Here is a 282,869-nt window from a genome sequence, read left to right on the forward strand (position 1 = left end):
GAAAACTTGACGAGCTTATTTGTTTGCAGGGAACCTTGAGGGAAATATCAGATAATTTCGAAGTTCGAGTGGTATTCGGGGGATTATTTTTTGCATCCAAATGTTGGCCGATAGAATTGCACCATGAGACATAATTTTCAACGAATTGCCATTTAATCTGTCAGATACAATTGAGGGTTACTTCAACATTTGTTTTTTTTTATATATATCAACATGCAAAATTTCCAGTGTAATTTTCAAGAATATCCGCTGAAATACCGTGTTGACTATACAAAATAACGTCGAATGGTGCAATCCTATTGGCCAAGATTTGGATGGGAAAAATAATCAGTAAAATTATATGGAGAATAATCCTGGCTTTGTTCCTACCTCATCCAAAATCCTATCCAACAATCGCCTGTAAAGTCACAAGATGAGGGTGGAACGGTATAGAAATTTCTCGTCTTGCATATGACATATGTGTACATATATTGAGAGTGCTTGATATGTGTGGACAAAAATGAATCATCTGTCTATAGGTGTTTTCAGTCCATCTCAGTATGTTATAGTTTTTATAGTTTTTCTCCAAACAGTACCGAAATATTTATGATGGTTTTAATAAATAGAACCAGAGAAGAAACAGAAAGGAATAAATGAACAAGGGCCTTTTGTCAAATGGGTCTAGAGTGTCAAATCTTTGGTCGCTAAGAGTCAGTTGATCTGGAGTTCTGGAGACATCATACCAGAAAGATGTACCTTGTGCGTGCGATAATAAATAATTAAAGTTGATAGTTAAATCGTTTTTATATTATTGAGACAATCCCTATTCATAATCTAATAGAGACCAGTGTAAAATTGATGAAGATAAATACTTTCAACAACACTGCTACTATCTAGCACAGCACAATCATCATTGAATAAGCACGAATTTATCTTTGAGACGAGTGATTTTTTAAAATCAGTTATGCAAAATTAAGGAAATAGTATTTTCTACACGGTGAAGAATTTAATTTTGGTATGGTAATAAGTAGAAAAACGAATCGAATTTTTAATAACTTTATTGATATTCTGGTAGTTATTTAGGTTGTTGATAGAAAAATTTGAAAACAATTTTATATAAAGCACAACATTAAAATGTACTTCGCTAAAAAAAAGTTGAAAAAATGACACAGTAAAATAAGTAAGAGGAGACAATTGTACACGAAGAGAAAAATATGAGAATTTTTATCGTGTGATTCCAATAGAAATTACTGTGCTGCCATAGAATCTCAATGCAAACTGAAGATCTGAGAAAAATTACTATACTGCATAGTAAAAATGCTTTATCAGCTTAGGAAAATTTCTATATCAGCATCGTAAAAATTATAAGTCTCATGCAACATTTCCCATGACGAAGTCCAACGTCGGCAATAATCGGCCATATTCTCCGCTCATCGTTAACCAATCACAATTAGTTACTGAAAAATTGCTGTGTGGCACAATAAAAAAAAAGAAAAGCCCAATAAAATAAACGGACCTAGATAGGAGTTTTTATAAGATTTCTATCAATTTTTCATTTACCATCAAATAAAAAATCATAGACCTTCAAATTTTATAGCGCTGCTTAGTAAATTTTACGAAGTTCCATATCATTAATTAAAAAATTTATTACAAAATTTACGGGATCGATAAGAATTTTTATGTGTGAGTAAAACAGATTCCAGTATTGCAGCATGTTGCACGTCGATTCTAGTACCTGGCACAGTAATTTTTCACAGACTTTTCTCTCCGTGTAGGACGTCTTCAAATTCGAGTACGATCCACTACTGCATGCTACCATAGCAACGTTTATTTTAAATTTCTTTCGGGTATACATAGTTTCATAGCTTTGTATACTGACACTGAGACAAGTATTGGGGAAAAAATTGAAATCTGTTAAGTAGTACATAAAATATTCAAGGACATACATTCACGCAAAAAGTGTCTTGTCCACTGTCCAAAATAGCAGCTTCTGATGTTATGAAAGCTACGAGTGTACAAAATTTCAACTCGCTATCTCTATTTTTTTTTACTTTATCATGTTTACAACGTTGATGATAATGAAACCTAAAAACAGGGATATCATGAAATTTTACCCGAAAAAATATGGATATTTTGATTGATATATGGGACCCACTGTGACGAGTATTTTGAAAAAAAAATTGAAATCCTTGTAGTAGTTTTTGAGATATTGAGGAACAACAAAATTTACAAAAGTTGCTATGTCTCAGGAACTACTGGACCGATCAATCTGAAACGACTCAACAAAGCAAAGGTTGTAGATAGCTATCATACGTTGAAAATTCAGGCTTTTAGCTACAAATTTTACCGAATTTATGTAAAATTTTCCCAAAATCAATCTTCAAAATTGCGAATTTTCCAGCACATACACACAGACATGATATAAAAAACTTGCAATTGAAATTAGAGTATTGAGAGTGCATGATATGTCTGGACAAAAATTAACCGTCTGTCCATAGTTCTGCTTAGTCCATCTCAGTATTTCATAGTTTTTTTCAGAACAGTGCCGGAGTGTTTAGAATAGTTTTAATAAACAAAAACAGGAAAAGAAAAGGAAGAAGTGAGAGAACAAGGGCCTTTTGTTGAATGGATCCACAGTGTAAACACTTGGGTGACTAAGAGTCAGTTGATCTGGAGACATCATACCAGAAAGATATACCTTCTGCGTGCGATAATAAAGAATTGAAGTTTATAGCCAAATCGTTTGATATTATTTAATAAATCCCTATCCACAATCCAATAGACTTTAATAATTTTAGTCATCGGTATTAATTAACAATAAAAATAATGTTCGATTTCATTTCATTTTCTGGCGCTTTCTGTCTCCATAGTTGAATTAAGTAGTTGGTTCATAGCCAAGTCGTTTGATATTTATTGAAAAGAGCAAAAACAATACGATCATATTGCAGACCTATATAAGTTTATATTGTTACGTGTCCCCCTTCGAATATTCATTCATTTGTCTATGATCTGAACTTGCTCAGAAGCACGACTGTCTTTTGGATAACATTAGTCTTGGTGTGTCTCTCTTCGGAGCTCTTACATGACACATCGTAATACTTCTTGTAATTAATAAACCACCCAAAACATTTGCCAACCTGATATAACAATATCAGGTTGGCAAATGTTATTATAAATATTATAATATAAATATTATAATTATAAATATTGTTATATCATTACAATATTTGTTGGCAAATATTGCCAACGTTGCGTTTTTATCAACAAGACGGGAAGTTTATATAGCGTTCCACATTTCTTGTGACGTCAAAGGAATTCGTTGGATAGGATTTTGGATGAGGTAGGAAGGGGAACAGGATAATTCTCCATAATTTTGCAAGAAAAATTACTGAAAAAATGGATAGTCCAGACCGGGAATATTGTAATGATATTTGCCAACAAATATCATTACAATATTTGTTGGCAAATATTGTAATGATATAACAATATTTATTATACTATGAGGGCATTATTTCTTAGGGAGGCCGTCTGTCTGGTCTTACGACGAAAACTCCTACGAATGTTTATGAAATAATATAAACCAATCTCTGTTCATGGAAAGAAAGAAACCATAATGACGATGCGTTGGTTTTTGAGATTTCAAGATCGTTTGTCAGTTCGACGACTGCTCTCGAAGTGTGAACACATAATCATAAAATAAAATTTCTCTTATTCAAATAGTCTATTTTTCATTAACCTGGCTTCCAATTAAAATCTAATAATATTATTCAGTAAATCCCTGTCCATAATCTAATATAGAGCGTAGAAAAATCTATCAAACACACGACTTCCATTTGCCCCCAAAAATGAATATTGTTTACTATAGTAGTATCTATAATTTTTTCTGTTTGATACCCCAGTGCGAAGAAGTTCCCCGACGGTTAATCATCTCTAATGAGCAATCACGTAATATTCCATTCACGATATCCCTTCTACGATAAACCCGAGGTGACCCCAAACAGACCCAAATCCTTATCACATGGTCGCTAGTGTTGTTTCACGAATTCATGTTTTTTTTTTTCATTTTTCGAGACTGTTTATTGACTATGATTAACATAAGCGAGTAGTGGGGAAAGTGAGTAGTAGTTTCTGCCCTCGGGTGTAAAGTACTCAATCCCCCCTCCCGCTCGCCCAGGCCAAAGTACGAATTTTCCTCGCAGGTATATTGAAAAATTGTTTCCTCGTATTCTTCACGCGTGATAACATAATTTATATGAATTCAGAATAAATGTTTAAGTCACCCCTGTGACCTTTCCTGATACGAGAGAACGATTGATGACACGAGTTATTTACAGTGTCGTCAATTATCCCCTTTTCTCATTCCTCACCTCTGGTATTGAGATGGCTTGTTATCGTTATTAAAGTTTATGTGTATTGAAAAATTACGTGGCCTTTGTATGTTTATAGCCTTCCCCCTCCTTATTCCCGCGGTGAACGACGATCTTAAAATCTCTAGCTCACTGGAGCGCTCGCAGTTTGTTTCCTTCAAGTCTCTAAGTGAGTAAGATCCAGTTGTGATCCGGCCTATGAATAAGTTTAACAAATTAATATAGTGTTTTGTCAAAAAAAATTTTTTTTTTTAGTTTAATTCTGTTGACGGGGCAGTTTATTTTTCGTAATAAACTGAATTTTTATTTTGAAATTGTGTGACTAAACCGAGTGATTTTTTAATTTCAAGAAACAAACAATATTATACTTATTTTATTTTCCAAGTCAATTATTCACCAACATTTCACCACATTCCTATTTTTCATTGTAATATTTGTAAGAAAAAAAAGTGAAAGTCTCGTATTAACATTTTTATGAAACCAATCCGTCATAAAATGTCTACAATAGAGAGCACACAGCAAGCTTACATAATTTTTAAGAAGAAAGATAAAAATCGGTGCGAGAAACTAATAGAATTTGGATAGAATCAATAAACAAATTTGATGAAAGATTTTTTCATCGCCGGGACTCGAACCTACGCTACTAGATATTTGGCGATAAGGCCAAGGCGCTGGTGACGAGTCCAAAGACGTCCTTAGAACTTTGATAGAATTTTAATAGAACTTGGAAAGGTCAGTAATTGTTGGGCACGTAAGGTGTTGCTCCGGCGGAGATCGAAGCTAAGTTGGGTTGGTACTTGGATGGGTGCCCGCTCGCTCAAAAAATTGGTGAGCGGAAAGCTCAGGCTCACGGGTTAAAAGACCCTGTTATCCTTCTAGTCAGTGTGACAAAAGGATGCACTAGAAGCCTGTACGATTGACAGACTGTACCGTTGGGGTCCTTCATAGAAGTTGCCTTTAGGCCCCGCGGAAATACGGTAGAGTCGGAAAAAAAAATCGGTCCTACCCTGGCAGGAGATGAGGAATGGCCGACAGTCGTCCGACAGCATTGGCCAAATGTCGGCCGACTGTCGGTCAGCATTGGCCAAATGTCGGCCCACTGTCGGCCATTCCTCATCTCCTGTTAGGGTATGACATCGCGGGGGGATGGGAACCAAATGTTAAGGCCCGAAAGGGTGTATATGGGGCAATGAAAAGTATAAAAACTCGAACTTCCAAAGGAAGTTATTTGTAACAGTTCTCTTCCTTTAAATATTAATTCGTTTCGTATTTCTCTTCAGAGTTGTTGGTTGATATCGAAATCCCAAGATGAGGGGACTTCTCTTAGCGCTAATTGCGGTTAGCGTTGGCCTTTGCGCGGGTGTTGATCCTCATGAGCACAACAAAATCGTCTGCTACTGGAACTCCACGTCTTTCGAACGAACTGGTAAGTATTCCGAGTATTTCCAGTGCTTCACTCGCATCACAATAACGACAGAATGTATTCACAAAATTTTTTTTTCGTAAGATATTTTCGTTTTCAAAAATGGTGAATTTAGTGAAAAGTCCTGGATTTTTTTTTGAAATTTTTGTTGACATGACTAAAGCATTTATGGCGTTGTCAGGGTGAATTTTAATTTAAAAAAAATGTTATCACAGGCGCAGGAAAATTCAACATTGATGACTTAAAACCGGCTCTGGGGATGTGCACACACCTGGTGTACGGTTTCGCAGGAATCAAAGCTGACATACTCGAAGCAGCGCCCTTACGACCGGATCTCGATACCGGCGCAGGCTATGGTTTTTATAAACTCGTCACCCAGATGAAAAGAATTTTCCCCGATCTGAAGGTTTATCTGAGTATCGGCGGAAATGCTGATCCTTATGAGGATACTCATAAATATTTGACCTTGGTGAGTACTTAATATCATAACGACTTGAATATTCTTCAACCGAACTTTTTTGAAAAAAATCGAAAGCAGTGCATTTTTCAACAAAAATGTACTGAGCAAACAACATGAGCGAATCAAAAAAATTTTTTTTGTCACTGCTGCTACGTTCAGCCTGTGTCCGAAAGTACATTTTTGTTTACTTGTAAACGAAAACACCTTTCGTTTACTAGTAAAGGAAAAATGACACGGATGGCCACTCGATGATGAGCGTAACATCACTAATAGAAATGATAGTTGTGATACACGTGCGACGGGGTGTTTTAACTGTTGTGATTGACAACCCTCACCCCGTCGCACTTGTATCGAAATATATGTATGAGTCGTTGGATAGTGGCAGAGAAATATTTCGTCCAAAGAAATTAATTAATTTTCATTTTGATGGTATTTGTGGTATTTTAAGGCAATGAATTTTTCGAAATGGTTAATCATAAATCGACGCAAAAATGTTTGTATTTATTTAGAAAAATATTGTTTTAGTACTATTGGAAAAAATATTTCTTTAATTTTCGTATATAATAGAAGGACAGTAGAAAATCTTTTTTTAAATCTAGTAAATTATGTTTATTTAAATTATTAATGATCTTTTATAATTTCATTGTTATATAATATTTAATGGTATTCTCCATAACTATGCAGTCTCATCTATGAAGTACTGTCTCAAAATTGCCCAGCCAAATTATGCAAATTTGAATATTTATATAACAAACCAAATATGTCGAATGGTATTTCAAATATTCCAGAGCGTTCCGTAATTTCTACTGAATATTTCTCTCCCCAACGAACATCCAATAGAACTCCCCAGTGAATGCCTTTCCTGATAACAAGCCTGACGATAATCATCAATGAATATTAATGTCTCGAATATTAGGTTGAGACACCCGAGGCCAGAACGAAATTCATCAACTCAGCAATTCGTCTTTTGAATGAATATGATTTCGATGGAGTCGATCTCGCTTGGCAATTTCCACCCGTCCGTGTAGCGAAAAAACGGGGCACATTGGGCTCAATCTGGCACGGTATCAAGAGCACCTTTGGATACGGAAAATTCAAGGATGAGAAGGAGGAGGAGCACAGGAATGGCTTTACAAATTTAGTCCGTGACCTGAAAGCACAACTGAGACCCAGGAATAAGGCACTCACACTCACTGTCTTGCCCCATGTCAACGCCAGCGGTAAGTTGACTCGACATTCTCAAGGAAAAATACGTGATCAAACATTGAAATGGAATTTCCTATTTTTTTTTGCAATGATGAATCTCCGACCTTCAGTTTACTATGACGCAAGATTATTGGCACCGAATCTCGACGCCGTTCACTTGATGGCCTTTGATCAGAGAACACCTGAGAGAACTCCAAAGGAGGCGGATTATCCAGCGCCTATTTACGAGAGCTATGGAAGAATTCTTCAGGACAATGTTGATGCCAGTGTTCGGTAAGAATTTTTTTTTAACACGTCGGTAAAAAATATAAGGAATTATTCTCTTCGTTTTTATATTTTTTGTAAATTAATGGGAACCCACTGGTCAGATGAACAGGATAAAATATCACGTTTCCAGGTGTCATCGCATTATTCAATGACACACAAACTTTCATAGCCAGGACTAAAAATCATTATCATTAATAAAAAAGTTCGATAAAATGTCAATTCCATTGATTAAAAAAATTTCATCCTCTTGTTTAATTCCAGTTACTGGTTGGCGCAGAGTACACCCGGTGGTAAAATCGTGGTAGGCATTCCCACCTTCGGCCGCACCTGGACATTAACGAGTGACAGTCAAATCTCAGGAGTCCCTCCAATCGTGACTAAAGGTCCTGGGGCAGAGGGTCCCCATACAGCGATCCCAGGGCTTCTCTCATATCCCGAAATTTGTGCTCGATTGACGGAAACCCACGTGGGTCGTCTCAGGCGCGTTGGTGATCCGTCAAAGAAATACGGAAGCTATGCCTATCAGCCTTACAACTCAGACACCGAAACCGATGGCATTTGGGTCGGTTACGATGACCCTGATACAGCTGGTAACAAAGCCAGTTACGTCAAAGCGAAGGGGCTCGGTGGTATTGCCATTTGGGAATTGTCAACTGATGATTTTCGTGGCACTTGCAACGGGGACAAATTCCCCATTGTGAACGCTGCCAGGATGAAGTTGTAAACTGTCTCCTACTGACATGATTGATATAACTTAGATGTATTTGGTAATAAATTTTGAGTTTTAAGGATATCCATGTATTTTGGTTATTTTTTTTCTCCAGTAAAATTATGTTGACGTTGAAATAGAAGAATTCAAAATTTGACTCTTCGATTAATTTATTATTTCCTACTGCAATGAATAATTTAAATTGCTGATAAGTCTCCCATGAAATTCAATTGGATTGATGAATTTTTCGTGAATATCTCCGAATCTGCAAGAGATGACAATTTTTTTATTATAACTTTTATTGTGCAGTCGATTGAAAGCTACAAGAAAGGTAGTGATGGAAATTTTGATATTTCTATTGAATTCGGAGATATTCCTCGAAAACTGAGTACTGAGCTCAGTTGACTGGAGCCTGTTTACCGCTTCCCTTCTGAATTGACAAATTGGATGATTGAAAATTGTTGAATCTATAGTGGGGTCTGTACCAGACTCTGAAATATACTTGAATACCCTTAACAAGAGCTTCGGTTCAATGTCGGCGTAAACATTCATGTCACGAAAATAACATCGAGGACAATCATGTATTTGAGTCAATGGGTCAAGCAATCAAGCGATAAACATGAGAAGTTGAACGTTATTTTACGTAATTTGCATCTCAACTGATAAAAAAAACACAATTTTAATCAATTGACAGTTTTTTGAGTGAAACTTTTCAGGCGACTTCGGAAAAGGTTGCGTTAGACGTTTAACGTCCCAGCGGAGAGGGAATAGCGTTGAATGTTTAATGCCGCTAGGAACGAGAAGAGAAAAATTATAGATAAAATAGTCGTAAGACATTTTACATCGCATTTTAGTTATCACAATCCAATTGTAAATATGATAAATATGAATCGGCCAAACACCAGCGATGATGATTGATTTGGGCTTTGCATAATAATAAATTTATAAAATGTGAATTTAGAAAAGTATTAGTCCTTTTCTCTCACACGAAATGATACACATTTCTTGGAATATCACATTGGCATATTTTAAAATAGTGAACTGACCTTATTTTTTCAATCCATCAAAATGAAATATCGAAAAGCTATTTTGAAATTTGATGACTTGAGTATTTTATCGGAAAAACAGTGAAACAGATCAAGGGCAACTTCCACGCGTGGGTTTGACCTCACAACCTTCAGATTACAAAATACTCAAACTAATGAATCTGTCAGGATTCACATTGACTATTTATTTTGAAACACCTCCAGAAATATAAATGAAGATGTATTATTTTGTTCAGGGGATAATTCACCTAAAAATACGTTTGTCAATTTTACGATGAAAATGTCTCTCAAAGAATTTTTGTGTGCAGATACAAATTGAAATTATAGCCCAACATAACGGCTTTTAAGTATTGAATACCTGATTGGAATTACTTGAAAATCGTGACATAACCTTAAGACGCTATTACAGATTGCAACCAATAATTATTCAATAATTACCAAACGAAAAATACTCTGCTTCATTTGTTTTCGTAGTCTGTAATAGTAATTGTTTGATTAAAATAAAACACTCCCTCAACAGTTTATTTATGTTAGTAATTTATGATCACGTGACCTGCTTCAATCGGACCTTAACTCCGCCATTTTGAATTTTCCAGTAGAGTAGAGTAGATTGAGTTGACCCAGTACTAGCTGTTTGATGTTTTTCATATTGGAAATGAAAAAAAAACTCAGAATTAAAGACAGTTGTTGTCTGCAGTATATTTTTCTTGTACATATCGAGAAAAAGATAAAAATTTAATGAAATAAAAAAATAACGAAGCACTGAAATTGACGATGTAAATAACGTCTACATAATTGAACATCGTTTTACATTATACCTATATTGTTGGTCCACATGATTGACGCTAAATACCTTGAGTAATTTATCGGTGTCTTTGAAATACGTTTGTCTTTTGGTCAATGTAACTTTCTTTCTCTTACGGCTCTTCATAAAATTAATATTTTTTCTACGTGATGAGGTTAACTCAAGCATTTCCTCGAGGCGTACGCGTATAGGCCATCCATTATCGCTGTCTGAATTATCATCAAATGGTATACCACCGTTATAATAAGCTGTTTCATCTATTTCCGTTAATACACGTGAATTTGATAGATTTTCAAATGCCTTCATTGGATAATCGGTTATTGTATTGTTAACAACTGCTGCTGAATCGTAAACACGTACTGGTCGCGCTAATGATGATCTTCTTCTAGCTTTTACTTGAAAATTAATGGGTTGGCTACTATCACCGTTGCTATTGTTTTTGGTGTGTCGATCGTTAATGTAATTTGTCAATATAACTCTAGGATGTACTCCATTATCATTCACGGATATCGTCTCGTGATGGCAATACTCATTACACTGAAGGCAGTCGTAATATTTATCGGAGGATTTGGGCCTAGCTAGGACATCGTTATTATTCCATGGACTTTTGCTCTGTGACCCTTTGCTTCCCGATTTTAACAGACTTTTTGGTTTATTTGAAGGCTTCTGTCACACCTCCTTCAAGTAGCTGAGGGAACAGAGAATCTCCCGGGAACGTACGTCACCTTCCTCTGTCACGTTACCAGATGATCGGGTATCAACGGCACAACGAATCATTGCCCTCCCGTCCACTTCTTCACCCAATTGGATGACTATCTGTAAATATTTATTAACCATTATATTAACCATTTATTCACCTCTATATTTATATATATGAAAATCCACCAGTTTGGAAGTATTGAACTCATCTACGTGAGCCTCTACTTGATGATATTTGGAACATTTTGAGAGGTCACCCAACCGCCGAATTGTGGACCTTCAAAGTTGAAAAAAATTGATTTTGTTAGTGAATTTAAATGATTGTTTTACAAATAATGAGACGAGGAGAGAGCACTTTTTTTCATTGTTCCCATTTCTTGTTTGTTTTCACAGAGAGAAAAGTCTGTGAAAAATTACTGTACCGGGCACTAGACTCGAGGTGGAAATATGACACTTTGTAGGTCAAGCTTTGTTGGAAAAATTAGACTTGGGAGGCTAATTTTTCTGATAAAACGAATTTTCGTCCCTCGTTTCGCCCACTAGAGGTCTAATTTTTGATCTAAAAGTCCTTTCCCCGTGGAATGCGGGAGTGTGTTTTACTCACACATAACAATTCCTATCAATACTGGCAATTTTGTAGTTAATAATATGAGCCTTTATAAAATTCACTAAATAGCACCATAAAATTTGAAGGTCTATCATTTTTTATTTGAAGTTAAATGAAAAATTGATAGAAATATTGCCCATTATTGTCGACGTTGGACTTTGCCATAGGAATTGTTGCATCAGACTTTGAATTTCGACAAGACCGATATAGAAATTTTCCTAAGCCAATAAAGAAATTTTACAAGGCGCCATAGTAATTTTACTCAGAACTGCAGTTTGCAGTGAGATTGTAAGGCAGCACATCGAATTTTATCGAAACACTATAAATAGTGATTGATTTTTCTCTTCGTGTGGTAAACGATTTTTAAATGAATTTCTGACTTACGCATAATGTCTTACAGATGGTCAGAAACACTCTTTAAAAATGACATGTCTGTTTCGTAATGACATGTCTGCCCCTCAAAACAATATTCAGTATTCAGTAAAAATTACGGAACATAGTTACGCATTCTTCCACTTAATGTTCCACAATTCTTCTTGAACGTTTTCGACTTTTTCTTGAAACTTCACTGAAAAAGTACGTAATTGTTCCGTAATTTTTACTAAATATCGTTTTGATTGGGTCATTACGGGGGTAGGTAATTTTCCATGATTCGTCTCTCTCTGTACATAAGGTCTTACGCATAAAATTAGTCGATGACCTGTGTACCAAACCTCGTCTATGTATGTGTCCCTGTTTCTTACATAGAATTAATAATAAAAATAATAATATCTTTAATCATTGAAAACTTCAGGATCATCCAATTCCACGAGAGTTTCATTCCCTTTGAAAACAGAACATGGATGATTTATTCTAATAACTAAATTCGCTAGATGTTTAGTACTCATCCATAGACATCCATCAATGTATTTTACCATGCAATAAATCTACCTAAAAGACATAAATTCTTATGTTCTACGTTTAAATGATAAAAAGGGCCTTTTTGATTTTTTTTCAGATAAACGAAAATAACGCTTCGAGTGGAGGCTGAATCGGAGAATTGGCGTGATTTGATGATGAAGACTTTGAACTCTGTCCAGTCATAACAAAAATTTCAAGAATTTCAATCAAAATTAAAGAATCGTGATGATCCGGAAGCTAAAAGCGGGGAAGTGGGCTCTTCTCATGCGGACCTCCACATTTTACGCTGCTGGAAAAAATTTAATGAATAATCGAGTGCTGATACTACCGGTAAAGAAAATGGCTTCTGCAACAAGATGGAGGCAACCACCACCTCGGATATTCAAACCTTTTCTAAAATTATTTATCTTCTTCAAATTTTTCTGAACTGACGGCACCCATTTGTTATGAAATGCACCATTTTAATTCTAAAATTCTTAATAATGTGGATATTGACCTGATCACGTAGGAGTAGTAATGAATCAGCTACTTGGACGTTCCTGATGACCTGCAGGGCTTTCTGTCCACCCTCGATCCGCATGACGTAGGCGCTGGGAAAATATCCAACTCTACCGCTCAGGCATTTTCCCTTCCACCAGTCCTTCTCCGATTTATCGATCACCGTCACTTTATAGCCGGCCCTTTTAAATCGAGGAATGATGCATCATTATCGACGTAAACATATCGCGTGTCTTTTTACTTGCCAGTGTGAATATTCTAATTACGGAAGGATTACCTTTAATGTAAATTTACCTCGACTTTTACAGTAGGCCGAGGTACTATACAGTATAGTGTTGGTGATTAGGGGTGGAAATTTTATTGAAGTTTTTACTTATTCATGAGGTCATAAATATTTTATAGAATGGACCTATTTTCGAAAATTGCAATTTTATGCCTCATAATTTCCCCTTTAAATAATTAATTCTTCAATTTCACGCTATGATTTCACCGCTTTTCTGGTGGAAAATTATAATGGAATATGTTTCCTACAAAAAATGGAAGGAATTCCTCGATATTATTTTTTTGTTTTCATTCCATTTTTATTTTTCTGGCAGTAAGGAATTTGAATAATAAATTTTTTTAATAAATATTTTTTTTTTTATATTTTTCTTATTAAAGTCTTCTGTGGAATTACTTCCCCTCCCCCGCCCCCATAAACTGAAAATATCTTAATTGAAAAAAAATGTCGATAATTCCTGAATGAAAATTGTTTTTTTTCCCGCTTTTGTGAATAGTAGAATTAATCAACTTCAAATGTTGAAAGGGCGGTGTTTGAAAATGTGAAGAAATTCTGAGAATATTTTCTTTCAGAAAGTGCAAATAACCCTCCGGATTTTTCAATGAAAGAGAAAATCAAGCAAATAACTTGGACAAGTTGAGTCGAGTTTTCATAACTTCGATAAAAAATCCAATAGAAATTTTTCTATTCAACCTTTCCATTGAAAAAAAAAATAAATAGCGAATGGAAGTTATTGAAGTGTATATTCATTCGCTAAACAGGACCTATTTTCGAAAATTGGAATTTTATGCTTTACAATTTCGTCTTCGAACAATTTATTCCTTCGTTATTCCTTGATTTTACTGCACCTTTTTATTGTGAAATTTACTCTAGAACTTATTGCACATAAAACACCTCAGAAATTTCTCGACAGAAGTTTTCTAATAAACATTGAATAATAAATATTGAGCAAATAAAATTGAAATAAAATTGAGTAATAAAAATGCAAAAAAGTGTAGACAATTTACAAAAAAAAATCTACTAAATATGGGTTTTGTCACTGCTGCTACATTTAGCCCGTGCAAAAGGTGTCTTTTCGTTTACTTGAAAACGAAAAGTCAAAACTTGTAAACGAAAAGACTTTTCTTTTACGAGTCAACGAAAAAACGCACAGTTCACCACTCGCTGAGCGTAACATCTCTAACAAAAACAATAGTTCGAATAAACATGCGACGAGGTGGTACCGAGTGTGAAATTGAATCACACGAATTAACTTGTATCGAAATATACTATTTTACTTTGATTTTTCAAATTAAGTTTTTGTATGAGTTCCGTTCAGACATGACAACGAAACAATTATCGCATGTAATACCACAAGAGCTCCGAAATTATCGGATATTTCCCGATAGGTTCGTTGCAAACAAATGAACGTGTCAAGTTTTCCAGTTTAAAAATCACGAGCGCGAAGCGCGAGTGATTTTTCTGGAAAACTTGACGAGCTTATTTGTTTGCAGGGAACCTTGAGGGAAATATCAGATAATTTCGAAGTTCGAGTGGTATTCGGGGGATTATTTTTTGCATCCAAATCTTGGCCGATAGAATTGCACCATGAGACATAATTTTCAACGAATTGCCATTAATCTGTCAGATACAATTGAGGGTTACTTCAACATTTGTTTTTTTTTATATATATCAACATGCAAAATTTCCAGTGAAATTTCCAAGAATATCCGCTGAAATACCGTGTTGACTATACAAAATAACGTCGAATGGTGCAATCCTATTGGCCAAGATTTGGATGGGAAAAATAATCGTCAATATTTTTCGTGTCAATGAAATTACTCGCATCCACCTGCTGGAGAGCTGTTATTTGCAAATACGAAGAAAATGTCAGGAAATTTTTTTTTTCAAAAATTGAATGTGATGAGCCCCTAGGGAGACACCCTCGGGCTTATGAAACAGATTGATTTTTAGTGAACACTCATGGAAAAAAGGAATCTACCCTCTAAGTCTCTTTCCAGGGAGTAGGTCACCTTAAACTGGAGATGAAATGAATCTCTCCGAGAGAGATTGTGTTTCCATGAAAATCAAATTCTCTTTTCTTCAGCGCCACAGGGAGTTACAAACGTTGGGGAGGAGGTGGCGTGAGTGGGCGTCAACTACCCGAAAGCTCTGGGCTATTGTGCTAGTGACATTGAATGCCGGTTTGGCGCGTGTCAGGCAATAACAAAACGACAGTTTCCATTTTACCGTTGAAGTTGTTGAAAAACATTAAAGTGAAATGTGATAGAGTGCTTTGTTTCCGGGTACAATGGGGTGAGAGACGAAGCGAATTGTTTATCCCAAATACATCGGGTGCTCGACGAATTGAAGGGTTAGATTCACAAGATCCTGGAGTTTCGACATTCCCTTCACTTCAATTATCACTGGTTGATGAAACTGAACGACAATTTTCTCTCTACACAATAAACAAAGAGTGTGAAAAAATTCAGAAGACAATGATTGAGATTCGGGGGACGCAAGAGAACAACTTCATTTTGTGTCAAACAATTACGGTGATGGAAAATAACGAAAAAAGTGAAAGAAAATCAGAAGACACTTTTTGAAATTCCAGGGGATGCGGGAGGAATTAGGAGAAAGGAAGGGATTGGGATGCAGAACATTCACATCACATTCCAATGTGAACATCATCACAATTAACGCCAACTTCATTTTGTGCAAGAAAAAAGGTGGTCGGATAGGAGGAGGGAGCAGGGGGCGAAAGCCCCCCTGGAGATGATCAGCTGAGCAAGTAGGGGTGTGATAATCCCCCAGTATTAGAATATTCAAGTGTCTTTGGCGTCTTGCCCAAGAAATTCCACCATTTTGAATCATCAAATTTGTCCAATAATTTGCGAAAAATAACGGAAATTCGAGGGAGAATTTTATTTTCCATTTCTTTGAGTATTCAGAAAGATTTAAAATTCATAAGTCTATAAGAATATTATAAATATAAAATCTGCAAGTCATAAACGGAAGTATATTGCCCCTAAAAATAGAAGATCATTGATTTAAGGTTGTTGTACCAAGAGCGACAGTGGCAAAATTTTTCAGGTTGCGCCCGAGGATCCCGCTGAACTAAGGCTTGGATTAAATCACAAACTTTTACCGAAGTACAGTCCAACGTGCCTCACACACACGAGTATATGCATTAATACGTGCGCATGCAACTAACGGGGAACGGTGTTGATCTCTCTCTCTCTCTTCTCTTCAAGACGTATATCCGAACCTGGAAGACCTCGCACTTGAGGTGGTTGAATTTTTTCAAAATAATTAGGAAAACGTCAAGTGGATTGAAGCACAGGGGACGATTTATTTATTTATTTAATATCAGCGGGACGAGCTGTAGCTGGGCTGTTGCCCCGTCAGGAGTATGAATTTACTTGCGCCGCCCACTTTGGAAGAAAACCCGACTTTCTCAAATTATTATTCAGGTATTAGATGATTAATCGATTCCATTTTTTTTTCTGTAAATTGGTTGATCCTAGTTCTGCAATATATTTTTTTTCAGCAAAATTCGTCGAGTGGTTACTAAAACTAAAAATAAAAATTGTGAAATTGTCTTTATGACGTGTTACTAAAAATATATATGTCTCAAAACTGAGGTGGTAAATGAAAATTAGTGGAGAGAACTTTTTGAAGATAATAATCAGGGCTATCTATGAAAATATTTCCATCGAAATGCGTCCAAAATTGAAGTCATGATACAACGACCTTAACTCAATTTGCTTTAGAAAAAATATTAATCCAATTACCGACATGTGGCCATTATAACTGAATGTCTCTTCATGTCTGGAAGTCTCTGTGCATCTGCTGTAAGGACTAATTCCTAATTACTAATAATCCACGAGAAAATGAAAAAATCATTACTTGATATCCAGTTCGTCTCGATGACGGGCATCAAAGTTGTAAAGAACAACGTAGAGATTGTTGGGCGGTAGTACACGTTTATTAGGCAGCCCCAGATGATTCTGACTGTTCATATGTGGTGATGGGCAGGGTGATGTGCTCGCTGATGAGTACGACTTCTCGTTATCATCTGGCAACTCCATACTCGACATGCGAATAGCACCACGTGCATGTCTGTGAGCCATTTGTGTTGAACTGCATGGAGCTAAAATCATGAGTACAACCCACCCAAATTCAATAAATCATCCATCAAGCTCTTCCTCCCTAATGATAGCATCTTGTGCTCATTGAAATGAATTGATATGCTTTGCTTACACAGTCGATTGATACTACTACTGTCTGAGTGTCTCGGTGGTGTTCCATCTTTCTGATTGGTGGTGTAATCACGTGGACGATGTCGTACATGTGCCGTACCCTCCGGTGAATCCAAACTCAGACTCTTCATCCGAAGATTCAAACGCTCCCGTCTACGTTGTGGACTGTGCGGCGCTTCGTGTTTCATGATATCTATTATGAGTCAGCCCTTCTACCGTAATTGTGCTCGATGCTCGATGTCGTCTAACGTGCGACTGATCGTTCATGAATCAGAGACTCGAAATTATGGGCATTGAGTGGCTTTGTGTATTATTCAGTTTCAACATGACAAGTGTGAAATTACAATATTTTTGGGAAAAATCTAGGACATTCGACGGATAATTCTCGTTTCAAATTCATCGCATTTTCATTGAAAATTATTTTCTTATTTCGAAATGCTGATTTTTTTCGTGAATCTTCATTAAAATCCTCTTTATCACAATCAACTTTTCATAGTTCGATACAATTTTTGTTTCTGTTTAAATATAGTTTTTTGGAACTTTTTCTTGAGAATTATTCATAACAAAAAGTGTAATGAAAATTCTCTAGTGAAAATATAACTTAACGACCCATTTTTTTAAAATCTTTATCGATTTTTTTTATAATTCGTTCTTTTGGTATAAAAAAATGATTTTGAATTAAATATCAATAGATTTGCAACAGAATTTTTCCCCAAAAGCGATAGATTTTTTAAGTATTTTCACACATATCTGTTTGAACCAAAATCATTAGAATTAGTTGAATTCGATAAACTCTCGAGTCTCAGTTCTTTTATACGATCATTCATACTACTACTATCGGGCTGAAAGGTGAGAGCCCTGGACATCAACTGTGAAATTTTCCTCTCATCATTGTCAAACATTTATTTCCCACAATTTCTTCCTAATATTTTTGTTTTCAAAAAAACAGACGATTTTTTTCTGACTTCAACCTACGGTTTCGGTTATTCGACGTGTTTAGGATGTATCCTTAAGGGGTTATTCTCATGTGAGCACTTCAAAAAATCGATTTTTTTTTTTTTTATATTTTGACAGTAAAACCTATTGAAAACATGCTGTGAAAAATTCAGACCGAAATTCATAGTATTTGATAAGTTACAGCTCATAGTCGCCGACGTGTCGTAAGCGATTGTCTACCAGGCTTTCAACTTTAAACGCGTTTTTCTCGAATCATCATTTTCTGAAACGGTCAAGGTCCTACAAGAAAAAGTATTCAACCGATTGCTTTAAAATTTACATATGTTCTTCTACTCATTTATAGTTATCGTCCCTACCACAATTGTTTATTTTCGACAATATCTTCATATTTTTTTTAAACGATTTGTAACGAAAAAGAAGGAGATTTTCGTGATTTTTGTTTTGAAGTTCGATATTTTTTTTTGTTTTTAATGAAATTGATTATATTTGGTAGGGACGATAGCCACAGGTCTACTGAATAATAATCCATTCGATTTTTTTATGTCAGACAACATGAACAGCCGCTATCACCTTGACCAGTGAACTACCTTTTTTTGTTGGGGACTACTTTGACTTAAAAAAAATATATGTTAAAAATGTAAAAAATGAAAAAAAAAATTTTTTTCGTATATTTCAAAATACAAATAAAAATATATTGAAAAATCAACATGATTGAAGTTTGTTGTCGCATAAAAAAAAAATTCCGAAAAAGTGGTAAAATATAGGCGTTCACATGAGAATAACCCCTTAAGGGAAAAAACACGCCGAAGGAAATATTCTGTAAAAATTAAGAAAATATTGACGCAAATCGCAACAAGAAATCATTTCCGAGCAATTTTTATAAAAATGGAAAGAGAAAAATGTGAAAGTCTGAAGAAATTCTCCCCATAACTGAACAAAATACGAAATTGTCGCGTAATTTTTTCCCCGATAAGTAAAATTTTGATGAAACTCGTGATTTTGTTCCCCGTTCTCGTGCGTAAAATTCTTCAATCGTTGAGGAAAAATGACGGAAGGACTCTAACTGCAATGAGTCCTCAGAAATCTGGTTAAAATTTCCACAATAAATCGCGAACTTTGCGGTGTGATTCGCCTAATGCTCATTCCGATTCTCATTTTCATTGAACTTTCCTTTGCTCATATTGAATTATTGCGTTTAATTTTCTATTTTAAATGACGGTCAGAGTCATCCGAGAGTTTACATAAGCATAAACAATATTTGCGGAGAAAAAAAGAACAGAGGGTTCCTTCGTTAGGTGAAGAATTTTCTTTTGGTCTTTGTAACTAGCTCTTAGTTCCGGAAGAGAACCGTAAAGTACAGACGTCTCTTTCTCGTGCCATTTAAAAAGAAAATAAATAAAGTTTAATCCACTGCATTTAGAAGTCATTTATAAATCCCATTTACAATAATGTTGGAAGTATTTTTGACATTAACTCGACTAATCGACCCGTTCTAAACGTCGCAGGGAATAACACAAACAGCCCAACACGTGGACCAACTCAATAGACAGAAGGGCCTTGTTTTTGGGGCAGATCTCACACCCTGGACGAACCGAGGGCTGAGAATGCTCTCGAGTAAACCACATCGGATTAACACCCTAGTAAGTATCATATCGAGTTTTTGACCAGAATATAAATGTTAAAAACTGAATAAACATCTAAACGTAAAATGAAATTGCGGGAGATAATTATTTACAATAATATTCATTTGCTATAACAGCTCGTGGCCCAACTTTCGAATCATAACTTTCACGTTTTTGTCTGGGGATTTTTATTGAATTTTCCCCACCGTGTACCGATATCGTAAAATCGAAGAACCCCATAGTCCCAGCCTTATCTATTTACCTTTCAACCTGATAGTGTCTAAGTATACTACTTAGGGAGCTTTTTATCCATTTATTTATTTTTTTTTTCATTTCAATCGATAATTCATTAATACCTGATTGGCACGTTCGACATTAGCCTCGAACACCCATTACATTTACTTTGACATCACAGATAATGTTACAGTTATGGATAGCACAGAATAGACGGAAAGAGTGTCGTAAGAATAGACAGATATTGAAAGTAATCTGAGTTTACCGGATCGCTGAATATGCAGACGGCTCGTCTACAGAACGTGCCACTGGGTATCACATATTTCCATACATATGGAACATTCATACATGCATGTATTTTGTATGTGCATACATACATATGGTGAGGGGTGACATAGAGTACACGAGAGATTGTAAGTTGCGCGTGGAGAGAAAAAGTTTTACGTGAAAATCTTAGACTTTCAGAGCTCTTTTGTAAAATATGGGAATCTTCTCGCTATTCATCACAGATATCCTGCAAATGTTTATTTTATTTTTTTATTTTTAAAAAGTCTTGTCTTGCATACCTTCATAATTTCCTTGAGGTCCCATTTATGAAATATCCTTGATTTACTAAATATATCTGAAACCCTCTGAAGCCTCAAACTTATTACTCATAAAAACTAAATGACTCCGCGATTTCCTCATTTTCCGACTGTCGTTAGTACCCAGATGGGCCTCAAATACACGTAAAGACATTTTTAGTAGTTTATCAAATGCTATGGAACATCCCACTACAAAACCAGACGTCATTTATTTGAAAATTTCATATATAACATAGGAAAGTTCAACAATGCAACAGTTTAAATTTGAGAAAATACGATTGTTTTTTTTTCTTTTACCCTTCAATATCGTACTTTTCAATTTAGTTTGCTGTGTAAACACAGACCAAGACCAGTTTAAAATCGATGAAGACAAATACTTTCGACAAAACTACCATGTAGCACAACAAAATCATCATTGAATAAACGCCAATTTCTTTTTGAGCAGAGCAATTTTTTAAAATCAACTATGCAAGATTAAAGAAATAGTATTTTATACAAGGCAAAGAATTTAATTTTGATGTAGTAATAAATAGAAAAAAAGAATCAAGTATTTTAACAGTTTATTGATGTTCTTGTACTTATTTGAGTTATTCATAGAAAAACTAGAGAAAGATTTTATAGAAGGTACATAATTAAAATTACTGTGGTAAAAAGAAAAGTTAGAAAACCACACAATAAAATAGAAAAGAGACAATTTTAGGACGTCTTTAAATACAAGTATAGTCTGCTACTGTAATGCTACCATAACAGTTTTTTCTTTAAATTTATTTCTGTGTTTTTGGCTCCTTTAAAACCCACTCCACAATTTCCTCTTTTCCGGCATTTTTCAAGACTCGCGTTCTGAACAGGAAGTCTCCTTTAGTTTAGTTCTTTGTCTCCCTTGTAAGGTGCAACATCTCAAATTTTGTGACTGAATGTTAGAATAAATTAGTAGTGAGCAGTACTTTTAGTTTTCAGTGTTCCTAACTAAAATTTATCAAGTATTTCCACCGAAATACAACACTTGGCTCATTCACTCATTGCTTTCATAATTTGTAATTTAATCTACTAATTTTCATCAAATTTAATGAATTTTTTATGCAATTTTATCCTTTTATTCGATAAATCATTTTCTTGTTATTGTTTTGTTGGTAATGATGGAAGAAGTGCGTCACGAATTCCCCACCGAAGGGCAATGAATAATATCTGAAAGTTATTTTGAAAATTTTGTTTTTTTTGGAACTGAATGAAATGAGTTGAAGGTGACTCAGAGAGGACAAAGACTTCGAAAAATGTTTTAAGATACGAGGTCAGCGTCGGTGTGATAGGAGGCCCCTTCCTCTACGACTAGGGGATTTAAAAATGGCAGAGCCTCCACTTTGTATATTTAACCATTCGTTGACACTATTTACCCTCCTTCGATCATGATTGTGACACTTCTCGCGGTTCACATCAAATGAACAAATTTTTCAAAATTTATTTCTGATTTCCCCGGCCTCATTTACGCAATCGTTTTATTGTTGACGCCGTTTAATTTTTCCCCCAGAATTCTCCAGAATTTCCTATCCAGTTTTCTATGGAAATTCCCATAACTTTTTCTTTATTTTATGCGAATAAGTGAATGTCTCCATATCATACTCTTTAACCCTGAATAACCTTTAATATGACCTCCAAAAATTCATCCCCAAAAGTCTCTAGGAAATCCTGTAAAAGATTTCCCCGGAAATTCTATAGAAACTCTAGTCAACTAAAATTCCTATTCTCCATCAAATATTCAGTAGTAATACCCCAAGACCTTCAAAATTATCGGATATTTCCCGAGAGTTTCGTTGCGTAGCAACGAGAGGGATAAGGTTCGCAGGTTAAAAAACCCGAGCGCGAAGCGCGAGGGTTTTTCTGCGAATCTTATCCCGATCGGTGCTACGCAGGGAAACTGGAGGGAAATATCCGATTAATTTTGAAGGTCGAGGGGTATTTGGCTGGATTATTTTTTTCATTCCAATTTCAAACAATTAAATGTGTGGCATTTCACGTCATATAGTATGGTTGTTCACTCGTAGTCGTGGCTTCTCCACCGTATATTTTTTGTCTGCACAAAATGCAGAGAATTATTTCCAAATTGTGGCGTTTGTCTTCACTGTATTATTAGGAACATTTTTTTAAATTTTTTGATCAATAATCTCCAAGGATTCCCGTCAAAATCTGCTCATTTCGAGGTAAAGTCTTTGAACTTAATTTTTTGTAATGACAGTTTTGGGGTTTGAAACGCGTACAAATTGTTTATCGGATATTTTCATTGCTTAGCAACAAACAGGGAAATATCCGAAAAATATCCGAAGTAAAACTCTCTTACTTGTACCACGTGACGGGAAATGCGACCATTTGATTGGTTGAAATTGGGATGAAAAAAATAATCTACAGAAATTTTTTTTATAAAAAATATTTCGTTCTATGGAAATGTTTGTTTTCAGAAAATATTATAGCAAATTCAGAATTTTTCCCACATTTTTTGGCTCTTGAGGCAACCGTAAAAATCCTCGGGAAAAATATTTTCCATTAACTTTTTTTCTCCGTGCGGAAAGTGGGGAAAAATGTGAGAGGCCATTCATTTGGGAAATCACTGCATCACTTGAGACTTAAATCGCTAGAAATCCTGAGAAATCACGGGATTTTATCGATTTTGTCGAATTGTTATTACTTGCAATTATTCTACAAAACGAAAGTAATGCTATTCCCCTAACTCTAACCCAGGTGAGGGTTTCCAAGCTTGGACGATAGGCTCAAGCTTGGCCCAACCTCGGTTACCAAGCCTCGGGATTCCTAGTTTGGACCAAGGTTGAACCTGTGGTAATTCCTAGGTAAAACCAAGTTTGGCGATTCCCTGTGAATTAAAGCTTGGCTACCAAGGCAATTCCTATCTTGGTCCAAGCTTGGATCTCCGAGCTTGGATTGATAAGCTTGAACCAAGTTCGAGCCAATATGTTCTAGTAAAAATTCAATAGTTTATATTTTGTACAGATATGAATCCATATTTTTTATAAATAAATATATTATTTATTTTATTTTCTTTAATTTTTTGCACATTCAAAAATTTAGCTTGGACGATAGGCTCAAGCTTGGCCCAACCTCGGTTACCAACCTCGGGATTCCTAGTTTGGACCACGGTTGAACCTGTGGTAATTCCTAGGTAAAACCAAGTTTGGCGATTCCCTGTGAATTCAAGCTTGGCTACCAAGGCAATTCCTATCTTGGTCCAAGCTTGGATCTCCGAGCTTGGATTGATAAGCTTGAACCAAGCTCGAGCCAATATGTTCTAGAAAAAATTCAATAGTTTATATTTTGCGCAGATATGAATCCATATTTTTTATAAATAAATATATTATTTATTTTATTTTCTTTAATTTTTTGCAAATTCAAGAATTTCTAATTGGTTATCGTCCGAGGGCTTTAAGTCAAACCGGAAAATTATGAACAAATTCTATTTCAAATTTATCGTTTTTTATATTGTATTTGAAACCGTATATCTCTCTAATAAAAAAAAGAATCAACCAACTGTAATGGAACTGGAATGGTTGGGCGGGTGCGGTGTTGCTCCGGCGGTCATCGAGGCTAAGCAGCGTTTCGTTGGGATACTACTTGGATGGGTGACCGTTTGGGAACACCTACACTCGGGGAAAAAAAAAAGTCGGTCCCATGGCACCGCAGGGGAAGGGAACAAAATGTAAAAACCCGAGAGGGTCCATACATGTGAAAATAAATAATAATAATAATAAAAAAAAGAATGTATTTCAATACGACTGCCAAAAGTGAGTTTTTTTGCACAGCCAGCTAAACTTATTTTTTTTTAAGCCAAACTTGGAAGTCGAGTTTGGGTGCCGCTTGGACCGAGGTTGGACCAAGTTTGGTCCAAGCTTGGGCCAAACTTGGGATCCAAGCTCGGACGGGCGTTACCAACCAAGGGCTAGCCAAGATTGGTCCAAGTTTGGAAACCAAGCTCGAACCAACCTAGCCTAGTCTCGGTCCAAGCTTGGTCCAAGCTTGGACCAATGGTGAATTCCCACCTGGGAAGGACCCAAAAGTGCGATTTAATCGAGACCAAAATCGTATTTTTCATTCCCGAAAAGTCTTAAATATCGTGTGCCACACGGAAGAAAAATATTGTCTGACTCACCTGAGTTATAACCACCCGAATCAGAAAATACTATTCTCTCTAAAAGCACAATATATCATTTTCAACTTATTGGGGAAATGCTATGAAATAACGATTGCTGGCAATCTCTCACTTAATTCCTTCCATTTCCATGGAATCACAAATCAGAAATTAATTGAAGTCGCGAAATCAACGAAAAACTTCGTCACCCGATTTCCAAATGAATGACCGCTCGGAAAAATATATCAACAATTGCGTGAGATCAATAAAAAAACTTGTGCTCTGGTAAATGTATCTGTTTATCCTGGGGACACGACTCATCATCATCAACGACTCATCATAATCCACATGAAAACTTCTTTAATGAATTTCTAGAATGATAAGATCACTTCGAGGGGCCAGGGGGGGGGAGAGGATATGACACAGAAGACAACTCTAGAAGGACTTTTCCTGGAGCACGTACTGGGGAATGGCAACATGTGGAGGCGAGTGAGATATTTGGGGGAAAATGGAGAGAAAAAAAAAAACTTAAGTAGCACTGGGCAATATTCTCCTGTATTTTCTCGTCATCAGGGCTGAGGAGATCCTTAATGAGGTATCTTTTTATTTTCTCTCGCCAACTGCGATTCCTACCCAATTAAATGGGCTCTTCCTCACTCTCTGGCTTCTTCGTGCTCGAAGTACCCAGGGGGAGGGGGATCTCAAATATTATCATTTGCGGTATCAACGCTATTATGTATTTCATCAGTTTTTGGGATTGCGCTTGCGACGCAGTGGTGAGGAGGCTGAGACTGAGCCCGGTGGTGAGTTTGAGGTGGTCGGGGCGATCAGTACCAGGGGCTGGCCGAATGGTCGTGTACCCGAAGTCGATCCACCGCTACCACGCCCTAACCAATGTCAATCAGTGAAAATCATTTTAGCAATTTTAACCGGTTTTCTATGGATGAAAAAAAAATCACGAAAAAACCTAACGAATTCGGCAAAGTTGAAGAAGGTTAGGGAATATTCATTATTTTTTGACAATTTTCTCATCTGATGTTTGATATTTGAAACTAGTAATCAATCTTTTAGTTCATTTTTTTTGAGAAACTGGTCAATCGTTGAAATGAGCTTAATCTGGGTGAACGCTACGCCTTTAACTTAATAAGTCATTGTACAATAAAATTAATTAACTATTTATATAATTAAAATGAATATTTAATGATGTAATTAGTTAGAATATCATTGTGGGACCTTCAATGGAAGCTCAACTTTCTTATCGAATTCGCTGGGTTTTCATATCCAATTTTTCATGAGCGATAAATTACAAATTCTGTTCTTTTGAAAGTTCAGCTTCACGACTTTAGTCAGCTTTTTTTACTGTCAAGTGGGGCAAAATGGGCACGAAGGGAAGATTTTCCGTCGTACGTCCAGAAATTTCTCTAGAAAATTTTACAGTAGAAACAAATGTGTAGGAATAAAAAATTCCATTGACTTTTTCCAATAAAATGCGGATTTGAGTGGATCACTAAAATGTTTCATTTTCCATTGAATTCTACAGAAAAAAATTCAACGAAAATTTAAAACTGATTCAACGTATTCCATATTATTTTGCCTCTGCTGTAAAATATCCAATAAAAATTTTCATGTTACACGTAATTTTTCCAGACCGTTTTATAATTTATCAGATCATTTCTCTTCGAGTGATAAAAAAATGTCCATTTTGCCTCACTCCCTCGCATCACAATAAATTTACCTACATAAAGAGGGATAAGCATTTTTAATTAAGATTAACTCTGTTAATTTCCTTTTTTCACCAAATACTCCTCACAAGCTGGGTAAATAATGTAATTAAATTTTTTTGGATCTCAATTCAGCTGAGTTTCTTCTCAGAATGTGAATAAAAAAGCTGGGGTCAGAGGGTGTAATAAAAAAACGCTTGGACCAAATAGCTGATAACTCCACAGCCAAACCAAACTGAAGGCACAAACGGCGGTGAAGGGGTGCAATTTTGAAGACCATGACAATGTAAATAGCCAAAAAAACCCCATGAACTGACCGTTAGTACACTGAGAGAAATAACGAGTGAAAAGCAAAGAAATATTTCTTCCAATATTAAAAAAATATTTTCCTGAATCAATGCAAATTTGAAATAAAAATACCACAAAAAAATATTTTTCTGATTCACTCATTTTTTTTCTCAGTGTGGAGTAACGCGTAGGAATTAATGCGGCTGTGCTCCGTGATTAATCCTAATTATTTTGATTTTTTTTTTGTCTGATTGGTGAGAGAGAAGGAGAGATTGTTGATGAACGAGTCGTGTCCCTCACGAGATTGTAAATGTCATGTGAAGATGGGGTTGAGGGTCTGTTAATGATCGAATGGATTGGTGTGTCTTACCAGAAGTGGACGAGGAGCAGGGGTGGGAAGTTGCTGCATTCCTCGCCGACAGGGGACCTCCACTGGATCCGTGATCCACTGTTGGAGGTGTTGGTGGTGAATTGGTGGCATTACCACGGATTTCACCTGCTTGTTTCAGCACCTGATAAGTGGCGTCCACGCCTGCTGGGTACACGATATTCATGAACATTTTGACGAGTTAACGTCGTATGTAACATCCCCTTTCGATAGTTCAATTTGTGACATAGGTTGAGAGAAATTTTTTTGATTTCATGGGCCTAGTCTACTTCCTATACATATATTACCATTATTATCACTTCCAATTTTTCGGTTTTCGTTATTTTCTAGCAAATAGGATGGTTCAAACGCAGTAAAATAAACGCAAGTACATTTACTTGTGATTATAATTAAAAATATATATATTTGTAAGAAGAAAAAATTAATTTAAATATTTTCATTGATAATATTGAGTTTCTGAGCTCCAGTTGGGATTTTTTTTTATTCAGATTATGCTATCAAATAGAAAATAGAAAAACCGTTTTAAAATTTTGGGACCATCCTTTGTAATTATAATTGATGAAGTTGCTCATAAAAATCAAGTTCAGAAATCCTGACGTTTCACTATAAATCGCAAAAAAAATATTCACATGAAGTATTCTAGTAAATTTCCATTCCATTTTTCCTCGTGGATTGATAATAAATGAAGGATTATGATGAATTAATTGATTGATGGGACGATTGGATGGGGATATGATGTTGTATTAAATGCATGAAAAGCTCAAACTTGAAGCGAAAATAAAAACTCCGTATGAAATAAAAACCAAAATGATTTTAGTAAAATAACGCCTCGGTATTATTCGCGTAAAATGCAATTAATGTCAGGTAAATCTCTTGTTTAATTGGTAGGAAGGCACCAACGGGTGAGACAAGTTCTAATATAAAATGTCATCCCGATCATCTCATCCGAGGCAATAAATAAAAAATTTTAATCGGAAATTCCATTAGCTCTCCCATGATAATGGGATGATTGAATTATTAAATTTATTACTCACTGTGCTCCGTCAATGTTTCATCAACGTGCGCTGTCATTTTTTGACGACGCAACAGAGGAATACCGCCGGCACGTTTTGGCGCTAGACTTGGACAATTGCTCGGTTGCACGAGACTTATGCAGTCAGCATGAGCATTGACCTTACAACCTCGACACCTTAACCCCTGTCTACTGTGACCACGTAGTACCTGCCCGCAGGCATCGCACGGGGTTATTTTACGGTAGGTGTATTCTCGCCATTGATGGCCACCCTCCGATTCCAAATTTTTTCTGCAAATTTTTCAAGCGAAAAACATGAATTTTTTCTTTAAAAAAAATATGATTTTTGAGGTACCGAGGGATTAAAACACGCTTGATTTTGGATATCTCCTAATGCACTTATATGCACTCAGATTATAATTATATATTTTTTAGAAAAAACATATTTGATAGAAAAAAAATTGATAGAGTTTTATTTGCTTTTGTGTGTATAATAACGTTTAAATATAAATACGTACAAATATATTGATATATTAAATATATCAACATATAACTATACATAATATATAAATATATATATTTTTGTAAATAGTATATTTATGAGTATGTGTAAATATACCATTAATTATTAAACCCCAAATCAATTTCTGATCATAAGAGTGATGAGGATCAGAGGAAAGATCACGAGGGTGAAAATAAAGGTCGAGAGGGAACCTGGGGGGTCAGAGAATTGAGGGAGCAGAGGGCGTAGCCCTTTAGTACTCCATGAAAAAAAATGAAGATAAATGATTTTACAAAAAAATAAAAAGGACAAAACAAACATGTTTTCATAGTATATGTGCGCTATATATACTATAATATAATTTCACAACAAAATAAACAAAAAAAAATATAAAAACCTCGTGTTTCATTCAGAAATCAAAATCGAAGAAATCTTCAATTTACTATACCAATGAAATTTCGAGACACGATAAGAGAGCGTGAATTCCAAAGATAATAAAATTAGTCACCTGGACATAGCAACAACCGTGGAGACCGCATGGTACATGGTTTGTTTGCCCCTTCACAATGTAAAAACCGCAGTATAGCAAAGTTAGCAGCGATAAACACAAACCATTATTAACAACAACAGTTCATTAGTTTAAACAACCGACAATTTGTTCTCAAAAAAATTCAATACTCACTTGTCCCCAGTAGTGGTGGGTGAACTGGTCTTGAGGCTTTTGAAAGCTTTGAGCCATTTGTGCTTGGTGTTACTGCCAGTGGAGCCATTTGACATTTTCCGATTGTTGATGCCATCCAGTGGCCCAATGTCACTGGTGCCAAAAAGTTCCTTCTGCAGACACAACACATTCGACACAGTGAGCCTCAATAATCATATGACAATTCAACAGAGCCAGGATAAATCCTGATTTTGCAGCTCAACTTTAAAGGAATAAATATATGGTAAACTTCTAGTCTAATATTTATTTAAAAATAAACAATATATTGTAATTAATCCAGACTGTCGGCTGCTGGAACAACTACACCACTGATTTCTACCTGGGGCAATGGAAAACCAAACGCAAAAATCCAATAATCTATACGAGATACGAAGGGCCAGTTCAATCACTTTTTTTTCAATTCACAGTTAATCATTCAAATATTACTAACAATTCTTGTCCGCAGGGTTGTCCAACCCATCTCGATTGATATTTATTTTTGGGTGGGTTTTTTGGTAAATGGTATCGATGATTTTTATCCCCCTGACCTAGACAGCCACAACCACTGGGATAAATTCTTCGTGGATATCAGAATAGCCCGAGAAAGCTTGAATATGACCCAGTTGTTACCGCGCATGTCACACCGATGATTGCGCACAATATCATTTCATTTGGTTGGCATTTTCTATTTGTGTTCATATTTTATATTTCACTCGACAACAATAGGGTCTGTTTATTCACGAGTGTCTTGATATTTCCACGGATTTGGATTTTCCACTTGGGGTGAAGTATTGATGACAAATATGGTGGCACTTGTCACGGATTAAATGTTACGATGGGGGCTGCTCTCTGGGAAGATCAAAGGGCCATTGGAGTACTTAATGCAGGAAGTTATTTTATAATCGTTAGGGTATTTGTCTGGCTGGGCTTGCATTTGGGGCAAGTGATAAATGCCAAGCGTGGTCAGACGAGGGAGTTCTTTTTTCAACTGGCTTTATATTCCAATTTCGACGAAATGTACAGACGATATTTACAGATATTTATAAAACAACTACATGACAATATGTAATTTCGATTTGTTGTATATAAAACATTGGTTACTATGGAACACTTTCTTCTTTGTGCTTTGCTTGGCAGTTTATTGTTTTGGGTTGAGGTAATGTGCCTTAACTTCATATGAAGTAAATTTTTAACGACGTTATTTTTTCATTGCGTTTGAAAAATGAATAAAAAAATTATTATTTTGGGTTTTATAGGGTGAAAGCAATGAATGCAATTTTTTTAAAACCAAATACAATTTGTAATAAGCAAACGGAATTTGTTAAAAAAATTAAGGGAAAGACGCGGGTGAGTTGAGAACAATTTTCAGTTTTCATTTTTCAGATTTCGATGAGTAGTTCGATCGAAAGTTCATGAGTGAAATCAATAACGAATGGGGTAGGATCGTATGGATATTTGGGAGACAGAAAATTTTCTTTTTCCGACTATCTTTGCTCGAGAGAAATATTTTTTTCTTTTTATTGTGAATTTCTTCGGTCGAGTATTTCCCTCACAATTCTCATTAGGTTTCAATTATGACGATTATATTCCTTGAAAACGGTAATCGTGTTAGGTATGACCTTGACCGAAGCCCCTTTGTAATTATGCGCATCAGGGATTTAATTATAATAAAGCGTGAGGAGTTGGACAAAATATTTTTTTGAAAAAAATACAATTTTATCAAACAATGGATTTTGCCAGCGGTTATATGTCACTAGATCGGAATTTAACAAGCACTAGTCAAACACTAACTAACAAAAATTCTATAAAAAAAGATTCAGCAAAATATCACGAAGAAAAAAAATCGACGGACACTCGGTGAAAAATAAACAAATAAATTGGGTGGTGTCAGATGGTATGACCTTAGGGATATTTTACCACCCTCCCCCAGTACCTCCGTAGTATTGTAGCCTAATTGCCCATCCGCACTTCCCTCTAGCTAACTTATAACTAACTCGATAGACTGAGTTCGTATTCCGACGTTAAAAAAATTTCCTATCACCAGGGCTCGAACCCTCACTCAGGGGACCCGGGCGCTAATCACTAGACCAAAGACGTCCTCAAGTCGAGAAATAAAGATATTTCATAAAATTATTACCGCAAAAATTATTAGTACATAAATAACTATTTATTAAAGACATACTCAATGTTTCTTTGCTTGTTAATCAATATTTATTCAAGTGTTTCCATTAGATTTTGTCTTTTGGATTTGCGTTTCCTATTTTTTCTTCTGCTATTTTTTCAATGTCTGATTCTGCTGTTTACCCCAAATTTTATCCTCAAAAATGGTAGAACCGAATAATACAAAGAAAAACTGAAGAATGACAATATCTTGCGATATTTGCAACAATGAGTACACATATTTTCGTAGCTTTGTATGGTGCCCAGTGAGACGAAATGCGTTGAGTGGTTCATGAGATATTCAAGGCAATTCAGTCACGCAGAAGGTGCAATATCTCTGGATCCCCCTGGCCGATTACGCCCATCCAAAATAGCAGCCTTTTATGTCATGAGAATTACAAGTGTACAAACTTTCAACACGCTATTTCTCTTTCTTGTTAATTTATCATGTTGACACCGTTCAGGATGATAAAACTTAAAAACGACGATATCTCGAAAAAAATGGGGGTATTTCAATACAGATAGGACTCACTGAGACGAGTATTTTGAAAGAAAAATTGAAACCCTTGCAATAGTTTTTGAGATATTGAGGAAAAACGAATTTTCCAAAAGTTGCTTTATCTCAGGAACTACTGAACTGATCAAGCTGAAAGGGCGCATCAAAGTAGAGGTTAATCATAAGTTGAAAATTCATAACATTAATCTCCAAAATTATTAATTTCCCAGTACATACACAGACATGACATAAAAACCATCGTTTTTTCGCGTTTCATAAGAGATCCCAGATAATTTTAATGATGTAGAATTAAAATTAGAGAATAGAAAAATTGGTGAAATACGAAGGCCCATTGTGAAAGAAAAGAGGCAATTTGTTGAAGAGCAAAGAATTTACCTGCGCTTGCACAGAAGCAAGATGCAAATGAGCGACACCAAGGTCGAAACGCTTCATCGATATGTCCTCCTGTAGCTCAGCGACTTTGGTGTAGAGCTTTCCCTCGGCGCTTCTAGAAACAAAAGAGCCAGTAATGAGATTATTTGTGGTTAACAAACCGCCACCCATTGTTATTTATATCCAATAATTTGTTGTTGGAATATTGACTTGCGCTGCATTCGTGTTGTTGAATCGAGGGCCTCCTTGAGTGTACTAATTTGAGAGGTTAAATCGTCAGCTTCCCGACGCAACTGTTCGAATGTTTCGTGATCCTTTGGTGCTCCAGTTGGAACAATTTCATCCTTCAAAATTGGCACTGAATTCACTCTGTCTGGGGGAATTTGGTCAGCTGGTGCAGGCGCCACGAAGAGCTTTCGTGGTGGTTTTTTTGCTGCCGATATCGATGATAAATTTCTCGCCAATGATTGAAGATCACTCTGGGGTACAACGGCTTGTGCTTCCTTTGTCAGACTCTGGTAACGTCTCGAATGCTCTGAGGCACGTTCAGTACTTGCTTCTGATATTTCAGTTATACATTTGCACGCGAGATTACTCAGTTCCTCGTATATCTCGGATAATTCACGGAGTAAACTTGGAAGACAGTGCAATTGGTAGTATTCGTTGAGTGCATTGGTCGCGTGCAGTTGGAGAACGTAGACGTTGTGAGAGTCCAGGTAGGCTCGTCGTAAACTACTGTATTCGTCATCTGTTGTTGATGATCCACTTGGGTTTTCCCCCGTTCCACATTTTAAAAATGCGTCATAGGATCGTCGGTAGGTCACACGGGCTTTTTGCAATTTTTCTTCAGTTTTAGAGACCACTTGCTCGTATCCCTCCCGGTGACCGAATACCTGGGGGGATTTATGCAATTTTAATGCTGTACTGGGGTGGAGGGGGGAAATTTCATTGACGCTTTTTCAAAGATTTACAATAATAATAATATTATTACTATAATAAGTTGATTTAGATTATTATTATTGTTATTATTGTTAGTATTTACATATAGGGAATTTATAGAAAAATATTGGAGAATTTCCTAGTGGATTGTCGAATTCTATTTGTCTTCAAAGGTATCCAAATATTACAAAAAAAATTTCGATAAATAAATTATGATACTTTTCAATTATTTAATTTTTGATAGTTTTAGAACGTTTGCTGATATGGATAATCGTGAGAAGTTTGTTCGTTGTGCTTTCAAGAATTTTTTCGAATATTGCAAAATATAAGCTTCGAGATAAATAAGTGAACAAAATTGAACTGAAAATTCTCGTATTGGGCCGGTGGCTCCACTGATTTGGCAACATGGCATTCCCTCACAGTGTGCAACGTGAATGTCAACGTAAATTTGTTGGGTGGAATGTTTCAAATATTTAAATTAACAGTTGATTTATCAACAATAAAATTTCTACGAATTTTTGTGACGTTCATCAGACTTTGACCTGAATCTTCTTGAGTTTTTTTTCCTCTGGCAGTTTTGGAAAAGCTTTCTCCGATTTAGCTTGTGCCAAACGCCCTTTCCAGTCTTCCCTCAGTCAACATAAGTCATGAATCTACAGGACTTTTATCAAATTCGGGTCTCACAAAAATGTTGGATGAGGTTATAAGAGACTCACGTGTCAACCACATCAATAACACCCAGCGTCACCACCTTTTCATCGGAGGGAGCAATGACGAGTGTCAAGGGTAAAAATTAATCAAAATATGGAGAAATATTTTTTGGCAGTTTTCGCAACAATTAATTTTTGCTGTTGTCTGTTATAAAAAAATGGACAATAATAATAATGAATGCACGGTTTATTGAAAATGATTAGGAAAAAAAGAGGTCCTTTGACGTAACTATTTGGACCTCCTTAACGTTGATTTTACCTTTCGCGACTGAAGTTTCTTTGAAAAACTGGCCTCTAATGCCGGTCTTGACAGTTGTTTGAGCGTCATTGCAAGATCAAGATGCGATGAGGCATCGGTCTCAACCTGTCGCAATAAATTCTCCCAGATTCTTTTCATTCCCCCTATGTCACCCCGCATCTCGCCTGAACGACTACGAAATTCGTCGACGAGTCGCCGCATGTTGGCTCCATGAAGATCCATTGCTGTGCCCAACTCCTGGGCAAACTCGGCCACTGGAAATATTCCAATATAATGTGAGGACGGAAATGCAAGTCGGACGGAGAAGGTTCATGCGTGACTGCCATTTATTCTTATCATTGAATGTGTGGATATGTGGATTTATTTTTGTTTAAATCTGCTTCAATGTTGCTAGTTCAACATCCAAAATTTATTCTAAGCTCCATCTCTTTTATTTCATTGGATTTTTTTACTCTTTCATTTGATCATTTTTTTCTATTCAAAAATTTTCTTTTTTCTGTTCCTTATTGGAGTTGACATTTCTAATTGTTTATCAAAAATTAATTTCCAATTGGACTGAATAAGTTTTTGTACGAAAAAAATTTTATGTCCTATTCATATTTTTAACTGACTAGATTTGTCTTTGTTTGCTACAAATATTTGTTATAGATTTTTTGAAATTTTGAAATTAAAGGAGTAGTTGGGCTTTTATTTTTCATAAGTAAATAACTGGAGGTTTTATTCGAAAATTCCAGCTAGATATTGAATTTCCAATTGGAACTTGTGAGCAAAATGGTCCTACGATTTCCATTTTTCATAATCCTTCTCTCTCTCACTAGATAATTTGTTTTTTTATTCCTCTTTTTATTTTTATTTATTAAAGAAATCAATAGTTCCTGTAATTCAAATTTCGACAAGTTTTAAACAAGTAATTTGTACAGATATTTGTTCACCAAATGGTGAAATTCAAATAACAAAGGTTTTGAAATTCCCAATACTATGAATTTCAATCAAATTAAAAATTACGCTACTCATGAAACTTCTCATTCTGCTCAGAACGTGAAAAAATCGAAATTTCCCTGAAAATTTAACGGATGTTCCCTTGAACTTCAAAGATTAATTACTCAGCCATTTCACTTCCACCAAAGAGAATGGGTCATTCCCAGATAAGACCGGAATACCTCCCCTGAAAAACGATAAATACCCCCACATTTACCCACTTTATCTCCCGTCTGAAGAACCCTAACCAGGGGTTGCTGTGCCCTTTCTGATCTTTCTTCGAGCTTTGAGTTCTCCCCACATTCACAAAATGTTCATAAAAAATCCTCTCATCCTCACAGATTCCCATACATCGTCAGATCTGCCCTCACCATTGGAAAAGGTCCCTTTCCCTTCCCTCTGGGGGAAATAAAAATATGACAATTTCGCCAATTTTTTCAGCTGAAGCACATTTTTTTCAAACTTTTAACCAACGATTTTTATCAGAACATGTATTCCCCAGAACTTTTGAAAAATTATGATAAACCATAACTCTCGTTGATTGAGAATTAGATTTCTCCGATTTCCATCCTTATTCATAAAATAATTGAGTTAAAATTTCCAATGATTAGAAAATTATGAATATTAAAAAATCAAAAATCAACTTAAATTGAATTTAATTTCAAGTGACAAACTTTAATACTATTTAAAACGTTGAATATTATTCAAAATCACATTTCGTTCCGACCATTAAATGTCAAAAATCCCATTGGCAACTTCACTATAAAGTCTTACCAGAACAATATTCACCTAACGGAATATTTTTTTTCTGTGCGTAATACCTCAAGCCCCAAAATTCTAATTCCATATTTCCTCTTACATAACAATTCCATTAGTCTTTACATCGCATTTATGATCCCGTCCCTGCCCTCTGGGGCAAAAAATATGGCCCTTTCCCTAATCCTTTCAGTCAAAGCACATTTTTTAAAATTTTTAACAAAAGATTTTTATCAGACATGAATTTCCCTCAAAGCTTCTGAAAAATTATGTTAAAACATAAATCTTTTTAATTGACATTAAAATTTCCCCTATCTCCATTCATATTTATAAAATAATTAAGTTAAAATTTCCTGTGATTAGAAAATCTGAATATTAAAAATTTTTTAATTCGCAAATCACTTTATATTGAATTCAATGTCAAGGAAAAAAGATTCCTATTATTAAAAAATTTAATATTTATAATCACATTTGTTGCAGCCAATCAAAAGCCAAAAATTCCCTTTACAAATTCACTATAAATGCTTATCGGAAAAATAGTTAACTGACGGAATATTTTTGTCCACGTGCGTAACACCTCAAGCCCCAAAATTCTAATTCCATATTTCCTCTTAAATAATAATTCCATTAGTTCTTCCATCGCATTTACGAAGCGGTAAGACAGCCATCGTAACAAGTCGCAAATAAAAATAACGAGCCGATCAATAGGACAATCCAATAACTCATAATGTCGACAACTCATAATTTTTTCTCACCCCCTCCTCCTCTTCCATCCCATTTCCGATGAAGCCTGTTTACCCCACAATGTGGAAAAATCTCCCCCTCCTCCCCCTCCACCCCACGGAGTTGACGTGCATAACTAGATTCCCTCTCGCCCTATATTTATAAGCTACGCACGATATTTATGGTACTACAAAGAGTATCGCATTGACAAACAAGAGGGAGTGAAAAAAAAAAGTCACAAATTCCATGGGTCGGATATCATACAGAAAACGTGTTTAGTCAGGGGTTGACCTGAATTCAGGTGGGGCGAATCAATACCCTGCCTATTCACCTCACAGTTACCGTAGCAACCAGACTCCTTGCTTTATTAAATAAGTAATATTTTATATATATGTCTGCAGGTGTCAAATGACCTGGCTATTCCTCGTGCCTGCAACGCTGTTTATTCGTCTACCTGACAAAGTTGATGGCTCCTCAGAGAAACTTCAGTGTAAATTTATTGAGATTCTTTAAAGAAAATTTTCGCTGAAATTTTCGAATTTTTTCCTGCCCTGGGTCATGGATGTAATTAACTGTAGGGGTGAAATTTCATTGGAATTGAGTGCAGAGATCGGTGGGATTGAAGAAGAAATTATATTAATTTGAATTATGTTAAATTTAAGTAAATCAAATTTGTTGGAATTAAATTAGTTTTAATTTTAATTTGTTTTTTTGTGATTTTCGTTATTTTTTCTGGAAATTTTGGATTGCGGGGGATGGTTTTTTTAAACTTTACTGCGCCCCGGACACTTGAGCCGAAAATGGTTATGAGGAGTTTTATTGAGTGCCCAGAACTCTCAGAACTCGTGAAGTTAAAAATCGGTGAAAATTAAAATTTTCATTTCTGTTCTCTCCTGGAAATGCTTTTAGTATTCATTTCAATGGTACATCAGAAAATTCAGTTGAAAAATTCATCAACAATTAAATTCCCATCAAAGCTCCAGTAAAAATCTATTAAAATGCACTGAAAATGAATAAAATCCCAGTTTCTTCTCATAACTGCCTCTTTTTAAAATAAAAAGTTAAATACTCCTCAAATAATGAAATGACAATTGTCAATGCCAATGTCTAAAAAATTGTTAACATCAAAAACATTTTTAACAACAATTTTAAATGAAAATGAAAGAGAGTTGAATTTCTATTTTTTGAATTCCAATCCTTTTAGTTTAAAACTTAAAACTAAACCTTTCACAATATCGAAATTTTCGATTGATCTTTATCAAAAAACAGTTCAGCAGAATTCAGATCCAAAAATTATCAGTAAAAATTAAATTGTCGTTAGAACTCCATTGTAACTCAGTTGAGAATTCCCTTAAAAATTCAATTCTCCATAATCCCTCTCTCCCTCTCAATATTAACCATTTATCCACACAAAGGCTCAACTCTGAAAACTATTTTAATATCCTGGATTTGTAGATGATTATGTGCTGCATGAAGCTGAAAATAACCCAAGTAAAATGACAATAGTCCTCACGACTCACCAGTTTGTACAAGTTTGAGAGCGTTCCCATTGTGCTGCTTGAGAGATTCATTGAGGTTGGCATGTGTCAATTCCTTGAGAGGGTTGCATCCCTCCTCCCCGTTACTCCGATTGTTTTGCATAATTGGATAGTTCCTCGAGTTTTCCTTCTCCCCACTCCTCGTGCTTTTTGACTCGAATGTAAAAAATCTTGAATTTTTACCACTCTTAGATCTGCCGTTACTTTTTAAACTATTCAACGATTTTATATCAATGTTTGCATTATCACTTGAACAATTATTAACGAGTGATGTTGTACCGGTCGTAGCACTCGTTGCTTCACCGTTGAGACGATTTTTCGCTGTAACTGGTGAATAATTCAGTGAACGAATTGGACTCTCGTAGATTTTAAGAAGCTCCTCCGCCGGATAGATAACGTACATCCCCGTGTAAAATCGCTGGATTTTTTAAACACCTTTTGGTATATTTGGGGTGTACAAACATCACGCTTAGGCCGCAATTCATCGTTGATAATTTTTGATAACAAACCGTTATTTGTGCAAATTGTTTTCAATATTTTTGGTAATTCACTTTTGTACCACTTGATTGACATTGTCGTTTCAGCAACTGTGATTCTTATTGGATTAATTACACTTGTATTAGTTTATGGGGCATTGTCAATAACTAGCGTAGGCCTACATTGTTCATTACCTGGAACATTAATGTTCAAATTCTATGAATAAAACCCTTTTAACGATTTTTTAACGCGAATTGGTGACCCCTTTCGTCTCGATTTTTTAAATTCATGACAATTTACTGAGGGAACGCCATTTTCTTTATTTAATTAAGTTCATTATTTGTTGGGAAGTTGAACAGGTGAATGGAAAAAAATATGGGATAACCTCTTGTTAATAATTTTGGTTTCTTTCATAATTGTTGCACAATTTTTTAATGATGAGTTTATACAAATTCCTCGGTTTTCCGTTGCGTTAATAATTCAATTAGACTCTTTATTCTCGACATAAATCCGCATAAAATCAAAATTAAATGAATTGGATATTATTTTTGAATTACAAAATCGGATCTAAAATTATTCTTGAAAAAAAATTGACGGAATTTGAATTGAATGAAAAAATCTTTAGGAAACCGTCCACTCGATTAAAATTCACAAGATTAATTTCTCCGCATATTCTCCAATAAAATATTCTTTCCTATTTTTTTCTCTAGAATATTTCTTTGAAATTTCCTTTTCAAGTCCATCACATTAGCGACTGACCAGATATTTTCAGAGCTAACATGTTGCATACCCGGCAAATTCAACTCTGAATTATCCCCATCATGCTGTACTGTAAATCTTTGACCTCAATTCATTGCCGCCCTATTTATACAGCGTCTACAGCGGAGAACTTTCCGAAAATGAAATTACAAAGTGATTAAGATGATTAGATTCACCGACTTGCGTTTCCCCGTAGTCCAAGAAAAATTATCATTTTTATCTTCTAAAGTGGATGCAATTTTCACAGGGCTACAAACAAGTCAAAGTACTGGCAACAGTGTTAAGCCCGATGCTCCGAAAATAAACTAACACTTGATCTCCCACTCGTCTTCATCAATGTTTTTTTCCCCAAATCATTCCCCCGATGCTGCCCATTGTTATTACATAATTTCGGTATAAACATGCTGACAATCTCCGGATGTTGGACTATCTTTAAAGACAGAACAGACGTCTTTGGGGAGAATTCTGGAGTCCAACTCCAGAATGAAAACCAAATATTTTTTTTATTTTTAATAATTGATGTTTGATCATCATTTTTTCATCGCAAAAAAAATTCTATCCGATAATAACAATATTACATAATTTCGGTATTAACATTCTAACAACCCACATGTTGGACGATGTTTAAAGACAGAACAGATATGTCTTTAGGGAGAATTCTGGAGTGGAACTGAATGAAATACAAAATTTGTTTTTTTCTCTAAATAATTGATTTTTCATTGCCATTTTTTCATGGCGAAAAATTCCTATCCAATTGTTATTGCATAATTTGAGCATAAACATGCTGACAATCCGCATGTTGGACCATTAAAAAAAAACAGAACAGACGTCTTTGGGGAGAATTCTGGAGTCGAACTCCAGAATGAAACACGAATTTTTTTGTTATTATAAATAATTGATGTTTGACTATCATTTTTTCATCGCAATAAATTCCCATCCGATTTGTTATTACATAATTCCAGCATAAGTTTGCTGACAATCTCCGGATGTTGAACTACGTTTCAAGACAGAACAGATGTATTTGGGGGAGAATTCTGGAGTGGAACTCCAGAATGAAAGCGAAATATATTTTTTGTTTAAATAACCGATGTTTGATTATCATTTTTTCGTGCCGAAAAATTGCTATCCGACTGTCATTACATAATTCCGGCATAAACATGAGGACAATGCCCGCAGGTTAGACTATGTTTAATGACAAATAGGTGTGTTGAATGAATAAAAATAAGGGGAATAAGAATTAATTTTATTGGGGAGTCGATGTTTACCGACACTTCTCGCAAAAATTTCCCATCCAATTTATCCTCAAGCAACCCTACCCCGAATTCCTCCTCATACCGCTAAAATTAATGGTATTTGCTGAACGATTCCCCCATTGCCATCCCCTCCAATCAATAATCAACGATTGATAATTCAAGCTCTGTTAAAATCACCCGATAACCGGGTAAATAATTCCCCCTTTTCATTCACAGCCGAATAATTATTCCGAGTTTTAATGAGACTTGGGTTGCATTCAACATAAGGAGAAAAGCCTCGAGCATTCACTTGGCAATACTCTAAGAGGATTTAATTATACTTTTGCTATATATAGTAGGGACAACATGACCACTGGCAATACACTGGTAAATAACTGGGAATCAACAGAAAAAAAAAGTACTAAAAGTACTAAATTAAATGACAAGTGGACTTGAAAAAAAAACGTCTACTTCACCGAAATTTCCAAGTACTTTGAGTAATTAGCTAGGGCTTTAAATAATTATTGTACATTTTTTTAGTACCTTATGTACCTTTGATTGTAACAATAAACTACCGGAGTTGTCGACTCGTGCTGAATACTCAGTGAAAATAACGAAGAACGGTCCTCCCAGTACGGGATTCCGCGCACTACTGACTCTGTTCTGCTGGCAGACTTGAAACAACAACTATCAGCCCATCTGTCTCCTCAAGTATATTTCACCGATGTTCTTTATTTTTCGTACATGTCAGCGTTCTCCGGGCTTCACCCTTCACTTCTCAATGATCAATTATTTTTTTTATCCTTAATTTTCATTATCTGAAGGGCTTTCAGTTTAATTATAGATTTAATTACATATTTTTCGCGGACTAAATTGTGAGACTGACAGGTCACCTTCTGACATTTTTAAGTTTAATTTTAAATTGTTATTCATTAATTTTTTTAATTAAAATCTTAGAGGTAGAGGTAATGCTTTCGCTAAAAACACTTTTTAACGGTTTTTTAATCGTTTCACATTTTCACTGCAATTATAAATAATTTAATGACTCGTAAATTAACTCAGGCAATATTGTATTTGTCATCGGGAACAACAAATAAACGAAATTCAACGGGAACTAATATAAATTCAACAATTTTATTTTCGGTAACATTTGCTTGCGCACGCGTTGAACTTTCGTCTCCCACTCGCACACCTACAGTGGGCCACGTGCCCACAAAACCGACCTTCCACTCACCCATACTTTTGTTCATTAACTTGTATGATTCATGGACAGGGACTGGTAAATAAATAATGTGCATTTGTTATTCTTTGGTAAATTGTGGTTACTTTTGTAATTCATGAGGAACGAAATTACCTTTTCACTAGCGTCTAATGGCAACATTTTTTAACAATTTTAGAAATTTATTTATTTTGTACTGAACTACTATTGAGTCATTATATTATCGATCTACACGCACGAATAATTTTCATGGAAAACGCTAATTAATTCTCAGGAAATTACACCCCATTCTGTGGAATAAGTTTCTGGGATCCTTCAATAAAAAATAACTTTACAAAAATATTTTACAAAAAAACATGCCGTCATATTTTTCATGTACTTTCTTAAATATAAAAAATTATAATAATACAGAAATAGAATGCGGAGAATTTTTACAAATCGTGTTGGGAAATTGTCATAAAAAATGTTTTAACAAGAACAATCGTATGAAAAGCGAATATTCCGCGTATTTTTCGCAGAAACTCAGTGTCAAATTCAGAAAAAAATAAATAAACTAGCAAAAATAAATTTAAAAAAAATTAAATCGTGAAAAATTGTTCTATTAATTTATATCAAAATCATGGTACATTGAAAATTTTTAATGAAAAAATTAAAGCAGAAGCATTTGACAAAATGGAGAAACCTCAAAATATTTCAAATTCTTTATTTTGCGTACGTCTGCTCCCAGATCGCCAGTAATTTGGATGTTCAATGCCTCTCTGTGTTAACACCCGACTAATGCGTCAAAGTGTGTTGATGCCAATGTTCAGACGGAGGTGGTACTAGAGTGTATGTGAACTCCATGGCAACGACTTTTGGCTAACAGCAGAAACTGTTAATCATGACAAAAGGAGGCAAAAGGGAGGAATATTGCCAAGTGAATCTACAACATACAGTCGTGTATTTTATTTGGAGGGGCGGGAGGGGGAGGAATGGATGAATTATCGAGGACTTGGGTAATAAGGGTAATGGGAGGAGAGCGGAAAGTTCTCCGAACCGCGAAGGGATGATTAATCTTGGGATCTTTGACAGGATCACCACTTTTTTTCCTCTCACTCGCTGCTATTTTGTACCTTCTTTAGCGAGTTTCTGCGTCATTCATGAGGGATTGCAGAGCTATTACTTTAATCGCCCGATGAGAGTCTTCTGGGGGAACAGCTGAAGGCGTAGACAGCTCTTGAACAATTATTTGGCAGAGAAATTTAATAGGTCTCTATCGGAGCAGAAAGTTGAAGATTTTGGGGGTAAATTAAAATTCATCAAAGATTTTATTGGACTTGAGGAAATAATTAAATTGATGATCACGATAATTAGATGAAGTTTATGTTAGTCTTACTCTGAATGAGCTCTATCGTTTCCGCTAATCGAAATAAACTGTTGGACTTCTATTAACATTTTATATGAAAATTCAAATCACTTTGGTGACACTCCTTTGAAAAAAAAAACTGATGTTCATATTTCTGTGCAACTCATGCTGTTGGAATTTTTTCTACAAGATTCCTGGCCATGAATTTTTTTAATTTTTTCCGGATTTTATTACCACTCAAACTTTTACTGCGGAAAAACCGAGGAAATTTATGTCTGAGAATTTCCATGGAAAACTTCAGTTATTCAATCATGAATTTTTCATGGAAAACTGGAGGGACATTTTCTTTTTATTTTATCGCTCAAATAATTAAGGATGTCGTTGAAATTGTTTAAATATCTCCATCAGAATTTTCCTATGGGAAAATACAAAAACTGCATAAATTGAAAATTAAAAAATTAAGAAATATTATTTTTTTCGCTTTAATTCTAACGATTTATTTTTAATTGTGTACCATAACAATAACTCGCTAATTATTTCTGCCATTCTGCAGTTTATCATAAAAAATCAAAATCTCTTGTCGGTTTACTACCAGAATATTTATAAAAAAAAACAAGCTAACAGTGTATGACTTTCAATTAAATGTGGATTATCGTTTTAATCCATTTTTCGGTGCATTTCACCTGAAATAAAGAGGTAATCAATTTAATCACTCGATCACGAAATTTTCATTGTTGATAATTGGTGGAAAATAAGGTGTGCATTGTATCATATCATTGCACGTGTTGTACCCTCGATTTACCACAATAGGATAACCCTTCGATCCGAGGTAATCCCGATTGGTTTCAGTTCAGTGATTTCATCGGATAATTAAAATGCGGACATTATTGTTCCTTATTTCATTCATCCTCCCACAGAGAGAAACCCTGAACCTGATAATTCACTCAACTTTTTAGACCTCTTCCCCCCAATTCCCACAAAAATAATTATATTCGCAGGAAAATTATTTCCAAGTTTGGATTACGGGAGTAATTCCGTAATTTTTACTGAATATTTCTCTGGCTCCCCGAGGCGAAGTCACCCGGAGAAATATTGGAAATGAACATAATTAATATTGAAGTAAATTATTTTCTTTTTATTTCTCGTAATACATTATTGTTTTGTCTTTCAATAACATTAGGCATGATAGTTACATACGATACAATACATACATACACGTGTCCTACCAACAAACTCATCTTCGATAAACCCCCTCCCCTGATCATTCAATAATAATTTATTTGAATATAATATTATTTCCTCTTTCCATCAACTACTGACGTATCAATGAATTTAATAACAAAACCTGTACTGAGACTAAGTTTCTTGAAAAGTGCCTCATTAATTATATGAAGAATAATTATTTTAATTACATGAAGAAATTTGCAACTTGAAATTTTTTTACGGAAAACATCTCGAATGGAAAAAAATGGATAAAATGAAGCCCAGAAAAAAAGGTACAAATTACAGTACGAATTGTAATCGTGTAGCGAAAGAACATTTATATAAAAATTATTATTCTTGGAATAAATTGTATATAAACATTATATTTTTACGGTACGTAAAAAATACTTCTCGAGTTATTATGATTTCCACCGCCTTTTAATACTGATTATGACGTAGCCAAGGTAAATTTTTCTACATTTTTTGTAACAATGGCATAACTACAAAATCGTAATATAGGTCAGAAATGAATTAATACTGGAATCGTGTAGTGCATTGGTTTAAAAATTGCGTTAAAGTGAAGTAAATTTTCGCATAAAAAATGTAAAATTAATTATTCCCTCGTCAGTTTTTTCCTGGATTTTAAATAAAAATAATCATAAAAGCAATTTTCCTACAGAATCACCTATATTTTATTGTAATTTCGGTTTCTCTGGCAGTAGAAATGAAAATCTACTTCTCAAAAAACTTCCGGAGAGTATCCGCAAAGAATCCAATAGCCGTTGAATTTTATCTCTAGTATATTTTGTTGTTATTTATTTTAAAATCCCTGGATAGCCCTCAAAAAATTGTTGACTCAAACTCTGTCCCCCAAGATTTTCTGCAGAAAATATTTCAACGATATAGTGAGTAAAGAAAAAATGTAAAAGCATTTGGCGAATTGGCTCCGGATTATCTCAGAAAAGCCAGGTTTTTTTATTAAATCTTTGCTTCTCCCCCACACGAAGAAACAATCGATAAAATTATTCTCTTCAATCCCTCTCGTTTATATTATTCATGTTTACATCAGGCGTGTGCTCTCTGCAGATAATTACAAGGAGATAAATTATCAAACAAGACGAGTAATTGTGGAGCAATTTAAATTTCTAGGATTTTAAATAATTTAGTAATTAAAAAATTATGTTCTGGATTTTTCCAGATAATAATTTAGTAATCTAGGGTAAAAAGAACGTATTCGATTTTTGGATTTAATTTGTAATGTGAAAAATACTGGACCAGTCCATAGACTTTATATTAGTAAAAAGTATTGAACAATCACCTTGACAATGACACTGACTTCATTTTTTTCAACCAAAAAAATTAAAATTGAATCGATATTTGGGCTACAGCAAATAGCATTTTCATTCGCAAAAGAGAAAAAAATGGGAAAAATTTCTGTGCAAACACGAGGAATTTATGGTGTCGAAAAAGAATTTTTCACGATAGTTCTAGAGAGATTCTCACAGCCTAAAGTAAAAAATTCCGTTACTGGCACGTTAATTTTTCTGGATTAGTCCAAGTTAAGCTATACCGATGGCGTGATAATTTTTCCCCTGAATTTCCTTTCGACCCGCTATTACCACTCATGTGGCAAAACTTCTCCCAATTTTCGAGTGAATTTTTATTTAATTTTTCTCTCAGTGACCGTCACGATCGAAAATGATTTTTTAAAATGTTCAATGGGCTTATTAACATACAGTGTATTTATACTATAATCATAGGTATACCTGTAATAATGGTGATGCATAAATTTCATAGCATTTTGTTTTATTCACTTTATTATGCTCCAATAAATTATTCTCCTGTTATCTAATCATTTCTGATTTTGCCACTAGAATCGGTCCCATCAAATTCACACAGATGATTAACGCGTACAATACACCTCGTTACACAATTAATCATAATAATAGTTGTAATTATATATATATACAGAGGGCAATTTTTTGGGTCTAGGTGGTTTATTATTAAGGTGGTGCAAGTTGTACCCCATTTGGCGACGATTTTTAGGCGATTTTAATCTTTAATTATTGGGTTAATTGACATTTTTGGATTTTTCGCACACAGAGTGGATTTTCCGGTAGAAATTCTGGTATGAGTACTCAAAAAATGACAATTTTCTTGGTTGTGAAAGAATCTAACGCTGTCAAAAGGTAAAATTTCTCAGAATTTCCCCTACGATCCTGAGAATTTCTGAAAAATTTTCAAGAAATCCAAAAGAAATTCACATTCAAGTCAATAAAATTTCCAGTGCCAGCACTGGAATTTATTCCTGATCACCACTTTGTTTGCCCTCTTTTCCCCTCCAGCACCAGAATTTTCCTCGGAAACTTCGCTCGATGCAGGTCTTTATCGCACCGCAGACATTGTCATCCAGGTTTTTCACATTTTTGGGTAATTAGGTAATAATTGGGTAATGATAACGCGGGTAAATCAGTGAAAAAATTCAAGTCATGATAAGTTGAACTGAGTTGGAGAGTCTGGTCAGCCCTCAGGAATAAAACTTGCTCCACCCTTTGACGTTTTTTTTCTAGATTAATAATTAAAAACAAGATATGCCCGTACAATTGTCAATTTTTGCTAATACGTGATGCACTCGTTAACGTGTTATTTATTACAAAAAGAAAGGTACAGTAACGGAGAAATAAGGATTACAAAATGTCGTTCCAGTGGTGAAACGAAGGTCAATGGGAAAATCATGAAATTTATTTTTTCTATCTGGAAATGTTGAACGTGTCAACGAAGGAAATAATGCCAAAACCCGAGCAGAATAAACTAGTTTATTCAGGTGGTTCATCAACATGTAGACGCTACGATCTATACTCTGTGATCGCTTGCGTGTCACTTCATTATTTTTTCTTCCCCCCTTTAAACATTTTTTTTTCACATCTAATAATGCACGGATATATGCATTGACTTTTTTTTCGAAACATTTCTAGCAATTACAGTTAGTGGCGGTGGGATTCGCCGGTTGATCGGTTAACTTCTGGCCCTTGGCCTGGCCTGCTCCACCTGCCATCAGGGTTGGATCATTATCTAGGGATTCACTCATTTTGTCGCAGATTATGTCCACGAGTTGCTCAAACACAGCCTGAAAATTTGAGAATTTAATTTTTTTTTAAAGAACAAAAATAGTGGCGAAGGTGGAGAAAAGTTTTATAAACAAAAAAACATGTTCTCGGTGTAGAGGAATAACAGGCAAATTACTGTTAAATTTTTATAAAAATGTTTCTTTAAATTCTAATTTATATAATAACTTTAATAGAAGAAGCCATCAAATCGATTGAAAATTAGAATATTAGCATTAAGGTTGTTGTATCATGGCATAAATTTTCGACAAATTTCGATGAAATTTTTTTCATAGATAGCCCTAATTAGTGTTTCCAAAATGTTCCCTGCACTAATTTTCATTTACCCCTTCAGTTCCGAGATACACATATATATATATTTTTAACATGTCGATAAAGACAATTTAACTATTTTTATTTCTTGTTAAATTAACCACTCGACGAATTTTAATGAAAAAAGTATATTTTGCGAAAGTAATGTCAACCACTTTATAGAAGAACCAAATGGAATCAATCAACCATTTCATACCTGAGCAATACCTTGAGAAATTCGCGTTTTCTTCTAAAGTGGGCGGAACAAGTAAATTCATACTCGTGCTTACATTTAATAAATAAATAAATCGTCCCCTGTGCCTCAACCTATTCCATATTTTCCTGATTATTTTGAAAAAAATCCACCACTTCCAGGTTAGGATATACGTCTTTAAAAAAAATCGAGAGAGAGCGAGACATCAACACCGTTCCCCGTTAGTTGTATGCGCACGTATTGATGCATAGTCTACTCATGAGTGCGTGAGGCGCGTTGGACTGTACTTTGGTAAAAGTTTGTGATCTAATTCAAGCCCTCGGTTCAGGGGGATCTTCCCTCTCAACCTGAAAAATTTTGCCACTGCTGCTCTTGCTACAACAACCTTAAAGACAAAAAAATTGGGTGCGTAGAGTCCCTACGCGCCGTAGAACTGAAACTTCTTAGCAATATTCCAAGAAAGACGTATCACTTCGTATGAGAGAAAAATAGCGAGAGAGAAAATATAAGAATATGCTGAAGCGACCAACACTTTTTTATATTCACATTTTTCACTTTATTATTATGCAAATTAATTACCAAAATAATTGCCATCGCTGGTCGCTGACGGATTAATACCTATAATATTGACAATTGAATTGTAATAACTAATATACGATGTAAAACGTCTTACTCTTTCTCATCCCCTTCCGCGTAGCGTTAAACATTCAAATCTATTCCCCCTCCATTGAAGCGTTTAACGATAAACGCAACCGTTTCCAAAATCGTTTAAGAACTTTCACTTAAAAAATGTGAGTAAAATTTTATTACTCTCACAAAAAAATATTGCGCTATATTCTTTGATAAATCTTTTCGTTGTCTTTTTTACAAGTTTGTATTGAAGATTTAAGCACAGAAGATGTTACAAAATGCTATCCAAGGAAGAATTCCTCTGCGTCGCGTAAATTCCGAAACATTGAATAGAAAATAGGAAGTGGAATAAAATTTATACCTTGACATTGATGTTCTCTTTCGCCGATGTCTCGAAGAATTGTACATTCAGCTGCTCTGCCAACTGTTTACCCCGTTCAAAACTTATAACCCGTTCGTCCTCCATGTCACATTTATTACCAACAAGAATAACTTGAGCATTATCCCATGAATACGTTTTAATCTGCGTTATCCAATCTTGAACTGAGTTGAATGATTCCTCGTTGGTGATATCGTACATTAGAATAAAGCCCATTGCACCGCGGTAATAGGCTGTTGTTATAGTTCTGTATCGCTCTTGACCGGCAGTGTCCTGTTAATAAAATCGTGTTAATGACTATTTAACGTAAAACATTGTTGTAAATAAATTCAACACAATTTTTTCCCCAATTTAATGCTATTTCGCACATTAGAGGGAAAAAATTCCGTGATTTCGAATATTTTTGAGGATTATTGATTGACTGGAAGAATTGACAATAATTTCTCTTGTTTTTGTAATAAAAATTGACTTTTGCGGGGAAAACATTACGAAAAAATTTGAAAAATGTAATATTTGTAGGAAAAATTGCAAGTTTTGTAATAATCTTTGAATAATAAAAAAAATGAGAGAGATATTGCATTTTTTGCTCGAGTGTTGAAGATAAATTTTAGAGGATCGATCGAAACTCGTGTCTATCATTAAATCTGAAGTTGACTAAAAAAGACATAAATCATTCAACTAGTTCTGGCTAGTTCTAGTCTAAAAATAAAATAATAAGCAAACGTAATAAATAATTCTGAGGACGATTGCGAGACATTTTGATATTTGAAACGAAACTTCATAAAAATTTACGATTTTTAAGGAGAATTTCGAAAATAAATTTTAAAGAAGCAATGAAAACTAAAAAAAAAATTCAAAGTTGATTAAAAAATCCATTAATCATCACAATTGTTCCTGGATTATTGTATTTTCAACTAGTTCATGTAATAATTCCCTAAGGGCAGTAAAAGCAAAGAGTTCACCGGCCCAGAAAGAAAGAAATAATAACTAAAGGTAATTCATTCTGCGGAACTCAGAGATCAATATTTCCCCAGCAAATATTGGAAAAAAAACACCAAGAAATAATCTCACTGACCCAAATTTGTAGTTTGACTCTCTTATCGTGCCTGAACACAGTTTTGACTTTGAAGTCAATACCAACAGTTGAAACAAATGCGGAGGTGAATGAGTCGTCGGCGTAGCGAAACAGAAACGATGTTTTACCCACTGATGAATTTCCGATGATCAGTAGTTTGAACATGTAATCGAAATTCTGGTCAGCTGCATCTTTTTGCCACTTTGGATCTTGCCCCGCCATCTGTGAATAATATCAAACAAGGTCGCACTGTTAATTCCCTGTGAAACGATGTTGATTATTGATTATTGCCCTGAGAGAAAAGTTCAGTAAAAATTACAGAATTGCTCACATGAGCCGCGACAAAATATTATTTTTCGGCGATTTTTATCCGATGGAAATGGAAAAAATTTGAAACATTTTTCCAGAATTTTTGCGAAAATTCACCGTTAAGGGATTTTATCCACTTGTAATTTTGGAAAAGTCGAATTGTGTGCATATTTTGAATGTAACTATATTTAAAAATTTTGTCCGAAAATTTCACATTGTTGGGGCAAATACTTTCGGAGAAATTAGCGGATTTATAACGACGTCACGAAATTTTAAACGCGTTTTTCTCGAATGAGGAAAATTTTTCCGAAAAGTCTGGACCGATTGACCTGAAATGTCGACACGATCTTCTTAAATACCTTTGTCAGATAATAATCAAAAAAATGAAGTTTCTGACAATAAATTCGAATTTTTAAACCACTTTAAACTGTAAATTTTCTTTTAAAAAACTACTTTTTTTTGGGACGCCGCAATTTTGTCAAAAATCACAATTTTGACTGTGCCATCGATCGTTACTTGTATTCATCAATTTCAAAAATCAATCCTTTCTTTTTTTTTATTTTCGATAATTTAAATCAGATGTATCTATCTTCTAGGTCCTCTCGAAAATTTACTACAGGAATAACGAAACCTAATATTTTTGTAAATACCTTATCAATTTTTCAAATACACTAAACTCCCTATATATAAATTTTTTCTACGTATTTTTAAAATAAAAATCTCAACAAAAATTCAAATCTCAAATCTCTTCACAAAAATTCCCGAAAAACCCCGTTTTTCCGGCCTGCAAGTGGATGTAACCCTTTACGCCAATTAAACTCGAATATTCCGGGTCCATCACCCGTAAAAAAGCAAATGCAAATATTTTAAAGAATATAGAACTCAGCCATGACCCGACAATTGAGAACACAAAAAAAAATCATAAATCGAAGTGTACGTGACCTTTTACGAGTAAAAAAAATCGCTGATGAAACTGATAAAAAATACACCAAACTTATATGTAAATATCTGAAAACCTGTCATTTACAAATTTAAATCGAATGAGACCATAAGGCAAAAATGTAAAACAACAAGTGTAGCGTTAATGACAGTGTAAATAAGCCATTAAACGGACTATATCACTTTAAAACAATAATAAATTATAGAACTGCCCACAATTTTTATTTTTTTAATAAAAATATTTCCTCGTCAGCACTTTTCTGTTACCATATTTAAAAAATAATTTTCATTCAATTTTTCTCTCCATCTGACATAAACGATATATTGAATAACTTTATTCCCACTGGACTATTTCGATACCGAGGGTGTTATCTCAACGATGGAAATCATTCGTGCCATTTTCGTTCGCAGATTGAGACGCGAATCCCTCGATCTGTCACTAGAATCTGACGGTTTTCTTTCAAACCACGTTTTCATTATCTTCCCGCACTACATGCACCAGTCGCCGGAGTAAGTTGTACGTTGCAGTTATCGACAAACTATTGTTACCATTAATTCTATAAAAGGGAAGTTAGATTGTTATTTTTTAAAAATTGTTTTCCTTGAACTTCGGTAAAATTTAAAGCGGAAAACTCTCCGAATGATTCGATGGACAATACTCGGGAGGGAAGAGACACTTGTGAATATTCACCTCCTTCCATTCGTACTCCACTTGTTTGTAATGAGTTTTTCTTATCACCTGGCACTACTCACAACTCTGTCCTTCGGTGCTGAGTGGTCACCTGGTAGGGCATTTAGCATTGTCGGTGTGGGTATCAATCAACGAAATGAAACCACTTGAGTAAACTTTGGGATCGAGTGTCGGAAAGGGAATTGTTCGACTTGACAAAGAGTGGAACTTCAATGAGAAGTGAAATATTCAATAACAAAATTCATGTCTTTTTTGTAATTCCGGGTGGGAATGTCGTTGAGGAAAATTCTACCTTTCGCTAAACTACAGGGACATTTGAGTCAAAATCACCAAAAATTTTACCTCCACAGCATTACACTGAGGAAAAAAAGGAGTAAATGAAACCATATTTTTTTTAATAGTGGCCAATAAATATTTTTTAGAAAGAAATTGATTATTGATTTTGGATCTTGAGATATTTCCCAAAATATGAAACACGTACATTTTTTAAATAATTGAAAAAAAATGTATCCAAGTGCTGAGCAAATTTTTTAACCAAAGTAACATTAAAGTCCAGAACTATATAAACAAAATTGTGCATAACTTATCATCACTATTGTGAACCACAATTTCCAACAATTTTCTATTCTTTTTTGTTTCATTAGACTCTTAATATAACTTGCCATCTTGTATATAAATGTATAAACCTGAGAGTTTAAGTAAAATTAAATAAAAACATTAGTAATTATTAATTTTTGTGATATTTGTGGTATTTTAAGACAATAAATTTTTCGAAATGGTTAATACTAAATTGAAGCAAACAAATTTGCAGTGATTCAGGAAAATATTGTTCTGGAACTATTGGAAGAAATACTTCTTTTGATTTTCACTCGTTATTTCTCTCAGTCTAGAGTTATTCACAACCAGTGAATTCCTAAGATTTTTCAAATACAAAGAAACAAATTGTTAACTCGCCTAAAGAGGTATACCTACACTCCTCCTTAGACAATGAAAAAAATTGCAAATGGAACAGATTATAAATATCTAGATATAATTGGTCAATATTTAAAGGAATATACGTTAAGAATTTAGTATTAGATCGACAGTATAAATAAACCTTATACACAGATTTCGCCACTTTATATTATACATTGCATGGAAATTTTATCTCTATGCAATTTGTGCTTCTAGAATTTCCCCTTAAAAAATAAAATTATCGACTTTGTGCACGAGAGAATTCACCCCATTTCATGGAATTCATCTCTGCTCGGGAACTCCCTGACAATTTTACTGATTTTCCAGTAAATTCATTCTCAACTAAATCAGTTTATCCACCTATTTTTTAAACGAATACTGGACTATTTATTAACTAATATTTAACAACCAATATCTTCCTCATCTGAACAAAACGTTGGTAAAAAGTTGGTCAAATGTTCTCACTTTTACAAGAACTGTCTCTTTTCACTAGATTAAATGCGAAAAATCAATTAAAAAATCCATAAAATATTACAGTTTTTTATTTTCTGTTAACTTTAGGTAATAATTTGCGAAACACTATGATATTCTCAGGAATTTATTCCTAAAAACCTCTAAATGTCACTAAACTTCTTTCATTTTTACCCTATGTCGAGCAGAATTATTTCCTGAACAATTTTTCTCTCCGAAAATCTTCAGTCATCCCATCAATTATTGCTCCCCTAAAATTTTCATTTTTTGCATGAGAGAACGCACTCCACCTGATGAAATTCGTTTCTAGACCGCAACCCGCCCACAATTCTCAGTAGAACAAATCCATTTCTACGGAAATCGTCTCAACTTCTCATGAAATAATCATTTCCACAAGTTATAGGGACCTTCGGTTCTCATTTTTTTCATCCCCCGTCACAATTGACCTCGTACAGGAAAATATCATACTCATGGAATGTCTTTTTTCCCACGAAACAAAGAGCAGAAATGAGAAAATAATTCAACCGAGGGGAGAAACGTAACTTTGGTGAGGAATATTTATTTCGGTCGCGAAAATATCTTTCTACCGAAATATTTAAAGTAACCGGAAAATTGTTCTCCGTTCTCCTCCAATTCCCGACGAAATTCCGGAAAAGATATTACGGGAAGAGAAATTTAATTTCAAATCTAATGAAATTTTACTGAAAACTCTATTCGTCTTCCACTGACTTTATTTGATTTTCTTGGGAAAAATGTTCGATTGAATTTATCTCAATACTTTATGATATTGAAATTCTTTCAGTGGGAATTTTCCGGATAAATGTTTCATATTTTATTGAATGTCTGATGTAGCTTTATGAAAATTCTTCTCATATTTTATTAGAATTCTGTCGAAATGTCCTTTTAACCAATTATTTGTCTTGAAAATTATGTGACTGAACTAGGCTTTTTCCTCCAATTTATGTCAAGTGTCATGATAAAACCAAGAGATTAACCTTTGTTCCATGAAAAAGGATGTCCGGCCAAACTGTGGAATTTCCACTAGAATTTCGTTCGAATACGGCGGCTCGCGAAACAGAAATTCGCAGCTCTATTTAATTTTTCCACGAAATTCTTAATTTTTTATACCAAACCGTTCTCAAATTTTAGTATAATTTTAATACGATAACAATTTTCGAAAATTGCCACGGGAGATTAAAAAAAAACTCTCAACAGTTCAATTCAACTTTGGTCAAGTGCAAATCAATATTACTGTCTCCCAATGGAATTTCCTGTGAGAGATTTTGTAACGAACCACGTTAAAAAAATTATTAAATAAATGAATAATATTTATTATTATATATAAAAAAAATCCCATCTCCTGAAACTGTCTCGCCTCATCCAAAACTCTGTAAATAATCTTCTGTCTACCCCTGACCCAATCGTACCCTATTATTTATATTGATATTTATCTTCTTTTGTGTTCCCTATCTTTCACTTTCTCCATTCTAACACTGCAATTATCTACATGATATGCAAATACCAGGCCGAATGCCTTCGGGCGATAGCCAGTCAGAACTTCCTTGGGACGAACTCCACTAAAAATGAAAAAAATAATAAAAAACAAAATTTTCAAAACACGATTTTATCAATTCATTTTTCAATTGAATTTTTACCAAATTCTTCCTCTGCAAAATCTCCTCATCCCCTCCATACCCCCCCCCCTTCCCGGGCCCACTAAGTCCGGAAGATCAAGTCCACCTGGGCAATTCTCCGGAGAACAAAAACTATTTTTTCCAAATATCAATTTACTTAGGGGAAGTATTTATTTTTTCCAAATTGTACTTCAGTCTAATTACTCTCTGAGGGATCGAGTTAGGTTTCAATTGTAATAATCATATTACTCTAGAGGATAAGTATTTTGTATTTGATTTTGTATGAACTCCCTTAATAATTATTCGGTTTTTCGAAATTTCTGATTTTTTTGAGAGAAGAATTTAATGTTCATAATTATTGCAGGGATTCCCTCCAAGTTATAATTGACATGATCATGTTCTAGAACAATATAATTGACGGATTCAATCCTAATTAAAATCGTAATGGAATTACTCGATTTCATAAATAAATGATTCAGAAAATAAATACTTCCTTTAAGTGGCCACATGACTTACCATCAGAGTAAAAATTTCAATCCGATTATTTTGTGGAGTGAAATGATAAGTTTTGGAAAAAGCGATTCTCATGCCCTCAATAATGACCTTGCACAGGGCCTAACAATTTATGTTTTCCAAAATAATTATTTCACCCCAGAAAATAATGGGATTGATATTTTCTATTCTCAGGGTAAGTTACATAGCTACTTAAATAAAATGAATAGTTAATAAGCACTATCTTAAGGAAATTTTATACTCCCATGGTTTCTGTTGAATTTGAGAGTGAATTTCTCTGGTATCCGGTAGCTCAGTCGGTAACAGTACCCATCGCGATAGTGAGAGATCCGGGTTCGATTCCCGGCTGAATAAAAGCAAAAATTTTTTCTCTCTAATTCTAATCGTCTTCAATTTTTTTGCCATGAAATTTACCATCTGAATAAAAATCCCAATACCATTATTTTCCAGGGTGAAATGATTATTTTGTGAAAGACAAATAATTAGGTCAAGATCATTATAGAGACCATAACAATCAGTTTTTCGAAAAATCATCATTTCACCCCATAAAATAATCGCATTGAAATGTTTACCCTGATGGTAAGTTACCTGACTCCTCTAGTAATTGGATATTTGACAAAAATAATTTTTCTTCTCAGTGTCAAGAGGAAATGGAGGTGATAGCGTTGAACTACTTTCCAATCCCAAGTTATCCAGTTCCCCATAGTCAACCGGAAGTTGGCCTGAAACACCGGTGTTATCGTACCAATGCTGCGGGGAATGATAGCTAAACTCGACTGGTGTAAATAAAAAAATCTAGAATAAATCGGTTGTACTTGTGCTCCTAGGTGCAGGAAAGTGGAGAACCTTGAGTGAGCGTCAATGTATCGCCAGTTGCACGACTGGGAAAATCGATAAGGGAAGGCAGTGAAATATTTCTCTCCGTACTGCACCTCCGAAATCATGGTGGCAACTGACATCACAGGCCCGATACCATGGACTTTATTTTTATAAAATATGGAGTCCGTAGAAAATTAATTTGTCGATAACAAAAAAAAATTAATCAGTGGTGAAGTGGCAGAGCGAGATAAGCCCCGTTCGACTAGTGCTCAGGTTTTGATGAATATCTTGGAATCTAGGGGAGATAGCACAATTTTCATCAGAATCTTTTTTATGGAGAGAATTAAGAGCTACAACAAATGTCATAACTAAAATTTCGGTATCTCTCGCGGATTCAGAGATATTTCACAAAAACTGGACTGGAGTAATCGACTAATCTCATTTTCTTCATCTCGTACACAGAAATAATTCGCACAGTGTAAATAACTGATAATGGTAATCTTACGGATGGTGTAAATAGCTCTTTAAAGGATTGTTATTGTATATTGTTATGTATTTGCCGTATCTGTCAGTCTTAATCAACTTCATGTATGATGGTCTTATCCCAAATCATTAGGTTTTTCATCTTAATTCTTAGCCCACGGACTAAGAATTAAGATGCAAACCTATTTTCGTTCTAAATTCATTTAACGAATATTTATTTATTTAACTATGAAGCCTTCTTTCGTCACATCGTTATAAACCCCTCATTTTTTAAAGACAGCCCTTAAAGCTGACACATCCCGAGTTCCAAAATCCACATTTTTATCACTTTTCTGACAATTTATGACACGAAAATCTATAACATTTTTGCGTTTTGTCATTATTTAATAACCTGCGAGGTTTCAAAAAGGTGCAAACATTCTCCTGAAGTTTTTAACTATCAAAAAGCCTCACAAAACTAAGTATAACAGAATCGCACCACCACGAAAATTTGTGACCCATCGAATATAATGAAAAAACGGGAAAACATTTAGTTTTTTCGCGTTAACCCGATGAATAAATTGTCAGAAAAAATATAAAAAAGTGAATGTTTGATAAAAGGCCCTCGAACATCCTTAAAGACCGGAATACTCGAACTTCTGAGGTTTTCCTCGGTCTCGGTGAAAAAAAATACGGGCGAATTGTCCCCATTCACTCGAGTTATCCAGGTTTATGACGTTCGATGCCGAGGATGACGTACGCTCCCGAGGCGCGTTCGTCGGCGATTTCGCAAGACATTCGTCACAATTTACCAAATTCAATGGATAATTCCATACACTGAGATGACATTTGTCACTGTCACTACAATAATTACCTCGTACAGTGGATTATTTCCTCAGGTAATACGACACGCGCACGAGTATCCGGATAGGCTCGATAGCAAGCGATTGTTCTGCTTATTTATTTACCTCACTACAAAAAAATTAACAAAAAAATATGATATTTTTGATGATTATAGTCTCTCGTATATCTGTTCACTCAGTTTTTTAAACAACAATTTATTGTTTTGTTATAGTAAAAGCTAACTGGACCTCGGTTAAAGCGTCGTCGCACCACTGTAGCGGGCGCTACAGCTAAAATATCGACCATTTCGAAGGAACCCCCGCCCGTACCAATCATCGAATCGACCACTTGCGCCTGCGTGCGATATTTTCCTTGTGACATCTATGTACGTACTGTGTGGAAAGAAAAAAAAAGGCTATAGACGGGTGTAAGTATTTACGTTGCATTAAAATTTGAAGATTCATTCATAAAGTTGCCAACATAACTTGCACTGGGAGCCTTATCATTGCGTCATGGGGGTTAATTGTTTGAGGGGTACGTGAAACGAAATTGGGGGAAATAATCGAGACGGTCGTAACAATTTCGGGATATCGGGAAATTGCTTTAAATTTCTATTCATTAGTTTTTAGTCGATAATAAAAATATATTTTTTGCACATTTTTTTGTGTCATGGTCTCGCATTACTAGGGGAGGGTAAATCGAAGCGGAGGGAGGCGAATTATGAAGAGAATTGTATCGATTTGGAAATGTATCCAATCGATATTCCAATTGGTTGCAGTTGCTATTAATTATTTTTCATGTGACGAAAATAGAAATTTTATTTCACTTTAAATTTGATCTCATAAAATTAGGAGAAATTCTTGAGACAACTGCATCGATTCGATGAAAACGGTGACTTTGTTTTACTTAACATTTCATTTTATAAAATTTTATTGAATTGATTAAAACGAAAATTTTATTCAATGTCTTCCAAAAATGGTAGGTCTCATTCAAATAAAGTCAAATACAAATTCAAATCAGAAAGCCCAACGGAAAATAAATTAATTCATGTGGCAGAACTAAACAAATGATAATCTCCAAAAACAGTTGCGTCGAATGAAATAAAAATTCTGGAAAAATCGGATAATTTCCACAATTAATTGATTTTGAAATACCATCCGACACAAATCCCAACAATCGCGCTGACCCAGTCTCCTTTCATGTCAATCAAAAGTGAACAGCGAAAATAATTAGATCACAAGAGGAAACTTACTCCACCATTGGCCTTCAACCCCTGGCCAGTTGACCCAATTCTAATTATTCCAGTTGATAAATTCAATTAATGGGAATGGAGATGAACGTTGATGGATGGAGTCCATCAAATTGTATACTGAATCCCCTGGAAGTGTCTGTTCTCGTCAATAAAGATCGTACAGGCAGATTCGTGTATATAAGACATGCGTTCAAGAGATCCTCCAAGTTCTTCGCTCCCTACTCTTTCAAGTTCGTCAAGTCTTTCATTCTGAAAAGTCCTTGTTCTAGACATAAGTTTCTTCTTCGCTATTTGTAATTTCAAAAAGTCATTTCTCCATCTACATCTATTTATCAATTATTTATTTCATTTGTTCGCTAACGGAACATCTCGTTTCTGATTAAATAAATAAATGCGGCCATAATTACCCGTCATTAAGGTTGTTGTATCGAGAGCGGCGGTAACAAAATTTTTCTGGTTGAGAGGGAGGATCCCGCTGAACCGAGTGCTTGAATTAGATCACAAACTTTTACCAAAGTACAGTCCAATGTGCCTCACGCACACATGAGTAGACTATGCATCAATACGTGCGCATACAACTAGCGGGGAACGGTGTTGATGGCTCGCTCTCTCTCTCTCTTTTCTTTAAGGGGTTATTCTCATGTGAACGCCTATATTTTACCACTTTTTCGGAATTTTTTTTTATGCGACAACAACCTTCAATCATGTTGATTTTTCAATATATTTTTATTTGTATTTTGAAATATACGAAAAAATTTTTTTTTGGCGTTTTTTACGTTTTTAACATATATTTTTTTTAAGTCAAAGTAGTCTCCAACCAAAAAAGGTAGTTCACTGGTCAAGGTGATAGCGGCTGTTCATGTTGTCTGACATAACAAAATCGAATGGATTATTATTCAGTAGATCTGTGGCTATCGTCCCTACCAAATATAATCAATTTCATTAAAAACAAAAAAAAAATATCGAACTTCAAAAAAAAAATCACGAAAATCTCCTTCTTTTTCGTTACAAATCGTTTAAAAAAAATATGAAGATATTGTCGAAAATAAACAATTGTGGTAGGGACGATAACTATAAATGAGTAGAAGAACATATGTAAATTTTAAAGCAATCGGTTGAATACTTTTTCTTGTAGGACCTTCACCGTTTCAGAAAATGATGATTCGAGAAAAACGCGTTTAAAGTTTAAAGCCTGGCAGACAATCGCTTACGACGCGTCGGCGACTCTGAGCTGTAACTTATCAAATACTATGAATTTCGGTCTGAATTTTTCACAGCATATTTTCAATAGGTTTTACTGTCAAAATATTAAAAAAAAAATCGATTTTTTGAAATGCTCACATGGGAATAACCCCTTAAGACGTATATCCTAACCTGGAAGACCTCGCACTGGAGGTGGTTGAATTTTTTCAAAATAATTAGTAAAATGTCAAGTGGATTGAAACACAGACGACGATTTATATATTTATTAAATATGTTGTATACCCACTATATTTTAATACATATTGCTTATTTTTTATGGAGTCTAGAAGCCCCATAAATTGCTTAGTGCCAATAACCTTCAAAATATCTTTTTATTCTCTTAATATTTAAACGTAAGTTTAATATTTATCCTTAATTCCCTAAAAACGTCCAAACATTATAGATATGCATTGCGAAATATTCACTACTCCAACTCCTTACACTTTTCCAAAAACGTGTCCTTAAGATATGTATTGGAATATCGGTGTAAGTGAACAAATTATTCAAGACCCACAGTGAAAATACTTTATAGAATATTCTTTATTAGCACGAGGAAGGCACGTCTTAGCTAGAGGACCGTTGTCCAGAGACTAGAAACTATATCAAAGGGAAAACTCTCTCAGGGAAAAGAAAAACAGTTTTATGACTCAAAGGAACACAGTCCGTTGTTGAAATTTCAGCATATCTTTAGGATTAAACCGTCTCGAAAGCGGAGTACAGCCGATCGTAGATTAGTCCCTTAGTAGAGCTGTTTCCCAGAAAGTTAAAGAGGTGTCGAGTGATTTTTCTAGGACAATGAAAGAACTGTACTCAAATATTCCAACAATATGCCTTGATGATTCCTATCCAGTTCAGCTCCAAAGTACTCATTACCCAAGAAACATCATCCCTATTCTGAATAGTATCTCGCTCTTTTTCACCATCTCCAGTAGCAACGGTTTGAGTGCTGTTGGAGGTTTAGGAAATAATGTGAGCAGAAACAATCACTCCAATAATTGATAAATATATTTGAGATTACCACAGTAATATCGGATTTTATATCGAGCACGTTATTACATGTATTTATACATTCGCCATATTTATTAACCGTACCGATAGATCCGCGTAACGGTAGGACAATGATTTAATTCGTTGTGCGTAAAATCGATTACCGATAAAGGTCGGTACCTAGGCTGTCTTTGACACCATATAACGACAAGTGACTTTACGAATAAGGAACATTTAAACTAATTTGGCACTTGAGTCTTAAATATACAACAAATATAAGCGTGACGATCCGTTGCTACGGTGTTGCCACGTCAGGAGTATGAATCTACATGTTCCACCTATTTTGAAAGAAAACCCGTCTTTCTGAAATTATTGCTCAGATATGAAATGGTTAAGCGATTCCATTTTTTAGCTGTAAATTCGTTGACACTAGTTCTGCAATATATATTTTTTCATGAGGCTGGGGAGGATGTGAAACAAAGAAGAAAACTTTTGTAACATCAAGGAAATAAACAATAAGAAAAAATATTATTTTTTCATCGAAATTCGTCGAGTGGTTAATTAAACAAAAAATAAAAATCGTTAAATTGCCTTTCCCGACATGTTAAAAATATATATACATATGTATATCTCGGAACTGAAGGGGTAAATCAAAATTAGCTCAAGGAACTTTTTGGAGACAATAATTAGAGCTGTCTATAAAAAAATTTTCCTCCAAATTCATCAAAAATTAAAGCCATAATACAACAACCTTAATTATTTTTCTCCATTTAATCTTTTCATAAATCTCTTTAATTAATTCCAACGTCATATTACAATAATTCATTTCATTCATACTCATTTAACAATAATTTAAATTTAAATGAATTCAGACCATTAATTTTCTTGCATTTATAATCCTCAACAATTATTGAAATTTTTTGACAAGAATATGAGAGCAATAAAAATGTTTTTTTTCTTATCGGTAAAATAAAATGACTATAGCCAGTGATAAGTTGAATAAAAAATATCTCGCCTATTTCTGTCGTCCCCATTGTATTATCGATCCATTTGATTTGGATTTAATTACCCCGATGCAGGCTCGTCTCGTATAAAGATGTCAATCAATGCTACATGACTGTGAGTGCTAGCGGTGTAACGTGGTACACCCCCGACGAGATGGTATTCGTGCCGTTATCGATGTGGAGTACAGAATATAAAAAATACCTTGAACTCATGAAGTTGAGATTGTTCCGTCTCTATCGGGAGTGGAAGGCGTTCTATGTGTGGAATAAAACTATAAAAGTGGCGAGAATGTCCACGGCGACGAGATACATCGAGGAGAATTTATTTTTCTGCGATGAGGACCTCGGTGGGGCCCTTCTGAGGGTCACCGAAGTACAGTGGCCTTTTGCGGAGTCCAATTTTTTAAATGTTTCAGGGGGCGGGGAAGTGTCGCTCTTCAAATTTGTTGAAATGCAGGTTTTTTAAAACTATTTTCATTTTCAATTCAATTTTCAGGTGGGAAATATGAGAGGAAGAGCCAGTGAATGCGGAAGAAAATTCTGTTAGATTTTTGACGAGGTTTTTATTTATTTTTAAAAAATAAATGTTCAATTAAAAATATTTTGAGGTAAATAGAATCATAGAATTTTATGACTTCTGAATGGAAGTTATATTTGACAAATTTTTCCATTCGTTAATTTTAATTGCAAGTTCTCTAGAATGTTATGAAACACGGAAATCTGAGGTTTTTTATATTATGTCTGTGTACATTTGCTGGAAAATTAGAAATTTTGAAAATTAATTTTGGGGAAATTCTACATCAATACCGTTAAATTTGTAGCTAAAAATCTGATTTTTCGAATTATTATAGCAATGATTAAACTTTACAGTAGTTCCTGAGATATCGTAACTTTAGTAAATTTCGTTTTCCCTTAATATCCCAAAAACTACTGCAAGGATTGTATTTTTTTTCCAAAAATTCACATAACCGGGTCTTATCTACATTGATCAAGATATCCATATTTTTTCGGATAAAATTTCGAGGTATTGCCGTTTTTAGGTTTTATCATCATAAACGTTGTGAACATCATAAATTAACAAAAAAAGAGAGCTAGAAACTCGAAATTTTGTACATTTGTAGCTCTCGTAACATGAAAAGCTGGTATTTTGGGCGGGTGCAATGGTGTTTCCTTGAATATCTCATGAACCACTCAACAGATTCCAATTTTCTTTTTTTCAAAATGGTCGTCTCACTGGGCACCATTCGAAGTCATGGAAATATTTCGATTCATTGGTACAAAAATCGCGAGATATTGCCTTTTTTCCTTTTTAAAAAATATTTTCAGTATTTTATGCTCAATAATTTGCTAATAAAATAACAACTTAAAATTTGGTATGACCATAGCTTTTATTTTATGACCATATCAGACATCGGATTGTTACAAAATTTATTGTTTTGTTCAAGTCCATGTTACTAATATCTCTTTCTAAATCCCCTGAAAAGCCAACATCAGTACCATCACTTACGCACATCGTGAATATCCACCTTTTCATTTTTAAAATCGAATTGGTGCGGATCCATTCGGAAGCATACGACCAATCGAATTGATAAAAATGAAGGAAAAAGAAAAGTAACGAGTAAAATACACATCGGTCACATCATTTTTGTCAAATAGCGTCTGTCGTGTCCATCTCTTCGACAACCCATTCTATAAAAGTTTTTTTTCTAGGAAATTTCCTCGAATCTAATTTTTCAAAAATTTTTATTTGATTTCTCAAGAAAAATACACCAAAATAAAATGAAAATTGTTAGAAAATGCGAACGACGACTAGTTAATATATTAAATGAATTTTAATTTGATTGTATTTATTAAATATATTAATTCTGTCTGTACGACTAGATGAGTTGAAAACTAATAATAAATTTCATAGAAATATAATAAAAATCCAGCAAAATATTCTGTCGAATTCCCTTAGCTTTTCTATAAATTCCGCCTCCTCTAGCGATTTAGAACAGTTTATTATTTCCTAAAAAATGCATCTCCTCTCATTCAGTTTGAAAAGATCGAGGAGATGAAGGAGGAATGGAAAATCCGACGAGGAAAATCAGTGGAGACTGTGGTAGAGGCTTCCATGAACTCGATATCCCACGATGGATTTCTGACTAATGAAACTCGGGGGTCTAATAGGAGATTCGACACACCAAGAGGGGCTGATTGCAAAGTGAGCTTCATTGAGGAGGCGAGGAAGAGAAATAAAATGGCTCAATTATCACGGTAAAAGATAATCGTAGGAATAATTGATGGCTACGATGAAAATTAACAGAAAATCTACAATTAATGGAGTTTTATTTAACGATTTCAGTTTATTATTTATTGAATGTCTTTAATTATGTTCATTACATTGAATTAACAATTAATTGAACAAAAAAGGACGACATTTAACGATTAACTGACGTAAGAAGCCGAGTGCTGTGAAGGTTGAACCAGATATGACGTGAACAGACAGATTGTCATCATAAATTGAGAGGAAAAATTCGATTTAGTGGGGAATTTTGATAGGATACGATAATTTTACACTTCACATTCTCCTTTAAGGACATGAATTTGATGCTCTAGTTTTTTTTAATAACACATTTATATTTTTATATTAATAATACCTTTCATATCAATTTTGCAATGTTGTGGCATTAATTTTCATTTTGTGCATAATATAATTATTAAAAAAATTAGAAACGCAATTTTTCAAAAATTTGAATAGATCTTAAAAAACCTTAAACTGAATTTTGAAATTAAATTGTTTGAAACATTTTTTTTTCTAATTTCCTTTTGTCATGATATTACAGTTTCATACGTCTGGCTGATTACATCAGTACCTTCCTCCTCCTGAATTTATTAGAAAACACTTATTCCGAGTTTGTGAAAATGCTTTCAGAGCACACGAAATCCCTATCCAATGAAGAGAAATTTATAAATAATGAAGAGCTCAGTGTTGCAAATGGGGAGGATAAAGCAGCTCAGGTATTATTCAGAATGTTATCCCTCCTTTTCATCTTCATGAAGTGCAGCTGCATTATTTACGCATTTTTTCAGCCTTTGTGTATCTCTATCGACGTAATTTTATCCAATGACAATGGTGATGTCACAGTAGACCCCACTGTCGAAGTATTTCATTTTATTATAAGTAGATTGCAAAACCACTGGGAAAAGTGTCTGAGGGAAATCCTGGAGTCTCATGCAACTGTTGAACGCTTCGAGAATTCTATAAAGTAATTTTATTATAAATTTATGGAAGAAATAATTGGACAAAATTATTATTGGCTTTCTAGGACACTTATCTTCTCTTTTAACCAATTTTACTGCATAATAACTAACACAAAAAAATAGTTTTTTTACGTTCTTATCGAATTTTTTTGTGTTACAAATAGAAATAGGATTTTCTCTAGAGTTTTTTATAGCAAAAAAATAAACAAACAGGTCCATGATTGACTGGGGAGCACTGAAATCATCCTCGAATAACGCTCAGCGACTGTCGAATGTGATAAAAAATAGCTTGTCTATTCAAAATTCTAAGAAAAAATTGACAGAACTGTTGAGTTGGAATACAAACGCAGTGAAAATCTATTGCAAGGGTTTTGGCGTAATCGAGACGTTCTACAAGGAGCAGAAAGCTTGCCCCGAAGACATGATCCAGGCCAACAAGTCGAGCGAAATGTTCCGAAATTGGTGTTCCGAATTTAGAGAGAAGGAGGAAGAGGTCGATGAAGTTATCGATTTCCAAACTTTGGGGATGTTCTCACTGCAGTTGGAGAGATTCAAGGATCAAGTTCGGGTTCTTTTATTCAATAAGAAAAGTGTCCTGGAGGAAGTGATACCAAAGTATGAGTTCGCCATGTTCAAGCACTTTTGGTAGAAAAAAATTTAATGAAGAAGATTACGAAATAAGTTAATTTATCTACAGAATCCCCTCATCAATTTCCTACTCCCCAGTGCATTAGGTTAAATTAATTTAATTTTGTGGTCATAATTATTCTGTCAATATAATTAGTTGTTTAAAGAAGTGTTTAGTGTTATTGATCTGCGGTAAAATTACCCTAGCAGTGCATCATAATATTTTCGGTTTTTTGCCCTAGAAACAACAAAATCTATTAATTTCTGTTTTTTAGATAAATTTTTGTCACTCAAACATATATTTAAAATCATCCACAGCCAGAGTTTTTTTAAAGTAGAATTCCCACGAAATTTTTTCTCCTCCTTCGAGTCTGAAAATAATTAATTTTTTATGAACGTAATTAGATCTCTTTGACTGTTCCGAAAATAATACGTCTATTGTCCTCGAAACAGAATTGGGAAATCCAAAGTTGACATTCTCCTGTCCAAGATATTAGACGCCACAACTTACCTTGACACTGATCCAACAACAGCAGACAGTTTCGCACATTACGTTGAGTTCATTGACGATGCACAACAGCGAATTGATGACATGGAAGGGGACGGGGATTATATCAAAGAGTTGTACGATATCACGGAGGAGTATGGAATCCCGGCAGATCCCGAGGATTTCGCTAATTATTTGGTGAGGACAATCCATTGCAGCTTTACATTGAAATTTATTTTTGAAACTTATTGGCTATTTTTCTGGTAGATGATCAACGTTGCGTTGACGAGTTTTAAGATTGCTCTGACCGAGCGACTCAAGAAACGCGAAGAAGTGATCTCGAAATTTAATGAACAAATTAGCAATGACATTAGAAAATTGACGGACGATGTGTCGATCATTAATGAACGAATATCAGTAAGTATTTATTATCCTTAATTGGCATGCAAAATTACCGTCACAATTTATTATTAAATTTTTTTTATTTTGCTTCCGACTGGAAGTCTTGTATTTGATGGATCTTTCAATTCTCTAATTTCAATTGGAAGTGATCGAGAATGTTATGAAACGTGAAAGAACGACCTGTTTTTATATTATGTGTGTATGTGCTCGAAAATTCGAAATTTTGAAGATCGATTTTGAGAAAAGTCTCCATAAATACGATAAAATTTGTAGCTACGAATCTGAATTTTCAACTTACGATAGCTATCTTTAGCCTCTTAATATATCTTTAATATTCCAAAAACCTGCACTTTCAATTTTTTATTTTTCAAAATATTCGTCGCAGTGAGTGCTATATCTATATCAATCGAAATCTCCATATTTTCCATAATATTGAGTAGAGTTTTATAATCTCGATGTAAATTAAGCAAATGTTCTTACGTCCTCCATTCAATTTCTGTTAATAATTATTGTCTTTCGTATCTGTAGATATCCATTGTTTTTGTAAAAATTAGTGGAGATGAATTCCCCATTTGTTTTGTCAAAAAATCCAAAATTGCCGTATGTAAATAAAAATCCATCGAAATTTCTCCCTTAAATGTCTCTCGATAATTGGACAATGGAAAATGAATTGCCATCTTGCAAGCACTATCCAAGTACATGATCTTATGATGAAAAATTTTATTTTCCCCCCAAATAAATAAAATAGGAACCATGGCTGCTAGATTCCCTGAGTGACGCCGACACATGTCAGAAAAGTCTCAAAAATTTCGCCCTAAAACTGCAGGAATTCACGGAAACGGTCGATAAATATCAGACCTATCAGAAATCCTTCGATCTAGAGGCCATAAGACTAGAAATTCTCGATCACGTGCGAAAGGAAATTTACGTTCGACTCTTGTTGTGGGAGTGCACGACCTCCTGGAGTGAGAATTCGCAAAAGTGGTTCGAGTGCAACTTGAGCAGTCTGAACACAGAAGAAATGACGAGTACAACCGAAGAGCACTTCAAGAAGGTCAAGGAGCTGGAGACAGGCCTGGGGCGAAGGCCCATCGTTCTGGATTTGATGGAGAGGGTCGAGTACATCCGCGAGAAATTACCGACAATTATCTCCTTGCGGAATAAACATTTGAGGAGACGCCACTGGCTCGAGATTGAAGCTATATTGAATTTCAAGTTCAAACCAGATACCAGAGTCAATCTGACGTTGATGGAGAATCTGGGGGCCTTCGCTCATGCTCAGGAATTCATGAATATTTCAGAGAGAGCAACTGCAGAGGCTCATCAAGAGGCTGCGCTCAATAGAATTGATGATGTCTAAAGATGTGACGTAATAAAATGAGGTCTGAAGACAAAAAAATTATGTTGTAATATTACTTTGATATTTTACATATGAAAACGCCGTAAATATCAATATTTTCATGTTATTTCTTCTAATTCTTTGACTAATAATTCTTTGTATTACAAAACAAAAAAAAATTAATTGTTAGCAACCATTTATTGCAACTCAAAGTTTTTCATATCGATTAATAAATCATCTCTTCTCCAATAGGACTCCAGATGATAAATACATACATAAATATGTATAAACGTTTTTGTCTATTTACAAAGGCACAATCACCCAATCCTTAAGCAATATGACAAGAAGAATCATCTTTGAACACATTCCGAAATTATGAAGTTATGAAAGCCAGTCTACACCGTTCCTTTCTTTCCTGAAAATCACCAATTCCATTCTTCATAATATTTCGTGAATTAAATCTATTGTTAAATCCTTCGTGTTATTTTTAACGGCGTCACTGGTCCGAGAAAACGAAAAATTAACAAAGGGTCAATACCAAAATCATAATGCAACGAATAACTCGATAAATCTTTGAATCAGGATAACTCTCGTCGTTTTCTATCGACATTCATGGCGTGATAGTAATAATCTTTTTCATCAATGGCCCACATTATCAGCATATAAACAGTGATTATCGATGCCATGAGAAATCTATCGATTCTGTAAAAAGAAGAAAATAATTATGTTTTTTCAAATATTTTAATCTAGGAGAGGCTCACTCTCTATTCTATCGATAAAACCACGTAAAAATTGAAAACTCACGTCATAAGAGGATGAACCCAGAGAATAATAAGAAATGCAGTGAAGCTGGGGTGTCGCATGTGGAGAAGATAGCGTTGATATTCCCTGGACTTTGTTGACATTGGACAAGGCCTGTTAGACATCTTGTACCAGACCTGCTTGAGGCCGGTGAGCTCGGATATATCGAGCATAACACATCCACTGTATATGACAAACCAGGCCAACAGATGAAATCCAGAGAACATTAGCCACAATTTGTTGCTGGCAGTTGTGTCGATATGCCACAACGAAATCGATGGTATCACCTCCCAATTTTTCATTATCAAGTGCAAAGCAGCTGCGCTAGCTGCGTTGTACACACTCCTCTCCAGTTCCAGGATGCATAATTTATCGTAGACATGTTTGACAGTTTTGTTGACCATGAACGAGTGCTGAAGCATGAATACACTCAAGAGAGAGGTATTTATCATGAGTTTCCAGAGGCTCGTGAGGTATAAATCATCATCTGGGTGTAAAAACATTGAAACTCAGTGGATTTTCAAGAAATGCACAGTTGAAACAAAGAAAAATATGGAAAATCCCCAGAAATTTAGCAGAAAATCTTAATTATCAATCAAAACCACATAACATAAAAGAGTAATAATTAAACATTTTCATTTTAGTAGATTTGGCCGAAAAGTTTGCGAGGAGTATTATTGTGCCGTTTTATTAGAAAATGTGTAGTAGAAGTGGTTTGCAGGAAAAATCTGTGAAATTAAATCTTTGTACAGGTTCTTTCAAATGAATTTCCTTTTTTTTTTCCTGTTCCTCAATTTTTTTTCAGTAAAAAAAGGATTAAAAATTTGGCTCTAGTCACCAAAAAGCATTGTTTCGTAGGAAGAATATTTCATAGCAAAAATATTTGCCAAAAAAATGGAAAAAATGGCAATTACCTGTGGAGGCTTTTTTAACAAGAATGTTCTTATCGTAGCTCTGGCAAGACGTGAAGTACATGAAATTATAGAGCACGTGAAATGTGTAGAGGAAGCTGGTGGAGCTCGTCAACAAACCGATAATACTCGACCCCATATTTGCAATGAGCTGTTCAAGGTGTCCAATGCGAATAATTATGGTTCATTTGTGGCGAATGATCACCTATTGATAATAGCTGAAGTATTCTTGAACTCCAGGAGGAGATGGATCCATCTTTACAACCGGAATTACAAGATTTTTGTTATGTAAATAAAGAAAACCCGGAGAAAGCCGACAAGTTGTGTCAAAAGACGGCTGACGACTCACTTGAAGTCAACTGCGAACAGTTCAGGTCGGACGAGTGAGTGCACGCCTGCCGCATGAAGTTGTCTGCTAGATGCCATATTCCTTTTATCCTTTGACTTGACATCTAAAATCGTCCTTATGTTAAAAAAACATGACAGGTGAAATCGATTAATAATCAATAGAACGATTATCCACAGCCCAGGAACGTATAATCTATATAGGTTAAATAATTCAACGAGATTTTCGATGCCGTAGCCCTCTCTCGGTAATTATCCAAAGCTCAGAAACGTCTAATCTATAGATGGAATACTACGACGACATTCTCGGTGTTCGTGTATTGAAAGAGGACAGAAACGTTTTGATTTTTTGATGCACATGGTCGAGATGGAATCGGCCTCGAGTGATTCTAATTCCAATAAGGATGAAAATCCATCGAAAATTCGCAAAATGGGAGCATCAGTGTTGGATAGTTTCACAAAATTAACTTCCGAGGATGAACGGACCAGACTTGATGGAGGAACAACCCTTTTGAGACATTTGTCGCAGCAGAAGAGTGTAAGTACAAATTCTTAACCTCCAACAGTCGATGTACGTTGCAATTGAAAAATTCGTTTGATCTGGAAAAGAAAATCAATGAGGAGAATATTGAAGAAAAGACTAGAGTTATTATTTAGATCAAATATTTGTAGTTTGTGACTCCTTATTACTGCAATTATTTTTCTAATTTTTTTAGTCGGATAGAAACCGTTAATGTAGACAAATGAGACCCTCGAGAGATATTTCCTGAATTAGAAAATTAATACTTTGTTTTGCTGAAAGTTATACTCGCTGCGAATTTATATCAACTTATTGGTGGAAAGCGCTTAGCCTTTTTTTTTCTTTTCGTTTGGAGACTTTTTTAGTAAAAAAATTGGAGCATAAAGATGAGCAGAGAAGATGAAATATTTTGACTTCATGACTTATTAATTAGTTGATAGAATGAAGTAATTTTGTAATTGAAAAATACAGTTCATTCTCTTTCTGATGCACCTAGACTCCATTGGTGAATCTATTTCTGGATTATGACTTGAAAAAATGTTTTGTTGAAAATTTATGGAAAATCGATTGATGACTTACTACAAAACAAAAACAAAACGTTTTTTAGACTCCAAATACCCCAGAAAATTCATTCTTCCATGTTTCCTGGGAAAACCACATCTTTTTAAGATATTCCATGACAAAATAACCTCAATATTCTAATGGTCAATTCATTAACCGTTATAAAAAAGCCCAATCGAAAAATAAAATTTAATTTGAAGAAAAAAACCTCAGAAGTTTAGAACATCTCTTCTGTTGCAACAAATCAAAAATATTTTGACTATGAGCTAAAACCAAGTAAAATATCAAAAGTTTTCCCTCTAAATACCAAAAGTTTTCACTCATAAATTTATTCAAATTTCCTCAGGACGACCCGGACAGCAAAGAGCTTGACTATTCCCTCCGTCGTTTGATCCGTGGTCTAGGCGCCTCCCGTCCCTCCTCGAAGAAGGGTTTCTACACAACGTTAACAGCCTACCTGAAACTCCACCCTCAAACTCCCCTCCTACCCCTCCTTGAAATACTGGACGTTGAGTTAAAGTCATCGGGCCACAACCCCAAGAGTGAAAATGCTGACATCTTCATGGGTCGAATCCTCTTCTGTGGTGCCCTCGTGCGTTCGAATGTCCTGCAGTCCTCAGCGTCCGACTTCCAGCAAAAGATAATAGAGATCCTCCTCGAAGCCGGGGGTAAACGTAGCTACCTCTCCGCCAGCAGTTTCTCCTTCCTAATTGACTTCCTTCATCAGTTGACCACAAAATCCCTGAAACCTAGTATCTGGCCGATCCTCGAGCGAGAGCTGGGCAAGCCCTGGCCCGAACAGACCCTGGACACTCTCCACACACTCCTGATAATGTCCACGAAGTTCCCCAGCCTCGTTAACAAAAAATTCCTGAAGGAGCATCTAGGAACAGACAAGATAATTACCGAGGAGACCCTAGAGCACCAGCTAAAGTTGGTGACAGACATCCCCAGGATAATCTACTGCCACCATCCCCTGTATCCCGTCTTCTGCGAACACCTGGTGGCCTCCAACTACCTAATTCCCTTCTGGACAGGCCTGGATCAGCGGTTCATCAAACCCTCGAGGAGTATCGAGCGTCTCTCCCTGGAGATTCTTAACCTCATCGTCACTAACATCAAGGACAAGAGTATCCTGCCCTCACTGCTCACTCCGAACTTCCTGCAGCACATGCTGAAGAGATTCATCAGCAACAAGAGGAACAGAAACGACGAAGTGGCGAATGCCTTCAGGCAATTTTTGACGCACCTGGTAACACAGCTGAACGATAAAGAACTGAAGCCAAAAGTCGCTGTATCAGTCTTGAAGCGATTGGTGCAACATCCTGGGGACTTGATGATCGAGAAGATCACGGGGACAAAAATTCTCCAAATGATAACCGCCAATTTGGACACAAGTGGTGTCAAGAAACTGTCGAAGTTTTATAACGAAATTGCATTGAATTCCGTGAAGAAGAGGATCAGAGAGAGGGAGGAGGCCTGGACGAATGCAGAAAGGACATACGTGGGACAATTGTTGAGTAAACTCCTGGGGCATCCTGCAGTCTCCTTGGAGCAGGCGTGGAGGCTGGAACAGCTTAAATTGTTATTCACCCTGGGCTTCTGCGAGGGTTCAAACGTGGGAGTCGAAGTAGCTCCTGTTTTCAGGGAGAGCTTCTACCGAGCCCTAGACCATAAACTTCCAAAGCTCGACGATTTGAAGTCGGTGTTGACAGCCCTGATAACTGATCTTGATAGAGAGATCTTCGAGGAGAAGACGAGGAGCTTGAGGACGCCGTTGCCGGATGACGCTGTCGAGGCCTGGAAGAAGATGATCTCATTCATAAATAAACCTGAGAAGACGTTCAAGAATAAACATGCTGTGCTGATTTTCTACACAATGGATCTGAATATGGGTCTTCAGTTATTCTCAGATCATGAGATGGCGATTTCATCGATAAATGAAATCCACAGCTGTGGAGACAGGTTGAAGTCCTCAAAGTCATCTAGGAAACCTAAACGAAAGCCCGAAGAAGTGGATGAAGAAGAGCCAGAGTGGGTGGAGGTGATAGTAGATTTGTTGCTCTCGTTGCTCTCCAGAAACAGCCACTTGTTGCGGTCTCTAGTTCGTTGTGTTTTTCCTCATGTATGTCCTCTGTTGACATCGACGTCTGTTCATCAGATCCTGGCAGCATTGGACCCCAAGGATGACAAGGGGCCCCTGGGAAAATCCTCAGAGGACTCGTCCGATGAAGATTCAGACGAATCAGACGATAAATCGGATGATGAAGTGGAGGAAGGAGAAGAGGAATCAGAGTCTTCAGACGAAGAGGATCCAGAGGATGACGAGACCATCACAGATAAATTGCGATTAGCAGTGAGACAAGCCCTCGGTGATGCGTCAGCCCAGACTGACGACGAGGACATCGACATCGACGAGATCGACGAGGAGGAGGGAAAGAGGCTCGACGAATCACTGGCAGCTGCCTTCAGAATCCTTAAAGAGAGTCGCTCGGGGAAGAGTAAGAAGCAGGAGAAGTCTGCTGAGACTTTGACACACTTTAGGGTTCGAGTGATGGACCTTCTGGAGATATATTTGGATTCTGAACCCTCGATGGCACTTGCTCTCGACATGCTGGTTCCTCTGTTCGCTCTTCTGGAGTTTTGTATCAAGGACAGCCATCAGAAGCCACTGGAAAACAGAGTTAGATCGTGTCTAAAGAAGTTGTCAGCTGTCAAGAGGTTCAAGGACACCGTGGGTGTCGATGAACAATTGATAACAGACTTGGCAAAGGTGCTTGTGGAGAAGGGAGAAAGATCAACTCTCATCTGCCAGGAAATGGGAGACAAACTCGCTGAGTGCTGTACCTTTTTGATAAGGTGTGTCCAGCAGGCCAATCTTGGACCTAACACATTAGTTGATATTTATGGTGAGAATTTGACAGCATTCTTCAAGAAGAGGGACTGTGTACTGCCTGCAACATTATTCAGAAATGCTCTCCAGTTGAATTGGGAGGGAAATTGGAAGCTGGTGCCTCTGATTGGAGATTATGCTTTTGATGCTAGCATCAGGTCCTTCAGGAGGGGACAGGCTCTGGAGTTCTTGACAGTTTTCTACAGGAATCACAGGCTGATCACGAGAGACAGCGAAGGAGTAAAGGAGAACCTGGAGAGGATATTGGCGAGAAATTGTTTGGAACTGTTCCAGGAGCTTGGGGAAAAGGCTAATGGAGAGGGGAAGAAAGAGGTTAGACAAAAGTTCGTGGGGGCACTCTGGAAGCTGCTCCACGCAGTGCATTCAAAGCAAGCGGAGGGAGTCTGGGACTGGGCGAAGGTTGGCGAGACTATGGCTCAGTACAGGGGGGGAGTTTCCTTGTCCAAGGATGCCAAGACTGCTTACAATCGATTAGCTGCGCTCATTGGGGCACCCAAGAATGTTCAGGGTAATAATGAGGGTGTGAAGAGGAAGAGGAATGTTGAAGTTAAGGTTAATGGAGTGCACAGGGATTCTGATGATGAGAGGGTCGAGGGTGAGAGTGGTTCAGACAGTGAGGACGAGAAGACCACGAAGAAGACGAGGAAGGAGGTCAAGAAGAAGTTGAAGAACCTCAGCAAAAAGAAGGATAAACAGAAGTTGAAAAAGGAGGCCAGGGAGCTGAGGGCGAAAACCATGGGAGAGGGACTCGATGGGGTGGATTTCAGCTCTGTGGTGATTAATGGAGGGAACGAGGGGATGGAGAACGGAGTGGAGGAGCTCGGAGATGTCGTCAAGGGATTGGGGAAGAAAAGAAGTGGTAGTGCTGACGATAACCCTGGAAAATCGAAAAAGAAAAAGGGAGTTAAGTAGGACATGCTAGGACTTATGATTGTTATTTTTATATATTGCGTATGTAGATCGATACGACAATTACCAGTGGTAATTATGTGTCGTTACAACTTTATACGAATAATCAGGAGTGAAATGATAGGATGAGATCAGCACGATCAGAAATTATTTGACGGAGTTCTAGAAATTATCTCAGCTGTTTTACTTTTTATCATTTTATTACTGACATTGATCAATTCCATTTGTAAATAAAGCCGAGAAAATGGAAATTTGATATTTTGAGAAATAAAAAGTTGCGTAAAAAATTAATTTTTTTTTATTTATCTCCTGTCAAGATCACGATTCTCCAATAATTTAAGTGTTGTCAATTTTCATAATGGAAACGACTTTCTACTTCAACTTTGCACCCACGAAAATCGAGAAAAATACAAAAAAAAATAACGAGAGTATTTAATGAGATTTTTCTTTATAAAAAAATTATTATTGTCGTTTCCTTGATATGATATGTATCCAAACATCATTCTGTTCGTGAATAAATGTATACATTCTCTCAATTAACTGTAATAAAGGAAAATCGCGTGGAAAATAACACAAAGCGGTTAAAAAAATAAAAATAGAATTAAAAATTTTCGTTATTCAGGCAAAATAAGAGAGATGAAATTATTTCGTTGTGATTATTTATGTCATTGCGGCCGATAAAACGCGTTTCTGATCGAACAAAGCGAGATATCCCCAACGATATAAAATAACATCATGGCCACGGCCAAAAAAGTGATTATGACTCATGTGCCTTATAATCCTGGCGTTCAACTCGGACCAAAGAGGGTAAACTAAAGTAGAGGTTGAGATCCTGGAAGTGAGGGGACCCCACCCCATCGCTAGTTATGACCCTGGTAGTCAGATGCGCCACCGTCGATTTTGGCGACCCAGAAAATTCGCCTCTTCATTAAAAAATTGTCTCTTCGTTCCCAATAAATATTTAGAGATAAAACCAACGCTGTTTGAAGAAGCATTAAATTCTCCTCGATCAAACCCAGTTCCGTCTTTTAATCTCACAAAATCAAAATTGAAAACCACAACGAAAGTCGAAACGTAGTCTCTACGCCGAGACTCCATTGGGGTTGCCACCGCGTTTCAATTTTCCCCGTCGCTTGTACTTTTCATTTATCGAGATTAAAGAATGAAACTTGGTGTGATTGAGGGGGATTTCAGTCCCTTTCGAAGAACGCTGGTTTCATTCCTTAATGTTGATTAGGAACGGAGAGATAATTTTTTTAATAAACCGACTAATTTTCACGCATTTCCCCCAGCCACCAGAATCGACGATGGCGCCCCTCACCGCACAGGTTATTACTAGCAGTGGGGTGGGGTCGACTGGCACCCCAGATCTGATCCTCTACCAGCAGTCTATCCTTTTTGTCTCTTTGGGGTGTCCTTTCCGTTAGAATTGTGAGAACACCTTAACGGAGGGGGGAAAAAATAAAAAAAAAAGAGGGGCCACAGCCCTGCCTCCTAGTGCGATAATTTCAAGAATGGTGGTGCCGGTTACGTTTTTTAGGTTAACTAAATCATCAATAAATTTATTTTTGTTATTTACACATGAATCTAGGGGGTAGTTTAGTGGTTAAATTTATATTCCAAAAATGGACAATAGGATAACACTATGTGATCCAGACGACGATGAGATTGATAATATATTCGGTGATGTTGAGCCTGTAACGTGGTTGAACGATGATCCTGATTTGGAGGATATAAACACGTTCTTTCATCGAGTTGATTCTGATCAGATTATTTATGAGGAGAAGAAGAAGAGGTGTAAATTAATTGGTAAATATGTTATGGGAGATTTGCTCGGAGAGGGGAGTTATGGAAAGGTCAAGGAGATGTTGGACTCCGAGACACTCTTCAGGAGGGCTGTCAAGATATTAAAGAAGAAAAAGCTGAGGAGAATACCCAACGGCGAGCAGAATGTCAAAAGGTTTTATCAATTTTTCAATTATTTTATTCATTGAATTGCCATTGTGTCCGGGAGGAAGAATTGACGCACGAAAAAACATTAGACAAAAACATGGCTCTCTCTGGGGAATTTGGAATGATTCTTCTGTGAGATTCTCTAACAATTCTTTCGATGTTTTAATAAAACTATATTCCAATACTTTTGAACAATTTAATGTGAGAGATTCTGCAGAGATCAACAAATTTTTATGGTTCTGTAAAAATTTTTGGCCGATTATTTTACAAGATATTTCTGTTGTATTTTCATTTGTTTTTTGGTATAATTTTTTTTTTAATTAGGAAAATTATGACTATGAGTTACTACAGAGAGAAATTCTGAGTTCGTTGTCTGAAAAATTAATATCTGTGGACATTTCTTATGAATAACTATTCAATGAAAATCTTTGAAAACATATGGTAAATTCTTATGAATTTTTTAGAGACAGCGATCTTCATGCATTTTGATGAGAGATTTTTTCTTCCAGGGAAATAAAGTTACTCAAGAGATTGAAACATAAAAATGTTGTTGAACTTGTCGATGTTTTGTACAATGCTGAAAAGGAGAAGATGTATTTAGTTATGGAGTTTTGCATTGGTGGACTGCAGGTAATTATGATTGGTTTATCACTTTTCAATCGATCATATCTATTATAAGAACTTCTAGAAATATTTTTCGTAAAACTCGCCTGAAAATTCGTAGAAAAAATCTTTACTTCCATTGCATTCCTGTTTATTTCGTTTCTTACAATAAAGATGCAACAAAAAAATCAACTAGTGTAGTCGTAGCTGCCGAAATAATATGAAAAGACGATAACAATTAGTCAACAATATAAAAAATTAGACATCAAAATCTATGGAATTTTTCTCAAATGTATTTCAAAAAAGCGCAAAAAGCCTGCAATAGCCTTCACACATCTCGCAAGGGAATAAAGAGTCATTTCCCAAAGAAACTTCTGTTTGTTTTTGTTGACAATGTTTGTTTGATGAAGGACATGTTGGAGAGTGCACCAAGCAAGAGGTTCCCTATCTGGCAGGCCCATAGTTATTTCACCCAACTCGTTGACGGACTCGAGTATCTCCACAGCCAGGGAATTATCCACAAAGACATTAAGCCAGGAAATTTGCTGCTGACACCCGGCGGAACCCTGAAAATCAGTGATTTTGGCGTTGCTGAGGTAAAGACAATTTTCCGGAATATTTTAAGTGGCTAAATGACTTACCATCAGAGTAAAATTTTCAAACTCATTATTTTCTACGGTGAAATGTTTATTTTTGGAAAAACAAATTTTTATGCCCCCAATAATGACTTTACGTAGAGCCTAACCATTTGGGTTTTCCAAAATAAAGATTTAGCCCTACCAAATAATCGGATTGAAATCTTTGCTTTGATGGTAAGTTACATGGCCCCTTAATGTGAAAGTCCACGAACAATTTATTTCACTAAAATTTATTTAACTAAATTCCAGGCGTTAGATCCCTTCGCTATTGATGACACGTGCACAATGGGACAAGGGTCTCCTGCATTTCAACCCCCGGAGATTGCGAATGGCTGTGAAACATTTGCTGGGTTCAAAGTGGATATTTGGAGCAGTGGAGTTACTCTGTAAGTAGTTGAAAAGTTAAAAAAAATTTCCTTTTTTTTTCAAATATCTTAGTAATGACAGATTTTAGAGGCAAAAGTCATAATAATTTTCTGCTGATTATGAAATTATCTCAAAAAATGCATTTACATATTTTTCTCTCAAACTCACTCGTTAACGAGGTAATTCCATAACGATTCACCAAAATAAAATGATTTAACCATTTACGTCTTTTTACTTTTTTCAATTATTTGGAATTTTGCCGATAAATATCGGTTGAAAGTTTATCTACCGATTCTTTCTCTCGCGAGACTTTCGATAAACCATTCCAGAGGAGCAAAAAAATTTTTTTTTACGAAAACATTTTTATGATGTAAAATAAAATGCGGCGACATTGTTTCCAAAAATTACTCTTCTTCACTCCAAGAGTCTGATGATCATTCAATTCTTCACAGATACAATATAACGACTGGATTGTATCCATTCGAGGGAGACAACATTTACAAATTATACGAAAACATCGGTAAAGGAGAATACACTATACCAGACGAAGTTGAGCACGAGTTGGCGTCCCTGTTGATGGGGATGCTGCAGAAGGAGCCAGAAAAGAGATTTACGATACAGGAAATCAGGCATCACCCGTGGACGATTTGTCGGTTCGAGAGAACCAATGAGGAAGTTGCTGTGCCACCTCCCAAGGGCAGTACCTGCCACAGAATGACTGTTCTGCCTTATCTCATGGAATATTATTATGGGGACGATCAAGATCCCATGTATTATACAGAGAGGCAACTCAATGGTGAGTTTGGGAAGACATTAAGTATTTAATTGGAATAAAGAGTCGTATAATTTTTACTGTACAGTTCTTTCCTAAATCAACATGAAGAAAAAAATTTTTGCCTCGAATTTTTTGATTCAATATTTCGAGAATTGATAAAAATTAGATGGTTTTTCTTTCTTTACCCCCGCCCCCCTAGAATAATTAAAACTCTTAATTCCATAACTGAAAAAATGTATTTGTTTACCTGGTGCACCCGAGGAAGGGTATTCACGGCTTAATTCATCTTTAACCCTCAACCAATCATTTTAATTCCTTTGATTCACATAGTTTTATCCCTGTAATTAGTAGACTCTCATCAATGATCGTGTTAACGTTGAATCGGTGAGTCGCAATCTCCACAACATTCTTCCTCAATCATCTGGCATCTCGACATCACTAACAAAGGCAGGCCACTCAGCTGATCATTTCCATGTGCCTCGACAGTCTAATTTAAATTATTGAATTGCTTTTCAGATGAGAAACGGAAATCTGAACGCACTTTATCCAATCGTCTACTCGTATTTCTTTCAAAACCCTGCATCATACTGTAACAATCACGTCAGCACAACTCGCGTGTATATTTTTATTTGGATCTTGGACGTGTGAACACCTGGGTACATTCTTTGGTTTATGATTTTTATTCTTACTGCTTGGATAATTTATGTATTGAGATGATAGCTTGTGAAATGCTAATTAGGAGTGGATTTTTAATAAAGATTCATTTTGTCTAAGAAAATGAATCGACGAGGAAAAGTACTTCATATAATTTTTTGGAAATCTCTGGAGGAACAATTTTTTTTTAAATGAATGGTTTTTCTGGAATTCTTCTAGTTCAAGTGATATTTCTAAATGTTTTATTAATTTTTTTAATTTTTAACTTTGGATTGCAACGACAACAAATTTGTTGAAATCTTGTTCCTTATAATATGCCAAAAATATTTTAAAAACATTTCCGATTTTGAAATGTCAAATTCTTCAACCAAATTACATGGTAATCGTTTTGAAAAATAATTCCTTTGCAGGCGCAAAAATTGTTATGAAAAATTAGTAAATTGGAAAAGTAATTTAAAATAATGCAATAAGTTATTAATGAGTTGCCAATTTTTTGGAATTTTCAGAAGAAAGGAGACTCCGCGACTTGGACAAAGCCAATAGCGATCAAAAGAGCAACTCCAGCAAAACAAATTCCCACAATCCAAAAAAACGATGGCGCAAGTCGATCTCTTGTATTAGCGTTAAAAAATTCACATCCTGCAAGCCCTCGTGATTCACCATCTTTTATTTGTCATTAAAAAAATCCACACTCTATCAAAATTGATGGAAAAAACCTGTAAAAATACCAAGAATATCTTGAGTTGAGAAAAGTGCTGAATACAGTGGCATAAAGTGGAAGGGTAAACGTTTATATCCAGACATTTTCATTTGCTCCCCAATTTTAACGAATGTATTGAGCATAAATTTGTTGTGATATTAATATTAATTACTTCGGATAAGTGGAGCTGAGAAAATCGTCAATAACAATTCAATCTGAATTGCTGAAGATGTTAATGGTTATGTCATCATACTGTGCCATAAGAACTGAAACGTATTTTTCCCAATCTGCCAAAAATAATTTTGCATTAATAAAATTTTCGTAGTATATTTTTTACTTGAAACATTTTAAATTTCTCGTATCCAGCACTTTTCCATTTATTTTTTTAACGTGATGAAAAAAAAACACAAAATAATACAGATATTTTATTTTCTCCTCGAGTTATTGAATTGTTGAGACGTTATTAGAGTTCTATTGAATGTTTCCACGTGAATTTAAGGGGGAAAAAAATGATCGACGAGGGAGACAAAAATACCGAAAAAAATAGTCGTGTGTGAGAGTGTATATGTGAATGCGTGAAACCCAGTGATTGCATTTGGATATTTCGCTAATTAATACTGCGTCGTGAGAATAATAAAAAGGGTGAGAGTTACCCTGATGAATAATTGTGTGATCACAACTGGATAAATGAATGATGAAAACACAAAGTATTTCTTAGGCCTTCAAAGTACCTTACTTTGCACACAAATGCCGTGCATTATTGTATTAAAATTATGTACATATCTCATTTGTTCCCTTGAATTATTTTCAAGGCTGAGCATTTAATTAATAATCGCCTACATATTTATTATAAAAATCTTTCTTCATTCGATCAGTGATGCAGAGCCACTGCATTGTCTATTTGTAACGAGTAGGGGTGGTGAACAGCCAAAAAGAATAATTAAAAAGTGTAAATAGATTTTTTTCTTTCCTGCGTTTAACGACAGAACACATGAATTCAAATGATGGGAGATTTTAGAGAATTCTAAAAGTGCCATGAGCTTGCCTTTAGCTTTTTTTTAGCATTCGTGGAACGTTGAACTCATGGAAAATAATGCTGCTAGAGAATACAATTTTTTGTTTGTAATTAAATTCAAGGATGAAGTAATGAAACGTGATGACTCGATTCTTACGAATTTATGATGTATTTTGTTGAAAATTCCACTTGTTTTAGGCATTTTTAAACAGATATTTCATGGGAAAAAATCTCTACATTCTGACCAATCGAGAGGAATTTATCTGCAAAACTTTATGAATTTTTTTCGCTCAGATATACTTGGCTTCAACTGCTCAAAATTCATGCCTAAGATGTTTTAAATTGTAATTCGCAACTATTGATTTTTTCTGTGAAAATGTTCTATTGAGAAATGCAGAGCATCATTTTCTGATTTCTACCAAAAAACATGGGAAACACCAGCAAAATTTTAAGAATAATTCTACCAACTTTTGCAATCGGTTCTTTAACGAGAGAAAGATCAATAAAAATGAATGAATCCACGAATTCATTACATTAATTATTTATATAGTAATGGGTACTACAATAAGACAAAGTTTTCATTGTATCGCGAATCATTGCGTTTCGAATCTTCTCCAAATAATTTTGAAAATTGAAAAAAAACACGTTGTCAGTGTTCAAATCGATAAACCGTGTTCACGTTATCAACTACTGTTTATAGTCAACGAAAGATTTTTCGTATTACCAATGTGCCGGCCAGGAGGACTTTGAAAATGAATTTTGTTGTTTCGAATAAATCGAAGAATCCCAAATAACTGATGAACATTGTATATAGGACAAGCCTGTTGACATTAAAGTACAAATTAAGAGGATGATTGACAATTTGACTCTGATCTGTGTGGGCCTGCATAATTCCACGCACGAAAAAATTACGTAAAAAATTCTATTGAATTTATAATTTTTATTCAAAATTCTATTCAATTTTTATAGAAAATTCGATTGAATTTTTATAGAAAATTCTAATGGAAATTGGACTAAATATTCTAGCGAATTTATTAGAATTTTTGTGAAGTTTTTTCGTACGTGGATCGTGTCTCAGCTGGGGACTCGATAACACAAATGTTTGAGTAATTGTATTAAATGATTGTTGATGTTTGATGTCGCTTTTCAAGACTCACGAATCAATGAATGGTAACTGATGTTGCGACAGTGATTGACATTCTTTGTTTATTGGAAGAGCAATTTAACGAATGCATATTTACTCGTGTGAGAAATGATGTAATATTCGAATCCTTCGGCTTTCATTATTCAGAATCATTTCATGAATCATAATCAATAAAAATTGTATTCAAAACATTTTTTTCTCCCTGATTTATCCCAAAATTCAAAGTTCAGGAATCCAGTTTCTATTTTTTAATGATTCATTCAATTGAAAAGCTGATTCATTCGCGTACTTTGATCATTCTAAATACGGTAGCATGGATTTGCCAAAAAATAGTTTCTTTAACATTTAATAAAAACTGTCTGGCCCCGAAATGACGAAGAAACTTCGAAAAATATAAATATTATAAAAATGAATAGATATAAATCCACTAATGTCCCAAAACTCGTGAAAACTCACCGCTTTTAGACGAAAAAAGGAGTGAAATTTATTACAAAAGCTCAAGGTAATTCATAATTTCATTGTAGAATCTTCATGATTTATATACTTCGATGATAAGACCGCTAAAGAGATAAGTCCGTAGTAGCCTGAATCTTTCAACATCATTTAGTGAACGTTTTTCCCCCGTCTACGCATCAACAGAGCAAGAGATTCTGATTTGTTCCTCAAGCCCTTCACATTTTCAAAACCGCCTCCAATTCAGTTCTTTGCCAATTAAAAATCATGAAAGTCTCACCAGAGAATCGCTCCACAATATTCATATTAATTGGTGTGACCTCCGGGTTTGTGATTGGAGTAATCCTGAAAAACCTGACCCCTCAGCCCTGGACGGATCGTCAGCTTATATATTTCCAGTTCCCGGGGGAGTTATTTCTCAGAGGTGTCAATTGCGTTATTCTTCCGCTGATTGTTTCGAGCATTGTGAGTGCCACTTGTCGTGTGAGTACCTCCGGAAGTATTGGGATTAAGGCCTTGATGTACTATCTGACAACGACAGCACTGGGAATAACTCTGTGCGTTCTACTTGCTGTGACAATTCGACCTGGAGAATTCCATAAAATTGAGAATAGTGGAGGTTTTAATTATTCGAGGCATTTCGTGACGACAGACACTTTTTTGGATTTGCTAAGGTGATTAACGGAGTTATATTGTTGACTTTTATTTTATTTTTGTCGTCTCTTGGAAAATCGAAATTGTTTCACTGGAAAATTTGAGGTATCGAATTACTTTAGATGTCTTCCTGAATAGGAGAGTCAGGACGATGGCGAAAAATGTCATCAGGTCGAAATCACCAAAATTTGGTGAATAATGCCTACGAGTGACAGATATCTCATTAATTTTGTTGTGTTTTCTCCAGGAATCTTGTGACAGATAATTTAGTAGCATCCTGTCTCTATCAAGTAAGGTCTCCACTTCTTCACGCTTAAAAAATTCAATAGAAAACTCCATTCTCCTCGGGAAATATCAACGGAAGCCCTCACCAAAATTTCATCAAATCAAAGAAAAAACAAAGAAATATTACAGAGTAAAGATAGAATAATTTGAACGATTAAATTAACATCCGCACTACCCAGCAAATTCGCTAGATTTTTCTATTGATTTTTTTTTGAAACTGACTTTTTTTTATTTTCCACGTCGCAATCAATTTTTTCAAAATCCTAGTACCAAACTATTCTGATAAACCTCGAAGATGGAACGGATAACTCAACTTCAGGTGACCTTTACTCCTGGATAATTTCGCACAAAAACATTCCGGGTACGAACGTTCTGGGGCTCGTAGCATTCAGTTTACTTTTGGGAGTCGCCGTCGGTGAATTAAAAGAACAGGGAAAACCGCTGTTGGATTTTTTCAATGCAGTCTCCGAGGTCAGCATGATGGTGATGGACTCCTTAATCTCGTAAATATGAACTAACAGAGCCACACGAAAAAAACAGAGATGAGCCGCTCAGATTTTCTTCAATTTTTCTAGGATCGTCCCGATAGGAGTTCTGTTCCTGATCCCGGGGAAAATCCTCCAGAGTGAAGACGTCGGGGCGATGATATCCAGATTGGGAGTTTACGTTGCCACCGTCTTTCTCGGATTATTGATTCATGGACTGATTGTTCTTCCGGTTTTTTATTTCATCTGTACGCGCAAGTCGCCGTTCAATGTTTTATTAAAAATTGGACCCGCGATTGTTACGGCCATTGGAACATCATCTAGGTGAAAATATATTTTTATGAAAGTTGATTGTTCTCGAAAAAAATATACAGAGAGAAGAATCCAGCAGAAATGTCCGGGAAATTCATTGTAAAAAATCCACTAAAAAGTAAAAAGTATTGTTATTGAAAAATCTCTAAAATCATTATAAAATGCCATTTTTTTACAAAATTATTGAACAGTAAATATATGGTTCTAAAAATCATTTGCTCGAAGTTGTACAATATTTACATTCCGAAATTTATCAGAAGTTGATTTCATACGTAAAAACAAATGTTTCTGAACTTTAGATAAGTCGAATTATTTGTTATTGAAGTCGCTCCTTACGTTTAGCTGAATAATAATTAAGTGGAAAGTGTCATTTGAATATTCCTCTCACCCTGTTGTCTTCCAGTACAGCGACAGTTCCTGTGACTCTCAAATGCCTGGACGACCTCAACGTCAACCAGAAGGTCTCGAGGTTCATGGTTCCAATCGGCGCAACGATTAACATGGATGGAATCGCTTTGTACGAGACGATAGGAGCAATATTCATCATCCAACTGCGAGGTCTGGAGTTCTCTCTGACTGGAATCATCGCGATAGCGTCAGTACCTTCTGATCATATTAATGACATTGTTCCATGCGTGCAAAAAACATCCAGAAAAATCCAGTGAATTCAATGAGAAATTATGAAAATTGGGTTTTATCGATCGGAACAAGGAGATATAAATTAATAGAATAAATGGTAAAGAATTGTTGTGATGAAGTTGGGATGTCGAGAGTGGAAAAACTGATGAATTAAAAAATAGTGTTGGATTTTGGGGATTTCCCCATATACAAAATTCACTCTTCTCAATTTTTATTACTTTAAGTGGTGATGGTTTATGGCCATATTATTTGGGGATTTCCCTTGGTTATAAAATCAAGGGAAATGCCCACAGTTTTCTTTATTAGTTTTTATTTTCCTCTGGATATTTCTAAGTGTATCTGTTGGGCAGAGGGTATAGTAAATAGTAAGAGGAAATATTCCGGGGAGGGGGTGAAAATTATATTACCCTCTTTAGGGCAAGTGGGTCTACCTTGTCTTGCCTAGTTAGTCTCTCGTAGATTTTTGTACAGTGAAGTACCTTCTGACTGTCTAGAATTCTTTCAATTAAAGTTTTTATAAATAAAAAGGTGTTATTTAATTTAATCTTAAAACCCCATAATCCAATAGGTTATGGGCCCAGTATTGTTTTCAAATATTTAGTGCGTGAATTGAAAAACAATTTTTTGTGTTGTCTTCAAGTTTTTTTTAAAGTTCAAATTCGTGTGATAATTAAGTGGTTACAGTAAACTAACAATAACAGTGACAATGCCGCCGATAAGTCAAATGAAACGAAAAATTGATCGGTTCAATGGTGAAGGCTATAGTGTGTGGAAGCAACGAATTAGAAATTTTTTAATTGATTTGGGAATCATCAACGTAATAGATGAACCCCGTCCGGAACAAGTCGGATGCGATTGGGAAGACGCGGACAGACAAGCGAAGGACGTGATAACAAATCATCTTTCGGATACCCTCTTCGAATATGGAGAAGGACTTACTTCAAGTCAACTTTTTGTGAAACTGGACACAATGTACGAACGTAAAAGTGCTGCAACTATGATGACATTGGATAAACAACTGATCACGTTAAAAATCAAAGTGAACAGTTCATTAATTAATCACTTCACCACATTCGACGACCTGGTCAGACGCTATGTGAGAGCCGGTGGAACAATGCCCGAGATAACGAAGATAGCAAGATTATTAATGACTCTACCCAAATCTTATGAGGCAATTACGACGTCAATTGAAACTGGATTGACTGAACAATCAACGTTGGAACAAGTAAAAAACCGACTACTTGAATATGAAACAAATATGTCAATGCAACCAAGCAAGGCACGCTGAAGGTGAAGAGCAACATCGGAATCGAAGGCGAACTTATCCAAGTTCTTTATGTACCGGAAGTACCGTACAATCTGTTATCGGTACCAAAATTGCAGGCATCAGGTTTGAAAAACGTTTTTGATGGACAGGGATTCCAAATTTACAACAACGGTAAGGTAGTTATTAGTGGTAAGAGACGAAGCAACGTAAACATCGTCAAATTCACCGTCAACACGGGTAAGTTTCTTACATGCATAGCAAAAGCAATAGATTACAATCTATGGCACCAACGTTTAGGCCATATTGGCAAAAATAAATTTTTAGAATTAAAAATAAAGAAATGGTAAGCGATGTTGATTTGTTGAACAAAATTAAGCCAAACGATACACTATGCGAAGCTTGTATAAAGAGTAAACAAGCGAAATTGCCATTCAGTAAAGAAAAGGATAAAAGTCATGTGCAACGAGCATTATTCATAATACATACGGATGTTTTTCGGTCCGGTAACTCCTCTAACCGTGAAAGATCAAAGATATTTTGTAACCTTTATTGATGAATTTACTCATTATTCAGTTATCTATTTAATGCAAAATAAATCCGAAGTATTTTCTAAATTCAAAGATTATGTAGCTAAAAGTGAAAACCATTTTAATTCAAAAGTAGTTAATATCTATTGCGATAACGGCCGAGAGTATTTATCAAACGATATGAAAAATTATTGCATAGAAAAAGGAATAACTTATCATTTTACAGTACCGGGAACCCCACAGTTAAACGGTGTCGCTGAGCGTATGAATCGTACAATATTAGAGAGAGCTCGCGCTATGATTATCGAGGCAAAGTTAGATAAAGTTTTCTGGGGGGATGCTGTTCTAACAGCAGTGTATTTAATAAACAAAACTTCAACAAAAGCATTAAAAATCAACAAAACACCATTTGAATTGTGGCATGGCAAGAAACCACAAATAAAATATTTGAAAGTATTTGGTTCCACGGTTCATGTTCTTATCAAAACAAATGAGAATAAATTTGATGAAAAAATCATGGAAAGGAATACTAGTAGGATATGAACCAAGTGGATACAGAATATGGGATGTAGAAAATAGAAAATACATCATTGCAAGAGATGTAATTGTCGATGAATCAAACTTTCATATAAGCAGACCACAGGTGATAGAAAATGAAACTGGAGTCCCTGAGAACAGCTCAAACTCAGTATGTAAAGAAACTGAAATCACTGACAATGGGTCAAATTCAGAAATAAATGATACTGAAGTTGATAGCGAAGTATTAAATGAGAAATACAAATTTGGTAAAACTGGAGTCCCTGAGAACAGCTCAAACTCAGTATGTAAAGAATCTGAAATCACTGACAATGGGTCAAATTCAGAAATAAATGATACTGAAGTTGATAGGGAAGTATTAAATGAGAAATACAAATTTGGTAAAACTGGAGTCCCTGAGAACAGCTCAAACTCAGTATGTAAAGAAACTGAAATCACTGACAATGGGTCAAATTCAGAAATAAATGATACTAAAGTTGATAGCGAAGTATTAAATGAGAAATACAAATTTGGTAAAACTGGAGTCCCTGAGAACAGCTCAAACTCAGTATGTAAAGAAACTGAAATCACTGACAATGGGTCAAATTCAGAAATAAATGATACTAAAGTTGATAGCGAAGTATTAAATAAGAAATACAAATTTGGTAAAGCTGGAGTCCCTGACGAGACGTCAAACACAGCAAGAAAGCCAAAATGGAGGGGGTTCGGTATACCTAGCAATGAAGGTAGCCAAAGCCAAATACCTCACTGTGAAAATCATAAAATCGATGCTACAGACACATGGTCAGCATCAGGAGAAATAACACAAAGGCTGCAGAAAAAGATTCATGACAACGACTTGAAAAACTTAAGAGACAAAAATCATATTTTAAGGGAGTCAAAAGATTTGAAAAAGGATGGAGCACCTCCTATTGAAAATAGTAATAATAGCAATAAAGATTTTTCACAACTAAGACGTAGTAATAGAATTAGAAATATTCCAAAAGTTTCTTACAGCGAAGAAAATTTACAACCTGATTATTTAATGTGCGCTCAATCAGTGGTATGTAAAATTCCCAATTCATTTCACGATATAGAAAACAGAGATGACAGAGAACTCTGGAAACATGGCATTCAAGACGAATTGAATTCTTTATTAATTAATCAAACGTGGACATTGGTTGAAAAACCGGAAGGAAAAAATATAATAGACTGTAAATGGGTATTCGCATTAAAAAATGATGAATATGGAAATCCGGTAAGATATAAAGCACGATTAGTAGCAAAAGGCTTCAGTCAAAAATATTTAGAAGATTACAATGAAACTTTTGCACCTGTCGCGAGACTTTCAAGTTTTAGATTCCTAATTGCATTCGCAAATCAATTCAATTTAATAATTCATCACATGGATGTTAAAACAGCATTTTTAAACGGTAAATTGAAGGAGGAAATTTATATGAGAGTACCTGATGGTGTTAAAAGTAAAAATAATCAAGTATGTAGATTGAATAGATCCTTATATGGACTCAAACAGGCAGCAAGATGCTGGTTTGAAGAATTTGATATAGCAATAACGAAAAGAAAATTTAAAAGTTCTCCAGTAGATCGATGTGTTTATATACATGACAGAGGTCATGTGTTGAAAAATATTCATTTAATTTTATACGTAGATGATTTAGTTATAGCAACTGCCGATCAAGAGGCTCTGAAAGAATTGAAATCATATTTAATGCAAACTTTTCAGATGGTTGATCTGAGAGATATCAAATTATTTTTAGGAATAAAAATCAATAGGACAGAAAATACAATAACGTTAGACCAGAGTGCATATATTCAAACTATTTTAAATAAGTTCAAAATGACTGAATGCAATGCAGTAAATACGCCATTAGAAACAAAATTGAATTATGAAGCATTAAATGTAGAAGACGAGTTCAACGCACCCTGTCGAAATGCCATCGGTTGTTTAATGTATCTCATGGTTTGTACAAGACCTGACTTGAGTACGGCAATAAATCTTCTAAGCAGGTATACAAATAAAAACAATGAGGAATTATGGAAATGCCTAAAGAGAGTATTTAGATACTTAAAGGGTTCAGTAGATTTGAAATTAATTTATGAAAGAAGCACAAGTCATGATGTTTTGACAGGTTACGTTGACTCAGATTGGGGTGGAAGTGATAGTAATGATAGAAGAAGCACTACTGGTTATCTATTTACATTATATAACAAATGCACAATATGTTGGAACACTCGTCGACAACCTTCAGTGGCTGCTTCATCCACAGAAGCTGAATACATGGCACTTTTTGAAGCAGTTAGAGAATTAATCTGGCTCAGATCATTGGCTCTGAGTATACATATTGAGATTGAAGATCCAACAATAATATATGAAGATAATAATGGCTGCATTAGTATAGCTAATAATCCAGCTAGTCACAAGCGTTCCAAACATATTGATATAAAGTATCATTTTTCAAGAGAACAAGTAGAGAAAAATATAGTAAAATTATTACATATTCCCACAGGTGAACAATTGGCTGACATACTGACAAAACCACTTCCTGCACCGAGATTCTTACAACTAAGGACTGAAATAGGGTTAAAATAATATAATAATAAATGTTCTGTAAATTGATTGGTTTGATTAGGTTTTTCTGGGTTTCCCTAATCCAATGCAGTAAATGCTGAACCATATGTATTTGCCCCAGGAAACAGTCAGAAGGCACAATAGATAAAAGATATGGAAGTTTAATATTTTGAATATTGAGTTAGAATAAGGAGGATTGAATTTTGAGGGGGTGTGTTGGATTTTGGGGATTTCCCCATATACAAAATTCACTCTTCTCAATTTTTATTACTTTAAGTGGTGATGGTTTATGGCCATATTATTTGGGGATTTCCCTTGGTTATAAAATCAAGGGAAATGCCCACAGTTTTCTTTATTAGTTTTTATTTTCCTCTGGATATTTCTAAGTGTATCTGTTGGGCAGAGGGTATAGTAAATAGTAAGAGGAAATATTCCGGGGAGGGGGTGAAAATTATATTACCCTCTTTAGGGCAAGTGGGTCTACCTTGTCTTGCCTAGTTAGTCTCTCGTAGATTTTTGTACAGTGAAGTACCTTCTGACTGTCTAGAATTCTTTCAATTAAAGTTTTTATAAATAAAAAGGTGTTATTTAATTTAATCTTAAAACCCCATAATCCAATAAATAGTGTAGATGTTCCCTCGATCGCATAAAAACTCTTTAATTTTTTTTTTCAGAATTAAAAAAATACTGCGCACATTTTTCATTTAGTTTTTGGAATTCACGAGTTCATCCAATAAGAAGAATGCACTCGACCCAATTAATTCATTATATAATTTTTATTTATGTAGTTTATCTATTAATTCTCTGGATTTAATTTTGTTTATCAAAAAATATTCAATGAAAAATTGGCTGAAATTTTTATAGGATAACTTGCACTGTCTCCTGCATCGGAGCTGCTGGACTTCCCAACGGAGGCTACGTCATGTTAATTGTGGTCCTGCAATCCCTAGGAATCCCCGCGGAGGACGTGACTTTGATCATCACAATCGACAGTTTAGTGTAAGTTAGAAAAAATGGGTTTTCACTTTATAAAAAAACATGGTATTCCCCCTTTTTTTTCTAGCGATAGAGTTCGAACGACTGTGAACATAATAGCGGACGCTCTCGGTGCATCTCTCGTGTCTCACTTCACGAAGCCCGACGAAGATATTCATGACGAATTTGAAATTGAACCTTTGTCTCTCGAAAATACCAAATTGTGAAGAAAGCAGTCACCATTCTATCCAATAAAAGAGGAATAGAGCTGCGTATTTCCCTTGAATGTGGACTTCTTAAAACGATTTGAAATTATTTAACACAGCACGCAACACAGACAATTGAAAACCAATTTTGCGTAATACAATTTTTTCATTCGGAAAAAAAATTAAGGTCCTAAATCCACATATTCTCCGCTCCTAATAACAATTGAAATAAGACTGACAATAATTCCTGATGTCTTGAATGAATTAAACGAGAAATGAAACTTAAATTCGCAAATTCATTGTTAAACTTAATTCCTCAGATTGGAAAATTATCCCGCCTTTTTGCAGCGACCTCTGTGGCACTCCCATCGTTACCAACAGTCAATCCACCGCCTGCCTTATCGACGGAACCCCAACAGCGCCACTGGTGCATGAAAAGCCCCATCTAACCTAGAAATTGCGCAACAAGACCGACTTAACGATTTGACAGATCGATAAACGCGCGCCAGAGCGTCTGCAAGAGAAAAGAGAATAGGAGAGAGACGGAGAATTGCATCTGCCCACTGCCTGCACTGTACACCGGGGGATGAACACCCGTCAACGAAAAGACTGAGGAGCCAGTATTTTTCGCTAGTGATTTTTAAAACTCTCTTGTGGATTCTGTGACTGAGTATTTAGAACAGAAAGAGTAATTATTGTAGATTAGTTCGGGACTCATCGACGGAGGGAGTGAGACTTTAGCGGCCTTTTTCGGTGGAGGAGATTCGCGTTTCGGTCTGACGGCTCAGATTGCCGTTACGAATTACCACGCGTCTGTGAATTTGACGGTCAAGTGTAACGGTCAGTTGTGACCTTTTTCACTTTATTGTTAAGGTAAATTATGAATTTTTTAAATAACAATTTATTGAATTATCAAGTTTGATGACTGTGATTTTCTCGGTGAATTTTTAGTGTCAGTTTTTTAAATTAATATTTCATTAAGTTTATTTTTATTAATTTGTTGAGAAGGAACAGGTGTTTAAATGGTTAAAATCATTTTGAACTTTTGAACAAAGTCAAGAGTTGATAATCATTGCAACTTTCAGTGAAATAATATACTAATCTTTTTAAAAAATAACTGATGATTGATTTCGATAAACGAAAATTCAATTTTTATGTCTAAACAGAATTCTGAATTTTTCTGCTGTCAAATAAATTTCGGTTAGAAATAATCAGTGAAATTTACAGTTTTATGATTATTTTAATAAACCGTAAAAACAAAATTCATTACTTCTGAAGTATTGAACACTTTACACTCGATTTAAAAATCGAGAAAAATATCTAAAAAAATAAAAAAATGTATTCAAGGAAATTCTGCAATTTCTTCTAGATTTTGACATATGTTTCTAAAATCGAAACTGAAAATGCGTAAAACTGGCATTAAAGAGCGTAATTTTTACATTTTAGTATTTTTTTATTGCAACAATGCGTCCGGACTCGAGAAGTGTCTCATTTACGTTCCACCGTGAGGTACTCGCGGATCGTTCGCCCCAGGTGTCCCAGAGCCGTCGCAACCTACGCCAGAGACTCCAGGATAAATTCGACAAAGAGAAAGCGGAAACGAAAGAAAAATTGAATGGCAAATCGGAGGCCCGAGGATGGAACAACTTGAGTCTCGGCAATGTATCGGCGGATTCGCGAAGAGCTTTTAGAACAGGTGCAGAAAAGCTATCGAAAACTATTTCATCGGTCAGGACAACTATTGGAACGATTTCACAGGTAACACTTCAATAATTTAACATAAATTATTCTATCGTCAGTACCTGGCCAAATTATGAAAACAAACCATACTTTTTCGATCCACATTAAAAAAAAATAAATAAATTAATGTCCTGCGAATATTTGGCACAGTTTTTTAGAGTTCAGTGTCACTAGTTTCGACAAGATAAACTATTTATTTTACATCTATTTTACGACGTACTTCTAAACCCTTTAAACATCCCATTATTTATCTTCTTATTACCCGCGGCAATGGATGGCGCCATAAAGTGTGCGGATAATATTTTTTAAATAATATTCTTCTACCATGTAACGGTTAAAATGAACACGAGGCTGTCAAGATAAATTTCGCTTAATGACAATGTTATCTCTTGGATTCTGGATTACTCTGTTGAAAATTCGGATAAAGATTAAGTAGACTTAAGGGAAAACTAAATCCCTTTATCTATTTGAATTTGTGCTACTGCTTTTTCTCCAACAGTTCTTCATTTTTATTTACAAAACAACTTTATCGACTCGATCATGGGCTTTGCCAGATGATGAAGTAGTTTTTCAACTAAAAAATGACAAATCAACTTTAAAAAATCATGTAGCCACTTTCTTTGGCTTTCGTTTCTTCTTAAACAATTTTACTGCTCTGTTACCATATTGTTACGTTTTTATGATCATTTTATGGTGCAATTAAAACCCTTTCAACGCCCCAGTATTTGTCCTGTGATTATCACTCACCATAAACATCATAAATTACGCAAATACTATCTTCAAAAGTTGATATCTTACTACCATATAACAGTTAAGGTTATTGACGTATAAAATATTTTCTGGACAATATTTGTTTAAATTTCTTGAGTGAATAATTACATAAAATAGCTGCAAAATGATGACCCTCTGTTTGAGATTATCCCTTCTGAACTTGAGAAAGGAAATTTAAAATTTGGGTCACTTTTCACGTCAAATACTGAGCAACAGATGTAACTGATAAAAAAACCACAAAATTTATTTGTAAATTTTAGAAAATTGCAAAACAGCTAGTGTAACATTAATGACAGTGTAAATAACCTATTATACGGGCTACATCACCTTAAGCTAATAATAAAAACAAAAATACTGAGCAAAATTTGTTTTTTTCAGAAATTTCGAAGCTCAACAAGAAGGCGACAGATCCTGGACGAGCAACAGTCCCCAATGAACGGTGGATGCAATTCATCAACCCCTCAGACTCGTTCTCGCTGCCTCCTAGGTCGCACCCCGACAAAGCTCTACTCTCCCTTCGGTATAGAGTCACCGAGACACGCCTGGGGAAAGGAGAACGACTCCTCATCCGAGTCATCAAAATCCACAGTGACACGAGAGCCCCTGCGACCCTTTCGTTTTATAAAATCTCGAGGTTTCTCCGCCCTCAGATAAGTCAAAATGAAACAAACAAATCATGATAATAACTAGTTGGCTAGATATTCGTGATTAATACTAAGGTATTTCTGATATCGGTGAATTTATTCTGTGAAAAATTTCTATATCTATTATTTATACGCTAGCTTGTAAGAATTATCTATGAGATTGAACGAAACAGGCTTTTACCTTCGATACTCAAAACAAGGTAGCTATTTGTCCCAGTTAAATCTAGTTTTTTTTTTAAATGATGCAGTGTTCGACTGCGAAGACCAATGATATTACCGCACGTATACTTTTTTATGCTTTTGATATTGCTCTTGAATCAGAAGAATAAAACGTTATCATCGAAATGTTTTTGGTATTCATTTCTTCGTCGATATCTCGGATTTCGTTCTCATCTCCACAAATTAGAACGATTTTTTTCTTATACATCAGCTCTTCAAGGAGATCCTCAAGGTTCAATAGCCCTGTCATGAAGTTTCCCCAACTATTCACTGAAATATAGCACAGCTCACCCCCTTATCAAAGTGCAAAGAAAAAAGAAAATGGAGAATTTAATAGACCTCTTACCCCCTCGTTCCACTTCACCACCACATTTTCATCGTGACAAAAAGCTAGATATGCGCATAATCCGTTATCGCGCAGACGTGGTGGCCCTATTGGGCTATGCGGCACTGCGACCCCAAAAATCTAGCCGTCGATATGGGGTGAGAGGAGAAAAAATCGAAAAATAGTCGGGGGGTTTGTAATGCAATAGCAGTTGGATGAATCGCGCAATGCGGTACCAAGTGTTGCTGCCATCATGTGCGCCTAGGCGCCAATTTGCGGAGGTACGAGGCCAATCAGAGAGAATTGCGGAATTTAAATCTCGAGTAGTAATTGGAGTAATTTAGATGCTGAAAATTGCCAGTGGTAAAAATACAACGAAGTGTGAAACGCATATTTAGTAATATTTATTATTTAATTAACGTTGAAGAGAAAATCATCAGGTCTTAAGCAGATGAACCTATTTATTAAATGTTCTATTATCTCGAGAACAAGTGGATTTAGAAGATAAGGTGATAAGAACTTTTTTTTAGTCGATGAAATTTTAAAGAGAAAAGTCTTAGGCTAATTTGCTCTAAAATTAGACATTTTCAAAATAATTAACAGTTATGAGCGCTCAGCAACGAACAATGAAACTGGAAAATGAAAAATATTGTGTAACGTTGTGATTAACGCCGATAAAGGAGAATATCACGAGACCTCATCGTGTCCAAGAGAAAAAGGATCGCACAATACTCTAAACTACAAGATCAGGTCACGAAAAAATTCTATAAATTTTTCAAAAGTCATTTTAGCACAATTACAAATATAGCAATAAAAAAGTGAAAAATCATCTTGAGAATAATAACGAAGTGTCTAGTGACGCATCGAGAGAACGTGGGTGGTAACTCACCGATCCTAATTCACAGTTGTGGACAAGTCTGCCAAGAAAGTGGATATCTGTGCCGCAACGTGTTTTAATTTCAGTACAACCAGCCTCAAATCATGTTTCTCCCTGCGTACCCCTGCCTTTTGGAGCTCATCCACTTCCTCACTAGATCCAGCGAGGAAAAACATAAATAAGTCATCAGCTGAGTGGTAAGAGGGAATAAATGCGCGAGGGTAGCTTAGAAGGAACTGACAATTTTCCTTTTTTTAGCCATCCATTAGCCGTTTAGAAAAATTCTTTGCCTTACAATACCACAAATACCGTGAAAAATAAAAAATAATTCACTTTTTTCTAAAAAATATTTTGTCGCCAGTATCCAAAAAAATGTTTTTTCGATTCACTCATTTTTTTGCTCAGTGTAGACCTAATCAAACATATCTAACCTAGTATTTTGCAAAAAAATGAATAAACGATTAAAAAACAGATAAATAATTTTTCTATGCGATTCACAACTGATTTCCAGGACTCAATGTCGGTTTTACCCCACCCTCTCCTAGATCCATCCCTAAATGCTGTCAAACATTACCAAGAACATGCACACAGTCTGACCCTGAGTCAGTGGTTGTTAAAAAAAAGAAAAGTGTGTTCCCTAATTCCCTCCCAAAAATTGCAAAAGACCAAATGGGCTCATACAATTACATCAAGCCCTCAAAATCAGTGAGAAAAAATCAAAAATAAAATTCTCACCACAGTCCCATTACAGCACCTCGAGGCGCAAGTAACACAGGGTTGGAGGAGGGAGGCCTCGAGATAGGTGGGCGTCATAGGGTGCACGAAAGAGGCAGGTCAGGGCTGGGGCTCAGTAAGCTCACGGACTTCGTGCTGCTATTTCCCCTTTGGCGAAAATTTCCAACCGAAAAAACAGTGAGCCCGTCGCCCTCTCCCCCACTCGCAAAACCACAGGCAAAATAGTCCGCGCGGACTGCGCACGCGCACTATCGCGATTCGCTTCCCTCTCAGCCTGACGTGCCGGACACAATTGTCGATATATTTTTCCCCATGCACACGGTAATCTCCGCGAGCTGCTGAACCCCGAGTTTTTCCCGGAGCAAATTACTCGACGCCTGAGACGAATAATCAGGAATTAACAGAAATAAAAAAAATAACAGTGGTCATGTGCTTACATAATGCCCGAGTGAACTGACTCCTCTCTGTGTGAGTGTTTTTTACTACTTATTCACGATAAGTCATAAATACGGGGGCAAAAGAAAATTTTTTCAATGTTTTTTGCATTTTATTTTTGTGGTACAAAAAAAAGATGTAGGTCGCGTCGGTTCATTATTCTCATGAGAAACATTTGCCCTCTGTCCCCCTCTCTTGTCTCTATCAACTACTCTCCTCAGTCCCCCTCCCCCTCCTCTCCCTCCGCGCCGCCATTCTCTGACAGCTTGGTCGATTCACGAGTTTGCCTGGATACACCCGCGTTTTCCCGGGCCCTCGCGCCGTCTAACACTTCACCCAGTTGTAAATAAAAATTCCCCCTCTTCCCCACCCCCCTCGTTTCACAATCGCCGATGAAAACACGAGATACATAAATATAAACAGTCCATTGACTCATCGAATTATTGTTTGCTGGAGACAGTGAGTGTGCTAATTTACCGACATTGAGTTCACTGTGCTTCAAACATTACCACAGGATTATTGTTGTTCTGTTTTATTAGATCCCCCGAGTATCGTCTTAATTCCCGGTATTACGGATCGATCGGTTGGTCGTATAAACACTGAGGGCTTTGTCATCAATTGTGATTTTTTTTCTTCGATCAACTAGTGAACAACGGACTGTACTTGCACTGGTAATAATTTTTTTTTTTTTCGTTCACTTGTTTGTCACGATTCATTCCGCCACCTCTTTGCACTCGATTGTTCAGTCGGCGTCCGGTTGATTCCCCATAACCTCAAAAATCACAATCACCCGAGCGGTAATATTCCACGATTTTATCACTCGTTCAGTTGTAAATCTCAATGTGAAATGTCAAATGTTGTTGTTTTAGTTAACGTACATGCGACAGGAATATTTTTGATTTTGTATCCTTACTTGCCTTTGTTTGTTTGTTTCTGACACGCAGGTTTCTGGCGTCAAAAAAAAAAAGTTGATAAGAATCGTGATAATGCAATTTTATTTTTATATTTATTTCAACTGCTTTTGAGAGATGAAAGTAACAGTTTAAATCGATTGTTCACTGGAATATCCAATTCTGATAATAATAAATTTGAGATAAACATGGCACAGCGTGCAAAGAGAAAAAAAATTGTCCCCGTAGTAATGCATTTGTTTATATTTTTTTTATTTGCCGACCCTTCTGAACACGCTGGTTAAACGACGCGATCAACGGAACACGAATTGTTTTAAAAAAAAAATTAAAAATACGAAATACGGAATATTGTGAATAAATTGGGAGTAGTTGGAGCAACGAGGGATATTGTCAAGGACGAGTTAAACGAATTGCACTGGTAATAGTGACCAACGATTGTATTACGAGTGGATTTTACTGGTGAGGAATAAGGTGCTGAGGCCACTTATTAAAGGACTGGAAAAAAATGTCGGAACAGCACAATGATCAACAGTCGAGTGGGAGAGACGATGCACGTACCAATCTTATTATCAACTATTTACCACAGAGTATGACGGAAAAAGAATTATACAGCATGTTTGTCACTATTGGGCCAGTTGAATCGTGTCGAGTTATGAAGGATTACAAGGTCAGTTCATTATTGTTTACGGATTTTTTTTATCTGTCATTATTGCCAAATGAAAATATTTGTTGAATAACTTCTGCAGATTTTTTTTATAACTCAAGCAGAAAATGCAACAAGTGGTATTTCATGATTGTTCCATTATTTTGAGAAAGAGTGGTTCTAGGGGAAAATGGTATGAGAACTTTTTGTAGCTGATGGACTTTTGAGGAAGAAAGTCTTATACCATTTTTTTCGATAATTATTCGCTTTTGAAATAATGGAGTGGTAATGAAAGTAATTTAGGGTCGAACAGGACCGAATCCAGCGTGTTTAATGGACAATAACTTGGAAACCCTAGAGTGCGATGGAATAACTTTTCTTCAGTTCAAACTTAACAGCAGAGCTTCAAAATTAAAAAAAAATCGTTGAAGTTCATTCGACTGATCTCGAGTTATTGACGATTAAAAAGTTCAACTTTTTCCCCCTCTTCCATAGATGTAGAAAATTATTAGTGATAGAAATGCAGAAAATACTTAACCCACATTCAAAGATTAGCCGAATATTGGAAAATCTGAAAAAGATAATGCCATCGTCTTATGACTTTTCTCATAGCTCTCAATTGGCTCTGAAAAAATTGACAATATAAATTCCCCTACTTCCCTCTGATTCCGAGATGTTCGCCAGAAATTGGCCAATTGTCAGAATCGACTTGACCCGGTTAAGCGTTTTACAACTGAATTGATTGATTTATCATCTAAAATAATTGACATATCTCAGGCAGTTAATCATCCTGACTCTCTCAATTCCCAGACTGGCTACAGTTACGGATTTGGTTTCGTCAACTATGCAAAAGCTGAGGATGCGCTGACAGCGATAAACACTCTTAACGGTCTGCAGGTTCAGAACAAACGATTAAAAGTATCATTCGCAAGGCCATCGGGCGAAGAGATTAAGGAAACAAATCTTTACGTGACAAATCTTCCTCGGTAATGACGTTAAACAATCGCCAAGTGTCAGCTGCAAGTGAACTTAAATAGTGGTTTTAACAATTGTTTATTTTACCTGCAGAAACATCACTGAGGGCCAGATCGAGGACATCTTCAGTAAATTTGGTCAGATCGTACAGAAGAATATTCTTAAGGACAAGCTGACTGGACTCCCCAGGGGCGTCGCCTTCGTAAGGTAAAAAATATTAATTGCATAACCTGTAATAAACAGGGATGGAGTTATCTAATTACATTTTTAATTTAATTACTCAGAAATTATGGAATTTAGTTTTTATGGCAAAATGGAAAAATACTTAATTCTGTTCAATTAACAAATTTTATTTTTAAATTGTCAGTTAGACATATTTGTTTGTAATAATAATTGTAAAATCAAAACTTCAATTATTTGGCAACTCTCCCATAGATGTACTTAACACTTAAAATTTATATATGTTGCCTGCAATGCACATACAGAATAACGTTGAAAGGAAATAAATTCATTCTGGCAGATTCTACATTACAGAAGTAATTGACACTATCAACTCTCAGTGACGAAAAAAATTCCAGATTACTCAAATATATTACTGAAAGTCATTAATAATCTCGAAATAATTCACTTGTCATCAGTGAATCTTGCGCCAAAAATTACTACAAAAAAATGTAACTTAACATTCCGTATAGTCAAATTTTAAATTTACCATTCCCTGTTTATATGTCGAGAAATTGGAGCGAGACGAAACAAAAGCAATGGTTTGGGTACGATATTGGTTGGGAGATGGTGGAAATGGAATAAAATTAACAAACAGCTGGGCCAAATGTACATGAGAAATCAAATTCAAATCTTGTGCAATTTCTAACATGTTACGGTAGAGAAGTCAGTTATATATTTATTTCACCAAACTACTTGCCAGATTATTTCTGATCTCTTGTACCTGGCCTCACGGTATACATCACCTCCCCCCCCCCCTTGCACAATTTCATTTTAACGCCTGTACTATAAGTGACCCACTTTTTCACAAGAGGAAAAATCATACGTTGGAACTAACCAAAAAAGTAACAACAAAATTTTTAAATAGACTTGATGAGCTTATTAATAGAGTGGATGCTTAGAATATTTTAACGTTGGGACAGAATTTTCTAGAAATACAATTTTGAGGAGGATGGAACGTCCCTTTGCTTATGGGATGCAGTTAATGGATTGCATTTACACATTTTGTGCAAGTAATTTGATTTTTGTGGATGAGGTAGACTGGAACACGTCAAATTTTAGAGATTTTCTGAGGCAATCATGTGGATAGGATTAATTAAGTTTTATATTCACAATGTTTTTTGTTATAATTTATCTGGATGAAATACCAATGCAAAGTATTCTGTCAAGAAGAAAATGGAGTCTCAAATTATGCCAAAAATTTTTGGGATTATTTACTCTCATGCATTGGGCAAGGAATTTTGAGAAATTTATGGGACGATTTTACAGATATGATAAACGTGAGGAGGCACAAGAAGCCATTAATCATCTACATGGGACGATACCTGAGGGGGGCTCTGAGCCACTCAGTGTCAAAATTGCTGAGGAACATGGCAAGCAAAAGGCTGCCTACTATGCTGGCTGGCAGGCTGGCTACAATCAGAGTCGCGGTGAGTATTTTTAATGATTGTTAATGCTGTCCTCTATAGTCTTCGAATTTTCATCTTTGAAAAATTTCTCACGCTTTTTTTATCTAACATTTGGGGGAGGGTGAAATAATTCGTTGAAGGTGCCAATGACACTTTCGAGATATGATCAACACTCGTTTCATTGGAGTTTATGATTTCTCGGGAGTCATTTCGACGTTTTCACACTATGAATTATTTTTATCGATCGTTGGTGAGTGGTGGTAGCAGCTAGTCGTCGTGAATCTTTGAGAATTTGTTGGGGAATTTGAACTTGACGATTAACTGACTATCATAATATTTTATTGCTCTTTTATTTATTTGTGAGGTGGTGGAAGTGGATGAAGATTGGATTTTGGGAAATATTTGTGTATTTTGTGAAGTCATTATTTTTTTTTCTCTTGAGAAAAATTTGTCCGTTTTGGTTTTGGATTTTATCATACCTCAATTTCATTTTTAAGAATTTAGCCGATTTTTCCTTTTCTATTGTAATGTTATCGCGGGTTTGTCTACGAATTCTGACTGTTTGCTGGGAATTACTTTGTATAGAATATTTTCAAACTCTTAGTTAAAAAATTAAAAACCTGATTTCTTTAGGCAATGATTTTTGTAGATAATTAGACAACAACCCGTTTTGGCAAAATGCAATTGAAATGGTGTTAATTACCAATTATTTTAAACACAAATGTTGAATAAAAAATTTACCTTTCAAGATTGTGACAATGGAAAAAATTGAATAAAATAAAAAAATTAAAGAAAAATACATGGCAATCTTTGAGATCTTTCCACAAATAAAAATTAAGTTACAAAAACAATTTTCCACGAGAATGTTGTCCCAGATATTTCCAAAATAACTGATCTGCCATCACCTGGAATTGACAAATCTCCTCACCCACCTCACAACTAATTTTATTTTTACAAGCAACAGCTCGTTAAGCAACCGGGCAAAATACGCTAATGAACTTAAACCCTGTTCCGCCAGATAAGAAGTTTTCGGCACCCCGTCGGTTCGTGCACAAGCCACTATAAAAAAAATCGTCGCAATAACGATTTGTCGATAAATAATCGGTGATAACGGTTTACACTCGTGCCACATCATCAACAAAATCGGGACCAAGTAAACATCAATCGTACTTTTACAACTTTAATTTGTTCACCTTCTTTTTACACGTTATATTTATTTACATTAAATGGCGGGCCACAGCAGATAGTAAATAAGAATTTATATTGCCCGAAATCGAGAGTATCTTATGTGAAGAGAGAGATTTTGTCGACATCATGATGTTTTATTTATTTGAAAAAAAAAAAAACAATCAACGAAGCGTTTAGATGAAATGGTTGATCAAAGTGATTTTTTTTTGTGTTCGTGTTTTTCTTTTATATGGAAAAAAAGTATAAAGTATGGAAAAGTAAGGGGAACCAATCGACTCTCATCAGCGCACGATGACAGGATTATCAAATGGACAATGGAGAATCGTCCACCCTTCTGTTTCACACGATGACGGCAATTTCTGATAATTTTTTTCTTTAAAGAATAACAGTATTTATTTCGAGGAGAAATTTTTTTTTTCATTATCAATATTATTTTCTGTCATTTGTAACTGGGCAATGGAGAGCAGATCATTTGTGACGAAAATCATGACAGAACATTTATTCGTCGATATTCGTAATGACGCGATTATGAAGAATTGTTTATTTATTATTACGATTTATATGTGATATATAAAGTTTATTGGGAGAAGTTCGTTTGATCTCCGATTACAAAATAAATGTTTTTTGTATTGCTTTTTTGTACATCGTTCGAAATATTGTTTCGTCAAATACAGAATATATATATATTTTTTTTCGTTTTCTTGTGAAATGAAATATGTAAATTCTTGAGGCTATTATCGCATATCCCGATCACTTTAATCCTGAACTTCCGTCCCGTTTTTTTTTTCGACTTCCTCATGGAATTTATCAGCATTGCTCAGAACAGAAAGGCCTTTTCGTTTGTTTTCCATATTTAGATCGTTAATGTCAGGTCATACAACATTATAATCGAGAAGTTAATAAGGGAAAATATTTGTCAATAAAAAACGAATAGATTATGTGCTTGTGTGTAGTGAAAAGGCTGATAGTTTAAGACGTGCATAAGAATATCAATTTCCATTGCATATGAAGTTGGCATTGCATTATACATCAATTCGAGGCTTTTCTCATCACGTGCATGAGTATGAATTCAAAATTTTATCGTGAGAATTAAATCGTAGGGCTGAATTACAGTGAAGTGGTAAAACGTGAAATGTCAAATTTTCTTTCTCGTAAATGTGAGATTATCTCTGTAACCAGAGGTCGTGGCGAAAAACTTTGTAGAAACTTTTTTGTGGGGAATTTTATGCACTACAAAAAAGCCTTGAGATGATGTGATTCCCGAGGCAGTCGTTATCGAGATAACCTCTGAATTAGGAAAGACATCAAATTTGACGAAGGGGGAGAGTAGTGTGAAACGAGACTTAACACAATCGCCAGTAGTTGGAGATCGGCAGAGTGAAAATGGATGATATTTTGATATTTCGAAGATTGAAAAATGATCTTCAAAATGAGATATGAGTCGTCCAAATTGCTCCATTGCATCCGGAGATGTTCGTTGTTTTAATGCGCATCGTTAAAACATCCCCCTGACACAGTTTACCACTTTGCATATGATATTGTGGAATTGGATAATCACAAGTATATTTTAATCTTCTATTTCTAATTTCATTGCTTACCATTCGGCCAAGGAGATTGTCCGTACGCAACGAGGAAAAAATACCAACAATATCAGAATTACAGTAATTGAAATAATAAATTTGGATTGATTTCCCCTTGAATAGAGATCTAAAATCAAATTTAGTTGTTGAATAAACGACTATGTTCAATGACACAATATGCCGAGTCCAGAATAGAACAGTTTACTCTTGGATTTTGCCTGGAGTATCTCTTGAGCACACATTCCGCTAATGTTTATTTACAATTTTATTTTCCCTTCGATAATAATGCGAGACACACAAAGTCTTTGTACGTTAAGACGGCCACCAACTGAAGTTATCAACGCGATATGAATAATTGTGAAATGATAATTGATGTGAGAGTGAGGAAAAAAAATCAATGGAGAAGATGAGTTTGGAACAGGGTAAGCAATTTGAAATTACAAATTGAGTAATCGATGGAATAAACATATGTAACACCGAGAGCCACCAATCAAACGATGAAAATATTCCACGTCATTGAATTGTTCACAATTAGACTTAAAATACGAGTAAGAAATTAGAAAGCAATTTTGTCCGTCTGACATTTTTATCTTGAAAATAATGTAGACCTAAGGATTTTAGAAGTTTTTCGTCTTTTGACAGAGCTTAGAGGTTAAAAGAATCAAATTAAAGCAAAAGCTTGAGGCAATATTGATGGATTATTGAAACATATACAGAGAATTAACGACTAAGCTGATGTTTCTATTCATCTTTAGATGGGCTTTTAATAAATGTATACATAAATATCGATAAATGGGAATCAGGCTCAACAGTAGCAATGAAATCAAAACAACAATTATTTAATTAATCTCTGAAAAGAGGACGCATTTGGGTGAAGTGATACAAAAATGTTTTCACACATTCACTAGTAGAATAAACAATTTCTTGTCATTGACTTCTCTTTGTTGTACATATGACTAGCTCACGTCTAGTATAAAGAAAAATTTAAGTCGAAATTAGTCAAATGTAAGGCTCGATGGAAACGGATGTGGTGAAGCCTGAATGGCGAGGGGGTCGTTCCAAAGTTAATGACAAAAAAAAAATTATTCTGGAACGAACACAGAAGTCTAGTAGTGCTAACGATGGCTGTGATAAAGAGATAAGGGAAAATATTGGGATTAAGTGGGGTTAGATTAACAGAAAATGCTTGAACATGGAGAAACAACTGGTGGAATTCCCAAGTTTTCTCACTGGCACGTTTACAATTAGGATTAATTAATGCTTTAAAATTCTCTGTCGACTAATCAATCATTCAATTTCAATGCATATTGTATATAATGTACTGTACGGCGAGATAAATTAAATCCAATAGATACAATCCGTCGTTGTGAAATGTTACATTAATTGATGTTTATGGTGGTGAGATGAGATGACATTGTTTGTACATTTATATTTAATTGTTGCATTGTTGAAGCAAAATTTATTGATTGTGAAATTTTGTTCTGGCGATTTCTATCGTGACAATCATTTCACAAAATCGTTGTTGTATTATTCGCTTAATTCGTTTAAACTTCATGTTTCAAGATGATGGCAATATAAATTATTATTTACGTTCAGTTATTTAACGTGGAAAATCGCCAGGACAGACGGCGTTCAATTAATTTAGATCGAAAATGATAAACGACATTTCTTGTATCTCAAATTGTTATGGAAAATCGCTACGAATCTATATATCGCGTGACACGTGTTATCGTGTAACGTTTCAATTACAAATCTCTTAACTTCGATAGAATAAACTGAATCCTGGGATAGTTGTCATTCGCAACTGATGAAAAAAAAATAACAAATGGAAAATATGATAAAGCTGGAAAATAATGTTGTTACCTATTCGTCATTATTTCCCGTCATAAACAATCCCTCCATTAATCACTTCACTTGACAATCTACGAGTTTATGTCGAGGTAAAGTTCTGGACAGGAGGTAATGTGATTCGATACGATCTTACAAAAAAGTAATATATATTCCAATTATAAAGCATCAGAACAAATATTATTTCGTTAGAAAAAACATTTCGAAGTTATGTTCATTTCTGTTTCCGCTCGCTGTTTAATTTGTTTTAACTCACTATTGAGGATTGAAATTCTACATTGGAGTTCGATTTAAGAGCCCTTGAGAGTCAACCAAAATAATTGAATTGTGGGAACGATTGGGTGGCAAATCTTCAGTCAAAGGAGAATGAGAATCAAAGAGCTTGAATAATTTAGTTACTTTTCAGTAATTCGGTGAAACAAACTGAAAATTATTTGATGTGAACAACCCCTTTTAAAAGGATTATTTTAAGAAAATATTTCGTTGTGAAAACTATGAAAAAATACGAAGTCGTCGACAACATGAACGCCGCCATCTTGCACAAGACTTCAAAGATGGTGTCGTTCGCACTCCGTATGTTTAAACATTTATAAAAATTATTCATCCTCAGATCACTCTTATGTCATTTACCATGACATTCTCCTTGGGTTGAGCATTCCTAACCTCACATGTTTCCTCAAATTTCATCAACTACCATTGGCACTTTGTCTTGACTTATCTTCAGCTTTCGAGGCCTCTTGAAATTATTATTTCGCTTGAAATTGCTCTTAGATGAATCAAAAATAAGAATAATTGTACGAGTCGTGGGGGTGGTAAAGGTTTACCAATTGTAATGAGGCATTGGCTTGCAGGTCCTGGTACCCGTGGTCGTGGTGGTTCAGTAGCATCAGCCGCTGGTGCTAATCCAACAAATCGTACTCCTGGTTTTGCTCGTGGTGGTCATCACACTGGCAATTACATTGGTAATGGTGCTGGTGGTGGTGGTCCTGGTGCTATGAGAATGGAAAAAATACATCCACATCGCTTCAATCCCATTGGCATGGGAGGTGGCTATGTGCAATCACACTTCTGGTGACCGATCAATAATGTGCAATCAATAATTAATGTGAATCAATAGTTACAATGGAGAAACTATCGAATCGGTAGACCATCCTTCACGGCTTCTCTTCTACCAGTAGAAAAAAAAAGAAAAAAAAACTTATGACGAGGTTAATGTTGAGCTGTAAGAGCCCTACTTTCCTTTCATGGATTTTTGGTTCAATCTTTTCATTGAGATAACTCCGTCCGAGAGAATACGAATTAGTGGGGGAAATTATTGACTTTCTAACGAGCAAGCGATCAATTATTTGGTGATTGTGGGGGGGGGGGAGGGAGAAATTTGTGCTTCGATTTTTTTTTCTTTTTTTTTTGGAGCATATCATGTGATTGATGCACCGTGGACAATTATGAAAATTAATGTTGATGATTTTAATAGTGATTTGGCACTGTACCACAGGTGGAACGGGTCAAGACCATTTGATGAGTGAGTTTTGTGTTTTAGAAGAGGATCGATATGCTACTGGGAGATAGGCCCTCGGCTATGGGGGTGATTTTTCATTTGTTGTACAATTCATTTTATACATTATCACAGTTGGTTGCTCCTTGGAGGTTGGCGACACCAAGTGCACTGAGTCATTTATCCTTGAGTTTCCTTAATTTTTTTTTTTAGAAAAATGGACGTTATTTTAAGTCAACGAACTTTTTTTTCTTCATTGGATCTCGATGTTTGCATTGAGAAGCTAAGGTGATATATTTCGATTACGAGGAGCGGTAAATTTTGTTAGCAAATTAATTACCTGCATTGTGTATATTATTTATTAAAGTGAATTATAAATAGAAGAGGTTTGTTTTTTTTGCAGCATTTCTCGATGGATGTGAGATGTGAGGGCAAAGTGGGAGGCGTTTCGAGGTTTTTGACTGTCAGCAAAAAAGAGCCAAATTATCACAAATATTTTACTATCTGTTTTGATGGCGAGATATTTATTGAAAATTAGCGAATGATATTTCCTTGAAACGTTGATAAAAGAAAACTTGTTTATTGTAGGGCTGAAATTTTATTTGTTGATTAAAAAAAAACGTTTTTATATAGTAACGGAGGCAACTTTTTGAAAAATTCGTAATATTATAGATATTTGTAATATTGACATTTATATTTTCAATTAGGTTTGTTATGACAACAGTAAATATTCAGCTGAAAGGATTATTAATCACCAGTCTACAATCATTAAGAGAAATTAATTTACATATTGATAAAAATTAAGTAAAAAATTAATTTTCATGATACGACAAGTCCATATCACTTCAAACCGTGTTATCGTTTCGTTGCTCGAATGAATTACCGAGAACGTGGAATTTCCGTCTGTTGACGTTTTATGGATATGTATAAATAACATTCGGTTATTAATAGGGGAAAATTCTCGTTACACGAGTTGAGAATAGGTCTGGAGAATTTCGAGGCTGTTCTACTTGAATAATCGAAACGAATTGTTTTCATCGATGTAAAATGTCGTTTATTCGTGAAAAATTACAGACTTATTTTTTATTCACAGATGAACACTTGACCCATTTTTCAATGCAATTATCAAACGAGTATTCGAAAAAATATTGGTTTTTGGCGACGATTAGGGGCCTCGTTCTAGAAACCGACCACATTGTTGCCCTTCAAAAGGCAGCTAGCGTTTCAAATTAATCAGCAAAGTGCCCCATGATGAGCTGCAACGTAATCGGCAGTTTTTTCCCCTATCACTCGGTGACACGTGGGAATCCTCGATGTTCACACTGTGATCGGTTGTTTATGACTGGAGGGACTCAAGGGAAACTACATTATTTATACGATAAATGTTGACGGATGCTGTGGCTGAGATTAACAGACGGAAACAGGAAGGGGCGGTCATCTAACCGAGATATCGACCGGCTATATCGATAATCTTTTACTCGCTAAGGAAAGAATACTTTTGAGTACTATAAATAGTTATCCCTAATTTTTTTAATAAACGAAAGTTTAGCCGTATTTTAAAGGATTTTCAATCAACAGGTTTATGTTCTGTCTACTGCTTTGATGATTTGTCAATTTTAGTGGACGAAATTGGCGAGGAGAGGATATCTAGCTATTTTCGCAGCGAGAGTCACTTTTTCTGAATTTTTTGTTTATTTAAAAAATTGATTCCATCTTACAAATTTCAGTTTTCTATGACCTTTTTGAGTCTGCATTTGGTAATGAGACGAAGATCCAACGAATTAATTGACTCTTAGATTAGTTTACGCAAGAATTAACTTCATAATCTAATTAATAATTCAAGTAATTTATTATTAATTCAACTAATTAACTATTAGTTTAAGTGAAATGTGGAAAGTTTTCGGCCAAAGTTGAATATCATGAGGCTATTGAGTGCTTCACAAAAATACAGATAATTAAACTATCAATTAAGTTATTAATGAACTGCCATTTCATGAAAATTAACTTTGCTCCGTTTTCAAACCATTTAATCTGTTATTATTTTTTAATCCGCAGATGTGTCACTTTTTTTATACTTCCTCTTCCCTCCAAATACTCCTGGGTATATATTTTTTATAAAATAATTAGTACATTATATTTTTCTTTCGATCATTCCGCTCATTTTCTTTTTTTATAAATAATTTCAGGAGGAAGTACACGAAGAGAGAAATTCAGCAAAAATTACAGAACATTTTGAGAAAATGTATTCGCCTTCGCGCTATTCAATTTGGAATTGCAAAAAAATACTAGTTATTAAATATATTTAAACTCTTGAACATTCTTAAAGAAAAAGGGGGGGCCCTGTGTCGACAAGAAATCATTATTTTAATTTTATAATTATCAATTCTCATCCGTCAATATATTTTATCGACCTAATTATTATTTTGTTGACTCACTGAGACCGTTTGATCAATAAAAAATAATAATTTTCTGAGAAAATTGACATTTAAGTCCTTAAAATATTTTTTTTCCAGTCCACATGTGCTGTCCTTCGTGTGACACTCTTGTCTTTTTTCAGTCCCGATCTCCTTTTATACCTGAAGGACTTCTGGGCCCGACAAATTACATTAACAACATCTGGGCGAAACCACTTGGGATTAACTGCACACGAAATGCGCATCTGTTCCTTGCTAGGGGCAACTGCATCGGGAAAATAACTAAATGCCCGTTGTTTAGATCCAGGGAGTTTGGGGTTTTAAATTTTGGGTAATTTTAAAAATAGATCAACGGAGTTTTTGGGATTTGGGAAAATCGAAAGTTCCATACAACTTTTTTTATGGTCTTTATGATTCAACTGATCAGTTAGAAAATTAAATTTTCAAGGCATTAAATAAAAAAAAATGCTGGCAACTCAACGGGAACAATTTGGGCATTATTAGAGAATTAATTATGTCTATTATTACACCGAGATATTCTTTATAGAAATTTTCTGGTTAATTAATGTCCAATCTCGAATAATACACCAATAATAATAGTAATAATGATAACCGCATTAGATTTTTTCCCACCCGAGGGATTAAAATTTTTTCCAACGTTCGTATTGGAATTTTAATAGAAAAAATTTTTTTATATACTCTCATGTACATTAAATAAATAAATGCTCCATCCTCCCGAATCACTCCAATATAAATCCGATTAACCCTTCAATAAAAAATTGTAGAATGCCCCATAAAATTAGTGAATACTCACATCGACGAGTTATTCCATTAAAAATTGGATACACCACTAAAACTTCGTCTCCAACAATCAAATTTTTACGAAGTCAGCTACTTTCAAACTCATGAAACCAAAGAAATTCATCGTAACTGACCAGAGACCACATTTTCCCCAGAACTTTACTATTAATCACAATAAAAATAATTAGACCAACTTCATGAGCCCAACTCTGCAACTATCGTCTGATTTTTAATTTATTTACATTTCTAATTAACTTATTCATTTGAAAAGCGACGATCGAAGACTCTTTTGAAAATGAGTGAGAAAAATATAACGAAAAGGAAAGTTTGAAAAAAAAAAATGAAAAATTCACTGTCTCGGAATGGACCACCGTGAAAAGCCGTTGAGATTGATCTGCTTCGCCGTCGATTTAAAATCATACAAAAACATTCGACGAGATGAATACGGATGTGGGACGCGGCGTTGAGATATTGTGTACAACCGCTTACGCACTCGTTTCAATTCTCCTCTCCCCTTTCCCCCCTTATGAAATCAAACTCCAGATACCGAGGGGCCCGCGGCCTTTCGGTTAACGCAAAACCATGTGCGGTTCACGATCATGTTATTTTATTTTCAATTCCCGAGGGGGAAAAAAAATTGCCCGCAAAAATGTCATAGGTAATCCTCTCAAATTGGCTATTTAACTCCATGGGGGCTTCTTCAATTTTTGTTTAATGATTTTTGCCCAGCTGTTGTGTCCAATACAAATTTTTAATTCACCTAAATTCCCCCAAATTCAATAAACAATTCAACCTCCAATAATTTAAATTTCCTGAAATTCTCCCTTCGTCTAACTTCCCAGCGCATTTTTTTCACAGTCATTTCACAGTCATTGAAATTACCTGTTATCAAAGCTATTACTAAAGTTCTGAAAAACGGCGACTTAAAAATTTTACAACCAAAGTACAAAGTGTTTAAAAATCAGGTAATCAAGTTATAATTACTTCAAGCTAATAAACCCTGAACCTCAATAAAAAAAAGTTCCTCACTATATTTATCTAAACATTAATACAATTTCTCCCATAAATTTCATAAAACGCCCATTCTAATGTAATTCTCCTCCTCCCCCACCCCAAAAAATAAAAACATTGAAAATTCTCTAGGTCAATCACTTTTTTAACAATTTTCTCTCCCCATTGCACCACGAGCACATATCAACGACCGAATTACACTTAATGAACGCAGAAACTAGTCTATCACTGCGCGGGAGGAGGGGGGGGGGGGTAGAGGTATGATTGAATAAAATTAATAAAAAAAAAATTGGCGCGAAATTAGGTTTGATGACACATGTAGATGTAGATGCGTGTTTGATGTCTGAAACGAAACTGAAAATTATTCTGGGTACAACGATGGGATGGGGACCGACGAGGGGTTGGTCGACGGTTGATGGGCCGGGCGGGGGAGAGGGGAAAGGAGGGGGGGGGGAATAGCTAACACGTGGTGCTGTACCCCGGAGGGCCTTCCCTCCCCCCCTCTATTTTCTTTCTGGTTTCACACGTCTGACGGAGGCTTTTCCCTTCCGGAGCAACCCCGTGTGACCTCGGGGCTTCGGAGAAGTTTAATGGGAAAGTTGGGATAATCTGAGGGTGTGGGGTAACGTTTGAGAGGGATTGAGCCTTGATTTTTGCTTCTGAATTGATTGATGGCGATTAGGATAGGGTAGTATTGGTGTTTAGTGTTTAAGGGATTAAACAAAATAGTTACTGAATTAAGAATAACTGGGGTAACTGGGAAAGGAAGAAATAATAAATTGTTGATGAAAAAAAGGAACGATTAAAGAGGGAGGAGAATAAATGGCGGATGTTAATGTATTTAAGAAGTAAATAAATCGTGAAATATTTCTTTCCTTTTTATTATGAAAGAAGCAGGCGAACGGTGGTATTTGACAGAAGTAATGTGACGGATATTTTAGGGGTTATTATTTTTATTATTTTTATTTCCTATATTTCTACCAATTTGATTAGTCGTATGCGTCCGGATGGATCCGCACCAAGTTGATTTCAAAAGTGAAAAGGTGGATATTGGCGATGGGAGGTAGTTGTGATAGTGGCATTCGCCAGGGGGTTTAGAAAGATAGTTTCAACCCATTAGTGGGATGGACTTGAACAAAACAATAAATTTTGTAACAACCCGCCGACGTATCTGCGCCCATCCGACGTCTGATGTGTTGATAGTTCGTAAAATTTATGTTCATACCACATTTTAACTTGCTATCCCTATTTTTCATGAAATTATTGAGTATAGAATATTGAAAATATAAAAAAACGGAAAAATGGAAATATCTCGCGAATTTTGTACCAATGAGTAGACATATTTTCATAGGTTTATGTGGTGCCCAGTGAGACGAGTATTTTGAAAAAAAGAAAATTGAAATCTGTTGAGTTCATTGGGTTCATGAGATATTCAAGAAAATATTATACATTCCCGTAAAAGGTGTAATATCTCTGGAACCGCCTGGCCCATTGTGTCGTTCCAAAAAAACAGCCTTTTATGTTATGAGAGCTGCAAGTGTACAAAATGTACACTCGCTATCTCTATTTTTTGTTAATTTATATCGCGATATCGCGAAATTTTACCCGAAAAAATGTCGATGTTTTGATAGGATCCTCTGAGGCGTGTATTTTGAAAAGTAAAACTCGAAACCATTGTAGTAGTTTTTGAGATATTGAGGAAAAGCGTTATTTTCAAAAGTAGTTATATGTCAGAAACTATTGGACCGATCGAGCTGAGACGATGCATCAAAGTAAAGCTTAATTTTATAAATATATAATAAAATTGTACCGTATTTACATAGAATTTTCAATAAATGAATCTTCAACATTTCGAATTGTCCAACACATACATACAGACATACTATAAAAACATCATTTCTCTGCGTTTCATAATATTCTTGATAACTTGCAATTAAAACTAGAGAATCGAAAAATCTATCAAATAAAATAAGGCTTTCATTCAGAAGCAATAAATTCTTCCTGGAAAAAAGAATGATGAAAATAAATACTAGACATTACTCTATCTAAAAAATAAATAAGTCCCAAAGTGTTTTCTTTCAAATAGTCACAAAAAAGTGTAAACTCGTCTCGTCATTAAAAAACGAATAAATAAATGAGTTTAAATGCCTCGTTCCAGGTTTTTTCGATTGTCCAAATTATTCTGAATTCCAGAACTTCATAATATTTACCTTCGGCTCTTTCTTCCCGAAATATTCAAAGGAGAGAAAATAAAAAGCAGTGAAAGGGTCAGAGGGCAGTGTCCCGAAGCGTCGAGACACGGGGGCAGTTGCGTTTGAGGCGGCCCAGAGAAATTTGCATTTCCTGTTCATGATGAATATGCTAAGTAGGCTCGGGGCACACACGGGTTCTTCCTTCACAACCAATGCTTTGGGATTTTTTTTTCTTCATTGTTGACATGCGTGCATGTTGCTTGTCGAATTAAGGAGGTACCGTCAGCCTCGCGTCCCTCCTTCAGGCATAAAACTCCCCATTATGGATGTGTCCCTTTATTCTTGCCAGTCTATACATTTTTTAATGCTCACGAAACAAAATTCATTGAAAAAATTAGTCCCTTTGGGTCCCTTGGGAGTCAAGGGGTGAAAGACAGTCATGAAAATATTTTTGGACGGTCCCCGATTTATTTCTGTATTTGTTTATGGTCTCTAAATATGAGGATCGACTGAATCGGATCATTAGTTCATGAGATACTTTATATCAAAATCGATTTCATTGAATATCTCGGAAACTTTGTAACTATTTCAGTGCTCACCACTCAAAACTTATGGTCTCGATATATTCCATCTCAATTAATTGAAATGATTTATCATTATTATTATTTTATTTATGATTTATGATTTTTTTTTATGATTTATGATTTTTTTTTATGATTTATGATTTTTTTTAATGATTTATGAACTGGATACAGTTCATTGAAAAGGATTGGCTGCGTTGAATCCACTATTTCCATATGCGGTGAACCATCTGAAGATTAACATCATGTGTTCTAACACTGTTCACTCTATGAACAGTATCGTCAAAAACTTATTAATGGACTGCAAAGTGAAGGCTATTCTCCACCTTATGAAATTCCCTATTTTCTGAAAAAATTAATGATAAAGATTATTTTGTTAATTGACTTGTTTCTCGCGTCATGCAAATTGGATATTTAAGGATATTGAAGACTACTGAAAATTGAAGAAGAAAGAAGGCAATTTATGTACATTTTTTTTCAAAAAAAAAATTTTTTTTGTAGTAGAACAAACCGATAAGTTTTAATGCATAAAAAAAATTGAAAGGGAAACACACAGTGACATTTAAAGAAAAAACTGTTGTTATTTTATTGTGTGATCTTCTTCTATAAAGTCCTTTTCAAATTTCTCTATGAATAATCCAAATAAGTACCAAAACATCAATAAAGTTTGGAAATACTCGATTCGTTACGTAGAAAATTTTTAAATAAATGATGGATGGTCTTTAGTGCAATGTTCTATAGCAATATTTACTGTGGTAACATTTTATAAAATATGGAAAATTTCTTTCCATGCAGTCATACTAAGTTTTTAAGTTTATTAAGTTTTCAAGATATTTTAATTTTTCTACTTTTTTGCTACAAAATTTTGTTAGCACTGCGACGTTGCGAAAAATAAATAATTGGGTGAGTCGATTCCTTCAAATTCTAAAATAAAAAAATTATAATTCAATATAAATTCGATAGGAATGTTGTGAAAAATTCAGTGGTAATCTCTACATAATAAATATAAAGTAATATCAAAAAATGTATTGTAAAAAACATTCGGAAGCTCGCCATGAATTTATTGATGGAAATGAAAATATACTCATGCAATTCAATAACTCATCTACAGTCGCCTCTTTCGATAATCGATTATTAATTAATAAACAGTATTAACATTGATGAATAAAGAGTGGAGCCGTCACGAATTATCAGTCACGGTGAAAAAATTTCAACAGTTTACGAATAAAATCTTTTACGCTCTTATTTTTCATGGCAACAAAGCGTGGGGTAAATCGGAATCGCTGGAGATTGTCACGTACGGGGGAGGAAGATCTGGGCTCACAAAGGACCCTATTCGGACGAGAGTATACGACGAAAAATATTCAGTATAAATTAGGCAACTATTCACGTAATCCAAGAAGAAATAATTTTTCGAGGATTTTCAGAAGCGGAAAAGAAAAAATGTGAACTTCCAGGTTCCTCACGAACCAAAGTTTTTTTTCAATTTAATGTATTAAAACCATTTAACGTAATCTGCTAAAAAATATATACAGAAGTTATACAAAAGAAGTACGAAATGGTAACGTAATTTTTTCTGACGTAATAAAATTTGCCAGAAAATTTCCAATTTATTGTGTGCAGGGATAGGTTCCAGGTTCGATCCCTGGCCGAATCGAAGGGTAATATCTAATTATTTTTAAAGTCTTCATCAATCGCCACATAGTCATCATGACTCGACTCGATGTAAAATAAGTGTAAAAAAATTTATTGTCTCTAATTTTCATCCGTGACGTTCTCTTTAAAGACATGAAAAATCTCAAAATTAAAAAAATTCAATCTCACATTCAAAACGGACGATCCCAAACAGAAAGCGATTATTTTGCAGCGACTTTTATCAACTATTCGCCATAAAAATTCCAACAAAAACTATAGAGTTAATATTTTACACAACAACTTTGACACTGGGGAAAACAGGAAATAATTCCATTCATACGCTCACGTTTCCATTTTGTGTCATGAAAAAGTACGATTCTACATGCTGACAATATAAGAAAAGTTTTGTACCAGTTCCTCATCTCCACATTCTCCCAAACGTCGTGTAAACCATAACGGACATTTGGCGTACCCCCGCGGGATAAAAAACCCACGTCGGGGCCATATGGGAATGTGCATGACGTCTCGAAACTCGTAAAAAATTCAAACATTAGAATTTCACAGGCGTGGGAGTTGAAGAAAACACACGAATTCTTCACCATCTCCATAAATATCTTTTATTAAAAATAAGGTGATACGATGCCTTAAGTTAAACATGGAATGACTTAAAATTAATGAATGGAACATAACACGACGATAACTCAAATTCTCCCACTCTTCGCTCATCTAAAAATCGATTATCCCAGTCCTGAATCGTTTCGTGACATGGCAACTCCAAAAATTATAAACATTTCATTCTCTCCATACAACTTATTCTTTAAAATTAACTCTATGGAACGGACTCTGTCCGACTTTCCTCGTTTCGTTTCCCAAAACTTTCTGATGATTTCAATAAATAATTTGACATGAAATTCAATTCAATAAAAAAATCGGAATTTACCGCTATTTTCCTCGAAAATTATGGTATTCAAATTTCTAATTTGCTAAATTTCTGAAATATTTCTACCAAATATTTCGATAAAATCCTAGCCAATTTTGATCATCCAATTAACATTCTTTTCTCCCTTATTTTCCACAAAAAATTCATGCAAAAAGCTTTGAAATTCTTAATCAGTACTCGATGGTAATAGTCTTAGTCTTCAAGTACTCGTTGAGCGCCTCCTGTCCCAAGTCCTTTCCGAATCCCGATTTCTTGAACCCTCCAAAGGGTGCAGCGACGTCGGTCTTGTTATAAGTATTAATGAAAACAGTTCCAGCCTCGATTTTCTCTGCAAACCTCAGAGCTTTGCTGATGTCCCTGGTGAGGACACCTGACGCAAGTCCGAATTCCGTATCATTAGCTCTTCTGATCATATCCTCTACATTTTTACCGTTGAACTTTGATATGATCATGATGGGTCCAAAGGACTCTTCGGCAGCTACGAACATGTTGTCCGTGACATCAGTGAATATCGTGGGCTCGAAGTAAAATCCAGGTCTGTCGATCCTCTTTCCCCCGTACACCAGAGTCGCCCCTTCCCTGACTCCCCTGGCAACGTACTCCAGGAGTTTATCAAGATGCTGCTTATGGTTCTGAGGGCCCTGCGACGTCGCCCTGTCCAGGGGATTTCCAATTTTGATTTTCTTCACTTCGTCCACTGTTCGCCGGACGAAGTCATCGTGGATCGACTCCTCGACGAATATCCTCCCCGCGGCGATGCAGTTCTCCCCTTTGTTGAAGAAGACACCGCTCATGGCGACCCTCACCGCCTGCTGAAGATCGCAGTCGTCGAAGATGACGAGGGGAGACTTGCCTCCGAGCTCCAGGGACACCTTCTTCAGGTTCAACGCACAGTCGCGCATTATTGTCTGGCCGATTTCAGTGGAACCGGTGAACCCGAGCTTGCGGATCAGCGGGTGCTTTACGATCGATGCTCCAGTAATAGTTCCATTGCCTTTGGGGAAGTAATGTCAGTTGTAAGTTAGAGAACTCATCACTTAAGGGGTTACTCTCATGTGATCACTTCGAAAAATCGATTTTTTTAAATGTTTTGACAGTAAAACCTGTTGAAAACATGCTGTGAAAAAATCGGACCGAAATTCATAGTATTTGATAAGTTACAGCTCATAGTCGCCAACGTGTCGTAAGCGACTGTCTACCAGGCTTTAAACGTTAAACGCGTTTTTCTCGAATCATCATTTTCTGAAACTGTCATGGTCCTAAAAAAAAAGTATTCAACCGATTGCTTTAAAATTTGCATATGTTCTTCTACTCATTTATAGTTGTCGTCCCTACCATAATTGTTTATTTTCGAAAATATTTTCATATTTTTTTCAAACGATTTTTAACGAAAAAGAACAAGATTTTCGTGATTTTTTTTTTGAAGTTCGATATTTTTTTTTGTTTTTAATGAAATTGATTCTATTTGGTAGGGACGATAGCAACAGATCTACTGAATAATAATCCATTCGATTTTTTTATCTCAGACAACATGAACAGCCGCTATCACCATGACCAGTGAACTACCTTTTTTTGTTGGGGACTACTTTGACTTAAAAAAAACATATGTTAAAAATGTAAAAAACGAAAAAAAAAATTTTTTTGTACATTTCAAAATACAAATAAAAATATATTAAAAAATTTAAATGATTGAATTTTGCTGTCGCATAAAAAAAAATTTCCTAAAAAGTGGTAAAATGTATGCGTTCACATGAGAGTAGCCCCTTAATTATGCAGTCAAGTGAAGGAGGTTGACTTTAATTTCAATATTATCATTTATTTAATTAATCTAAATTATTTCAACTAATGAAATGAAGAAGCTCTAAAAACATGGATTTCAATCGGATAAAATAGCCATAACGATAGGACTAAACAAACGGCATTAAAAAATAATTTCATTTTGACTACTAAAATACCAGACTCATGTTATATTTATGTACTCAGTTCCCCTCAGGATATCTACCTGGTACGATGTTGATGACTCCAGGAGGAATTCCCGCCTTAACCGACAACTCTGCGAATTTTAACGCTGTGAGGGGTGAAGCCTGTGCAGGTTTCATCACAACTGTGTTCCCCGCTGCCAAACAAGCCGCCATTTTCCAGGACAGCATCATCAGGGGGTAGTTCCAGGGGGTCACAAGTCCCACAACCCCGATGGGCTCTTTTCGAGTGAAGGTCAAATTGCGATTGGGACGTGCGTGGCTGATGGGAATGGTCGATCCCTGGATCTTGTCACACCACCCGGCGAAGTATCTCCACGTCTCTATCGACATTCCCACATGTGTTTTCAAGGCCAGGGTATACACCGCCCCTGAATCCAAACTCTCGAGTGTCGCTAGCTCTGATTTGTGCTGCTCCATCAAGTCTGCCAGTTTGAATAATAAAGCTCCTCGTTCCCTGGCACTGATTTTACTCCACTCGCCCTCCTCGTGTGCCCTCTTCGCCGCTCGAACAGCGAGATCAACGTCCTCTGGGGATCCAGACTCAACCTCGCAGATGACGTGTTCGTCGTGGGGATCGATTGACGGAATTGGTTTGCCCCGACCGTTGACGAATTTACCATCAATGAAGAGTTGTCTTGGAAACTTGAGGTCCAGGTTATTGGCTCTGACCTCGACAGGGTCATATTTTATTTCGGCGGCTGCTGCTGCTCCTCGACCCATCAGAATCGTCGCCGAGGCGAACTGCAGGAACACTGGAGCCATGAAAACGTCGGTGTTTTGAATGGAGATGTTGAGACGGTCTTTTATCTCTTCTACAAGACGTACAACGTCCATGGAACCTGCACCACAAGCGAACAAGTCAGTGTCGTCCTCCACTTCGACGTTGAGAATGCTCCTCCAGATGTCCTTCATGATCTCCACAGCCTCTCTCTCGTTCTCAGTGAACTCTACACTAGCGAATCCTTCGTCGTCCTTTCCAAAGTTACCAGCGCGAATCGTCCTGTTTCCTAACTTGAGCTTCTCGACATTGACGAATCCGCCGGCTCCAGCAGCGATCAGGAGTCCGCCCTCGTGGACGATTCCTTGGTGGCCGTCGACCTCGACAGACTCCCCCTGGGGCTTCTCGGGCTTTTCCCAGACCGTCGACCCATAGACTTTCACTTCTTCCCCGTTGATTAGTGTCCATGCACCCGGGGAACTGTCCAATCCCCGGATAAAATTGTGGATCTGCTCCGATGACTTCATGAGGTCGATCTTCTGGAGCTCCTTCTTGGTGAGGAGGGGCTCGTAAGTCGCTCCTTCCTCGGGTTGACGTATCCTCGGTGCGTTTCCGGATGCGACGAGGCTGACAGCCTCCGCCATCGATTTGATACCCTCCGGGTACAGGAATTTGTTGTAGAGACTGTCCAGGGTGTCGTTGGACTCCACTGGACACTTCTTCTGGAGGAGGATTGGACCCGTGTCGAGGCCGTCGTCCGCCCAGAAGATGGAAAAGCCGGCCTCTTTGTCTCCTTCGATTAATGTCCTACGATTATGCAAAAATTTCAGCGTTTTTTATTCATAAAAACAGAATTCTTTATTACTATGTATTAATATAAATAAATCAGCTAGCACTGCAGTAATAATTAATGTCGGCTAGCAAGTTCACTTTCAATTTTTTTATTATTCTAATAATTATAGATAACTAGTGGAATTTTGAAATATTTAATGAATTAATAATTGAGAGAGAAATGTTGACAATGATTTGAATATTTGGAAATTTTTTTCAACCTCACAACATTCCAATAATAAGTCACTTTACGATTTTTTAAATAATAAAATCATTGTTAGAGGACATGTTTAGTGAAAAAAAAATGCAATGATCCTCTGGAATTTTTCATAGATTGAACTGTGACGTATTGCCATCTACCAATAGGTCGTTTATTATCAATGTCCAGACGTTGAAGAGGACAATGGTGTTAAACGATCCAACGGATGTTTGGATTATTATTAGCACCCTAATGGCGGGGCTAATATCATATTGATATCATTAGGATATCTTATCATCATGTGATGGTAGCAATGGTAGTACAGAAAACGGTGAGACTGCTCAGCTCAGCGAATTTGAACTTCGACAGTTTTTAAAGACCACAACAGAGGTAGAGTACGACCAGGAGACCAGAGCCAATTCGAATCGAATATTTTATAATCCATTAAACCGGCCCACACTCGCCCAAAGAGTGTATTCATTCTAATTACTAAAGTAAACTATTGTTATCCGTTTACGTGAGTGTCTTACTTAACATCGACCCTTCCCATCCGTCATAATTGAACCCTCTTTGTGAGAGAACCCTTCAGCTCACCACCTCAGTTAACCGGACGGGGTACGACAGCCTATGAGTCATGAAGGACTTTACATCTTCGTGAATAGTCCTCGACTATTCATATTTTCGTTAGATAATCCAGGGTCAAAACCGCAGATCTTATTGATTATCTAGTGGAATCCCTTCGCTTCCAAAATCAAATAACAATAAAAAAGTTCCCTTCAGATGGAAACAAAAAAAAAATCTAAAAAAAATTTCGAGTAAGTCATTTAAACCGAAAAATCAATGAGTTATCAACCAAATACGACGATTTTCGGGGACCTGTACGTCATTCCATCTTTTAAAAAAATATTTGGTGCGTGAAATTCCGATAAAAAAAATAAACAAAAAGAATAGACGTTTGCATGAGTTAAAACTGGTTCTATCGAAGCGGAAACACGCAATTAGATTTTACGTTCTCGCACCCAGTGAATAGTAGCCTTTCTCTTTGGAGAACAACAAACGAAACAAACGTACCAACTGATAGAACTGGCACCTCGGTGCCTGGGTAATATCGATGGGTGATAACAGATGCTCCTGTGTTTTGGATAATCGATAACTTCCATCGGGATGAACTGGGTGCAGAAGGGCAGGACATTCAAGTCGACATCGATGCTCTTGTAGAGGTCGAGGATCTCGGGGAGAGGCACGCCCTTGCTGCGCCAGGCCTTGATCTTGAAGACTGGAGTGCTGTCAGCTTTGGCTGTTGCAGCTGAATGGAAATTGTCACTATTATATTTTTCAATTTTAAAAACCACCAACACTTTCTTCTTATGAAATTGAATTTCGGATTCATTGAAAACGTAGGACAAATTGTATAGAATGATTTTCACAGCAAATAAATTTGATATGATTTTGGTGGGTGGCGGTGATGATTTTTTTAATGAAATGTTTGATCACCAATCGGTTGTCGTTCAACATTTGTGAGAATTTTGGTCTAAAGGAAATGCGCATAAGAACACAGAGAACTTTCCGAGAAAATTTTTAGTACGAGCACTGGAAAATATTGCAGTACCTCGGGTCTGAACAAATCTAATATTGTTAAAGGGTTACTCTCATGTGATCACTTCGAAAAATCGATTTTTTTTATATTTTGACAGTAAAACCTGTTGAAAACATGCTGTGAAAAATTCAGACCGAAATTCATAGTATTTGATAAGTTACAGCTCATAGTCGCCGACGTGTCGTAAGCGACTGTCTACCAGGCTTTAAACTTTAAACGCATTTTTCTCGAATCATCATTTTCTGAAACTGTCATGGTCCTAGAAAAAAAAGTATTCAACCGATTGCTGTAAAATTTACATATGTTCTTCTACTCATTTATAGTTATCGTCCCTACCCGAATTGTATATTTTCGAAAATATTTTCATATTTTTTCTAAACGATTTTTAACGAAAAACAACAAGATTTTCGTGATTTTTTTTTGAAGTTTGATATTTTTTTTTTCTAATGAAATTGATTATATTTGGTAGGGACGATAGCCGCAGATCTACTGAATAATAATCCATTCGATTTTTTTATCTCAGACAACATGAACAGCCGCTACCACCATGACCAGTGAACTATCTTTTTTGGTGGGGACTACTTTGACTTAAAAAAAATATATGTTCAAAATGTAAGAAACGAAAAAAAAAATTTTTTTTGTACATTTCAAAATACTAATAAAAATATATGAACAAATTAAAATGATTGAATTTTGTTGTCGCACAAAAAAAAATTTCCTAAAAAGTGCTAAAATGTATGCGTTCACATGAGAGTAACCCCTTAAGGCAAAATTACTGGGGATTACTGGCAAATTTCCACAAAAGTTCAGAAAAAATTCGAATTTAAATTAATAAAATTTCCTGTGTCAGCACTTTGCGCCTCATTCCCTGTGCTAGCACCCAATTTTTCTTAAAAATTTCTCTCTGTTTTATTATTGATTCTGGAAGTTCGATTTACTATCTATTGATGAAATAAAACATACCTAGAGGATCCTCTCGATTGGATTTATCAGGAACCGTGAAAACTCCAGCGATATGATGACCGTCTTGTTTGAGAAGTTTGTAAACTTCCGCGGCAAAGGTACTTTGGCCAATAATAGCGACTTTAAGCTGTGCCATTGCCGCCTTCGTGACAAATAAATACCGATAAAATCAGTCAATGAGACCATTGAACCATCACGCAAGAAAGACTTTATCAGAAAACTCTAGTGCTCTCTTATTTTATTTATATCTTTCGTTAAAGCTCTGATTTTGTTTTTATTAATTCTGATTTTTTTAAACTATTTAATTCGCGATAATATTCTCCCGAATTTTTATATTAAAATTGCAATAGAATATGTTTCATAAAAAATCACCATCTAAAGGCAATTGTCTGCAAACAAATATTTAAAAACGTAGGAAATATTAAAAAATTTTAATCTACCAACGAAAAAATTGATAAACTGTGATTTGTTCATCGTGAATCCCAACAGTAAAATTTATACAAAAAAATCAACATCCGTATTTTTTATGAACACATTTTTTACTCATACGAGGAAGTGTTGCACAATTTTCACTAGAAAAATATGATGAAAGAAATGTTTTTCTTTCAACGCAATAAAAAATTAAATCTGTCAATCGAATACTCGCAGAACTTCAGAAAACTTTTTCAACGACAGCACTAGATTTTCCCGTTAAACCCCCTCCCCCTCCCCCCACACGTTTCCCAATTGTGATCCCCAAATTGAACTGCAACAGCTGTTCGATTGCTCCCACAACTACAACTTGATGCAAAACTAACGAGGGCATGCACATTAAATCAGGGAAAATTCACTACATACCAACTAATTAATTAATGTGCGGGCTAACTACTTTGTGCTGTCCTAGTGCTGCAAATAGACCAACCAATACATAAAAATTAATTACGTCCTGCAAATTAACTAATTGATTTTGACCTCGCCATACAAAATGAAAATATGAAAAGTGCATTTACTCAAGTCCATTTACTCGACGAATAAATGATTGCAAATGACTTTTCAATTTCCATTTGTTATATTTAAGTTCGAGACGACTTGTTATCAACATTAATAAATATTCACATAAGTTAGTCACTGATTGAGGGTAATTATTTTGATAATTAGATCACTCACTGCTGAGAGGGCAAAGCAACGTTTTTGATGGAATATGAAACGTTTCGCTAGCATCTGAGATTTACTGTGATGCACCTTATTGAGTCTAGGATGTGGCCTAGTCGTGGAAACGGGTACGTTGACGTTTAGGTCTATCGACCGGTTTCTCCGTAACAACTGAAAGTTTACTGAACCAGAAGTGGCAACTGTAGTTTATATAAGGCTAGTCCATATCACATCACGAGAGAGGGTCAGGACCTCTCTCTCATACATCAATATTATATTCCCTCTGGGAATTTTATTTCGATTTCATCTGAGGAGATTCATGGTATCGGGGATTGGGAATTGGTTATCGCTCCGTAAAGAATTGAATGAGGAAATATTTCAGTGTAATTGCTTGATGCTTTCGTTATTGACATCGTAATGGAGAATTGAAAATTTGAAGAGAATGATGTTTTTTTATTTTTGAGTTTTTTAACAATTTTTATGTAATTTACAGTCAATAGTTCACGAGAAAATAGACAATTTTAGGAAAACTTAGTAAACTTTGTGGATAGTTTTCGATCTTTCGTTGACATTTTTTTAGGATTCCAAGTGAAATGAAAAAAGGGACAATTGTTTTTTTTGAGTTGGGTGAGCACCTGGGGCGCAATCGAAAACTCCCGGGTACGAATCTCGGTCTGGATTATCTATTTTTTCAGTCAAATTCTGGTTTCGTTTCTACTTATTCAAGAATTTCCTGTGACGTCACAGGATGTGAAACATTAGAAATTTTTTATTTTACATGAGAAATAGGAAAAAATTCTGCTTTAATGGAGTTTTATTCGTTGAATAGCATTGGATTATGGACAGGGATTTACTAAATAATATCAAACGATTTGACTATAAACTTTAATTCTTTATTATCACATGCAGAAGGTATACCTTTCTCCTATGATGTCTCCAGAAGAACTAACCCTTAGTTACCAACGTTTACTATGGACCCCTTCAACAAAAGGCCCTTGTTCACTCATTTCTTTCTTTTCCTTCTCTGTTTCTGTTTATTAAAATTATTCTAAACACTCCGACACAATTCTGAGAAAAACTACAAAATACTGACATGAACTAAACACAACTATAGACAGACGGTTAACTTTTGTCCACACATACCATGCACTCTCAATAAACATTAAAAAATTTGTTGCATCCAATTAAAAAATTGTTATCGCGTGCTGAAGATTTCAACGAGGAAATATATACGTGTAATTATTTTTTCCCCGTTAATCCCATCAGGGGCTCCGTACCCGATGACTTTAGAAAAAAAATTAATCCAAAAGGGACTACAAAATTAGATCAATTAAATTTCTGTAAAAAAAATATTGTAAGCATGGGACATTATGATGATGTAATTTGAAGAAACTGACTATTGACAAGTCATCCTGCCTTGACTGTTCGAAAAAATCCGATTGCTCTTCTTATCACCAGAAACCGAAAACCAGTAAAATCCAGTTACTCCAGTTGTTGTTGTTAATTGGGTCAGAGATCATCGTTATTTATTCACAAGCATCACGAATGAGTTTGAGCCAGTAATCGGGTCGAATGTCTCGGGTCAAATGATGGGAAATATTTCGGGGGATTCACAGAGTCCAGTGGGGCATTGCGCAAGTGACAGGCGTGTGCATCGAGCATTTCTGTCGTTCCTTATTGGCTCACCACTGTGATTAGGCATCGAGGGTCTTGATAGTCCACGCGCCGGTAGAATGCAACCACCGAAAAATCAGGGAAAAACAATTGGTATTGATTTTGCATATCGATGAGCTTTTATTTCCATTCTCCTTTGTATTTATGCATTGCTTATGAATTCGAATGAAAATAATGCGTGGATGAGTCACATGTTGATGCCAAACTAATTGGCTGCACAAAAATAATTACTACACAAATTGGGAGAATTGAAAAAACCGATTTAACCCGTTCTTTTATTGCGAAAAAAAGATTAAATATTTTTTGTTTAAATCCCTTTGGCAACGGATGTGTTACACCTCATCGAAACTCTCGAGCCAAAAACTTATTTTCGAAAAAAAAATAATAAAACGATTGACCACTTTTTTGCTGCCAAATCAATTGAGTGGAATTTTTAATTGTAAGAGATGAAAATTAATTTAAAAATTAATTAAAAAATGAAAATTAATTAATAAATAATTATCTGTGATGTTTTTTTGAATAATAGATTGACTAAAGGGGGCAATGGTGAAGGACAACATCGAGGGATTTGATCTATCTTTCCTGTCTACCAGACTTTTGGTTAGAACTCCCACAGTGTTTTGTAGACCTCGTGGTAAGGAGAGTCAGACCCTCCAACGGATATTTGGACCTTTGTCAGCCCCCTTATGGCGTCGCTTAAGGGGTTACTCTCATGTGATCACTTCGAAAAATCGATTTTTTTTTTTTATATTTTGACAGTAAAACCTATTGAAAACATGCTGTGAAAAATTCAGACCGAAATTCATAGTATTTGATAAGTTACAGCTCATAGTCGCCGACGTGTCGTAAGCGATTGCCTACCAGGCTTGAAACTTTAAACGCGTTTTTCTCGAATCATCATTTTCTGAGACGGTCAAGGTCCTACAAGAAAAAGTATTCAACCGATTGCTTTAAAATTTACATATATTCTTCTACTCATTTATAGTTATCGTCCCTACCACAATTGTTTATTTTCGACAATATCTTCATATTTTTTTTAAACGATTTGTAACGAAAAAGAACGAGATTTTCGTGATTTTTTTTTGAAGTTCGATATTTTTTTTAATGAAATTCATTATATTTAGTAGGGACGATAGCCGCAGATCTACTGAATAATAATCCATTCGATTTTTTTATCTCAGACAACATGAACAGCCGCTATCACCCTGACCAGTGAACTACCTTTTTTTGTTGGGGACTGCTTTGACTTAAAAAAAATACATGTCAAAAATGTAAAAAACGAAAAAAAAAATTTTTTTCGTACATTTCAAAATACAAATAAAAATATATTAAAAAATCAACATGATTGAAGTTTGTTGTCGCATAAAAAAAAATTTCCTAAAAAGTGGTAAAATATAGGCGTTCACATGAGAGTAACCCCTTAAATATCATATTAAGCGGTTTTATGATTTTGACAAGGGCGTCAGTTCAAGACAAGGCACCGTCCGACTGTGTAAGTCTCGTGTCAATGATGACACAAGATAATGGTAGCGCAGAAAACGGTGAGGCTGCCCAGCTCAGCGAATTTGAGCTTGGACAGTTTTTAAAAACTAAGCAGAGCGGTTCACACGTCTAATCATTTAACAATTAGCCATTTCCAATAAGTCATAAAACTAAAGAATAAATAACTTGCTATGACGTGAATTTAAATAAATGACACGAAAGCGTTAACTGTTAATAAGAAAAAAAAACTGCTAATTTATTTATTATCTTCATAATCTATGCACTTCCTTATCAATTTCAAGTGTTTCACCCTCCCATTGTTTGAAAACTGTCGTCACCTGCCGTTATCGATTAAACGCAGCTCATATCTGCAACAGATAAGCAACAACATGCCAATCATGGGATTAGATGGCTGAGACCACACACGTTGATTGCCCGATTTATTCGAGTGCATTCTGCCCTTTCACAGATAAATGTTGATAACGAATCTTGATTTGTCATCCGCGGAGTAAGTGCTTTTTCGAGAGCACCCGGAGTCATTCAGTAGTTCGAGCATTCCAATGCTGTGCCAAGAAGTGAATGAGTGCAGTTGGAAAAAATTGTGATTATCCACGTCGCGAATAACGAATTGATGGAGTGATTTTTCGTGGATAGAAGAGGCTCGTTAAATTATAAAAAAAAAAGAGTAATTCCACGGAGGGAAGAATTGAGAGGGAAAAATTACGGAAGTATTGACACCATTTGGTAATAAAAAATCATTTTTCAGGTGTTTTATAGGAGTGGAAAGGAGAAAGCTGGTGTTGAGGGATTTTTCAAGTTCGTCATCGAGGAAATAGCGAAATTTTTGGGTAATTATTTTTCGAAGAGGGAAAATTCCCAATTTATTGCGCCTCGGAATGGAAAAATTCTTGAACGCTCCACAAATTTTATGAAGCTTGTGAGCTATCTCTACGTTCTGCTTCGTGAAATTCCAGAATCGTCGAGGAAAAATTCCGGAACTACTTGTTGTTCCCAAGCGATGAAGCGTCAGACGACTATTCAATTTTCTGAAACCGATCGTTGAATTTACGAGGCGGTTCCTCCGATTTCGCTTTATATTTTCATTTTACTTGTATTGTTTATTGAATTTCATTTTTATTGAATTTTAAAATGTAATTTTCACGTGTTTTCTGCGGATTTTTAGTGAATGTGTCTCTCCCTGAGCGAAAAAGAAATATTTTACTGTTTTTCCTCTAAACACAGACAGGACCCACTGAGACGAATATTAAAAAATGGAAATTCTGCTGTATTTTTTGAAATATTGAGAAATTTACAAAAATTGCGATATCTCAGGAACTCTTGGACCGATCGAGCTGCAACGACACGTTAAAGTAAAGGTTAATGATGGCTATCATAAGTTGAAAATGAAAACTTTTACGTTTAAATTTCACCATTTTTAGGTAGAATTTTCTCAAAATAATCTCTAGAGTTTCCAATTTTCCAACACACACACAAAAACATGACATAAAAAACATCGTATTTTTTTTCGTTTTATAACATTCTAAACAATTTACAATTGACTTCGCAGGATCCATTAGGAATCCAAAATACTGAATATTGGATTATGGACAGGGATCGTCTCAATAACATAAAACCGATTTAACTATCAACTTTAATTATTTATTATCGCTTACAGAAGGTACATCTTTCTCGTATGATGTCTCCAGATCAACTAAAACTGACTCTTAGTGACCAAAGATTTTACCCTCTAGACCCATTTGACAAAAGCCCCTTGTTCATTAATTCCTTTCTGTTTCTTCTCCGCTTCTATTTATTAAAACCATTCTAAACATTTCGGTACCGTTCAGAGAAAACCATAAAAACTATAACATACTGAGGTGGTCTGAAAACACCTATAGACAGATGATTCATTTTTCTCCACACATATCAACCACTCTCAATAGTGAAAATTACAACAGAGTCATTTCTATAGAAAACATCTCAATAGCCCCCCCCACAGTCTTCCGGTAACTGGGTCATGTCGTTCTCCAAAATATTTTCATTCGCCTGTTCACCCCAGTCCTCGACTCCGTCCCCTGAAATTTCCACGTGTGAAAAAAAACCACCCCCAATCAAACGATCCAACAAAAGCTAAATAAAAATACCCAATAAATGTTTTTTTTTACACTCTTCGGGGGGAGGGGGAGGCGGGGGGGATGCTGCCCCATGTACCGTAGACACATGCGCGAAAATTCTCGCGTCAATCTGGCATCGGGTTGTGCTCGGTGCAGTACTCGAGGCCACCACCTCACCAACACAGAAATAAAAGTTGGATAACGGAGTGAGGGTAAAATATTCGCTTCACTGGTAGTCTCCACGGTTACGTTAAAAAGTGTGTGAACCATCTTTATCTTGATACCACAGTGAGAGCCTTCCCGGCATCGACGATAACCGCGCGCACACTCGTTAGAGAAACGCGAAATTATACCGATCAGAGTGTAGACTGATCCATACCACCGTCAGCAAGTCTCGAGGCATTAATTTACCTATTAACAGTTGATCAGGGGGTGAAGAAACGATCCACCCCCCCGAAGGCTTCGCCAAGAGTTCGCCGAATTTTCCCATTTTTTCCCTCCAAAAAACGTTTTTATTCAATTTTTTTAGTTGAAAAAAAATCGAAAATCGGTTTCGCTTGTTCGCTGGTGGAGTTCCATCGGTTTTTCAGGGATCGTCGCTGGGAAAATGACCATCGGATTGTCTCACCTGTGCCTCCTCGGCGTGCTCTCCTCAGCGAGACTCACCCTCCAGGTAATTTTGATTTTTTTTCGTGGAATTTTTGATCTTTTTGCGCACTATCATCTGCTCTTCATCGTCGAATAGTTTAATTATTGATCAATCGGGGGATGCGGGGGATCTGGGTATAACTCACCGAGGTTTTGCACCGGGTGACTGCATTTGAAAAATCGATAGTTGAGATTTTCAGTGGGTCACTGAGGTGCATCAAGGGGTTGTGGGGGGTTAAAACAAAAATCTTGCCTCTTGTTATTGTCTGAACAGTTGGTGTCTTGTTCCCCCCCAGGCATCCGCGTCAACGACCGCTTACTACGTCGGTGCAACGGTCGAGTATCATCCGGTGACTTCTGGTGATAATTTAACAGCCATTGCTAATGAGAATGTCAAAAATTACATGAAATTTTTGAAAACAGCCAGTGAAAATGTAAGTGGAGTGTTGTTTGTTTACAAGACTGGAAGCTGTCTATTTTTACATGATAAGATTGGGTAAAAATAACTTTGAGAGTTGAGGCATGGACGATAGCTATTAATTATGATTTTGCAGTTGTCATTGTTTGGATAAATCTCAAGCCGATGAACTTATTTGTTGCATCTTTGAGTAATTTTTTTGCAAAGGATTTTGACGGAATGTTAAAAGGCTCTTGATATTTCTAGAAAACAACCCGCTCAGGAAATGGGGACATTATTTTTTTTTGACGTCATTGAGGTTAGAAATAGAATGACAATTAATATATTAAACAACTAATTTTAAAACAATCAGTATTAAAAATTAATACAGTGCAAATCCATCGGAATTTCCAACGCTAACGAGATGCAATTGTTTGTGTAAAATTCACAACATTTCCCCAATTTTTAGCAATTTTTTTTTAGATTTAATTTAACAATTTTTTGTTTTATTCAGAAGTTTTGTTTATGTTAAAAAAATATTTACAAAAGGAGGGGGGAATTCGAAGATTTTCTTTTGTAATCACAATTTCGCACATGAATAGAACATGACAAAAAAAAATTGCAGGACGTTGACATCATCGTCTTCCCAGAGAACTCCCTCACAGCGGGTAAAACGTACCCCCTCGAGGAACGCTCAAAATTACTACCCCATAGTTCATACATTCCAAGCCCGAAGGACGGAAAAGTCCCCTGTCACGACCAGTCAACCCCCGTGATGGAGGTAACTACCACCAACAGCCAAAAGCCCACAAATTAACCCCCAACCCCCATCTCATCACCCTCGACATCCTGAATCCTTCGTCTTTCCGGCCGACATCTCCAATAATTCTTCCCCTCAAGCACAATCAATACCGATAATTACCATTTTTTAAAATAATTATTCACCAGTGCCTGAAGGCCATATCGTGCGCAGCAAATCGCTTCAACATGTACATAGCTGTCAACATAAGGGAGAAGGAACAGTGTACGGGTGAACGATGCTCCAAGGACGGTCACAATCTTTATAACACAAATGTCGTGTTCGATCGTTCCGGTGCTGTCGTCGCCAGATACAGAAAGTACAATTTGTTCGGAGAAGAGGCCATGAACAAAACATCAAAACCCGAGCTGTCAACATTTAAGACAGATTTTGACGTGACATTTGGACAATTTATCTGCTTTGATATACTCTACGAGGCACCTGCCCTTCGTCTTGTGAGGGAGCGCAAGGTTCGCGACATTCTATTCTCCACTCACTGGTTCTCGGAGCTGCCCTTCCTCACGGCTAATCAGGTGCAGTCCATCGATAGATTACAGATACACCGTTTAAAAAATAATAATAATGTTTCATGGACAGTTGATTATTAATTTTCAGGGCAGTGTGAGAAAAAATCATAATTTCTCTGAGAATAATATTTTTCATTGAGATCATTTTTTTTCTCAAAGAGATTATTCATCTGAGATCATTTTTATCTTCGAGGAAAAAAATTATCTTAAAAAAACTTGATTAACAATTAAACTTCATTATCTCAAAGAAAAAAAATTATCTCCTCTCCGTGTGGATTTTCAAAGAAAATAATTAATAATACTGATTGTAATTTTTGATAATGTTAATAATTTTTCGAAGAAAAAAACACTATTTTTATTAAAAATACCACACGGAGAGGAATATTTAATAAAAATTGCGTATCTTTTCCGCAATTTGCAAATTTTATGGAACTGTGAGGACAATTTTTCGGAAGATTTTTTATCTGAATTTTCTGCGAAAATTTTTCTAATCAACTTGATTTCTCCTTAATTCCTACTAATTATTTTTTTCTGTGTATGAAGGAATGAGTTATGGGACAGTGATGATTTGATGGAGCAGTTAATGAACAGGGGCCATATTACCAATTGATTAAATGAAAATCGAAGTCAAAAGGATAATTGGATTCGCAAACTGATGAAAAATCGGTTTGATTTATCACTATTAAGTAAAAACATAGAAAACAAAATTATTTACGTGAATATGCGACTGTCCGTTAACTCATCCCTCTCCCAAAATTTCTCCGGGTATTTGGTTTTTGATATTTTTGTATTTTTGTGACGATAATCTTTCAATTCTAAATATTCTTTCCTGAAAAAATCTAAAATTCGGAATTTGGGTAAAAAAAATAGGTGCAGTCGGCCTGGTCCTGGATGAACGACGTGAACCTACTGGCCTCGGGGTACAACAATCCCGCGACCGGAAGTGGCGGAAGTGGCATTTACGCCGGTAAAAACGGAGTTCTCAAGCGCGTCTGGTCTGAAAAAGCCACGAATGCGATTCTCATCTCGCAGATACCGAAGGTCATCGATGGCAATCGAAGCACTTTGAATCCCACGGGTAGCATTATTTACCCACCCGATAGTGTGATACCCACTGTTAATGGTAGTGAAGCTGCCCGAGAGCAGAAACTACTCAGTGATTATGTTCTGCCTTATACGACTAAGATGTTTGTACCTCTTAATGGAACCTCCAATGCTACCGTTTGCGATCGAGGATTGTGCTGTCAATTCATTGTCGATTCTACTCATAATGACGACCTTATTAAGGAGGCAAATGTTAGATATTACAGGTCAGTATTTCGCACTGAAAATTATTAAATTAATTATGATTTGAAAAGAAGCAGGTGAGTAAAGTGATGGGAATGTAGATGAATTATTGACATTTATAGGTATATTGCTATCAATTTATTGATGGCAATTCCTATTAATTTACATTTATTGTGTAGCGTCGATCACTAAATTTCTCACAACATTCCTATGACACTTATATCGAATTATAGATTTTATTTTTATTTAATAGACTGCCATGTGTAGCCTACTCGTTTTTTACATTCTTTAATTAAATTAGAAATAAGAAATGAGAACTAATGACAATATTGCTGAGTAAATCTCGGTGCTTTGGATCGAGTATATAAATCTTTGTATAATATATATTGAATTATATATTTTTCATTTTGGAATTTGGAAGAAACTATACTTACCCAATGATTCATTTTTCGCAACGAAAATTTTTAGGGAAAAGCAGAAAGATTTCAATATCTCGAAATCTTAATAGAAATGAGTACAGATATTTTAATCAATTTAGATGAAGTACATCGGGGCGAAAATGTTAAAGGGTGAAACATGCAAATGGTTGGATAGTTTTCGAGATATTAAAGGAAATCGATTTTAATATAAAGTGGAGTATCTCATGCACTAATGATCCGATTCAGTCGTTCTTCAATACCAAATATTTCATTGCCAAGAGGAAATTTAATGCCAAATTTCAAATTCATAAATAAATTGTTCACAAAGTTATCGTGCTAACAAACTTTTTTTGGATAAAGCAGAAAAATTGGAATATTTCGATAAATTAACAGGAACGGGTATACATATTTTGATTGATTGATTGATATAGATTACATCGAGACGAGTATTAAAAAAAAATTGAAATCGGTTCGATAGTTTTCGAGATATTTGCGAAAACCGGTTCAGATCGAAATTGAGCTAAATTTTGTCACAGACTTAGTCCCTACTAATTCCTGTGCTTCAATCAAATTTGATCTTTCTTGGAAAGATTTTAGCCGTTTATTTCTTTAATTTCCTGGAAGAGTGGGCCAAGTTGACCACAAACACATACACAACTGGTGTTCAAATTTTGTATTTTTATGTTTCACACGATTCTACATAATTTCGAAGCAAAATTAGAAAATCGGACGATAACAAGTCTTCCATTCGTAAGAAATAATCGGTAAAAAATTCCAAAGAAGGCGAGGAATTTCTCTAAAATTCCCCAGAATTCTATAAAATTTATAGAAACACAGGAAATTCCTAAGAAATGCTACAGAAAAATTCTGCCACCGCGGATTTCTTTTAACGAATACTTTTTTCTGTCTGTCTAATGAAACCGAAAAATCTGTCCTAAAAAACAACTTTCAGATACCGTTTTGCCGTTTTCAACGGCATCCGTTCATTCTCTGGCAAAGGCACCGGAGGAATAGAGATCTGTGGTTTAATCGCCTGTACCACCGATGACGTAAAGACCTGCGCCACTCGTTTCGACACCAACGGCATCGTCGTCCACCCCACGACCTTCAACTCCCTCAAGATATCCGGTAATTTCACAACAATGGCGAACAACATCTACCTCCCCATAAACATGAACCACGAGCTCCAACCCCTGAACGTCACCGACTTCACCTTCAGCATGAAGGTCCTCAACAAGACCCACACGGCAATGAAGTACAAGTTGACTAAACCGAGGAATGATCTGATGACGTTCGCTATTTACGGACGAAACTTCACCGCCGATGGACAACCCCAGACGATGGGCTCCTCTGGTGAACGGGCGAGCTCACTTTGCAGCATGCTGATCGTCCTCATTGCCATTGGTTTAGGCAGCCCAAGCGTCATCCTGTCGGGCTCAGTGTGAAGAGAGAATAGAAAGATAAATTAATGCAATTTTAAGAATTTATAGAGACCCTGCGGTAATCCCCGAACACGTGATATGTGGAATTGCCTCGGCCGTTTACCCGAATGAACACACGGCACATCACCGTATATATATGAACGTTTATACGTTTTCGAGTTATAAAGCTTGTTGAGAATAACGGGTAGCTGATGGGGGAGAAATGGTAGGAGAGGACTAATTAACAATTTCATGAATACAAAACGCATGAAAAAAAATCACAGGAAGATACAATTTTACTGGAGATAATTTTATGATTTTTTGTTATTTACTTCGATATTTTTCACGTCCACGAAACTTCTAAAAAAGTCCAATGACATGAGTGAGAATTAAGTGGTTTATTTAATAATTACTGGACTGAATTTTGAAAAAAATAGCAGATGAATACCTCCATTCAGAAGCAGACTTCTCAAACTTTCATTCACTTTCTAGAGAATATTCACAGATTTTTATTCTAAACAAATGCAAAAGTTGGTGGTTATCCTGTCCTACCACTTCACAAGAAAATGATTCATTTTTCGGTGGCTCATTGACACTAACAATTAAATAACCAACTGCTTTTCTCTTTATCGTAGATTGAAAAAAATCACGTTACTCTTCATTATTACACATTAAAGGTGCCAAAAGTGGACTAGAGTTGGTAATTACAGCTTCGTTATAGATTTTTTAGCCCCTCTCCCTCCCCCGGGGGCTAAAAAAAATTATTTCAAAGTTTAAAAAACAATTGACGTTCAATTAGTAAGTAAAACTACTTCTCATTTCCCTTTGTTGAATCAAATGTATGACGACTGTTCAAAGAACTATTCTAAACGTCGAATGGAATCATTTTAATGAGATTATAATATGTTTAAGCTTTGAAACTAATGCGAGAAAGTAAAAGTGCATTTTCGTAGTTTGTTAACGTCACAATTCGTCGCCTATTGTCCCGATCTAATAGCTCACGAGATGTTAAAGTATTTTCCATGAGAAACTAGTTCCTCACTTGTGCCGCTTAATAATGAAACAAAAATAATCTAGTTATATGGAATAAAGATATGAAAAAAAATCCGTGAAAAATCCAAAAACCAAAAATAATAGATCAAAATTATTTTAGTCTCCATGAAGTAATTTAACTCATTGTTATAAGGATTACAAAATAATTACGAATCATCAAAAATAATCATCAGGGCATAATTGTTGTATTTTCATTGATTTTAATTGATCAAACCAAAATGAAAAACCAGTGTTTAAATAAATGAAATAAATTTAACAACGAAAGTCGATGATTATTCGTTATGTGTACATAGATTATAGAATTTACCTTATGTAAAACTGTTACATAGATGAGTTTCAATAAAAGATTTATCTCGACAAGTTAACAATGTATTTGTACCTCGTGAAAAAAATTATTTATTGCAGCAAGACACATTTCTTGCATTTTCCATTATCAATTCTAATTTTACTTTCTATTTTACAATTTATCTCCTATGCATGGAAAACATCTACATTTATTTATTTTTATGCATTTATATATTTTTACAAATTCTCATCACAAAACATTCGTCAGCTTTTCCATCTTTTGTCTCAATTAATCTCTCGAGTTCCAGGTAAATTATTTTTTGAAAATCATTGTGGTATTCACTTTTGTTGTGCAATCGTTATGTCTAGGAGCCTCCACAAGATAGAAAATCCAAAATTAAATAAAAATTGAATAATAATCCCCCCGAAAACGTCTCGGGCACAAATTTATAATTTTATTATTTCTCATTACAAAAATTCCTAATAACAATCATCTCAAACCTCCTCCAACTCAGCCCCCCAGACTACCCCTTTGTATCGAATCCCCTAATACCTAGGCACTTTGAATTCAGGTGCGCCCTCTCCCCCTGCAGCTGGTTTCCTCTTATTCATAATATTCTGAATCTTCTGCCACTCCCTATCGAGTTCAGCCTTCTCATTCTTCTCTTTATTATATTTCCTAGTCCTCCTGCCATCGGCCATTTTAACTCCATACTGAAAAGCGGCCTTGGGCAGTGCCTCCTTATTATTCATGTACTCACTATACTCCTCAGGTGTATCAAAATCCCAGCGTCCAATGGGTCCCTTCTTGTTCCCCAGGTCCATCTTCGTGTAGTCCACCTCGTCATCAGAATCATCAATGGCGTCTTGCATTTCATCGAGTCCTGGATAGCACTCAGCGTATCCCTCGGGTTCAGCCGCCAATTTATTCAGCAGTGCGCCTTTCTTAGGCCCCGAGGTGCCTGCCGCCTCCATTACAGCTGTCAGGATGGCCGGTAGCTGGGGGGCATTGGCTTTATCGTCCACAGCACTTGGCTCTGGTTTAGTGAAGTAGGAAGACTTCTTTTCTCGTCTCGATACCCCAGACTCCCTCTTGGAAACGTTGGGCACATACTCACCGATGTCCCCATAGATACTGTCATCGGCTGGGGGCCTTGGAACTACCTCGAGTTCTCCCTCGTCAGGCCTCGACCTTCCGTCCTTATTTTTCTTGCCCTTTTTACCATGTCTGCTGCCCTGGCGGAGGTACGATAGAATTTGCGCCAATTTATTGATCACAATGTCATTGGTCGTCAGAGTGGGCGTCGTGTCCACTGTTGGCACGTCCGCTTTACTTCTGATCAACGTTGTTGGTATGTCCACCTCGGCATTCTCGTCGTCCAGTTCTATGACGTAGGCCATACGACCCGGTGTAAACAACTCATTTCGCTCGACTGTCTTCGATTTCATTATCATTATCGTTTTGTGGATGTTGCGACCAATTTTCGTTTTGAATTGCGTTTCCTCGGGCTTCTTCTCTGGCTTCTTCTCCTCCTTCGGCTTCGGGTCTTTTGGCTTCGCCAGCTTCTCCATCTCCTGCTCCTGCTCGGTTTCTTTGGCTTCTATCTCACTTCGAACCTGTGGAAGGATTTTTCAGTTAAACCGGTGAGGGGTGAGGGGTATTTGCATTGGGGATGGAAGTTGTATTCTTTATTTTATCTGGTACTATATATTCTTCGATTGAAATTGTTTTCTATTGAAATGTTAAAATTAGGGGAATTGATTGGCATGCCTCATAAATTTTTTATTATTGAAATATTCATAAATTCGAAATAATTTTATTTATCGATAATTCCCTCAAGAAGACGACGACTATCTAGTCAATTAAATATGCCCTTTTCACGAATTTGTATTATTCCTTTGATACAAAATTTGCAGTGTCAATTATCTAAAAATATATTGGCTATGTTGTAAGGAAAAACATTTTCCGCTTGTGCATTTTCCTTCCTCTCAATTTAGAATTTTGAAAATATTGTGGGAGCATTGATGGATTGCTGGGGTTCCTGAGTATCATATTTCATCACCTTTTGCACTCATCTTATAGGTCACGAGATATCGAACTATATTCTGGATATAACTGGTTCGAGACTTGTGCCACTTGATAATGACATAAAATAATGTTGCATCCAACGAACATTAATAATAGATTAAAATTCAGTGGTGAAGAGGGAATGGTTCACGTGGCCTTGACTTTTAACTGCATTTTCGAGAAATATTTCGTGATCGATGGAGGGTAGCGAAATTTTGGTTAAAAACTCTTTTGTAGCTTTCAATGTGCGCTATAAAAAACGATGTAAACAAAAATTTTCGTAGCTGCCTTACATTCCCAGATATTTATTGAAAATAAATCCACAGACATGGAACAGTTTAACTCGTTGGCACAAAGGTCAGAGAGCAATGACGCATGAGGAAAAATCATTATTGGTATTAAATTTGGAGGGGAGTCTGCATTTTGTAAGAAAAAAATATCTTTTCGAGCTTTGTAAATTATGTGTGCCGATGAATGTGCATTCTTGTTGTTTACTAACGTCAGAAATCGTCACCTCATCTCCTTGTAATAGGTCACGAGATATCACAGTGTTTTCTGGAATAAACTAGTCTCTTACTTGCTCCACTTAATAATAAAAAAAAGTTATCGAGTTATATCGAGTGAAGCTTCTATAAATCCATAAAAGTTTAAAATCGAGAGAAGTCGATTGAGATTACCCGAGTCTTTGAATACCAGGTCAACTCGTAATTGCAAAAATTTCTACATAATTATGAATCATAATAAAGAATGATAATTTTTAAAAATGAAAATTGTTCTTGTATTGCTAATATATCTGAGGAAAATTTGATCTATTGAAACTGAAATGAATTTGAATTAAAAAACTCACTCTTAGAAAAGTCATAAAAAATCGAAATGGTCAATCACTGAAATCACAAAACTAAAAATAAAAAAAAAATTAAATTAAAATAGCAGTCTTGAAGCAAACATTCTAAATTATGACGTTGCTAACAAATTACACAGTTGACAGATGGAGACTGTAATTTTGAAGTTTTTATTTTATTAATCTTCAATATTTTTAACGCTTCAAATTTTATTTCATCAAGAAAATATAAAAATTACTTTTGACTCCCAATTTTCATTGATAACATTGTTAACTCCTCTAGTTTATCCTAAACAAAATCAAAAAGCTATCAATCCTTTTTTTTTAAATCATGATTCATTGTATTCTAATCATAATTGTATTTTGAATTTTCGCACATCAAATTTTCAGCGATAATAAAGTTTTCATACCAAACCAAAAATGATAAATATTGCCCTCCTTTTACCTTCTGCAATAGAGCGTAATCGAGACCCTTGACCAAGTGAGTATGTTCCATATCACCTCCCAAGAACTTGGACTGCTGGATCATCTGTCTCCTCCTCTCGGCAGCATCCATTCCAGACTTTAAATCAGGCGCAACCGCTCTGTATGCATTGGCATTGTTCATGGGATCTTCAGCCTGGTAATCTCCATTGTTGCCATCTCTTCGTTCCCGGGCACGATCTCTGTACTTCTCCGCGAGCTCTGCCATTTTGTCCTCCTCCTGCTTCTTCAATTTAGCGTAGTAGCTTTTCTTCTTTCGTCGAGCCTCAGCTCTGTCTGGACCACTCACTGATGGGGTCTGCGCGGTTTTTGCTGCTGCATCCCTCGCTGTTCCTGGGATTGAGGATGCTGGAGTGGATGAGGGTACCGAGGCACGAGGTGTCATCAGGAGCTTTCGAAAGTCATCGTTCGTCAGCCGAACTGACATTCCCATGTCGTCTTCCATTGTGTCTGGCATTCTGAGGCTTTTTTAGGGCTACAATTGGAAAAAAAATGATTAATCTACATTGGAACGTGTTTGGGAGAATTATATTTGTTTTCATGAAGTTAGTTCATTAATTGTTATTATTTTATTGATCTTTTTATTCGTAGTAAATTATCTATTTATTACAAAACCAATTTAAGGGCATTGAAATGATTATAATGTATTTATTATTTTATTCAGAAGAATTCTTTAATTTATTACAAAATTAAATATCAATTTAAGATTGAATAATAGGGCAAATGGAGAAAATGAAATGAAGAGTGTCTCAGAATGATTTACGTTTTTAAATTTTATTTAATATCTAAAAGCGAAAAACATTCTGAGACACTCGTTAGTAAACTTCAGACTTTTTTTTTTAGATTCACGTCTTAGGAATAAATTTTACATCTGAGGTGTTACGTTACAGGTTGAATCATGCACTCATTTAATCCTGGATGATCTAATGAAAATGTGAAAAGTCCTGGATTATTCAGGAAAATGTAAAATCCTTTCTTCTTCTTGGGCCGTCGTACCCCGTCCGGCTCACTGAAGGAGTGAGCTGAAGGGGTCACTCATGAGGGGCATAAAGACAAGAATGATATATTCCAGATAGTTCAGTCTATCAAACTGGGCGTTAATGGGATATTTCAGCGATGCCATGAGAGTGCTGACATGAACGTACTGACAATTGTGCAGACGTCCGTTGGATTGTCTAACACTATTGTCTGAATGGCACTGAGGGTTTGCTGACCAATGTCTGGACATTCGAGACTGTCTACCACGGTGTCTGCAAGACATCATGGGAGTGCTGACGAATGTCTGGAGGACAGGAAAGAGGGATCGAATCCCTCGATTCTATCGTCCACCATTGTCCCCTCCAATGTCTAGACATTCATCAAAACGATATTCTGGTAAATAAAAGATAGTAAAAAATATCCGTTTTACCCTTTTAGGTGCCAGTTCGTCTCTATTTTTATTTTGGAACATCTCAAAAGTCTGAATATCATTTCTGTATCACTGCTTTTTATGTTTATTTCTCCATTACGAGTCCTCATTGTAATCAATCTCAATTATTTGATTTCACTTGTAAATTTGGAACTGAATTGTAGTTTAGTGGTTTTTAGTGAAGAAGTTTGAAGATTTATTTACCTTCTTTTCGACCAGTGCAACTGCTAGGTTAACCTATACGTCAAGCAGATTTTGTCTCTGGAAAGGCGTCTTCAACGTCGATCCTTATTCATCGAGTTCCTGATGCTTTCAGTAATATTTGTGATCATTGAAACCCAAAGAAAAACATGATTATATCTGTATTGTTAGTGCACAATGTCAATAAAGCGAAATGCTTTGATCTGATTGTGCATCCATAAAGACTAGAAATGATGGGAAAGTGGTCACTGGACAGTGGCGCCGCTTTTAGGTTAGGTTTTCAACTACTCGATTTAAAACAGTTTGAAAGCTCCGCGTAAATAATTAATTTACTACCACTTTATTATTAATAATAAAGAGTGAAAACAGTAGCTCCATGAGACCATGAACATTGAATTTTGGTAATCACAAAATGGTCTATAAAAAAGCCATTTGACCCCGAAAATGGAATTACTCTGACTCTTAAATAGAAATATTAAAAACTCTTTGAAATTTCAAAGAAATAAAACAATTACAATTTTTAAAAAGTCGATTAAAAACACAAAAAACAAAAATACTTCTGGAAGTAAAAAAAAATAAAACCTCCGATTCCAAAAACAAGAAAAATTAAATAAAAAAGAAATCACGAAAAATTAATCTCAGATTGAGGAAGAAAAATATGGTTCTATATATTAAAAAAATCATTAGATCGTCCGAAATTCCGAGAAAATAAAAAAAATCCCCGAATTGTTCAACGCATGCGTATGACGACGAATATTTTCATGATGGCGCAGGGGATGATTACGGAGGCGACCGGGGACATTTCAACCCTCGCCCAAGGGTTAGTCTCGTTTTTCCCCCGACACAGGGCGCTGAATCGAAAAAGGGCGAAAGGTAGTGGGGATGACAGATGTCCTCCCGATGACGCATATTTACAACGACGACAGTATCCAGTGTACCTCTGTGTGCACTGACAGCATGGCCCATATTTACACCAATCGACCTTCATTAACCACTGAGTGCCTCTGAATCCATCAGCAACAATAACAATACAGCCTTCATTGACAAAATATTCTAAACCTGCAACTAATCTCATCTCATCTCTCTTCATCCCGTGAGTTATCCAAAATCCCATGTGGATTCTATTCGCATTCTTCATTTTTCCAACTCTCACGCCTCGACTTGAGTTCCGTTAATTCTTTTTATTTCTTGTATTTGTGTCGTCTGCACGTGGAGTTATATCATTAATACTGAGAAGCATAACGTAAAAATTCCTGTTCCATTCATTAAATTCAAGACTAATGAGCAGAGTATTTAAGAAATGGAATTGCCGTTTGTGGAAGTTGTTTCGGAAAATGAGAATTTTTTATTTAATATTCGGAATCGATCGCGGGTACGATAGCCGGTATTTGGGACAAAAACTTTGATTTTTTAATAATTACAAAATTATCAGATTTTTTAATCAATTCCGTTTCTGAAAGAAGACTCAGTTCAAGCAAAAATACAAACGGAAAGTGATTTTCCTTCAGTTCTGAAAAAAAAATAATTGTAAAAAAAATAATGTTTACATCTTCCGAAAAGAAATGCAAATCTCATAAAAATTGAGAGAAAGTCTTAAACAAATTTCTCTTCAATTAAGCGGTTCAAGGCAACATTTTTTAAAAAATCGTGATATTATCGATTTTCTACTAAAAAAAACTGCAAATCTGATTTGATAAATGACTACTTTTTATTACCATGATCCTAAATAATACTAAAATAATTATTAATCTTAATTACAAATATCAATATTTTTCACAACACTGTTTCGGCAAAGAGTCACGACACTCCCAGTGCCTAAAAACCAATAAATTAATTTTTCCACCAAAAAAACCCCACAACTTTCCCCTCGAAACCAAACCCACACCGAAAGGTCGCTGCACTAGAGCCGTAATCGTCCATAAAAAAAAAAAATAAAACAACAGGTTCAGCCTGGCGGATCGGTAATCGAGCGAGTCCTCATCCCCATCTCTTTCAGGTTCCAATAAACCAAAGGATGTGTGAGATATCGGCGAGCCAGCGTCGTGCCTATCGCGATCAGGATCCACCCCGAATAACCGATAGTGATTCAATCCTCAACCAGTCCCTCACCAAAGACGAAACGGAATTCTCGAGGAAACACCAGGAGTACAAGCAGAGGAGGAAAGAGGCGTTGATCACAGCCGAGTCTCGTGACTCCCCGGTCAGTAACGGACGCAGTAACAACCAAACCGGAGTTGCTTCAGGTGCTCTCGAAGCCGATGAAGAAACAGTGCCTTCCTCATTAACAATCATCAACTCGTCACTAGCTCCTTCCACCACCAACGAGGTCAGTGTCATTAATTCTTCTATCAACAAGTCTCCGCTAATGAGATGTGTTCATTTACTGGGACAATGGCCAGGGAGGAAGGAAAAGATAATCTCAAACCGTGCGAATTCCGGAAGTGAAAATGAGAGTTTATTGTTATTTGAAAAATTGAATTTCATGTTTAGTTGAGTGAGGGGCGGAGGGAGGGAGGAAAGGGGGAAGGCTCGAGTGAAGCTGCTGCATCCTGGTTGCCAAGAGTCTTTAACCCTCACCTGCACCTGCCTTCATCTCGTGTACATCGTTTTTTATGTCTCAAACCTGTGTATACAGGTCGTCCCAAAAGTTACTGGTGCTGGGGAAAGTCATTTCTAGTTGGGAGTCACTAAACTCTTACTTCCTATTGCTTTTCCGTATTGTTTACGTAAATAAAATCGTGAGAGAATTGTTTATTACGGGAACATGAGATTTTTGGTGGAGTGCTTGAACGGGGGAGGGGGAGGGGGGGGGGGAGGATTCATCGAGGTGTTTTTTCATTGTGTTTTTATTTATTTATTTGTTTTCAGGTGTACATCCTCTCGGGCTTTTAGATTTTTGTTCACCCTCTTTACAATTGCAGTCCCCAAGGGGTTTTTTTGTAAGCTCTGCTTGTGCTTCTAAAGGTTTTTTGTTTTTTCATAGAAGCTTCGTAATTGTGTGATTTTAGGATTTTTTAAGTTGGTTGGAAATTATGTAGAACCGTTTGAAACGGAAAAATTGAAAATTTGAGCAGGTGTGTGTCTGCTGGTGGTCAACTTGGCCCACTCTTTTCGGAAATTGAAGGGATAAGTGGATAAAGTTATTCTGGGAAAGGTCAAATTTTGTCAGATCACGAGTATTACTCAGGACTAAATTTGTGATAGGATTCAGGGCGATTGGTGGAATCGTTTATCACATATTTCCATTTCATATTGAACCAGTTTTCCGTCAATATCTCCAAGACTATCGAACCGATTTCAATTTTTTACGTCTCAAAATATTTGCCTGGATGTACTCTGCCTCAATCAATCGATATATGTATGCCCGTTCTCATTAAGTTTTGGAGATATTCCAATTTATCGGTTTTGTCCAAAAAAAAGTTTATTAGCACGTTGACGTTGTGAAAAATTCACTTCTCAATTTGAAATTCGGAATAAAATTTTTCCTTGTTTCAAAATATTCGTGATGTTTAGATTCCTCTCAGCTCATAGCCATTCAGTTTCTGTAAAATGAATAATTAAAAAAAATACTTTCAGATTTTGAATTTTTGGTGATATTTAGTTGTAAAGAATGTTTAAACATGCGGGATCCTCCATTTCCGTGAGTCTTACGCATGAGCCCATTCCAAAATGGCAGCATCTCCACCTCGCACTTTTAAAGATTTACTAAAAATATTTATACTCGTCAAATCGCTGTCAGCTCGCCTCATTCAGCTGCTACAAGTTGAATAAATTTTTCAAAATCATCTGCAAGATTTTCCCTCTCTTATTTCCCTGAAAATTAATGGTTGGAAATCTCTCCCGATACATTCTTCATCTTTTTTAGTCCCAATCCTAACAAAAAAATAGCATCGTGTTGAAATCTCGACCAGTCAAGGCCTCTAGGGTCCCCAAAAAATAATCTCGTCTCGGAAAAAAAATCCTGGGAATAGTCCTTCCTCATTGAAAAATTGAAGCTCTTCACTCGTGAAGCGCATTTATATTTGTATCGTTTAAATGACCCCTTCTATAAACGTGCCTCGAGGGTAGAATTCAGTGAATGGTTGCAAACAAAGCGGCATGGTCCACGCGTACTCCAAACTCTCCCTTCTCACTCGGTCTCTTGGGTTAATCAATGGGATGACGCAGCTGCGCACTCTCCCCAACACCCCCCCGAGTAAAAACGAGACTCGTCTTTTCCACGCTCGTTTCATACGTGAATTTCAGGACTTTAAAAGCGTCATTAGGGGCCCCGGATGGAGCCGACAATGCATCATCGGGTGTTCCTGGAAATGTGTGGGCAATAGATTTTTTTTTTCACGTCCTACTCGGGCTCGTGGGATGACGCCTTTGGGCTCTTTCTCAACAGTTTGCACTGTCTGGTGGGTCTGGGTTCAGGTGCCTGCGGGTGGAGACATATGATACAGGTTCATCCCTCGGGGTCTCGGGCTTTGCTTCAAGAAGACACGCAAATTCCTGATTTTTTTATTTCCTTGAGAATAAAAAAAAAATTCAATCCCTGGGGCTATGAATCATTTTATACTAATGGTGTTTTTAAATATTTTTAAATATTCCGGAACGAAAATCTGTGAACAAATAATAATTTTTATTTTATAAAAGTAATAATTTTTTGATGGAATTCATTGTTTGAAATTATTTCTTGTGGTTAATTATGGATGTGAAGTTGCCTCGAAAAATACAATCTCTAATTTTCGGGGTAAAAATTCAATTGATCTGGAAACAAATTAGTTTACAAACTAATTAATTAAATGCAATTATTGGTAGATGGAGAAAATAACGTAGTGAAGCGTTTGATTGATTTGCTGGGCAGACTGTTGCAGTACGATATTTCAAAAAATATTTTGGGTCAATTTCAAGCAACGAAAGATGAAGAAACAAACAGGCGATCGAAGTGATGCGACTGGAGATGAGCTATTGATATGCATGGGTATATTTTCATTGCGTTCAATAAATTGATGGCGAGCTTCTGAATGTTTTTTACAATATGTTTTTTCCTATTGATTTATATTTATTGTATAGAGTTTATCACTGAATTCTTCACAATATTCCTATCGAATTGTAATTTTTTTATTCTAGAATTCGGAGGAAACTACACTTACCCAGTTATTTATTTTTCGCAACGTTGCCGTGCTGACAAACTCTTTTTGCACAAAGCCAAAAAAATTGAATATCTTGAAGACTCAGGGAGGGACGGGTACCTATGTATTTGCATTGATTGCGATAAAGTACATCGAAATGGATAATTGGAGAGATGAAAAATTGAAATCGGTTCGATAGGTTTCGAGATATTTGCGAAAACCGGTTCAGAACGAAATGGAAATTTATGAAAAACGGCTGAACAAATCGAGTTAAATTCTGTCAAGGACTTAGTCCATACTAATACCTGTGTTTTGATGAAATTTGACCTTTCTTGAAATAGCTTTAGCCGGTTATTCCTTTAGTGTTCTAAAACAGTGAGCGAAGTTGATCATCCGTACCTTGTATACAACTGGTGCTTGAATTTTGTATTCTTGCGTTTCACACAATTCTACATAATTTCCAAGCAAAATTAGAAAATGCGAAAATCCGGCAATTACAAAGCTTCCACTCAGAAGCAAAAAATATTTAAAACGTCCTACTTCAAATTTTGAGCTCATTCCTAAAATGTAATTTTTGCTGTTTTCATTCGTCAACCCATTTTCTTTGTTTCTATGAAAAAATCGCTGCATATGTGGCACGAAGAGTACTTCAGAAATGTCGAGCATCGCAAATGCGCGTCATTCTCAAGCATCGCAGTACAATGTTTAGAGTCACAACTCCAAACAATTTCAGTGTTGAACGATGCTTCTGCCTTGATTAATCCACACGTAAATACCCACGTGATACTGAAAACGACTACGATGGTTTCGCTTCGCTGATAATAAATACTCGGCAACGTGAGTTCCCATTAAAAAATAATATTTTTCATAGGTCTAGTTGTGATACCACGTGCGATGGTTCAATCAGCAGTGATTTAGGACGCACTGCTAGTAACCGAGGGAAGGGAAGGTGACTATTACGTGAAGTCTTGTATTTATTACGATTTTCCGTAATTGCGAAATAATGCGCGCTCGGTTGAAAAATGAGAACAGGAAGTGCGGGCGTTTCGTCTGCAGGTTTTCTACTGAGTCAAATCCCCTTCGCCTTGATGTTATTTTATTATTCCTCCGTTTCTCTGATTTATGATTTTTCCTTCTGTTTCTCAACATCATTAATTCATTTTCTGTGTTAGGAATAAGTTAACCGCCAAGAAATTTAATAAATTTGATTTAATTACCATCAAAGTCTACGGGAATAGCTCATTGTGCTACGAGTGCGTAAATATCTACTTTTCGCACGCCCTCGTAACCCTTATTTTTCAAATACTTTTCAAGTTGGATAAGGCGATTGTTTACGCACGATCTGAGTGAAGTTTTCAGCTGGCGTAGAAAGTGAATCTTAAGTGCGTAAAGCGAAGCTGTTGATTCTGAAAGTGAAACTCACCCGCTGGAGAAAAATGTTTGAGGTCAATACTTCACATTAAAAAATAATGAGAAAACACGAATTGCCTATTGACTGAGAATCCACGAGCTGGTGATAAGCCACGTTCGATTCCCTCGTTTCATTTCCCTCATTTTTTATTTCAATGATACAGCAGTCACGTCTTTGGTTAAATCCAACGACAAATACGACCTCGTGCCTCTTCACTCGAAACAATACTCGAATGCAAATAAACCCAACTATTTTCCATTTCCCAGCGATAATGCCAGTTATTTCCACTCCGGAGATTATTGTTTTTGTGTCACGGAGGGACAAATGAAAAATTCTTGGCTAGCTGCGTCACAGCTTAATTGAGGAAGGAAGAGAATGGAGAAAATATTTGAGGGATAATGTCACAAATCGAGTGATGAATCACCTTTCCAAGGAATTTATTAAACATACGATAAAGACATTGTTGAGGCACTTGAGATGGGAATAGGCTAGTCTAGGTGTGGCTCGAATTCACTTAGTAATACATAACATTGCGAATACATGGTTTACTGTTACGTATTGGGGTGAATTGCGAGGATGACAGAATACTTTATTCAGTGAATACTGGCAATCAGGTGATCCAGTTAACGTCAATGGACTCGTAATTCTCGATGTGCATGTCATCTCTGCTGGGCGCCGACACATTTTATCGCAGAGTAAATTGTGAATAAGAGTCATCTGATAAAAACGCGTCTTCTATTTTTTTTTCATCGATTTCCTTTTCCAATTATTTGTCTGTCCGTGTGCGCAACTTCGACGTTAGCTGGCTAGCGGACAGACCGTCCCCCCTCCCTCTCACGCTCGCTTTGCTCACTAGCGGATAAGGTGTCGCTCTCCCTCGCTCCCTAGCGCATAAGCTGTCCCCCCTCCCCTCGCTCGTTTCGCTCGCTTCCTTCATTCCGCTCTTAGACGTTCTGCTGCTCATATTATGCAGAGAAAAATTTGCTGGAGTAATTGTTTTTCTGTAGAAAATTGCATTTCTTATTATTTATAGACTGCTTTATCTGGCGGGTTTAGTCTCGCGACTCAATCATTTGCATTAAAAAATTGGAGAGAAATCTCCGGAGGGGACTAGGGAATATAAAAAAAAAGCGACTGGAATTGGATTATGGATAGGGATTGTCTCAATAATATAAAAAACGATTTAACTATTAAGTTTAATTCTTTATTATCGCACGCAGAAGGTATATCTTTCTGGTATGATGTCTCCAGATCAACTGACTCTTAGTGACCAAAAATTTCACACTAGACCCATTTGACAAAAGGCCCTTGTTCATTCATTCCTTTTTCTTTCTTCTCTGGTTCTATTTATTAAAACCATTCTAAACATTTTGGTACTGTTTGGAGGAAAACTATAAAAACTATAACATACTGAGATGGACTGAAAAACAGCTTGTCCACACATATCAAGCATTCTCAATAATTGGTCTTTAGAAATGTCTGACGGTTTGGATGGAATGAATTCCTCTGATTTTCTGAATTGAAACACAAAATAGAGGTCACCAGTAGAAATAACGTACAATAGAGGGCATTGATGGCTAATCTTAATTTCATTCGATTAAAGAGAAGAATTGCGTTTAATCGATCGCTAAAATTGCTGGGTGAATGTCTCCACTTGTTCAATTCAGAGAATAAAAAAATCACGATCCCTGATGAATGAACAATTGTTTAGAGAGTCCATCACTACAACAGCCCGGGCGTCCTTATTCACGTACTCCAAACCCGTTGTTGGCATTGTCAAGTCAATCGGAAATCCCGTATTGTCCCTCATGCAGTTCAACATTTCAACAATATTGCAGCTTTCTCCGGCCAATGACTGTCGAATCACTGATCTTCGTTGTTTGTGTAACACTGGGACTCTTCATTCAATAGTCGGGTCCTCGAGATTATCATTTTCACCTCGAGTGTGCAAATGTTTTCTATCACTCGAGATCTTGAATGTAAATAAACGCTCGAATGCCCTTGCTGATGGCTCTCTTCGGGACCTCCTCTCACTTTAGAGTAACGACAGAAATTACATGCTGAGTCTTGAGATGTACAACAGATTTGACGACGATTTTGTTTACGAATCGGTGAGTTGCGCGGTGTGAAACTTTCATTTCACTCAACGTTATCTCGTGAGAGAATCAAACAATGATTTTTTTAGACGTGTTAAAACATTTAGGTGGACACATTGAAGAAATTATATCGTCAGTCATACATACAGAAAAAAAAATGAACATTAAGGAATGAGAAAAAAAGCCATTGAAGCGCGAAAAAAAATTTGTACCGCAAACTTTTCGCAAAAAAGAATTAAAAAATCTGGAAAATGGTTGAAAGAAATCGTTCTATTGGGATAAGAGTAAAAGTATATAAATAAATGTAGCAACACAATCAATTACTTTAACTAGAACTCTTTATTACTGGCATGAGGTATGCACGACTGACCTATAGGACCAAGAGGCTAACTTCTGACTGTGTGAAAAAGCTTTATTAAGGGAAAAAAACAAGAGAACGTTTATGACTCCAGAGGATAGAGTTTCCTTTGAATACCACATATGGTAAGGATTGCAACGTTCTCAATTTCGGAGCACAACAGATCATAAATTAGTCCTTTTCTGGAGACTTTTTCAGACACATCATAAACCTTGTCGAGTGATTTTTGAAGATAAACAGAAGAGCTGTGTTATAATTTTCCAACACGTTCTCATTAGGAAAATCGCATGAAGTGAGCTGAGGGCGATTTGAAAAAGACACATAATTTTTAAAAACATTTAAAAACGTGAAGTGGAGACGCCGCCATTTTTAAATTCCTTGGCGTGAAACCCCTGTGTTCTAACCGATTTCTTTCACTTCATTGGGTGCAATCCATAGACTTCCGAACGTCTAATGAATAACCTAATTAAAAATTGAAAATTAATCGTTTCTTCTTTTGAAAAATAAAATTTTCCGTTCAAAATTATCGCAGTTACAGTTTTGAAGGATTCCACATTTCATTCTCCGGGAAGGATAATCTCCATGAGCACCCCCTCCCCTTAAAAAAAACTTTCAATTTTCCTCTTTATTTTCACTAGGCGAATAATTGTCCCGGCGTTTCGTCGAGGCGAAGCCTTTTCACTTCCTTATCTCCCTGGCCACGGCATTCAATGACAATGAGAAAGTTTTTCCACTCCTCCCAACTATATTTATCAGCCCCTCCCCCGCCCTGAGGGGCTAATTGACGACAGGCGACCCGCGAGAGTGTCGGAATACCAATCGATCATTCCCCGGTGCCTGAAGCCTTCGAATCCAACTCCAATAAAAAAAAAAAAAGAAATAAATAAACACGTCGCGCAATCTCCGGCGTGAGATCGCGGGGAAATTGCTGCGGTGGAACGTCCCTAGCTGGTAATATCGATCGATCCCAGGGGAATTTCACTGGGAAAAGTAAACCGACGAGTTTGCATGTGTCTGAGGGGTGGAGGGGACGCGAGACAATGGTGCATGGAGTCCAGAAGCGTCGGGAATCATTATCCAACGCTCCCTGGGAGTCTTCGCCGTGACGATGCCGGTTGTTGCACCTCGAGATGCCTCTGAACACCTCAACGGGCCGTTGTTTTTTTTTTTTGGGATAAAACGTTGTAATATGAATTACGCAATTGATGGGGGTCACATCCATTTTAATGGGCTCATTTTAATTTCAAGAATATTGTAATTCATGGAAATTTGTGAGGCCTAGACATTCTAATCTGCACACGTGTGAAGAAATTCGATGGAAATCTTCGAGATTTCTTCTGAAAATTTTATTCAATTTATATTGCAGGCGATGAGAGTTTTATCGAACCGTTCTATTGGCTCGAAGTGGTGGAAAGAATTGAAGTTTTTTTTTTACAATTTTATTTTTATCCCCACCTCAAGGAAATGTTATTTCTTGTATCAATAATTTATTGTATTAGAAATTTTGACGCGTTTTTTTCTTTTTAATTTTTTCTTCGGAGATTTTATCATAGGTGTAGAGAAAAATCCGGTAATTCTTATACTTTCAGTAGAAATTCATTTTTTTATTTTATATAACTCTGTTGAAAGACTTCATTAAGTACGATATTTCTTGTTTCAAATTATCTTGATGGTAATTGGTTTTAAAGACTATTTTCGATAGACTTCTTCATAACTCCAGGCTTTCTCTATCAAAAAATTCTTTCGACATTGAGGAAATCCCCTCGTTATCGAGATCATTGAGTGATTATTCTGATAGCCTCTGCATCAAGCCTCATTCACTCCCGATTTTGTGCGCATCATGACTGAAAAAGTCTCGTTAGTACGTAATGAGGGTAGATAATTTTCAATTTTTTCATTAAAAATTTAATACAACTGCCTCATTTATCCACAATATTTCGAACTTCATCGAAGTTAATTCAATTTACAATTTGAATCAAGTCATCAGTAATTCACATTGTTTAGTAATTTGTTTTAACAATAATTTTTATGAAAACATATGTCTCTGTACATCACACAGAGATAAATATTCACATATAATACCACAAGTGGTTCAAAATTATCGAATATTTCCCGATAGATTCGTTGCAAACAAATGAAGGAGTCAAGTTTTTCAGGCTAAAAAATCACGAGTGCGAAGCACGAGTGATTTTTCCTGAAAAACTTGACGACTTCATTTGTATGCAGGGAACCTAGAGGGAAATATTCTATAATTTTGAAGCTCGAGTGGTATTCAGGGGATTATTTTTCCTATCCAAATTTCGGCCAAGAGAATTGTGCCATGACATGAAAAGAGGTTTATTTGGTTAAGTGTCGTTTGTTTACCAAAATATTAAAAAAATTATCGCTGATATTCGAGGTAGGCTATACAAAATATCAACAAATGGTGCAATTCTATTGGCTGAAATTTGGGTGGGAAAAATAATCACTAAAAATGACGTATATTTCTGTAACTCAACATTTTACGAAACTGTTACACAATATTTTCGGGGCATTTCGTAATTACCGATATTAGATTATGGATAGGGATTGTCTCAATAATATAAAAACGATTTAATCAATTTTAATTATTTATTATCGCACGCAGAAGGTATATCTTCCTCGTATTATGTCTCCAGATCAACTGACTCTCAGTGACCAAAGAGTTGACACTCTAGACCTATTTGACAAAAGGCCCTTGTTCATTCATTTCTTTCTGTTTCTTCTCAGGTTCTATTTATTAAAACCATTATAAACATTTTGGTACTGTTCGGAGAAAAATATAAAAACTATAACATACTGAGGTGGACTGAAAACACCTGTAGACATACCATTCATTTCTTGCCACATGTATGAAGCACTCTCAATAAAAAGTTGCTGGATTATGGACAGGGATTTACTAAATAAAATCAAACGATTTGACTATAAACTTTAATTCTTTATTATCACACGCAGAACGTTTATCTTCCTTCTATGATGTCTCCAGAGGAACTAACCCTTAGTGACCAAAGATATTACACTCTAGACCCATTTGACAAAAGACCCTTGTTCATTAATTTCTTTCTGTTTCTTCTCTGGTTCCATTTATTAAAACAATTCTAAACATTTTGGTACTGTTCGGAGAAAAATATAAAAACTACAACATACTGAGATGGACTCAAAACAGCTATAGACAGACCATTCATTTTTGTCCACACTTATCAAGCACTCCCAATAACCGATTACTTGTAATCGGTAATCGAACTCAAATATCATAATTTAAACTGAATATCTCTCTGTATAGTTAAATAATAAAATAGTGGTGAGATCATCGAATTTGGCGAATAAAAAAACTGAAAATATCTTGAAAACTCCAGTCGTACCAATTCCACAATTAGAATCATATTCCGAGTAAAAAATTGCAATCTTGGAAAAAAAAAACTCATTCAACTGAGTAATAATCAATGTACAACGTCTGTTTCCGCTGTTCGCTTGGTCGACTCCTCTACTCATCAACTTCTCTTACGGTATATCTGAAAAGAATTTTCCAGGCGGATTCCCATCCGCCGGTGGTCACTCGCACGTACCACATGGATTCTATCCCCGTGTTGCAGCCGAAAGAGAAAAAAAAAATGGTAAACACGGAAACTAAGAAGTGAAAAATTTTTCTCATTCGCTCGAGTTGATTTACACTGGTTTGGGCTTTCGCTTCGGCTCATTCGGCACTCGGCATTCATTCTTTCACTTCGATTTTTACCGTTTTGCAACAAATATCGCCGCATGATAAAATGAAATACATTTACTGTCCCTCAAACGCGTTAATAATTTGATAATTTATGTTGGTTTTTTATTTTGCCTCCTTTCGCTGCTTGAGTGAGTCAGAAGTCGACAAGTCGGTTTTGTTTCCACCATGAATATCATCTTTTACGATAGCTTTATCAGCGTCTCTGATAATGAGTGACTGAACGCATGGAGTCCCATACAGTCGCCAAGAAAGAAAAATAAAAATTTATCAAATCCATTAAAATATTTTTTTAATTATGTTTCACTTGATTATTTCCGGGAATCGTAGGGGAGATAATTCGAGAGCGGAGAATTTATTGCGCGCATAATTAATTTATTACCGGAGTAATTAATTTGCGTATTTAGAAAATGTAGAGTGAAGAAATCTTGACAGAAAGAAGAATATTATTAATTAATTCGTTAAAAAAATATTTGGAAAACTTACGTCGAGACATTTTTGTAGAAAGTTGAATATTTTTAAAAACATGATCTGGTTTTTTGTTCAATTTTGTTGTCAAGGGAAAACTCATTCTAACGAGCTCAGGAAACATTGTGAAGTACTTTAGTTGCTATTATTTATTCCAGGTTAAGTTGAAAAATTAATGATGTGAACATTATTTGAAATTTTTTTGTTGACAAAATGTGATCTTCATTGCGTTGGATCCCCATTTTCCCATGACCCAAATGAAACATAACGACATGATGTATGAAAATAATTCCCTATGACTCATTCAATTTGGATCCCCCCACCCCGAATCGTCCAGTAAAGACTCATAAAAATCCAATAACCCAAAAATCTCATAACTCTCGAACCATTAAACCCAGCAATAAAATTCATTCAAACCAGATTGTCAAAAATTCTTTGTTTATAATTTGTTTATTCATCAAAAACATTCATCACAAGTTGAATTTACCAAAAGAGACCTTGAGAAATCTGTTGAACTTCAACGACAAACAAATCAACTTCATTAATTGAATAGCACTTCGTGCTAAATCGAGATAACTTGATGGATATCTTACTTCTGTTTTCGAGCGTTATCTCCAAATCGAAGACCGATATCCACATTTTTGTTATTACGTTTGTTTTAGCCCTCAATTCGCTCTACAAAAAAGGTATGAATAAAAATTTTGCTATCTTCCACGGCGTCTGAAATATCTCTAAAAAACTGGTCAACATTCAAAAGTGACTTATCTTGTTTTCCACTTTACAAACTATTGGAAATTGAACTTTATTTCTTTTATTCCTTTGAAATGTCACGAGGAAGAGACGTCTCCACTCTGCGGTTCCCTCCAGGTAACTAAGAGCTAATTGCAAAAACCCACCAAAAATTAGTCACCTAATGAAAGCACCCTCTGTTCTCTCTTCCTCACAAAATATTATTTATGTTGACTCTCGGCAATAATCCAATACTAACAGACTCTTTCCGTCACCAAAATTCAGTTAGTACCACCTGAGGCCCAAAAAAATCAATAAACCCAATGAATCTCTAAAAAACCTAACAAACAAACTCACATACCAAAAATGCAAATTGCTTTCGCAAAGCCCTGTTGCATACCCTCAATTTACTAAACATATCTAAAACCCTGTAAAGCCTCAAATGTATTTATTGGTGTTGTTGGAGGCCAGGTTAATAAATAAAAGCCTTTTTTATATAAGAGCAATCGAGATACGCGGGAGCGTATCGGCCAAGTATATATGTCGAAATCTCCAACAAAACAGGCCGAGTGCTACCAAGTATCTATACACGACCCAACTACCCCTTCCACTACCTCCAAGACTAATTTCCGTAACTGAGTGAAAACGCGGCAGTTTAACGCAAAAATAAACTTAGTTACATTACCTAAACCGCAGATGCTATTTTCATTGATTGAACTATGTTTCAAGTAGATATGTTCTCACTTGGAGAGCAGTCGCCGAAATGAACAACAAACGTCAGCGTTACAAAGGTCACATCATGGAGACCATGATTCCTTATTTTCCAAGCTTAGTCACTTACATTATTTTGTAAACATTCATCTGGAGTTTTCATCCTAAGACCACCTAGCCGGCCCTCCAAGAAAAACGATCTCACAGCATAACAAATTTACTTTATATGAGTTTAAGATACGATCGCATTGTGTTTACACTTTTCAATAGCATTCCCAATCCTAAATAAATAACTCCGCATTTTCCTCACTTTCCGACCGTCACCGACACCCAAACGGTTCCCAGATATTGGCGCCTTCAAAAATCCCCACTCCTCAATTTCCCCTTTTCCGCATATTTTCACGATTCACATTCCGTAAAGGACCTCTCCCTTAGTTTAGTCTTCAGTCTAAGTCTCCCTTGCGACCTACAACATCTCCTCAAGTCGTAAGACTGAATTCTAGAGTAAATCAACAGAAAGCAGTACGTCCTGTCCTCAGTTTTTCTAAATAAAATTGACAAAGTATTTTCACCGAAATTTACCGATTAATTTCACCGATTAATTTAATCAATTCTCCCCAACATCAGAAGACGCGTTTCCCCGCCCCAAAAAAATCACTGAAAAGACTATTTTAATTTATGCACCCACAGTATCAACTCATCACCCCTACCGGGATGCAACGCCGTCGATTGAGTCAGATCGTAGGATTATGATGTGCGAGTGAAAGTCCTCGTGGGATTCAAACGAACATTTTTTTTTCTCGTCTCTCCCTCTTCTCGGCAGTACGTTGCGGCCTTCGTGCCACAGTCTGTGGCCTGTGCTTCAGTTACTGGCCCGCGGTCGGGCTGTGCGCCTCGTTCGTCAGTAAAAAAAAAATCTCAGTCTCACTTCCCCGATTCCGCATTTGTCCAGTAAAACGTCTCGCCCTCGGAGACTTAAATTCAATCCTCGTGTCTCGCGTTGTTCCTGTGCTACTCCCGCCGATCCTAATCGTTGACTATTGAAAATTGTGGAGTGAGTGATCAGAGGATGCTGGGAGGCTACGACTCCTGGTGAGAAATTACAACTTTTAGGAATTTTTTTTTGTACGCGGGATATTTTTCCCGAATGGCTCGCGACTTGGAGACGCGCAAAAACTCGCTGGGAATGACGTTTCTCACCGGTAAACACGGGAGACACTGGACGACAGCTGTAACACGCACATAAAGCTTTTCGTACAAGTATCGCTGGAATAGCCGGGTTTTAACAGTACATACAGATAAAGTGATGCCTCGAGAGTTGGAATAGAAACAGGGCTCTGTGCTGGGTGATTTAGGTGGGGCGGGGACCCGTTACAGGGGGTCACGTTGATGATGACTGAGGATGGAACACAAGTGTCACATGCAATGCCAGTGGTGGAAATATTTTGTGCGCATTATTTCACGGGAGACATGTCAGGAATCGAATGAAAATTTGGCGACATTTTTTTTTACAATTTGAGGGTATTTGTTTACAATTTGGGGATTTTTTTTTCTTTTTGTAAAATTGAGAGTATTTTTTTTTTATTTGGGGGACAGGAGAGAGATGTGATGACATGTCACATTTTAGATTTTCGGGGAGGAGATGAACCCGAATTATAGATTTTTTGATGACTCAACAATAACTATTTCAATTAGATTTTTTTTGTGGTATTGAAAGGAGGTGAATTGTTAGAGAAATTCCCCAGAGTTTAGGGGACTGGTGCGATTCGTTTTTCTACTTTATTTATTTTTTTAAGGGTTTTCTGGGGGAATGAGATGGTTAAAAATAGAAGTGCAGAAGTTTGGCTGTTGTTCTGGGATTATCTATTATTTATATGTGAAATTCTTCTTTGATTCAGGGACTCGAAGGTGAGAGGGATTGAAGAATTGTGTTGGATCATTTGATTTTTTGACAGTCGACAAATTGATTTTAAACCTTTTTTAGTTTATTAAATTAATGAAAATTTCGGCTTTCAAACCCATTCTCGCTTTGAAGTATTTACTATGGATTTGTTGAGGCAGAGAAACTTTCGTAATTCACGAAAAATAACTTTCAATTTTTAATTACACTTGACAAATAATTAACAAATGTCTTTTTAAACTCTGACTTAGCTCTTCACTTCGAATTCATTAATGCCCAATTAACTCCGACTGAAGGATGAAAACTGTCCCCTGATAATCTTCCCTCCTACATAACTCCCGATTTATTCAATAATTAACTCCTTCTCTAAAATTTAGTCACCAATTAAACTAATAAAATAGTTTTCATTTCGATTTGACTCCCCACTAAATTGGTAGCACGATAAAATATTACAGACACGTAATACCATCTGACAAAATATCACTGGAAAATATTACATGTGAAAAACTTGTCTTGAAAAATGATTATTCGTCAAAGTATTATTTACCAAAATATTATCGGTTAAAAATATTTTTCGACAAAATATTGTGTTTTAATTTTTTTTGTTGACTATATTTTATTGCTCAATCAATTCCCGAAGATCCAATCGAGGAAATTTTAAAAAATTTACGCCATGATTTTTAAATCAACATTTTTTTTCCGTTTGTGATATTTCTCTTAATAATATGTTATCGTGTGATATTTGTGTTTAATAATATTTCGTCGTCAGATAGTTTGTCACGTAGTCACTATACTCCCCCGTCATCCCCTTAATTTATCAAGTAAAAACATCATCCTTGACGATTTAATCGCGAATTATTCACTGAAAAATTGACAGACACTGTTGACTTTCATAATACCTGTAATAACATTATTTACAACTGCCGTAAATATTGAACGTAACGAACAATTAAAGCCCCCAATCATCATGAGGTAACGGCTGTTTTTAACACACTATTGTGAATAAATTGTGGATTGCAGTGATTATGTGACTCGTGCACCGCTTCCGGGTGTTAACCCCCCGCCCACCCCCAACCCCTCAAACACCGGCGCATATAATAACCCGCAGGTTGAATCAACAAGAATTATCTAACACGTGTTTACATCCCGGTGAGAGTCAATTCCATTCAAATACTTTTGTCTTGACTTTTATTAGTCGAGACAACTGTCGAAATGTCGCGGTGAAAGTCATCAATTGGGTAATGAAAATTTATTGGAAATTTTTAAAAAATTATTCAACACTTGTTAGAGCCATCTCGATGAAAGTGAGGGTCATAAGGAGTTTTAATTATTATGTTGAGGGCTAATTAGCACTCGAGAATTTCCAGAAGGTGTTTATCCCCAGCATAGAGCGGAAAATGCTTTTCCGGAGGATTGAGACGTTTTAAAAGAATTTGTCGAGAATTAATTAATTGTTTAATTAGTGTTTAAAGGAATTTGAGGGCTTTGTGAGGCATTTGGCGAGCGCGACCGGTGAAATGCTGGATTTTAATGGAACTGAACTCTTTATTTGGAGTTTTGTTTCTGTTTATTGGAGTAAAAAAATTTATTACGCGAATAGAGGAGTTCGTTATGGTGAAGTAAATGCTGAATTCGAATTGAATTGCTAATTTGGATTGAAATTAAAAATTTGGTTAGATTGGGAGAGGTTTTTGACCCTCGTGATGATGGAGAAATTAATATAAATTTGCAGAAGTGAGTTATTTAAAGATTATTTTATGTAAAGAATTTGTTCGGAACATATTAATAGCGTAATTGAATTTTTAATGGAATAAAATAATTTATTTATATTCATTAAATGGTTATTTGAGTGGAATCAAATTTTTGATTTCAGATATTTCTTTTAGATTTTATGTCATAATGAATTGTCAGACTTCTTATAATAAGAATCCCAGTTATTCGTCTTGTTCGTTTGAATATTATTTTTGTCATGCGAAATAAGTAGCTCATTAATTATAAATAAATCAGATGCTGGGATTAACTAGACTTGGGTTGACTAGAGTGAAGAATTTCTTTCAACCTGGAGACGTTTCGAAAAATCATGATGATGTAGCAATTAATAAAAATTACAGAATGCAAATCATCGAGAGATCATTTCTGCAAAAAATTTCTCGTCAACAGCAAAAGTCTCTTCAATAATTGATGGATCTTCGATTTATCCTGACATATTGAAGGAATAATTTGTTTGACAAGTTTCTCAGATGTCTCGGAAATTAAACCAAAATGTCGTTAATTACTTTGTCGTTTGATTGATAAATTGAATTGAATTTGTTATTTCTCAGAATTGAAAGATTACGTTTGATTTTCGTTGACTCTTCCGAATCGTTTATATTTATTTAAATGCATAAATTTTTATTATTCGAAGTCAGTAGCTGATTAATAAAAAAAAATCCTTTTTGTTACGGAATAATGTTGATTGCACTAAAATAAAAAAAAAATTTCGATCTGAAGACGTTTCTGAAACTCACCAAGATGGAGAAATCAATGAAAATTGCAAAAGCGAATCATGGAGAGATCATTTGTTAATTTTCTGTAGAAAATTTCCTGGCCAATAGTAAAAGTCTCTTCAATAATTGATGAGCATTAGAATTATCCTGCAAAGAAATCCCCTCAAAATTTTTCAACTCGAGCTTTCATTATCGTCGTTGAGAATGAGAGAAAATCCAGTTTTATGAGAATTTTTTTCGTTCATTTCAATAAAAGTATTTTCATTACACGGAATAAATAATTCATCATTTCGAGACTAATCTCTATCTCCATGAACGACTTGTAGGATTTATTTGATTGTAATAAATGGGGATATAAAGCATTTCTTTGGGCCTGAAGAGGTTTCTAGAACTCGTAAAAATGTAGAAATTACTAAAAATTGCAGAAAATCAGCAAGAAGATCGTTTTCCCGGAAAATTTCTCGAACTACCGTAAGAGTTTCTTCAATAATTAAGGAGCAGTAGAATTATTCTGAGGTATCGGTGCCATAATCTGCGCAGCATCATCCAACTAATTCCATCACTTTAAATTCCTTAGAAACATTTTAGACCAAAATTATCATCGATTAATTTTCTTCGGAAATTTTTGGTATTAGAACACAATATTTCTCGATAATTATTCAGCTGTGAAATTATTCAGTGGTATTAGCGCAATAATTTCTCCAAAATGCGTCGACCTTTTGGACTCTTTAGTCATCCACAAAAAATAAATATTCAAACAAGTGTTGAAATCTGTACACAAGATTTTTTTTCACTATCGATCCAATACTAAATTTTTAACTTACACTCGTTTAAGTATGGACAAATTATTTTTATATACTTAGACTTATACTTTTTTATATACTTGGTCTGTTCCATTTGCAAAATTACAGAATGCAAATTATCGAGAGATCATTTCTGCAAAAAATTTCTCGTTAACAGCAAAAGTCTCTTCAATAATTGATGGATCTTCGATTTATCCATTTGCAAGTTTGTTGCAAATGGATAAATTGCAATGTTTATTGCAATTAAATGTTAAATTGAAATTTGTTGCAATGGATGTTTGTTGTTGTGTAAGGAGTGCAGGCAGACCTCCTTAGTCGAGTTGACCATTTGTTTATTTCTATTTGGAATGTTGGACAGTACCATAGGATGTGGTCTAAATCTTGAGGTTCTGCGTCGCATGAGCAGCTCAGGTCATTTATAATTTTAACCCGGTGTAGTGATGCTCCTCGATGGTAGTAGTTTGCTCTAATACAATTGACACTGACAATAGATTCTCTGGATAATTTACTTTGCTTGTACCAGAGATGTGGAGATGATTTAAAATTTAAGTCAAAGTATGTGGCGCCTTTTTTCTTATGGTTCATCGCATGTACTAGAATCATGCGGTTGTGCTAGAGACTGTCTCCATGTCTACTATATAACTTCGACAAAAAAATTTGGTCAAAATAACTCGATACAAAAAAACTTCATACACAAATAACTTCAGTCAAAAAACCTCAATAAAAATCACTTCCGACAAATAAAATAGAAATAACCTGAAGCAACTCAAGAAATTGAACGGCAACAAATAGCGAGAAGTATTGCAATGAATATTGGGCTATAAAAGAAGAAAAGTAATCAGTAAAATTGGGCGTCAACTAACGCAACAAAAAACATAAATAAAAAACACGAGAACAAATGCCCAGAAGTGAGACCAGAAGAAAAGAACTTGTGAAATATCATCGAATTTTGAAAAAAAACGTTGCAAAAAAGTGATAACAAAAGTTGTGTAAAAAAGCGATAACAAAAAACCAAAAAAAGTAAATACAAAAGTGATTGTTGAATATTACAATAATTATGAAAAAAAGGTAAAGAAAAGAGCTTGAAAATAAAAGTGATTTTTGTATATTAACATTGTTGAATAAGAAAGCATTAACAAAAGTATTAACCAAATCAAAACATACAAATAAACTAGTTATATTATCGCAAATTATTTTCAATCAAGTTCTGTCTGTATGAAATTATTAAAGCACAAGTTATTTTTGTCACATGATATTTATGATGAAGTTAGTGACAAAATTATTTATGCAAAACATATTTAGATGCGATCTCTACAGAATTTGTCGGCTTCAACATGATTTCGGGCTGAGTAAAGTCGATGGGACGAAATAGCGGAAGCGGGATTTTTATTTCAATAAAAATTATATTAATAAATTTTTTCTCTCAATTGTAAGTCATATCTGTTGAATAGATCAAATGAATAATTCATTGATTCTGAATAAATCTCCTTCTGGAATCGAATGCACTTGATTTGATAGCAACCGGGTCCGACGCTCCGCACAAGTTTCTAAAGCTCATAAAGATGCATAGAGACGTAAAGATGTAGATACAGTAAAAGTCACCTCAATAATTGATGGCCATTAAAATTATTCTGAGATATTGGCGCAATAATCTGCACAAGATGTTGCAACTTAATTCCCTCACTTCTTAGTCATGAGGAAGAGGAAAATATATTCACAGGGGAAAATCATTCTCGCTACACCTTTCCAATAATGTTGCTTGGAATTATCCGAGCATTTCAGCTGATATTTTTTCAATAAATAGAATGAACAATTAATTTATTCTGAATAAATTTTCTGATAGTACCAAGTGGAGTTTATTTGGTTGGAATGAACGATGTCTTCCGGTCTCAAGAGGTTTCTAAAGAGGTCGTAAAGGAGTCACTAGAAATTGCCGAACAGAATCATCGCGAGATCATTTGCGTTAAAAATTTCCTGAGCTATAGTGAAAGTCTTCAATAATTGATGATCATTAGAATTATTCTGAGATATTGGTGAGATAATATCTGTTTCAAATCAATCCGTCTATTTAATTCAGTAGGAAATCACTCTCATTCATTTTTCGTTTCCGTTTTGGAAATAAATTCCCATTTTTCATGTTGGAGTGACTAATTTGACTTCCTGAATCCTAATACGACGTATTCAAACTGTGTTCGTGTGTATGCATGTATTTTGCGAGTGTCGGCTCAAAGTTGGCGGAAGGTTGGCCCAATGTCGAATCAATGAATTTCCAATTTGGTGTGTTGAAGTGAATAATTTAGCCTTCCGGAGTCCAAATATGACATTTTCAAACAGTCATCGCGGATATATATGTATATTGCGAATGTCGGCCCAATGTTGGCTGAAGGTTGGCCCGATGTCGAAGTAACTATATGAGAATTAGAACTATTCCGAACGATATTGTCAATTCATTAACAATAATTACCATATTACATTAAATAAAAAGTTATCTAAATTTTTCTCTCTTTCGAGTGATAAATAACTTTGCAATAAATTTCACTAACAATAAAATACAAGCAAATAACATATTATATATTAATATTCTTCCGGAAAAAATGAGATCTTTATTTAATTTCCGTAGAGCCTTCCAATAATTGTAATAATCAGTCAAGAAAATTATTTTTGGTATTTCCTTTGTTCTCTCGTCCGAGTGATATTGACGGGGAAAAAAATAGCGATAGTCCCTTACCGATAAAAGAATAACATTGTAACCCTAGTCCACTTCCTTCCGGACACTCCCCTATCGCTCAACGAGGCCTGTCCGCTCGCTTAAAAAAAATCCAACTTACTCCCCTTCATGTTTAATTTCTATCCCACGCTTTTGTTTCTGTCTTTGCCCTCAATTTTGCTCATTCCCCTTCATTCAATTAAATTTCATCCCCACTCACCACTCGTATTTCCCCCCCTCCCCCATTCACTCAAAACTCCTCATTTCGCTGACAGTTTTGCCTTCGTAGACGGGAGAAGTCACGTTGTCCCACTAAAAGCCTGTCCCAAACTCGTGCCAATAGTTGAAAAACTCTTGTCAGAATTTGTTTTTTTTTTTTTGGCGATTGCAAGGAACCACCTCTAACTCTTTGGACAGCGGCTCAATGCCACCGGGACTTTCGTTTCTCGCATCTTAGCGGGCAATTAAGTGGCTCGAGAAGCCGAGCCTCTCTCGTTCCTACTTCCCTGTAATGTTGAATCGAAATAACCGAACCGTGGAGACGCGCTACGGTGGAATCGAACGGGAAAATACTCACCGGTGTACTTAATCCTTTGTTCTATATTGAGGAATTCACTCTTCAATCTTTTCGCGGAGAGAAAAAACAACAGTGGCGAACGCAGTAGAACAGAACGCCAATGTTTTTTACGAGTTGTTGGATGTTGAATTATCCCGAGGATGAGGAATTGCAGGGCAACATGTGGAGAGATATTTTTATTATTTTTTTGTTAAGAAAATGTTGAAGTGGAGTTACTGCGCAGGAGTTTTTGATTTATAGAAGAGAATTCCCTTGTTTCGAGGAAGTCAACGGCATTTATTTGTTATTTATTTAAACTGGTTTTAAACTGGCGTAAAAAATACACTTATGGATATTTTCTCCAATATTTTTTTGGGATAAACTCTTTATTCAGTTTATCTCATTGGCAGACTTTTATCGAAATCGATCGCTGATGATCATTTATTCTGTTGTATTACACTGAGAGCAGTAATGAGTGAAAATCAAAGAGATATTTTTTCCAATAGAACTAAAACAATGTTTTCCTGAATCACTGTAAATTTGTTTGCTTCGATTTATTGTTAGCCATTTAAAAAAATTTATTGTCTTAAAATACTACAAATACCATCAAAATGAAAAATAATTCATTTCTTTCGAAAAAATATTTCTTACCACTATCTAAACAAATATTTTTTTGATTCACTCATTTTTTTCTCGGCGTATCATTTTAGAATTTTGGAATGGATAATTAATTTAACTGTGGATACTCTTATTGTTATTGTATTTTTATTTCATAAAATAAATTTATTCACATTATATTCTCCTACCAATTTTTAATGCATACTATCGATGAATTGGAATTTGGGGAACTTCGGAAATACTAATCGAGTATTTATTAATTTATTCAATTTTTATAATTTATTAATCTTTTATTTATTTATTTTTCAGGTGATTACAAACGGCGTTAAAAGGGACCCAGACAGCTGCGAGTCTTTGGCAAACGGTGAGTCATAAACCTAAACATAAATTTCAGTTGGAATTTTTCACTCATCTTTGGACCCACCGACCCGACCAATTCTTTCAATTAGCGTTCAATTGACCTTCGGGGGGGAGGGGGGAGGAGGTTACAACCGAGGGTATTTAAACGCTGATGAATACCATGGGTCCAAGAAGGCGACTTCCGGTTGCTGTTCCGGTTCTCCTTCTGTTTGTATTAATAATTCATTGTTGGGAGGGGAGGGATTGTTCATGGCGAACTGAGAGTTTTGTTTATCATCGATGGAGGTGGGGATTTATTGATGATGCAATCATTTGAATCAATGAACCCACGCCCTCGACGAGGGATCAGTGGATTAATCCGCTGATTGGATTGGCGTCGAAAATCCTATGGATGATTGATTCATCTGATAAACAGGTTGTTCATTCCCCGAGTTGAATTGATTTTTGATGGAAAGGGATTTCGTTTTGATTTGCGTTTTTAAATAAATAATTTGAAGGTCGATATCTCATTTTGAAAAGCTAATTTGTCCTCCTATTTTGGTTCTCACTTTTTTTATTTTTTCATTATTATTCAAAATGGTGTTTCCAATTATTTTGGGAGGAAATTCATCGTAATTTTCGTGGCCGGAATGTGAAGGAGAAAAACAATTAGAAATGAATAAATAATGTCTAAAAAAACCTATCAATTTTCGAATTTTCGATGGGAATTCTTCCTCAATTAATTCAATTTTTAAAATTAATTCTGCAAATATTTTCTTTTAAAACAAACAATCTAAAGAGGTTATTGGAATAATCTTATTATATATAATTTAACCGAACTGGATAATTACTTAATTATAACGTTTTTTTCCCCGTAAACATTTTCTTCCTAAATCTCTCCCCAATTTTTTCCCTCGACCAACGCTCAACCTGTTCCTTTCGAAATGAAAAAAAATTGAACAAAAACTCATTAATTTTCTCGGTCCATAATGACATTTCATCTGCTCCAAATATGTCCTTTCATAAAAACCCGAGGGAAAGTATCGACAGACCTCGGAGCAAATGCGCTGATTTTTCACTCCATTTTTTTTTTCCTGAACTTGACGCCGTGAAAAAAAAAATATTCCAGTGTAAAACCGCGGTATAAAATTTCACTTTCGTCTCGTAAAAACGAATCATCCGAAACGCCACCAGTAAGCTTTTCCCCGCTAATACCTTTTTTTCTAATACGAGAATACTTTTTACTTTCGTTTCGCTCTTTTCAACTTCGTTACAGAGCACGTGATAACTATTGAGGTTTTCCAAGATACGAAACACATTCGATTCTTTATGCTTCGTTAGAGTAAATTTACGTTTAAACTTTCCAACGCCGAAGTGAAAAGGGAATTATTCACTTATTTGGGAGTTTACGGGGGTAATTATTATTGTTAATGTACGGTGTTACGTTGGTTATCGATTATCGCGAAGTCGATCGTCGAAGTGGCCAATTAATATTGATTAAAACTGATATTGGCTGATAACGAGTCTGATACCAACGAAACACGTTTATCCGGGGGCAATTTTACCCCAATTTACCCATCACTTTCGCGAAATAGCTCGTCAATTGAGCGAAATTGCTGGCCAGGATTGACAGTTTTGAAGAAAGTTTTTTTTTCGAGATTTTAGATAACGAGACGATATTTTCTATGGTCTATTGTCCATCGAACCGTCTAAATTGCTGGGGGAAAGCCAGGCATTCCCTCATTGTCATCTATCCGTGACGGTCATTCAAAAAGTCCAATAAAACAGTCAATTGCAGCTCATTAGCTCCGGCTTTCGCGGGTTGTTTATGGTTGTTTCAACGTTCCCAGTGGGTTTTTATCATTCGTCTCGAGATATTCACGGAAATTTGGGATTTATACCGAGAACCCTGACTATTGTTTTGCATTTCAAGGGTTCGAGTGACAACATGACTTATTTATGGGATTTTCTACCTGTTGATAAAAATTTTACAAAAGTTTACAAACAGCCAATCGAATTCAGTAGCAAAGTCGTAAAACGAGACAGGCGACCTTTGACTATTGATTAGTTTTTGATGAATATCTCGAAACCGAGGGAAGATAGCAAAATTTTCATTATAACCTTTTTTGTGGAGCTAATTCAGTACTACAATAAATGTTATGAGAGCAAAACCGCTATTGCGCTTAGATTCGGAGTTATCGCCCAGAAACTAGACCCTGAGATAAGTCAACTTATCTCGTTTTACCACTTCGCCACTGAATTGAATTCAGATTTGTTTGCAACAATCGGTGGATTTTGCAGATAAAAATTAATGAAAAATTGGACAGTGGGTTATAATTGGATCATTATAGAGTGGAGGATGTGGAGAACTTGAATGATGTGAATTCTGGGAGATTTTGTCGGTTTATTATCGGAAAACTCGCCATCAAGACCTCACCAATGTTCTTTTTCCAGCATTATACTTTCCATTATCAGCGACGCACGTTAGCATTGACGTCATCGCTGGATTTCCGTCGCGTTTTAGAGGATTTGCCACGCTATCGAGGTCTAAAAATACCGAGTAAACTTTTCCAAGTGGATAAAACCCTGAAGAAAAAAAATTGAACAGATTGAATGACTTATTCACCAGGTGGTGATTGATAGATTTGCCCTGTCACTGTCTTTATTTCTGCTGCTCACCTTGACTGCCCACTTGTGCATTTTCTCTATTCGATTAGTATGCGAAGCCCTATGCCACTAGTTATACAATGCATTAGTGTTATGATAGAATTACGACCTGAAATTTCTCATTCAACATTCTGAGCTCTGCGACATGAGTCTGGTGGGCTCGGTCAGGGCAAGAATAGCGTTTCTAGAGAGTGAATGTGGAAATAGAGATGATGACATCGAAACTCATATTTATCACTGCCAAAGTAACCGGTTAACAATTTTTTGTTTTGCCCTTCGATGAAAATATTCAACGTTAATTGATTTTTAGAATTTTCTGATTGCAGGAAGAGATATGGCACCTGTCATGGGAGTTCCACCACCTCCACCAGCACCACACATGGGCCCAGACGGCCTCATTTTACCCCGTAAGCCTTACAACCCGTGCCTCATATCCAACAATCATAAGGACCTTCGTAGAGAATTGCTTTTCAATCAGAAAATGTGAGTTATTTAATTATTTAATTATTTATGGGAGATATTTCATTTAATTCACAGAAAAAGTGCGTTACTTTCTTTTATAACTTCATTGATTTTATCATCACTCTCATGAGTTTAGTCAATCGATTTATTCATGATTATTTCCCCTTTTTGATGTGGATATTCAATAAAAAATGAGATTACGCTTTGAAGATTTATTTTTATTTGTCAAAGTGAGTATTCGAAGATTTTTAAGTTTTAGTTTGATCATATTTTTCAAGGGAAACCTGTCATTTATTACATAATGTATAATATCTACCTGAAATGAAGTTTTTTATTCAAAATTTCTTCAGACTATTCAACGATATTGTTATTAGAATAATTTGAGGGAACATAAAATTCAATTTATTAAAAATGATGTTAATTTCATTCTTTAATTAAATTCATTTTCAGAGGTAAAAATGTACTAAACCAGAAGAGTGAACTCGAGCGAGCCCTGGAGAGACAGCGATCAGCAGCGATGCGTCGCGAGTCCGAGAGAAATCGAGAGGAAACGTACAAGGATGATCCAAGGACAGCCCTACAACGGGCTCTTGAACAAAGGGCAAGGCAACTCGAGCTCTCGGTACGTGATGAAATGCAGAGAATAATCATGAGAAAAATCAATCATGAGAAATCGATCAGAGTAATTCAATAATTTTTCTTCACAGGAGCAACCAGCGATCGTCGAACCACCAAATCCCTTGGTAACCGCAAGGGCCAAATTAAGAACACGCACTGATTCGCAGTGAGGGACATGTAAAAGGGAGTTTATAACACTCAGATTGAGTTTTGTTAGAGGAAACGATTGTTCAGATACGCATTTATGATGAGAAATAGATTAAAAGATTTATATGTGAATCGGCGTGTGTAGATAATTTTTTACACTTTTTACATATGCAACTGGTGAGGCTGTGTATACAAAAAATGTGTGAAAAATCGTGGTATGGGGCGAGTGAAGTCAGTGGAGTAATCGTGATTATGCATGACGAGTTTGAAATGAGTGGATATAAAGTATATGGAATGATCAATAGAGAGTCACAAAATTAAATGGAAAGAAGAATTAAATTGTGAGGATCTGGAACAGAAGACGAAAAATTATGGAAAAAAATGGGAATAATCGTGGGATGGAACGAGTGGAGTCAGTGGAGTAATCATGATTATGTATGACGAAACGCGTAGAATAACCAATAAAGAGCTATGAAAATACATGAGATTTAAACGAGAAAATAAACGAGGAGATTTGGATAAAATGCAAGACATTGAGAAATCAGTTGAATAATTATGATTATGCAATTGAATAAAATCATTGCGTTTAGATTAGCAGATTAGTGGAGGAAAGAGATGGAATATATGAATTATTTACATGAAAATATAAGAGGGGAATAATTACAATTCAGAGGGTCTTGAAAATCCGAGGAATTCCGGAAAATGTGGAAAAAATCGTGACTAATTAAATCGGGAATAATGATGATTATGCAGTTGAATAATATCGTAACAGCTAGATGAACAAATTAGAAAATAGCAGAGATGAAATATATGCATTAATCAGATGATGATAAATGAGGGAGAGAAGGTGAGGTGAATTAAAATCCAGAGGATCTAGATGTTTTTACTGAGCTCATTCGTGTGAATATAAAAAGAGGAAAAAAACACTTAGACCGGTTCTGAGGACCGGTGCTGGACTAGACCATGATCCGAGCGTTTATAGAGAATCATATTTACATCGATGTTTTTTTACGAATTAGAAATACACTCGAAACGTTTCGAATTCACGCTAATATTTCTCATTCATTTTTTTTTTTCTGCACCACTCTCGTCACGAATGTTATGGAGTGCAGCCCCCAGGGACCACATGTCTGAGGAATGATAAAAAGTTGATTAGATGTGAGGAGAAAGGCACTCCTTGTGTGTCGAGATTTTTTTTTCGAAATTAGTATTTGATATTCGAATTATTGGAGGTATTTTAATTGATAGTTTTAATTATCTGTAGCTCGAGGTATCATTCCACGGTTTATTTTTAAATTGTAAAATATTATTTTGAACCATTTCATTGTAGCTTTGGAATCGTGAACTTGAAAGGATTGAATATACAAGTTTTGAGGAATTATAAAAAATATTAATTGCAAGTAACTGGTTTTATTTTTATTCATCAGTGTTATTTCTACCTTTTGTTGCGAATATTCAATAAAAATTGAGAATATGCTGTGAAGAATTCTTTAATTGTCATTTTCAGCCTTCGAATGAAATCATTAGTGACCACTTACGTTTAGTTTATTTAGTATTCTGAAAGAAAATCCAATTTCCTTAATTGATCCCATTTTTCTATCTAATCACTACACCTCCAATCCGGCTCCCATAAAATATTGATAGTGTCAATGAAAAATCAATGGAATTGGCGGTTTGTAAATAATCCTAACGGAATGCAAAATAAAGTCTTCAAGGTGAATTGAATAAGCAAAAAATCAACTACCACATATTTCCTGTTTTTTATTCAACAGTCATATTAATTCTCTCATGTCATCAATAATCAGTAAGAAAAGAGAAAGAAAACTGGTAAAACAGGAGAGAAGAAACGTATCGAAAATGAACAGTAAGTAGAAAAAGATCAGCATTGATGATCCTCTCGACCTTCGTCATCCATCGTAGCGTATTAATGCACCAATACACGCTTGTAAGTGGTCCTGCAGCTTATGTTTGACGATCGACCTTGGGGAGGATTAATAATCATCACCACGTGAGATAACTTCCTTGCAGGTTGGACGTAGAACGAGGGTGTGCTCGAATTGAGCTGTGTAACAGCCTTTAACGTCTACTAGTGGTGGGTATGCCTCTACTGCACCCTTGTCACATAAATCCTTGAGGGCCATTTGGTACTTGGTGCAGCCAGCTCGATCTAACCAGCGTTTGCAGAATGCCAGAGTGCCTGAAGAGTAAAATTAAATGACAATAAATTATCGTCTTTATACTTGGCTTGAAGAATCTAAATTTATTCTCTAATAAATTCTATTAATTTTTCATAGGAATTCTGTAAAGGTCTTTTAAAGAATATGCAATATTTCTCCGAATAATTTAGATAAAAATAAATATTGGCTCATGAGAAAGTGTCTGTTAATGTAAATTTTTGAATATTTTTTCGGATAGAATTTTTTCAAATGTTTTCTTAGATTTTATTGTGAGAACTAAATCATTTTCTCAGTTCTCTAAAATTTTATATATTTGTTTATGAAAAGAATACATACTGAAGTTCTTGTTGATGGTATTCAACAATGATTTACTGCTCTGGAGCCTCAGAGGAACAAAACCAGCATCGAAGCTCTTCATGTAATGCGAGCAATCAGAGTCATCATGGACAACACCACGACCAGTGGATCCAAACGTCTCAATCGCATAGAACTCGTTCTCCTCCATCCTGGTGGCCTCACCACCACGCACTATTGGGACTGTTTTACCTGCGTGAATGCGGTAGGGTGCGATTGAATGCCCATTAAGATTCCTAATTGATTTAACCTGCAATCGAACCAAACCAAACAAATACGTAAAAAAATGTAATAAAACCTCAAAACAATTATTAGGGTTGCAATATAATCCCTATAATGTTCTATAATCATTCAAACAATCTGATTTTGTATAGGCTAATTGGAATGCTACCCTTTATTCAATGAAAATTCTTTTAAAAACATGTAAAATAATATCATCAATCTTCTGAAGCCCTCACCTGATAGGTTTTTCCATCAATCTCCACTTCGTACGACTCCATCACCTCCTGAACAGCAGCTCCCACGTCGCAAAGCTGAACATCAATACCAGCGGCCTTGATTCCAGTATTAGTGGCATCGCGCACCGCCTCGATCAGCTTATCATACTTGGGATTGAAGGCCAGGGTAAATGCGCAGTCAATAATTCTGCCGTTTATGTGAGTCCCAAAGTCAATCTTGGTAACATCGTCGTAGTTCAAGACAGTTGTGTCCCCGGCATTGGGAGTGTAGTGAGCAGCGCAGTGATTCCTGGAGCATCCAGTGGGAAATGCCAGACCAGCCTTGAGGCCATCTTCACCGATAAGCCTCCTAGCGGTGTTCTCGAGCTCATTACATATCTCAATCATGGACATTCCAGGCTTTACCCAGTTCATTATGTGCTTTCGGGTCTGACGATGGGCCTCAGCGGCCTGACGTGCCTCCATGTAAATGTCATTGTGCATTCTGTCGAAAGCTCTTGCCTCCTCACTGGTGAATCTATCCTTGGCGGTTCTGTCGTCCACACCAGCTGCCGGGGGATGCTCCATTATCTGACCCTCCGGAAAATTGCCGTCGGGAAAGAGGTCAGACACTGGGAGAGTTGGGGGATCTGTCTGCTGCTTCGCCCCCTTGCCTCGGGGCTTGCGCTTCTTCTTCTTCTTCTTGACTTCGTCTGCATCACCTCCATTTTCTCCAGCTCCTACAGGATTTAATATTAGTTTTCAATTAATTTCAATTCTATTTTCAGTTCTTTCTGTTATCTTACTTCTCTAGTTATTGTGCGGATTTTTAAGTAGATTATTCCTTTCTTTATTTTTACTCCAAATCTTTATACTCATTATCTCATGTATTTGTGGCGAATGTAATGATTGTTTTGCTTGGTTACTATTTTTCTAGAAATCCACTAAAATCTGAGAGTTTTATTACTCAGTTTCAGATAAAACTCTCAGACTCTGGTGAAATCTAGAAAAATAGTAACGAATGGTGGAGTTTTTTCTAATGATAAAATAATGCATTCAGAACACAGTGGAGAATTGATATTTACCTTCCTGACCTTCACTCTCATCCTCCTTCCTGTCCTCTGTGGCCTCTGGAGTTGGCGTCTCCCCTGCAGCTGATCAAATCCCACAAATAATAACAAAATTAAAATTCATAAACTCGCATAAATTATCTCCCCCTTCCAGAGAACATTTGGTAACCTCAAATACAACAACTGAGACAATATCAAGGGTTTTTTATCATTCAGAGTGATAGAAGCACTGAATCAGGGGATGGGTTTTGAGCAGGTTTATTCAAGATATTCCTAAATCGCGAAATACCATTCCCAGGTGAATTCCAAGGAGACACGTTGAGCATCGGTGCCGGATAACACCCACTCTACACCAAAACAAAAGAATAGGTTAAATAACGAACTCACGAGTCTTCTTCTTCTTCTTTTTCTTCTTCTTTTTCTTGGTTACATCAGTAGGCCCAGTGTCATCTTCATCGTCAACGACATCGTCGGCTTCCTCATCAATGAGTTTTTCAGCGGATTTGCCGACCTCATCGAGTACAGCAGCCATTTTTCACGATGGCAGGAAGGTCTACTGCAGGTTCTATTCTATCGACTCTATTTATGTGGAGGAGTACAAGGTTACTAGATACTCAAGCTAGGGACAATGCGTGTTTCACGCTGCTGGTATCATTCTGGGGAGAAAAATTGGCAGAACCAATCGGCATCGATTTCATTCGGCACTAATTTTCAAATGAGTATACGACGTCATTCCACCAAGAAAGGATTAAAAAAAAATTCTCTCAAATATTCTCATATTATTTTTTAGCTTATTTATTGATGAATGTTTTTTAAGGTTTTTTAGAATTAAATTTCCCCTGATAGCTTATTTAATTACCGATCGAAATGCGCGTCTATAATTGTAGAAATTCTATTTCTGAATAAATTGTTCAAATATATTCAAATATGTTAATACATTAAATAGATGAAATTTTTATTTAAAAAAAAACTTGTTGAAAGCATTTATTTTTCTACATTACTATTGAAATATCATAATTGAAGTAAAGTTGATTACTGTTGGAAATGGGGTAATTTTAATAATTTAAAACTTGTAAATAAGTGAATTTAACGCTTTTATTTGTAGAATCACAAAGGCACATCTTGGGACCTGACTTAACTGACACGAAGGGATACAACACTCTGGACCTGATGATCCACATTACCAGTGGTCCCACTCATGCGACTTTGTTTGCACCCAAGAAAACAGAGCACTCACATCATACCCCAAACTTTGAGAATACCCACCCGTAAAAATGTTTTTTCATCTAAAGTGGAAACACAAGAACAAAAAAAAATATAAATCATGCAAAGACTTATTCAATCCAAGTGAAGACTAATTTTCGATAAACGGTTTCGAAACGTAAATTTCAATATTAACGATAAGGTCAAAGACAATGCCAGACGAAACTGAAGATTCGTATTATTGATTACTTTTTCAAAAGCATAAAGTCACATAAATGTATTACAAATGTGATAAAAAAAATTTGAAGGATCCTTCGACGGTGCAACTTTATCGAATCTGATGAGCTTGTGCTCATGGTCTCGTTGATCCAGTCAAAGTAGTAATCCAATCGGCAATAGACTCCGGGCGAGTTGGCGACAGCACAGCCCTGTCCCCAGGATACCAGGCCCACCTGGGTACCATTGCAAACGAGGGGGCCTCCACTGTCGCCCTATGAGTTCAATCGGAACGTAAAATTATCATTAACTGTTTGGATAAAAAAAGTAAAACGAGAGCAGTAGAATATTAGCTATGTCAAATAAATAATTAAATAAATAAACACCTGACAAGCATCAACGCCACCCTCCTTCATGCCCGCGCATATCTGACCCGGGTGCAGCCTGTGCGAGTAGAAACGACTGCACTGTTCGTTATCGATCAACGGGATCCTGGCATGTCTGAGGACTCCACTCGACAACTAAATATTCATTCGACGAATTTAATTCAATAAAAACCCGAGCAAAATAGCAAGTCCCCCACAGAATTAATGATTAATTACTTGAGTCGATACACTCGTCCTTCCCCAGCCGACTACTGCACATTTTTGAGAATAATCATTGAATAGATCATCGTTCACGACAGTCGGAATTCGCGCATACGTCACATACCGATTAATGTAGAAAGCACTAGACGTCTGGGAAATATAATTATGAGCTGATGATTTTTCTGTGATTTTACGCGGAAAAAGAAATGACTGAAAATTTAATGAAACTGAACAAAATTAATTCCGAATGAAAATGCAATTCTAGACAATATTTTCCATTAAATGTTTAGTTGTATAATTCAAAGTGTAATGATAATAATAACCCTGAGTAATCCAATGTCGTGCACCATCGAGTGAAAGCTAAACAAGTGATGAGCAACAAGATTATCGACATTCGATGTTTGCCAGGTGGGAGAGTACCAGAGGGTCGTTGATCCAGCCACGACAGTGAACATCCAGGGGCTCTTGGCAATCCAATAATGGCCTCTATTGCTGATTAATTCATACGATAGACATGAAAAGTTAATAGCGTATTTTAATGACGTGAACGTAAAATTTGTGGTAAAAAATGCAGACAATTTTTTCATTCAAGTCATTGATATTTTGGATGAGTAGCAACGATGAAGATAAATTGGTACATAAATTGACACTTCTACCTGACCAAGCAGTGGGCGGCTGTCAAGACGAATCTCTCCGCGATGTAGGTGCCTCCACAGTGATGACGTCCATTGTGACGCCACTGGATGGAGACCTGCAGAAGTCAAGGGCCTTTTTATCTATCAAATCGCACGACACTTGACGATAAACGCTTTTTTACTGTGAATGGATAGGTCTCGATATCCGTTGCTTCACCCCCAATTATTCTGGTTCCAATGTCCTCGTTGGCTCTGTCAAAGGCTGGTGAGTCCACTGGTCGACTTGCACTACTAGTGAGGCACCACAATTGACAGATTTCCAGAAATAGGCATAAGAGGGTTATTTTGATACTCATTCTGCTAATTTGGAGGTCTCAGCCGACTTCAGATAGTCTTTTTTTTCTTTTTAACATTTATTCGGGAACATTATTTTTGTCTTGATACACAGAAGGAAGAACTCAAAATAAAGTATTCAAAAATTGAGTCTTTCAAAAAAAACTTCCAGATGAACTCGAATTTTTGAAAATTCTGTGAATTTTTTATAATTTTTTTTTGTAGAATTAAATCATTTTTAAGACTCTGTAATTTTTTAAACGAAAACCTTGAATTAATTTGCTTAAATTAATAATCTTTTAATCATTTCTAACGTCTGCTGGCTGCCCCAGATTTTTCCATCAGAGTTAATGGGGATTTAAATTATTCCAGAATAATTCAGTAGAACGAGTCTCGGTATCGTCGGCCACGTGATCACTCGACCAAAAAATATCGATAACCGATACCGTCGGTGATCGAGGGGCCACTTTTTTTTGCTTTTGGACTGTCCAAGATCGGGAGACAATCGCTAATGATCTCAAATTAATAGCTTTGTTTTTTATTACGATATGCTATATCAATTGACATTATTATATTATTTAATAGATTTCTTGTATATTTAAATAATGTTATGATTATTAGCTTCATTATTGTTGCTGTTGAGGAGTAAATTTAGCATCCCACGTAGTATGCTGATGAGATCGTGAGGGGTTAACCCACGAGGAAGAGTTGCTGATGAGGAAGCTTTAGTCGGTTCCACGACAATGTCAACTGAAAATGTAATGTTTCAGAATTGGAATCGGCTCTGAAGGAGTAAAAACATGTCCCTAGAACAGGAATTTCTCCGGATCTTTTGTTTGCTCTTAATTTTACTGATAGTTTGGGGTTTTTTACAAAATTGTATTGTTCACGAAGTAGTCGGAGATGTTGGGAGGAGAGGATGGTGGAGATTCTGGGAGCGCCTTCGGAGAAGAAAATGTGCGAGAGGCTGAGGAGGGTGGAAGAAGCGTTGAGGAAGGCAGCAGAGGACAGGAGATGAAGAGCAAAGAGAAGAAAATAAAAGGAGACGAGCAGTTAGGATTAAGGAGAGCAGGTTATAATAAGGATTAGGGGTCGAAATGATAATAAATTATTTCTAATTACTGAGCTGTTATCAGATTTTATATTTTTGTTACTGGTAAATTGTAAGGGATGTTAAGAGGGGCTGGGGAAGATTTAAAACAAAGAAAACGTTTGTAACATCGAGGAAGTAAAGGTGATGAAGTCGTATTGCTGACGAAGAGAAAAATTCAATGAAGATCATCAAAATGTCTCGAGTTTGATGGAAATTATTGAACGTTTAAGAGTTTTTCATTTGATGATACCGTAAATGGGAACTTTTGAAGAATAGAAATAAGAATAAAATGGTGTCGAATAATCACCTGGAACAGTCTTATTTCTGATGTCGGCGTATTGTTTGATGTGAATGAGAAAATCCGGTATTGTTGCTTGGCATGCAATCTCGAGACGTCCATTATCCCCAGCATGCAGCTCAGACACCTTGATTGCAAGTTTCGAGGTTGCTGACATCAGGGGCCTCTTGTGTTGACGATGAGGATAAGTTGTCACGAGTGTCATGTCTGCCTGTTGAATAAAACAGTACGTGACATGGGTAATTGTTAATCGGGAGTTGTGACTCCAGTTATTGGACGATTGGACGACTAACCTCTTTTCCGTTTATGAGCCAGGTCAGATAAGGAACTGGATACGCCGGAGATGAGGTACAATTAGCCTCGAGGACTTCTCCTACTGTGTAAACGTCCTTCTTGAAGGTTATGTGAGGATTTTCCGTTTGTGGTACTGAAGAGTTCGGGGGAAAATCGATTGATTTAGAATTCAATTCTTATTGAATCACTTGATATTAAAAATCTAGAGATGAAATTTTATTCGCGTCTGTTCCGTGCCAGGTTGACATTCTCATTCATTCCGCGTTTATCTTGGGGCCAGATCATTTCGAGGGAAAATGTCACAAAAACGTTACTGTACTAGTTCATGCCCTTTCGTGTGGACACCACCCCAATTTACAGATTTTCAATCGTAAAATTCAGTTTAACTCGACTGAAATTAATTTTGAATCATTGATGGCTTGAGATTCACGGGGGAGTAACTGGTTCATTTATGTATTTTAGAATCAATAAATATTAAAGATTCAGATGGATTAATTATGCACTTGTGTGCCATGTTGCTTTGACATTTTTATTCATTCTGCATTTATCTTAGGAACAGATCATTTTCAGACGAAATGTCGCAAGACCTTTTGTGTACCTCTTGGCCTTTCGTGTGGGCAACACTAAAGATTTGGGCTCTTTCAGTCGTAACAACTGTCGATTAAATTAAACCCGAAAAATCGTGAAAAGCAAGAAATCATAAACTTAACAGAATTAATATAAAAAATCGTCGCAAAATCTCAGCATATTTTCTTAAATACCTAAACAGTAAAAAATAAATAATTTGGCTGATTATATTTCAAGAGCTTTTGAATAGATAAATCTTAAGGACTCGATTTTCTAAGAGAAATTCAACGAAATTTCCCTGTGATAAATTTTTATCAAATATTGCAAACTGTCAGCAGAATTCCTGAAATATATTTTTGGAAGGGATTAAAAATGCTGTCCGTCCAAAATTAGTTCGTCGCCCCTTAACAATTTAGTATTACTACAGAAATCATCATCTCACCTATCACCTGCAGCTTGACTTCATTGGAACTCGCAGTATAAATGGGGTGGGTGGAGCTGACTAAGCAGGAGTACAAACCCGCCGCCTCATACCGCACATTATTTAATTTGATTGTCTTGCCATCGAGCGAATGCTGATACCCAAACAGACAAAATAGCATTGAGGATAACGTCATTTCGGATATCATTGAAAATAGCCTTTCAAATGAATCTTCCATTACAGGTAAAATTTACGAAAATTCGGGGATCATTATTTTTGCCTTCAACATTTTTTCATGGAAAGAATTCCACTCAAGTGAATTAATTTTGTGACACCAAGTTTTATAGGTTTCCAAGTGAACACCCATAAATCATCGGGAGAACATCTGTTTTTACGAGTGTTTCACATAAAACTCTGCGGTTTCAGTACAATCGTTCCATAATTAATGTCATAACAGCACCGAAATGTTTACCAATTAATTAAATAAATCGATTCTAGAGTATTTAGGGAGAGAATCAAATTTTTAAAATTATCAAGAGAAAATCAGTGACCACATGGTCAGCAGATTCAAGCAATTCTAATTTTCAATTAGTTGACAAAATAAATAAATGAAAGATAATAAATGTCGGACACTCGAAAATTTTTGATTCATTAAATATGTTAAATTTAAGTTGGGAGCAGATTTTAATTTGTGTCGAAGAAAGAACAGTTGTTGAAGCTCGGAATTAGGGATAAATGGATAAGCCGTGAGCTGTTACCATTATCAATTAGACAACCAAAATTGTGACGAGTAAAATGCCTCCATTCACAATCAAAAGCCGCACTCACTTCAAAGTCAACACCCGGCGGTGCAGTTTTACGAAATGGCTCTTTACGATCTCGTATATACTCGAGTATCTTCCGCTCATCTTTTTGAAACTCTACTTTATGCAGACCATCAGGTGGGACTGTGTGATTGCACATGAGTATCGCTGAATTATTGTACTTGACGTAGTTTGGCGCAACAAGCCGTACCTCAGGTGTTCCATCTGAAAATAAGTCAATTCAAATAATCGTAAGTAAAAATATCACAAAAGACGAAATAGATTCCTGAATATATATTTAGAAATATAATTAATATATTACGATTGTAATTCTATGTAACGAGACTTGTGTTAACGGGGGCTAGAGAGAAGGGAAGCGAAATATAAAATCCTGAGAGGGTATATATATATAGGCAATAAATAAATAATAAATATATTTCTGCAATTCAAAATCTTTCCATTAAAATAAGAAATCAATTTTCCCTATGAAAATTCTATCGATTTTGTATTGAATTTTTCTGTTGGTCTATTGTCTTTTGTTGATTTGATATTATTTTTTGTATAATTTATTTAATTGAAAATATGTTCTAACGCATTTCCTTAATTATCTCAGTGTTTTACGTCACGTTTTCAATGAGAAAAAAAGGAAACAGAAGAATCGATTTCTATTCATGGTTTTTATTGAGCATTTAGTGTTCAAAATTTTAACGCAATCAGTGGAAATTTAATAGAAACGTCACAAGGCATTTAATTGAATTTTGTATGGGCTTCACTAGCTTTTTATATTCAATTTTTTTGTGTGCGTAACCAGAGTGATAGGCAAATGCTAGCTGGCTGACCAAAGGCAGACATTTTCACTTGCTTCAACTCCCTCATCATTCTATAAAAAAATTGCCTTACGATTTTCCATTTCTAAGAATAAAACTGGTATACAACAATATGACCTGGTCATCCTAAAAACCAAAGAATTTAAAATAAATTTTCAGCCGAAAATAAATAAATGACGGATTTTCAACTCGGAAATTCATTAATTGTTGATCGAACTCCCATTAAAAATCCCCAATAATTTTTCCTTAAAAACGATTTCTACGTGACACCATTAACCCCAGAATCAAAGGGTCCATCCCCCCCACTGAACTCTCCCACCTGTCCTGAAATTATTTCGTTATTAAAGAATTCCATTGAACAAAAAATAATGTATGCAAATTGGGTAGAATAAAGCGCTTGAATAGGGTGTGCAAAGGGTGGCACTTGGCCCACTACATAATAGGTGGGCTTATACCCTGTTGCTGGGAGGCGTTACTGTATCGATCAGGAAAGCGCGTGTCTCTTTCACATACACTATTGCTTATTTTCCCAATAGTCGTCTATTTATTCAATTAACATGTAGAAACGTTCGACATGTGAATAAAACCCCCGTCCGAAGTTTCTTCTCATTCTCCCTCTGCCCCCCCTCACGCTTCCCCCCTTAAATTACCACAAAAATTATCGCAGATTGCGCCCTAATCCTCCGAGTGGGTATTTCCACCCCTAAATTATCCCTAAAACTAACAAATACATCCACCACAATATTTGCAGAATAAAAATTATGTTGTCCTGTGTTTTAATCCCTAATTTTTTTAATTCCATTGTTTATTCAATCCACGCAGTCTAAGAAATTATTCAAAAAAATGGAATGAAAAAAAATGTTAATAAATAATAATAGTAAAAATCAACGAATCGACCAGCGGGAAAAATTCATTGTTAGTAATTATAATTATTTTCTAAACAATAAATCGACTCGAGAGCAAAAAATGATTAATAAATAACTCATTTATGAAGTATTAAAATTATAACTAGATCTAATAATCAATCTCTAAAATGCTAAAATAGGATTTATGTTAAAAATGTTTTTTTATTTACCTATCACATACAAGGAGACCAAAAAAAATCTGTTAGAGATGCAAAAATAAATCTTTTCATACCATCAGAAGAAATAAATCCCATTCTACTAATTACCGGTGTTAGCCAATCGATCAGCAGGATAATTAAGTTATCACCAATCATAAAAGAAGATTAAACAAGAAATAAACTCAAAACCCACCTCTGATCAGTCACCGGATGACACAAAATTGGTCAGATTGGGAAAAGTTATAAATATTGTAAATAATGATTGTACTTGGTTAAGTAAAAAATTCATCCATTAAACGGCCATCGATCTACACTCGTATCCCCGCTAAGGCCCAGCCTGATCACCGTCGTGACGTAGATCCCGCCTAGACCTATTTATTCCCCCATAATATAACTCCAAGTTATCGTTGAAAGTGCAAGATAAATATATTCCCCTTGTTCCCGCTCAATTTAGCTTGACATTTATCCAAACGGTAATAAACAAGTGGAGTAACTCGACAATGTGCCTCCCAGAGACCGCAAATTGCCCACATCCCCTGACGTTAAAAAATAGTGACAATTTTCACGGAAGTGGAAAGCACTTGCGACCCACCCCCTCTGCCCGGGCACTGATAATCCAACGGTATATCACATTAACAATAACATGGATAATTATGAAACTTACATGAAAATAATTGTAAAGTATATATAAATACGATTTTCTTCCATTGAGCTTGTTGACGCTGCATTTTGTTCAGTGTTTTATTTATTTATAGTGACGTAAATATACATAAATCTATGTATATACATATATATAGGGCTATTTAGTGGTAACGGTGCCGCGGGGGGGAAACGAAAATTTTAGTACTTGTTTCACCTATTTTTTTAGTTGTTTTTAATTAAAAAATACAAATGTGCAGACTATTTTTTACAGTGTGCCTTTAAACTACCCAACTTCGGTGCCGAGTCGGCGCTACAACTGGGGACAGAGCTTTCGATCGTTTCTCGGGCCACCCTCTGTGGCAACTACCCCTCTGTGGGGTGGCGATGGTGGGGGGGGCGGGCAGCAGACGGCGCCATCCCCCGGGCTTTTGGGGAGGTTCTGCGGAGGCGGAAGTGATTGATAGGATTTTTTGGGATTTATGGAGGGCTGAGGGGCGGTTTTTTTAGGGGATCTTGAGATATAAATACCCCTTTGGGCCTTTTATTTATAAGAAAATGCGGAGGTGGATTGAATTTTTCAGGTTTCTTAAATCGATTTTTTATGGGGGTAAAATGGAGTGAAACGAATTTCTAAAATTTGAGACGAGGAAATTTTATGGATAAATTCTGAAGAGAAGGGGTTTAATGGGAAAATCGGATTTATTAGCTCTTTCTATAGAACAGTTTTCGTTGAATATATTAACACAATCAGTGGAGAACTGATAAAAAGTTTAAGAGTTACTTTATCGAATTTTTGCATTCACTAAATTTTTCGATTTGATCTTTTCGCGCGTCAAACTAGAGTAATAGGTAATGTCTGACCAAAACACTCGACTTTCACTTTTTCATGGCATTTATGTATTTTTTGACGCCCAGGAATCTTCTGGGCCTTTATTTCTAACAAAAAATGCATAATGTCATTTTTCAAAATCTAATCAGGATGATTTATTCTCTTACAATCTCACTTTTAAACTAAACTCAAGATAAATCACACACACGAATCTTCAAAAACGCTCAAACCATTCGAATTGGACTCAACTCGTTCTCCTTCCAAGGAAGGGGAAGTTGATGATTTATGTAACTCAATCGCATGGAAAAAATCAGATTACATTAACTATAAATAAATTCTCATTAAATGATAAGCGTAACAGAAGAAAAAGTTTTCAAATCAGTAATCAGAACATATAAAATTCCCCATTTCCTTCACGGATTACAGAAAACATTTGAAATTTTCGGCTGGGGTACAGCGGAGTTACTGGAACTAGTTCCTAAAAGGTCGTTACGTAATACCATATCGCAGCGTCCAGTTTATTTATTATCTAAAAATAATTAGTCAATATTTACAACAATGTAACTTAAGAGTTGAGGATTATATTGACAGGGTAAATAAATCTTACGTACAGATGTCAACACTTTAGACAATAAAACAAACAGAATTTAAATTACAGAAGTAAAACTCAGTTCAGAAGTTAAAATTCCTGAATAACTAGTTAATTTACCTCACTTAATGAAGATTAACAAAAGATTAAATAAATTCAACCAAATAAATCGAAATGTAAACACAAATGTTAACAGAAAAATAGTGGAATTTCGACAAATTAATGGTAGAGGAGGATTATTACTCAATCGTAACAATAATTTGAGCCAATAAAACTGGGAACATCTGGACAATTGTCTTATCGACAGCAATAGTTGTTCCTCTCGGTGGTTTATTCATAAGTCAAGAGGAAGCTGTAGGCCGAGAGCTGCAGGGCGTAGCATGGATTGCTGCTGGCGATGGTGGGCGAGGGTGGGTTGGGTGTGGCAAGACGCTCCACAATATCGGAGAAATTCGGACGATCCGTCGGTCGTGTGGCCCAGCAACGTCGCATTATCTCGTGGTGAACTGTGCTTATGCCCCCGGGGAGGGGCAAGCGACTGCCAATTTTCACGATGTGGTGCAGGATCTCGTCGTCCTGGATTTCGGCGTATGGGAATGATCCGAGACTCTCTATCTCCCATAATACGACACCGTACGACCACACGTCACTTTTGTTCGAGAAAGCTCGATCGCTGAGGGTCTCTGGGGCCATCCAACGAGCGGGGAGACGACGGCCGCCGATTCCGTTCTCCTGGATTATGTACACACCCTCGCGGGATAGGCCGAAGTCCGCTATCTGCAGGGATTAAATTGTAGCTCGAGAAAAATTGCATAAAAATTATCCGAAAAGTTTCGTCATTTTTGAGGAATTTATCTTTCAGAAAAAAAATTACCAAATGAACTTGAATTTTTACGTTAAAAGAACGTAAAAGTGCTTAATCATTTGATACAAAAATTATCATCAAACCAAAATTATTGAATGAATTTGGTAAATTAATAATTTTTGTAATTTTTATAAGTTTTTGACAATCGTTGCTTGTTCTGTAAAAATTCAGTAACATACTAATAATTTTTATCTAGGAAATGTAAAATTTCAAGTTCCTCTAGTGATTTTCCCCTGAATGACACTTTGCTCCAGAAATACCAAACTTTTCGAATAAATTTTATTGATTTTCATGACAAGTTTTATTCATTGGTTTATGCTGTGGGAATATCAATGAAAAAAAGTAGAGTTACGGCACAAATGGCCCTCACGTTTGACCCTAAATTGGTCACCCTATATGAGAGAAACACACGATTTCCATGAATTGCCATAAATTGATGGATCGGAAATATTTTGAAAAAATTTGTTTCCAATTCAAGTGTCAAGAAACCCCCTAACGGATTCAAAACAATATAAATTCCAAAATTACTGCAGTAAAAAAATGTTCAATCTCAGGGAAATCGATCGATAAATGTTTTTCACTTTCCAATAGAAAGTTATTGTTCTTCCCCTGAAATTGAAAATTTCTCCTTTCATAAAATATCAACATTCATATTATATTTCAAATCTCGATGTTCATAATATATTTTGTTCATAAAATAGGATCAATAAATTATGCTTTGAATTAATTAATAATTGGAGATTTACGAACCTTCAAAGATTTGTTGGGCGTCAGGAGAATATTCCTGGCAGCTAGATCCCGATGCACAATACCATTTTTCTCAAGGTGCTCCATCCCCCTGGCAATATCCAATGCGAACGAGGTGAATCGTTTATTGTCAATTCCACCAGCCATTGAGAGCAACTCATTGTTCTTGATATTTACATAAATCCGGCCATCCAGCTCCATCGCATTCACTGAAAATATTCATGGGAGCATCACTGTATGTCGATAGTCTAGCATTGAGCGTTACATGTGGTTATTGGCGATGGAGGAAAAGTGAAGTTGATCGGACGTAAAGTCCGTTGATGGAAAATTTCACGTTTAATTTCCAGCGCAGGTTTTTGAAACTTTGCTCATCTCCACGCCTTCATACAGAAATCCAACGTTTTGTCAAAAAATTTTCCCAATACTCTCAGGTTTGAATGAAAAGAACTCTATCGTTCTGAATGTCTGGCATAAGTGAGTGATTCACCGATAGTTTAGTAGGAGTGGAAATCGATTTATTTGAAACAAAATTAACTGAAGTGTTCAACCGTCACGAGTGAAATCATAAGGTCAATTATCTTTTTGTGATTCTTCACTGCAATACCTCAATTTGTCTGACTTTCAATATTATTGAATGAATCGGTACACGCGCCAACTGATAACGGAAATGCCAAAGAAATGTCTAATTATTCCTCATAATATCTCAAGAACTCCTGCAAGGATTTCAAGTTTTTTTCCACAATATTTCTCTCAGTGGGTCCTATCTATGTCGATCGAAATATCTCCATTTTTCCGGATAAAGTAATTTATTAATTCTGTCCTTTTTTAGCTATCAACCACTCAGCAGAATAAAATACATTTAACGGACATGTCTTCTTTTTCCTCGTGTACTAAAATGAGGAAATGGTAAAATAATGAAATAAATGTCAGGAAAGTATTTTGAAGTACATTTAATTCCCGCCATTCGGTAGAACCCATGAAGTATCCACTTTTTATTAGCATAAAAATATCTCTGTGATTGCTACTCAATTTTCATATTCTAAAATAGCGGAACTGTTCTCTGTCTGAATTATCAAATCTAATCTAATTTCAAATGTACAGAATCAGTTATTCATAATTCATTAGGATCAAAAAAAATCCTGACATCTCCACCGGATTCTCATATTTAAAAATGAATCGTACACAGAGAGAAATGTTCAAGAAAAATTATGTACCTTTTCCGTAATTCTGGATCAAAATGCGATTATCAGAAATTTTATGAAATTGCCACGAAGTTTATTCGGAAATTTCCGTAATTTTTTTCTCAATCGACTGAAAAATTACGATACTGTCGCGCAAAATTTCCCACTGGATTCCGTAATTGGTGAGCGAACTGCGAGTTCCGTAATTTTTACGAAATATTTCTTGTCATGTACATTCGCATTTCGGACTAAATATAATTTCCTGCTATACAATAAAATGTAAATATTTGTAAATACTTGGCTGAAGGCCCTCGGGCAATGGCCAGCTGCAAGTTCTTGCAAGAACTTGCAATGAATTCCGTTAATAATAATAAAATATAATTTCCTAGCTGCAATCCCACTCTACATTTTAAAAATTAGATTTCTATCTTCAAAAACTAGTTTTTTCCTTTTTTGATAATTTTAGTCGAACTCTATGTTATGAATAACAAAAGAAAAATTTCAAACATATAAAATCCACTGACGAGCAGTCTCACCGATTGACGGACGAAAAAATTGATTCTTACTGTCTGACACATGCTGTCCGCACTGACGGGAATCCCCGCATTCTGTGATAAGCGTGTCCCTCAATTGATGCAGATAGCAGAGTAAATCGCCTCCCTCCACGTACTCCAGAACGACGCAAATTGGATTATCAGGTAGTGTGCAACATCCGATCAATTTAACAAGATGTGAATGCGATCCAACTCGTTTCATCGTTTGAATTTCATCGAGTAGCTGTCGACGTGCCTCCAACTCATCGAATTTTGTTGATGGATTCGATAGTTTAACAGCAACTGGAAAATCATTATCGAGATACCCCAGGTAAACTCTGCCAAACTGTCCTTTCCCCAGCTCCTTCGATAATTTTAGCCTCTCGTACGATATTTCGAATGAATCCTCTTTGAATTCTGGACTTCCAGTCTTCCCAGAATAAATCAATATTGATTATTCAATTAATTTTACTAATGGACATTCGTTAGTTTTATTACACTACAGTCGCCGGAGACGTTGATTACCTCGTTATCATGGTAGATGTACAGACTATTGTGCTTTTTCAGAATTGAATTGACCCATTGGACTCGGTGGGAAATTCCTGTCAGCGCGGGAATTCTGTAAACGTAGTAAATTTATCTTATGGTAATTTTCATTGAGTAATTTACGTAAAATTAGCTCAGTAGTCAGTAACAACGATTTGACAATTGAAATGCCTTCGGTAAAAGAATTTTTTAATGCTATATTAGTGATTTGAGAGCTAATTTAATTTTTATTAACTTTATCATTGGTTACACTGAGAAAAAGAAGAGTAGCAGTCCCGTCTAAAACTAATTAGTGGATTACAAAAAAAGGGACTCTCCCCCCCTTATGAAATTCGGAAATTTTTGAAGACCTTAGATCAAAAAATGATACTACTAATTGATTCCTTTTTCATCTCATCTAAAATGGCTATTTAAAAGACTATAAAACCTATTTAATGTTGTACTAATATCCTAGTTGATAATTACCGAGTTTGTAAATGAAAAAATTGTTTTCTGTAGCAGAATAAACCGTACGGTTTGAATGCATTAAATAAAAAAAAAACTGAGAAAAAGAATTATTTTTGTGGACTGTTCATTCACTTGAAGGAAGTATTTACTTTTCGAAAATTATATTTCTCTATGTTGCGCAGAAATTTAAATAAAATCCGTTAATAATTTTTCATTTATCTAGTTTTCTGATTTTCTGAAGGGCATAATTTCGAGAATTTTTTTGATATTCATAATTATCGAAGTAGTTCACTCAAGGTTATTGCTAAGATGATTATGTTCTAGAGCAATTTAATCAACATAATTCAAACCTTATGAATATTGCTATTGTAATTATTTTACTGGAGAATTATATTATTGAGAAAATAAGTACTTCTCTGACGTAAACGAATATTTGGCAAAAACTATTTTTTTCTTGGTGTGAACATTGATTATTGACTGTGTTCACTATCAGGCTACATTATTATTAATTATCAGTCTTTTTCCTCTGCTGAGGACGCTTTTCGGTCATTCACAAAAAGATCTTTTGAAGACTTGCAAAATAAAATATCTGGAACAATTTTTCTTCTGAAATTTTTCTTGGGTCATCAAATAGTTTGGAAGCTTGTTCCAGGATTTCTGTCAAATATTTCCAAGACAGATAATTTTCTACGTGGATAAGCCTATAATTCCCGAGATATGGACTACAAACTTACCCGGCTGGTGAACTCGGCAATATCATATTATACTTGTCACATCTCCGAGTGCAAACTACGCTCACACCTCCTAAGATCACGATACAGACGACTCCGATTAAGATGTAGACAGTCCCCTGTCATTAATTTCAATAAATAGAGTAAAATTGATTGAATTGCTGTTAAATTCCGGGTACATTACAGTTTTACATCCGCCAGTTTCTAAATAAATTGTGAGCCTTTAAAAAAACAATTTCAACCAGAGATGACATATGAAAACAATTTATGACTTTTTTTAAAAGAAATATTTAAAAGAAGAAATAATAAATGGTGATCACTTCATAAAAATTCCCAAACATGAGTTTTTTAAGGTTTTTTTAAATGAATTTTTTTATTGATTGACGTTACTTTCCCTCGGATGTATTATTGTTAGAGAAAACAATGCCTCTTTAACATTATCACTTGATATTCGTGTTCAACTTCACCCTTACATTACGTATTCTCTCAGTTGACATCTGCAATTTAGGTGTGTTAGTCATGGAAAAGGCGAAAGGTTTGCCGAGACATCCATTTCTATCCTCAGTTGCTAAAAATATTGCATGCCCCATTGGTGATGAAATTGAAGTGCTCAAATCAATATTCATAACGTAGTTTGATGTATTACAAGGCAGTTGAACTAGTTTAGATATGTTGTAGACAGGTAGATCGTTTTTTGAAATCAGCAGAGGAATGGCGTAGCTGATGGACAGATAATTTTCCTTTTTTAATTCATAAAAGTCTCAATTTATTGTCATTAAAAATAGACGTACGTTTCTAGTTTTGAATAAAATTTTAATAGAATTCTATAGATTTGTTTCTTCGTGTATAAAACTCACCTCAATACATACGAACTCACGAGGGAATGATTCTCGGCTATTTCCCATCTGATTTCGATCTCCCCAGACTCCAGAACTTCACCGTAAACTTGAGGAACGGGAAGGTGTTCATAAGCATCTCGACAATCGCATGAATTACCAACACACTTTGGTATTGTAACGTTAATCTACGAACACATATTCATGATTTTCAGGCATGCGCTGGAAGTGCACAGATTTTTATTTTTAATTATCAATATTATTATTGAAAATACTGTGACATCACACGTGGGAAATTATTCATTTGGAAAATCCAGTGGTTTTCACAATTTTTCTTCTGCCCGGAGATATATTATGCAGTTAAATAAAAAATGAATAATAGAAATTCTATCGCTGATTTTTTTTGTTTTGAAGAGGTGTAACCCATGTTTTTGGGTAATTTAGACTGTCAAAATTTTGTTTGCTTGTACATTAACATTTTAAATATGTAATTTGAATATTTTCAGATATTTACAGACTATAAACACATAGAAATAATTTGTCAATATGTAGAAGAATGTAAATTATTAAATTTAGAATTATATCGACAGTGCAAATAAATATTATGTACAGATTTTAACAGTTTTAATAATTAAAAAAAATAGAAATTCTATCATTGATTCAAATCGTTCATCGATTGACCAGTCGCAGAAGGAAATGCTATTGAGACCGAAATATCGATTTAATCTCCATGTTTGAGATTGAAAAACAATTGAATCAGTTCTATAATCTTTTTGTTGTTACTACTATACTCTTTAGTATATGTAAATTAAGATGGAGAAATCAGTGGATTATTTAATAAATTATTTCCAACGGGCGTCACAGATTTTTGAGAACCTTGGCAGTATTGGCTTCCCCGGCAGTGCGAGGCTGGGCGATGACTTGTATTTCATACGTGCATGTGGGCCTGATTGTCAATTCCGGAATGTCGGAGAAAACATTATTCTCCGGCAACACAATGTTCGTCTCCTGTGCACTTCCCGTCGTGTGAAAAATGCTTTCCTCAAGTGGACAATCGCTGAGTCCGTCCAATGAATCTTCATGATTATTCGGATCATTTTCCACCGGACTAATTAAAATACTAAAAACAAAAAATATATTTCAATTAGTATCTGAAGGATTCTGCGATAAAAAAAATTGAAAAAGTGTTTCTGAATTTAAAAAATTGCAATCGAAAACCTTCAACGGAATAATTTGATGGCAATAAATTATCTCAACAGATTAATTGTCACAGATAATTATATAGATGTATTTCTTTTTAATTTTTAATACAATTTTTTTAAGAAACTGCGAAATTAATTGCGCAGTAATTTTTATTCAAAATTCGCTCCGTGAAGTCGATTCAGTTAATATCTCGTGTCAGCTGTAATATATTGTATTTATTTTTAACGTCATTCGTTACAATAGTCATTACCCGAAGCCCTTCATCCGGTGAGTTACATGCGATTGTTAACAATATACATTTTGTGCTTGCTATACATGTGTACATGTGTACGTGTGTATGTACATGTGTACATGTGTGCATGCATATGTACATATGTACATGTGTATGTTTGTGTTATGTATACATGTATACATAGGATAGGGTTTCTTTACCTCAGTTTTTATCACTGAGATTTTACATATTACTTGGTGTAATGAAAATGAGACATGAGTAATGGTGATTTGTTGGATTAGAAGTACAAAGGTGCAGAGAGGATTTGGTTACCCTCGACTATGTGCTAATTATCCAGGAGTTTAAATTTTCTCAGTTTTGTTTGATTTGTTTCAGCTCTTCTAAGAGAGTAGGTTGGAGATATTTATACTACGTTTTGATGTTAGAATCCCATATATAACTGTTTTATATTCGTGGGAATAGCACATTCAATTTTGAATTTCCTAGAGTTGTAAGTTCCAAGAATCTGTCCTCCGCAGAATGACATTGCGAATATGCACCACACGCCAAGGTTTTCCTTGTCTAGTTGGTTGAATGTTCTTTTCAGGAGAATGGGAATTCACTTAAATTATACACAACAATTTTAATAAAAATTTCAAATATATTTTATAAACAAAAGGTGAACTACAATGGACGGATATCGTAACGGAGGGAAAGATCTCTGTTGAAATGTTTCTGTTATGATGGTCGCGATAATACTGGTGGGATGAAAAATTATGGAAGTGGAAAATGAATTTTGAACGTCTCAGCGTCGAGAAAAGCAAAAATCCTACTAATAAAGAATTTTTACTAAGCCAAAAAATGATTATTGCAGTCGACAATATAACAATTGGGGAGAAGAATCTATAAAGTAATTCCACGCGCAGAGTTTATCGTCAATAAAGGAATTAGAACGGTTCCTTATAGGTGCAAGGAATTTAGAATGATTTTAATAAAACGATGTAAATTCTTAAAGAGAAAATGTGCTGAAAGATAAAATGAGCAATATTCCGCAAATATTCAAAAGAATTTTATAGGTTTCTTATACTCTAAAGGATACGCTGGAAATTTTCAACTTTTTTATGAATTTATTGGGGAATTTGCTCGAAATAAAAATTAAAAATTTAGATATTTCGCGCGTTTGACACGCAAGAATGACATTGGTCGAGAATATGATTTAATTTGTTTACGGGGAATTTTTGTGTTTAGTGCCTTAAGCCTGTCCGCGATTGGTTTCATTTTATTAGGTTTGAGGGGTTGTAGAGCGGGTTGTTTGGGTGTCTTAGCCGGGCATTTTCTCTCCGAGTGCTCTGTCGACTGTGTTGATATTTTTTGGGCACCAGGTCTTGCGAATAGAACGAGTGGATGGACCTAGTCTAGAATTGTACAACAAATAGCTTTATCAATTTTAGTGATACGATAGATATTCACATCGTGATTTTTATAGGTGAAATGCAGAAATTTTACCCCTTGAGCGATGCACTATTTCTTCTTCTAAGTTAGCATATGTTTTTAAATTTTCAATTGTAATCCATATAATTCTACTCTGAAATATCTGGTACGTGCACTCGAGATGATGCGTGTATTCTGGAGGTAAAATTGGGTAGATTTGGAAGGATTGAAATTTAGCTGGTCACCTGTAATATTTCAGTCGAAGAGATATTTCCGGTTGCAGCCAAGAAATATTGAACTTCAGAACAGTATATTTTTCCTTGGTAAAAATGTCCTCTGATGATTCCTCAAAAACAAAGACCGTTAGATCACGAGGCGCCTGCAGTGAATCCTTTTCTCGATGGCAGTGACTGAACGAAGTGCACAGGATAATTAAAATCACCTTCGCAATGCGAAGATTTTCGCGAAAGATATTACACTTCGGAGACATCTCATGGTCGAACAACTAAATAACAATTCAATAAATTATTATTTGAACAATTAAATCTGCAATGATGATTTCGAATAGTTCTTCCAGGGAATTTCACTTAAAAAAAAATTTTTCAGTCCAGAGTTGTCCAGAAATCTGGAGAATCACCGAGGGATCTTCTGAAGATCTTTCGAAATTCTCTTGAAAATTTCTGGAGGTTCTTCACTAGACCATAATTTTCCTGCAACCGATGGTTTACATCTCAAATGAGCAAATCACGAATCCGAAATTCTTTGTTGTTTTAAAATTTTTCGATGTTCTCCTGGAACATCGATTTACCTTTACACTCGATACATCCCGGTGTACTGATGTATTCGCCCTCTTCGATGGCAAATCTTATCATAAACGTTTCAATATACAGTTGCAGAGATATCTTCGTTTCTATGATAAGCTGATAAAAATGAATTTTTATTTCTGCACCTGGACGTTTCCAAGATCATGTAGATCCTATCAGTCGAGACAAGGGATCGATAGAATATCGATAGATTGGTGGATTCATCGGAATTTTTATTTACTTACTTTGCAGATCTAGATAGTGAAAAAATGAGTGGAGATTAGCTTTTTGAGAGTCAGTGCCAGTGGCCTTAGAGGCTACTAATTCTCAAGCTGGGGGTAAACTCTCTGGTCGGTTAGAGAGACAACTGTAACAGCAATTGGAAAAAAATAAAAATATATTTATGTCAATTGAAATATGAATTGATTCGAGAGCAGTATTTTTTTCATTATTGTACGGCCAGTTCAGTAATTACTGGTCAACTCTTATTATATTTTAATTATGTTAATTACACGTTTCTAGAATATAATCATGTAGCCCCTAACCATGAATGAAGCCCTCCTGTAATTATGAACATTGAAAAATTAATCGAAATTATTCGCTGGGAGAATGAGAAATTTAGAATAAAACACAATGCCCTCGGCCTTTTGCCATCAACTTCACACTCGTTACCACCCCATCATGTTGGTATCGAAATATCCTATTTAACTAATCTGTTGGCCAAATTCATTCTGAATTTTTAATTAGTTATTTGAAAATAAATAGAAGACAAAGGAAATATTTTGAACTGAGTGATTTGCATGATTGCATGTAATTCTCACAGAAAACAAGAAGAGTCGTGTGCTGCCCTCTGTAAACAGCCGAGCGACCTCTTGTTTCCACCAACATAACCTCGAAAACTCCTCGAATCAAAGTCTTCAATCTTCAGAATTCAGTCTTCGCGTCTGTAATAATTTGCCGGGTCATTCTGAGATTTGTTAATAAACATTGATAAACATGGCAGGCGTAGCAGGACCCAAGGATGTTAATTCGTTTTTGAGTCAGAAACAGAACACTCCTGACAAGGAATTAGCCGCAGAATGGGGCGAGCTGGAGGAGTTGTACAACAAAAAGTGAGTTTTTTCCATTAGTCATCTCATTTTCATTCCTCTTGTCATATCTGCCATCCCATTGTCATTCACGGAATTTTTCAGGCTCTGGCATCAACTTACCTTGAAGTTGGAAACATTCGTCAAGCATCCATCTCTGCAGAAAGGGGACAATCTCATTCAGCTCTACAAAAACTTTCTCTCGACGTTCGAAAACAAGTGAGTTTACATAACCTCTTTAACAATTTACTTCATTATCTCGATTGCTTGACATTGATCCTGGAAATGCTTTCAGGATAAATCCACTGTCCTTAGTTGAAATACTGGCTCATGTGATTGAGCAGTATCCGGACAAGAGGGAGGCCATCAAGTTCTTGGAGGCAACAGAGCCCAAAGTTGAGAAGAATAATGAAGCAGTTTCACTGTGCAAAGTGCTCGAGGGCCAGATACTCCTCGACAAACTCAATGACCAGGAGAAGACGAAAAAAGTCATTGAGGATGTCGAGGCTATGCTCGATAATGCTGATGGAGTGACCACTGTTCATGGGAGATTCTACTTGCTGGCAAGTCGATTATACAGGCTTCAGGGAAAACATGCTGAGTATTATCGTACGGCTTTGAGGTAATTCATTTTTTTCCATTTTTCATCTCAAGACGAATGATCTTCACAGTATAATTTATGACTTCATTTTCCGCTACTAATTTTTTTTAATCGAATGAATTGACAAAGACAGTCTATTAATATTAAACAGCCTTAAAGTAATTCATTTTTTTGCGTGATGGTTTTACCATTTTTGCATTCCAAGACGAATTATTCTCTTTACATAATTTATGATCTAATTTATCGATGTTATTTTTGTTCAATCAATTAAGTGGAGTAATGAATTTTTTTTTGCTATGAAATTGACGTTTCGTATTCCAAGGAAGGCATAAGAGGTTTCTGATAGTTACAATATTGTTAAAAAGTCGTCAAAACCCCGGTCGTTTGTTTTTCAATTTAACTTTCCGATGGGGAATATTGTCACATAGGAGCTTTTCTTTCTCGAATATTTAATTAGAAATCATTAATTATTCTGTGATGTCTTGCGTATCTGCTTGAAGCATTTTAATCGTTCAAAAGTTTTCAATTAAACAGAGAGTTGATGTCACTGGAATTTTCTTATCATACAAACGCAAAAGTACATTTATATATTATTTTAATCAATATTTATGATAATTATCTCTAGGTATTTGGGTTGCATCGACTTAAAGACCCTCACAAAACAAGAGAAGGAACAGCACGCATTCTTTTTGGGTCTCGCCGCTCTTCTGGGTGAGGGTGTCTACAATATCGGAGAATTGTTGGCACACCCGGTGCTTCAGTCCCTCAGAGGGACCCCCAATGCCTGGCTGGTGGATCTCCTCCAGGCTTTCAATGCTGGAGATATAGCAGCACTCGAGAGACTCAAACCCCAGTGGTCTAAAGTTGCTGATCTAGCCGCCCAGGAATTAAAACTCAGACAGAAAATTTCACTCCTCTGTCTCATGGAGATGACGTTCAAGCGGCAATCGAATAATCGGTAATGTATTTTTCATTTATACATAATTATAAAATCGATTCCTTGGTATATTCCTCATAAAAAATGTATATTAATATCGTTATTTGTAATTACTCAGGCAACTCTCATTCTCCGAAATCTCCCAAGAGACTCGTCTCCCAGTCAACGAAGTAGAGCTCCTAGTAATGAAGGCCTTGGCCCAAGGTCTTGTTCGTGGGGCCATTGATCAAGTAGCTGGGATTGTTAACATGACTTGGGTACAGCCCCGAGTTCTCGATCGCACACAAATTGCTGGAATGGTGCAACAGCTCGAGAGATGGTGCAAGGATGTCAACACCATGGAGCACCTCCTGGAGTCTCGGGCCTCTGAAATTCTCACACTTTAAACTTCATTAATTTTTTTTCCATTGGATATACACAACTCCATTTTTTCACTGTAATAAATATACGATTGTCATGTTGCTGCACTGTACATGATGACAAATTGATTGCAATTATCTTTGAAGTAATAAAAATTGTACAAATCATGAACAGCAATTCTCTCTCAATAATTATCGTCGACACATTGGTGAAAGATTATTTGTATAATGAATTTACTGCTTTCATTGCTGCTTTTAGAAGAAAAGCCCCGAGGAAGTTACTTCTTGTCAAAAGAAATAATTTTTTCACGAATTTTTTACGGGTTTTGAAATTCAAGAGAATTTTGAAAAAATCTCCTGGAGTTCTGGTGCAAATGAAATAGAAATCTCTCCAAAAATCTCGTAATATTCTGTACATGTTCTGGATGTTTTTAAATATGCAATATCCCATTGACGAATTCCAGTCAAGTTAGGGAAAATTCTACAGTTTTTATGAAAACTCCAAAATAAATCTAATTTTTAAATAAATAAAATATTGATTATTTTGTCACTAGGATGTCACTAGATTTTCCTGCCAAAAACCACTCGTTATGCCTTGCGAAGCTGTTAATCCAGGAGACGTTCTATCAAATTTTAATTGAATTTCCAAACATTTACGTAAAAATTCCCATAAAAGCCCACACAAAGGAATTTCAACTCCTTTGGAATCCCCTATCAAAATTCTCCAACAATTTCAATCCTTTCCTGGTAACCGGGATTAAATTTTGCCGGAGACCTGGGGGACGAAAAAAAAGAACGATTGAGTGATTCTATCTATAGATTATACGTTCTTGGACTGTGATAATAGTTCTATGGACAGCCACTTTATTCCCCGTCTCGCCTGCGCCATGTTTTGATTTTTTTTATAACATAAGGATGATGGTACACGATGACGATTGGCACACAAAACTTTTAAGTGATACGCGACACCGGATATCGCAGTTTTCCTGTGTGCCTGAGTTCCCAGAATCCACTCACATACAAAATATTTACCCTGCATCCTGTATATAGAATGACAGACCAGTACCGGAGTGATGATTGAAGTTAACCTATCAATTCGTTTGAGACAGAAAAGGAAAAAATCGCCTAAATGACACACCGTTGCGATATCTAATCATTAATCCTCTATCAGTAAGTGCCCGAAAATTTATGGAGCCCGTTTATTGAGGGCAGTCAATAACATCAAGATGAAGGTGTTAGTCATCATTTGGATTTCACTGCTACCAATCATTAAGGCATTGTCAGAATCTTCTGAGCCACCTCCACCACTGCACCCTCAGGTTATTTTGGCTGAATATGGGGTACAGTATAACGAAACCCTCAATGCTAGCATCGAATGGGTCTTCCTCTACAGCAACAGAAATGTAAGGAATTCAATGTCTTAAAATGTTTTTTTTTTCAATGTTTACACTACACGAGCTTGACCTTGAAGGCCTGGACCCCTGAAGACAAAGAACTTTATGGAATTATTTCTGCACGAGAAACAATAGTTAACTCCTGTCTCGTTTCCATTGTCATGCCAAAGGTTTCTCATCTCCCTCCAACGACTCCTGTCTTTCATTTGCTTCAAGAAATTCTCAAAAAATAATGGATTAGTCTAAAACATTTGCAAAAAACCCAGGGTAAATTTTTCATTATGTGAAATCCTGAAAAATAAATGAAACGAACCGGAGAGGCATTTGTAACTCGTCAGACAACTTATTTTATTGAAAATGATGGCCAATTAAATTCCTTCACTTAAAATATTCATTTTTTTTTCTCTAAATTTGATAATAACAAAAAATAAGAAATTCTCTGACAAGATTGAAGGTCAAGTCGTTAAAAGAATCTTGACCCGAAATTGCAGAACAGTCAGGGTGCGAGGATCTACGTAGAAAGTGATGCATCTGAAGACGAGCCTCTGATTGTCGTTGTGAGACAGAAGAAGGGAATCCTCTCGTGGCAGATTCCCCTCCTGGTGGAAAGGAAGAATGGACCACCTCAGGCGTTCTCCAAGACCAGCAGAACCCTCTGCTCTACGCATTATTACAAACTGGGAAGAAAGGACCTAGAGGACGAGGAGTTCATCAGCGTCAGCATATCGACCGAAAGCAGATCCACAATCAAGTTCGATCTATCAGTCATCGCGGAGACAGATTTCTATATTCGGTATGATTGAATTATTCGTTGTCTATCGTTGTAGGGAAGAGGTTCAGGGGATTTAGTTCATGGAAAACCGCTCTGGACAATTCACATGGTTTTTCGAGAATATCTCGAAAAGATGGAGCTAGAGTTATAATTTCAATTTTATTGGATTCCTATGGCGATGTAGGATTTAATTAGGGCTCTCGTGATTGTCTAGAGTCTGTTTCCACATTTTTCGCATTTCTGACGTTTCCTTCGCATCCTACAGCGAACAGGGTCGAAATTGCTGTGTCCATAAGCCTCTTCGACTGACTTTATAAGTCAGGCAGTTTTAATCGCGTAGAACTTGTAAATTTTCCATTTATTAAAAAAACTGATGGAAAACCACTCTTTCTTCAGATCCGGAGAGTCTCGAACGCTGAAGCTGTCCCCCTCGGAGCCCCGGTACTACGCCTACAACTTTTCCAACCAAGCGGACAGTAGTTCAGTCCTCGTGAAGATAGAATCGGACAGTGATACTTGTATGACGGTATCCATCCAGAACCCCTCGTGTCCAGTCTTCGATCTAGAAAGAAACATCGAGTTCTCTGGGTACTGGCAGACAGTGAGTCAATTAGGGGGCATCACGATCCCCAGGGAGGCCTATCCCAAAGGCTTTTTCATCGTCCTTGTAGTCAAAAGTGACGATACTGATTGCACACTGGAGATGGGGCCCTCGAATCGAAACAAAACTGTCACAATTACCATCACCCCGAACATCACGTTCAAAGACGGTGTCGTAGCAGCTGTTGTCACGATTGGCATTGGTCTGGTTTTCTGTGGTTCTTACGTCCTCGGAGTCGTATCTCATCGGTATGTTATGTTTTTTTAATGGAACTGAGATGGCTATCGATCATTTGTTTCAAATTTAGGAAGTCATTTCTAAAAACGACGTTTACTTTTTTTACGTTGAAAATAAAATTCATCCTCGATAGTTCTCACAGACTAATTGTAATGAAATAGGCACTGTCAAACATCAACGTTTGAATGTTTTTTTTATTAAAAAATGTTTATTGATTTGAAAACTAGAATATATTTTTTTTATAGATTTATAGATGAACAGATTTTTTTTTGTTCCGTGCAAAGAATATTACGCTCTCCTATTGGTTTCTCGTACCTATAAGGAATAAGAAAATATTATCTTGCCTTTTTAATATCTTAATTTTCAAACATGTTCTTGTTCCAGAACTCACAAGAACATTAATAGTTTCTTTTAATACATACATGATTCTAGAATAATAGAATTAAAAAAAAATATTTAAAAAAAGACATTTTATTTTTGAATTTTTTCACACGCATGATGATCTAAAGAAATCGCTATGGGTAAAGAAGGACTCAACATTGATGGGTAATAGTGGTCCACCACCACCCAAGAAAACTCTCTCAGATGATAATTCAAATGTTGAGAAAAATGTGCCCGTAGTACTTACCAGGTCACATATACAAATAGCAAACGCGGAAGACGGAAACAATAAGGATAATTCACTAACTGTCACTATGGAATTAAATGGCATTAAGGATGGGGAAGTTTTATTTGCCCTGTCATAAGGTAGAACTAACACAACAAATAATAACATCAAGTAAATGAGAAGTTCATTTGTATCATGAAAATGGGTCTATTCATACAAAACTGACTTCAGTTTTATATTTAAGTTTTTTTTAAACTTATTTTTTTTTCATTTTTTTATTTGACAAAAAAAATATTAACTACAGTAAAATAAAAAACTCCTGTAATGACATAAAACCCTTTGATTAGGAGAAAACAATTTTTGTTCATTTTTAAACGAAACCAATTTGAAAACAATGTTTTAATACCTTTTCTGGACTTATCAATATCTAGAGTGAGAACACGAAGAAGGCTGCAGGCAGCTGCTGCCCAGGACGCTGAGGTTCCAGAACCTGAAATACTGCCGAGTCCCACAATCATCGAAGAGGCTGGTCCCAGTCTGCGAACATCAAACGATTCAGACTCCTCCCTGGACGAAGACGACATTGATCTGCTCGATGATATTCTATCAGACAAAGAGATAATTCGCACAAAACGAGTCCTCTCGGTCTCCGATTTGGCTCGAAAGGAGCCGAAGATCCTTCGCCACAAATCACGGCTCTATCTTTACTACCTGGCCACCATCGCCGTGTTTTACGCATTACCAGTCATTCAATTGATGGCCACTTATCAGAGGGTCACTCATGTCACTGGCAATCAGGACCTGTGCTACTTCAATTTTCTGTGTTCACATCCATTCTTTGGGTTCTCGGACTTCAATCATGTGTTTTCCAATTTTGGGTATGTTCTGCTGGGGCTTCTGTTCATTTTGCTGACGTGGGTGAGGGAGCAGGGAGACTTGGCGTTCGCTGAGAAGAAGAAGAGCTATGGGATACCACAGCATTATGGGCTTTTCTACGCAATGGGAACTGCTCTGATGATGGAGGGTATCCTCTCAGCTTGCTATCATGTCTGTCCGAATCACAGCAATTTTCAATTTGGTGAGTATGAGGGAGGAGGAGCCAAATATTTGCCATGAAATTTTGAACAGGGAAAAAAACATTTAAGGGGGGAGCCTGCTTCAGAGGCTTCAAAAAATCGATTTTTTTTTTCGTAAATCACTTCCTAAACTATCCAAGAATATGCCTCCAAAATTTCAGAGCAAAATTCGGATTATTTCCGGAGATACAGACGAAATAGTGAGCAAGCGTCGAGCAGGTATACGAGCGGTCGGACTTCCTGGAGCCCGCTTGCTCCATCCCTCGATTTATTATGTATATTATAATGAAAAGGGACTAAAGGTCCTTCGAGACAGCTTAACTGTCTATAGAAGGTCTGTGGGGGTAAATGTATTATTGTGAGAGTGTTGGTGAGCTGGCTAATATCGGCTAAATAAAACTACATTTTGCTTTCCGGTTCAGTTTTAATTTGTCTCTCAGTACGTGAGTATCTTAAAAATATGTCGACCTATCCGAAAAGGGGCTCATCGAATGAGCGTAGTGCAAGGCCACGGAAGCGCAAATTCCACGGCAATCAATTTGTGAATGTTTCTTCATCGAAAGATGGAAAAGCTAATACGAGCCGTAGGGAGCATAAATTGGCATCTGCGACTACGGACGACGTTATAGTTTATCCGACTCATTGTTACCGCATAATTGAGTTTGTGTCTGTGTTTTCGGCGATTTCGGAGTTAGTTATTTGCAATTTGTGTAAGCAAAGAATAACGTTCGCCGAAAGCAGCCATCGAGGTTTAGGATTTAAAATTATTTTGTCGTGTCGCTGCGGTAAACGAGAAATCCAATCCGGACCGTTGATTCACACCGGCTACGAAATCAACAGAAGAATTGTGTTCGTCATGAGGCTTTTGGGTGTCGCACGAGAAGGCATAAACATTTTTTGTGGTCTAATGGATTTATCTCAAGGCATAGGCTTAGCAAAATCGATGTATGATAAAATCGTGGAACATGTGTATACAGCATCGAAAACGGTATTTGAAAGTGCGGGCAAGAGTGCTGTCGAAGAGGAAAAAGAAGGAAATGTGCAAAATGAAAGACCAGCTGACCATTTGAAAGTTTTGGACGATGGATCGATTGCTGCTTTCATCGCTGGAGGGATGTTTAATGAAGGCTACAATCTAGTATTAAAGATTATGCATTTATTAGATTTAAAAATTGGACTCCAGTGCAAACTTTTTTGCAATAAAGCGGAGGAGCAACGTATCACGCCTCAAAAGAGGCGCGCGTCATTGGTGACCAAAGAGGCCAGAACAGCCCGACGAATAGAGCAATTGGCCGAAAACCAATTTTTTGAAGAGTCCGAAGGACAGTTACATGGAGCAGGAATCGCTGATTAGCATATTAATAGGGTGAGTTCAAGAAATTTACGGTTTTTTGTGAACGAAAACTTTGATACGCGATTTCTCGGATTTTCATTTTTATGATTTTTTCAAATTGGCGGACAAGATAGGAAAAAAAGTAAACGTCCTATCGAAACGAATCAAAATGCGTTGTATTTGGAATTAAATTATCTTCTAAGTGAACCTAAAATACCTTAAGAAAGTTAATATTAATCCGGTTTTTAAACGATTTAAAGTAAATTTTTTTTTTAATGCATTTTTTTTTTAATCTTCGAAAAATTGTTGACTTTTTCACTTTTTATTGAATCTTCGTGGTTCACCTAGGAATTACACTATTGAAAATTAAAAATTTCTTTTGTTTTTTTGTTTCAGATGAAAATTGCGACCTGCATCTTGCTCGCCACACAGACATTGCACACTCGAGGCGCCTCCGTAAATTTCTTCAAACATGAAGAATATCTAATGTATAATAATAAAAAAATTTGAGAAGACTCTTCAAATATATAAGAATAAATCCTAAAAGTTTCATTTCAATCAAACATTTCTTTCCTTTCTAAAAAAATCCTTGAAAATATAGATTTTTTAAAGCCTCTAAAGCAGGCTCCCCTCTTAATGAACACTGCGAAAAGCCGGGGTAAAATTAACATTCCAAAAGTGTGAGTTAAATGTGCGGTTGACAGCATATAATTAAATGACTCAAAAAAGTTACCAAGTGCAACGCAAATATTTATTTAAGAAAAATTCATTAAATTTAGTGTTGCGAACCAAAATTGTAATTTTTGGGGGAAAAATAGTGTATCCATGTTACTTGATCCCATTTCCTTTTTACAACTATGAATATTATTTGTTATTTGAGTGTTTCATAACTTTTTGTGAATCAATCAAGTAATGGAACAGTCAAATAGCTTAATCTTTCTCCCCATTTTTTTTTAATTAGATTTTAAAACCTCAAGGAAGGTTTATGTCATTTATGTACTATGATAAGTAACAAATTATTTTTGATTGTTTTCTACTATTTTTACAGATACAAGTTTCATGTATATAATAGCAGTGCTGTGCATGGTGAAAATATACCAAAATCGTCATCCTGACATAAATGCTCGTGCTTCTGTTACCTTTGGAGTATTGGCTCTCATCATATTCTTGGGAATGCTGGGAGTGCTGGACGGTTCTGATTATTTTTGGGTTGTATTTACTATAATACATCTTGTTGTGTGCCTTGTTCTCACTGCTCAGATTTATTACATGGGCAGGTGGAGACTCGATAGGGGAATGTTTCGTCGAATAACCATGGTGAGTTCATATAAATAATTATCATCGAAATAATCAAGGGAGGAACCAATGTATCGCGAATAGTTACGGGGAAATCCCCATAACTGAATAATATCTTAGGCAGATGTTTTAAGTATTTTGTTAAGATAGTCTAGAGCTATAAGTTTATATGATAGTTTTAGCGTAGGTGCTAGTTGTGGGGAAACCCCGCAAATAGACATAGATTGGTACAGGCATGCAAGCCTGTACCATAAAAGCACTTAGAGGGTCTGTGGGTTTATGAGGCCCACAGATGTGCCAGGTGGAGATCGGTGCTGCCAGCGTGGTCCAGGGATGCTAGGACCACGTGACGTGATTAGGGCCCTGTCCAGGGTTGCGAAGAGGGACAGGGCCAGAGTCGTGTTTGAGCAGACGTAGACGATAGACTTTTTTTTAGACATTAGACGTGTGCTCATAGATAGACGTAGAGTTAGACGTTTTTGTGTAAATGTATATTAAAGAGTGAACATTGAATTAAGAATAGCCAATATAGAATATAGTGTTGAGATCCTTGTACACCTTTTTACTAGAAAATATACTGATTTATCTTTTAAAAAGTAACCCTACAGGAATGTCTGATATCTAAATTTCTCCCAGAAGTATTCATCAATTTTTCATTATTTATCTGGATTAATAGAGCTGGAAAAGGATTTTGATTTGCGTAGAGTACAATTCTTATTGTTGCTAGTTTATCTGTGAGATTTAGATCATTATGTATAGCGTATCTAAAATTAATAGTTTATAAGACCTATTTAATCTAATATCTGAGAATTTATTTACTTGTTTTCAGACATTCAAACATGATGCTCGATCAGGAGTCTCAAATATCCTGAGGCCCATGTATGGTGGAAGGCTCATCCTCCTCGTCATAGCTAATGTCTGTAATGTTGCCCTGGCTGTTCTTGGGAATATGCATCATAAAAAAGATTTCGCTACTTTTCTCCTAGCAGTGCTCATGTCTAATCTACTTTTGTATACGTTCTTTTACATTGTGATGAAGGTAAGCTATGAAGAAAAACTGGGACTTGCTGTAAACACGTTCCTTGGCTCTTCTAAGGAGATCCGAAATAATTTTTTCGATATTCAAAAATCAGCTAATTTTCTAAATATGCCAGTAGCATTATTCTTCCGTAGTTATTCTCTTTGAGCCTCTAATGAATCTTATTCGTTTTGAAAACATTCAAAAACTCTAAAAAGTGTAAATCAATTTTGATTCGTTATCTTTTTGGTAGAACACAGAAAATAATGATAATCCGGAAACAATGTAAATAAATAAAGCAATATTTGCTATTATTTATTTACATTGTTCCCGGGCATTAAGTAGTTAATTATTCGCCAAAACGAGAAAATTGTTTATTGATAATTTTTTCTCAAAGAAAAAAACAATGTATTGTTATAGTTACAATTCAATCATTTTTTATTTTTTCATCTTACATTTTTTATTCAAATAATAATCACATTACTTTTAGCTAAGTAATAACTCTTCATTAAAAAAATATCAATTTACATATATTTTACGAATTTATTTCCTTACGAATAATTTTGTAAAGAATCAAGATAAGACATCTAAGAAATAAATTTTTACAGCTCCTAGGAACTCTAAAGATCCCTAAATCTAGCAAAAGTATGGCGAAATATATTGCTAACAAAAAGGTTTCACCTATTTTTAAAAAAAGGAAGAAAAATGACAGAACAGTCTCATTAATAAACGAATGAATTCTTTTACAGATTTGTAACCGAGAAAAGATCAGTGCCCAGGCGTCGTGTTACATCCTATTGTCCTTTATGACCTGGGGCTTTGCACTGTACTTCTTTATCAACAAATCGATCTCGTGGGCGCTAACGCCAGCGCAATCTCGTCACTCGAATCGTCCCTGTGTGTCATTTCTCAATTTCTTCGATTATCATGATATCTGGCACTTTCTGTCAGCCCTCGCAATGTTCTTTTCCTTCATGGTGTTGCTGACTCTAGATGATAATTTAGAAGACACTCACAGGAGTCAAATACCCGTATTTTAATGCCTGTGAATTCGATTTGTTGGATAAATAAACAGACAATACGTGATATATTTTAACAATATAATGATTCTTTTCTATTTATTTGTCATGGCAGTGAGAAATCCTTATTCCATGATTACATTATCATTCATTCGCGTTATTAACTACCATTTGCTAATGCGTGTAATTTGTGATATCAATAGCAAATATGCATCCTATATTGAAAGCGACAATTGTCACTACTCCCACATGGCTAATTTATGAAGAAATTCGATTATTTCATAATCGATTAGTGCCTACATGAGATATTTTCATAAGTAAAAGTAAATAAACAAAAATGCCAAACAGATATTAACGCGGTGGCACTAGTATTACATTAAATTCTATTTAATCATTTATTTATTCTTATCACTAATTAATTTATCAATTAAAATAATGTCGTATCTATCCACAACGCCAAAAAAATGACACGTGATTTACGGTTAATAAACAATCTGGGAAATTTACAATTGTCTAAATAAATTGGGTGAGGCAACTGGAGAGGTAAAACGTCACTTATTAACAAAATATCAACTATTGATACCAGGTACCCGTGCAGATGTGAAATTGAATTGTAGATAACAATCCAGATGGAATGTTAAGGATAAATGTGGATAATTTTCTACTGATGTACAATTTTCGTAGGAAAAAACAACAAAAATCTAGCCCATTTATTAAAAAATTCTAGCAGACATATAAATTGATTTTTATTTCTTCGTCTAGTCTGGTGACATTTTCTGCATAAAAATCCCTGAGCATTGTCGTAATTCAAGAATGAAAACATTTAATAGAAAATCCTAGTGCTTTCTGATAAAATTTCATTGAACGAGTGAAGAGAATCAATCAATTAAATAACATTGTCTATTATTAATTCGGTCGATATTTCACAGGTCAATAATCTGATTTTTCTACGGTAAATCTTGGGCTCAATTTTTTCCACCGAATTTTTAAATTAATGTTGTATAATTCTCACAACAAGAGAAGATTGGAAAGGTCATGTCCCAGAATTTTAATAGTAAATCCCACATAATAATTCAAATAGAAAAATCAACATCTCTACATTTTTTCTATCAGAAAAAAATGTATTCAAAAAGTCTAATGAACCGATAGAGTTTTACAATTTTCAACAGAATTTCCTTTTTCGTCATACCATTTATTTTCGCATTTCTCATAAGTGTTTTTCACTCATTAAATTTTGGCCTGTCTCACATTGAATAAAAAAATACAAATAGAACATATTGCGTAACAAAATAGAATTCTTTTGATATATCCCATCGAAATATACTCTACTTTAAAAAATCTAAAAAATATTCAAATATACTCTCAAGAAAATACCCTCAGGAAGAGGCTAGGATTTTCAATTACATATTTCCACTTACAAATATTCGTCTACAACCTCTCAATGTTCACTAGCAATAAAAATTCTAAAAAACAAAAATTCTAATTGAACCACATCGTTCACTCATTAAACTGTGAGACCAAAATATCGATATAATTTTAATGTTTTCGACTGAAAAAGAATTAGATCAGTCATCTCATCTTTTCTTTGATTATCTACTTTTCAGTACAGGCAAATCCATGTCTGTATTAACAAATTTCCTTTGGAATTGATTATTTATCGATTGCAATTGTGCACAATATTATTCAACTTTGAATAGTTTGAACTAAATAAGAATTGAAATCTATGAAATCGATCCATCGAAAAAACATATATTTTTTAAATTCGAATAAACTAAATAAAATGTCCGATCCTATAACAAAATCAATTTCATATAATTCAATTTTCGTTTAGTTGGAATTGATATTTCTGTCTCACAATAATATTTTCTTTTGAGGATGCAATCGATGAACTAATTGGATCAATCAGAGAATTTCTATATCTCATAATTTTTTTTCTCAGTGGACATTTAGTTTCCCCTGGCCAATATGAACATTCATTAATCAACTTCCTGCGACGTCTCTAACTGCGCCAGTGTCTTCAGTAATTCAGCGCGTTCAGAGGGCTGAAGTCGATGCACAATTTCCAAAGCTGCATCCAATCGCACCTCGGGACAGGTCTCAATAGCCTCCTTGACATGCGTGACAACGGCATCACGTTTAACACAATCTATATTTCTCGTAACAACACTATTTTCATTCTGAGCCTGCTCGATGAGCCAGTTGACCACAGCTTCATCCTGATCCCAGAGGTAAGACTCAGTGGTCCCCTTGTCCTCTACGAACCACCTTCGCAGCATAGCATCAACTTGTCGATAGTCGAGGGTGGGCTCGATGGACAACAAATCACGTTTTATCTCGTCTTCGAGCAGTCGACGTCTGAGCCTCCAGTATAGAATCGTTCTGGACTTCTTCCATGGCACAATATCTTGAATCGTATTCTTCTCCAGCATTCTCTCTGGGGTATCATGAAGATCAGAGAAATGAACGGCCACCTGTCAAAATATGAGATAGTTAAGCATAAAAATTTATTTGACAAAAATAATACAATCTAGAGGTTTAGAAAAAAAACTGTCAGGTTAATTTGGAATACTTGAAGAAATCAAATTGCATTGGGTTTTTGGATCATTTGTCCCATTGAAGAGACTGACAGAATATTTAAAAAATTGGTGAAAGATATTAGATACGTATTTTTTCAATTGAAAGAAGAAAAGCATTTAAAAGACCTCCCCTACAATTAATAACAATTCCTATCATCAATATGAAGAGCAATGAAATGCTCAGACTTTCCCACCCAATTCTCTATAAAATTCCTACAACCTGAGACTTCTAGAAAAAATGTCTTGGCCCGATGATGTAATTAACATTAATATTACACACCTGGTGATAAAGCGGCAGCAGGAACTGCTCTCTCTGCTGAAGTTCTGCCTCAACCTGAACCTTCTCCTCCCCTGTAAGTGCCGCATTCGTCAACTTCTCCTTCAATCCCTGTGCAACAGCATCATTCCTATAGATTGCCTTGATAATATCCTTCTTCTTGAATTTAATTTCGACAATTCCTTCGGGTTCCAGTACACCAGCTCTGCTCGTTGGGTCAGCAAACATTTCCATATACCTCGAATTGATTGTCGTGTCAACAACAGCCCACGCCCCACCTCTTAGTTCTCCATTCGGTGGAATATACACAAAGACTGGTCTCGTGTATTCCCTCAATCCGTCCACAATGTACGCCCCAAACTTTATGACCTGTTCATACATGTCCTTCATCCCTCCCGAGAAGCCTCTCCAGTTAGCAAATATAAACAGTGGCAATTCCTCTTTCGAGAAGTCTTTGATAGCCTGTGCAGTCTTATACGCGCTGTCTGGGAACCAGACTTGTCCAGCCTGTGATACAGTCTTGGCCTCTGAATCAAGATTGGCAGGATCAGCAGGTAGTTGAAAGTCGACAGTCCTAGTCTCCACAGCAACAACACCACAAGGTATCCCTCCAAGTCTAGCGCGTCCAGTGACCACAGTCTGCGCCCAGGGTCTCATGATTTCCTCCCAACTGCCACGATCGAAGAATCCAGACTCCCAGGTATTGGTGTCAACTGACATCCTTCCCTCAAGCATCACTCGGGGATCGTAGGGGTTCTTGGTGGGGACATAGACTATCTCCCTGTCAATGGGATCTGTCGGTATGATAATGGGCAGTGGCGCTCCCTTGACCTTGGGAACCATGCTGATCCACCTGAGGACAGTATCAACACCATCAAGATCCCTGGGTGCTGTTGCATGAGATACTCCATTATGATGCATTATGGAGATACCACCGAGCTGATTATTACTGGCATACACTTCCCTCCCCAGAACTGCATTCAATGCTCTGTAGCCAGTGAGAATGATGTCTGAATTTTCGATCTGAATGACCCTCTGGCCCAGACGAAGAAGATATGAGCCAATACCAATGGCTCTGCATGTGGCAACAGATATCGTCACAATTTCGTCATAAGCCTTGGACGTCTCTCCAGCGATCATCCCCGCGTATTTGAGATTCTCCACTCCGAAGCCATCTTCGATACCAATGATATCAGTTATCTGGTACCTGGACTCACCCTCGTCCTCTATTAGTGATGCTTTCACAGAATTGACAGAGGCTAAACGAGCGTAATCGTCGGGGGTCAGGTAAATGTACTTGAAACCCTTGTCGGGGGAGGTGTCGTCCTCCCAGGCGATCTTGAACAGACCCTTGACCTCCTCAGCAAGACCAATTCTAGCTCCTGAATTTGCTGAGAAGTACACTCGAGGAATTGCCAGCTCTCTCGCCCTCTGCGAGGCCAGGTAGAACACTAGGTCCTCCTTGGGGCCGAATGAGCCAATAAGATATGTCAGGTCATTGGCTATGAGAATTATCTCGCGTCCAGCTGGGTATTCTGGGGTGTAGAGGGTCATCTTCCAGGCGACCATTCCAACGTCGTTTTCACCGGGCAAACGTTTCTGCTCCATCAAAACATCACCGTCTAGAACCAGCTCGACGTAATCAATCACTGGGTTTGGCATCGCTGGCAGTTGGTGGTTCTGTCCCTCAGACGATCTCTCATCTAAGAATTTTGTCCAGGATTTTTCGATCTGCTGTCTGAACATGTCGGGAAGATCGTAGACGTATGTGGTACCCGCACTCTGGGCCTGGAATCTCTTGGCTTGTAGGTAGTCCTTGGTTACATAGGGGGTCGATATGGGAAGGCCGTGCATGGGGCCTGGACGCCAGGTCTCCACGTTGTTTGAACCATACGACTCGAATCTGAGGGAGAGATCGATAAATGAGTTTTGTACACTATTTTTACATTCGTTATCTATCCTGACAATTGTTAACGATAAAATCATAAAGCTGACGAATTTATGACAGCAACAAAATTATTAATTAACCTCAGTTATGTTGACAAATCTGTTATTAGAAATATTCTTTAATTAATTAGTGAACATTAATTATTGAATTATTGTCATTTCCCCTTCGATTTCTTCTCTTCTGCTATATCGTATCAGCTTTCTACGTCATCCTGACTGAAAATGTCTTCCAATAACCCAGTATCCTTTTATTATTCACTAACAAATAATATATATTCCCTCTAAAGTAAATAAAATATATCTAACCTGATAACACCAGTCTTGGGATCTGTCGTCTCAGCGTACAAATGCAAATCAATACTGTAGCCACTATCATTAGATATGCAAAGACGAACATTGTACGTTGGTTTACCAGGTGCTGGTCTGATAGTCATCTTGATCTCCGCCTGTCGAACTCTGAGCTTCCACAGCCGTGGCCCATACCTCAAAACCATGCTCGTCACGCTCTCTTCAATTCTCGCTGGATCCATGATGACAGTTGGCACAAAGTTTAGGAAAATATGATTGCAATCTGTTCGTTTGGCCAGTGGATGAGAGAACGCGACCTCTAGTTCGTCCATGGCCTCCAACAACACTCGCTCTCCTTCATTATGTAGATAATCGAAGCTAGCCTCCTTTGTTATCAGATCTGAATGTCGAACGATCGAACGAATAAAGAATCTGTAATCAGTGACTTGTTGTCCTTTAGCCACTTTCGCTTGTCCCAGATACAGATGCATTTTCTGATTGGAAGTTGGCAAAGCTTCGAGATCATAAGTCCTCATTCTCGTTAGTTCCAGCTGGAAAGCAGTGCCAGGCTCCAGATGTCTGTAGATCTTGTCCTCTACGAAGCCATCACGGTGACGGTAAGTAAAGAATTTAGGAAACTGTCGCCTCTGAAGGGCAGCAAACGTCACCCTTCGTATTCCTCGCGACATAAGTTCGTCTTTGTTCGCCTGACACCAGTCGCCAAAGTGCCTCGACATGGTGGCGTCGTCCTGCTGGTTGCCATTATCCTGAACAGCAATGCTGAGTATGTGAACAGGCTCCACTGGCTTCTCTCCTATGGTTGGATCCACAGGTCCCTGTTCAGCATGACTCAGAGAGACATTAATTGACGTACTGTGACGAGATTCACTTCCCGCTGCATCAACAGCCTCCAGGACTTTTGCAGAGACTGACGACGGAGACGACAGGTCCTCAAGAAGATCCAGCACTTCGTCTGAGTACTGACTGAACTCTTCAAGACTATGGAAAGCTGCCATTGCACCAGTTCTGTAATTAACGAGAGACTGAGTCTGACGATTGGGGTGATTATTGGGCAGGAAAAACTGGAAGTAAACGAGGGGTATCTCCCCAGAGAGTTCCAGATGTTGGAGGCACGTCAGTTCATAGCTTATGTAGGCCCTTCTAACGTAGACCTCCAATGCTGCATTGCAAACAGCACGATTCGTGTGATAGAAGAAGTCATGAAGGATATCGAAAATTGACGTTTCTGACAGAATAAGTTTCTGGAGATTCTCCGGATGAAAGTCATGCCCGTACATGTCAACGGCTGACAGGAATATTGACTCCATCTGGTTGTGACGAAGCTCGTAAGCTGGTTGATGAGCAGCAATGAGGACTTGACGTGCACGAAGTGCCACTCTGCTATGTTCAGAACGATTGAGACTCGTCAGTTCTGTCAAAGTAGTGGCAAGCTCGTCAGTCAAACCAGGCTCATTCGCCCACAGATGATCAATCAGCATCGTCACCAAAGCATTCTTCTTTGTCACGTGATTGTGGCTGAATATTGTATTGGTAACCATAGGCAAGTCGTCCTTGTGCTTCTGAATGAGAGCAGACACACATTTGTCATAGTGTCCCTGTTGAAACTGGCTCTCAACATTGTAGTATTGCCTTAACAATTCGTGAACAGCTGTCTTCATTCGCCCCCTGATACCATTTCTGTACCTCTGAACCAGTTGTACAATTGCCTGAGTCGTCAGGAAAAAGACATCTCGTTCAGCTCTCTTCGATAATGTCGCTGCATGTACGTCTATGACAGCTGCGATCTGCTGGGAGGGGAACTGAGCAAGAACAGAGGTTATGTTTCTCTCGTAGAGTGTCATCATCTTTCTAATTTTCTTCTCAACTGAAATTGGTATTCGTCCTGATATCGTGGAGATAACCTCTTGCAGCTCGAGGAGAGGCAGACTCGGATCTCGCAGGGAATTCATGAATTTCTCGATGAGTTCACGGAGTCGAGGAAGATGGTAGGGATCCGGCAGACAATAGCCACCAAGAGTATTTTCCAGTGCAGCTCTGTACTTGGCGTGCAGAAGATTGAGCTTCTCAGGAACTGCTGGTACTGTCGGTGGAGGAAATTGTCCAGTGTACTCCTGTGCTTTAGTCACGAGTGATGGATCGTCCAGCTCCAGATGTGCAATAAGAGTTCCAGCTTCGAGAACAGCGCCAGGACGTTTAACGTAGAATATCGAACCTGATTCACTGGCTGTCACAGTCATCACCATCTTCATGACTTCGATTTCAGCATAAGACTGTCCTGCCTCAACATGGCCACCATCCTCCACAAGGAAATTTATGAGTTTTCCAGCTGATGGTGATCGAAGAAGAGAGGGATCATTATCCTTCTCGAAGATACATGTCTGATTGCCGATGATAATTCGATAACGATCGACCTCCTCTCTCATGTAAGTTGTGAAGCTGGATCCATCGAGGGAGAGCAAAAGCCCACCATCGGACAGCCGATGAAGTTCCACCTCTTTGTACGATCCATTCATCACCAGAAAATAGCTATTAGGCCCGCACTTGGCTGTTTGAATTTTATATTTCCATCCATCGTTTATCAACTCCACATCGCAGACGTTGTTGAGATCATTGCTGGCTTGTATATGACCTCGATCGAGGGCCGTTTGGAAGCCAGTGAATGCCGCTGTGATGGTGCGATCAGCAATGTGAAGGGCACCACAGGTGACTGCAAGCAGTACATCTGGCTTATCACTTCGCACACGTTCAGCGATAAGTGCGTCCAGCCAAGCGGTATCAATGCTGTTGATCTGGAAGGATTCGGTCTCCAAAAGAGTGATGAGATACTCAACAGTCGTTCTAAAATCACCCCTGATGGAGAGCTCTTTCAGTGCAATAACCAGATTCTCCCTCGCCATATTACGATCTTCTCCCCAGGAGAAGCAGTGACCAAACTGTGAATCAGCAAACTCATGGAGGCCACCCGAAGCTCCCACCGAAAAATACCCCCAGACATTCGTTGACGATCGGAAATTCAGTTCTTGAACTGTCCCCGACGACGGTTTAAAACCCTCATCTGGATTCTCACTCGTTATCCTAGCAGCTATGACATGTCCCCAGGGTTGGGATTTATGTCTGGGCTGGTCGAAGTCGATGGTGCTGTCCCCCCAGGGGCTCTCACCATATAGCAGACGAATATCCTTGATATGATGGAGTGGCAAACCCATGGCAATTTGTAATTGAGCAGCTGGCAAATTTACATCTGACACCATTTCCGTGCAGGGATGCTCCACCTGCAGTCTAGGATTTAGCTCCAGGAAGTAATACCGTCCAGACGTGTCGTAGAGATACTCTACTGTTCCCGCACTGACGTAGCCCACCATCTTGGCGAGCCTGACAGCTGCCTTTTCCATCTCCTCGAAGATCTCTGGCTTTGCTATAACGGCGGGAGCTTCCTCGATGATTTTCTGGTGTCTTCGCTGAATCGAGCAGTCGCGACCAAACAGGGAGATAGCGTTACCGTAGGTATCAGCCAAGAGTTGCACCTCCAAGTGGCGTGCACATTTCGCCAATTTCATGATGAATATCGGTGATCCAGGAACTTCTGCTTGAACTTGACGAAACAGTGCTGGAAGTTCCTCGGCGTTCTCCACTTTACGAATTCCCTTGCCACCTCCACCTTCACTCGCCTTCACCATCACGGGAAAGCCAATCTTCTTGACCGCTGCCAGACACTCCTCAACGGTGGAAACACAACCCTTTCGGAAGAGTTCGGATGATATCTTTATCTTCTTTCCACTGTACTGGGCCTTCAGTTCTGAACCAGACCAGGGTAGGGTCGGTACATCGGCTGTCTGGGCGACTATGCTCGATGCTATCTTATCACCAAGGGCCCACATAGCCCTCTCCGAGGGCCCGATGAAGGATATGTTGTTCTTGTGGAGGAGCTCGGGCAGTTTAGGGTTCTCTGAGGCATGACCCCAACCCGCCCAGACAGCTTGCACCTGGGTTCTCAGGGCTATGTCCACTATCAGCTCTACATTGGCGTAGTTATTGTTGTTGGAACCACCTGGCACCGGTACATACTGATCGGCCATTTTTATGTACTCGGCGTTAGCTTTCAAGTCCTCGGGTGTAACCATTACCACGAAACGTACTGCTCTCTCGTTCTTGAACATTTCGTACGACCATCTTCGAACGGAACGCATGCATTTCACCGCAGCTATGCCGTTGTTGGCGATTAACACCTGGGGGCAAGAAATCAAGGTGTTACTGGGAGAGGATCATTACTGATTGGGGTAATTAGGCGGTGGGGTAAAGCAGAGCTGGCAGCTCAGTAAAAATTAAATCAATAATGCTGGTAGATTTTTTAGACTGAATGCTACGATTTTTTAAGTATATAATTATATAAATATAATTTTTAAGGATGAACTTCAAAAATTAATCGCAAGGAAGAGAGAACAGAGGGCTCTTTCATTATTGAAATGATAAATTTTTATCGTTGCAATTAGCTTTCAGTTTTTTTTAGCTTTCATTTCTTCCTCGAACCATTTATCGAATACATGAGTTCAAGTTTAATGCGCTGCATTTATCATTTATTTATATACGAAATTTTTAACGACAATTATATACTAGACTGAGGCCCTCGACCAATAGCAAGTCCCAAGTTTCTTGTGCCATTTCGTTAAAAAAAAAGAGATGCAACTATGCATTATCCTTTTTTTTTCTTTAATGTCTTTCTTGTGGCTTTTTGTTCACCTGCTATTGATGAACCTCACGATTTCTTCGGTTACGTCACGAGTTCAAGGCGTCGGGTACTCGATTAAATATACAACCTCTTAGATAATAGTCCCTCAATACGCCTAATGAGCGAAAGAAAATAAAAACCGGTTTCTTTTTATTTACCTTATTTATGACTTTGGTCCCACTGAATCGATGAACAAATTCTTCGGGCGTTGCAACAGTGAAGTCCTTTTCTTGTCCTGAGCTCTGGGTCTGGATCATCACCGTACCCTGGGACATACTGGGCCTGTGACGTACAAAACAAATAAAACAAAATTGTTATATATTTTGACAGAAAAGTGAAAGCTAATATTTATTACTCAATTCCGTAAAGTGACATTCATGTGAATTTTGTTCGATTTTCGCTGGTGAGAAAAACACTAGCAAATAAATAAATATATTGTACAACTGTCAGCCTGTGCGAAAATGCGGAAGCAGTGGCTGTTGTTGTTATTTGCAATCCCTGCGATCTATTGACGTGATGTGTCATTAATGAACCGGATTAGTGTCAATATCGTCACATACCGGACATTTAATGACGCCATGTGATAAGTTTATTAGTGAAATTTGATTGAAATACTACAATTCGTGAATTCCTGAGATTGGGGCCTTTCAGGGACTCATGACATTGAGAATGGATTGTCTAGACGTCACGTAATGTATCGAATTAAACAAAAAAGCTCTTCTTCATATTTTTTTTTTAATGATAAATTTTTAAAAAATTGAAAATTAATGCAAAAACATGATTTTTTTATATCGTGGGCGGTTGGAATGAGATGTTTTTTGACATTGAAAATCGAATAGACTTTTGAGGAAATGAATAATTAGCGGAAGAGAATGAATTGTTCATTGATCGCTCGCATAATTTTTCAATAATAGAATACAATTTTTTGGCAGAATGTTCAAGTTTTTCCCTTTGTCATCGATAAAATTGTGAGAAAACGTTTTATTTTATTTCACACGTGTTGGTAATCAGAGGAGGCTATTACCACGTAGATGGAATTTCACTTATTAAATTCACTTTCTTTAAGTTATCAACTTGTGAATTAAGTTGTTACACTGAAAAAAAATTATTTTACCGATGATTCATTTACTTGAAACAAGTAATTATTTTGCCAAAATCATATTACTTGGATGCAGTCATCCTCAGAGAACCTCAATCAAATCTCAATGATGACAATCTTTTATTAATCTTGCGGACGACGATGTTGCGCAGAACTTTAAATGAAATCCGTTAATAATTTTTAATTTTTCTAAATTTCCGATTTTCTGGAGGAAAGAATTTCCGTGATTTTTTTAATGTTAATAATTATTGAAATAGTTCCCCCAAGGTAGTTACTCATATCATCATGTTCTAAAACAAGATAATTAACATAATCAAAACCGAAGCAGGATTGCCTAGTAATAACTTGACTGGAGATATTCAATTTAAAATAAAAACTTCTCTGACGTAAATCGCTATTTGGCAACAATATTTTTTGTTTTCACTGTGGAGACCGAGGACTAATGGATTTGCATTTGCAAAGGATCGCGCCAGACTGTTCGTCTCATCCTTCCATCACCAAGGATTTACGATTGAAAGACAATTTTACTATGCCCATGACTCGTTGTTTTCATTCCGCGGATAATCTGTCACTTTGGGCATGAACCCTGCTGTAATTCCCTGTAATTAATTCGTAAACACTCGAAGATCATTATTCCATTTATTTAAAAACTGAATCTATGAATAATTAAGTGCTGCGATAGTAATCAACATTATTATGGGACTTATCCTCATGCCCATGTAGATGATGATGACCAACAAAGCAGCTGATCACCACCTCTTTCTTGTCATCCCATTCTCCCAATTACAATCAGATAATTACAAACGTCCAATTAAAAAAATTCTCAGAGTACAGAATTCCTGTTTTTTCTGTTTTCCACGATTGATTAATTCGTCTGTATGTGAAATAATTAAAAACAAGTGTCTGAATTCATCGATCACTGTCTTCCACATTCAAACAATTCAAACTCATCACTCCCTAGACCTCCAAAATCTCTCAATTTTTTCTGAAGAAAATAATCCCATCGTCTCGATGATATTAATAGACAATTACGTGAGTCCTGTAGCCTCTGATCGTCGACGGATGGTGGACACCGACGGCTCATCACCATCAACGGTACTAGTCCCTCTATCATTACTATCATCACTCAACGATGATCCCAGATGATTGTCCGAGGTAGTCCAAACAGGATCTTCATCATTCCGCGCCAGAACAAATCTCTTCATCCGTCGCATAGTTCTGTCCAGCATTTTTCCCAGCAGTCGTAAAATATTGATCACTCTAGGTATCAACGAGGCGTACAATCGATCCACTTTGATCTTCCCCGACAATATAAATAAGAGAGACTAACTGAAAGGCTCAGGAGTTCCCCTGTATCCGTCCGTACATTCAATCATTGAATGTGAAAATTAACTGATGAATGTGGGCAACTCAGATCAACAATCAGCAATTTTTAATTTATAATTGTTGACACATCGTCAGGTCGTTGAGGACTTCAATGAACACGATGGAGTAGCTCCTTCAATGAAGAAGTAAATGGATATGTACACTTAGCAAGATCAGCAATAACTGACTTGACAAGCTGCTCAGGTGTGTGGATACTTTCTCAACGCGAAACGGGGATATCCCTCCCCTGGTGGTTCAGTTGACTGTGCATGAGAAAGTAGAAGGTGAGTGGATCATCAACTTGGCTATTGGGAAGCTTTGGGTCTCTAACTCGAGCACATTTGACGCCGTTTGTCGGTGAAAATTCGGAAATTCATGAGTTGGAAAGAAAAGTTAATGGAATATTTTTTAGTGTGAGAATGAAAGAGATAAAGTCTACGGGGTCAGCGCACGACAATGATGGGCTGACTCAGTGCTGAGCGTGGTGGTCATTAGAAGGATGGGTGACCGTCCGGGAACACCTCTGGAAAAAAATTTGGATTTTTCGAAAAAAGTGCGACTGGAAGTCGGAAGATTTGTGACTGGGAAAAAAGAGGAAAATAATCCCTTGAAAACTGTTAGCAATAATAGAGCGATTTAAAAATTTTTAATAAAAAAAGAAAAGCAAAAGTTATATCTCATTCATTCAATCATTAATTTCATTTGTTTGTATGACTTGTTTAGCTTAAACCAAGCGAAGAAATGAATGAATGACTATTTATGCGATTGAGATATTTCACTAGAATTATTGCTGTAAAAATTACATTAAAATGGAGTAAATTTTCCCGGTACTAAAGTACTAAAATTAATTTTTTTTTCAAGTTTTTTTCTAAGTTACAGGCAAAAATAACCAGAAAAATAGCTTTCCTACACGATTACCCATATTTTATCATAATTGTTATCATATTTTTCTCTCGGGCCAGAACATGCAGTCCCTGCCCCGTATGAACTCACGTCACCTGACTCTCTCAACCAATCGTCGATAGTATATTCCCTCTCCTCCGATACCAACCGCGGGACCACGTGGCTAATTCGATATTTACAATTATCATGTGCGTCAAGTAAACGGGAAGACGAGAATAGAGTTCAAAGAGGAAAACAATTTTTTTTAAAAAAGATCGTTTATCCGAAACGAAATACTAATTCGAAAATCGATGACAAGACAAATAAAATTTTATTACTACTTTCAATAGTTTTACCATTGAAATATGAATTATATTTTTGAAAACGATTCGGTTCGATACAATTCGACTTTCATTCACTCCAAACGTTCCTGATATCGCACAGAAAATGTTCCTTTTAAAATTTAAATCTCAAGAGATCAACGCAGCGATAAAGAATTTTGAAATTTGGACGATTGGGACCTGAGGGTCAGAATTCAAGGTAATTAGATCGGAAGAATGCAGTCGATGCACCATCTCTTGGAGATGGACTGATGCCACCTGACCATCACTCAACCAATCGTCGTGGCTCGATTCCCTCTACTCACTAGTAGTGGTTTCATGCTAATGTTTATTGACCAGTTGTTATTAGTCGTGTCGACCACGTGGCTTGGTCGATGTGTCTGATTACCATGTGCCTCAGATGTGGATGAAATATTCTGTTGTCGGTCTATCCTGCCCAGCTAAGAGGTCATGAGCGAATAGTAATTTTAGGTGACCTCAGTATTTTTAAGGAGTTCAAAAATTTTGAAACAAGATAACCCAAAATTAATCAGTATATTAGCCTTATTTCTCCCGGACTAACCCCACGAATTATGTTAAACATTTCTTCACGTAAAAAAATTATAAAATTTTCCATAAAATTCTGATAAACCTCCAATAATTTATCCCCACGAGCCCTAAAGCTTTTTTTTTGACTTCACCAGAAACTGAAGTCATTGAAAAATCCATCACACCACGTTCAACTGTTCGTCAACCAGAAAAAAAATGGAAAAAAATAAATAAAAAATCACCTGAGCCGTTTACGACGCTCAACCAGACCCGGCAAAATCGGTTGCTGTGGGGTTCCATCATTCTTAACACTAGGAAAACTGTCCGCAGTCTCTAACTCCTCGCACTCTGAAGGATCAGGCTCTCCAACGACAAAACTCACTGGTGCTTCAGCCATTGTGTTCACCTGATCACTTTGCTGAATTCTCTCAAGGCCACTCTCGGTTGTTTTTATATCCTTACATATAGGTGTACCTTTGAAAATTCCAAAATTGTATTTTCTCCTTCATGACAGACAGCAAGACCCATTGAACAAAAAAAAAACACCCAGATGAGGAGTAGTAGTGGTAGTAGTCATGCTAGGTTCGTTAAAACTCGTAGGATGAAGATGAAGCTTTAGCATTCGTTGATTGTACTTTTATTCTCATCATTCCACGTCATTGATTCAGTTTTATCAATAGTTTCGTCAATGAATTACTGCGATACACAAATGGTCAAGACAAAGTGTTATCGGAAAATGTTCTGAACTTGGGTGAATGTAAAAATCGAAAATTAAACGCGTAACATCGAGATAACATTCTTATTCTGACTTTATAACTTTGTAAAATTATCAGCTGAGACAAAACAAAAAATCTTGACCTCAAAAAATATTAAAAATTCAGCAAAACCGATAACATGAAGAATCGTCAATGCTGATCGATTAAAATCGAGTATTATTTGTAAACAAAATTCTCTAGCTCCTGATGAATGAAAGAATGCAAAATCAGACCCCTTTATTTATTTTTGAAACTTATTAATTTTGAAAATTATTGGCGGATCAATCAAAATGAGCCTCAAAAATGAAAAACTTCTAAGCAACTTCTAGCCACTGCAATGTTCATGAAATCCCGTTGGACAAAAACAAGTTTTAACATTAATTAATTATAATTTTATTCACTTCGCGTCATTGGTGCTGTTATATCACGATTTTTTCGCTGAATGACTGCGATTTACAAGCGATCAGCAACAAATACCTCCAAAATCACACGCAATAATTCAAAATCATAATCTTGAAAATGTAATAACAGTTAAATCATTGAGTCAAATTGATCCGAAAGCATGAGCCATAAAAAATGGAAAAAACTTCTTATCAACTCGATGGAATATTCAATGGGCCACAGCATTCCATCACCAACTTACCCCAAAGATAACGGAAAATAAAGTTCTTCAAGACTAAAACCATGCGACTGGTATTTTCACGTATCCAATGATGAATGAGATAGGAAATTCTACCGATCTCTCGAAATGCCCAAAAACCAGCGACGATTATCAAGCAGTACACGAATGAACCTTGAAAACAGATATTCCGAATGTTGTTAATCCTCCAGATATTTTTTATATCCCCAACTCCAGGGGACAATCAACCTCTGTCAATCGAGAATCGATTCAAATATACCGATTAATTCGCAGAGTCGTTGTAGCATGCTCCATGCAACGATCGAATATTTTTCACCCAATAGCACCAGCCTCTCCAGGATTATTTTTCATGATTCTTCAATTTATGATTCCCATCCATAGTGCACCGCTATCAGATGAAGTGTTAGTTAACGAGCCGTTCTGGCATTTAATTATTTCAATTTGTAGAGGAAAAAAAAATTAAGCACACGATAAATGTACTACCGAACACAACCGACTGCCAGACTGATATAGTTGGGTCCAACGATGAACGGAAAATGGTTCAGAGGTCGATGTTGTCTGTTCGAAGTTAACTTCTTTGGGATTCGCCTTGTCGGTTGCGCGATCGCATTTTCAATGTTAACGCGTCATTTGTTATCGGAGAATAGAATAATATGACATTGAATTACATATTTATTTTTGTAGATTTTAGAGAACTTCGGGGGTTATTGAGTCCATGTTGAGCATATCACAGGACTTTTCAGAAAATTATTGAACAGTTATTGAAAAATATTGTACAAGATATTAATGAAAATACTTTTTTGGAGAGATAAATGATGAAAATAGTGAAACATTGTTTTGTAACAATATTTTACATTTTTTTCATAATTTATTAGGACGACAAAGCGCACGATATCTTTGATTAAATTTTTTATATCGTTTCATCCCGTTTTATTCATTTTACCCAACAATTTGATAATTGTTAATCTTCACAAATATTCTTTAAATATATTTTTGGAAATACTTTTTGAGTTGATGAAGGTAGTGATACATTATCATATAATAATATTAGGTATGATGTTTTATGATTTTTCAAAGCTCAAAAATGAGTGTGAAATAAATTTTTCAATTTTTTTCATACATTTTACGCCCATTCACATTATTTTACATAAGAATCCGATTATTTATCATATCTGATAACATTGAAACGAAGAATTGCTTCAATGTTGTGACTTATCATTCCCTGCTGGGTCTTTATCTAGTGCTTCTATGCACATGCACTCTCCCAGATACTAGACTATATCCCCACCCCACATGACCATCGAACCCTGAACTGATGAGACATCTCGAACCAATTTCTTCCCGTGTCATTCTCCATTCGACCTAAACATTTTTTTCATTTTATCATATGCACTTCCATCATCGGAAATTATACATCATCTGAGAATTTTCTAATTTTACTGCAGAAGTGCTTTCAATAATTAAATCAATCTCAACACACGATATTAATTAGTGATCTAATTCCACGTGAAAGAATTAACCTTTTGATTTATATCCAAAATAAAATAATGTAAATGTTTAATCGAATGGAGTGCGAGAACATTTTTTGTAAAATTCCGAAAGATTTTATATGGAAACGAAATTCAAGAACAGAATTAAATTCCTCGTGAATTAGATAGAAATTTCATGGAAGTGTTATTAATAATTTTATTGCTTTTTCAATTATTAAATCTCCAATGACAAAACATTGTATGGAATAAAATACCGTATGAAAAGTTAATAGAACTCAATTTTCCTGTACAATTTATTTATCATGTATTTTATGTAATTTAATATCATTATATAATGTATCATATAACAATATTTTACACAGACATCTCAGTTTTTTCCAAAATATTTCCTCTCCATTATTATTCACAAAAAAAAATCCAAGGAAAAGGCTTGGGAAAAAGAGTCTCAGAAGGATAACTTGATGCATCCATAAAATTAATGAAAAAACATGAAAAAATCGAATTTTCTCAATTTTTCAAATAAAATATTTCCCAATGCACTTTTTCATTGAAAAAAAAGTAATCGAACTTCAATAAAATTATTCACCAAATGCAGTGAGGATTTTGAGAAAATATTGTCACATCTGCTGATTCAATAAACTAATTATAAATTAAACCCACCCCCATCCCGCCCCAATTTTGACATAAAAAATGCACAATTATGTGTTATGTGTTATTCTCTCTCAATTTTAAATTAAGATAGGCCAAATGCGTTGCCAGAGATAGAGAGAGAAAACAATAATGAATGAAGAGAGTCCGGCTGTGATTGGTGGAGTGTTATATCAGGCCATGGAAGGACGAGCGTTGATTGGTCTAGCGATGTTTATGCGTACATCCTAGTGTTTCCAAGGAGCACATGGCTCACATACTATGCGCGTGTGGCAAAAAACTTTCTTTCAGCCATTGAAAATGCAAATTTGTTACTCCAAACGGGTGAGGGAGTAGTGGACAATGGTTTTTTCACTTACACGAGCAATAAATGAAGCTATTTAAATGATAAAAACTCACCGATGATGAATCCTGCGTTGCTGTTTACTAGCACCCTCGCCGAGGTTAGAGTTCAATTTACGGCCGTCACCTTCCATTTGAATAATCTATTTGCTCTATGTCACATACAAAAACAATTCGATTGTCTAAAAATATTCGATGATATTCCGGGGATATTTATTTATCGCTTTAGTTTGTGTCACGATCTCGAGTGCACGAGTGCATTACAATTCAACGTCACGAACATCGATAACACTTCACCGGCAGCACTAAATACAATACTAGAGGTTTAGGGTTTGCTGGGCCGATTTGGCCTGCTAGGGCAGAGGGCACACGAACACGAGAGTGCCCATGCGGCCCAAAAGGGAGGTGTGGTAAACTGGTTAGCTGATGGTAACTAATGGTTATCGACGGAGGAGCTCCGTCGGTAAGCGAAGCTTATTGTTGCCAGCTTCGCGAGGTTGGCGAGAGTTAGTGTTATAAACAATGAAAAAAAATGGAGAAGCAATAAAAATAAAATGAAATTTTCACTCTAAATGGAAGTAATAAATTCTGCCTCTAGGGAGTGGCTACACTTGAATGTACTTGGCCGACGAGGGGCTGCAAATGGAAAAACTAAATAATGTACATGATTGTACATCATTGTACATGTATTGAGTTTGTTTGTAGCCCCGTGGATAATTAATAATCATCATTTTAATTTTGCCCATGAGGCTGAAAAAAAATCCACTCTTTTAATTGAACTAGGTTTTAATTGAGGTAGTTTTGTAGGGAATCGTTGGTCAATCAGGAATATAAAGGTTTGCTCGTGTGCAGGGCCCAATCATCGAATACAATCAAAGAAAAATTCGTGATTACTACCACTCTAATTTATGAAGGTATGATACAAGGGAGGTATCGTCAAGCACGAAACAGAGGAATAAGAAAAAAAAACAATAAAAATTACTGTTGTTTGTTCTTTAATTTATTATCCTCTTCACCATGATTTTCCGCTATAATCGCCCATTTTTCGATTTAATCCACCTTTTCATAATGAATACGGATTAATATATTTTTCTAACAATATTCAAAATAATGTAATTAAATATATTAATTCATCGACAAATGAAAATCTGTTTTTTCGCGAAGGGGCGATAGGGAGAATTCCGAGAGATTTCTTTATGATTTTTGATCGTCGATTGCTGTATCTTGTCGAAACCTGTTGGAATTCAATTTTGTTGTATATCCCGAAATTCCAGCATTAGAACCACATTATTGCTCTTCTTAAAACCTCATTACCATTAAAAGCAATATCCTAATCCAACACCATTCCAACTTCCTCCCCAATAAACAACCCTCATTTAGAAGATTTTCCTGCGAAGAGTCCCATTCAAGACCCTTCCTGATCAACAGACCCACATGTCCACTTTGGCACTCTCTGCCCCTCCTCCAATCCTCTAATAGTTATCACGTGGTCATCCCTCAAATTCTCCCAAGAATATTTTGTAAATTTGTAGACCTCACTTTTGAATCCCCTTTGGACACGACTGGTTGTCTCAATAAATTGTACTCCCAGAGAAGCAAATAAAGTTCTTTTATTTTTGTGGATTATTAAAAACGAGTACGTTTACTCTGGCATCCAACAATTTATGAAAATGGTGAATTCCAGGTTTGCCAATCTTAACGATTCTCCATCCATTGACTTACTGAATTGGGGGATGACTCTACCCCCTTAGATGACGTGAAAGGTGGAAAAAGTCCCCCTGGTAATGAGTTAATTCGTGTGAAAATGGAAAATCGTGGGTGGAAATCGATGAATTGATGAATAGATGTGCATTATCGTGATTTCTCATCAAAATCATCATTTATTTTCTCCCTGTCTATCTCTTTCTCCGTAATTATCACATTTTCATGCCGTCTTTTTTGGGAAAAATTGAAAAAAAATTAAGCGTCCGACGTGTCCTCTGCTTTGTTGTCGGCGACATCAAAGGTTGACAATACCTCACAATCAATTCTTAAACTATAATCGATTTTCTATCGATATGTTGTGAAACTGTTGAAAAATATATTTTTTTACCAATTTGTCGGCCACTCATCTTGGATTTTTAATGAGTTATTTAAAAATCAATAAGACACCAACGAAGAATTTAAGCTCAGTTCGAACGAGCACAAATCTAATATAAAAAAAGGATTAGTTAATTTTGCGAAAAGTCATCACTTATCTACTATCTATATATGAATACGTCTTACCGACAGTAAATAATCTTGTACCGACCGAATGACTCCATCTATACGTGGGAGGGGCCATTAATGGTGGCTCGGAGGTGGCGCCTTGTCGTCATCGTAAATAGCGGACTTCATGGAAGGATGTTGACGAGTAGTTATTGTTGAATCAAAAAGATATTTTTCTCGATTGAATAACACACGTTTCGGAGGTCTGTTCTGGGATTTTTTGTTGTGAAGAGAGATGAGAGGATGAAGTTTAATATGTGGATTTGGATTCTGACTACGGCCTCGGCCGTACTGTTCGCCGAAGGATGTAAGTATTAATTGTTTATTGGCATTATAATGAAGTGACATAGGCGTGACATACTTGATGCGTGACTCCTCGGACCCAACCCATGCCAGCGCAATGCGACAGTCAAAATACACAATTTGATGATTTATTTTTGAGCTTTGCGTGAAGTGAACAATTTATTTAGTTGGCAGGGATTATGCAGAGGGTGTGGAAGAATATATTGTCTTTTTTTGGTTGTTTACTATGCCAATGCAGGAGGCTGGGGTAAAATGGACCGTTTATAATCGGAAGTTGTTTATGATCAAATGAGACAATTTTGATGAATTGAGGGTTTATTTTGAAGATTAAAAAAGATTGGGGGATGAAGACAATTGGGACATTACTCGATGGACTGTTATGCTCCTCTCACCTGTCTTGATATTGGAAAAATTCAATGATTATTTGTATTGCAATGAAAATATTTTTTTATTGCAAAAAAAGAAATTTCAGTCACCTTTTGTAATTACCTATTTTAATTCCTTTAGTTTAAATTTTAAAAAATCCAATTGCTACATCCTCAATCTTCTAGACGCTCAAAAGGAATTCGTTTTTTTTTTAATGCAATTTTAGAAATAAGTTTAAAAATAATAATTATTTACAGAATAATTCAATGATTGTCCTGTTCAATGACTATTCATAAATGACAATTTTAACATATCCTTGAAAATGCCAGCATATTTGGAAAATAGTTGTTAACCCATAGTTCATCTCCAAAAAAATTAATTATTTTTGTGAATGCCATCAGTAATCATTCTAATCCGTATCGATTTTTAGGGGAATATCCGTGCGATCAGCCTCTGCTAGTCGATTCAACCAAAAGCAAAGTTGTGGCAACTTCTTGGATGGCTGATAGAACACCTGCTGATGCCCAGTTATACGGTAACCAATTTTCTCCTCAATTTCAATGGTTTCTTTAATTGCTGTTTTAATGGATGTTTTGAAAGTAAACTCTGGAGTGTAGTTTATTTACACGTGTCTTGTGAGTCTTGTAGATGTTCTTCTGAAATTCAACTGAATTCATTCATGAGAATTTGATTGAGTGATTCACTACCACGCGAATTCTTTTCTCAATTATGCTAACTTCAGACGAATTTCGTACAATGACTGGATATGAAGCTCATGATAGAAAATATTTCCTTCACGAATTAACGAATATCTCGCAATAAGAGATGGCGATTTTTTTTGAGTGAAAGTAAATCTGGTACAAGGTCCTTATGAAAAATTCGCTATCTCGCTCGATCGATATTTATGGGAGGGTTTAATCCCAAGTCAATTAAAACCGATTCAATGAAATGTAGCTTTTAAAAATTGTAATTTTCTTTCTTGAAAATCCATTGGCTTAAAAATTTTGAAAGATCCTTTTTCAAGTTTTTTCTCAAATCAAAATAATATGAAACTCCTCTTCAACGAATAAATAAATCCACAACAGCAAAAATCCATAAATCATCGATCAGTAACGCACCCTTTTCTCATCCCCGAGGGAGTAATTATTCAATATTTAACTTCACGCTTTATCGGGGAAATTATTTATAATTAATTTCATCATTACCCTCAAATGACATAAAAATTATCCAATATTTGCCGGCAAGTTTTGCGTCGTCTGCATGAGAATGTTGTTGTTGTTGTTGTTGTTGTACGGGCACAGGCGAGAAAGCTTGGACAGCCAGTAGTTCAGACAGTAATCAGTACTTCACGATCGATTTGGGCGATACAATGAATATCACCGCCATTGCCACTCGAGGACGTGCTAACAAAGCCGAATACATCATGGAGTATGGCATTAGTTATGGTACTAATGGACGTAATTACATGGATTACAAGGAAGAGGACGGAAATACGAAGGTACGTTTGCTCGACAAGCTTTTACGACTGCTTAATGACAATCGAATGAGTCATTCAGGCACTGCTCCGTGGGTACTAATGATTCATCAATTCCTGAAGATTGTTGTCGCTTTGATTTAATGTGCTGCATGGCGTGCATTACCTGACTATTGTGTGACCCCTGTTGTTAACAATTATTAACATTTTTCATTAAGTAGCAGAGTGGTGAATTGTAATTAATGGAGTATTTTTCATTTACTTCGGTTGGAGGATTTTTTGTTGATTATATAATGAAAGGGATAATTTCTGAAATGAAGAACGTTAACTCACTCTCACCTGCTTTTTCGTGAATATCTTAAAAACTACGGCGAGAAGAAAAAGTTTCGTAATAACCTTTTTTGTAGGGAATAAAAAGCTCTAGAAAAAAGCGTTCATTAGAATTTTTCCATTGCTCGTAGATTTCGAGATATTTATCAAAAACTGTGGTTCAAAATGAGTTGACTCACCTCATTTTACCACTTCACTGCAGATTTTTATTTTTATTGTTGAATTTTCGGACTTTTATTGAATATTTATTGTTAAATTTATGGTCTGTTTATCTGAATAAACAATTAAAATAATAAGTCGGGGACAAGATAACAATCTTTTGATTTACTTCAAAAATTGGTGGGAAAATCGGAGGAAAGACTTTCTATTGAATGTTCATAATGTACTGTGACGCCTTACGTCGAACTATCTAACTCATCAAAGTTTCAATTACCTAGGGATAATTATCATTACAGAGAGGAACACGAAACGAATCAATCTTTCATCACATGATGAAAAAAAGAACAAGAAATTTTGATGAAGTTTCGTATGAATTCATTTGAATAATTCTGTTTCAATGATTTTTTTTTTATTAAAAAATGGTTGAATAATCCCAGGGCAATTAGCACAATATTACATGAAAAATTACATTCGTATAATGTAATTTAGTATAATTTATGAAATAATCGATTCAAAAAGTATCTGACGTGCACCAATTATTTAACGATAGTTAGGTAATATTTTTTCATAATTCTTCGACTCTCATTATTCCTTACATTTTACCACTCAATTGCTGCATCCATCTGCTTACCTTCTGATTAACTCCCTAACTCTGGGTTTCGGACTGGGCTTTGCAGGGAATAGTGCCTGGTCACCAACTGACAATACTTACAATCAACTGATCACAGTGGATTTGGGGGATAGACACGAAATTAGGAGCATTGCCACACGCGGTCGTGCTCATACCAGCGAATATGTTATGGAGTACATTCTTCAGTACTCTGATAACGGTCATGGCTGGACCAGCTATGAGAGTCAGGAAGGTGTTGAAGAGGTACTTGATTGTGTCACGATGAACATGAGACGATATCGCATTCTTCTACGTATCTAACACATTTACAACTGCACATTCGTCACAATTCATTGAAAAAATAAATTATTGTGTTAATTATTATTATTTTCAGTTCAAGATAATTATAGTTTTTCATATTATTTGCCATAAGAAGGACTATAAGGAGTTACATTAGTCGATAATGTATATTCATATGTATGTTATATTTTTATTTTCATATATATGATGTATATTATAATATATAATTCACTCTAATTTAATCTACGGGCGAATAAAAATTTAATAATTTTTTGTGCAATATTTTTGCATAAAATGTCACGTTATAGTGCCATAAACTCTTGTGTAATTGACGTAAAGAAGAAAAAAAAATTTGGTTCAATTGAAATTCAACAGAATTTGTTTGCAAAATAGTTAGATTTGTCTGTTGAATTTTCTCAGGTGTAAGGTTAACATAGAGATTAACTACTATGTCCGGTTGATTCTACTTAATTTACTCAATTGCAATTAATATTTACAGATGTTCAAGGGAAACACCAACGCTGAATCCATCAAGTTGAACAAGTTTGACGTCCCTATTATTGCACAGTACATTCGAATCAATCCGACTCGATGGAAAACGAGAATTTCAATGAGAATCGAGCTCTATGGATGCCCCTATGGTACTTTTACAAATCGAATTCAAGGAAATCCCTTAAAAATAAAATTTAACAAAATTCTTTCTTCATTTTCTCCATAAAGTCGCTGAGGTTGCCGGTTTCAACGGCTCTGCCCTCATCGCAATGGACCTCCAGCGTGAGCCCATCGAGACAGATCGTCACTCCCTTCGTTTTCGGTTTAAAACGAATAATGCCGACGGAGTTATCCTGTACTCACGTGGTACCCAAGGCGACTTCATCGCAGTTCAGCTCCGTGACAATCAAATGCTCTTGAATATCGATCTCGGCTCAGGTCTCACCACGAGTTTATTGGTGGGAAGTTTGTTAGACGACAATCAGTGGCACGACGTCCTGATCTCCAGGTCTCGTCGAGACATCGCCTTCTCCGTCGATAGGGTCCTCGTGAAGGGAAAGATAAAGGGAGAATTTCATCGACTGGACTTGAACCGAGCTCTCTACATCGGCGGCGTTCCCAACATGCAGGAGGGTCTGGCTGTCACTCAGAACTTCACTGGATGCATTGAGAACTTTTATCTCAATAAGACAAACGTGATAAGAGATTTGAAGGATGTGGAGGAGTACGGGGAGAACACGAGATTCCATAGGATTCACACGACCTTCGGCTGTCGAGACCTGCCAATCATCTCCGTGACTTTCTTGAAGCCAGAGACTCATGCACGTCTCAAGGGGTACGAGGGCTCATCAACCCTCAATATTTCTCTGGCCTTCAGGACGTACGAGGAGAGAGGGGTCATCCTCTATCACACGTTTTCAAATACTGGTTTTGTAAAGGTGGGTGAGGGAGCTTTTCTCAATTTCCAAATTAATTTTCACTATCACTCTCTTTTTCAAATGAGCTTCAATAATGCAAAGTTTAAAAAAAGGGGAAAAAAAGTCTCGGAAAATATATATTCCTAAGAAAATTTAGTCGAGGGAAAATTTTTTAATGAGATATTTTGTCCTAGGACTTTTATCCGGCAAAAAGCCTCTCAATAGCTCCGAAAATTAGACAACAAATTCCGTCAACAATTTTTAATATCATATACCCCCGAATTCTCAGGATTGGTCATTGAAATAATTCTTATTACAGGTATTTTTAGAAGAGGGAAAGATAAAAGTAGAGATTCAGACAAAAGGCAACTCCCGAGTGATTCTCGACAATTTCGACGAGAAATTCAACGACGGCAAGTGGCACCCAACAATCCTCACAATCTCCAAAAACAGTATAATTCTGAACGTGGACGGTCGACCGATGAGAACAAAGCGTCTCCTGGAGATGTCGACAGGTGCTGTGTACCTGGTAGGAGGAGGTCTGGTAGGGACTGGCAAGAATCGAGGTTTCGTAGGCTGCATGCGAATGATAAGTGTCGACGGATTCTACAAACCTCCAACTGACTGGAAAGAGGGTGAGGAGTACATAGGCGATGGAATACTCCTGGACTCCTGTCAGATGTTGGATCGCTGCAATCCCAATCCCTGCAAGCATAATGGCATCTGCAGACAGACATCAACGGAATTTTTCTGTGACTGTAGTAATACTGGATATTCTGGTGCTGTTTGTCACACCTCCCTCAATGCCCTGTCCTGCGAAGCCCACAAAAACGTTCACTCTGTGAATCAGAGGGCTGAGATCGAGATTGACGTTGATGGAAGTGGTCCCCTGGAGCCCTTCCCAGTCACCTGTCAATTTTACGCTGATGGACGAGTGATGACTGTCATTCGTCACAGCAATGAAATAGCTACACCTGTTGACGGCTTCGAGGAGCCAGGGAGCTTCGTCCAGGACATCAATTATGATGCCAATTACGATCAAATTGAGGCCCTGATGAACAGATCTCTCAGCTGCAGACAGAGAATCAATTACGCTTGTAAACATTCGAAACTCTTCAACACTCCTGTTCATCAGGGGGATATCTTTCGGCCGAATTCGTGGTGGGTTAGCAGGGCCAACAAGAGGATGGATTACTGGGGTGGAGCACTTCCAGGATCCATGAAGTGCGAGTGCGGAGTGTTGGGAAGCTGTGTCGATCCAACAAAATGGTGTAATTGTGATTCTGGATTCGAGGGCTGGCTTGAAGATGGCGGTGATATCACTGAGAAGGAGCACCTACCCGTTCGTCAACTGAGATTTGGAGATACTGGTACACCGCTGGATGAGAAGGAGGGGAGGTACACACTAGGTCCACTCATCTGCGAGGGTGATGATTTATTCAAGAATGTGGTGACATTCAAAGTTGTTGATGCAACAATCAATTTACCCACCTTTGATATGGGACACAGTGGGGACATTTATTTTGAATTCAAAACAACAATTCCTGATGCTGTTATTATTCACAGCACTGGATCCTCGGATTACATCAAAGTATCAATAACAACTGGCAATCAGATACAGTTTCAGTATGAAGCTGGGGATGGACCGCAGACTGTCAGTGTTCAGACGTCGTATATGTTGACTGATAATAACTGGCATTCAGTTCTCGTTGAGAGAAATAGAAAGGAAGCGAGAATCGTCCTGGATGGTGCGCTCAAGAATGAAGTCAGTGAGCCACCAGGACCTGTCAGGGCGCTTCATCTCACCTCTGAACTTATCGTTGGAGCATCAACTCAGTATCGTGATGGATTTGTTGGATGTATCAGGGCACTTTTGCTTAATGGCCAGCTGCAGGATTTGAGGCAGTATGCCAGGAGGGGGCTTTATGGAGTCACCGAGGGCTGCACTGGAAAATGCCAGAGCAATCCCTGCTTGAATGATGGCATTTGTCATGAGAGGTACGATGGATACAGCTGTGACTGTCGTTTCACTTCGTTCAAGGGGCCCATCTGCGCTGATGAGATTGGTGTCAACCTGGGATCTGATTCCATGATAAAATATGAGTTTTCTGGTAGTTGGAGGTCAACTATTGCTGAGAAAATCAGGGTTGGATTCACTACCACCAGCGCTGGAAAGGGATTCCTTATGGGACTTGCTTCCAATATATCTGGGGAATATCTTACGATTCTTGTGTCCAACAGTGGATATCTCAGGGTTGTCTTTGACTTTGGCTTTGAGAGACAGGAAGTTTTCGTCGACAAGTACTTTGCCTATGGACAGTATCATGATTTACATCTGTCGAGGAAGAACGAGGGCTCCACTCTGGTCCTTCAGGTCGATAATCTTGAGCCCAGGGAATTTCATTTCAATATCAAAGCCTCAGCTGATGCTCAGTTCAATAATATACAGTATATGTACATTGGGAAGAATGAGTCTATGACTGATGGCTTTGTTGGATGTATTTCCAGGGTTGAGTTTGATGATATTTATCCACTCAAACTGCTGTTCCAGCAAGACAGCCCTGACAGTGTCAGAGCATTTGGGCCACCGTTGGTCGATGATTTTTGTGGAGTTGAACCTTTCACTCATCCACCCAATATCGTGGAGACTCGACCACCACCAATTGTTGATAGTGAGAAGGTGAGGGCTGCCTACAATGAGACAGACACTGCTGTTCTGGGGAGTGTACTTGCTGTTATACTCATTGCTCTCATCATTATGGCGGTTCTCATTGGGAGATACATGTCCAGGCACAAGGGGGAGTATCTCACGCAGGAGGATAAGGGAGCTGAGCAGGCACTTGATCCAGACTCAGCTGTTATACAATCTACTACTGGACATCAAGTACAAAAGAAGAGGGAGTGGTTTATCTAGGGGATTGATCAATAATTTGGGGGCAATGGTCATTTAATCTTGGAGAACTGCGGGAAAATTGAGGGATGGGTGATGCTTAAAAAATATTGATTATTTTTGTTAAATTCGTTTTTCTCGTTAGGCAGAAAAAAAGTTTTATTTTGTCTTTTCATTTTTTTAATTCAACGATATGGTTGTTTATTGTTTTCGTTAAACAATGCGCGATGAAAAATACTGAGGGAGGGATTCATATTTCAGTTATGAATACTGCGGGAAATTTAAATTATGAATCGTGAATCAGAGCTGTTGATTAATTAAGAAATATTTCAGTTGTCTGAATAAGAAATCTGATAATGATATGAGTTTCCTGTGGCAGCTGTCATGAGAGATTATTTCGTCTAGGATTAAATGACCATTTGCCGAATGCGTTAAGTGATGAAATTACTAAATTCATATCGTATAATTTGATTAGTGCGGTAATTAGAGACTAGGATAAAGCCCTATGCGATGCTAATCCCATGAGTTTTTTTATCATTCTTTCGTTTTAGAGTTCTTGGACATTCGTGTCAGTGGAAAAGTGATGGGGAGAGATGTGTCCCATTTTATTTAAAAATTTGGCCACCGGATGGGAAGGGATGGGGCAAAATTAACGCCTGTGGCTCTTTTCAATGGCCATAACTCACAAAGAAATTTTTTACTTGAGCTTAGTCCATAAAATATACCATTTTAGTAATAATTAAATGAGCTGTTGGAAAAAAGTAAAGGCCTGTTTTGCCCCAATTATGTGCAAATCCTTGAAATATATTTGTTTCGCTTGTGTTCATTAACATTGCGTACCAGGAGGAGAGATTAATACATAAGTTAGATGTCTAGAAAGAGAAGAGCATCGAGAGTGAAGTCAAAATGGTGTTCTCTTCACTCTGTACTACTTTTTTTGTTTGTATTTTTTTTTCATTCCTTTCAGATAATTTTATCTCTAGTTAGTCATGTACAAAAACGAATCTCGGAGAAACATTTACCGTCCAAACAGCATTTTACCTTATTTTTAGTTGTTTTTTTTTTATTCTGAAGTAATATATACAATATGATTATATTTTTTAGTATTTTCTGAATCTCTTCACATCACCTTTGCAGCTGTGGATGCTTCTTGATTTGGAATTCAAAATTCTTTTGACATCAAAAGTGTACATATGCTATGTTTTTTATACTAAAATGTGTAATTTTATACTGTTTGAATTTTTTCATTGGATTTTGGACATCATTGACGAAATAAAGATGTATGTGTTTTATACATTCCACATGGGAATATGTTTATTATTTTCGTAAATATGCACAAAGACTGAATTCCCGTGAAATCCTTTGAAGCTCAAAAAAGACTCCAGACATCTTTGACATTGTGATACCTTGAAATCTAGTGTAAACTTTTTTTTTAATGTTTAACGCTCCGAGAAGATGAATTTAACACAAGTATGAAAGACATGAATAAATCCAACATCGAATAATCACCTGAAATTCATTCGAAACAAAATCAAAGTCAAGACGAACGTCAACCAATCCAAGATGGCGCTGTGTCTGACTCTACACACACAACTCCACTCATTCCTCATATGGACAGTCTGAGTGTCTGAGATTCGTTGAAGTTCATTGGAGTCAATCACAAGAAAACAAGAAAGTGATAAACCCGTTCCTTCAACCCCTCAACGACGAAAACGAATCCGAAAGTGCAATAATCTATTTTGTTTGTTGCCGAGAAAATTCTGTTGTCTTCCTAAGACTCACCTTGACACGTCGAAATTTCAAGCCCTTACATGTGTTGTGGAGTTTTTGTGACTATCCAGAGGGTTCAGAGTCTACCGAGAATACCAAAAAAAACGTCATTACCATTTGCCTACCGGTATTTCCAGACTTGTCTCCTCGGGGTGTAGTCGACGCTGTTGAAATTGGAACGATGAACCTTTTGTGATTCCAGGGAGCATGTGCTCTAATCCACAAGTGCAATTTTCATCATCGATAAGGGGTTAATTACGCTCTGAGTCAATGAACAGAGATGATTGAGAGATGATGAATTTTTGTGACAACTCGTCGGTGAAGATTCTGCAGTTGTAAATAAAATTGGCATCAGCAGTTCCTGATAATATGGGATTCGATGTGATTAGGTTCCAGGGAGAAGTTGATGAGGAACTCATCTGTCCAATTTGTTCTGGAGTGTTGGAAGATCCTGTACAGGTACTTTTTTTCAAAATCATTTTCGTTTTCCTGTCAGTAAATTTATTATTATTGCTATTCTTTTGTTTATTGGGGAGAAGTGGCGCAGCACGTACCAAAACATTTAATAGAAAACTTGAAGAATTTGTTATAAAATTCTGGTGTTTTTTTCACCTGAAGTTTCTATTAGTTTACTATTTTTAGTGAACAGTTTCTAATCAATCACCGTATCAATTTCCAATTCAATCACCGCATTTTGTATTGACTTCGCCAGTTTTCCCCATTTTTTATCGTACATCTAGTGCAGTTTCTGAATAGCAATAGATGAGTGATGTGTTGCAGGCTCAGGTATGTGAGCACGCCTTCTGCCGTTTGTGCATCAACGAGTGGATAAGTCGTCAGCCCACATGTCCCCTCGACAGGACTCCAATAACATCAGCCCAACTGCGACCAGTGCCTCGCATCCTTCGTAATCTCCTGGCACGTCTTTGCATCAACTGTGATAACATGAGGTACGGTTGTCAATCGGTGATCAAGCTGGACAGTCTTGTGAGTCACCTGGATGAATGTGAGTTCAATCCGAAGAGACCGGTACCCTGTGAGCAGGGCTGCAACCTGATAATCCCCAAGGACGAGCTGAAGGACCACAACTGTGTCAAGGAGTTGAGAAGCTTGATACAGTCGCAACATCAGAAGCTGAGTGATATGAAGAGGGAACTTGGGGAGCAACAATTTCAGATCAATGAGCAGAGGAGGGAGATTAATCTGCTGAAGGATTTTATGCGTGCCATGAGGGTCTGTAATCCAGCTATGAGGGCCATTGCTGATCAGATGGAGAGAGATGAGGTTGTCAGGTGGTCCTCTACCCTGCCCAGGGCCAGGGTCACCAGGTGGGGCGGAATGATATCTACACCTGATGAATTGTTACAGGTACGGCACTAGGTGGGATGAGAAATCCTTGAGGGGTGAGAGAAAAACATTTTGAAAAATATTAATAAATCGAATTTAACGATTAATTAATTTTTATTTTACTCCAGACGATGATTAAGAGAACGTTGTCGGAGTACAACTGTCCTCCCCATGTTATTGACGAGTTGATGGAGAACTGTCACGAGAGAAAATGGCCACCGGGGTTGAATTCCCTTGAAACACGACAAAATTCACGAAGACAATACGAGAATTATGTCTGTAAACGAGTGCCTGGTAAACAAGCAGTTCTGGTTCTCTACTGTGACAACGCCCATATGCCTGAGGATATGATGGTGGAACCAGGGCTTGTTATGATTTTTGCCCATGGTATTGAGTGAAAATTGAGAAGAGAAAATCCGATGGTGGTAGTCACTACTTCAAGATACCTGTGAGTTAAATATTATGGATGGGAAAATTGCATTGCAAGGATGAATTTAAGCTCGAAAAATTCTGTCCAAAATTTATGGTTTTGTTTTTTTTTTGTTAATTTTTTAGGAGAAATATTCAGTAGTTTTTTGCGGTTTTCTTATGATAATTTATAGACAATGTGTGATAGAGAGGATCAAAAGATGTGAATTCTGCAATGAAAATTTCCAAACGTGATAAGTCGAATGGGATAAAAATAAAAATTGCAAGCATATGTATTCAGTCGCCATTGAGTAAGGCTTCGTGCATAAAAAATGCTTAAAATTTATAGTTTTTTGCTAGGGGAAATATCCAATATTTTTTCGTTGTAGTCTTTTCAAGAAAATTCGTAGAAAATATTTGATGAAAAATATCCCTAGGCTGTAATTTTTCAACTGAAATTTATAAAATTAATTGATAAATGTTTTGCTTTATCTGAATCTGAAAAATTCAGTAAAACGATTTGTACGGAGCAATCTTAATTCATGGAATTTCTGCATCACATGTTCCTTATAAACAATTCTATAAAATCGAAAGATAAATTCATTGATTTTCAAATAAAAACCAATAAATAGCCATCTGAATTCCCTAGGGATTTTTCTTTCTTTCCCCTTTTTAAAAGAAGCTCTTAGAGAATATTTGATAAGGAAGCGTTAGAATGCTGTAATTTTTCAGTTGAAATTCGTAAAATTCATTTAAAAATGTTGTTTTTCCTCTCGATTTGCAAAATTCGAGAAGGAAAAATCTTAAAAAATATTTCATGATTCAGGAAAATCAGAATTCATGGAATTTCCATACCACGTATTCCCTGCGAACGTTTTCTATAAAAACTGAATGGTAAATTTATTAATTTTTTTATAAATATCTATAAATGACGAATAGAATTGCGTACAGATTTTATCATGCGTAAAAATCAATCTATCGCATAAACTAAGAATTGACAAGAGTCCGACATAAAGATGCCGAGGCTTTTTGTATAAAAACCGTGAAAACCGTGAACATCCGCACGTTTAATTATTTTAAATAACTAAGACTGTGATACACTCAACTTTCTATTGTCACAATGATGATTACTTGCGACTAGTAATACAATGTACACGCCAGTTTTAAAACCAGGGGTGAGAAGAGATAATCATGGTTAATCTCACTGCAACTAATCTGTTACATCCCCCGGTATTTAAATTTTTTCTTTGATGATTATTCGGCTGTACTTGCTGTGTCATTACTTGCGCTTAACTCGATATTAGTTTATAAGTTTTCAATACTTACAGTCTAATTTCAGGCCCTGTCCTTAAATTTAATGTCCTCCATTTTTGGATCACCCCAGAATGTTGTGTTTTTATAATGTCATTTACTTTTTTTAATACAAAATAAAAAACAAATCAATGAGTTGAAGTTGAGTAATGTTGTGATTTATTTGTGATTTTTCTTCTACATAAAAAATTTATACAGTTGTTGTTAAATAATTCATCCAAAATATTCCAATTCATCTTCAAAAATTAGCTCTTCACAACTATTGAGAACTTAAGGTATTCATGGCATGGTCGGAGAGAATTAAAAAAAACTTTTTAAAAACTGATCTTTTGTAAATAATCTTTTTTAAATTTTCAAAACGATGTGCACAATGTGCGATGACATAAGAGAATGGCAACAATTGAAACTATTTTTGAAGTTCCATTTATGCATAATATTACCATTTACCAGTGCCAGAATTCTTTATTTGAAAGCTTAAAATTTTACAAATCAAATGTAACGTAATTAAAACAATTTATTGATAAATGAATTAACCGCAATTAAAAAATTTGAAAATTTTATGAGAAAAAAATGAAAAATTCTGACTCAGGGTTTTTTTTGTAGAGGAAACTATACAGAGAGTAACTCCTCTACATACAATCAACATTTAATAACTTTTTCACCCACAGAAGTAACAAAAAATGACTGATGTCGTTGATTTTATGGAAGTGAGGAGATAAATTTTGCAGATTCTGACAGTATGTAATAGAGGTTTTTCTGCAGGGTAGGTGAGAGTGGGGAAAAATCCCTTCAATGATCAACAATTTAAAATTTGCCCCGAGAAATCGAATGATTTTCTTTTCATTTCAAAGCTTAAAACCGAAATTATTAAATGAACAAAAAAGTCACTAAATTTTTCCCAACTCTTCCCTAGTTGAGAATAAAAATTACTGGTAACAGTCATTTTTGTCAGTCAAGTTTAAATAGTGGGACAAACACCAGTGATAACGTGACCATAAGCTCGCTCGGGAACGAGTGGAATTTCCTGATTATTGATGATAATATTCCTGATGCATCCAACGTATTGCAAATGGGATGTGCTACCGCGCAGCCGTTTGCCCAGAAGTGGATGGCCTCCGATGAATATAGGGTGTTTTGACAGTACTCCCGCTGTGTTCTTCGCCCCTATACCTGGTGGAGCTGCAGCGTGGTCGACCGAGAGGAGCACTGCATTCTTCTGCTTCATAGCTGGAAGGCATTGGGCGACATATGAATGGATCGATTGGGAAAAAGAAACACTTAAAAAAATAATTAATTAGCATTAGATGCATTTTCGATAGAATTTTTTTCAGTATTTAATTTTTCCTATTATTCAAAATCTAATTCCTTTCGTCTTCCTCGACAGAATATTTTCCATGAAGAATTTTAATGGAATTAATTCAATAAATGAGTGAACAATAAATTAACTAAAAAAATTCTAATCAAATTATCCGGTGCATAGGGTGGGGGTTTTTAGTGAATTTCCCATTCATAATTATCATAATTACCTCTGATATTGTGCCAATGACCATCACACAGAGAATGTGGAGTTGTTGGATCAAATGATGTTTCGATGCTTCCCTTTCCAGTTCTCACCAAGAATTTTATCGTGCCATTTACCATTTCCAGCAGAATAAAGTCACGTTTGCCATGGATTGACAACAAATGACCACTTGTAGTTCTCGGTTTGATGTCCATCTGGATATCAATGGTCCTTCCAACAGTGAACTTATCCACTGAAACATTTTCAAAATTGTTAACTCAGTTCCCGACAGACATCAGCATCAATCATTAGCTCAATAATTTTGAGAGAAGTCTAAACTTATTTAGAATCTAAATTTTCTATTGAATTTAATAAAATTACAAATTTCATGCTCAACCAATTTTCCAAATTCACCTGATCATTGATCAAATCACTCAAAATATCATTGACTATTTCAACTGATGACTGATTCAATAATCGAAAATACGTGCAGTATTATTAACAAATTGACTGATTTCATGATTTCTGTAAATATTTTTTAATCACGTACTCGCTTTGAATAAATTGCTGCCGTTGCCAGGGTAGAAGAACAATCCAGGTTCGACGCGTTTGGAGCACGGAATGACTCCAACCTGCTCTTCAGGATCACCGAGTGACTGTCCGTTCATCATGAAGTTGCCCAGGCATCCACTGAATGTCTTGTTAATACCCTAATAACACAAATTGAACCAATCACATGTCACGTCTGGCCTTCCTAAATTACTCAAATCAGTAGAATGAACAAAATATCCTGGTTTTCATATCTTCAAGAACATTTTAATCAGCAAACACAATTATTTGTTGTAAAAATAACTAAAGAACTTAAAAATTCTCAAATTAAGAATTTGGATGCAATGACAATTCCTAAACCTTGGAAGCTTTGATTGTATATTTTTAAAATTATAAAATATTAATTAATGAAAAAAATACTAGATCATAAAACACCAAAAATTACAAAAATGGCTAATGCGATGACACACCATTAAAATTATGAAAAAATGAAATAAAAAAACTTACAATTTGTTCATAAACACTAGTCGCCAATTCGGGAAGCACTCCTCCGACGTAGAATGGTGGATTAACATCCAGGGTTTTGGCAGCCCCCTCGGAGTACCCAGTAGCAAGTGTCTGATCATCAACCATCAGTTCCCCAATGTTATCTCTCCTCTTAAAAACAATCGTATGCCACTGATTGTCATTGATCTTGACATCACTCTGCAGCAGAGCGGGTCCACTTCCGCAGTTAAAGGTATGATAAACCCTGCCATTCTTCACGTAAACGGCAATGTAGCTCTCCCTCGTGAGCTCCGAGGCATAGAAAACAATGCCCTCGTCAGCCATGGTCTTGACATCGATCTGGAAGTCATAGGCATCTCTGTAGGTACCACTCAGTGATCTGTACTCGAGTCTGCTGTACTTGGCAGTGCCGAATCTCAAGGCATTTTCACTATCGGTATCGTAGTCAGGAACGTAAGGTAGCCTGCACTGATCCGACCCTGGAGGTCTAGCGGGTATCTCCAACTCCTCCTCAGTCGGTGGAGGAATTGTCACCCGTCCCTCGCCCTCCCTCTCTGACTCAACAGTATGATCGAGATCCACATGAACGATATTTGCTTCGGTATTGGCCATGGTAATGGCGTCGACATCGGTTATCAGTGGTGGTGGCCAGACAGCAGGTTGTCGTTCTGTGACAGTTGCTGATGAGCCTTCACCACCGAGACACTTGTCGAGTTGGGCGTTGGGGCGTTCCGTTGTGTCAGCGAAATTTATAATTTCGCCGTTGGCAGTGGCATCCCCTATGCAACCAATGAACGAGACCGTCTCGGCATTGGGAATTCCCCCGATATATAAATAACCAAATTTGATATTGAGAGCTGGTGGGTACTGACTCGACTGGTAATTCTCGGAGTCGTCGATATCGAGTCGTAGGGCCTCGTGGTCGTGGGTGGCTGTCACCACATGCCACTCGTTGTCATTGAACTTGTTGCCAGCTTGGCTACTTCGGATCTCCTCTCCATGACTTTTGAACGTCAGCACACCGTCTGTCAGCCTCAAAACACTGTTCGTCGTCTGCTCTGGATTTGTTGCGTAGAAGATTATGGCGTTTGCTGCAAGGGTTTTAAATTTGAGATTAATCTGGAGGGTGGTGTCCGCTGAGAGATTGGACCACCGAACATATCCGGGTGCACCCTCCTCGAAGGATACCAGGCTGGCGAACCTGGTGGGACAGCCAGGCATCACACCGAACGCTTGGAGATTCTTGGTCAGATCCACTGGTGTATCCAGAATTGAAAGTTGATCGATACAACCTTCGAAGCCGACATTGGAGACGGATTTGTGCTGATGGCGTATGTGAGGGGGATAGCCACCCACGTAGACGTGGTCTGTGGACGCCAGAATCTTTGCGTCACCTTCTCTGGCGTTCTGGCCAGCATGGACCCCATCAACGTCCAGCGCTCCAGCACCACCTAATCGCCTAGCCTCCACGACGTGCCACTGACCATCGTTGTAGGTATTGGGAGACATCAGTGACACCGTGCCATCTCCAAGGTTGAATTGATAAAGAATCTGTCCATTCTTTATCTCCAACGCAAAGAAGTGCTTTCCTTTACCCATGAGGAACATCAATCCATCCTCACTCAGTGTCTTGAACTGCATTTTGATGCCAGATTTTTGCGAATCGTAGCGGATATTTGAGTTCTTCATTCCAATGATGGCGTAGCCGTTCCTATCGAAGCGATATCCTGTCGCGGGGGTGAAGTCCACGAGTTTGTCTCGCTCCATGGCAACTTGTCGATTGTTCTCACCCTTCTTGAAGTTCCAGAAGGAGACAGGTACGTCACCAACGACGAGATCCTCCATCTCACCTTCAAAGGAAGAGGCTGTTACTGCATCTTGCATTTGGAAGGATGAGTCGTAACCGCCGACAAAGAGTTTCGAGGTCCGCTGATCTAGATCGAAGATCGAGTAGGTGCCATTGAGTACTTGCTCTTGGACGAATTCTTCATACTTCTTGATACCTCCGACGTCTTCTCTGACGATCAGCTTGACATTCTTTCCGGTTCTGTCTATAATTATCTGTCGCCATACGTTGTCCGATACAAATTTATTGTTGACTATTCTAACGGGACCTGAGCCGAAGTCGATTACGAGGACAGGATATCCGGACTCGATCATCAGAGCTAAGAAGTCGTGGGTCTTCTGACGTGGTGTGGTAGGACGAGCTTCGTTTCCGAGGTACAGTAGGAATCCATTAGTTTTATTTGTCTTGAAGTAGACAGAAAGTTTAGTGGATGTTGCCAAGAGCGGTAGACTCTCAGGATTCTTTAGCTCCAACGTCGTATTCCTGTAGAAGGTAAGTCCTGTTTTGAATCGATCAGCCAATTCTCGGGCATTGGCTATCTTCATTTTAAGAGCTTCGATCTTTCCCTTCAAGTCATTTCCAGTTTTATCCATCGCTCTCTGCTTTTCCCCGAGTCTGTGCAGAAGATCGGACATGTCAGGGACGACTTTGCTGACAGTGTCCAGGTGTTTCTTGGCTTGGGAGATATCGCGAGTCGCATCTGAAGTGTTTTTTGATAAGTTCTTAGATCTGAGGAGATCCTCTGGCACTTGTTCCGCGTCCTTCATGTGATCTTGCACACGTTGAATTAGATCCTCAATACCCTGAGCCTCTCGTGTAGCATCTTCGATCAATGAATCTGTGGGCACCTGGAGATTACTCAGGGTTGAATTGATTCTGTCCAGAGTCTCTTCGTTTCTTCGATTGTTTCGGGACAATACGTTGGCGTCTTGTTTCGCTTGATCGAGGTCCTCCTCCAGTTTTCCCTCTGTCTTGGATAAAGCTTCTTCCGCAGACTGATTGAGCTCGTGAGACTTGTCATAAGCATTCCTCGATCTTGTGCCGATGCCATTTGACAGATTAGTCGCATTGTTGGCCGCTTCGAGAGCTTCATTAGCGGCTTCTTTTGCCACTTGAATTGCTGTCTCGATGTCCCTGTAGGCAGACACTGCTCTCACTGCACTCGTGTTCCTGGTTCCAGTGAGAACATCATCCAGCTCCAGCGAAAGCCTCTGAAGATTTTCCGAATGATCCCCGGCTTTTTGAACTATGTCCAAACTGTCGTAAAGAGCATCATCGTTGCGTTCGAGGGTATCAGTGAGCCTCGCGAAAGAATCGTCTTGTTTGCTCGTCAGATCCTCCAGAGATTCAAAATTCACAACTGCATTTGTAAGAATTTCACTCGCATTACGGTTCAGCTTGTCCCCGGCGACAACATCGTCTTCCGTCTCAGCGGTTGAATTTTTAATCATATCGAAGTTTCCTAATTCGGTGAATCTGTTACTTTCGTCGATAAATTCTTTCGCTAAACGCGCTAATTCATCAGCTTTATCAGCGTTATGAATGAAGTCATCGAGTTTATTTCCAAAAGTTAATAGTTTAGCACCTAGCGCTGACGTTGACAAACTCAAATCATTAACTGGTACGTTGTACTTGACCATCTTGGATACTAGAACATTTGCGCTGATGGATTGATCAGTGGCCTTGTCCCGGAAATCAATAAACGATACCCCCTGAATTTTGGCCAAGATATCTGCAGCTTCCTTCAGGGCAGTGTCTATTTTCGCCCCATCACCCGACGCAATATTTGCAGCAAGTGCTTGAACTTCAGATATTATCTTATTCACCAAACGGATCTCCTTCCGGACGTCAGACTCCAAGATATTCATGTCATTCAGAGTTTTCTCAGCACCATCCTTCCACTGTTTGCTGGTCTCGGCTGCATACTCCACCGTTCGTTTTTGGTTTGAAACGTCTTGATCAAGATGTGTGATCTCCAGCTGCACTGGAGTCAAGTTAATTCTACCAGGATCTAGAAGACGCACTTTCGGATCCAGCTCATTAACAGTATCATTTACGAATTTCAATCGTTGATTGGTGTAGTAGCTCTCCGCAACGGTATTGAACTCCTGAGCAACTGGTGCCAAAATTGATTGTAAATTATCCGTGACATCGAGAAGATCATGAATACAAGAATCGCACTCGTAACATCCATCCCCTTCCTTGAGAACCCACCTGAACGGACAGTGATCGCATTTCTCTCCAATAACTCCAGGTAGACAAGAGCATTGACCAGTGGCGGTGTCGCAAGATGCCCCAATGGAGTACCCAGTGTTGCATCCACAAGAACTACATCCATCGGGTCCATAATTCCAATAGCCAGCAATGCACCGGTCGCACTGTCTCCCGGTAACTCCTGGTTTGCATTTGCATTGTCCAGTGGCCTCGTCGCACTGGCTCTCCTCCGAGGCAAGACCACAGTCACAAGCCTGACATCCTTTGCAGGAATCAAACCCATAATGATTGATAGCACATCTGTCGCAAGATTCTCCCACAACATTCTGTTTGCATTGACAGCGTCCAGTGTAGCTATCACACTTATCCATTCCGCATTGGGTGCAGCTGCAGCTCTGACAGTTCTTACGTTCAACAGCGTCTCCGTAGAATCCAGGAGCACATAGATTACAAGCCTGGCCATAAGTGTTGTTCAAACAGTGAAGACACTCACCAGTTATAGAATCACACGATCCAATCTCCTGGGTGTCAATATTCCCAGAGCACTCGCAGGGTTTGCAGAAGTCACCCTCGTTGTTTGGATCACCATAAAAACCAGCAGCACATGATTCACAGCGAGCTCCATAGTACCCTGGGAAGCAGCTACAGCTGATCTTAGTTCCAGCTTCGTTCACTTCGCAACTAGTTGCGAAATTATTCGAGGGAATTGGCAGTGGACAAGCGCAGATCAGACAGTCCGAGGGTGTTCCCATCGTGGCATTTCCGTAGTAGCCTTCTTCACAGAGCTCACAGTGATCACCTGTGGTACCGTTCTGACATTCATGACAGACTCCAGTCTTAACATCGCAGGTCTCAGCATGGCCGTTGCACTGGCACTTGACGCATGAGCCACCATAGGGACCAGACTCAACGCGATAATATCCTGGTGCACATTCCTCGCAGGAGAGACCTTGGTAGTTGGGTGGGCACTGGCATTGTTCCACACTGTTTGCCAGAATGCTGTATTTACCGTAGCTATCGGTGGTTGTGTCCAGCGTCACATCCGACAAAGAAGCTTTGATGCTCGCCTCCCAGTAAGTTCCCCTGATGTATATTCCCTTGAGATTGTCCAGGATAATTAAAAATTGTTCGCGGGAGACCTGTTGATTCTTCGTCGTGAAGAAATTGGTCTCGATTAGCTCCACCGATGCCTGGAAATTCGTGAATGATGGAGGCTGTTCATCACCGTAGTAGAACACGACTGATTCGGCACCAACGAGAACGACATCGGGACCAGCAACAGCTTTACCGAACGGTCCGGTGCTGTAGTGAACGGTATAGTTGAGTAATCCTCCGTAAGACGTCAATTTCTTTCCAAGATAGCTTGCTGCAGGGGCTGAGAAGTAGATGACGTTGTTGAAAGTCTCATTCTGAGTCAGATTGATGATGATCATGGTGTCATTGTATTCGTGAGGGCTTGCATTCAATATTGTAACATCACCAGTTTTGTCATTAACCAGTGCAATATCCCAGTCAATCATATCGAAGATGTGACTTCTGTAGAGATTTGCTGAGACACAACGAGTTGTCTTTCCAAAGCAGAAGCACTTGGAGCATCCTTCTTCATTGTTTGGTTGTAGATTGAATGTTCCTTCTTGACAAATATCACATGCAGACCCCTGGACATTTGCCTTGCAGTGACACTCCGCTGTCGTCTGATCGCAAACGTCCGCAGTCGTTCCTCGAATATCGCAATCGCATTTCTCGCAGTACGGAAATTGTGAATAACCGGGTCGGCATTTATCGCACTGACGTCCAACGACATTCTCCTTGCATCGACAGGTGCCGTTCAAAAGATCACATTGAAGATCACCATCGAGGACCCCGTGAGGTGAACAATTGCACTCCTCACATCCGATAATTGGATGAAATCCGTAGGTGCCCTCTTTACAACGATCGCAGCGTTCACCTGTGACTCTAGACGGACAGATACATTCACCGGTCTCTGGCTCACAAAGAGCTGTGCTAGGACAATTGCAGGGTCTACAGTTAGGGTATCCGAAGAAACCTGTCTTACAGATGTCACACCGTCGACCAATGATGTTCGGTTTACACGGACACTGACCACCGAATTTTTCACACTCGAAGCTCGTTGTTCCTTCAAGGGAGCATGCACAGTTCAATGCACCACTATTATAGTCAGCTGTCAACGAGAAGATTGAATCCTTGCAGAAGCCCTCCTCAGTCGTATTGATGTAGAAGTGATTGTTTCCACAGCGTTTCAAGAATTCCTTTGTCTGATCAAATTGAATCTTCTTAAGAACCTTTTCGTCGTACTGCTCCGCAGGGATAATCAGGATATAGTCCAGCCAGATATTGTTCTTCGGCTTCTGAAAGGTCAAGACAACATTCTCAATCAGATTGAACTTTGAATTGCCATCCTCCTGACGAATAATACTCCTGCAGCCACTGTTACTTGGACAGTGAGGTACTGGAGCTTTTGCCTCATAGAACTTTCCATTCTGGATGAGGACATCCACTTCGAACTCGGGATGATCAGGCTGATAGTACTGAATCACAAAGACATAATCTCCTGGACGAGGAACTTTTGTTTCAATATTAACAATTGCCTCGTCATCCGCTAGGTATACCAACTTAGTGGCGCTATCGTAGATCCCTGTTGGACGTGGTTCAACATCCAATGGCTCATTAGTGTTCTCGAATTCGACTTTCTTGGCATCAGCAGCACCCGGGAACATTCCCTGAACGCATTTTCCGTTCTTGCGTACGCAAATTGATTTAGGTTTCACGTAATCCAGGGACCATTGCTCGTAGGGAATAGCCACCACTGAATCAATAGCTACATTGGAACCTGGCTCACCAGTCAATACGATACTGACGTAGTTAGTAGGGAAGCTGTAAGCTGCGACTTTACCGAGACGATCAGTCACCACCTGACGACAAACACTGGTGTACGTACACGGAGCAAGAGTAGCTTTGCCCTTCCCTACAGTATTAGCTTCGATATTGAGAATGGATGTTGCTTCTTCGTTTCTGTAAGTGACATATGTTATCAGTAGTACATGTGCCCCAGGCTTTGTCACACGAAGTTCGAAGTGAACAGCCCTCTGATTGTCATTGATCATCGGTATTTCATCCTGTTCCATCTCCTGCAGGACGTCCTGATCGCTGAAGTATTCGTTAAGCGATAATCGAACTCCATTATCATTGACAAAACCTCCAGCTCCACGGACTGAATCAAACAGGGCAACAGAAGGATATCCATAATGTCTGCACAATCCCATCTGACCAATTTCACACGGAACATCGACATCCTGAGTCAGGAGAGTTGCCTCGTAATACTCAGCCGGTAATAAAACGAAGTAATCCAGGAACAAATTCTTTCCGGTCTTGATACTGACCGACCAATAACCAGGATTCATTACCATTGCTGCTGGATGATTGCCGTGAATTCCAGCGACCGTGACAAACTCAGGATAATCAGCGGGTTTGAACTGCACCTTGAATTTCTGCTCAACCTCCGAGGGACTGTCCGGTGTGATTGTTATCTCTCCAAGAACAGCCTCACTATTCTTATTGACGAATCGAAGGACCATCCTATAGAGGGAGGACTTCTGGATTTGAACCCGCTGGATAATCTCGTCCTGGAGATCGGAGAAGACAGCGTAGCCCTTCCAGCTGTAACCCGGGAAGCTGTCCTCAGCATATCCATACCGAACAGCACTGTTACTCGGTGTTCGACCATCCTCGACTTCATACTGGAATTGATGGAGTGTCGGGAAGTAGTGGGCCTTCAGGGGTTCCTTGCAGGTCAGGCCAGTGACTCGAGGCTGGCATGCACACTGGCCAGACTGCTTGTCGCAAATAGAGCTTATAGACCCCCCAATATCACAGTTACACGCCGAGCAACCAAATAAATTGGATCCTTGTAGATTGTATGTACCATCGACACACTGCGAGCAGGCGCGATTCGTAACTCCAGGTTTGCAGATGCATTGACCCGTTCTTGGATCACATTCGCCGATACCTCCAATGACACCAGGTGGATTGCAATCGCAGTTCTCACAGCCATCAGGATTGCCTTGCTGAAGATTCCAGAACATTGGTTTGCACTGATTACAGATTCTCCCTTGGACCTGCGACTTGCACTGACAGAGTTCACCAGCTGGCAGTGATCCGCATCCCATGAAGGACTTGACAACACCAGCTGGATCGCAATTACAGCCCTCGCACCTTGGGAAATTGTAGAATCCTTCCTTGCACACATTACACTGATCACCATCGAAGTTCTCCTGGCATTGGCACTTGCCATCATTATCGCAGGAGATGCCGATAGATCCGTGGGAGTCGCAGTTGCAGCTGACGCAGTCCGGATAGTTGAAGTAGCCAGGACTGCACTGATTGCAGGTCCTCCCGGCGAAGTTGCCAAGGCATGAGCACTTGCCGGAGGCATCGCAGCTCGTTGACGAGGAGCCAACGGTGCTGCAGTTGCAGGGACGGCAGTTCGGGTAGCCATAGTAACCGGTTATACATTGATCGCATCGTGCTCCTCCGTAACCCTCTCTGCAGAGACATTTACCATCGTCCTTATTGCAAATTCCCTCCTCTGTACCGCGTGTATCGCAGTTGCAGAAATTGCACTGGGGATAGTTAAAGTAGCCGTGATCGCAAATGTCACAGGTTCTTCCCTGGAAGTTGTTCTTGCAGCTGCAGTTGCCGGTTAAAACGTTGCAAACGTCGTTGGAGGAGCCCACTGGGTTGCACTCGCAGGGCAGACAATCAGGGAAATTGTAGAAACCCTCGGCGCAGAGATTGCAGTAGTGACCTGCGTAGTTCGGTTTACAGGGGCAGTAGCCGGCGATGGCTTCACAGTGATAACCATCGGTGCCACCTAGGTGACAATCACAGGGACGACAGTCTGGGTAACCGTAGTAGCCGTAGGCGCAGGAGTCACAGTCGGGGGCAGTGAATTCTTCTCGGCATTCACATTTGCCTGAAGACTCTGCGCAGTTTCCGGTTGAGTAGAAGTAGTCGCAGTCGCAGGCTGAAATTAGTAAATGAACTAGTTGAAGGGTAGATCGGATATTATGTACATACACATCGATTATTTGTATTAATCAAATGAAAACTCATTAAATTCCGTCTTAATTGATGTTTTGCTCAGAAATGATAATATTGTGCTTACGTTGACAGACATCAGTCGCATTCAGGGGATGTCCACGTGGCCTGTAGAATTTCGGTTTACATTTGTTGCAATTTATGCCTTCTGTGTTGTCCTGGCAATTTTTACACTCGCCACCGCCTTCATAGAATCCATGAATGTCCAGAGACAGACGTTGCTCGTCAATCGTGGAGTTGTAAACACAATCGGTGGAGTGTCCAAAGCAGTTGCAAGCTGAAATGAAACATTGGGAAATTAAGGCCCATTTGACGTTGACAAAATAAGTCGTTCTATTTTGGTCAAGCCGTGTGGAGGTAGTATATTATGCCTCTAGGTATTTAAAAGAATTAAAAGCAAAACCTAATTAGAGGGAAAAAATTTCCGATTTAATCCAGCCGAGATCGAACTCGGGTCTATGAGTATCGTGTCCGGCAATCTGGCTGACTAAGCTACCGGATACCACAGAAATTCACTCTCAAATTCAACACAAACACCGCCTATAGATACACCAGGGTTTCTGAACAAAGTGATGTTATAATCACATGGATCATAAACTATTTTACTGCCGTGTTGCATACGATATTTAATGCCTCGGGGCCTGACAACTGGGAATAAAGTGAAATCAGGATCGCAGTTTTTAGTTCCTAGGGGCATAAAGTTAGTTTTTAGGAACACCAGTCGTGCCCAGGTGAGCTGAGATAGGTAAAAGTACTTTTCCAGTAAAGAGTGAACAATAGATTTCATCGCAGCGTTTGAGAGATGTAATTTTAATTACAATGAGCGTGCGGAAAAATCACTTTTACGCACAGCGTGAGGAAAATAATTTTTGTCCTCAGTATATTTCGTAATTAAAATTCATCATTCAAGGAAATCACGTAGTTGAAGTATCGCCTAGATAAGACGTTCCACTAGAAAAAATATAAAATTAAAATTTCTCTGAAAATTCATCAGGTCAATTTCTACAAACGTAAATGAAATAAAACAAGATTTTATTTCTTCATGAACTTACGTTCGCACACGAATTTGTGAGATGCAGTGGACTGTCGCCACTTCTTCTGCTGAAATCCAGGAAGACATGAGGCACATTGTGGCCCGTATGTGTTGTGCTGGCATATACACTCCAATTTGTTCGGCTGATTCGGATCGCGAATGTCGCAAGTGTCTGCGTGCCCGTTGCACATACATCTTCCACCAATGCTGATGTCTTTGATGGAGTAGAAATACTGGGGAAAAAACGGTGTAATTATAATTGGGTCATTCGACGTGCGGTGGTATTTGCTCCGAATGGGAGATATACTTAGAGGCTATCAAGGGCCTCATTATCGAGGCTCTACGGTGATTTCTTGGGGTCAGAAGTTTATCGCGAAACCACAGAGACCCACAGAAAAGCAAAGTCGATAAGAGTCGAACGGATGGAGTATTCCAGGAGTAGCTGAACGAAAATTTTTTTACTGCACTTGTGTGATCTCTCGAATCTTTGACATTTAATCTTAAAAAATACGATTTTCATTTTCATTTTTAGCGAAAATGCCAAGTTCAAATACAATAATAAACAAAAACTATGAATTATTCATTTCTTTATTTAATCCCTAACTCGAAAATCTATTTTTATTGTAATTTTTCCCCTAAAATTTCGAGAAAATTGGCGATTGTTTACTTTTTCAAAATTCTATAAATAATTTTAATATGAAAATTGATTATTATTATTTTCCTTCCACTGAAAAGTGCAGTTCTAACTTCACTTTGTTGGGTTCAATGCACTTTTCATTGTCTTCATGTCATACGAGTATTTTCTGAGTCAGGTGAGGTCACATGAATCCTCTGGAAGGACAATAACCTAATTTATTGTCAAATTAATACATACCCTTCTCGTCACAGTGGGATCTTGTCTCGCCACTGACATCAAATGTCCCAAGAGATTTTTCGTCCTCAAAAACCGAAATCTCACATTTGTTGATCGTGTCCATTCTTGCAGAAGAGTCGAGTTGAAGTAATGGGAAGCTGAGGGTCTGTTATTTAAGATAGAAATGGGGATTTCTCCACCCTCTAGGGGAACGATCTTCGAGTACTCTGTTGTGCAGATGACGGAATCGTCTCGAGTTATGGGGGTGTGACTGTCAATGCCGAAATAAGTGATACAGTCCGCCTCAGAATCGGAGAAATACTGCCATGGCTGCCATGTTTTTCCGTAGTCCTTTGACTTCTCCAATACCCAGAGCCCTGGACGTGGAGAATTTCCCATTCGAATGTAGACATACGCAACATGGAATTCCTAACACAATAATCAGGAATAAATTGACGAACAAATATATGATAATTATATAAATGAAAAAACGTAAATTTTCCAGTCGAACAAATTGTGTTTTCTCGATATTTTTCAACTTCATTTAAAATTTTTTTTTATTTATCTCTCGTTATTGTTTATACTCAAGTGTTTCAATGATTTTTTAAGAACATTGTGGCTTTCAAGGTCATTCATATCGGTATCCTGTTCAAAAAAGCACAAGGACGACAATGAAGTTAGCCACATAAGCCATCAGCTAACTTCATGCGTAAGACTTTCTCCTCATTGGTGAATGTATCCGAGCCGGGAACTCCAAAAAGGGCACGCGGGGCACACATTAGTTCTCCAATGATCTAATTATGTGAGGAGTAATTAGACAACTATGCGAAGTCATTGTTATCCATGAATTAGAACCTTTATTCATTTATCGAAAACTGTTATTATTTTCAATGAAATTGATTTCAAAATTAATGTAACTATGAATTCTTAGATTTTTAATCCTCATTTTTTTAAACAACTTTTCAATTATAAACGAACAAAAAGGCATATTTAGAATAAAAAAAAAATGTTAGTTCATTCCATCAAAAATTGATTTTTTAATAATTTTTTTTATTTAAAATAATTCACATATTCCTCCTTTTTTAAACTATTTTTACCGATTTAAAAATTATTGTAGCGATTTTTAAATTTTGAGTAAAAAAAATTTAACAAAATGTTCAAAAATGTATAATGTTAACTAAAAACTGCAATTAATTATTTTTTTTACTGTTCCAGCATGCGAACAACCAAATTATTATCGACGAAGTTAATCCCTTGAAGTTTTCAAGACATCGTAAAGGTCATTAGTCTGTAAAAAACTTGAGGGAGGGGCGTAGAAGGTCCAGATGTGGCTGGAACCCTATGAAAAATATCCATCTCGCTTTCCTCATCTCTCTGTTGGTTCTTTTGGTCCCTTTTGAGAGGCCAAAACACATGTGCGGGTTTAGTGCACTCGGTGCAGAGGTCTTTCGACCCACCACACAGATTACCCAGCGGTTTCTCAGAAATATCGCCTATTGTGGGTGCCCTAGTCTCTATTCATCGTTCGCTCCGATTTTCTTCCCCTCCGCTTTCATTCGAAATTTTTTAATGCACCGAGAGTCATAAATTTCACTCCCGAGGAGAATTATTTCGAGCCGAGGGAGACATATCTGGCCGATAAACTCATTTCCCTCCGAGCTGAACAGTACAGGAAGTTGTTTACGATAAACCATGTGTCTCGATACTCCGAAAGCTTATCAGTCTTCCCTTCGTGATAAGCCGTCATCATTTCGTTTATTCGGAGAAAGTCCGGCAACAGTTTTTTTCAATTTCCAAGAGAATATTTCGAAAAAAAATTTAATTATGAAAAACGCGTATGAAAATCATTACGAGGCAATTTAATAAAATCCTAAGGAATTCAGGGATCGTCGCTATTGAATGTCTATTGAATTTTCTATTTATTTTTGAAAAAAAATAGTAGAGGAAAAGTTGATAGAATTTCATATTTTTTAATATTAATTTTTTACGACGCCATTTACGAAAAGAATTGTTTCTTCACGTGCACTAAATATTGAACATTGAAATTGAATATAAATTCCAATTGAATTAAATTGATAAAATCAAGGAATCATGAACAATGAAATAGATATTTTAATTAGAGAAAAAAATATTAAAAATTAAAACTTGGGAAAGGGAGACTTTTTAAATAAAAATTGATTCCAGACGCACCAAAATCGGGGGTGAAACATGAATTTCATTAATACCTGTCCCAGATTAATGGTCAAATTGACTTCATTATATTTCATCCCTCGTGAAAGTGGTGGTGACTGCCACCACGTCTCCATTCCATCGACAGCATGCTCCGGTGGATGATTCTTCTCAGGAACGGAGGGATCGCAGAAGTCGCAGACCTGTCGGTAGATAAACCATTAAAACATTCCCAATTCCCCAAGCAAACGACTTATTTTTAGATTAACATCGGTATGGGGTGGCCCAAGGGCCTCTAAATCTAGTGGTTTTGTACATCGTCATGATAAACTCGAGGAAAATGACTGTTAAGAGGTCACCCTTATCTACTAACTTTTACACGTTTCACTCCGAGATATTTCCAAATTTTTGGACGATTACGAGGGCCAGAAATTTTCGGCTCTCGATTTTCATTCTTGAGTTGAATTCCCGATGAATTTCCAGATCTCGAGAGGTCCGGGAAAATGATGGAGACTAATATTGTTAATATATTTTATTTATTTTTCCTACTTTTCAACATTTTCGTTTGCCATTGCATCGATAATGAACCCTAATGCTGGAGACGTTTCAATCTTTTCCGGGGAGACATTTTTTCCTGCCCAAAAAAATATCCAATTCAAACTGTGAAGTTGCGCTTCGAGTAAACAACAGTCAACTGAAATTGTTAACATTCATAATGGAATGTCCCGAGGACGTGGAGTGCCCCTTTAACTTCGGGCTTAGGACAGGTTTTGCGAGGCTACCTTTTTTTTGTACAAAACGAGGAGAACCTAGTGGCAGGTCCTTTGATCCTCCGGCACACGGGTAATCCTCCCGCATATCCTAATTCTCTGAACGAGATCTTGCGTGAGGCGGCTTCATAATAATTCGCACTTTATTGTTTACAAACTCTCGATATGTTTGCGGTTTTACAATTTTTTATAATCGTATTTTCTACAATTATGAAATGTATCAGGTACCTGAAAATTTTTTTTCTTCGTTTGATGTTTTTCTTCATAAGAAAATTAGTTTCCACACGGGGAACAATTTCTAAAGAAAATTGTGGTCAGAGAAAAATTCTAATACTGACCCAGGAAATGTTATTTATCTAAACGTAAATATTTCCCGAACTTCTGACGAAATTCGCTAAAAATGCGCGGAAATGTTACCTTAATAATATTCCATTTTTTCACACCTGAGAGATTGTAATATTTTCCATTACTCGTACTAGAATTTTCATACTAAATTTCCCTGTGTGCATTTACATTCGAATAAAGCCCGGGGAGTATTAAAAAGTCACCAATAAATATTCAATTTAATTAACTCTCCTTGATATTACACCGCGATAAATATTCCATAAAAATTACGGTATATTTCACCGATTACGGAACCCACTGGGAAATTTTATGCGACACGATCGTATCTTTTGACGATCGATTCATCAAAAAATTACGGATTTTTTCGGAAAAATTCCGTGACAGTTTCGTAAAGTTCCCGACAACCAGATTTCGCTCCAGAATTACGCAAATTATACGCAAATTATACGCAATTTTTCTTGAATATTTCTCTCCGCGTACGTGACCACTATTTATTTAAATGCACAGCCTCTTCATCTCTCTCAGTCAGTCTCCACCATCGTATTATCACAGATAAATAAATAAATAATAAATGATAAAAATACGCACCTGCCCTTGAATGAGATTAATATCCTCATGCTGATCGGAATTAGCGCCGACCAGTTTACAATAAAGTTCGGGCCCCGGTGTATCAACACCGCAGGTAGCCGAAGCGATAATTTCCTTGCCCTCGGCTAAATTGAAATACGGTGGAGTAAGAATTTCCGCACCAATTTTACCCACCAAAAGGAGGAGCAGAGGCGCAAATCGCCACCACCCCATCGCAAATTGTTTCCCCTCCGGCGGGCGAACTACCTCTTCATAAAGGAAACTTTTCGAAAATCCGAAAAAATAAAAAACACTAATTCCTATTGACAAGTCCTCTAGTGAAACCGGATCGGCTTCTGGGAGAGTACTGAGAGCCTGGACCGCTGGGGAGTCTTTGGTGGCCCTGGCCAGAGTGAGAAAACCCCGATGGGACGGAGATGCACACAGAATTTATCTACTTCTTCAATGAATTCTATCGCTCATTTCCTCCTCAAATTATCGCGAATTTAAGAAGAGAGGATTTAACGATCGTCAGAGATGTTCCGCGGCTTCATCTGGAGAGAAAAAAAAATCGTGAGATAATGCAATTAGTATTCGAGTCTTAATTGCCGCGAGTTTGAACTTTCAAACAGGAGAAGCGCACCATAAAGTGCATTAAAAATTTTCAAACTAAAGTTTGGCGCCGCATTTTTTTTTTATTCTAGGGGAACACTAAGATCTGGGGACCTTTGATTAATGTGAATTAATTAGTGGAATAGATGATGATAATGCATATTCATTATGATCGTTGAAACGGATTTCATCTCTCGCGATCGCCTCGTCTTTGTTGGACGTCCGCCGGGACCCTCGTGCACTGGAGCCTATGAGAGCAGAGGAAACGTAAACAGTTGAATATGGGGGTGGCAGATGGCGCTGGGGTCTGTGGCGGGACTTTAAGCGATTTTTTAAAATGAATTGACACTGGAGCGAAGGCTTAATGCCACTGGTATCGTTTGGGGGGGGGGGGGCTCCGTTTGTACTTGTTCAACTGTACAAATGATCAACTGTACAGAGAATTTTCAAACGGTGAGAGCACCACTGTGCAGGGATTCAACTGTCGAGACAAAAAGCTAGGCTGTACATGTGGACCCAGCGCCATATGTACAGCTCAGCTTTTTGTCTCGACAGTTGAATCCCTGCACAGTGATGCTCTCACCGATTGAAAATTTTCTGTACAGTTGATCATTTGTACAATTGAACAAGTACACACGGAGCCCCCCCCCTGGGTCGGTTAAACAGCGTGGACAAGGTAGAGATTGATTCCGTGTTGACTGCAATCGGTATCAGCTAAAGTTTCCGGTTGGTACTAAGAGATTGCAGTATGTATCACACAATGAGAGAATTGGAATAAATAATCTTCATTTTATTATTCTTTGCAATAATTAAAAATTAAATAATTGTGCAAATCCAATTGCGAGACTGTCAAACGATCAATACGAAATAGCAACGAATGAAACATGCAAAGAGTACATGCTGCAGTGGTCTGTTGCAATAACTTTAGACACAAATTATTCTAAATAAAATATTGTTTATATAATATCTAATATTAATAATAATGATTTTGATGAGCTCATAACTCTTGCGTTTCTATTTATCCCTCGATTGAAATAATTAAGAGTTCAGTTAGAAGCTAAAATTTGTTTATCTAACGCCATAATTTTAATGAAATCAAACGACAGTTTAGTGGGCCTTTATCATTAAATTCTAAAAATGTGAAAATTATCAAGTTGAAATGGAAATAGTTTTCTTTCCTATGTACTCATGTGAGCCTGTAATTCTTATGTACTTAAGTGTCAGTCGGTAAATTATGTAAATTAGTTGACTGTGCAGCAGAGAAATGAAAATTATTTTTCGTCCATAGGACAATTATGCCATTTCTAATGTATTTATGAATGTATGTGATAATTCGGTGTCTCCTTTTAATTATACATTCTGTGACATTTCATCACGTGAAAAATAAACTTGAATGTAAAAATTAACTATTTTATTTTTTTTATTTATTGACCATTACAAATTGAACGACTAAGAAAACCGGTTTATGATACACTCATTCATCGACAGAAAAATTATGAGATTTTTGGGAGTAATCTTCTCGAAAATTGGATTTTATATAACGATCTTGGAATTGAAAGGGAATAAATAAATTTTCAAGATCGCACTTTATATAAAATGCCCAGAATTATAAAAATAATATCAACGCAAAGTTCAATTTCAATATTTTATTCAATATTCTCTATTAAAATATAGCTGGACTATTTTTCTTAGACAATCCATTTCGCCCAGCATATGTTAGACTTAAAAATATTTTATATAACATTTTATTCTCAGTTAACTGAATAAAAATCGTCATTTATGTGATGAACTTGACTTTTTTGAATTACATAGACATACGTGATGCAGATGAACAATAAAAAAATGGGTGAAAAATAGCAGAATAATTTATTCATTACATTTGTTTAACTTCATCAACTTAAAAATGTAAAAACTATGGGTGAAAGACTGCGACCAGAAAATATTACAGCTATTCCGGAATATAGTATTGATCGAAAAATTCATCCACGATTCCAAAAGTTTCCATTTTTACGCGTCAAAAGTTTAACTGATTTCACCACTGGGTATATTTCATTCCATAATTTATTGATGATACCAAATATTCTACTAAAAATAAGTAGTCCATCAATCACAAATAATAAATATTTTTCCTTCATAACAAAAATATCGCTAATGTTCGCTTATCGCTTATCAAAACTACACAAAACTCAAATATTTATTATTCCAGGTAATACTGTCTGACAAATAAATTCAAAGAAGTTCCTGTCGTTTAAGATCCTCATAAGTTTTCCTGTTGACGACATTCCCCAGTGAATCCTCAAACTCCTCCTCCTGCTCAGGCTGCCACCTCTCAGCCTGTTTCTGAGCTTTCAATTTCTGCCACAACGCCAGTGCATCCTCAATCTGTGTGACATTGGCAAAATGCGCAGTGTTGGGAATGCCCAGACACCGCATGCCATGAGCATGTCGCCATTCAGCAAAATGCCTCTGGAAGGCCTTAGGTCCTTTATACGTGAAATTACCACATATCTCACAATTATAACTGATATTTAGCCCATGCAATTTATAAAGCCAATAAGGAATTGGTTTTCCATCCCATCCCAAGGGTAAATTTTTAGGATTGTATGGGACCTCATTATCATCCTCCTCCTCTGACTCACTGGCACTGGCCTCAGCATCTGAATCTCCTCGTTCTCCTTCCGTCCTGGCCTGTTTCCTCTGAACATTCTCTTTTGTAGCAACACGCTGATTCGATACCAACTCAGCTAATTTATAAAGTTGAGCCTCCAGTCGAGCAATTTCCTTCTGCTTCTCATTATCCTTTCCCTTTCCCCCTTTTTTATTTTTATTTTTAACTAAAGAATTAGGATCCAGCTGTGCACCATTCTTGGTTTTCCATAATCTCTGAGCTCGTTCCTCCAGAGTTCCTCCACATTTCAGTCCCAGGGCCATCAGAGCTGATTTCAATCGATCGAGCCCTAGAGAGGCAAGCTCCTCCCAAGAGGAGAAGCCAGAGAGCTCCAGATGAGCTCCAACATTGGCCAATGCACTGCCTGTCTCCTTGGGCCACCCTGGGAATGTACAATTCTCCCACTGTACCTCGAAATCCTTCTGACAATCAGTCAAGTATGCGTACAGATCTTGAATAGGCTTAACTCTGCCAATGTAGTCAGCTAGATACTCCAGGAGTGTCTCGACGTAACGACGATATTCAGCATTCTTACGGTCTCTGGGAATATCGAAGAGGTGATCGAAGCTCGATAAGTACGTTATGTAGTCAATTTTCTCAATTCCTTTGAGATTCACGTACTTCTCGTAGCACTCGTGAAGATCCAAGTATTTCCCGTAGCCCTCCTCGTCTGTGAATTCTACGAGGTTGGAGAGCTCCTCTGTTGGATTCTCACGCATTTTGGCTAGCTCCTCGAACTCCACCGACATGGGGACACTTATTTTGTTGGGATGACGACGGTAAAACTCTTTGATGGACTTCAGACGTGTGTAGAACTCGGAGAATTCGTTGGGACCCGACAGAGCTTGTACCTCTTCCTTGCGCTGTCCATCTTTATCTTCATACAGCTCCTGCAATTGTCCTGTACTATCCATAAACTGATCGAGCAGCATCTTGAGCCGATGCTCTGAATTGATACTTTCCCGATGTCCCGGCTTCTTGTGAAGCAATTCCTCAACCATTGCGTCCATCAGCCTCTCCCTCTCTTCATGATACCGACGCTGTTGCTCTAAGATCGTCTCCATCGTCAATTGTTATTCAATAATTTACTAATTATAGGAACAACACGAACCACTGCACCACAACCAACGTTTGCAAATCACCAAACACAACTGAACGCCACAGCGGACGCCCTCACCGGTCCCGGAACTAAAATTATATAGAGAGGAGCAAGACGTTTACTCAACGTTTAACTGTTACAATTCGTCGCGTTCTCTTTGAACGATCGGAGACAAGTGACGAGCCTTCTTACAATTAGTTTTTACGCTAGTGTCCAAAATTCGCTTAAGACTAAGTTACACCCCTAAACTAAGGTAAAGAGCCAATCAGGTAATGATGCGTGGGTGGAGGGGGGTCGCATGCCATCAACTGTTCTCTTCAGGCCCAACCCCTACCCAGTCTACGTCATCGGAGACGCTGGGCCTAGGCGAGAGAAGTGGAAGAGACGGAATTCGGAAGGGGAAGAAGTGAACCTTAATTAAGGAGAATGAGAGGGGTCGAAAGGTTCGAGCACTTGACGAAGAGAAATTAAGGGAAATGGGGTTTCCCCAACGGATTTAGGGGGGGCTCCGTTTGTACTTGTTCAACTGTACAGAGAGTTTTCAAACGGTGAGAGCATCATTGTGCAGGGATTCAACTGTCGAGACAAAAAGCTAAGCTTTATATGTAGCGCTGGGTCTACATGTACAGCCTAGCTTTGTGTCTCGACAGTTGAATCCCTGCACAGTGGTGCTCTCACCGTTTGAAAATTCTCTGTACAGTTGATCATTTGTACAGTTGAACAAGTACAAACGGAGCCCCCCCCCCTCAACTTCCATCTGATAATTCCGCCTTAATCGATGTCTACGGCAGGTAAATCGAGATTAGTCGTTGGACCTTACCGACACGCTATAATCGGCTGCAAGTAAATGGACAGGTATTACTATCGCATAGGATCAAGTTAATCCTCTTTTGTTTTGTTATTTATTACTTTATAGTGATGAACCCAACCTAGGGGTTATTTACACTTTCAGAAGTAGTACATTTCTCATTTGATACATTTTTTTTTCCTTTAGTTTCTAATTTAGATTTGTATTTTCCAGTCATTTAGATTCTTACATATTTCCTCTATGTACCCAAAATCTGTCGCATCCAGGAATTTTTTCGTCGTATATGGCCTAGGAAATTCTTTTTTAATTAGTCTATCTACCAGTTTGTTTCTTTGTTGCTCGTACCTGGGACAATGCCATAAGATGTGGTCAAAGATTTGGCTTTCTGCGCCACACGAATAACTGGGGTCATTGGAGATCCCCACTCGAGCCAAGGAGGTCCTCTTTGGTTGAGCAATTGAGATCTTTCAGTTTTACAAATTGAATCCTCCAGTTTTCTTTAATTTCATTATTTGGGGAGAGTTAATGGTCCCTTTGCAGACATTTAAGTTACTAAATACTTCATATATATTACATATATATATATTTTTATAAATACTGTATATATATTTTATTTACAACAACTTTCGTAATTGGAGGGGCAGAGGAGGCTGAATATTTCTATTGACCTTTGAAACATTCGGTAAAATTTACTGCATCGCTTGATCAAAATTACCCAACAGTTCGTTAATTTTTCTTGAATGACTAGATATCTTTTATTAAGTAGACAAATTCTACTAAACGGTATGGTAATTTCTGCCGAATTTTTCCTTCGATTCACACTGATAGAATAGTTCATTTGTTGCAGACGAGCTTCGTTAACTATTAACCAATGATAACATCCAATGTGGCCAAATGAAGAGTCGTTAATAGTTAATGAACGAACCCATTCGTTAATGAAGGCTAATCTCTTCTATCAGTGCATCAAAAAGTTTAAGTAAAGTGACGTGAAAACTAAGTCTTGGAAAATTTTGAGAATTAACATAGAATGGTTCATTATCTTTTCAGATTTTTTTCGCATTTTTATGCAAAAAATATCCGGAAGAATATCTCCCTCCCCCTCTCTCTCTTTACGTTTTCTCGCATATTTTTTTTCTGAAGGTTTTCTTCGTGTGATGAGATAAAAAAATAATCTAATATTTGTACACCGGAGAATATGATATCTTCTGAGGGAAAATTCAATAACCCAGTTTTTCCACACCCGGGGAAATTGCGCGCGACGCAAATGAGTGAGGCGTTCTGTATGATGGACATGATAAAATACGAAAATTGAATGGGAGCAATATAGGAAACGATGAGGGCACCGGAAATACATCGAAAGGTTCTTATTTTATTTGGTAATACGATTGCAGTAAATTGTTTATATTTCCTGAGCGGATTTGAAATGTACATGGATAAATAAAATGAATGAAAGGGACACTGAAGAAAGATAACAATTACAATTGCAAAATTGCAAATTGGAATTGTGGAATAAAATGACATTCATATGAAAACTATTCTTCTTGGTATAAATTCTACTTTTATTTTGATTACAAGTAATCTGTGTGCACACAGGAATTATATTTTCTATCGCCATAATATCGGAGTTATTGTAATTTTTATAATTTTTTAGGAAGTTGATAAATACCAGAAAAGGAGTAAATTTTTCTATTTTTCACTCACTTTGTCTTGGGTCATATCGACAAAAATGACCACAAAAACATGCGCCTTTGCACGATTATTCAAATTTTACTCTCATTTTTCTACAAATCGTATTTTTCTTAATCTGTCGGCCAATCAAGAATGAAAAAAAAGTCGAAAGGAAAGATTTTGTTCTCCAACACTATTTTCGGAAGTTTGAAAATTAGTGGAATATGACTCATTGCTCTTATGGTAACTATCAAACTCTGACAGTAAAAGGCAGCAGCAGGAATCTATTCTATCGGTAACAGGGGGATTAGTAGTAGCGAAGGAAAGTCTTTGAAAAAGCACAATGCAAATTATAAATTTTTGTTGTAAAGCCTAAATATTTTATAATCAATAGAGTTGAATGTCATATTCATAATATTTAATATTATCCAAATCATCAAATTTTGTCTAATTAAAAAAATGCTGCTCTTGCCTTTGTATTTTCTTGATTTCTTCTAAATTTATCTCAATAATCTGCGCTAATTATTCCACAGAAACGAAATGCGTAATTGGTCATCAGTTCGATCAAAAATAGCACAGATTGTTCATACAGAAATAATCAATAGTTATCACTTGATAGCACAATGATTTTCTATTAAAAAATACAACCCTCCACTGACCTGGGAGCTCTCATTCCCCATCTGTCATTGCATTTCTGATAACTGATGATACATCTGTCAACATTAGATAAACATAAGTGTATTCAGTTCGAATTAACGTATCATCGTTTTATTTTCCTATAATTGCGATTAGTTTCCACCCTGATGACTAATCTTTACGATCACGTTTTTAAAAAATTGATTTTTAATTTTCTCTCGGCAAATTTTTTCTTTTCAATATTTCGCATCGATACCATCCGCCCTTTCCTTTCCATTGATTATCAACTCGCTGTTTCCCCCAGACAACTCATCTCCGTTTTGCCTATTAAAAAACCCTCCCCTCGTTGTTTTTCCGCGATCCCATCAGCTCTCGATTTTCCCGAAAGTTTTCCCAATAAGTTAATATTAAAAATTCTGTTTACCTTGTTTTGGGGTTCTCGATATAACGTTGAAGTGTTATTTTTCGCTCACGGTCTATTTTTAAAAAGCAATAATGTGCGATAAATTTACATAAATATACCATTTTTTTTGAGTGGATTAAAATTATTGTAGTTTATCGCCGACGCAATGACTCTTGAATCTACTTTAGTGAACGTATAAAGTCATGTGACGTGTGGAATCTCCAGTCATGTTTTTATATAATTTGTTTAATTCCTTGACACCCTTTAGCGAGTGGTTTCAACGATTGCCTCCGGGTTTGATATCAAATCGCTGGATAATCTCTTTTTCATTGTGATAATCGACCGATGTGCGTCAGCATGAGGACATTCCACTAATTTTTCTGATGCAATTCCAGGTGCGAATTGATTGAAGACAAGCAAATAAAGTTTTCTGCCAATTTAAAAAAATCCAAGAGGTCATTCCAATTGATATTATTATTATTACAGACATTTAATTAAATTACCTCAACTATGGAGACAGAAATGGCCAGAAAATGAAATGAAATCGAACATTATTTTTATTGTTAATCAATATCCATGACAAATTATTAAAGTGTATTGGATTGTGGATAGGGATTTATTAAATAATATTAAACGATTTGGCTATAAACTTTAATTCTTTATTATCGCAGGCAGAAGGTATATGTTTCTCTTATGATGTCTGAAGAGGAACTAACCCTTAGTGATCATAGTTCTCACACTCTAGACTCATTGAACAACAGCCCTTGTTCTCTTGTTTGTTAAAATTATTTTAAACATTGCGCTAGTTTTCTGAGAAAAATTATAAAATATTGACATTTGACATGGACTAAACACAGCTATAGACAGACAGTTAATTGTTGTCCACACATACCATGCACTCTCAATAAAATCAATCAAATAAGTTGAAAAAGTCATCGTTGACCAGCGATGGAACTATTTCGATGGAAAAAAATATTCAAGAAATAATGTCAACGAACTATTCATGGAATGAATGAAGAATCTTCGAAGAAATCCAGTTTGATTACAAATTATCGCACTCAATGAACTGTGATAACCATGAAAGAAGTTGCCAGTGTCTTTGGACATCCCCTCACTATCCTCCGAAATTCCTCAGAGTCATCAGAAAAAAAAACTACGTCACGTTTTTATCGTGAGAACTATCGCGACGTCGGCAGCTGAAGTGCCAGTATTTGACGATCGTAATCATGAGTATGAGTCGCCCTTATCGTTCGTAGTTTAGCGAAATATTCGGGAATTCTGCCAGTCATCGAGTCATAGAACTTCTGGGTTTTCCCCTTTCTTTGCAGTCTGGCACTTATCATTCTCAATCATCTTGTCTGCTAATAAATATCAATGGGCCGACTGTCAACAGACTTGATTGAAGAGTACATGAGGAATCATAGGTCATTGATTGGCAATCGGCGCATTGGGAACCGCAACCACCGAATTATTCTCCAAATTTCAATTGGATTTACGGGTTTTGTGACGGAAAATATTTCGGTAAAAAATACGGATCAATTGACACAATAAAAAATCATTTGTCGGAGAGTTTTGAGGTTTTGGATATTCATTTAACTTTTTTGTCCTGGTTGTCTGCATGCGTTTCTAATGAGGTTTTTTTTTATTTCTTGCCAATGAATAAATGAAGAAATTGAATCATTATTTTTTTCAAATGCAAATATGGCTAATTCATTTAGTTAACCAATTAAAATTTAATTAATCGCAGCTTTTTATAATTTTTAGTTTTTTTTTCACTGAATTTGTAACACAAAAATTAGCAAAATTTCTTTAATTTACTGAAAAACTGCAGAAAAGAATCTATACTTTTTTTTTTTCTTAAATAATCACTCCTGGTTTAATAATGATTGTGGGAATGATAATTATTTATAGGCTTAAGACTCAGAAATTGTGTCTCGATCCTTTGCAACATGTGCAATGAGCCTCGCGGCCATTTTGCCCACTACTCTTAACAGTCACATAATCGACAGCTGCCAGTACCTGGGCCCTACAAGCAAATTGAGGGCAAAGTCCGTCGATTCCGTCCCTGTCGACGTAAATTTCCCTACCCCACGTACTCCTGAAAACGTCCCAACAAGCCACTGCATCTACTGCTCAAATGATGAGGATCCTCCTCTATCGGCCCACATCTTGGGCCTCAGAGATCGCTGCCCTAACCCATCCTCGCTAGATACCCAGCAAGGGGCTAGCACCCACTGATGAACCCCATTACCCAATGGAGCTTCGTCCCGTTCAAGCTCACAAACGTGTCGGCTAGCTTTCTCGAATGTTTGCGTAGGAGGGACTTTGTGTGCTTGGTGCTCTCTCCAGAGTTCCATTTCTCTACAATCCCCTTCTCCACTTGTTTCCGAAACATGTCCTTGATAAAGTTTGTGTGCACCCCTACGTGCTCTCCCCCCACCGCTAACGTGAAACTTAGCCATCCTCTTTTCGATGGCCCGTCAGCCTTTTTGTTGCCGAGGTTGCCAGCGTGGCCTGCAATTCATACCATTTTTAGCTGATTATGATGAGTTACCCTCTCCATCAGCTCAGTGCAGTTGTTTACCAAATTATTTGTAATTGGAAATTGGAAATACTATTTAACCCCAATTTTTTTATTGGCTGTGTGTTTATAGTGATAAGGAGGACTGTTACTCCATTAATAATAATAATAATACCAATAATAATAATAATGATGTTGCGAGCTCCCCCTTTGTTTCAATGTACAAGTGAAGTATAGATCGAAAAGGTTTTTGTTTTTCGATTCTAATTTCACTTATCATAAAACGATTTTGGGCTGTCATTCTCTGGATTTCTTAGTGAAACAATTAATTGCCCTTTTAGAATTGACATAGTGGTTTTTCTTTTGAATGGAACTAACAATAATAATAATAATAATAATAATAATAATATCATTCTGACATAACGATTCAGTTTAATAAATTAAATATTTAAATTATGTTCTTTGAAAAATTTATCAATAACTTTGATGACAGTAAGGTCTAGCATGTGTATAATATGGCTTATGATATTAGATAGTTGAGAATATTTTTTCATGACATCAGTTATCAAAATTATCCTCTGCTGATTAAACCTAGGACATGGTCGAATAATATGATGTAGGTCTTCCTTGGGGTGACCACACTCACAGTTGGATTCTTAATCGATAAATTTTGAACACAGATTTATTCTTAAAATAAACTGATATTTTAATGGAGAAACACTAGTTATTCAACAACCGAGTCGACTGAGAATTTTGGAGCTCGGAGTGAGTACGTTGTTAGGTTATAAATTAGAACTAACTTACAATTAAAGGAGTCTTCGGTTTTATGTGTCTGAGGATCTGCGAAAAAAAAAGAGGGGAAGGTTTTGAGACATGGGTCGTAGGGTCTAAAATGTTTGGGAATTCCTCAGCGCATTAGGCTCTATTGGAGGCAATTTCATTTAAGGTATGCTCGTTAAGGGTTATTCAATCGGGGAATGTTCAGGATGATTAGGAAAATACAGAAAATGTGAATTAAAATATTGGGGTATACAACAACAGATAGAAGAATCTGCAAGACCTATTCTATCTAGAGACTAATTTAGGTTGTAATGATTCCCTTGGACTCAGTTGATATTCCGCTCGAAATTAAGGGGTTCATTTTTACTGCAATGCATTTACAAAAATTAAAAATTCGTTATAACATCGTAGCATCACATGGTGATAAATTCTTCTACGTCATTTGGTTCTCTGCAAGCAGTTTTCTTCCTTGTTTACGCGCGCAACTGTAAAAAGATTATTCTGTTCTTAAAATAGCCAAGTATACGATCAATTAATTTATCAGGATATTTTTATCTTAAGGAAAAATGTTTGTTATGAGGTGGTTTTCAAATGAACAATCTCATTTTGTATTCAATTTCAAAACAATATAACCACGTCGAAAGACGCTATAATTTAAATTCTGAAAAAATGATAGGGCAAGGGTGCTTTTTACTAAAATTACAAAAGCCACTACAATGTGTCAAATAAGAAGAATTCGAATGCTGCGATAATTATTATGAAAAATTGTTAATATTGTAGTAAAAGTTCCACTAAAAAGGTTCATATGCGAAATAAATTCGTTGAACACTTGTCTTGGATGAGTCACTCGTGTTCTCATATGAGGATGCGAGGATAACTAAACACCACAGCCAAACTATTGACAGTATCTATGTGGAAAAACTTAAAACTGCAAAAAGAGCAAGCCGATGAATGAGACAAAACAAATGCTGGTATGCAATTGCGAGGTACAGCATAGTCGAAAGCTTCACCTAGTGATACGTAGGAGGCAACACTTTTTTTTTTTTGTCTTGGATAAGTATAATTATCCTTGTAATGTATTGAGGTGTTCTAACCATAATTATGGTAAATTAAGAGCAGGTATAATTTGAATAATATATGGATGTGTTCCGATGTGCACTCGTCCTCGTTGCTAGACGAACTGACTTGCTCTCCAACCCCTTATTCTTCATAGTAAATGCTGCGTTCATCTGTTTAGACGAAAATCTGGCCCTGCGTCGCCAGAGGTATCCGACATCTCACGTTTGTTTATGGGATAGCTCGGGTGGTTCAGGCGCACAGAGCCGTCTTTGTTTGGACTCTAAGAAAAAGGCTCCTCATGACAACCCGGAAAAATTTTTCCCCCACAACATCCTATTCTAAAAAGGAGAGCCACATATCGTATCGAAAATCTCGAATCGAATCGAAATCTCGCAAAGATGTAGCCAGTATCCTATTGGTCGTTTAAATTTTAGGCGCTAATTTTAAAACATAATGTAAAGATCGTTATGATTTACCGTGAGAGAGAGATTCAAGTGTTGATCACTCACTCACTATGATTCAAGTGTTGATGTCAAATGCTTTCGGACGAATCAAAGGTGAATCAAATTGAATTATATGACAGAAACAAAACTCATCCTTCATTTTCCGCGCGCGTTCGGTCTCGTTTCATAAAAAAATGAATGATAAAATTTGTCACAATTTTCGAAAGTATTTTTTTAAACTCAATAAACGTCTGAATAAAATGAAAATTTATCCGAACCGCAAATATGAATAGACATGTGGGATCAAATTCATCAAATTAAGAATTTTATTCCAAATAAAAAAATGTAATAATGTGACACCATCACATTTCAGTTTCCATTTTTCCGCATCGCTTGTACCCCTCTGGTCACTTTTCCCAGTTGTTCACGTACCCAACTGTAAAAAGATTATTCTGTTCTTAAAATATCCAGGGAAACGCTCAATTAATTTATCCGTCTATTTTTACCTCGAGGAAAAATGTTCGTCATGACGCGCTCCAAAAATGCTAATGACAGCTTCCGTATTGGCACACTGTGCGATACAACGAGGTCTGCAATACATTACGTGAGGTTCAGGAATGTACGTGAGATTGCCATCGGCTGTGGATATAGCTGAGGCTAGTCTGTGACGTATTGGTGTCTGACACTGTGCGTACGACGCCAGTATCGACGTTTCGCAACCAGTAAAACTGAATGAAGCATCATGATTGATATCAATACGATATCGATTGTGTAGTACTAGTCATCGCCACTGCGATGACTGGACTTTCAATGAAGAATAACCATTTGTACTTTCATGAAATATCTCAACAGGAATCGATAATCATCGGTAAATATAAAGAAGGAGGCGACCGACGCTATTCGACAGGAGTTATGTGACCGATACTTGACGCGTTATTTTTTCCGTCATTTTACCAATTCGATTAGTCGTGTCCGAATGGATCCGCACCAAATCGATTTTAAAAATGAAAAGATAGACATTCGGGATGTGAGTAAGTTGTGGTACTGATGTTGGCTTTTCAGGGGATTTAGAAAGATATCAGTTAGGAAGTTGTAAAGCGAGAAAAGTGGATTTATCTCTGAGTCTACTTTTTGGGCAATAACTCGAAATCTAAGAGAAATAGCGGAATTTTTATGATAACATCTATTGTAGTACTCGATTCGCTTTACAATAAAGGTTATAATAACAATTTTGCTATCTTCCCTAGATTTCGAAATATTCACATATAATACCACAAGTGCTTCAAAATTATCGAATATTTCCCGATAGATTCGTTGCAAACAAATGAAGTCGTCAAGTTTTTCAGGAAAAATCACTCGTGCTTCGCACTCGTGATTTTTTAGCCTGAAAAACTTGACGACTTCATTTGTATGGAGGGAACCTAGAGGGAAATATTCTATAATTTTGAAGCTCGAGTGGTATTCAGGGGATTATTTTTCCTATCCAAATTTCGGCCAGGAGAATTGTGCCATGACATGAAAAGAGGTTTATCAAAATTATCAAAAAATTATCGCATATAATACCACAAGATCTCCGAAATTATCGGATATTTCCCGATAGGTTCGTTGCAAACAAATGAACGTGTCAAGTTTTCCAGTTTAAAAATCACGAGCGCGAAGCGCGAGTGATTTTTCTGGAAAACTTGACGAGCTTATTTGTTTGTAGGGAACCTTGAGGGAAATATCAGATAATTTCGAAGTTCGAGTGGTATTCGGGGGATTATTTTTTGCATCCAAATCTTGGCCGATAGAATTGCACCATGAGACGTAATTTTCAACGAATTGCCATTTAATCTGTCAGATACAATTGAGGGTTACTTCAACATTTGTTTTTTTTTTATATATATCAATATGCAAAATTTCCAGTGAAATTTCCAAGAATTTCCGCTGAAATACCGTGTTGACTATATAAAATAACGTCGAATGGTGCAATCCTATTGGCCAAGATTTGGATGGGAAAAATAATCGCTGATATTCGAGGTAGGCTATACAAAATATCAACAAATGGTGCAATTCTATTGGCTGAAATTTGGGTGGGAAAAATAATCCTCCAATATATTTTCGGCAAGTTAAACAATATTTTTTAAACTTCAAACTCCTATCCGCCTTCTTCGATTCACAATTAAATATTAAAATTATAAATTCATGAGGTTTTCCTAGTTCCCTTCATTGGCTCTTCAGAAAGTTAGACAATTCTTTCATACACATGCCCCCAAGGTGGATTGGCCACCTTCTTGAATTTACAATTAAATATTGATTTATAATATCTTTGGAACTCTCGGTCGATTGCCCCCATCCAAAATAGTAGCTTTTTATGTTATGACAGCTACAACTCTAAACAGATTCAAGTCGCTCTCTCCTTTCTGTCAATTGATGCCGTTCACGTCTAGCATGACAAACCGCAAACACAGCGATATCTCAAAATGTTAGCAGAAAAAAATCTGTATATTTCCATTGACATAGATAGCACGCTTCTTTTTTTTCTAATCAAAAAATTTAGGTCTCATTCTAATCTGCAGATCAGGATCCTCTGACGTCCAAAATTTCTGGGAATTTCCCGTGGAGGCCATTCCATCCCCAGTGACAAATCATCTCACGTCCTACGCGATGCTCAGCAATGCAATTGCCGCGAAATCATCCTTTCTCCAAGTCACTTCCGTCGCACACTTCACCTACAAACTCTATCACGCCTTCAACATTCACGATATTTATTATATCAAATATAAACGTACAGGAATGTGGATGATAAAATCATATAAATCAATTGGTCCGGATGAATTGCTATTGAGTGCAGACAGGATGTCAGGATAAAGGGAATCATTCTCCAATATGCGCACACCTCATGGATGGCAGATGAACTGGAAAAAATAGCGTTAGGGGGGGGGGGAAGGAGAGGGTGCTATCATTGAGATTTTATGCGAATGTAAAATTGTTATTTATAAAAATATAATAAATATAAAATATATAAATATATTAGGTCATAGATTTTAAAATGTATGTATTGAAAAAATAAGGTTAATGGAAAAAACTTTAATTAGTAGTTTATAAAATCATGAGAAAAAAAAAGAATTCTAGGGTATAATAATTTTTCAGTTCAATTTTGATTTAATATGTAGATTTTTAGTGGAGCATAAATATTCAATTTATTTATTTTTCATATGAGGAACGTTTTATTTGGTTATTATTATTTATTAACTTTACTAAACTGAAGCGGAAAGTTTGACGAAAATAATTCAACTTGTTTCACGTGCGTCATTCCCCTGTTGATAAATTCCACAAAAATTAAGGAATTTATCCAATTTCATGGGAAATTGATTCATTCATTTCCACTCAATAATCTATCCCGATACGATCTAAAGCGCAGACATCGCCTTAATAATCGGTCAGGAATGCTCATATAAAGTTAATCAACCCATCAATACTGATATCTTCGGTGGTCATTCCTCATAGACGACCCACTTTTTCCCGCGTCCTTGCGGATACTCCGCCCGGACGTTGCCCCCTCCTAGTTCCCCCAGACATAATTGCAAATTTGAATTTAATTTTAAAGAATGAAAATAATTTTTTGTTAAAAATGTGCCCAGAAAAAGGTTTGTGTAGTGGTCTGTCCTGAAAATTTTTGAAAAATGGGTAGAAATAAAGAAGAGCGCGAAACGAAAGTTGTGTGTGATGAAAAAAATAGTTGAAGGAAAACGAAAGTTCTTGTCGCGGGGTTTTTCACTCCATTGTGTCTGTCAAACCGGTAACATCAATCTAATCCTCCATTTTCCAACCCACGCCAAGAACTTTGGTTTTTCCTTGATTATTCTTCCTATCCAAATTTCAGCCAATAGAATTGCACCATTTGTTGATATTTTGTATAGCCTACCTCGAATATCAGCGATTATTTTTCCCATCCAAATCTTGGCCAATAGGATTGCACCATTCGACGTTATTTTGTATAGTCAACACGGTATTTCAGCGGAAATTCTTGGAAATTTCACTGGAAATTTTGCATGTTGATATATATAAAAAAAAAACAAATGTTGAAGTAACCCTCAATTGTATCTGACAGATTAAATGGCAATTCGTTGAAAATTATGTGTCATGGTGCAATTCTATCGGCCAAGATTTGGATGCAAAAAATAATCCCCCGAATACCACTCGAACTTCGAAATTATCTGATATTTCCCTCAAGGTTCCCTACAAACAAATAAGCTTGTCAAGTTTTCCATAAAAATCACTGATTTTTAAACTGGACAACTTGACACGTTCATTTGTTTGCAACGAACCTATCGGGAAATATCCGATAATTTCGGAGCTCTTGTGGTATTATATGCGACTATTTTTTTCCATCATACAGAATTTTCATTTGGTGCTCTTTTCTGTTTCCATTTATTTTTCAAAAATTTTCAGGGCAAACCACTACACGAAACTCTTCCTTGACACATTTTTAACAAAAATTCATTTTTCTTTTTTTCAACAATTTTATAGATTTTTTCAAAATGAAAAAAAAGTATTGGATTATGGATAGGGATAGGGATTGTCTCAATAATATAAAAACATTTAACTATCAACTTTAATTATTTATTATCGCACGCAGGCAGGTATATCTTTCTGGTATGATGTCTCCCGATCAACTGGCCCTTAGTGACCAGAATTTCACACTCCAGACCCATTTGACAAAAAGCCCTTGTTCATTCATTCATTTTTGTTTCTTCTCTGGTTCAGACACCCCAAAATGAAATGATTTTCGAAATCATAATTTGCCTGGATAATTTCCATTAATTCTCCATATTAATTTTCTCTGCGTCCTTACGCTCCTCTCTCCCCGCCCATTGGGCCCACCTAGACAGAAATCGAAAGATTTGACATGTGTCTACCCGATGACTCCAACAATTGCACCACCGGGCTAATGAACTATTGAATAATCATTCAATTTCCGGGAATAAATTTCTCCCAAATTTCGTCATACCTCCGTTCGGGGAACGTGAAATTTCATTTCCATGTGAGATCAGCCTCTCGGTGAGATGATTCCAGGGTCGGTGAAGGTCGTCCAAGCCATGCGTGTCTTTTTTCACGTATCTCCGATTTACTTATTTGAAGGATTACAATTTTTTGATTCTGGTCCGAGAGAAATAACTCCATTTTTACTTGAGTCACTTTCGATCATGGCCCAGTTTTTGATGAATATCCCGGAATCTAAGGAAGATAGTAAAATTTTTCTTATAACCTTTTTTGTGGAGGGAATTAAGTACTATAACAAATGTCATTACAACAATTCCAATATCTCTCATAGATTCGGAGATATTTCACAAAATCTCGACTCAGATATCAGTCAATTTATCTCGTTTTAACACTTCAGAAGTATTGGAGTTTACATTTCGAATGTTTATCAAAAATTAATTTACAGATGAATTAAATAGGTCTTTGTACGATTAGTATTTCTTTTATTCTGGTGTTTCCACTTGAGATTGGAAGACATTTTTATGAGAAATAATTCTAGGAAGTTTGGGGGTGATGTGTATGCTTTGTTTTCTGAATGTATACAGAGGTGCATGAGTGGGACTATTGTTGATGAGAGACATCAGGTCCAGGGTGTTATATCCCTTTAGTCTTGTAGCTAGTTCCTTTAAGGAAACGAAGCAGAGCAGTTGTGCCTTCCCAGCCTATAAAATAAAAGAGTTAAAACGAGATTTACACGTCTGATCATTTAACCATTATCCCATTTCCAATAAATAATTTATTGAAAAGAGCAAAAGCAATATGATTATATTAAAGCCCCATATAAGTCTATATCAATACTATGAGGTCATTGTGTCCTGGAGAGACCGTCTGCGTGGTCTTACGCAGAAAACTCCAGTTTATGTTCATAAAATAATATAAAGAAATCTTTGTTCATTGAAAGAAAGAAACCATGATGACGATGCTTTGGTTTTTAAGATTTTTAAGATCGTTTGTCAGTTCGTCGACTGTTCTCGAAGTGTGAACATATAATCATCTGAAGTAAAACTGCTCTTACCTATATCGTTTATTTTTTCTTCATTAATCTGACTTCCAATTATTAAAATCTAATGTAGTGGGAATTTTCTCTACTCCAGATTTGTCTCCAGGTGTGGAGCATCCGTCCCACGTGACCTCATGTCTCCTCGACGGTTAATTGTTCTGCACATGATGACTAATAAATCCAGAGAGATCAGAGGCTTAAGGAGCATTAAAATTGCGGTCTAGAGGTCCAGGTTCTGCTAGAGAGGAGTCGCACGGGCCTCACAATGAACAGAACCATTTGAAATTGATCGAAAATATTTCATTAAAGTTATCCTGCTCCATTCTCACAATTTTATACTGAAAAGGATGAAAAATCCTCGGAATTCAGTTGAATCGAAATTTTAAAAGGTGAATGACATTGATATTCCTTGGAGATTGGGAATTCGCTCTCACTGCGGTATATTTTCTAAAAATATACCGGTTTTTCTATTTATACCGGGATGACGCGGTGAATGAAGTTGTATGGTGTAATGTGTGTGAGCCGAAAACCCGCCCATTCGATGACGCTCCTTCAGCACTGACCTTACGCCTTTTGGCATGTGATTTCGGGGGATCGACAAATAAAAATTTAATCGTCGGTTTTTCCGCTTTGCGATCATAATGAGAGACAGGAGCACTGGAATTTGGCCGTCAACTTCACTAATGAAACTTGAAAAATATCGTGATAAGAGGATTATTGATGATATCAACATGTGTAATGATTGACACGTCATTACGAGATAATGCGGTAAAATATAAGAGTGTAAGTTTGAGGGGGAGGGAAGGGTCTCGCCCCTTCCTCTCAGCGGTGGTAAAACACTTTATTCTGCAATTTTAGTTTTTCTCTAAAGCAACAAAATAAACGAAATGGAAAATTAAAGTTGGAATGAGATTTATCAAAAAAAAAATTTTCTTGGAATAAATTTTACGAAATTTTGGGTTTCGACTGATTAGATTCATTGATTTGATTGGTTTTACATTTAGGTTTTATGTAATATAAGAAATAATAGTGTAATTGTAATTAATTGTAATGATTAGTGTGACGGAAGTTATTGCAATTTTTAGAATATTCAGAATTTCAATTTGTTGGACAGAGGTTTATTTTATTTTTTTTAATTCGAGTCAAACGAGAAGCGCAGGAATTCGGCCGTCCACTTGAAACCTGAAACTAGAAAAACACCCTGATAAACGGATGATCCATGATATCGGCATGTTTGGGTGCTCCCACGATAAATACGTCACGGAATTCGAAGATAATGCGATAAGATATTATAATGCGAGGGGAGACTCCCATCTACACCGTTTTAATATTTTGCCAAAGTTCCCGGGACACTGATTGAATATTTGAATCAATACCACTGATACTTCCAATAATTTTGTGACTAACGTTTTTTCTAACTAAATTAACGCGCCATAAAATTCACAAATTCGTTACATCATTAATGCAAAATCTGAATTTCACGTCAGATAGTTTTTGAAAATTAACTTCTGACGCTGAAAAATTTTAAAACCCATTGACCTTCCATAAAAATTTGCAATTTTTTGGTGTATTGTAGCCTTAACCGTCGATTCAAATTTTTCTTCGAGGCAATTTCTCTATTAATTAGGTGCACTCATTATCGTATATGAATTTTCTAATAATTGAATCGTTCGACGTTCACTTGATCCAATGCATCAACTCCTACTGTTAAACATAAACATATTTATGCAATATTATAAATATTGAAAAGAGGCTGGGGAGGATGTTAAACAAAGAAGAAACGTTTGTAACATCAAAGAAATAAACAATACAGTACAATACAATAAATATTGAAAAATTGAGTGTATGAAAATAAAAGCAACTAAATAAATAAATTTTCAAAAATTTTATAATGAGAGTGCTTGATATGTGTGGACAAAAATTAATCGTCTGTCTATAGCTGTTTTTCAGTTCATCTCAGTATGTTATAGTTTTTATATTTTGAAATGTTTAGAATGGTTTTAATAATAAATAAAACCAGAGAAGGAACAGAAAGAAATTAATGAACAAGGGCCTTTTGTCAAATGGGTCTAGAGTGTGAAATCTTTGGTCACTGAGAGTCAGTTGATCTGGAGACATCATTCGAGGAAGATGTACCTTCTGTGTGCGATAATAAATAATTAAAGTTGATAGTTAAATTGTTTTTATATTATTGAGACATTCCCTATCCATAATCCAATACTTCAGCTGGAAATTCAACAAATTCCTCCGATAAACCCTCGGCTTTACTTGTAATTGTTGATAACTCGTCGCCATCGTTGCAAAAACCTTCGATATTCTTCGATAATAATAATGATGACGTGGCGTAACTCACCTTTGGTAGGAGGAATCTCTGAAGATATGATGAAAGATTATGCATATTCTCGATATGATGCATCGCAAACACGTGCCTGCATAGAATTCTGGTGAATCCATTGCGAATCCGTGAGATAATAAAATGTTCTGTCATCGCATCGCTGGGAATGAGACGGCAGAATTGAGTTCAAAATTTGAATTAAAAATTAATCTGATTTTGATGGTTTCAATAATGAAATTATCTCGCTACTTTATATCAATCTCCAGTTGCGACGAGCTGACAACTTTTCACGAATACAAATTATTAAACTTATTTGATACTTCAATCATCGATATACAAAATCGGATTCGTATTTTGTAATGCCCGAACGGAGAGAAATACTCACATATAATACCACAAGTGCTTAAAAATTATTGAATATTTCCCGATAGATTCGTTGCAAAAAACTTGACTACTTCATTTGTATGCAGGGAACCTAGAGGGAAATATTCTATAATTTTGAAGCTCGAGTGGTATTCAGGGGATTATTTTTCCTATCGAAATTTCGGCCAAGAGAATTGTGCCATGACATGAAAAGAGGTTTATTTGGTTAAGTTGTCGTTTGTTTACCAAAATTATCAAAAAATTATCGCATGTAATACCACAAGAGCTCCGAAATTATCGGATATTTCCCGATAGGTTCGTTGCAAACAAATGAACGTGTCAAGTTTTCCAGTTTAAAAATCACGAGCGCGAAGCGCGAGTGATTTTTCTGGAAAACTTGACGAGCTTATTTGTTTGCAGGGAACCTTGAGGGAAATATCAGATAATTTCGAAGTTCGAGTGGTATTCGGGGGATTATTTTTTGCATCCAAATCTTGGCCGATAGAATTGCACCATGAGACATAATTTTAAACGAATTGCCATTTAATCTGTCAGATACAATTGAGGGTTACTTCATCATTTGTTTTTTTTTATATAGGCAACATGCAAAATTTCCAGTAAAATTTCCAAGAATATCCGCTGAAATACCGTGTTGACTATACAAAATAACGTCGAATGGTGCAATCCTATTGGCCAAGATTTGGATGGGAAAAATAATCGCTGAAATTCGAGGTAGGCTATACAAAATATCAACAAATGGTGCAATTCTATTGGCTGAAATTTGGATGGGAAAAATAATCAGAAAAAATTACATATCTTTCCCGTAATTCTGGAGCGGTATCTACTGGAGGGAAATGTTACTCAGCTTTTACCGAATTTTTGGGACCGTTTCATAATTTTTATAACAATATTCTGTGAAAAATTGCGATATCGTCATATCAATTTTCTCAGTCACTTTTGTAATCGAGAAGCGAACTTAAGTTCCGTAATTTTCACTGAATATTTCTCTCCATGTAATAATTATTTCAACTTGAAAAAATTACAAAAATCTTGCATCGAAAAGATGAAGAAAAATAAAAATTATTGCAGACCTCAAAAAATGCTCAGTATTTCCGGTTGAATCATTGAAATTAATGAGTTTAATAAACAATCAGTATAAATGTCGAAAGTGAGGTACAGCCCTTTATCACCTGAAATAAAATTGGAATTTCCGGGGCGTGTATCATCATCGGCCCTTTCTCCGCGAAAATTTCTTTGAAGTCTGTCTCCCGGAGTCCTCTCGAGAGCCTCGTGAATTCCATGAAATTTACCCGGCATATCCGAGCGAGGTATTTCCGGTGATAAAAATGTGGATCTCCGAGGCCTGCTTCTGGCCAAATTACTCGCAGAATGAGCTGATCAATGGGAAAAAAGGAATTGGCTTCGGGGAAATTGGCCCATCCGACTTGCCAGGACCTGCACCAAGTGCATGCCCAGACACACGATTCACCAGGTGAGTGAACGTTGGTCCTCCTAACGTCAGACACCAGTTGCTCCAGCCCTTTTACCACTATACCCAGACGTGATCAGCATGAAGGGATAAATTCACTAAAAATTACGAAATTTAAGTTCACTTGCTGATTACAAAAGTAATTAAGGAAATCTACGTGACGATATCGTAATTTTTCACAGAAAATTTAGATAAAAATTACTAAGCGCTCCAAAAAACCTGTCACACCTCTGTAAAATTTTCCTCTATCAAATGTTGCTCCAAAATTACGGAAAACTTTAAATAATTTTTATTGAATATTTCTCTCCGTGTAAAAATGTAAAAATATCACATCAAAAAAGGTTAAAAAATTATTGTAATTATTCGGATTTGATTAACTTTCGTAAAAAAATCAAAGACGATTTTTTTCCTATTTGTTGCTCTGTAAAAAAGGGATTATGAGATTACCAGTAGTTTATATGGAAAAATATTCAAAACTTACCTCAATAATCCTATTTCAATTTTTTATAACAACAATATTTCCAATGAACCTTTAATTGAATGGCTCCATAGATGTGAGACCTCTAATTACTTAAAAATAGATAATTAGTTCGTTGTTGTGGTATTGAAAAAAGGCACTTTAATCTACATTTCATTCCTATTATACATTTCCTATTTTCTACAAATTCCAATATCATTATTCAATTCGTGTCTCGGGATAAACAAAATAACAGAAATAACTTTGATTTCATTTACGTAAAATTTCTCACTAAAAATAAAGGAGTTAATTTTAAATGACTTTTTGATTAAAAAAAAATCCGTTGAACACAAATAAATTAATTGACTAAACTATCAAATTTTTACAGACACAATTTTTGAAAATGTCACCGCATGGAGATATCTGCAAATGTTGCATCAATAAATGAATTTATCGAGTGCGTTGTTAAGAGGGATTAGAAATGAAAAAAAATTCAGCTCAAATATTGCTTCACATTTTCCACGATTCGCGATGACTAGGGGAATTCCACTATCTCAAAATCCAATATTGGAGTTTATCACCATCCACCGGCATGAACGAGCGGGTCTAAACGCGTCGAAGGACGGTATTGCGCGAGGAGATGCAATACCCGGCTTTCACCAAATCTCCAGAAGTCGAATTTCAATCCTGACGGAATTTTTTTCGAATGATGTAAGCAATATAATTTCTAATGCGGAGATAATCCGGGTATTTTTAGAGCAATACGTCTCCATGTGACTCGATTCTTGCAGAGGTCAAGAGAAAAAACTAACGTTTTTGGACATCTTGTGATAGTGAACTATTATGTGATGTACTATTATATCAGACGGAGAAGAAAGCCATAACAAGTTTTGACGCGGAAAATTACTTTTTGCGCGTGTAATCGACAGCGCTTACTATTTTTACTACTCAGCAGGCAAAGAGCATGGTCATATCACATTTTTTTTTTTCAGCATTACAAAGTTGACCATGAAAAGAAAGACGAAGATTTCATTCCGAAATAAAATAGTGAATCTAATAATTAAAAGGCACTTTATGATCAGGAACGAGGGGATTGGTAATGAGTAATTATTTTTTCGTTACTGAATATCAAATTAGATTTTTCTGTGGTACTTTTTATAATGATTCATTGGACCAAATGGACTTTATCAGTTGATTGTCATCGATTTTTTCGCGTTTCTATATTTACTAATTTAGTTGATTCCGCAGAATCGATTGGAAAATACTTCAGTAATGCGAAAACGATTACTAGCATAATGAGTAATTGATTTATCTGATTACTTGAATGTGTGTATAGTTGGGGATTTGCTTCCTTCAAATTACTTAAATAATCAGAGAATTAATTTCAATAAATTACTAATTAGCTGGACAAGGAATGATTTGTGTCTCGAATAATCTCGAGCGTATCAGTAATTACAAATTTAATTCGCTCGATTTACATGAGTAATCAGAAATGTTATTTCGACGAATTACTAATTAACTGGGTGGGAGTCATTAGATTAAAAAGTTGAGAACGAAAAAGACTGAGAATTAATTTCGCAATTAACATAGTTACTCTCTTAATTTGTAATTTCACTATAAAATAGCGCAATGACTTTGGCAATATGTCATTTGGAACTGAAAATGGGGGAAATTTTTTTTTATATATTTATTTATATAATTATCTAACATTTTGTATAGAAATTACCGTTTACATATATAAATTAAATATATTTTATTGTAATTTTTGTTATGTTTTCTTCCTGTATGAGGTCATCCATGATTGTCTCTGGTCCTCCTGAATTATCATCCTAAGAATGGCATGAGGTTTCCCATCCACGAGCCCACTGTTCAATGACATAACATAAAAAAATGTTGAAACAACTTCTGACATTTCCACTGAAGTTTAATCTCAGACACGCGCCCATCTGATTGGTATATCCGGTCTGATAACCTCCCCGAGCCACTGAATGTTACAATGTCCAGAGCGGTTTTCTTTGATTGCACAAATTACGTGATTAATATTGATCAAGAGGGTCATTTTGAACAGCTAGATAATCGTTACTAAGAATGAATTAAAACCAAATTAAAACCAAATTTGTTGTAGCAAATTGTCATAAAAGAAATAAAAATTTGCATTCTAACGAGAACAATTGGAATTGAGTGTGAACTATTGAAGACTTCTAATTGGAAAGAAAAAATGTGGGTATTTTTTAAAATTCATTAATGTTTACTCAAACAAAAATTTACTCAAAGTAAACGTTAATGATAAAGATCATAAGTGGAAAATCCATATTTTTGACTGCAAATTTGATCAGATTTATGTAAAATTTTCTCAAAACTTA

General features: G+C 36.5%; 26 protein-coding genes and 4 long non-coding RNA genes across 75 annotated transcripts in view; 16 read left to right on the forward strand and 14 right to left on the reverse strand.

Annotated features, from left to right (window-relative positions):
• The first annotated feature begins 4,418 nt into the window (after positions 1 to 4,418).
• LOC135163662 (chitinase-like protein Idgf4) lies at positions 4,419 to 8,493 on the forward strand. The gene is made up of 6 exons (XM_064123294.1): positions 4,419 to 4,515; positions 5,627 to 5,772; positions 5,985 to 6,238; positions 7,146 to 7,449; positions 7,546 to 7,708; positions 7,964 to 8,493. The coding sequence occupies exons 2-6, from the start codon at positions 5,655 to 5,657 to the stop codon at positions 8,424 to 8,426; spliced, it is 1,302 nt and encodes a 433-aa protein (XP_063979364.1). The 5' UTR covers positions 4,419 to 4,515; positions 5,627 to 5,654; the 3' UTR covers positions 8,427 to 8,493.
• A 2,289-nt stretch (positions 8,494 to 10,782) lies between these two features.
• Positions 10,783 to 42,240, reverse strand: Stacl (Stac-like). Of its 11 annotated transcripts, XR_010299164.1 has the most exons (14): positions 41,588 to 42,240; positions 38,559 to 39,247; positions 34,582 to 34,835; positions 32,884 to 33,566; positions 32,677 to 32,788; positions 29,607 to 29,758; positions 29,433 to 29,483; positions 28,445 to 28,713; positions 27,393 to 27,557; positions 17,489 to 17,680; positions 17,135 to 17,378; positions 12,965 to 13,148; positions 11,148 to 11,238; positions 10,939 to 11,078 (listed from the first exon to the last, which is right to left on the reverse strand). XR_010299164.1 is itself a non-coding variant. In XM_064123284.1 (13 exons), exons 2-13 carry the CDS (start codon positions 38,977 to 38,979, stop codon positions 10,932 to 10,934), a joined length of 2,874 nt encoding a protein of 957 aa, XP_063979354.1. In that variant the 5' UTR covers positions 38,980 to 39,247; positions 41,620 to 42,237; the 3' UTR covers positions 10,783 to 10,931. The 11 variants fall into 11 exon arrangements, 10 of the variants coding, with proteins under 10 accessions (XP_063979354.1, XP_063979355.1, XP_063979353.1 ...); XM_064123284.1 differs by lacking the exon at positions 11,148 to 11,238 and having other exon boundaries at positions 10,783 to 11,078; positions 41,620 to 42,237; XM_064123285.1 differs by lacking the exon at positions 11,148 to 11,238 and having other exon boundaries at positions 10,783 to 11,078; positions 38,559 to 39,171; positions 41,597 to 42,237.
• Positions 15,768 to 25,794, forward strand: LOC135163663 (uncharacterized). Of its 3 annotated transcripts, none has more exons than XR_010299167.1 (4): positions 15,768 to 16,022; positions 16,319 to 16,698; positions 19,950 to 20,084; positions 25,389 to 25,794. It is a non-coding gene; the product is annotated as an uncharacterized LOC135163663 (long non-coding RNA). The 3 variants fall into 3 exon arrangements; XR_010299166.1 differs by having other exon boundaries at positions 15,768 to 16,016; XR_010299165.1 differs by having other exon boundaries at positions 15,768 to 16,698.
• Positions 42,241 to 44,722: 2,482 nt separating the features above from the next.
• LOC135163666 (ras-related protein Rab-3) lies at positions 44,723 to 58,429 on the reverse strand. Of its 2 annotated transcripts, none has more exons than XM_064123302.1 (4): positions 58,192 to 58,429; positions 50,526 to 50,747; positions 49,433 to 49,723; positions 44,723 to 47,938 (listed from the first exon to the last, which is right to left on the reverse strand). In XM_064123302.1, the coding sequence occupies exons 2-4, from the start codon at positions 50,745 to 50,747 to the stop codon at positions 47,783 to 47,785; spliced, it is 669 nt and encodes a 222-aa protein (XP_063979372.1). In that variant the 5' UTR covers positions 58,192 to 58,429; the 3' UTR covers positions 44,723 to 47,782. The 2 variants fall into 2 exon arrangements, with proteins under 2 accessions (XP_063979372.1, XP_063979371.1); XM_064123301.1 differs by lacking the exon at positions 58,192 to 58,429 and adding an exon at positions 52,134 to 52,294.
• On the forward strand, positions 58,405 to 68,931 carry LOC135163665 (dynein axonemal heavy chain 6-like). 4 transcript variants are annotated; one of them, XM_064123298.1, is made up of 10 exons: positions 58,481 to 58,587; positions 59,466 to 59,642; positions 62,721 to 63,102; positions 64,681 to 64,901; positions 65,471 to 65,645; positions 65,718 to 65,893; positions 66,102 to 66,503; positions 66,969 to 67,200; positions 67,270 to 67,419; positions 68,153 to 68,931. In XM_064123298.1, the coding sequence occupies exons 2-10, from the start codon at positions 59,482 to 59,484 to the stop codon at positions 68,762 to 68,764; spliced, it is 2,511 nt and encodes an 836-aa protein (XP_063979368.1). In that variant the 5' UTR covers positions 58,481 to 58,587; positions 59,466 to 59,481; the 3' UTR covers positions 68,765 to 68,931. The 4 variants fall into 4 exon arrangements, with proteins under 4 accessions (XP_063979369.1, XP_063979370.1, XP_063979366.1 ...); XM_064123296.1 differs by having other exon boundaries at positions 58,480 to 58,587; positions 65,471 to 65,893; XM_064123299.1 differs by lacking the exon at positions 59,466 to 59,642 and having other exon boundaries at positions 58,405 to 58,587; positions 65,471 to 65,893.
• LOC135163667 (nurim homolog) lies at positions 68,923 to 70,948 on the reverse strand. Its single transcript, XM_064123303.1, has 4 exons — positions 70,459 to 70,948; positions 69,548 to 70,031; positions 69,282 to 69,445; positions 68,923 to 69,158 (listed from the first exon to the last, which is right to left on the reverse strand). The coding sequence occupies exons 1-3, from the start codon at positions 70,592 to 70,594 to the stop codon at positions 69,322 to 69,324; spliced, it is 744 nt and encodes a 247-aa protein (XP_063979373.1). The 5' UTR covers positions 70,595 to 70,948; the 3' UTR covers positions 68,923 to 69,158; positions 69,282 to 69,321.
• Positions 70,949 to 71,087: 139 nt separating this feature from the next.
• Positions 71,088 to 75,995, forward strand: LOC135163664 (uncharacterized). Its single transcript, XM_064123295.1, has 2 exons — positions 71,088 to 71,338; positions 72,228 to 75,995. The coding sequence occupies exons 1-2, from the start codon at positions 71,153 to 71,155 to the stop codon at positions 75,705 to 75,707; spliced, it is 3,666 nt and encodes a 1,221-aa protein (XP_063979365.1). The 5' UTR covers positions 71,088 to 71,152; the 3' UTR covers positions 75,708 to 75,995.
• A 1,044-nt stretch (positions 75,996 to 77,039) lies between these two features.
• Positions 77,040 to 83,743, forward strand: LOC135163763 (serine/threonine-protein kinase STK11). 3 transcript variants are annotated; one of them, XM_064123529.1, is made up of 6 exons: positions 77,040 to 77,664; positions 78,167 to 78,287; positions 78,671 to 78,856; positions 79,148 to 79,284; positions 79,717 to 80,060; positions 81,200 to 83,743. In XM_064123529.1, exons 1-6 carry the CDS (start codon positions 77,330 to 77,332, stop codon positions 81,346 to 81,348), a joined length of 1,272 nt encoding a protein of 423 aa, XP_063979599.1. In that variant the 5' UTR covers positions 77,040 to 77,329; the 3' UTR covers positions 81,349 to 83,743. The 3 variants fall into 3 exon arrangements, with proteins under 3 accessions (XP_063979599.1, XP_063979600.1, XP_063979601.1); XM_064123530.1 differs by lacking the exon at positions 81,200 to 83,743 and adding an exon at positions 80,556 to 80,695; XM_064123531.1 differs by lacking the exon at positions 81,200 to 83,743 and adding an exon at positions 80,391 to 80,419.
• A 404-nt stretch (positions 83,744 to 84,147) lies between these two features.
• LOC135163762 (excitatory amino acid transporter 3-like) lies at positions 84,148 to 92,932 on the forward strand. 3 transcript variants are annotated; one of them, XR_010299183.1, is made up of 8 exons: positions 84,149 to 84,679; positions 84,907 to 84,949; positions 85,212 to 85,447; positions 85,520 to 85,753; positions 86,145 to 86,336; positions 92,145 to 92,279; positions 92,344 to 92,613; positions 92,810 to 92,891. XR_010299183.1 is itself a non-coding variant. In XM_064123528.1 (7 exons), exons 1-7 carry the CDS (start codon positions 84,273 to 84,275, stop codon positions 92,913 to 92,915), a joined length of 1,353 nt encoding a protein of 450 aa, XP_063979598.1. In that variant the 5' UTR covers positions 84,148 to 84,272; the 3' UTR covers positions 92,916 to 92,932. The 3 variants fall into 3 exon arrangements, 2 of the variants coding, with proteins under 2 accessions (XP_063979598.1, XP_063979597.1); XM_064123528.1 differs by lacking the exon at positions 92,344 to 92,613 and having other exon boundaries at positions 84,148 to 84,679; positions 92,810 to 92,932; XM_064123527.1 differs by lacking the exon at positions 92,810 to 92,891 and having other exon boundaries at positions 92,344 to 92,800.
• Positions 86,548 to 91,894, forward strand: LOC135163764 (uncharacterized). 2 transcript variants are annotated; one of them, XR_010299184.1, is made up of 2 exons: positions 86,548 to 87,884; positions 91,219 to 91,894. XR_010299184.1 is itself a non-coding variant. In XM_064123532.1 (2 exons), the coding sequence occupies exons 1-2, from the start codon at positions 88,647 to 88,649 to the stop codon at positions 91,299 to 91,301; spliced, it is 1,068 nt and encodes a 355-aa protein (XP_063979602.1). In that variant the 5' UTR covers positions 86,548 to 88,646; the 3' UTR covers positions 91,302 to 91,894. The 2 variants fall into 2 exon arrangements, 1 of the variants encoding a protein (XP_063979602.1); XM_064123532.1 differs by having other exon boundaries at positions 86,548 to 89,631.
• A 264-nt stretch (positions 92,933 to 93,196) lies between the features above and the next one.
• Positions 93,197 to 96,151, forward strand: LOC135163767 (uncharacterized). The gene is made up of 3 exons (XM_064123544.1): positions 93,197 to 93,334; positions 93,908 to 94,219; positions 95,351 to 96,151. The coding sequence occupies exons 2-3, from the start codon at positions 93,926 to 93,928 to the stop codon at positions 95,624 to 95,626; spliced, it is 570 nt and encodes a 189-aa protein (XP_063979614.1). The 5' UTR covers positions 93,197 to 93,334; positions 93,908 to 93,925; the 3' UTR covers positions 95,627 to 96,151.
• Positions 95,489 to 97,914, reverse strand: LOC135163768 (uncharacterized). The gene is made up of 3 exons (XR_010299185.1): positions 97,773 to 97,914; positions 96,182 to 97,190; positions 95,489 to 95,617 (listed from the first exon to the last, which is right to left on the reverse strand). It is a non-coding gene; the product is annotated as an uncharacterized LOC135163768 (long non-coding RNA).
• On the forward strand, positions 97,083 to 108,858 carry LOC135163766 (sex-lethal homolog). 10 transcript variants are annotated; one of them, XM_064123536.1, is made up of 7 exons: positions 97,083 to 97,234; positions 98,747 to 98,878; positions 99,152 to 99,785; positions 100,572 to 100,747; positions 100,830 to 100,943; positions 102,225 to 102,385; positions 107,832 to 108,858. In XM_064123536.1, exons 3-7 carry the CDS (start codon positions 99,624 to 99,626, stop codon positions 108,053 to 108,055), a joined length of 837 nt encoding a protein of 278 aa, XP_063979606.1. In that variant the 5' UTR covers positions 97,083 to 97,234; positions 98,747 to 98,878; positions 99,152 to 99,623; the 3' UTR covers positions 108,056 to 108,858. The 10 variants fall into 10 exon arrangements, with proteins under 10 accessions (XP_063979606.1, XP_063979612.1, XP_063979609.1 ...); XM_064123533.1 differs by lacking the exon at positions 97,083 to 97,234 and adding an exon at positions 98,099 to 98,240; XM_064123537.1 differs by lacking the exon at positions 97,083 to 97,234 and adding an exon at positions 98,099 to 98,240 and having other exon boundaries at positions 99,488 to 99,785.
• An 8,842-nt stretch (positions 108,859 to 117,700) lies between these two features.
• On the reverse strand, positions 117,701 to 125,649 carry LOC135163761 (cytosolic 10-formyltetrahydrofolate dehydrogenase). Of its 2 annotated transcripts, XM_064123526.1 has the most exons (6): positions 125,486 to 125,643; positions 125,177 to 125,224; positions 124,340 to 124,481; positions 122,851 to 123,085; positions 120,052 to 121,556; positions 117,701 to 119,043 (listed from the first exon to the last, which is right to left on the reverse strand). In XM_064123526.1, exons 3-6 carry the CDS (start codon positions 124,473 to 124,475, stop codon positions 118,220 to 118,222), a joined length of 2,700 nt encoding a protein of 899 aa, XP_063979596.1. In that variant the 5' UTR covers positions 124,476 to 124,481; positions 125,177 to 125,224; positions 125,486 to 125,643; the 3' UTR covers positions 117,701 to 118,219. The 2 variants fall into 2 exon arrangements, with proteins under 2 accessions (XP_063979596.1, XP_063979594.1); XM_064123524.1 differs by lacking the exon at positions 125,177 to 125,224 and having other exon boundaries at positions 125,486 to 125,649.
• Positions 125,650 to 129,090: 3,441 nt separating this feature from the next.
• LOC135163785 (vanin-like protein 3) lies at positions 129,091 to 137,651 on the forward strand. Of its 4 annotated transcripts, none has more exons than XM_064123586.1 (8): positions 129,091 to 129,311; positions 129,393 to 129,474; positions 131,270 to 131,413; positions 131,685 to 131,822; positions 132,411 to 132,566; positions 132,734 to 133,117; positions 133,982 to 134,421; positions 135,770 to 137,651. In XM_064123586.1, exons 3-8 carry the CDS (start codon positions 131,348 to 131,350, stop codon positions 136,260 to 136,262), a joined length of 1,677 nt encoding a protein of 558 aa, XP_063979656.1. In that variant the 5' UTR covers positions 129,091 to 129,311; positions 129,393 to 129,474; positions 131,270 to 131,347; the 3' UTR covers positions 136,263 to 137,651. The 4 variants fall into 4 exon arrangements, with proteins under 4 accessions (XP_063979656.1, XP_063979657.1, XP_063979654.1 ...); XM_064123587.1 differs by having other exon boundaries at positions 129,091 to 129,285; XM_064123584.1 differs by lacking the exon at positions 129,393 to 129,474 and having other exon boundaries at positions 129,091 to 129,370.
• Positions 137,652 to 137,784: 133 nt separating this feature from the next.
• Positions 137,785 to 142,828, reverse strand: LOC135163786 (protein Red). Its single transcript, XM_064123588.1, has 3 exons — positions 142,581 to 142,828; positions 140,931 to 141,443; positions 137,785 to 139,193 (listed from the first exon to the last, which is right to left on the reverse strand). Exons 2-3 carry the CDS (start codon positions 141,423 to 141,425, stop codon positions 138,123 to 138,125), a joined length of 1,566 nt encoding a protein of 521 aa, XP_063979658.1. The 5' UTR covers positions 141,426 to 141,443; positions 142,581 to 142,828; the 3' UTR covers positions 137,785 to 138,122.
• A 686-nt stretch (positions 142,829 to 143,514) lies between these two features.
• Positions 143,515 to 171,913, forward strand: LOC135163788 (uncharacterized). Its single transcript, XM_064123591.1, has 6 exons — positions 143,515 to 143,670; positions 144,574 to 144,903; positions 166,586 to 166,640; positions 169,609 to 169,765; positions 170,195 to 170,366; positions 170,452 to 171,913. Exons 2-6 carry the CDS (start codon positions 144,592 to 144,594, stop codon positions 170,530 to 170,532), a joined length of 777 nt encoding a protein of 258 aa, XP_063979661.1. The 5' UTR covers positions 143,515 to 143,670; positions 144,574 to 144,591; the 3' UTR covers positions 170,533 to 171,913.
• A 337-nt stretch (positions 171,914 to 172,250) lies between these two features.
• Und (uninitiated) lies at positions 172,251 to 175,121 on the reverse strand. 2 transcript variants are annotated; one of them, XM_064123590.1, is made up of 5 exons: positions 174,935 to 175,121; positions 174,563 to 174,625; positions 173,499 to 174,217; positions 173,023 to 173,290; positions 172,251 to 172,706 (listed from the first exon to the last, which is right to left on the reverse strand). In XM_064123590.1, exons 1-5 carry the CDS (start codon positions 175,077 to 175,079, stop codon positions 172,501 to 172,503), a joined length of 1,401 nt encoding a protein of 466 aa, XP_063979660.1. In that variant the 5' UTR covers positions 175,080 to 175,121; the 3' UTR covers positions 172,251 to 172,500. The 2 variants fall into 2 exon arrangements, with proteins under 2 accessions (XP_063979660.1, XP_063979659.1); XM_064123589.1 differs by having other exon boundaries at positions 174,563 to 174,631; positions 174,935 to 175,120.
• Positions 175,122 to 175,774: 653 nt separating this feature from the next.
• Positions 175,775 to 177,920, reverse strand: LOC135163688 (trypsin I-P1-like). 2 transcript variants are annotated; one of them, XM_064123360.1, is made up of 6 exons: positions 177,371 to 177,920; positions 177,210 to 177,304; positions 176,877 to 177,039; positions 176,569 to 176,703; positions 176,353 to 176,487; positions 175,775 to 176,241 (listed from the first exon to the last, which is right to left on the reverse strand). In XM_064123360.1, the coding sequence occupies exons 1-6, from the start codon at positions 177,542 to 177,544 to the stop codon at positions 175,996 to 175,998; spliced, it is 948 nt and encodes a 315-aa protein (XP_063979430.1). In that variant the 5' UTR covers positions 177,545 to 177,920; the 3' UTR covers positions 175,775 to 175,995. The 2 variants fall into 2 exon arrangements, with proteins under 2 accessions (XP_063979430.1, XP_063979429.1); XM_064123359.1 differs by having other exon boundaries at positions 176,877 to 177,045.
• A 123-nt stretch (positions 177,921 to 178,043) lies between these two features.
• Positions 178,044 to 183,846, reverse strand: LOC135163689 (uncharacterized). Its single transcript, XM_064123361.1, has 6 exons — positions 183,552 to 183,846; positions 181,023 to 181,222; positions 180,216 to 180,348; positions 179,206 to 179,339; positions 178,922 to 179,123; positions 178,044 to 178,271 (listed from the first exon to the last, which is right to left on the reverse strand). Exons 1-6 carry the CDS (start codon positions 183,613 to 183,615, stop codon positions 178,120 to 178,122), a joined length of 885 nt encoding a protein of 294 aa, XP_063979431.1. The 5' UTR covers positions 183,616 to 183,846; the 3' UTR covers positions 178,044 to 178,119.
• Positions 183,847 to 184,209: 363 nt separating this feature from the next.
• On the reverse strand, positions 184,210 to 194,402 carry LOC135163686 (insulin-like growth factor 1 receptor). The gene is made up of 10 exons (XM_064123356.1): positions 194,379 to 194,402; positions 193,924 to 194,183; positions 191,710 to 191,953; positions 190,855 to 191,021; positions 190,471 to 190,717; positions 190,001 to 190,116; positions 188,799 to 188,892; positions 188,307 to 188,703; positions 186,563 to 186,768; positions 184,210 to 185,724 (listed from the first exon to the last, which is right to left on the reverse strand). Exons 1-10 carry the CDS (start codon positions 194,379 to 194,381, stop codon positions 185,278 to 185,280), a joined length of 2,181 nt encoding a protein of 726 aa, XP_063979426.1. The 5' UTR covers positions 194,382 to 194,402; the 3' UTR covers positions 184,210 to 185,277.
• Positions 194,403 to 195,362: 960 nt separating this feature from the next.
• On the forward strand, positions 195,363 to 197,638 carry LOC135163687 (26S proteasome non-ATPase regulatory subunit 13). The gene is made up of 5 exons (XM_064123357.1): positions 195,363 to 195,593; positions 195,675 to 195,788; positions 195,865 to 196,191; positions 196,796 to 197,128; positions 197,226 to 197,638. The coding sequence occupies exons 1-5, from the start codon at positions 195,478 to 195,480 to the stop codon at positions 197,491 to 197,493; spliced, it is 1,158 nt and encodes a 385-aa protein (XP_063979427.1). The 5' UTR covers positions 195,363 to 195,477; the 3' UTR covers positions 197,494 to 197,638.
• A 687-nt stretch (positions 197,639 to 198,325) lies between these two features.
• Positions 198,326 to 206,904, forward strand: LOC135163685 (SID1 transmembrane family member 2-like). The gene is made up of 7 exons (XM_064123355.1): positions 198,326 to 198,869; positions 199,352 to 199,653; positions 200,029 to 200,481; positions 201,509 to 202,155; positions 204,535 to 204,803; positions 205,612 to 205,821; positions 206,550 to 206,904. Exons 1-7 carry the CDS (start codon positions 198,693 to 198,695, stop codon positions 206,838 to 206,840), a joined length of 2,349 nt encoding a protein of 782 aa, XP_063979425.1. The 5' UTR covers positions 198,326 to 198,692; the 3' UTR covers positions 206,841 to 206,904.
• On the reverse strand, positions 206,889 to 225,057 carry LOC135163683 (acetyl-CoA carboxylase). Of its 5 annotated transcripts, XM_064123350.1 has the most exons (7): positions 222,524 to 222,731; positions 222,268 to 222,417; positions 221,112 to 221,343; positions 216,813 to 216,936; positions 211,926 to 216,154; positions 209,676 to 211,575; positions 206,889 to 209,290 (listed from the first exon to the last, which is right to left on the reverse strand). In XM_064123350.1, exons 1-7 carry the CDS (start codon positions 222,549 to 222,551, stop codon positions 208,796 to 208,798), a joined length of 7,158 nt encoding a protein of 2,385 aa, XP_063979420.1. In that variant the 5' UTR covers positions 222,552 to 222,731; the 3' UTR covers positions 206,889 to 208,795. The 5 variants fall into 5 exon arrangements, with proteins under 5 accessions (XP_063979420.1, XP_063979423.1, XP_063979422.1 ...); XM_064123353.1 differs by lacking the exons at positions 222,268 to 222,417; positions 222,524 to 222,731 and adding an exon at positions 224,802 to 225,057; XM_064123352.1 differs by lacking the exons at positions 222,268 to 222,417; positions 222,524 to 222,731 and adding an exon at positions 222,748 to 222,866.
• A 2,044-nt stretch (positions 225,058 to 227,101) lies between these two features.
• Positions 227,102 to 236,133, forward strand: LOC135163802 (neurexin-4-like). Of its 2 annotated transcripts, none has more exons than XM_064123611.1 (6): positions 227,102 to 227,298; positions 228,091 to 228,195; positions 230,301 to 230,497; positions 231,033 to 231,174; positions 231,254 to 231,963; positions 232,262 to 236,133. In XM_064123611.1, exons 1-6 carry the CDS (start codon positions 227,235 to 227,237, stop codon positions 234,854 to 234,856), a joined length of 3,813 nt encoding a protein of 1,270 aa, XP_063979681.1. In that variant the 5' UTR covers positions 227,102 to 227,234; the 3' UTR covers positions 234,857 to 236,133. The 2 variants fall into 2 exon arrangements, with proteins under 2 accessions (XP_063979681.1, XP_063979680.1); XM_064123610.1 differs by lacking the exon at positions 230,301 to 230,497 and adding an exon at positions 228,962 to 229,158 and having other exon boundaries at positions 227,103 to 227,298.
• A 280-nt stretch (positions 236,134 to 236,413) lies between these two features.
• On the forward strand, positions 236,414 to 239,814 carry Elgi (early girl). Of its 2 annotated transcripts, none has more exons than XM_064123612.1 (3): positions 236,414 to 237,061; positions 237,365 to 237,970; positions 238,078 to 239,814. In XM_064123612.1, the coding sequence occupies exons 1-3, from the start codon at positions 236,972 to 236,974 to the stop codon at positions 238,345 to 238,347; spliced, it is 966 nt and encodes a 321-aa protein (XP_063979682.1). In that variant the 5' UTR covers positions 236,414 to 236,971; the 3' UTR covers positions 238,348 to 239,814. The 2 variants fall into 2 exon arrangements, with proteins under 2 accessions (XP_063979682.1, XP_063979684.1); XM_064123614.1 differs by having other exon boundaries at positions 236,415 to 237,061; positions 237,383 to 237,970.
• Positions 239,805 to 257,515, reverse strand: LOC135163801 (laminin subunit alpha). The gene is made up of 9 exons (XM_064123609.1): positions 257,162 to 257,515; positions 255,515 to 255,661; positions 253,311 to 253,718; positions 252,456 to 252,669; positions 251,471 to 251,680; positions 242,226 to 251,329; positions 241,720 to 241,879; positions 241,195 to 241,422; positions 239,805 to 240,895 (listed from the first exon to the last, which is right to left on the reverse strand). The coding sequence occupies exons 1-9, from the start codon at positions 257,372 to 257,374 to the stop codon at positions 240,627 to 240,629; spliced, it is 10,953 nt and encodes a 3,650-aa protein (XP_063979679.1). The 5' UTR covers positions 257,375 to 257,515; the 3' UTR covers positions 239,805 to 240,626.
• Positions 257,516 to 259,383: 1,868 nt separating this feature from the next.
• Positions 259,384 to 265,136, reverse strand: LOC135163394 (splicing factor 3A subunit 3-like). The gene is made up of 2 exons (XM_064122792.1): positions 265,056 to 265,136; positions 259,384 to 261,608 (listed from the first exon to the last, which is right to left on the reverse strand). The coding sequence occupies exon 2, from the start codon at positions 261,482 to 261,484 to the stop codon at positions 259,982 to 259,984; it is 1,503 nt and encodes a 500-aa protein (XP_063978862.1). The 5' UTR covers positions 261,485 to 261,608; positions 265,056 to 265,136; the 3' UTR covers positions 259,384 to 259,981.
• A 9,263-nt stretch (positions 265,137 to 274,399) lies between these two features.
• Positions 274,400 to 281,005, reverse strand: LOC135163485 (uncharacterized). Of its 4 annotated transcripts, none has more exons than XR_010299125.1 (6): positions 280,531 to 280,999; positions 279,751 to 280,147; positions 278,216 to 278,357; positions 275,386 to 277,050; positions 274,831 to 275,057; positions 274,400 to 274,703 (listed from the first exon to the last, which is right to left on the reverse strand). It is a non-coding gene; the product is annotated as an uncharacterized LOC135163485 (long non-coding RNA). The 4 variants fall into 4 exon arrangements; XR_010299124.1 differs by having other exon boundaries at positions 274,831 to 275,524; positions 275,878 to 277,050; positions 280,531 to 280,998; XR_010299126.1 differs by having other exon boundaries at positions 275,878 to 277,050; positions 280,531 to 280,986.
• Positions 281,006 to 281,062: 57 nt separating this feature from the next.
• Positions 281,063 to 282,869, forward strand: part of LOC135163488 (uncharacterized) — a 4,335-nt gene continuing 2,528 nt past the window's right edge. The window contains exon 1 of the long non-coding RNA XR_010299130.1: positions 281,063 to 281,217. This is a non-coding gene — a long non-coding RNA (uncharacterized LOC135163488). The remainder of the gene's footprint in view (positions 281,218 to 282,869) is intronic.

The sequence above is a fragment of the Diachasmimorpha longicaudata genome, chromosome 6, assembly GCF_034640455.1.
Source record: "Diachasmimorpha longicaudata isolate KC_UGA_2023 chromosome 6, iyDiaLong2, whole genome shotgun sequence".
Classification (NCBI taxonomy): domain Eukaryota; kingdom Metazoa; phylum Arthropoda; class Insecta; order Hymenoptera; family Braconidae; genus Diachasmimorpha; species Diachasmimorpha longicaudata.

Bases quoted from the DNA above. Each gene is read 5' to 3' on its own strand.
- LOC135163662 (XM_064123294.1), top strand. From the start codon at position 5,655: ATGAGGGGACTTCTCTTAGCGCTAATTGCGGTTAGCGTTGGCCTTTGC. The intron at 7,450-7,545 runs GTAAGTTGACTC...TCCGACCTTCAG, and splicing joins GCCCCATGTCAACGCCAGCG to TTTACTATGACGCAAGATTA. The intron at 7,709-7,963 runs GTAAGAATTTTT...GTTTAATTCCAG, and splicing joins AATGTTGATGCCAGTGTTCG to TTACTGGTTGGCGCAGAGTA.
- Stacl (XM_064123284.1), bottom strand. From the start codon at position 38,979: ATGTACGTTATCTATCCGGCGGAGGAGCTTCTTAAAATCTACGAGAGT. The intron at 32,789-32,883 runs GTCAATATTCCA...TTTTGTTTCTAG, and splicing joins ACAACACGAATGCAGCGCAA to AAGCGCCGAGGGAAAGCTCT. The intron at 27,558-28,444 runs GTGAGTAATAAA...TCGTGTACCCAG, and splicing joins TGAAACATTGACGGAGCACA to CAGGCGTGGACGCCACTTAT.
- LOC135163666 (XM_064123301.1), bottom strand. From the start codon at position 52,250: ATGAAAACGTGGTTTGAAAGAAAACCGTCAGATTCTAGTGACAGATCG. The intron at 49,724-50,525 runs GTCAGTGAGATT...TTTTATTAACAG, and splicing joins GAGTCAAACTACAAATTTGG to GACACTGCCGGTCAAGAGCG. The intron at 47,939-49,432 runs GTATAAATTTTA...TCAAATTTTCAG, and splicing joins AAGAGAACATCAATGTCAAG to GCTGTGTTTGAGCAACTCGT.
- LOC135163665 (XM_064123296.1), top strand. From the start codon at position 59,482: ATGGGAATGGAGATGAACGTTGATGGATGGAGTCCATCAAATTGTATA. The intron at 63,103-64,680 runs GTTTTTTAAAAC...CCTCTCATTCAG, and splicing joins TCAAATTTGTTGAAATGCAG to TTTGAAAAGATCGAGGAGAT. The intron at 65,894-66,101 runs GTAATTTTATTA...ATAAACAAACAG, and splicing joins CGCTTCGAGAATTCTATAAA to GTCCATGATTGACTGGGGAG.
- LOC135163667 (XM_064123303.1), bottom strand. From the start codon at position 70,594: ATGGGGTCGAGTATTATCGGTTTGTTGACGAGCTCCACCAGCTTCCTC. The intron at 70,032-70,458 runs GTAATTGCCATT...TTTTACACCCAG, and splicing joins TGTTAAAAAAGCCTCCACAG to ATGATGATTTATACCTCACG. The intron at 69,446-69,547 runs GTGAGTTTTCAA...TTCTTTTTACAG, and splicing joins TGGGTTCATCCTCTTATGAC to AATCGATAGATTTCTCATGG.
- LOC135163664 (XM_064123295.1), top strand. From the start codon at position 71,153: ATGCACATGGTCGAGATGGAATCGGCCTCGAGTGATTCTAATTCCAAT. The intron at 71,339-72,227 runs GTAAGTACAAAT...AAATTTCCTCAG, and splicing joins ATTTGTCGCAGCAGAAGAGT to GACGACCCGGACAGCAAAGA.
- LOC135163763 (XM_064123529.1), top strand. From the start codon at position 77,330: ATGGACAATAGGATAACACTATGTGATCCAGACGACGATGAGATTGAT. The intron at 79,285-79,716 runs GTAAGTAGTTGA...AATTCTTCACAG, and splicing joins TGGAGCAGTGGAGTTACTCT to ATACAATATAACGACTGGAT. The intron at 80,061-81,199 runs GTGAGTTTGGGA...TGGAATTTTCAG, and splicing joins TACAGAGAGGCAACTCAATG to AAGAAAGGAGACTCCGCGAC.
- LOC135163762 (XM_064123527.1), top strand. From the start codon at position 84,273: ATGAAAGTCTCACCAGAGAATCGCTCCACAATATTCATATTAATTGGT. The intron at 86,337-92,144 runs GTCAGTACCTTC...AAATTTTTATAG, and splicing joins ACTGGAATCATCGCGATAGC to GATAACTTGCACTGTCTCCT. The intron at 92,280-92,343 runs GTAAGTTAGAAA...TTTTTTTTCTAG, and splicing joins ATCACAATCGACAGTTTAGT to CGATAGAGTTCGAACGACTG.
- LOC135163764 (XM_064123532.1), top strand. From the start codon at position 88,647: ATGTTCTTATCAAAACAAATGAGAATAAATTTGATGAAAAAATCATGG. The intron at 89,632-91,218 runs GTAATAATAGCA...ATATTCCCACAG, and splicing joins AGCACCTCCTATTGAAAATA to GTGAACAATTGGCTGACATA.
- LOC135163767 (XM_064123544.1), top strand. From the start codon at position 93,926: ATGCGTCCGGACTCGAGAAGTGTCTCATTTACGTTCCACCGTGAGGTA. The intron at 94,220-95,350 runs GTAACACTTCAA...TGTTTTTTTCAG, and splicing joins CTATTGGAACGATTTCACAG to AAATTTCGAAGCTCAACAAG.
- LOC135163766 (XM_064123536.1), top strand. From the start codon at position 99,624: ATGTCGGAACAGCACAATGATCAACAGTCGAGTGGGAGAGACGATGCA. The intron at 99,786-100,571 runs GTCAGTTCATTA...CTCAATTCCCAG, and splicing joins GAGTTATGAAGGATTACAAG to ACTGGCTACAGTTACGGATT. The intron at 102,386-107,831 runs GTGAGTATTTTT...ATTGGCTTGCAG, and splicing joins TGGCTACAATCAGAGTCGCG to GTCCTGGTACCCGTGGTCGT.
- LOC135163761 (XM_064123524.1), bottom strand. From the start codon at position 125,539: ATGCTAGCGAAACGTTTCATATTCCATCAAAAACGTTGCTTTGCCCTC. The intron at 124,482-125,485 runs GTGAGTGATCTA...TTTGTCACGAAG, and splicing joins GTTGCTTTGCCCTCTCAGCA to GCGGCAATGGCACAGCTTAA. The intron at 121,557-122,850 runs GTACGTTTGTTT...GCATAATCGTAG, and splicing joins GGTGCCAGTTCTATCAGTTG to GACATTAATCGAAGGAGACA.
- LOC135163785 (XM_064123584.1), top strand. From the start codon at position 131,348: ATGACCATCGGATTGTCTCACCTGTGCCTCCTCGGCGTGCTCTCCTCA. The intron at 133,118-133,981 runs GTGCAGTCCATC...TAAAAAAAATAG, and splicing joins CCTTCCTCACGGCTAATCAG to GTGCAGTCGGCCTGGTCCTG. The intron at 134,422-135,769 runs GTCAGTATTTCG...AACAACTTTCAG, and splicing joins GCAAATGTTAGATATTACAG to ATACCGTTTTGCCGTTTTCA.
- LOC135163786 (XM_064123588.1), bottom strand. From the start codon at position 141,425: ATGCCAGACACAATGGAAGACGACATGGGAATGTCAGTTCGGCTGACG. The intron at 139,194-140,930 runs GTAAAAGGAGGG...ATCCTTCCACAG, and splicing joins ATTACGCTCTATTGCAGAAG to GTTCGAAGTGAGATAGAAGC.
- LOC135163788 (XM_064123591.1), top strand. From the start codon at position 144,592: ATGTGTGAGATATCGGCGAGCCAGCGTCGTGCCTATCGCGATCAGGAT. The intron at 144,904-166,585 runs GTCAGTGTCATT...TTTATTTTTCAG, and splicing joins CTCCTTCCACCACCAACGAG to GTGATTACAAACGGCGTTAA. The intron at 170,367-170,451 runs GTACGTGATGAA...TTTTCTTCACAG, and splicing joins CAAGGCAACTCGAGCTCTCG to GAGCAACCAGCGATCGTCGA.
- Und (XM_064123589.1), bottom strand. From the start codon at position 175,079: ATGGCTGCTGTACTCGATGAGGTCGGCAAATCCGCTGAAAAACTCATT. The intron at 174,218-174,562 runs GTAAATATCAAT...TAAATCCTGTAG, and splicing joins TGAGAGTGAAGGTCAGGAAG to GAGCTGGAGAAAATGGAGGT. The intron at 173,291-173,498 runs GTGAGGGCTTCA...GTTCGATTGCAG, and splicing joins TTGATGGAAAAACCTATCAG to GTTAAATCAATTAGGAATCT.
- LOC135163688 (XM_064123359.1), bottom strand. From the start codon at position 177,544: ATGAGTATCAAAATAACCCTCTTATGCCTATTTCTGGAAATCTGTCAA. The intron at 176,704-176,876 runs GTTATTATTATC...TATATTTCCCAG, and splicing joins ACGACATTGGATTACTCAGG to ACGTCTAGTGCTTTCTACAT. The intron at 176,242-176,352 runs GTGTTTATTTAT...TTGAACTCATAG, and splicing joins GTGGCGTTGATGCTTGTCAG to GGCGACAGTGGAGGCCCCCT.
- LOC135163689 (XM_064123361.1), bottom strand. From the start codon at position 183,615: ATGCAGCGTCAACAAGCTCAATGGAAGAAAATCGTATTTATATATACT. The intron at 181,223-183,551 runs GTAAGTTTCATA...ACTTATTTTCAG, and splicing joins TACTTTACAATTATTTTCAT to ATGGAACACCTGAGGTACGG. The intron at 179,124-179,205 runs GTTAGTCGTCCA...TTTATTCAACAG, and splicing joins GGCTCATAAACGGAAAAGAG to GCAGACATGACACTCGTGAC.
- LOC135163686 (XM_064123356.1), bottom strand. The intron at 191,954-193,923 runs GTGACCAGCTAA...TTTTGTTTTTAG, and splicing joins CTTCGACTGAAATATTACAG to TATTTTAATTAGTCCGGTGG. The intron at 190,718-190,854 runs GTGAGTTTTATA...TCTGTCCATCAG, and splicing joins GTGAGTTCGTATGTATTGAG to CTACGCCATTCCTCTGCTGA.
- LOC135163687 (XM_064123357.1), top strand. From the start codon at position 195,478: ATGGCAGGCGTAGCAGGACCCAAGGATGTTAATTCGTTTTTGAGTCAG. The intron at 195,594-195,674 runs GTGAGTTTTTTC...GGAATTTTTCAG, and splicing joins GAGGAGTTGTACAACAAAAA to GCTCTGGCATCAACTTACCT. The intron at 197,129-197,225 runs GTAATGTATTTT...GTAATTACTCAG, and splicing joins AAGCGGCAATCGAATAATCG to GCAACTCTCATTCTCCGAAA.
- LOC135163685 (XM_064123355.1), top strand. From the start codon at position 198,693: ATGAAGGTGTTAGTCATCATTTGGATTTCACTGCTACCAATCATTAAG. The intron at 198,870-199,351 runs GTAAGGAATTCA...CCGAAATTGCAG, and splicing joins TCCTCTACAGCAACAGAAAT to AACAGTCAGGGTGCGAGGAT. The intron at 202,156-204,534 runs GTGAGTATGAGG...CTATTTTTACAG, and splicing joins TCACAGCAATTTTCAATTTG to ATACAAGTTTCATGTATATA.
- LOC135163683 (XM_064123350.1), bottom strand. From the start codon at position 222,551: ATGCTACAACGACTCTGCGAATTAATCG. The intron at 216,155-216,812 runs GTAAATAAAAAG...TCTTGCCCCCAG, and splicing joins GGACCAAAGTCATAAATAAG to GTGTTAATCGCCAACAACGG. The intron at 209,291-209,675 runs GTGTGTAATATT...ATATTTTGACAG, and splicing joins TGCTGCCGCTTTATCACCAG to GTGGCCGTTCATTTCTCTGA.
- LOC135163802 (XM_064123611.1), top strand. From the start codon at position 227,235: ATGAAGTTTAATATGTGGATTTGGATTCTGACTACGGCCTCGGCCGTA. The intron at 228,196-230,300 runs GTAACCAATTTT...TGGGCTTTGCAG, and splicing joins TGCTGATGCCCAGTTATACG to GGAATAGTGCCTGGTCACCA. The intron at 231,175-231,253 runs GTACTTTTACAA...TTCTCCATAAAG, and splicing joins GCTCTATGGATGCCCCTATG to TCGCTGAGGTTGCCGGTTTC.
- Elgi (XM_064123612.1), top strand. From the start codon at position 236,972: ATGGGATTCGATGTGATTAGGTTCCAGGGAGAAGTTGATGAGGAACTC. The intron at 237,062-237,364 runs GTACTTTTTTTC...GAATAGCAATAG, and splicing joins TGTTGGAAGATCCTGTACAG to ATGAGTGATGTGTTGCAGGC. The intron at 237,971-238,077 runs GTACGGCACTAG...ATTTTACTCCAG, and splicing joins CACCTGATGAATTGTTACAG to ACGATGATTAAGAGAACGTT.
- LOC135163801 (XM_064123609.1), bottom strand. From the start codon at position 257,374: ATGGGGTGGTGGCGATTTGCGCCTCTGCTCCTCCTTTTGGTGGGTAAA. The intron at 253,719-255,514 runs GTATTAATGAAA...TTATTGTGTTAG, and splicing joins TGACCATTAATCTGGGACAG to GAATTCCATGTTGCGTATGT. The intron at 240,896-241,194 runs GTAATTATGATA...AATGCCTTCCAG, and splicing joins TCATTGGCACAATATCAGAG to CTATGAAGCAGAAGAATGCA.
- LOC135163394 (XM_064122792.1), bottom strand. From the start codon at position 261,484: ATGGAGACGATCTTAGAGCAACAGCGTCGGTATCATGAAGAGAGGGAG.